Source organism: Oryzias latipes, chromosome 18, assembly GCF_053564925.1.
Source record: "Oryzias latipes strain Hd-rR chromosome 18, Olatipes_Hd-rR_3.1".
Classification (NCBI taxonomy): Eukaryota; Metazoa; Chordata; class Actinopteri; order Beloniformes; family Adrianichthyidae; genus Oryzias; species Oryzias latipes.
This window is the reverse complement of record NC_136254.1, coordinates 5,595,306-5,879,521: the sequence shown is the minus strand read 5'-3', so window position 1 is coordinate 5,879,521 and position 284,216 is coordinate 5,595,306. Positions and strand designations below refer to the sequence as shown.

The 284,216-nt window shown below is 43.1% G+C and overlaps 13 protein-coding genes, 2 long non-coding RNA genes and 3 other non-coding genes across 29 annotated transcripts in view; 7 read left to right on the top strand and 11 right to left on the bottom strand.

The window, feature by feature from the left end:
- Positions 1-18,726: 18,726 nt before the first annotated feature.
- Positions 18,727-31,966, bottom strand: snapc2 (small nuclear RNA activating complex, polypeptide 2). Its single transcript, XM_004080005.5, has 6 exons — positions 31,639-31,966; positions 30,972-31,145; positions 29,379-29,514; positions 28,890-29,261; positions 28,230-28,318; positions 18,727-19,271 (listed from the first exon to the last, which is right to left on the bottom strand). Exons 1-6 carry the CDS (start codon positions 31,849-31,851, stop codon positions 18,999-19,001), a joined length of 1,257 nt encoding a protein of 418 aa, XP_004080053.1. The 5' UTR covers positions 31,852-31,966; the 3' UTR covers positions 18,727-18,998.
- Positions 31,967-37,130: 5,164 nt separating this feature from the next.
- On the bottom strand, positions 37,131-44,818 carry vgf (VGF nerve growth factor inducible). 2 transcript variants are annotated; one of them, XM_020711767.3, is made up of 2 exons: positions 44,499-44,818; positions 37,131-40,793 (listed from the first exon to the last, which is right to left on the bottom strand). In XM_020711767.3, exons 1-2 carry the CDS (start codon positions 44,751-44,753, stop codon positions 38,661-38,663), a joined length of 2,388 nt encoding a protein of 795 aa, XP_020567426.1. In that variant the 5' UTR covers positions 44,754-44,818; the 3' UTR covers positions 37,131-38,660. The 2 variants fall into 2 exon arrangements, with proteins under 2 accessions (XP_020567426.1, XP_011486027.1); XM_011487725.4 differs by having other exon boundaries at positions 44,506-44,790.
- Positions 44,819-47,251: 2,433 nt separating this feature from the next.
- Positions 47,252-58,419, bottom strand: ap1s1 (adaptor related protein complex 1 subunit sigma 1). Its single transcript, XM_004080006.5, has 5 exons — positions 58,176-58,419; positions 52,701-52,879; positions 49,341-49,449; positions 49,120-49,257; positions 47,252-48,804 (listed from the first exon to the last, which is right to left on the bottom strand). Exons 1-5 carry the CDS (start codon positions 58,176-58,178, stop codon positions 48,757-48,759), a joined length of 477 nt encoding a protein of 158 aa, XP_004080054.1. The 5' UTR covers positions 58,179-58,419; the 3' UTR covers positions 47,252-48,756.
- A 1,482-nt stretch (positions 58,420-59,901) lies between these two features.
- serpine1 (serpin peptidase inhibitor, clade E (nexin, plasminogen activator inhibitor type 1), member 1) lies at positions 59,902-64,963 on the bottom strand. The gene is made up of 9 exons (NM_001201522.1): positions 64,944-64,963; positions 63,478-63,716; positions 62,783-63,007; positions 62,197-62,391; positions 61,909-62,107; positions 61,726-61,826; positions 61,508-61,594; positions 60,376-60,459; positions 59,902-60,287 (listed from the first exon to the last, which is right to left on the bottom strand). Exons 2-9 carry the CDS (start codon positions 63,713-63,715, stop codon positions 60,241-60,243), a joined length of 1,176 nt encoding a protein of 391 aa, NP_001188451.1. The 5' UTR covers position 63,716; positions 64,944-64,963; the 3' UTR covers positions 59,902-60,240.
- Positions 64,964-74,297: 9,334 nt separating this feature from the next.
- On the top strand, positions 74,298-74,371 carry trnat-agu (transfer RNA threonine (anticodon AGU)). Its single transcript has one exon. It is a non-coding gene; the product is annotated as a tRNA-Thr (tRNA).
- Positions 74,372-75,243: 872 nt separating this feature from the next.
- Positions 75,244-75,325, bottom strand: trnas-uga (transfer RNA serine (anticodon UGA)). Its single transcript has one exon. It is a non-coding gene; the product is annotated as a tRNA-Ser (tRNA).
- Positions 75,326-85,992: 10,667 nt separating this feature from the next.
- zanl (zonadhesin, like) lies at positions 85,993-126,968 on the top strand. 3 transcript variants are annotated; one of them, XM_023966188.2, is made up of 89 exons: positions 85,993-86,167; positions 89,069-89,094; positions 89,287-89,433; positions 89,542-89,807; positions 89,931-90,015; positions 90,091-90,243; positions 90,438-90,602; positions 90,681-90,778; positions 91,074-91,152; positions 91,251-91,349; positions 91,443-91,636; positions 91,741-91,882; positions 92,003-92,247; positions 92,373-92,521; positions 92,723-92,851; positions 93,013-93,145; positions 93,240-93,381; positions 93,702-93,898; positions 94,099-94,237; positions 94,509-94,625; positions 95,102-95,226; positions 95,475-95,620; positions 95,707-95,850; positions 95,947-96,054; positions 96,176-96,345; positions 96,486-96,688; positions 97,127-97,271; positions 97,370-97,954; positions 98,032-98,225; positions 98,330-98,471; positions 98,595-98,839; positions 98,957-99,105; positions 99,307-99,435; positions 99,596-99,728; positions 99,823-99,964; positions 100,922-101,118; positions 101,320-101,458; positions 102,248-102,364; positions 103,396-103,520; positions 103,817-103,962; positions 104,051-104,194; positions 104,291-104,398; positions 104,520-104,689; positions 104,807-105,009; positions 106,098-106,242; positions 106,560-106,652; positions 106,729-106,922; positions 107,025-107,166; positions 107,291-107,535; positions 107,654-107,802; positions 108,001-108,129; positions 108,291-108,423; positions 108,518-108,659; positions 108,977-109,173; positions 109,374-109,512; positions 111,348-111,464; positions 111,660-111,784; positions 112,079-112,224; positions 112,313-112,456; positions 112,553-112,660; positions 112,782-112,951; positions 113,069-113,271; positions 113,681-113,825; positions 113,915-114,162; positions 114,322-114,499; positions 114,608-114,716; positions 114,953-115,047; positions 115,157-115,333; positions 116,731-116,939; positions 117,019-117,163; positions 117,240-117,337; positions 117,478-117,624; positions 117,703-117,867; positions 117,961-118,088; positions 119,343-119,614; positions 119,689-119,897; positions 120,551-120,695; positions 120,798-121,045; positions 121,124-121,253; positions 121,325-121,526; positions 121,641-121,802; positions 121,878-122,008; positions 122,097-122,299; positions 122,384-122,519; positions 124,351-124,482; positions 124,573-124,710; positions 126,141-126,234; positions 126,312-126,364; positions 126,441-126,968. In XM_023966188.2, the coding sequence occupies exons 1-89, from the start codon at positions 86,097-86,099 to the stop codon at positions 126,554-126,556; spliced, it is 13,821 nt and encodes a 4,606-aa protein (XP_023821956.1). In that variant the 5' UTR covers positions 85,993-86,096; the 3' UTR covers positions 126,557-126,968. The 3 variants fall into 3 exon arrangements, with proteins under 3 accessions (XP_023821956.1, XP_078792823.1, XP_078792824.1); XM_078936697.1 differs by lacking the exons at positions 98,032-98,225; positions 98,330-98,471; positions 98,595-98,839; ... (13 more) ...; positions 106,098-106,242; positions 106,560-106,652 and having other exon boundaries at positions 86,048-86,167; XM_078936698.1 differs by lacking the exons at positions 106,560-106,652; positions 106,729-106,922; positions 107,025-107,166; ... (13 more) ...; positions 113,069-113,271; positions 113,681-113,825 and having other exon boundaries at positions 86,048-86,167.
- A 5,521-nt stretch (positions 126,969-132,489) lies between these two features.
- gal3st4 (galactose-3-O-sulfotransferase 4) lies at positions 132,490-153,491 on the bottom strand. The gene is made up of 4 exons (XM_011487726.4): positions 153,156-153,491; positions 142,923-143,039; positions 141,207-141,507; positions 132,490-138,996 (listed from the first exon to the last, which is right to left on the bottom strand). The coding sequence occupies exons 1-4, from the start codon at positions 153,176-153,178 to the stop codon at positions 137,914-137,916; spliced, it is 1,524 nt and encodes a 507-aa protein (XP_011486028.1). The 5' UTR covers positions 153,179-153,491; the 3' UTR covers positions 132,490-137,913.
- Positions 153,492-167,861: 14,370 nt separating this feature from the next.
- On the bottom strand, positions 167,862-170,846 carry tm4sf21b (transmembrane 4 L six family member 21b). Its single transcript, XM_023948866.2, has 5 exons — positions 170,518-170,846; positions 168,928-168,993; positions 168,633-168,784; positions 168,350-168,542; positions 167,862-168,263 (listed from the first exon to the last, which is right to left on the bottom strand). The coding sequence occupies exons 1-5, from the start codon at positions 170,710-170,712 to the stop codon at positions 168,261-168,263; spliced, it is 609 nt and encodes a 202-aa protein (XP_023804634.1). The 5' UTR covers positions 170,713-170,846; the 3' UTR covers positions 167,862-168,260.
- An 11,532-nt stretch (positions 170,847-182,378) lies between these two features.
- Positions 182,379-186,993, bottom strand: mblac1 (metallo-beta-lactamase domain containing 1). The gene is made up of 2 exons (XM_011487727.4): positions 186,491-186,993; positions 182,379-184,068 (listed from the first exon to the last, which is right to left on the bottom strand). The coding sequence occupies exons 1-2, from the start codon at positions 186,911-186,913 to the stop codon at positions 183,829-183,831; spliced, it is 663 nt and encodes a 220-aa protein (XP_011486029.1). The 5' UTR covers positions 186,914-186,993; the 3' UTR covers positions 182,379-183,828.
- Positions 186,994-188,232: 1,239 nt separating this feature from the next.
- Positions 188,233-191,748, top strand: mpdu1b (mannose-P-dolichol utilization defect 1b). The gene is made up of 7 exons (XM_004080008.5): positions 188,233-188,420; positions 188,860-188,925; positions 190,088-190,220; positions 190,294-190,379; positions 190,452-190,570; positions 191,156-191,266; positions 191,331-191,748. Exons 1-7 carry the CDS (start codon positions 188,294-188,296, stop codon positions 191,463-191,465), a joined length of 777 nt encoding a protein of 258 aa, XP_004080056.1. The 5' UTR covers positions 188,233-188,293; the 3' UTR covers positions 191,466-191,748.
- Positions 191,749-194,020: 2,272 nt separating this feature from the next.
- On the bottom strand, positions 194,021-197,684 carry sox19b (SRY-box transcription factor 19b). Its single transcript, XM_023966042.2, has 2 exons — positions 196,689-197,684; positions 194,021-195,594 (listed from the first exon to the last, which is right to left on the bottom strand). The coding sequence occupies exons 1-2, from the start codon at positions 197,336-197,338 to the stop codon at positions 195,336-195,338; spliced, it is 909 nt and encodes a 302-aa protein (XP_023821810.1). The 5' UTR covers positions 197,339-197,684; the 3' UTR covers positions 194,021-195,335.
- Positions 197,685-211,862: 14,178 nt separating this feature from the next.
- On the top strand, positions 211,863-243,096 carry senp3b (SUMO specific peptidase 3b). Of its 6 annotated transcripts, none has more exons than XM_078936694.1 (12): positions 211,863-212,013; positions 221,556-221,681; positions 225,422-226,066; positions 228,694-228,807; positions 230,081-230,192; positions 230,578-230,725; positions 233,418-233,465; positions 237,647-237,724; positions 238,506-238,643; positions 241,738-241,821; positions 241,892-241,942; positions 242,054-243,096. In XM_078936694.1, exons 1-12 carry the CDS (start codon positions 211,965-211,967, stop codon positions 242,162-242,164), a joined length of 1,704 nt encoding a protein of 567 aa, XP_078792820.1. In that variant the 5' UTR covers positions 211,863-211,964; the 3' UTR covers positions 242,165-243,096. The 6 variants fall into 6 exon arrangements, with proteins under 6 accessions (XP_078792820.1, XP_004080086.1, XP_020567432.1 ...); XM_004080038.5 differs by lacking the exon at positions 211,863-212,013 and adding an exon at positions 219,701-219,879; XM_020711773.3 differs by lacking the exon at positions 211,863-212,013 and adding an exon at positions 219,902-220,004.
- Positions 236,583-237,691, bottom strand: LOC144987346 (uncharacterized). Its single transcript, XR_013651216.1, has 2 exons — positions 237,565-237,691; positions 236,583-236,778 (listed from the first exon to the last, which is right to left on the bottom strand). It is a non-coding gene; the product is annotated as an uncharacterized LOC144987346 (long non-coding RNA).
- A 1,365-nt stretch (positions 243,097-244,461) lies between the features above and the next one.
- On the top strand, positions 244,462-251,225 carry eif4a1a (eukaryotic translation initiation factor 4A1A). The gene is made up of 11 exons (XM_004080009.5): positions 244,462-244,598; positions 245,572-245,617; positions 246,048-246,180; positions 246,274-246,413; positions 247,092-247,260; positions 247,924-248,033; positions 249,257-249,400; positions 249,494-249,631; positions 249,709-249,798; positions 250,093-250,172; positions 250,262-251,225. The coding sequence occupies exons 1-11, from the start codon at positions 244,576-244,578 to the stop codon at positions 250,404-250,406; spliced, it is 1,218 nt and encodes a 405-aa protein (XP_004080057.1). The 5' UTR covers positions 244,462-244,575; the 3' UTR covers positions 250,407-251,225.
- Positions 247,350-247,488, top strand: LOC111946364 (small nucleolar RNA SNORD10). Its single transcript, XR_002872044.1, has one exon. It is a non-coding gene; the product is annotated as a small nucleolar RNA SNORD10 (small nucleolar RNA).
- A 2,541-nt stretch (positions 251,226-253,766) lies between the features above and the next one.
- The window catches only part of sorcs2 (sortilin-related VPS10 domain containing receptor 2), a 443,700-nt gene continuing 413,250 nt past the window's right edge, over positions 253,767-284,216 (bottom strand). The window contains exons 9-27 of one of the 4 annotated variants that reach the window (XM_078936689.1): positions 280,790-280,969; positions 278,110-278,256; positions 273,701-273,803; positions 272,467-272,543; positions 272,267-272,358; positions 271,491-271,598; positions 266,873-266,993; positions 266,126-266,259; positions 265,874-265,993; positions 265,074-265,245; positions 264,820-265,006; positions 262,291-262,424; positions 261,992-262,115; positions 261,766-261,878; positions 259,712-259,834; positions 259,521-259,620; positions 258,724-258,826; positions 257,990-258,287; positions 253,767-256,021 (exon numbers count right to left, since the gene is read on the bottom strand). In XM_078936689.1, coding sequence (XP_078792815.1) covers positions 258,029-258,287; positions 258,724-258,826; positions 259,521-259,620; positions 259,712-259,834; positions 261,766-261,878; positions 261,992-262,115; positions 262,291-262,424; positions 264,820-265,006; positions 265,074-265,245; positions 265,874-265,993; positions 266,126-266,259; positions 266,873-266,993; positions 271,491-271,598; positions 272,267-272,358; positions 272,467-272,543; positions 273,701-273,803; positions 278,110-278,256; positions 280,790-280,969 — 2,397 coding nt within the window. In that variant the 3' untranslated portion in view covers positions 253,767-256,021; positions 257,990-258,028. The remainder of the gene's footprint in view (positions 256,022-257,989; positions 258,288-258,723; positions 258,827-259,520; positions 259,621-259,711; positions 259,835-261,765; positions 261,879-261,991; positions 262,116-262,290; positions 262,425-264,819; positions 265,007-265,073; positions 265,246-265,873; positions 265,994-266,125; positions 266,260-266,872; positions 266,994-271,490; positions 271,599-272,266; positions 272,359-272,466; positions 272,544-273,700; positions 273,804-278,109; positions 278,257-280,789; positions 280,970-284,216) is intronic. The other 3 variants (XM_078936690.1, XM_078936692.1, XM_078936693.1) reach the window with 3 other exon arrangements.
- On the top strand, positions 259,717-261,995 carry LOC105356473 (uncharacterized). The gene is made up of 2 exons (XR_910603.3): positions 259,717-259,858; positions 261,727-261,995. It is a non-coding gene; the product is annotated as an uncharacterized LOC105356473 (long non-coding RNA).

Here is a 284,216-nt window from a genome sequence, read left to right as displayed (position 1 = left end):
GTTATTGTCCAGTCATTTATCATGGATTGTGATCTCTTTCCCGTCTTCTCGTGGGGTTGTCTCATAATTCTTACGAACCAAACTAGACAAAAGCATTTCCTGCTAAGATTCATTTGTCTGATGATGCTGCTCATCTGCTTCCTGGTCTCCATCTCCTCCTCCTGCAATGAATAACCTATTTATTTGTTCTTGGAAGGGTATGCACTGGAATTTTCCACATGTCCATCTGCTTCCTGGTCTGTCATGGCTTCAGTTATTAACCTAGCTTGCAACAGACGTTCCAGTGGATGGTCGTCCAGTTTCGTTCTGAAGCTGAAGGTTTCCGTTCAGACAGTCGGTCGTCTGTTGGTCACTTATAAAAGCAATGTACAGTATACAGAACTTTATGCAAAAACACAAGGGGGTCTGGGGTATTTGGACTCAACTGACTGAAAGATCACAATAATAAGATGGCTGCCGTGGCATCTGTCGTTTGTGCGTAAAAATTTAGAGTCATTTCAACACCGGACTGTCTGGGAGTGACTCCTCAAAAGGAGTTGGAGTTCATTCCAGGAGTTGAATTCCAGCAATTCTCTTTAGTGTTGATTTCAACATAGACACTGAAGAGTTTCTCACAGAATTCAAAGCACCAGATACGTGGCTTTCTGAGGAGTGGGGGGCATGACGATGGGACACTTTCTCTCCGCTGGCTTTATCTTTAATCGATCAGACTGGTATATTTGTTTGCATTGGAACAGATCCCATTCTCAGAAAGATCATCCTAAAAGATGAACACGCTTTCATTTTGACTTCTAGAGAGGAAACTTTTTTATTTTGATGATCATTTCGTTGATTTTTGTGTCAAAGATAGAGAAATTTTATTTTCTGTTTTGGCTTTTGATGAATTGATTTAACACAGTCTGGATAATAAAGAGTTTGCTAATTAAATGTCTGAAAAAACATAACTTTTGTTATTGCAAGGCAATGTCTTGATCTGTGGTGCTTGGTTTAAATAAAGCCCATTTTAACTTGTGGGTTTCTTTGGGGATCATGTGTATATTTATTCATTTATTAATAATTGTTTAAAATAAATTATAATAGGTTTTTATGTAGGCATACACGACACTATTTAAATGGTTGATAATTGAAAATGGATTCAGTGTTAAAAAATAGATTTACAGTGTTTATTTATGACACTTCACACTACAAAATATTCAGCACTCTTTGTGTTAAAATGTAACTAAAGAGTGTCGTTCCAACTCTGTCCTGGTGTAACATGTTTAATCCTCTCAAAAGTCCTCAATCTGGAGTGGATCTGTATCGAGGCTTAGTGTTGAAGTTTTCTTTGTGAGAAGTGAATTGACTAAGTATTTTGCTGTTCTGTTGCTGTTCATACCAGACCACACCACTCTTTGGGAGAGCAGAAACTGGATTACAAAAATCTGGAACGTTTCAAACTAGATTTTGTAAATATAACAATTGTTTTTATGTTTTGCACCATTTCAGCTCATGATCATATTTCAGAGCTGTGATGAAAGAAAATCTCCATTAGAATATTTGGAAACATAGCTTTTATGTATTGTTTAAAAGGGTCTATAACACACTAAATCCATTTTGTTTTAGCTTTTAAGTGTAATATAACGTTAATTTCTCACTATAAATAATTCCCAAAGCAGTATTTTGATCCGTTTGATCTCTGAGCATTCCTTTAAAGAACCTTGCCCCTCCCAGTCCACAAAAAACGAGTGGGTTCTCACGTTATGACATCACAGGAAGAGTCTGCTCTGTGAGCCCCGCCCCCAGGCTAACACCCACTTTCTCCGGGGAGCTAACGGTGATCGGCTAAATGGCTTCCTTTTCTGTGCAAAATATGCACAGCCATCTTTGCAAAAGTTCAGATGTTGTGTAGTTCAGATGACGTCGTGAAATGAGCGGCACCCACAAGGAGCGGAAGGCGGAGCCTCAGAGATCAAGTCGTCCTACTTCTGGGTAGGAAAATGAACACCCAAAAATAATTAATATTTCATGAAAAAATGTGTTCTTTTTGTGCCAAAGGCAATGATATAGGTGCTTTAAAAGTTCTGAATTTAGTGGAAAAACACAGGAATCCTGTAGTGTTGTCAATTCCAACACAAGCAAAAACTGCAGATTCCCCTTTTAATTGACATCATTCTTTTGTCTTTCGATTCATGCAAATCCTCCAACTTCAGACATTTGTTTATTTAATTTTCAATGCTGTGAAAAAAAATTAACTGAAATTAGAGTTATTCTCTATCCATTTTCTGACTCCCCCCCCCCCAAATAAATCCCTCTGAAGATTGCTGGAGCCTATCCCAGCTACTGTTGGGTGAAGGCAGGACACACCCTGCCCCCCACGCACATTCTCGTTCACATCTAGGGACATTTTAACACTCTGGTCTGAAAGCGCAAAGGCCTTGGTTCAAATTCCAGCTGCAGTTTGCACGTTGTGCATGTGTGGGTTTTCTCTGGGCATTCAAGGTTAATATTCTACTAATAATTTGCAAATGTGGCGGTGTTATTTCCTGCAAGCGTGTGGAAGTTCAACTTTCCTGTGCTACAGTAATTTTATTGTGAAATTTAAAACGTAACACTGCAGTGGACATTTCAGGACTGTACTGGATACTAAAAGACCATCTATAAAACGCTAAAAGACAGATCCAAAGTAAACTCTAAAACCATCAATCATGGCAATAAAAGATGTTAAAACTTGTTATATATTTGTTTTTCTGTTTAGTCAGAAAGCTCTGGTTTGAAGACTTGTGACTAACTTGGGAGTGTATTTGTTCAGAAGGGGGTGTGATGTTTTATATGACGTTGTGAGCCTCGTTGATCAAGTCTTCAAGGACAAACAGCTTCAGGAAGTTCAAAGGAGTCCCACTACAACAGCAGCCATTTTTTTAAATCAAATTGATCTTGAGCCGTAAAAGAGGAATAAATATAAAACCTCTTCACCACAAAGGTTCAGAAGACCAAACATTGACACTGCAAACCCAAAAAATGAGTCAGAAATTCCCATCGGGTGTAAGAAAAATGGCCTCAATAAGAATTCTTATCCGTCTAAGATTATTTTCTTTTAATAAGCACAAAAATACAACAAATGACTTTGTCATTTAATTACTGTACTGGTGGAGAAAAGTAAAAAGAAGATATAAATTCTCTCATTTCTGATGGTCTAATGCTGCAAGTTATTCTGAAAAACAGTGTGTACATAGTTGTAGATGTACTTGTTGCTCTTTTGTTAAATGTATCATGTAACAGGGCAGAAAAATTAGTTTTCCTTCATTCTGCTCCCTTCCATTTCCCCTGCATACAATGTCTTATGTTGTTGTTTTTTAAGGTTGCTTTCTGTAGAGATAAAATAAAATACAAAAATATCTGCCAAAGGTCTTGTCAGGAATTCTTTTTTTAAGGAAACACTTCTAGTAACTAAGACACAGATTCCGTTTTTGAAGCGTGACCTCTGATTAGAAGGTCATAGGTTCAGCTCCAGCTTTGGCTGCCCGTGGGTTGAGTTTGGAGCTGAACCCCACACTGCTCCCCGTGGTCACAGGTCTGTGCCGTACATGACAGCAGAGCCATCAGTGTGAGTGAACGGGTCTGTCACTGGAGCTTTGGGCCTTAACCCTTGTGCTATCCCATGGTTTCAAGATGACCTTTGATGTGTTCTCCCTACCATCACAAAGGTGGATGAAGGTGAAGAGGTTTTCATGTAATCCATGGACACCAGTGAAGATCACAAATCATTGAAGAAAAAAGGTTCAGAGCACTGTCTAGTGGGTCTAGATGACCCAACTCCCAATGTTAAAGTGCCTAGGATAGCACAAGGGTCATTCAAGGTAAGTACTATATACGGTAAGGTTATGCAGTTTACCCTTTGTGAGATTGGATACATTTTTGGCATCTATGTTTGTAATGGTAGAGGAGGAGTTTGAAGGAGCTGAAAATTGGCAGATGGAAACCTTTTCTGCAGCTGATTTTGTCACTACGCCTGCTTTTAGCCCCGTGTGGTGACATTTCACGTCTCTCCACTGGGTGTTTTACGTGGTCTCAAACTCACCACCTTACTGGCGTTTCAGCAGACAGATCTTTTCTTGAGTTGGTTTCCACACTTTAAAATAAAATGAATCTTAAAAGAGTAGAAAAACTATTGTTTCAAGAAAAATTGTCTTATTTTCTGTCTTGCCAGGAAAATTCATTTCAATTCAGTTTTCTTTATTTCAAACACAAGAGTTTATAAAAAGACAGATAAAACAAGACAGTGTGCTTGAAAAGGAAAAAGGAGTGGGTTGAAGAGAAATCTTGTATGTCCCCCCCTCTTTTTTACAACTCATGATGATCTGTGTATTTCTATTTAAAGTTTTTTCAAAACATTCACATTGCATTCTAGCACCTACGCAGAGGTGACATTTTTTTGTTTTTATTGATCATTTCTGGCCTTGTAGAGTTCCATCAGTGAGATCCTGTAGGTTTATTTTGAATACATGTAAACTTCTCTTTGTTTTAAATCTTCATCCAATCCGTTCCATGAATCCACTCCACAGATTTATAAGCACATTTTCTTTTTTGTAGGACGCTTTTTGAAGTTCAGCTGATTTCTTAACTCCGAGCCCCGCCTCTGTGCTTGAACTTTTGTTGTTTGTTCCATTGGAAGTAAGTTGTTTCTGGCTTTATACATGATGAGTGTTGTATTACAGTAAGTGTCACTAGTTCCAATAATTTCAATGAAATTGTGTATTTGTATGTGTCCCTTAATCCACACTATGAACCATTCAAATAGATTTTCTTTGTAAGATGTACAAACACTGTAGATTGGTTTTATTAGTGTTTCCCAAAACTTCTACAGTGTATAAAAAATAATCAAGAAAGTTTTTCAAAAGCAAGTTTGAGAAAACAAACTGTCTTAGTGACTATAATTTTATTCTTAAATTAAGAATCTTTAGTAATAGCATTCTTACCCCATTGGCAGTTCTTTATTTTAAGAAAATCTGACAACAGAGTAAGTCTTATCCATTGTGCTATATTGTGGGGTCCAGATGACCCCATCCTTACATTGACGTGTTCTCCCTACCATGAAAAAGGTGGAGGGATTTCATGTAATCCATGGACACCAGTGAAGATCACAAATCATTGAAGAAAAAAGGTTCAGCCCACCTCCTTGTGGGGACCCCACAAGGCGGTGGGCTGATCCCTTTTTTTAGCACAAGGGTTATTTCTAACAGGGCCTGTTTTTGCAGGGTGAATCAGCACGCTGAAACCAGCATTTATGACGCCTGGTCCTGTTTAGTTTGTGGAATCAACGAGGAGACGGTAGCATCATCCCGTTGTAACACATTTATGACCAATCAAACCAAAGAAGTAAAGGTGGAGTGCACTAACAGGCACATGAAGGTGGATGTTGTGGAAACCGTCGATAAACAAAAGCGTTAGTGTTTTTACTGACATCCACCTTCTGTCCATTTTCTTCCACTCAGTTTGCAGAGTTTGTGTGTATTTTGTCACCTAGATACATGCAGTGACAGCAAATTTTAATCTAATCTAATAGATTGAAGATGGTTGTTCGCTGCCAGATTAAAGGTGGACTCCCTGTAACTCAGATCAGGTCAGGTCTGGCCATTTGTGCTTAGACTGCTACCCAGCTCCAGATGGATGAATGATCTAAAAAGATATTAACTCAATAGGAGTGGGATTTTATTCCAGATTTGCTTCTCCCCACTCCCCTTTCAAGCAGCAGATTAAACTCCACTTTAATTGATAATCATCATTTTCAATTAATCTAATGCAGCGTATGTGTTTGAATTTCTGCAAAAATAGTTTATTCATGATTATGAGTAATGACACTATCAAGAAGATGGCATCATCAAATCTCTTCTTTTTGGGAATGGATCTGACCAAAGACCTGCTGGTCAATATATGTAGCACGTTAAGATGACAGACCTCTTTCTGACCATGTGTGACCTCATGTAGAACACATCACCAAATGAGTCATCGTACAAAAGGCTGAGATCTTAATTTCGGAGTGTACCATGGTCCGGGTAAATGCTCAATTCTGTTTGGCTGCTGGGTGTGCATTGAAAAGTGATGATCCACAGTGATAATGCATACCTAAAAAAGAAGTTCTGGTCACAGTGCTTGAATGTTTTGTATCACTGCCCCGGCTTCTGTAACCCTTGTGCTATCCTAGGCACTTTAACATTGGGAGTTGGGTCATCTAGACCCACTAGACAGTGCACTGAACCTTTTTTCTTCAATGATTTGTGATCTTCACTGGTGTCCATTGATGACATGAAATCCTCTCCACCTTTATCCACCTTTGTGATGGTAGGGAGAACACGTCAATATAAGGGTGGGGTCATCTAAGATAGCACAAAGGTTAAAACAAACGTTTGCTTCATCATCTGGACAAAAACATGGTCGTTAACTTTCTCTTTGAACTGATGCTTTATTAAACCCCTCGCTTTCCTTTGCCGCTGCAGTCGAGGTCAGATTGAGTGTCAAGTTGCATCTGTTGAGACTTCTACAGAAAAACTGTCAAGGAATAAGAGCAGAACACCTGACTGTCACATGTGAAAGATTTGAGTTGACGTCAAAACGGACATGAATCGGGTTTGTTGTAGAAGGACATCCATAGCTGGTTAGTTAGGCGGGTAGATTTGACTGAGCAAAGGATTTTCTTTATCTCAAACGTGCTTTAGGTGTCAGTTGTCTTATCAGAGAAAGTGATGTATGCAGTATAACGTCGGGCAGAGCTGAGGGTAAAGTACAGATGCTTTACGATGTGGAAAAAGAAGATCAGTTTGCAACTCACTGAAATGACCAGCCTGTGATGTGAAAATGTGGGAAGTGCTTTTGTCACTCGGACAGAAAATAAACTGTTACCAGCGGTTTATCTGAATTCCTCCCATCCTGCACCTCCTGTCCCAGGTCAAGAGTCCTCGGTGGTCTCTGACTGGCAGTTCTGGACTGAAGAACCCTGATGGACCACACTGAGCAGTACTGTGAGGTTCTCTTGTAAACCTCATAGAAGACAGCCTGAATCAAAAAGAGATCACAAGGCTGTGGAAAACAGCCAGCATCATTCTAGAGCCCAACGGTGCCTGACAGTACCTGACTTCTTAAAGGCCCACGCCAATGAAAATGGCGTTTTCAACATGTTCTCGTTGTATTTTTATTTTTATAAATAAAGTTTGATTTAATAAATAAAGAAAATTAAGCTTAAAATTGCATCTCTGAGGATTTCTTTATTTTTATATAGTTTTAAATCCGGAGCAGACGAAAAAATGCAGTTGGAAAATCCTTGTATTTGTGATGTCACAAGCTCCCTGCATCACTCTATTTTGATGGATCCACTTACAGACAAATAGATCCATGAACATCTTTGTCTTTATTATCTGAGCGGGATTCGGGCACAAAACGATACAGCTAGATAGCTCCAATATTTCTCGCCATTTTTGTTTCACTGGAAATGTTAGGTTGGGGTTGTGAGGGGCTGTAAGCTAGCGAGAGAGAGTGTAAATAAAGGGATGATGGGAAATGGAGGACGGCTAACTCTACACTAACTCAGAGGTGAATTTATAATGATTTTAGGTTTCTGTCTGGCAAATGCTCAATTGTCTAAAGTCATCAGTTTGAACAGCAGCACCAGAGCCAGGAACTACGCTTCTGTTTTCATGCCGTATTCTGACTAAAGTTTACATTAAGGATAAGAAAATAGTTTGAGGTTGATGTTCAACATGATCAATCCAATTTACATGTTTCTCAGCAGAAGACATCTTCCTTCTGGCTTGGAAAGTTTCTGCCACCACGATCCCTCACTGAGCCTATTTCATTATATTTGTGTTACACTTGTTTCATTTTTAAAACAGATTCTGGAAGAAGCTTTACTTTCAGCTGTTTTTGTCTCTATTCTTTAATTTGTTCACAGATCAAACTTTCTTCCAAAGCTGACGAAACTGTTTTTTTAACCTCCTAATTATAGCAGCCTAAGCAGAGCCTGAGGGTGATATGGAACCACCAAAAGAGAAGAGTCCCAACAGGTCAGGTGTTGTCTGACCCCAAACTAACAGGAAAGGTCAGAGCGCAGAAGTGTCTGAAAAACAGACGGCTGGATCCAAATGCAGGAGGCTTATTAGTTCAGCTAAAAGTCCACAAAGCTAAATCAGGGTCAGGCAGGCAGGAGTCAAAAACAGGCATAAGATCATCAGAGGAGAGACAGGGTGGTCAAAATCCAGGCGAGAGTCGGGGCAGGCAAACAGAATCAGAAACAGGTCCAAATATAACGCTCGGTAATACAGGCAGAGCGGCTCCAAACACTACTTTGCGCAGTACTTAAGTATGCTGTGGTTGACGAGTGATTTGAGATTAGAAACTCTGGAGGGGGTTCCTGCAGGTGACCAGAGGGGGAAACAGATCTTTGGCTTCTGACAAGACGTAGTGGTCACACTTTGGTAGTCCTGGTGCTGGGGTTTGGAATACATCACAGCACAAAATCTAAAAAAAAATAAAAGTCAAAATATCTATAGTTTGTGATGAAATAGGATGTGTTTCATTATTTTGGACTGTGATTTGTTGGAGTTTTGTCAATGAGCCCTTACTGGGAGATCATGGTCAACCGTTCACATCAAAATATGAAACAAGTGAGAGACCTCATTGATTTACTGATTAATTGACTTTAAGAATTCTGTAACAAATGGATGCAAACAGTCTTTAAAAAAAGTCTGAATAATCTTTCAGTATCTAATCAAATTAAATTTAGGTTAATCATTCATCTAAATGGTTCCACGTGAAGTTTATTTAAGTTACGGTTAAGGTTAAGGTTAGGAAGTTTTGCTTCCAAAGCGTTGACTGTGTCTTTCATGTTAGAGGCTCTAAAATCTCTCCATATTCTGGGGAGTGGGTTTCTGAAAACTGAAAAAAATGAGAATTAACACATTTACACTTCCCCCAAAGAAGAAGAAGAAGCCGAATGTCTTCCACTTGAGTTTTTTTGTGTGATGTTAGGCTTCTTATTGAAACTCCACCCCAGTGATTTCTATCCAACAAAGTGTGAATTCTGATTTCAACTGTAGTGTCATTCCAATCGAAAGTTCGCTATCAGATAATCCATCAATCATTAGCAACTAACCATAAACGATAGCAAACTCCTGGTGGTTGATGATCAAATCCTCTCTTCCACTGCTGATCCTTTAATAAAGCCGGTTTTATACATTCAATTTGTTTTATTATTGTGATAAGTTACATGCGTTCGCACGATGCCCCAATCTCTGTCAGAGTTTTGTCCTTGCAGTCGTGCTTGGAAATGCGATTTCACTCAGAAATAACCAAATGAAGCAACAGGAGACTGTCCAGACTGATGAGAAATGTTGCGTTTTCGGGGAAAGTGGATGTGTTGAAACTTTACGACACTGATCCAAAGTCGTTGGCTTCGGACATCCTGGTGTTAAAGCAGCAGGGTGTACTTCCTGAAGCTGTTGAAGTACCACTAAAGGGGGACGTCCTGTTTCTCTTCACCTTTCTGGATCCCAATAAAATAATTACTCATATTCCTGAGATCTGTGCCTATTGGAAATGTAGAGCAAACACTGTGGGGGTCGTCCATCTCTGACTGTCATCTCTGCTGACGAGCAGAACCACAGCTTGTGGATGTGCTGCACTTCCTGGTAACACCTTTGTTCTTCTTTATCTCCTCTGACTTGCAAACATTTAGCTGTTTGCAAATCTTTACGCATCCTGTCTGGGTATTCTGTCCAGACATCTCCAGGCTCTGACTCTCCAACAAAACACTTGTGAGGATGTTCAAATGTGGAAACATTCACCAGATGACATTAAAACCCTTTCTTCACTCTCTTTGGACTCCCGATGATTCATTTGCTTTTAGTAAATACTCCGTTTTTATTTCTGTTTTGGGTCTTTAAGCTGAACGCCTCAACTCTGATTTTTGTGGCTGCTTCTGGTGGTTTTCTGTCATCTGTTGCTCACGTTCAAGGTGGAGGTTGTAGATGTTTCGCTGATAAGAGCTCCACCTGGGAGGATCAGGTTCTGTAAAGGTGTTACTGAGATCATTGATTTATAGTCATCTGTCTTTAGGTGTCCTTCTTTTTCAGAGCTTTCGTAAGATGGGGGGTCGGTGGATGATTAACCACTCGCCAGGATAAAGTGCTTTATCTGGAAATGGAAACTCAGCCATGAACAGAAACTGACAACAGCAGCTGATATCTGTTGGTGTTCTTGGCTGAGACACTGAACCCAAAACTGACCCAGTTCTCAGTGTGTTGCAGGTTCTGTTCGGTTCTGTAGGCAGCCAAGAGGGACTTAAAAGAAATGTCACATAACCTCTGCGTCCTCATGGCGAATGATGGCTGAGTGGGCTTCCAGATGGAGCTGTCATGTTTTTTTTTAATTAAAAATAATAAAATAGCTATAAAAAAGAGAGTGAAAGGAACACTTAGCTAAGGGAAACTTTAAGCCACAGATAAAGGAACTGTAAAAAAAAAAAAAAATTGTAAGGAATAAAAAAAATCCTTGCTTCAATAAAAAATGTCCTATTTTCTGTCTTGCACAAAAACCGTCTAATTAAGAAAGTTTTTAAATAGAAAAATAATCCTAGTCTAAGGAAACATGTCTTAGTGAGTAGATTTTTTCTTGGTAAGACAATTTTTCTTATCCCTATGGTAGAATATTTACTTACTTAAAAAACAGTTTTTCAAATGTCATAAAACTTCTCACTTATTTCAATGGGGCCTGTTTTTGCAGTCAATAACACCAGCTTTCCTTGCTCCTTGAGCACACAACTGTCAAAGACTCAGATAAATGTTTGTGAAAGCTCCTCTCCACTGCAGGACAGGATGTGGAAAAGGAAAAACAAAATCAGCAGGCGATCCAGACTAATAGCTCCAAAAACGGTTTAGGTCAGAGGTTAATTGGTGACTCTAAATTGTGCATGAACGTGTGGCTTTACGACAGACTGGCGATCTGTCCAGGGTGGACCCAACCTCCACCCAACAGTAGCTGGGATAGGCTCCAGCAACAATGTGATCCAAAAAAAGATGAGTGGGTTTAGAAAAACTAATGGATGACCTAATTAAGTGCAGATAGCTAATATAATCAAGTTTTTTAATTCTTATCAGAATTGTAGCTTTAGGACTGACCTGGGCTTCCAAATCAAAATGAAAGCATTGTGAATGAAGGTAAACAAATCAGTGTGCTTTATGTGACCCAGAAATAACTAATTAAATGAGCTTCAGTGGTCAAAGCTTCGGAAGTCAACCTGGAGGAAAAATCCGGAGTCCCTAAAGGCAGTTTGCAGCCTCGATCTGGCAACTCCTGCGACGGCGCCGATGCCAAATGCCTGCTGTTCTATGGATCCATTGACGACGTGGAGAGGGGGGGGGGGGACCCGCTACGTGGGCAACAGTCTGTCCTCCATACTACATTGCCCAGGCTAGTATCCGGCCACTCTCGCAACCCTGGAGAGAACACTCCAGCCTCGCTAGCGCTACTACCCCGGACAACACGAACCAAGACAACAGCTACGTCATCCATGGTCAACATGACCGACGGAGGCCAGAATAAATAAAATAGAAGTGGTGAAAGCTGCTTAGACTTTGTTTTTGTGTGTGTTTGCATAAAAGTTGTTGTTTCCATGGATCCTGGAAGATTTCGAAATGACCCAACGTCATGCATTGTGACATCCACACTTTCAGCTTTTCACAAGATTCCTGCGGCGTTTATGGACCTGTTCATAAAACATAAACACTTTTTAAAGGCTTTGGTTGGTATCTGGAGGGCGTTCACTTGTGACCTCTCCAGATGTGGGTTTGACTGCCCCACCAACGGCTCAGAACACGAAGCTGCGTCTTAGTCAGGCTGATTTTATGACGGATGTGATGCAATGAAGGTCACCCTCAGCTGCAGGGGGCGTGGCTCCCTCTGAGAACTGGCAGAGATCTGCTGGCAGAGGTGAAACGAAAACGACAGCAGATCCTGCAATCCTTTCATCCAACCCAAACGGGCAGGTCTTAAGCTCCTTCTAAAATGCCAATAGATGTCAAGGGAGGGTGTATTTAGTAGCTACAAAGCTTCCAGGAATTCATATCAAAAAGTTACAACTTTTATGTCAAACTTTTATAACTAACAGAAGCCGTACCTACTTTAACCGCAGTACAAAACTCTCATTTATGACACTTATCACCACATTTTTAACGTGCTCCTCCCATACAAAAAACCAGTCAACTTACAAGTAAATAAGTTAGTCTTAGGAGTAAATATTTGTCTCAAAGTTTGCCCGGTGATGTGCCTAATACTCAGGTGTGGCTTGAGTATTAGGTAGTATTAGTATTAGATGTGGCTCCCAACAATAAGACCTTTATGATTTTCTTCTTTTCCTCTTTATTATCCATTGTTTGGCAGCTGCGACTTGTGATCTGACAGACTGCTGTTAGCGTAACCCTTGTGCTATCCTAGGCACTTTAACATTGGGAGTTGGGTCATCTAGACCCACTAGACAGTGCTCTTAACCTTTTTTCTTCAATGATTTGTGATCTTCACTGGTGTCCATGGATCACATGAAATCTTTCCACCTTTATCCACCTTTGTCATGGTAGGGAGAACACGTCAATGTAAGGGTGGGGTCACAGGATAGCACAATGGGATTGGACCTCGGGTCCAACTGTGTTCCGAAATGGTGACGTTCAAAAGCTGCGGCTGTAACAACACAAAATCTCACCGGATAGTTTGTTGTGTTTGCATCAAAGTTCTTGTCTCCATGGATCCTGGAAGATTGCGAAACAACCGAACGTCACGCAATGTGATATCCACACCTTCAGCTTTTCACAAGACTCATGCGCCGTTTATGGATCTGTTCATAAAACATAAAGACTGTTTAACCCTTGTGCTATCCTATGACCCCACCCTTAGATTGACGTGTTCTCCCTACCATGACAACGGTGGATAAAGGTGGAAAGACTTCATGTAATCCATGGACACCAGTGAAGATCACAAATCATTGAAGAAAAAAGGTTCAGAGCACTGTCTAGTGGGTCTAGATGACCCAACTCCCAATGTTAAAGTGCCTAGGATAGCACAAGGGTTACAGACCAGGTTGATTTTGTCCATAACTTTGAATAACTGTTTAGCACAATGTAACAGCTTATTTTAAGATTATAAATCTTGAAATATCTGGTTGAGTCTTTTGGTCTTTAAAGCATTTTATTCTAATGAATCAATATGACAGAAATTGTGGTTTTGGTGGTGTTATCATGTTCTTGTAGCATTTGTTTATTCAAATCGTTGTAAATCAGGAGCAGACAAAAAATAATGCAATTTGAAAAAGCTTGTTCCTGTGATGTTGAACCAACAACGGCAAGCCACAGTCTCCCTGCTCTGTTCCATTCTGATGCATCCACTGTCAGACAAGCAGATCCGTGTGCGTCTTTGTTACTGGCATCCCCATCTTTGTGAGGGGCTGTAAGCTAGTAGGAGAGCATCTAAACATAGGGATGATGGCAAATGGGGGGGGGGCTCGCTCCACACCAACAACCCCGCCCAAAACTCATAGGCAAATTTGATGAGCTCCTGCCGATTTGCAGAAACTGTCCTTTTTTGTGTATTTTTGACTGAAAACGAGATCAGAAAATCAGAAATAAAAGACCACCAGGAATGTTTTGATGGAACAAGACTTTCTATTGGATATAATGTTTTGAAACAGACCTTTTTTTTGTTAATAGCGATCAGTGGTCTGGCTTAAAGAAACAGACTGGACTGATTTAAGGAAGCAGGAATGTTAAATTGAACTTAAAGCTTAGTAAAAAGGCGTTTAACAAAACCAGGACAGAAGTTTGAAAGTAAACATAGAAACACAATTTTTACTTAAAATACGTCTTATTTTAACAAGATTATGGTCTAGAAATGAGGATAGTTTGACTGTTGTAGAAAAATAGTACATATGTGGTGAAAAAACAAAGGTATATACTACAAAGATTTGAGCAATGCAAGTCTATTTTAGGAAATATTGTTTGCAATAATATACCTAAATATGACTGTTTATAGCTAATTTCAAGGTATTTTGTCTTAAAAGGGCAAAACATCTTACCAAACAAATTCCACTAGTTTTTTTGGCAGATTTATTTTCACTTCCAAGAGAAAAGCATTTTGTATTTTTGATTGGTTTGTAGAAGGACCTTCTTTCCGGTGTGGAGGAAGATCTGCTTACGCTATGGTTACGTAAGGTGTAGATTATCTGAGGAGTTTAGGATGTGTCCTACAAAACAAAGATTGCATTACGCAAACCTTTTACAGCTTTAAGAAATCAGACGCATCTTCCATAGATTGTTATTATCTTTTGTTTTTATTGTCCCTGTCAACCGTATCGACGGTCCTGTCGGAAGCTCCACGTGTCCAGCCGACCACTCGTCATTTTACCAGGAGCTCTGAGCTGAGAAAGTGACAGAAATAAAGGTTATTAACTCTAAGAGGGATGCTCAAAGGTTTAGCGAAGCAGTTTTTGTCTGATCCAGGTCAGTCGTGACATTGGGAGGAGGCTGGGACCCCGGCAGCCTATAGGCTTGTTCTCAGTGTTGCAGACTGCAGAGCCCAGATAGAATTGTTGTGAACTCAGTGAGAAAATTCACAAAATCAACCATCTGCAAGACTTTTGCATCACAAAATAGAGTTTATGATACAAGACAATTGTAATTCTAGGTAACCCTTGTGCTATCCTATCAAGATGACCATTGAGGTGTTCTCCCTACCATGACAAAGGTGGATAAAGGTAGAGAGGATTTCATGTAATCCATGGAAAACAGTGAAGATCACAAATCATTGAAGAAAAAAAGGTCCAGCACACTGTCTTGTGGGGTCTAGATGACCCAACTCCCGATGTCAAAGTACCTAGGATAGCACAAGGGGTATATTGCCCCTTGTGCTATCATGAAGAGGCAGCACTGAGCTTTATAATGTGCAACACGTCTTTGTTGGAGGTGCAGAGAAAGTGGCGTTTCTATATCTATTTTTTTATACATTATATAGGAGCCAGACAGTACAGACAATTCACGAAGTTGGACGACCACATTCTGGGTTCTAATGTAACCAAAGCAATAAGTTAGTTTAGACACAAACACAGTAATTCAAAGGGAAACTATGAAAACTAAATTCTGTCCGTCTCCCAGAAAATCCATTAAACTGACGCAGAAATGGAATTCCATTTGGATTTCTTGTAAAAAACAAAAACTTTGACTTTGGTTTGTTGGCTTCCAGAGCTGTCAGCAAAGGAAAAGAAATGTTATCAGTATTGTAAAAGTGCATTATGAGGACATTGGCTTTCAGCTGAAAGACCCCACCTGAAAACAGGTAAGTTTGAAGACCTTTGGACTTTAGATTAGATGTGAAGGAGTTTGTTTTGGACGCAGATGAACTTATTAATGTATGAGAGCTATAACTAATCCACTACAGCTGCTCAGTCAGTAGGTTTTCCAGCATACAGCTTTCTTTGTCAAGACTTTTGCAAAACATTGCAACCTTCTTGTATAGATTATGGATTAGGACACAGAATGTGTTGGAAGCATTACATGCAGAAACTTCAACTTTGTGGTTTCAGGAGGTTCATAAAGTCCTGATGAGGATTCCTCTGACTAAATGCGTTAAAAAAAGGTAATTTTGTCATTTTGTCTCTTATCCCTTGTGCTATCCTATGGGGTCCAGATGACCCGATCCTTACATTGATGTGTTATCTCTACCATGACAAAGGTGAATAAAGGTGGAGAGGATTTCATGTAATCCATGGACACCAGTGAAGATCATTGAAGAACAAAGTTTAGCGCACTGTCTAGTGGGTCTAGATGACCCCACTCCTAATGTTAAAGTGCCTAGGATAGCACAAGGGTTACAAAAGCCTTTTCCCATCATGCTGGTATTTGGTATTATTACAGTTTTTCCCATTTGCAAAAAGACTAAGAGCCATTCTCCAAACCAGCCGATCAATTGCTTAAACTTTTTATAGAAGCCATGTCTGAGGTCAGAGGTCCTTAGGTTCTGGTCATGGTTGTGGTCTGGCGAGGCTGCACTCCTGAGTCGCAAACTAGTTCTGAGTCTTGATGCTGCTGATGACAGAGACAAGTTCACCTACAACCCCTGACTGCCTACTACCAACCTGACGGCGCTATGGTCAGGCCGTGCTGCTCGTCCGTGAAGCGACGTTGTGTGTTCATGGCTGTTTGAATGATGAATTTGGAATGACTTCCTGGCAAAATCAGCTTTTTAGACCTACAGAATGCTGAAGCTGGTGGCACATAGAAAAGGATAGCAGTGTAGTGGGTGGGTGGGGGTGGAGCTGTGAGGGTGGAGCTGTGGTTCCGTCAGGATCTTTGGGCCACTTGGGCCTACGAGGCTCTGGCTGGGTGGTGGGCGGCTCCTGGCTCCATCCTTGGCCCGCGTCCCGGTGGCCTCAATGGCTGCTGTCCGGTACGGCTGATCGCGCCTGTCCTGTGGCCTTGGGGGTGGGGGGCCCGGGTTGGTGGGCTGTGTGGGTCCCTTTATTGGAGGTACTCCAGGGGTCTCCTGCCCCCTTTTTCCTGGTCTGGCCAATCGGGCTGGGGAGGATGTGGTTCCCCCAATGATAACATGGTTCACTTTGGCAGTGCATGTATCTCCACCCCCACCTGCACATTGTCACACTGCTCCCCCCTCTGCTTTATCCCCCCTCCTAACCCACAGTGTATTATTGATGGACAGATTCATTCCACTTATCCTGGTGTCAAATTCTCACTTTTGGATGTAATGTTTGTCTTTCCAGCAGATCTAGCATAAATGTTACAAAGCTTAAAATCTTAACCGACTCAAATTAGCAGCTTTGCACTTGTATCCCCTCACTTTCTCCCCGTCTCTTTTTTCTGCTACCCCCCTCCCCCTCACACCTTTCCCCTCTCTATTTCCTCTGTGAAAAATGAAATTAAAATGTCATAAACCAATAAAATAAAACAAAAGGGGTTTATACAAATATTCCCCCCTTCTGAAGATGCATAACCCCCTAATGCACATGTGTCAAACTCAAGGCCTGAGGGCCAAATGTGGCCCGCCATGTCATTTTATGTGGCCCGCCAGTAGGGCTGTGATGATGACCTCATCACCTCACTTTTTTTTTGTTGAAAGTTCAACATATGATGCGTGATTGGAACTATAATAAACACATTAAACACGTTCATCTTTGCTGATAATTTACTTTTTCTGCTAGTCCTGTGTTCAGACTTATTTACTGCGTTCTAATTAATCATTTCCATTTGTATTAATTTCCGTAACAAGCTCCGTGCGTTCTTAAGTGCGCGACACGGCCGCCCGCCGGAGGATTTTGTGTTTGGGGGGCTTTATTACTGTTCTCAGTCACTCTGTAACACCAAACATGAACGCGCACTGTTAGATTTCAATGAATATCACTACATCTTTTGTTTGGGAACTATTTTGTGCAGTGCAAAGTTACGTGTCTGTATAAACAAAGGCGGAGCCTCCTGCCCCGCAGCCTTCATGGGTGTCAGGCTCACGGCTCCCAGAAAGGTGACAAACAAGTGTCTGCAGTCTGTTTATTACTGGGCAATAAATAATATTCTGAGAAGATGTCTGTACCAGAGAGCACAGGTGAAGGCTCACCTGCAGCTAGAGAGCAGAAGAATCAACACGCACCCCCAACACACGTGTGCGCGCTCCCTCCTACCAGTCCTACACACGTTAACCGCGACCCCTGGTGGTTCATCACCGCGGTGATAAAAAATCCGACACGTCACAGCTCTACCCGCGAGAGCATAAACGTTTTAATTTTTTAAAATAAAAATTAGTGTGTATTTATTCATATCTAGGGGGAATTGGACTTGAAATATCGGATTGGGCAACTAAACATTAGGACTTAAACACTGTCCATATAACCTAACCTGACAGAATCAAATGCAAAAGGATTTATGCTAGAGTAACAAGCAAACATATGTTTCTATGCAACTGTAATTGTCACTTTAAAAAGTTATAATAAATAAACAATGAGTTTTTTAACTTTAAGGAGTGATTACATTTATTTTTCATTACATTTAATCACATGTATAAGTTATATCTGGCCCTTTGAGGACAGACACTATGCTGATGTGGCCCTCGGTGAAAATGGGTTTGACACCCCTGCCCTAATGTAACAGTGAATCCTGTCCAACACAAAAGGCCTTCAGCTCTCATCTATGATTAGTTGTTGGACAAAACAAGTTTAAAATATAAAAAAAGAAAAGGCTTTTCTTCCTGAACGTTTTGGTTTTGGCTCCTATAAGTCAGACACAGAGACACTAAACGAGGTCTTTCTACTTATTGCCTCCCTATCCTGAAAATCTCTGAGGTGAAACAAACACCATGTTTAAGACATTCACAGAGTTTTACACAACATCCCTCACTTCTTGTGAGTAGTGCACGCAGCAGAGGTGGATATCATCTCCAATGATGTCCAGGCTCTGCCGATCCAAGCCTACCGAATCACGGAAACTACGATGCATTTGGAAGATTTTTCTGTTTGAACTTGACTTGGTGAGCTTCTACTTTGGGAGTCGTTCTGTTCTTGTTCTTGGAGGATCAGTCCACCTTAAAGCTTCAGCTGCAGCCCAGGAAGGACTTCAGGTCATGATTCCAGCTGATTCAATGTTTTGAGGCTGTCCAATTCAGATCTCTGCTGCCCCCTGCTGGTCTCTAGCTGCTCAACTCAACAAATCATGTTCATTTGGCCACAGCAAAAAAACATGTTTATTAAAAAAATACAAACCACTTCTCTAAATGATACATATGGTCAAGACATCAATAAATACTCTGGAACAATCTGTCTTTCTTGTGGAAACCTCTTAACAAAAAACTTCACATTGTTCTGTACTTTTATTCATTATTAAACGTGTAAACAATCACAGTCAAACCTGGAACTGGGACACTGAGGGATCCGCTGGAAGGTGGTTTAAGTCTACGACATTCTTAAATACCTGAAATCCTCAAACTGGACCTTAAAACCTTTCTCCGTCAGTATTTTCTGCTTTACGCACCAACAGACTGAGCGGCACCATGAAGGGGTTGAGGGGGGGGACAGTTTTGCACTGGTTAGAGTCCTGCGATTGGCTGGAGGAGCTCCCCGCTGGCGGCTGGACCTCCTCTGCCGCCGTCCCGCTGGAGGCCTCGTCCCTCTGCTCCCCTGTCTGACCGCCGCCGCCGTCCTTCAGTTCACTCAGCAGCTGTGTGGCGGCCACAGAGTCGGCCGACGCCGTCAGACACGAATACATCTGAAACACATCAGCGCACAACGGCAAAAAAGAAATATCAGGATTTCAAAGCCTGTAAGATGTTCAAACTTTCAGAAAGAAGGGTTTTATAGTTTTATGCTATCGTTTGATTTCCACAAAGAAGCAAACTGCTGCAAAGGTAAAGAAATGTCTTTGATCTTTGTCTGGTTAAGACTTTCTCTACACTTTTGATCCATTTCTGTTTCATCCAAATGCAGTCCGCTGGTGAAAAGCAGCAGTGGCGCCACCACCTGGCCACCCCACGGCCGCCCCACCAGCCACTATAAACTGTGGTAGCATCAGTTGTGCATTTCATCCCAAATGCACAGCCTGCAGGCGGCAAGTCGCCACCCACACCCCCTCCCCTTCCTGCTGCCTTTGCGTGCGCAGACATTAAAAGACGAGCTGCTGGATGCAGAACACGAATAAGACGGTGAGGCGGATCTTCCTTCGGGGTTCACTTCTGCGTTCGAATCCTCAGAGCGGGTTAAACAACAGAACCAGGAACTTTTTTTAAATTACTTTTGCCTTAACTTCAAAACATCGACCGACCGACCGCTCCACACCCTCACACGCGCTGCCCCCCTCCCTTCTTGCATTGCGCGAGCACTGGTTTCAGCACACACAATCACACATCCCAAAACACTACATTTCTTTTCATACCTGTTAAATATTTTCCGTGGTGTTTGAACAATCTGTTTACTGTACTTTAGATCACCTGATCTGTATTTTGCACAAATACTTGGTGCAAACACACCACAGCACCAGCAGTGGTGTGTTTTTATTAATATGTAAATAAGGATGTGCCCCGTCACACACGCCTCTCATTTCACGGCACTATTGGTTGCTGTGTTACCGCAGCATTTTGATGTGTGTTTGACCCGTTCCCACAGAGTTGCCTAAAGTCATTCGTTGATGCTTGTGTATGTCAATTTTCAGAGAATGAAGAGAAAGTCTGCATATATTCATATTTTAAGAAGAAAAGTACAGCAGAAGGAGCAAAAGAGATGATAGGGGAGCAGCAGAGGAATAGTGAGGATGAGGAAGATGAGACAGAGCAACATGATCCACAGCCAGCATGAATGACAGAAGATAATGAGGAAGACAAAGATCAGACGGCATCAGACAGTCGGCATCAGTGGTCAGAGAAAAAAGGCAGAACTCAGCTAAAGGTCCTCCACCTGTTCCTGGACCAACAGGTGAAGCTAGAATTATGTTGTCCTAATAGTAAAACTGTTTTGCCTGAATGGAAATGTCTACAGATGTAATGAATAAGGGTATTATTGTTATTTTTATTTTCGAACTGATTTCACTTTTTGTTCATTATAGATTTCTCCCAGTCAAGAGCCGAACACCCAAAGCAGACACACCGAAGCATTCAAGATAAACACAATAAATAAAAATATATCAGTAGTAGTATCTACTAATGATATATACTAGTATCTATAGCAGTATCTGCTATAAGTTAATGTTCTACAAAATATCAGTAGGTATTTAACTTTCTGTTAGTTTTCTAAGGGCAGTTTTACTACGTTTAGTAGAATGAATTTTAAAGAATATAGCTCAGGGTTTTTGTGTGCCACCCCAAGATTTTTAAAGTGGCCCCCCTACCGGACACCCCCATGAGGCGCCACTGAAAAGCAGCCAGACTCATTCTTTCTACCTGAAACATCTGTCAGTGTACATAGAAATGTGGAGATAGATGAGGAACTCCATCTAACACTTTTAGGCTGCAATTCTGCTTAATAATTTACCGAGGATAAAATAGGATTTCCTAGTTTTCTAAAAAATGTCTTTATACTGTTAAAGTTCCACCTACTGGTCTACTTTCAAGGCGTTCCAAGTGTTTTTTTTAATTCTGATGACGCCGTTTTTTTGGAGCCAAGGTACTTTATATCCTTGACAAAAATCCTGCAGCACTCCAGCATCCAAAGATGTGAAAAAAAAGGAGACTCCATAGTCTTTATTGATGTACAGTCCCTCCAAGATCTCACGTGCACTTTTTGTAATAATCAAGGCAGAAAAAAAGCAGGATGTTGCAGCGGTTTTTCCTAAAAGTTGTAAAAAAGAAAAAGTTGTGATCATTTTCAACAATAATTTTCAGCTACATTAATTGAAAATGTGTTGTTTTTCCTTCCAGTTTATTAACAAGCCATTTTATGTATGTTCACAAAAACCAAATGAGAACAATAATATGTTCTTTCTAAACAGTGATTTATTTTCTATATGATCACAACATGCGTGATAAATGTTACACAAAAAAGACCAACATTTAATGCATGTTTGGGTTCAACTACACAAAAAGTGAACACAATGAAGTTTTATTAGTTTTTCTTTTGTCTTAATCACAAATGTAACTTTACTAAAAATGTTTTATTTCTTTTTGGGTGAAGAAGTTGTTTCAATTTAGTTTAAATATGTCTGTTGGCCACTTAGCCTTTAGGCCCGTACACACCGGGACGAATATTCGCCAGGCGTTATTCGCCAGCGTTTTTCGCCACGTCTTTTGTGTTCACACCCAGGCGATTTTCGCTGACGGTGAGCCGAGCGAACATGCAATTTCATTCCCTGACATTAGATGGCGCTTAATGTAAACAGAAATACTCCTGTACACAAGGTGGCGCTGCGCAACTTTACGCTTCTTAAAGTCGCTTTTCACTCAGAAGAAGAGAGCAAGTATTTACGCGCTTGTCAGAATCATACAAAGAAAACATGAATATTTCAAGCATCAGTAGCTCCAACTGGTGCTTGGTAAGGGGATATTTTAGAATGTCCGTCATTATTTCTTAGCGGCAGTGTAGACGCTACTTGGCGTCTAACTTCTTCGCTGGTATGTGTGCTCAGCAAGGCAGTTTTGTGTTTGAGCGCCCCAAGTTGTGTTTTACTGTAACTTCAGAAGCTCCAGGCACGTGTGCAAAAGCGCCATTCTCATTGGTCGAATAGATTTCGACGCGACGCGTCGAAAAAAAAAAAACGAACCCGAGGCGGGTTTTTTTCTCGACGCTTTGGCGCGTGGCGTTTTTTCGCCTCGGTGTGCACACTCTCGTTGGTGCCCTTTGTTTAGTCACGAGGCGTTAAACGTCGGCGAAAATCGCCGGCGAAATTCGTCCCGGTGTGAACGGGCCTATAATCCTGTTTCTTTTATTTTGTTATTGCTTATATTTAAGCTTAATGCTTCAGATTTTTCAAAAAATTAGGCTGAATTTCTCCTTGATTACAGATAATAGCATTCATTGTGCTCTATGACACCTAACAGAGTAGCGTCATTGTAGAGATGCTGTCACTTTAACCCAATGCATCATGGGAGATGTAGTGCCAAAATCCGCTGAACGCAGACAGACTCTCTTCTCTGAGCTTCATTGTTTTGTTCACTTGTTCCACGGTCTGACACCGGATTCTGTGGAAAATTACACCGCTAAAGACGAGCTTTTTTGTTAGAACTGAGAGACTTTATGAGCAGATTTAGAACAAGGAAGTGAAGACTTTAACCACTTCTGATTGGTCAGAAGTGGTTAAACAGACTGATGACGTGTGATTAAGCCTTCAATGATTGGTGGAGACAGTTAAAGGGGCGGGACTTTTCCAAAAACAGAGCTTAAGCTGCAGCTGAATCGCAAGACAGTCATTCTGGTTTATTGTAACAATAAACAATAAACCTGCAAGAATTAGTCTAAAAACTTTAAAATCTGCAAAAAGCTGTGGAGGATTAGAATTACCTAACTTCCACAATTACTTTCTTGCAAATAGATTACAATACATCTTAAAATGGTTAAAAAATAATCCAGAAACCAACTCATGGTTAGACTTGGAACAGGCGTTATGTGGAAAGATCAACCTGTCAGATCTTCCATTTATTAGTCAAATAGTTAAAAAACAGGATTGTTTCAAAAGTATTAATATAAATGCCACTTTAACAGCCTGGTGGGAATTTCTCAAAATATCAAAATCATCAATTCAACCGTGCAAAATGACACCCATCTGGAACAACCCAGACATCCTCATAAACAAAAAAATTATCCACTTCCCAGCTTGGCAAGCAGGGGGCATAAAACAACTAGAGCACATAATTATTGATAGAAGATTCATAACTCCCCAGGAACTTCAAGACAAACATGGAATATATAACTTCTTGGAATATCAGCAACTTAAATCAATTATTACTAAAAAGTTTAAATACAGAGACAACGATTTAAAGCAGGGGTCGGGAACCTATGGCTCGCGAGCCATATATGGCTCTTTTGATGGTCACATGTGGCTCGCAGACAAATCTTTAATTATAGTTTTTTTTTTCATTAGACCAGTCCTTCTCGGGCGCGATGCGATGCCAGAGGCGCGCAGTAGTAGCAGTGCTTAGAGAGAGAAATCTGCGCCAGCGCTATCAGTTACTATTATCTATTATTTCACAGAGTTTGTACCACCTGGAAACCTGTGAATTGACGTGCCTAAAACTGCACGCTCCCGTCTCTGAGAAAGAGCGCGCAGATGCGGGGACGGGATGTGTGAGGGAGAAAGCAGAGGGTGGGGCTGAGGGGTTGTGGGGACAGGCAGCAGGTGAATCGCGCAGGGATTGTAAAAACGTAAAACCCGCTGCCCGTCACTCACTGCAGCGTGTGAGTGTGTGTTTGACTCCCCGTCTGCATGTGATCAGTCTTTGTCACATCTACAGAACATTCAGACCTACGATCACGTTTAAAGTCTCAACGCCTGAACGAAGCAGAGAAACTCACCACGTATCAACCAGACTAGACCATCAGCAGAACTACCACGAGAAATACTCATCATTTATTAGCAACAGCATAACAATGTTATTAAAAAGAATCCACAGACTTATTGTACTTTAAAAGTGTTGAAATTAAATCAAATGCACACATTCATTTGTATATTTAGTTTTAAACAAATTGTCGCGGACTGAGTTGGATGGCTGTTGGGCCGCGTTAAAAGTTCTGGAGTTCATGGAATGCATCAAGCAGAGATCTGATTGGCTCTCAGTTCTGTCGCTCAGCCTGTTGTTAGGTAGTTTGGACCAATGGGGTTCAGCTATGGGCCGAATAAGGGAAATGGGAGGGCTGCAGCGGGAGCAGGGGAATATAAAGTTGGGAGAAGCGCTCTCGTGTCGGCGGGAGAGATTTAGGAGTTGCTGAATTAATTGAACGGCGTTTGTTGCGGTCTGCAGTAATCGGAATAAAGAACTTTAAAAGAGGTTAAGTCTCCGTGCCTCAGTGTGGGGAAGGGACACTACATTATTGTATGGCTCTTTCGAAATTACATTTCAAAATATGTGGCATTTATGGCTCTCTTGGCCAAAAAGGTTCCCGACCCCTGATTTAAAGCTACCAGATGTAGTTACCACTCTGATTAATTTCTCAATGAATAAAACTCTCTCCAAAATATACAAACTTTTATGTAATTTAGATAACAATATTTCACTTCCGACAACAAAATGGGATGCGGATTTGAACATCAGCACAGATGAAAGTTTTTGGTCAGAACTTTGTCTAAACACCTTTAAAATGACAAAAAGTCCAAATCTGCAGCTAATCCATTTCAAAACTCTTCACAGAATTTACTACACTGGACAGAGGATGTTCAAGATGGGTCTCAGTAACTCAGACATTTGTCAGCACTGTGACAGTAATCTACCCGACAATTACATGCATGCACTATGGTTCTGCACGCCTGTCCAGGCTCTCTGGCAGCAGGTATGTGCCGATCTATCAGTCTGGCTTAAGGTTTCAATCACAGCTTCACCGTCACTTTGTGTGCTTGGTGACATGAGTGCCATCGATGTAGAAGGAGGATTAGGCTCTATCATTTTCATAACTCTTTGCATTGCTAAAAAAACTATTTTAATAAATTGGAAAAGCAAAAAATATATAAATATAAGTCAACACAGAAATCTGCTGCTTGATCATATCAGCTTGGAAAAAATGTCAGCCCAAAGTTCAAGTAACTTTGCAAGAATTCAGTCTCTCTGGTCTCCCATAGCTAACTCCATGACTTAGGGGGTGGGGGGGGCATGGTCGTCGCTGCTCCTTGCCCTTCTGCCGTGGGCCGGGGTGGGGGTCGGGGCCTCCGGTGCCTGGCCGGGGGTGGTGGGGGCTCCGTTGGTCGGGGGGTCGGGTCCGGCGCCTGGGTGGGGCGGCCTGGGGCGCTGCGTGGTCCTCTGGGCTTGGGTGTGGGGGTGCGTGGTGGGGGGGTGGGGTGGTGGTCTGGCTTGGCTTGGGGGGGTGGTCCCTTTGCCTGTGCTGGGGGGGGTTGGCGGGGGGCGCTGCTCGGGGGGGGGGCCCAGTGGCGCTGGATGGGCTTCCCGTCTACACCTGGGGCTGGGATCGGCCCTTCCCTGGCTCTGGGGCGGGACGGGACAACCCTCTTGGGGCCCCCGGTCGCTCTGGGTGTCATCCGCTTCGGCTGCGGGGTCTGGGGGTGGGGTGGGGTGGGGGTCTTGTCGGCCCTGTCCTGTGGGGGGGCATTCTGGGGGAGGGGGAGGGGGCCACTATTGGTACGGGGCAGGGGGGGTTGACGGGTCGGGGTCTCCGCTGAGGCCATCGGCGGTTTCCCCGGCCGGTTGGCTGCCTCGGTCCCGTCGAGGCCTGACCATAGCTCTTCTAGGGCCGGCGTTTGGGGGTTGGGGCCTGGGCTTGCTCCGGGGGGGGGGGGGGGGGGGGGGCTTTCTGGCTCCCCTCTCTCTGTGTGGGGGTGGTGGTGCTGGGCCTGGGGTGTCTGCGCCTCCGGGGGTGGGGCCCCGGGGCTGGGTGGGCCTGGCCCCCTTGCTGGGGGGGGGGGGGGGGGGGGGACGGCTGTTTGACCACCGGGGGACAGTCTATCATCTGTCCCCAACTTACCCCCTTCCTCATATAACCTCATAAAAGGGTGAGGGGGTGGGGGGCTTAGCCTGCGATGAGCCTTGGGGGGGGGGGGGGGGGGTTTACTAGGCAGTGGCCCCCCTCCTGTGGTTGCCGTATGGAGTGGGCCCCCCCTCTTTCGGTTTTATTTGCACCTTAGACATGTAGGGCCCTTGGTAGGGGGGGTGCTTGGACATCACTGCCAGCAAGCAGCGGATGTCCTCCTAGCACCCTACCCGCCAATTTTAACCGCACCTTAGACATTTAGGGCCCCTTGGTGGGGAGGGTGAGGGGACGTCACTGTGAGTAATCAGGAGATGTCCCCTTAGTGCCCTACCCGCCAATTTTAACCGCACCCCCCTTAGTACACACACCCCTCCCCCTCAATATATACATCCCAACATAAACACACACACATGCACACACACACTCTCTCAAACACAAATACACGCACACACATTTTGCAAGGAAGGTGGGACCTAGGACCATCTGTCCCCTGCCTCTTCCCTGGTGGGGGGTACGGGCCCCTTTGCAACGGCGGCTGTGTCCCCGGGGTGCCGGCTTCCTGGGCCCGGCGGTGCTCTCTCCGCGCGGTGGGGGGGTTCACATTACATCTGAGCCGGGGGTGTTCGTGTCCCTGGGGGGTGGGTTCTGGTCCTTGCTCCTGAGTGCTGGGCCCCGCCAAATTTCCAACTGTGGCCGAGCCTGGTCGGGCCATATTTACAACACCCCTTGTGGGCCCTCTTTTTTCCCCGGGGTTCCCCCCTCCTGGGCGGGGGCGGCGGGCCCCTGCCTCGCTCCTCCCTGGACCAACCGTGGGCCGGGCGGATGGCTGCCTGGAGTGCGGAGTGGGTCTCCCTTGGGGGGTCCTGGCTCGTACCTGGGGTTGGGGCGGGGGGATGCCCGGAACTCCTGGGTGGTGGTGGGGTGCTCGTCTGGGGCTGTGGGCGTCCTTCTCCGGTGGGGCCCTGCGTTGGGTTCTCCCGGCGCGGCGGGGGGCTGCTCTCCTGGTTGGGCTGGGGCGGCGCCCTCTTTCCCTCCGTGCCTCCCTGCTCTCTGGCTCTGGGGGCCTTGCGGCGGCCCTGCTGGCCCTGGCCTGGGTGGCGGGCTTGGTCGCCCGGGCGGCGGTTGTTCCCTGCCGGTTCCCGTGTGGCGTTGGGGGGATTCCGGCTGCCGCTGCTGGTGCGGTGGGGGTCTTGGGGTGGGGATGGCTGGGCACTCTCCCTCCTTCTTTTCACGTTCCACCATCCATTTTAGAAGAACATAAAACCTCACCTGAGCACAGGTGTTAGCTCAACAGACTGAATGACTGAAATATTTCACACTAGTTGGTTTTAAGGCATAAGTATGCGTGTGAACACTATCTGTTTTGTGTACATGTCGACAGGTGGACATTTTTGCAACTAACAGGTGTGTTTATAACATTTGAGTGTGTGTGTGTGGACAGGCTCCGCCCTTTTTTTTTTTTTTTTTTACATTTAAACCTTACCATAATGATTAACAACCAGTAAACTTGTTGCTTTATGCTGCTTCATGGTCTTATCCCCCTTCCCCTCCTATTATCACCCCCTACCCCCCCTCTCTCTAACGTCCCTCTCTCTTCTTCCCCTCTTTCCTTTTCCGTCCGGTCCAACACCAAAGATTTTCAGACATGTTTGAAATTAATAAAGTTTGGCCTCAATTACAAAAGGGGTTTATTCAGACATACCTTTGGTTTGTCTGAAGATTAATAACCCCTCTTGTTAAAGTAAAATATGTCCAACCCAAGAGGCCCTCAGCTCTCATCTGACTGCCCAGCTGTTGGACAGGACAAGTTAAAAAAAAAAAAAAAAAAAAGAAAAGAAAAAAAAAAAAGACCGTCATTCTGATCAAAATGTCTTTAATAGAATCAAATAAACACAAAGAAACGGTCTTTTATGATCTTTCATATTCCTAACTACTCAGTGTTTTATCAGGGCCTGTTTGGATGAACACAGAGCTGATTTCCTGGAGATGGAAAATGTTTTTAGATCAGTGACGCGGCACACCGGTTGAAAAGCACTGCTCTGGCTAACCAGGTTCCTGCAGCTTAATGCTTAACACTTTGAATGCTGGGATCTCATGTCACTGACGGTACCTTCATCATGTGGTTGTGGAGGCCATTGCAGTCCAGCAGAGGCAGCTCGTCTGGGAGGGACATCAACAGGTCCAACACGATGGCGCTCTCTGGATGACAGAGACAAATACTCAGTCAAATCTGTTACAAAAACCCCTTAAGTGGCTCAACATTTCCTCCTCTGCCCTTTATTTATTATACTCATCAATATATTTTATTTTTTCTGGGGCCTCAAGAACCAAACATCTTTCAATGAAGGGAAAGTGCTGCAGTCTGAAGGTGAGCGGGCGTCGTACCTCTTCCCGCCACACGTGTCACTGTTGAGCAGAAGTGACACTAAACTGCATTTAGATCCTGAAATAGTGGGGAAAACTCCAGCTAAAATCATCTGCACCAAAGAGAGGAGTAGTTGTTGGTCCAGGTCTGCTTCATTAGTTTGTTTTTGTGTCTTAATGACTCTTTTTTAAATTCTCACATTAGTTTGTTTGCCTGAATATGCAGCTGAACAACCTGAACATTCTTTTTCCAAGAGTCAAACTGCAGAAGGAGGAAAGAGACGGCCTTCAAAGGGCAAAACTCCATCCACCTTTAGGATGTGGTTCCTGTCTGCCCGACAGGCGGGCGGGTTCGGATTCCTGGGCTAAAACATCTCAGCTCAACCGAACAGCGTCTCCGACTCACCCATGGAGGTGAGGCGAGATTCCTCTTCAGGCTTGTGGACCACGCTCAGGAATTTGTAGATCCTCTCAAAGTCCACAATCTGCTTCACCTCCATCACCCTTTGAGGATTGGGTGCTTTTTGTTCAGACCCGGCGTCGGAGGAGGAGGGCTGGGCGAGGGCGGACGTAGAAGCTGAGGGAATGTCCGGCGATGGCGGCGGGCCGGTCTGGATCTCAGAGCTGGGCGAAGCAGGCGGGTCAGGTGTGGTGGGAGAGGGAGTTCCAGGCTTCTCCTGAGGTGGACGGACAACGTTCTGTGGTACACGAGGTGTTGGAGAAGGTGCTGGGAGTGTTCTGGATGGACCCGTTGATGGTGCTGGAGATTTGGAGAACACTGCAAAAAAAAAAGAAGTAAATGGAGCAAAGAGACGATTTTTAGCTCTTGCCGGGTCCCGAGGCTGGAACCATGAACCCACACGATGAGCACGAGACCAGAACCACAAATCTGTACCTGGAGTCGGTGGACGAGATGCGGGTTTCAGAGGGACGATGCGAACAGGGGGGCCGAAACTGGTGGAGGATTTATTGTCTCTGGGCGGGTCACAGTTCCTCAGAGTGCAGGGCTCTGTGGAGGAGACGATCAGGACCTGAGGGACGTGGGAAAAGTCAGCCATGTTGCATCAACATCTCCTTTCCGAAGACTGGTGCAGGACACCGTGTGAACACTTTGGACCTATTCTCAATTTAAACAAGCAGACCCAAATGAAAGCCACACCCCCATCATCTCCTGATCCATTATTCAAGTGTTTCAGCTGCTCTTTTCATCCTGATCAGAACGTTTTTAGCCAAATCAAATCAGAGAAAAACGGTGTCGTTGTCTTGGACATAATTTCTGCAGAGCAGCAGCAGTTCATTAGAAACCCACCTATGAGTTGTGGGCGGGACCGTTTGCGCTGACCAAATTCCACCCCCACTTCCCGATGCCATCTATTTACCTGCTCTTTCACAATCTTGCAGCCCCTCAAACCCCCAACCTAGCATTAGCACTGCAATAAATAAAAGGGGGCGAGCAATGTTGGAGCTATCCAGCCGTAGAGTTCTGATCCAGATTCCGGCTCGGACGAGGAAAATAAAGACATACATGGATCTATTTGTCTGCAGATGCATCAAAATGGAGCAGAGCAGGAAGACTGTGGCCTGCTGTTTCTCCGTCATTGCTACACGCTTTTCCAACGGCATTTTTTCATCTGCTCCTGATTCACAACAATTTGATTAAATAAATCCTTAGAAATGCCATTTTAAGCGTCATTTTCTACATACAGGTCCGCCATCGTCAGACAAAAATGCAGTAACAACACGTTAAAAACAGGATTTTAATCAGAGCGGGTGTTTGGAAGGGATAAAGGTATCCACCATCGGAAATTTATGTCAGAGATCTTACTACTTTAATCTTGTTTTGTTTTTTTAAAGGTTTGAATTGTTGTTTGGTGCTGTAAGCAGCTTATTTGCTAAGCAGTGCGCCATTGTTTAAACGCCTCGACCTCGCTCTGCCACAGCGGAGGAAAGTGGTTTATGCGTTAAACTTCATGATAAGTGATCCAAAGCATCACTTCAGGGAGAAAGTTCACCTTGTTTTTGTCCAGATGATGAAGCAAAAGCTTGTTTCAAACAAAAAAACAAATATCCTTCATTAATTCATAATAAATAGCTGTATTAACCCTTGTGCTATCTTGTGGGGTCCAGATGACCCCACTCCCAATGTTAACGTGCCTTGGAGGCAATGAGTTGATCAAGACAGACAATTTATTTCCTATTAAAGGCAACATTGAGGGTCTTTTCTGCTGTCCTGTTGCTGTGATCAACTGAGAAATATTATATTTCCACAGAGGTTCTGTTGTTCCGGGTCACCAACCGGCATTCAGACCAGAACAATAATATAAAACATTCAGGCTACGTGAGCGAAACTTTGTTTTTCGGTGTTCATTATCACTTTTTTAATGGATACTCCGCAGCCAATCAGAGTTGAGTATTCACCCAAGACCGTGGTCAAAGACTAGCTTCACTGATCGGCCGGCAAAGGTTCAGGCCCACGGGGGCAACGTGCCTGAGAGAAAGCAGCGTCTACGGTTCCTTCCAGAGATCCTGCCAGGGTGGAAGCCAGGTTGGCCCACTCCTCGATGGGCTTTCTGGCGACCTTCTCGTCCCTCTTCCTCCTCCTCAGCTTTAAGGCGGCGCTGGAGATGGCCTTGTCTTTAAGGGCATCCACCACAGAGCGGATCTGAGGAGGTGAGAAACACGATGAAGGAGCATCCAACATACAACTTAAAAGACATTATCTGGATTAATTGAGAGACGATATGATGATAGCATGGTTCTCTCAGCATTTTAGAGGGAAAAGACATCCCAAAATTTCAGCATCACCCACCCCTGTTCCACCTGCAGCCCACAGTAGGGCTGACTAAATCCGTTTGATGCCTATTTGCATCCATAGGCAAAGAGGGAGGTGCGTCGGAGGTTGAGCGCGCATGCGCAGGCGCACACCCGGTTCATTGGAAGTCAACACAATAAGCAAAGTAGCACATGTTTATGTTGGTAAATAAATATCTTTATGACCGGAACCGGAGAGAATGGAGAGAAAAAAACGAATAAATCATGTCGCTAAACTTTAACATAAACACAGGAGTCCTAAATAAATATAATAATATAATATTTTTTTCTCCTGTGACTTGTTCAGATTCAGGTTCAGTCAGAAGCCGGAGGACACTCGGTACCTCTGCGACGGACCGCTTTGGGAGACGTTTTCCCAGGAAGCTGTAGTCTATGTTGTCCGTGTCTCCGTCTGCTAACGCGGTCCTGCCGAGCTTCTGCAGGGCGTTTAGCAGCGTCTTCTCCTCCGTCTTGTTCCACCGGCGTGGCGGCTTCCTCGGTCCTTCGGTCGGCGTGGGCCGGTTCGGTTTTCCTCGCTTGCGGGGTGGAGGCTTCATGTCGCCGCGTGGCCCTCTGTGACCAAAAGAAATGTTACCAGCCGAACTTTAAGCTGAAGCAGGACCCCTGTTTAGTTCTCTACGTCACTCTGCTACGTCATCACGTAAGTTTTTCTTCGCCTGTAGGGACAGTTGGAACGGGCATTCAACAGTTGCGTTGTCGCCCCCTAGTGGGCAGAGAGGTTCAGTGTTTCCGTTTCTCTCGATTGAGGCTTGCGTTATTAGGACAAATAAAAACAAATATGTGGAACAAATGTTTACCTTTGTTTTATTTGTTTCTTTTTATTTTATTTATTCATTCACTCATTTATTTAGTTATTATCATATATTCCTTGAGTAAACCTGTTATAAATTGGTTTAAAACCCCTTTTGTATTTGAAAAAAAAGCTATAAATAAAGACTAAGATTAATTCATGTTTCAATTATTACCATGGTATTTAGATCCCTCTTTAAATATATATATAAAAAACAGAGAACACAAAAGATTCAAGGAAAGGAGTTTGAAGAATGAGGATGGAGAAATAGGAGGTAAAAAAAAAAGTAGCAGAGATGAAAAGGAGAGATAACATATTGAAAGTTGCAGGACTGGGTTGGAGAGGAAAAGGGTGGAAGATTCGGAGTGCACCAAGCCAGCCTGAAACAGATTGAGTCCAGATAAATGCCCAGGTTCAGTCTAAAGCCCCACAAGCCCAAAGACTTCACCCCAATGCTGGGGTCACAGAGTATGACCATCTGCAGTGACTGTTTGGGTCGAAGAGGACAGGAAAGAAACTCATTCACAAGGCAAACACTGCTGTAGTTTTTCAGGGTTAAAATTATAGTATGTCTAACATACATAGTGTGTATGTAAGACTAGAGTACAGTTTGTGCGACATTGATTCTGTCTCATACAGCCTCTTTTAGGAGTGTTTGTTTTTGTTCCTTTTTTGCATCTGCATGTGGGTCTTTTTGTATGTGTGTATTTCTGTTGACTTCTGTTACCATGAGTGTTTGTACATGTATGCTTGTGTGTGTTTGTTTATTTTTGTGTATTTAAGTGTGTTTCTGTGTGCGTCTCCGTGTGTTTGTGTTTGCGTATGTCTCTTTGTGAATGTTTGTCTGTGTGTGTGCGTATGTGTGTGTGTGTGTGTCTTGGTGTACATCTCTGTTTGTGTACATTTCTGTCTGTTTTTTGTGCATTTGTGTTCTGCATGCAGGTCTATTTGATTTTTTATGTGCTTTTGTGAATTTGTATATATATTTGTTTGCACGTGTCTGTGTGTTGGTGTGTATTTATGTGTGTCTGTGTGCATGTCTGTGTTTTTGTGCTTCTCTGTGTGAGTCTGTATGTTTTTTTGTTTACATTTCTTTGTTTTGTGTGCATTTGTGTTTGCATCTGCTGCACGTGGGTGTATGTGTTTTTGTGTGTGTTTGTGAATTTGTGTTAATTTTTGTTTGCACATGTCTGTGTGTGTGTGTCTGTGCGCATCTCTGTGTGTTTTTGTGCATTTGTGTTTGTATCTATGCGTGGGTGTATGTGTTTTTGTGTGTGTTTGTTTGTAAAATTTTTGTTTATTTCTGTTTGTGTGTTTGCATGTGTGGGGGTGTGCCTGTCTGTGCGTGTGTCTGTTTCATGTGTGTGTTTGCCTATGCTGGTGTGGTAATGTTTATTTACATTTGTGTGTGTCTGTATGTATGTGTGTATGTGTGTTGGTGTGTGCATCTTTGTGTATGTATGTGTGTTTTGGGGCTATGCAGTAGCGGCCCAACGATGACTCACACAGCCTCCACCATGTGACATCATGAATCACAGCACATCTGTGTGGGCGGAGCTTCCTCCCTTCTCTGTGCTCTTCCTCTCAGTCTCTCTCTTCACATCTTTTTTTCCTGTTGTCCTCAGGTTTCAGCCTCTGGTTTTAGTTCTGGTTCTGGTTCTGGTTCAGCTGGGTTGGCTGCGTCTCTCCCTGTTCCCCATCCTCTCCCGGTCATCTTTGAGGGGGGCGGTTTCCCCTGACCCCACCTGTGAGCACACTGCTGAAGAAAGCTGTGGGATGGAGCTCACTGGATGCAGCCTCAGCTGCTACAGACCCTCATGGTTCCTTTCAGACAGTTTCCATGTCATTTTGTCCCAGTAATGCTGCATGTTTACAGTAAATGAGAAGGTTATTTGGATCAGAAGCTCCATTTTTGCAAGAACCTTTTTAATGAAAATGAAAAAGTCTGAATGGAGACCCTGCTGGAAGTCTTCTCATCATGAACCCCTTTTGTATCTTTTAGTTCTCCTCCTGGAGAAGTCATTAAAGTCCCACTCCTTTTTTTTGTTTTGTTTTTTGTTTTTTAATTTAGCTTAAATCTAAAAACCTGTGTTTTCTGGGACATATAGCCGCAGTATTGGCACGGTGTCAACCCGCCAGCTTCCTACCATTCATCGGTTTACTCTCCTGCCATCTTACAGCCCCTCACAACCCCAAACTATTGGTAGCGGTGCAGCAAAAGTGGCGGGCAACATCTGAGCCATCTGGCCGTATACAGTTTAGATCCAGATTCCAGCTCAGACGAGAAAAACAAAGACGTTCATGGGTCTATTTGTCTGACAGTGGATGCATCAGAATGGAGGTTGGGATCAACAAAAATACGAGGTTTTTCCAACTGCCTTTTTTTGTCAGCTCCTGATTCACAACGATTTGAATAAAGAAATACAGAGAATCTGAGTTTCACGCTTAATTTTCTTCATATACGTCCTTAATCATCTGAAAAAATGCCACAAGAAAATATTGGAAACACCAAAAACACAATTTTCATCGGAGTGGGTCGGAGTTTGCCCCTTGATCCTCTGGTGATCCCCAAGGCTACGTTCTTGGCCCATTACTGTTTAAGATATGTCATCTCCAAACATTCCACATTTATGTTGGTATATATTTATACAGATGGAAGCCATGATGGTCACATGTTTAGCTTAAAAAAAATCAGAGTTTAAGAGAAAACGGTTGTGTGGTTTTTTTCCCCACCTTGAATAAAAAAACTTTAGCAGAAGCCAATATTTAACCAGCACGGGAACTTTTATTGGTTTAAAAACTCGGCCAAAAGGTGTTTTAGAAATAAACCAATGACTACATTCAGCAAACTGGGGTTTATTAAGATTCACTGTACAGCCAGAATCAGCAAAGACAACAGTCAGAACACACAGAACTTAGACGAGGCTTCACTGACATATTTGTTGCTGTAATATTGACGATTTTTTTAAATTCTTTTTGAAGTGATGCATCTCCAAAGAAACGTTTTTCTTTTTTTTTTTTTTTTGAGAGAAACGTGCAGACTCCATGCCCTCGGCTTCAGGAGTCGCCCTCCCCCCCCTTTGAGGGGCGTCCTGCTCATGCTCCAAACAAACCGTTGAAAGGTAGAAAAATGTGGTTGAGCCGCTCGTCTTTGTCATGCAGTCCACCTCCTCCTTTGGTCGGCAAACTGAGGAATGTGTGAAAATGTTCTGGCAGACGCTCCAGACATGACAGGAGAAAGGCTTCTCTACAACATGCACACTGACTTCTACGGTCACACACAAACCAGCGGTTCCCACGTGCAGAACACACCAAACAAAAGTGATCCTGACCAAAGCCGATTCCTTCAGATGGAGTGAGACAACGTGTCTTAGAAACAACAGCAAGTTTGATACAAACCGAGCTTTCCCAGCCGTTTTAGAGGCAACTGTGTGTCTGGAGGGAGATGACAAGCCTCCACAGCTGCATGCTTCCAGGAAGCCGTGCAGTGATCGGCCAGAGTTTGGCACCATGGCAACAAGGTCCTTAAAGTTATGCAAAATGCTGAGTCATCCATAATGTCATCATTTAGCGTGGCCTCTCCTGCTGTTCGCCATAAAACCTCCTTTTCAGCTTTTTCTCTTAAAAAAAGAAAACGCGTCTCGTCACTTTTCACGGAAAGATGCTTCTGTCCTGCATTCTTTGAAGTTCAACTCTGGCAGTTTTTTTTTTTATTCCATTAAAACTTTCAAGCTCTGTCTTTTGAAAGAGGACTCAAAAATCTTGACACACCAGGACCATGCAGATGAAAACGGAGATGAAGGTTTAGTTGTTGAACAAGAAGGAATCTTTTCACAACCACAAAGGAGAAAAGCATTTTGGTTTTCTCAGTTTTTTTTCCCCCTGTAATTTTTAATTTTGTGCATTTGATTGTAAAGGCCTCAGTCACAGCTGCCCGTACGGGTGGATACGGGCTATCTGCAGGTAAAAAATGGGCTCATCTGTACTGCCGGGGGTCCACACGAAATTTTAAGACCGTTGACCGCCTGTTGAGCCTGTAGAGTGAAAATGTTCATGCAGATTTTTTTCTACAGGTGGTACTATACGATAGGTAAAGGTAAGTAAGTGCCTGCGTGACGTATGGATCTTTCATTTTTCCCACTACCCCAAAACCTGCACACCGCGCAAGAGCCAGTTCGCACACCTTCTGACGACTAGAGTGTGGTGTAAGGGCACTTTACGACGGCATCACCTGTACGTCTAAAGTGAGTGTAACTTACGTTACAAATACTTCACGATTTACTCAGTACAAGTACGACAATGGTACATTCCATTTTCATGAGGTGACTGTACTAGCCTCAAGGAAAATGCAAAAAACACTAGTGTTCCCTCTCCTCTCTATAGAGAACACGTGGGGTTGACCCCCATATATGGGGTCGACCCATGTGTGCATGTGACCTGTGCATGTTGTCCATATATAGGGTGCATGTGACTAATGAGTATTTTGGAGGCGTTTTGCTCCAAATATAGGGGATACATCTCTTTGCGGCCTACAGTCGGTCTCATAATCTGCCTCTATTGACTCATTTTGGAGGTTTAAATGATTTGGACTAACGTGAGATAAAACACAATCAGGACAAAGTGAGCGCTAAAGCTGAACAAATCCTCAGAAAGTTGAGAAACGGTAGACAGGAAAGTCCAGCAGCTGATTCATTTGGGGTCTTCAGAGCAGGGCGGGAACCACAAAGCCCATCTCAAGACATGGGAATGTTTACATTTTTAGGCTTTGAAATCTCGAAACATTCTGAAAGTCGTGACGATGAAAGAGCCACGAAGCTGTTTAACCCGACCATGCGGTCTCTGTTGGTAAACCTCGCTTTTGGGAGGGATGAGGATGAAAGAATCGTTTGAAATGACTGAAACTGAGTTGGTGTGAGAACATGAGGTAGGGGTAAAAGAGGTAAAAGAACTCAGAAGTTCAGGTCAGTGGTCGAGCTCTTAAACAAAACACAGAACTGCAATATTTTTCATTGTTGGGTATTTTCATTTTATAGGTTTGATGGTAAATGGTTAGTTTACTGTAGTATTTACTTTTACAAGTATTCATTGTGTGTGTGGTCATGGGTTGTGTGTGCTAATGGAGGGAAGGGGGAGAATAAAGGGTGGGATGGGTTTTTATCTTTCTAATGATTAATATATATTACTTATTGATTTTTTTATTGGTCAGTTTTTGTTTTTAACTTTAAAGTGCTTCAAGCTTGATTTGATTTGAATTTTGATTCCCATCCGTCATGGTTACCGTCCTTGTGGACACCGTGCCATCTAGTGTTGAAGTTCTGGACGACCCAGTGGGTTGAGCAGCTTCCGTAACAGTTGGTTCATTCTGGGTTAAAATAAAAACACGAGTGATGGTTAATGTGAGGTTAGGGGAGACCCAGACCCCACATTTCCCTCCAACCGTACAGCTACGTTCCCAGCGGCCCGGGCCGCGAGCGTTGCGTTCACTTTCAATGAAAAGTCTACATCTACATGCATTTTGGGCTTCAAACAATCGCGTTCGCGCATCACTATGCAAGTCTCTACAACCGTTTTCAGGCTCTACGCACAAAACGCGCGTCCATTGAACAAACATTGAAAGTTAAACAAGTTGAAATTTGGACTTAGATTTGATGGTGAGGTATGGATGGCTCCCCTTTCAATTCACACAAGTGCCAACTGTTAGAAAACTGATCGTGGAGGAGAAATTGATAACTGCAATTTGTGTCCGGCTGGCGTATTATGACACCAAGTCTTTCATATATCGTAATAGAGCGGTGAAAGAAAGAGCCGAGATCTGCACCGCTTTGACATTTCAATCCAAGCCTCTTCCAACTGTACGGGGAAGGACAAGCTCTGGTAAACAGTGGTAGAAGAAGAAGAAGCCCCTCCCTGCTTGTCCAGAGTGAACACCGCTGGCTAAATGCGCATTCTTGAATGCACGTCACAAGCCTGTTGTGTCCAATGCTTAAGAAGTGACCCTGGAAATAAGTGTCAGTTAAATTTAGTGTAGACTCCTAGTAAGTCAAATGTAAATTCTAACAAAGACTACACAGTGATGTCCTCCATGTTGTGTATGGACAGTTTGCACGCTGCCTTCTGGAGATCAGGCAGTTCTGGATGGAGAACCCAGACTTGCAACGACTTTTCCAACCTCGTTAGAAACTAACGGGCACCAGATGGATCGAGACCACAGCACAGGCACAATGTAACAAAGACCGCCACAACTCTTCATGCGGTCCCAGTCAGGACCTTACACTATCATGTCCAGATTGCCAGGAAGGCCACCAAGCATCAGAATCTCCCATCAAGGCTTCAGACTGGCATTGATGAACGGCCAAACAGTTCCAAGTGGGCCTTCATTAGCTCTTCTTCACATGATCCAGACCAAAGAAAAAGATTGTTTGGGTTGAGACACCTCTGCAAACTTCTCACATATGTCAAACAAACCACAAATACCAACATGAAGAGATGAAAATGTCAGTTTTCTGCTCCTGTGAATCTCTCTTCATCCTTTTCTTCTGTCAGTCAGTCAGTCAGTCACTCTTTCTGCTGAGGTCTCTCCATGAGGATCTGTTGAATGTACGTCTCCAGATCATCAAGGCTGCTGCCGTCTGCCTTTCTTCCAGCCTCATCGTTTCGTGTCACTGTGGGCACCTTGACAGAGTCACCAAACATCTTCTGCAGGGAGGAAACCAAGCTTGTTTGGAGAGAGGGCCGCTCTTCAGGGACGCGGACCCTCTGAAGCGGTTGGGGGAATCGAGGAGGATAGCCGTTGTAGTAGGACTTGTGCTGGAGGCGTACAGGAGGAGGCCTCCTCAGCTGAGGCTGCACCCAGCTTTGATAATGCCTCCGAGGGGGGAACGCGTCCACAGAACCTCCCCACAGGCTGTTGAGAGCGGCAGGGGGTTTGGTGATGTAGTACAGGGGTTTGGGTCTGGGGGCAGGAGGAAGATAGATGGGGTAGTAGTCCAGGAAGGGGCTCCTCTGGTAGTAGGAGGTGTAAGCGTAGGGGTAAGCAGGATAGTTGGTCCAAGCAGACTTAGAGGGGTTGAGACGGCGGTTCTGTTTGACCAAGCGAGGCTTGGCAGGCTGAGACCAAAAGCCTGGACTGGCCTGCAGAGATTTGGAAAGTTTCTTTTGAAACTTCTCTGATCTGAGTTTGTTTTTCTCCTGGAACCATGTCTTGAGGAGATTGGCAGCTGGAGATGGTTGCTTGGAAACTGGAAGGCTGTTTTGATTTGAAGCTTGCCACCCAGCCAAAAATGATGACGACGGGGTTGATGGAGGACGCTGCCAGAAGGACATCAGCTGTTGGGGCGCGTCCTTCTTTTTCTTCTTCTCAACATCCGTGATTATGTCCACAACATCGTCCGCTGGGAGGTGCAGCTTACTGGAAATTTCAATGAGCTTGTCGATGGTCTGTGGGTCGATGTCGTTCTCCTCGGTCACCTCCTGCTCCTCGTTGGACCTCTTGTCCTCGGCGGCGTTGGACACAGGAGAGCTGTGCTTCTTCTTGCCGTGGTTTTGCTTGACCATGTACCGCAGGAGCATGTCTGAGGCGATGTCCGCCAGCTTTTCTTCCTCCATCTTGGCTTTTTGTGCCTCAGCTGCCTGCCTCAGCATCTCCTCTTGTTCCACCTTGGCTCGGGCTTCTTCTTCTTCTGGGCTCAGTACCTCCTCCTCTTCCTCCTCTGGTTCATCTTCCTTTTCCTCTTGTTCCTCTGTTGGTGGAGCCTGAGCAGCCATTCCACCGTACGTCTTGTCCTCCAGTTGTTGGATGGAGTTGTCACTGTCAAACTTTGGGAAGTACAGAGCCTTCTGCGTCTCCTCCTGCCACTTCAGCTTCTTCTTCGTCAGGGCCAGATCGCTGCCTTTATGTTTGGGTATGACGTCATTGTAGCTGCTGAAAGCGCGCGTCTGCCGGCGCTCTGCTTCAACCTCTCTTTCAGTAACGGTGTTCAAACGAGGAAACTCCTTCATCATGGTCTCCAGACTCTTGAGCTCCTCTGGGTTGAGCTGCTCCTCCTCATCGTCCTCATCATTGTTTTGGTCTCCGGTGGTTAATCCTGGTTGGGAAGCGGCTCCATTCCCGATCCCTGATGCCGTTTCTGAACCTGTTGGCTTTTGGAACTGGATTGTCTGGCTTACGGTGTGACTGTTCACCTGCTCTGTCATCCTCTCCTCCTCTTCCTTAGCCCTCTTCCTCTCCTCTTCCTCCTCAATCCCCCTGTCCTTCCCATGTGAAGCAATCAGCATCTCCAGCTCCTCCCGTCCATCTCTGTTCCGGTCTCCTCCCTCTTTGTTTGCCTCCTGCTTTTTGACAGCTCTCCTCTCAGTCTTCACCTCATCCTCTTCGGGTCTGCCTCGCTCCGCTTGTGAGTGATTCAGCGCTTCCAGTAAAACTGCTGCTAATTTTCTGGGATCAACATCTTTGAAGAGCTCCTCCTCCTCCCCCTCCTCTTCTTTGTGAAATGATGCACTCTCTTCATGTCTGTTTTCCAGTCCAGATGGAGCATCAGCATGAAGGTTTTCACCGTCTCCATTACGTCTTAGAGGGTTGGAGGTGGACAGTTGGGGAAATGAGACGGATACGAGAAGGATGAGAAGGGTGAAGACACTTGTGGCTTTATAGTTCTTGGTCATGGTCAGGAGTGCTGAAGACAACCAGATCTGGAGGAGAAAAGACAAAAGACACTCAGTCCACTTCTCATTTACAGTCAATGATCCAGCCTGATTTTTTTGTTTTGTTTTTGTTTTTATTCCCAACAGCACATCAGGGTGGTATTCCAGAAAGCAGGTTATGCTAGCTCCCACGGTAAGTTTGAGGCTAAGGAAGTTGATAACCTCAGCTTTCGGATCCAGAAATGGAGGTATGTTTCAGGGTATATCAAGTTGCCATAGCAACTCATGCCCTGAACATAACCTGGTCTGGAGCAGGTTTAGTTGAAGGTTAGTTTGTTTCCAGAGAGGTGTAGCAGCATGGCGCTTCCATTTGAAGATGATTTAGTGGATGAAGAAGCCCAGATAATAATTTTTCCACCATGAGAGGATGATAAGACCACATATGGATGTTGGAAAGATAAAGTTTTTTACATTGATCTAACTTAATTATTTGCTTCAGTTAAGATAAATTTTAGAGTTCAGTCAACTTAAAAATAATACGCAGTTATCAGACATTTATTTTACTTTCAGTCAAATTAATTCAATTAAGCAGGTGTAACTTTGGTGCTGCTGTTAGATTGGCAGCGCAAGGGATTGTGGGATATCATTCCCTTTGCCTGTCTGGACGGATTTGTTTAATTCTTTATGCACCATGTGTGAGAGGGAAGGAGAGGGTGATGAGTTTATTTATTAACCCTAGTGCTAGGAGATCTGGCAAGAACTGAAGTTAGTGTCAGAGTCATGATTACTGAATGAATGTTAGATGTTGCAAATCCACATTCATGTAAACAATAGAAAAGTAAGAATATCTGCAGCCTCAAACTATGTGAGAGATGACATATGAGAGATCAAAAAGTACAATAAATTTAGATGGATATACATTTAATTGAATTGAAGTAATATGACATTCAGTAAGACAAATATGTAAATTTGAGTTGTAAAAACAATTATTGAGTCGGATAGACATAAGAAATTAGGTTGAATAAATTTAGTCGAAAAATCAACTACTTGTTACCAATTGAATCAGTTAATTTATGTTTAGTTGTATATATATATATCTATATATCTATATATCTATATCTATATATATCTATATATATATATCTATATATATATATCTATATATATATATATATATATATATATAGATATAGATATATATAGATGTACATCAGTGACGTGCGGTGAGGTTAATGGCTGGTGAGGCACTGACGTCATCACTCAGATTTACAAACATATGAACCATGAGTATAAATAACTGAGTAACTTATTCACCATTTAATTGACAACAGTTAACGTTTTGTTTAAAATATCATTTCAACATGTTTTTTTTTCATATACAAACTGCAGCATAGAAAAAAGCACAAACGTTATTATCGTCTTACCTTTACTTGTAAATAAAGTCCATACGCCGCTCCTTCTGAAGAAAATGACTTGCCGCTTGCTATCACTTCTTCTAGTATTATATTCAGGCTGTTCATAATCTTAGGGCTCACCGGCGCCCCCTAACATGAGGCACGAGAAAGTCTGGCCTCACCCAGCGGCTTTTTTGCCGGCGTTTAGCGCTCAGCACAAGAAACACGTCCCTCACATACAGTTATTTATAAAAACAAACACTGTACATCATATACATCTGCTAAATTATGTAAACTCAGCTCATATAGTACAGGTGATTGAACCGACACACAGAGAGACAGCAGTACTGTCTGACTGCATAGGTATTGCGCAATCCAAGGTGAGGCTCAGCGGGCTGGTGCCTCATCGCACGTCATTTCTTATTATCTGAATGGCAAATGCGGAAATTCAGCGATTTTGAAAAGAAAAAACACCCAAAAATGGTACATTTAAATGGAAAATGACTGCAAAGCACAAATTACTGATTAAATATAATAATTGAATTTATTTTTTCTCTTTTCTTCCCATAATGACAGGTGAGGCACAGCCTCACCTGCCTCTCCTGACTGCACGTCACTGATGTACATCTATATATATACACACACATATATATACACACATAAATATGCATATATATGTATATATACTTATATATACACACACATATATATATACATACACACATATACTGTATATGCATATATATGCGGTCCTCCTTCGGACGCACCGCGTTTCATTGAAACTTTCCCTGGGACAAGCTTTGTCTTTGGACCGGCAGCCGGATCGCCGAAGGCAGAAGTGCTGCTATGCAGATCTGAGAAACTCTAACTCATCATATGAATTTGTGTTTCCAGAGGTGTCCAGACAAAATAAAGGCTGATGTTTACATAGTCTCTGTAGCTTACAGGCCCTACTAACCCCAACCTTACATTAGTGGTATAACAGAAATGCTGAGCAATATTAGCGCTAAGTGGATGCATCAGAATGGAGCGGAGCAGAAAGTTAGTTGCCCGCCCAGCGTATTTACGTCATAAGTACATTTTTTTTCCCAGCAGCATTTTTTCATCTGCTCCTGTCTTTGAATAAAGAAATACCCAGAGATGCAATTTCAACGGACTGGGTCTTTAATGTGAAACACACACATCCCAGAGTTGACACCAGGTTGAATTTGCGCAGAAATCCACATAAAGCTGCAGCTTGGTGCAGAGGAGCATGACCCATATGACCGCCTTTGCACCACATGTTTTACTCAAAAGAAATCGTGTTTGAAGAGAAAAGGCGGAAGCCACAGCAGTTGTCCAACTGCTCTGTGACTGCATGCCTCACGTTTGCTGTTGTTGTTTGTGTCAAAAAGTCATAAAGTTGAATTTTCTCCACTCTGTTGTCACGAATCGACTCTCACGGAGCTGCACGCGCTCACGGGCTCTCTGAGAGAGACACAAAACACCAGCACGCGAGCATTTGCCCTGCAGCGCGCGCTACCTGCAAAACAGGAGAGGCGCGCACGCCCCCAGGATGAGCCACCTCACTGCCCACACCAGCACGCCTCAGCGTTCAAACAGGAGCAGCCTGAGAACTCTGAAGATGAAGAGGAGGAAGGAGGAGGCGCAAAAAGTCGTTTGGCTCTGTCAAAGACAAGCGGACAGCAGCGCAGACGGCAGACGAGGGAGTCTACAAGTGACACCACATGGGAAGCACAACTGCACATCCCACCTGAAACACTAAGCAACAAATGCACATTACAACAGCTGCTGCAACAGCTGCTTACAAGATGCGAATCTGCTGCGCACCTACCCCAGACAAGGCGCACATCCGTCCATCATGCAAGCAGGAGACGCGCATTTGTTGCGTCTCCCGCATGCAAACGCGCATCTGCTGCAGCCCTGCTGCTCCTTCTGCGTGCACATTAGGCATCTGTTGCAACTCCTGCATGTCAGCTGCGCATCTGCTGCTGCCCTGCCACCCCTCTTGCATGCAAATTTGGCATCTGTTGCACCTCATGCAAGCACATTGCGCATCTCTTGCACCTCCTGTATGCATACTGCGCATCTACTTCATCCTCTGCACCTCTTGCATGCAAACTGCACATCTGTTGCAGCCCAGAAACATCTCCTGTGGGCAAACTGCGCATCTGCTGCACCTACTGCATGCAAGCTGCACATCTGTTGAGCATCTCTTGCGCTCCTTTTGCACGTCCGCACTTCATTCAATCTAAAACTTTGCTCTCCTCTCATTTCTAACTTTTTCTGTTGCGCCTCTTCTTTAGTCTTGAGAAAAATTCCCGACACTCAGCAGCATTTTAGGAAAATCTTTTCGTGCCTCAAACCTGCAGATGCGTGGGAGCTGCGGGGATTCCAGCGTCCTCTCCTCGTCACGTCCGCTGCTGGGAATCCCACGGTCCCTCGAGGCCCGCCTCAGTCCTCCGTGAAAGCCGTTTTTGTGCGTCCTCGCGGAATTTCTGTGGTGGTTTGCCTCCGTTTGGGGTCTCCTCTCGGGATCGTCTGTTTTCAGGACTCTGGACAGCGGCTGCGGCTCACAGGCTGTGCCCCCGCTCACCAGACCCACGTGACGCATGCGTCAAGCGGTTCCCATTGACGTCACTGCCCACGGTTTCATTCATAAGATTTTCCCGGTGCCCACCTCTTTCAACCCTCCTCCTTTTCTTCTGCTCCCTGATGGCAGAAGCTGCTGAATGAAGCAGGCGTTAATGGCGGCCGCTGCAGCATCATCTGTCCATGTCAGAACATCCCCTCCTCTGCATGCCTGCATGATGCACGTGCTGCACCAGGACTCCACATGGTCAAGCCAAATGTGATGGAAGCAGAAACATGTAGGAAAACGCTGCCCCACATCAAAATGATTCTGCTTTCACACACCCTGCAGCAAAATATGAAGAATGTTGTTGTGAAATATTGATTGAATCGTTAAGAAAACATAGTTAATCTTTAATTAAATATAAGCTAATTTTTTCTAACCCTTTTTGAAATGATCTACTAATTTTCTTTACTTTTTACAGAAAAAAAATCCCTGAAAAAAACATCACTTTTTCATTTGAGCTTTGCGGTTTGTGATTTTTATGCACTGAATACATGTCTCAGAATTCTGCTGGATGTAAATCCTTTTACAAATTAGAGACCCACTCCAATGAAAACACTGTTTTTAACGTGTACTCAGTGGCGAATTTAGCAGTTTGGGGGCCCCAGGTGAACAATAACAAGGGGCCCTCTGCAGGAGTTGGATTGATTTCTCCTTTTTTTTTTTTTTTAATCCTTACCCATAGTGTAAATCATTGAATAACAGCCGTACTGGTCCAGACAACATCAATGTCAAGAATCCAAAAGTTTTAATAAGAATTAAAAAACTAAAGTCACAATTAAATGTTAAAGACATGCATCTTATATTATATTATTTTAACTTGGAAAAATAGTACATTTATAAAATGCACTAATTTGTTAATATTTTGAAGGAACAAATGAGGATTTGCTGTCTTTTCGTTAATTAGTCAAGTTCTAATAAAGAGGACAAAAGAAACAGAGTTTTCCTGATCCTGTTCTTGTCTTTCCGTCTTCCAGCACTTTTGGAAGTCAGGCAAAAATGTCTTGCTTTCTTTTGGCCTTTTCCTCTTTTCACTCTGCTTCATTTGAGCACTTTTTTTTTCCAATTGCTTTGAATCATCAATTGATTTCTGTGTTGCCAGATTGAGCTACGGTTTTCCAGCCTAAAAGTCATCTAAAATTAAAAAGTATTTGTTACTTTCTAGTTGTGTAATAAAAGAAAATTATCCACAACACTGACAGTAAAAAATCCTCCCAAAAACGTATACGTCTTGGTTTCCTATGTCGGAGAGTCCTGTGCTTTTGGTTTTTAGTTTTCTGCTGGCGGCCTCCAAGGGGAAACCATAATGCCACACATGCATTCATAAAACAAATGTTCTATTGTATATATTATTTATTACAATAAACTCTGTTGTTTTTCGGCCTCATTCAGTCTTTTCAGCACAGCTTCACGTCAGTTCTGAAGTGAAATACATGACCTTTCATAAAGAAAGGGAGAACAAGGAATAAAAATGTCTAGTTAGAACACGTTAGTGTGAATGAATATTTATTTTAGTATCAGTAGGCTTTACATTTTATGACGGCAGGTGATGACAGGTGAAGCACACACCCAACAGCGTATATGTGCTTGAAACGCGCTTCAACCAGGAACTAATAGCTCCATAACCGATCCAAAACCCGCCCAAATTATGTCAATTCCACCTAAAGCTATTTTTTACCTGCAAAGTCAGAATAAAAACTGGCCTACCAGCTCTGCATGCTTTTTTGTGGTATTTTTCTGACACAAAGAAATTTAAGCTTAAAGTTTTAATTCTATGTATTTATTTTTTTCAAATTGTTGTAAATTAGGAATAAAAAAAATGCAGTTTGAAAAAAAGCACATTTGTGATGTGGTAAATACGTTGGGGGAGGGGGGCATCCTGATGCATCCACTTGCAGACGACTGGCTGTCTTGAACGTCTTTGTTTTCTTCTTCTGCCCTGGCATCTGAATCTGTACGGCTGAGTAGATCCAACAATGCTCGCCATTTTTGTGGCACCGCTAACGGTAAGTTGTAGCTGGAAGCTGGCAGAGGAGGGTGTAAACAGAGAGCTCTCAGCAACCAGAAAGGGAAGGGGGGGGGAGGCGTGGTTTTTGCACAAACCCACGCTCCAGCCTACAACTCAGAGACAAATTTCTAAACAACTACTGCCGCTCTGCAGAAACTGTCCTAGAAAACGATACGTTTTTGGGTTTCGGCTACTTTCTGCGTATTCATAACTAGATTGGCAATTCCTTCAAAGGAAAGCTATAGAGATTCGAAGTGTTTTAAGCTGTCACTATCAAAGGCCAAAAATACACAGTTTGAATATGGATGCACCTTTAGGTTTCAAGAACCGAGGGACATAGCTGCTCAAAGGTTCTTTAACTCACCACTAGGGGGCCTCAAACATTTTAAAACTTTCTAAGGATAAGACATTTTAAGACATTATTAGCATCTTAGTTGCTTTTTGTGCTCAGCGACCAGACGGATCCGTGTCACAATCAAAAACAGCTTTATTGTCACCAGCTCTCCATACAAACAAGAGTTCTCACTTTGAAAGACAGATTAGAAAATATGTACATACATTCCTGAAAGCAACACAAGCTGAAAGACGCGCACACGCACACACACCCCCATGCACACGCCCTCACTTCATTCTGTTAGGGGGCAGAGCCTCTGCTGAGCAGCGTGTCCCCAGCCTGCCTGATGCTCCACCAGCATCTGCGCATCCCGTAGGGAGACGTCAGACAGGGTTTTCTGCTCCCCAAGGATGAAGAATGAGCTTCTGCCAGAGAGGAAGAGGAGATGTAGGGGGGAGTGTGCTGGATGTATGTAACAGAGGAAGCATCAGAGGTTTTTTAATGAATTCATAATCACATTCAGCCGCTGAGAGATCGATAACAGTCACTCACATCCAGATCCTTCTGTTGGATCATTCCTAAAACAAACAAACAGTCATTTTGAATCAGTCGCTGCAGCTTTGAGGAGCCAGCGGACTTCTGCGTTCCTTTATCGTCACGTATGACTTTTAAATGCGATCCGACGACCGCGTCAGCTTTTAAAGTCTGCAAGACGTTTCTAACTGTTAACTCAAACGGCTGATGTTTTTCTGCTGTGAAAGATGAAGAGGAAGTCCATCAAGAAGAGCTGTGGTTCACCGTCCAGATTTAAGGCAGCTTCTCTTGATGTAAATAATCAATGCATTGCTTGGTGGTTTAATCACAGATTTATCTGGAAGAAATTAGAAAATAAAAAATAAAACCTTTAAAAACGCTTTTAAAAGTCCAGAAAACTGTTGATGAAGACTAATTCTGTTTGCTTTGTGGAAAAGGTTTAATAAAAGCAAAAGTGGCACAAAGCTGCAGTGGATCAGGACACTCCACGAGTGTTTATTTATGTCCCCTCATCCGAGCTTCCACAGCCGTTTCCTCCACCCCATCATTCTTCGTAGGATATTTTTGATGATCATTTCTTACGGCTTAAATGTGTGTGTTTCTTCGTGAAGATCAGGTTAAATCATCGCGTCTGCTGGGGTGAGAAGCGGGTGCTTGGTAAGGCCTGAAGGGGGCAGTAGTTGACCGCGGTGCTCTTCATTTCTGGGGCGACACAGAGCGGGGAAGCAGCTGGACCGGCATCAGTAGTCTGACGGGACCAGAGGGGAACGTCGACAGGAATGTTGCTGCAGTCCTTCACTGAGGACCAGAGTCTAAACGTGAAGGAGAGCCGATGCGGTGAGGCCTGCTCTGGTGGACATTCTTCACACCTGAGACTTCAGCTGGACTCCCCCCCCCCCGTGACAACCACACACAACCACAGCCCCACGCTGGGCTCACACTCACTCACAAACACGACAAAAGGCTGCGGATCTGCTGCCTGAGCATCTTCCCCACGACAAAAGGTGGGGCAGCAGAGCCCAGAGCCAGCGGCACAAGTCCGAGCATGCTCAGTTCCAGGCACTCTGCCCTCCGCCTCGTTGCTGTGGCAACAGCTCTGTTGTGTACTACGCCAAGCCCATCTCCTCCAGAACGCTGCGAGGGGATTCGTCCTCCTGCACAGACAGAAACATGACGTGACGGGGATTTGAACCTGGAACTTGCGCTCTCAATCTTTTTTTTTTTAACCAAACCAAATCTGACGGAAAGGGAAAAAAAATGGAAGAATGGAAGCTCCTGGAGAACTTTGGATGGATCTGCAGCTGCAGAAACACCAACATATCTTCCATTTCTGGTCAACAAATCCTTTTTAAAACAAGAGAGTGCGCCTCTTTCCCATCAGATAATGAGAAGGAAACTCAGGTGATAGATGACCTCTGCTCCACAACGGAGCTCCAACCCTGAGGTGGAGCAGGTGAAGGAGTCCTTACCTCCTGCAGCAGGTCCGCTTGCTCAATGGCTTTGAGGACGCTCTTCTTCGACGTGTCCTGGATCTCCCCTCCCATCAGGAACTCATCCAGGATGAAGTAGGCCTTCTCAAAGTTAAAGATGATGTCCAGCTCACACACCTGCGCACAAAAAAACGGCGTCGGCGCCTCCATTAGTACCCCGGACCTGCAGCTTCTGATCCGACCGCAGCTCCATCACTCACGCTGCCGAAGTATTTATCCAGGAGCTCCACGAAGCGGTGGATGACCTCCAGGGTGATCAGCTCGTTGTCCTGCTCCTCTATTGCACAGCAGAAATACAGGCTGGCGTACCTGCATGGATAAAAGACAAAAGCACCGCATGAATCACCTCTGACCAGACGACCCTGACCTCAACCTTCAGACTTGCTCCGGTTCTGCAACATGAAACATCCTTTTTCTATCAGTGTCACCTCAAACATCCAAATTCAGATGATCTTCAGATATATAGAATCTGTGGTTAACAAAATAAAGAATCTGATTTTTTATTATTGTTTTCCACTGGGCCCTTGGGGGCCCCTGGGGGCCTCTGGAGAGCCACTGGATACACAAATTGTGACCAATCAGCAGACTGGAATGGCAGCTATTTCACGCTAAACTGAAACATATGTGAGCAAAATCAGACATAGGGAAAAAGCGAGTTGAGACACAACGCATGCAAAAACATTTGTTTCGCAAGTGCAAAATTATTTTTTAAAAGCAAAAAAAAAAAAAAAAGGTTTTGAAAGCAGACAAAATTTCAAAGCAAAGATAAATAAATTTAAAAGCAGAGAAAAAATATGTGAATGCAGATATTTAATATTTTCATCTGCAACTTAGAAAGCTTTGTTTGCAATGTGGTGCCATAAATATTGCTCCATAGAGGACAACAAAAAATAGTGAAAGCAGGTGGGTATTCCAGGAAGCATGTTTAAACTAGCCTGACTTTAACCCTGAACTCTGGCTGAAATCCGCCTGAACTCGCTTACTCTGGGTATGTCGGTTCCAAAAGACCGGATATGAGTTGGCGTAATTACGCCCGACTCGGTAACCCTGGGTTAATGGGCGTGCACAGCAGGTACATAAAGACATTCTCAATAGATCGCCGATTTCCGGAGTCACCATGGAAACGTGTGGAGAAAAAAGAAAGCGCTATATTTCAGTGAGACGGAGTCTGAGGTTTTAATGACGGCGTATTAAGATTATACGTCCATCAAAAAAGTAACACGGCTGCATCATCATCAAAAGAAAGAGTTTCTGCTTGTAGTAGAAGAACAGACAAAGTAAACGCACAAGTTTCTGATCTTATTTCCATTTTCCTCGTGACGCACATAACTTATCCAATTTTTCCAACTTAAATGAATGACTTCTATTGGTAACAAATAATTGAGTTAAATTTATTCAACCTAATTTCTTACTTCTATAAAACTCAATAATTGTTTATCCAACTCAAATTTACGTATTTATCTAACTAAATGTCATATTACTCCAATTCAATTAATATTTTTTCCATCTTAATTAATTAAAATTCTTGAACTCTCATATGTCTAAGTTTGAGCCAGCAGATATACTCATTTTATAACAATAAAAAGGACGGGGAAAAAATGCACGGAGTGCAAAAATTGATTAAAGAATTTTCTATTACTATCATTGCTGACCGTAGGGGTGCTATATAAACTCATCATCCTCTCCTTCACTCTCACTCATGGTGCAGAGACGTAAGCATAGTAGGCCAAAATAACTCGGCAAAACACAGTAAAACAGCTAAACAACTAAACACATTTGGTCAAAAACCCACACTTAAATACAAATCCGTCCAGACAGGCAAAGGGAATGGTATCCCACAATCCCTTGCGGTGCTGATCTAACACCAAAGTTACACCTACTTAATTGAATGAATTTGAATGAAAGGAAAATAACTGTTTGACTAAACAAAAAAATGATTTATCTTAACTGAAGCAAAAAATTAAGTTGGATCAAAGTGAAAAAGTTGAATTTTCCAACATCCATATGTGGTCTCATCAACCTCTCACGGTGGAAAAAGTATTATCTGAGCTTCTTCATCCACTAAATCATCTTCAAATGGACACCCCATGCTGCTTCACCTCTCTCAAAACAAACTAAGCTTCAACTAAACCTGCTCCAGACCAGGTTATGTTCAGAGCATGAGTTTCCATGGCAACTTGACCTACCCTGAAACAAACCTCCATTTCTGGAACCGAAAGCTGAGGTTATCAACTTCCTTAGCCTCAAACTTACCGTGGGAGCTAGCATGACCTGCTTTCTGGAATACCCCCCTGTTGAGCTTAAAGTTTTATAAACAACAAAAAACGTTTAAAACTATTTTACTCCAACGCTCAATTCATGGAACACATGAAGGGAAAGACCACAATTGATCAGAAAAGACATTTTACTTTCTGGACCAAAAGTAATACCGTATTTTCACGACTATAAGGCGCACTCAAAAGTCATAAATTTTCTTCCGCCAGCAGGGGGCGCCCTATGAGCCGGTGCGCCTTTTGTGTAGTTGTGGGTTGTAGAAAAAGATGGAGGGGGGAGGGAGAGAGACGTAAAGGCCAAGTGGAACCTAACTGCAGTGCAACTATCTACATTTTAAAGCCTTCTATGCTCCTTTTACCTCATAACCCTCAAACATTTCAGTACAGGAGGAGCGAGCAGAGAAGCAGCTGGCCCACTGCTTTGAACTGCTACCTTCGCTAGCGCATAGGAGGAGAAATGCAGAGACAGACTGGCGCAGTTCTGTGTGTGTGTGTGTGCTGAAAGCAGCTCCGTTTTCTAGCGCATAGAAAGGAAGAAAGGAGACGGCACACGCAGCGTCTGTGTGTGTGCTGTGTGTTTAGCGCTTGTACGGAGGAAGGGAGCGCTGCAAGTGAGCGACCATTCAGTTTGTGATCAGTTAGGGAGAACAGTAACAAGATAAAAATATTTTCTCTACAAAAAACAGAGACTGGATGTTTTATTAACCCACTCTAGAAGCGCTGAGGTTCTGAACGGGGCGTTAACGTGCCCGCGCCTTAACACCCGGTGCGCCTTTTGTATGTGTCAAAGACGGAAAAATCCCCCGTGACTGAGACCGCGCCCTAACATCCGGTGCGCCCTAACATCCGGGGCGCCCTATGGTCGTGAAAATACTGTATTTGTTTTTTATGTGTGTGTGCAAACACTTCTCTGTCAACATGATAACTCTGGAGCAATAAACTGGTCAACAGTTGTTGGTCAACAGGAAATTAACCTGTTCCTGTCTTTTGATCGGTTTGCTGTGGATGAAGACTAAAACGAGACCCGCTTCAGTCCAGCGTGAAAACACAGCTCAACAGCAGTCGGTGTGGTTTCTCCGTTGAAGGACACGGATGAAGATCAGGAGAAGCACACAGTGACCTCTGAGAGATCAGAGACTAATGGAGACCGAGAGTGGGCCTCATTTTTGTCACCGCATTTAGGTCCTGCTGTTCCCCAAGCACAGCGGCACAAACTCAACCCAGAGCCACACACAGTCAGTCGGCTCATTCGGTGTGTGGTTTGTGCAAAAGCCAGGGCCGTGTCACCTTTTGTAGACAATCTTGAGGTCCTTCCACTCCAGGAAACTGCACATCTTTGGTTTGCGCGCCAGCACGATCTGCATGAGCTCGCGCACCATCTTCTTCTTGTCCCGCTCGGCGGTGGCAGTGTACCACTTCTGCAGCCGCAGCTTGCCCTGCCGGCTGAACAGCAGCATGAAACGCATCTGCAACAACAACAACAGCGCAGGCGGCCATTAGACGGGAGTTTTGATTCAACTCTAGAACTGCTCTAAATCGGACATTCATCGCTAAAGTCTGCTGACATTCATGTTAAAGGAATCATCCAAGAAATCCAGTATTCTAGAACATAAAAGCTTTCAGGAAACTGTTGAGAGTCGTGTAGACTGCTCGATAAAAAAAACTTTCACCATCAACTCATACACAAATTGTGACAAAAGCAGAAAAAGATTCTAGAGAAGAAAAAATTCAGGTAAATAAATGACGACAAAAATTCAATAAGTGGGATAATTTATGGAGATTTCACAAATGAAGAAACCAAAGATAAGTTAGGGGCTAGGAGGTGTGACAGGGGCTGGGGGTTGTCTGTAGGTATGGGGAGGGGGGCTCCATTTTAATTGTCCTGCTTTTTTTTAAATGTTGTTTTGTTTTGTTTGAATGTAAAGCACTTTGTGTTGTGCTTTTATAGGAAAAGTGCTTTATAAATAAAGTTTGACTGATTGATTGAAATATTATGTTCAAAATAAAACTTGATGCACATCTTACGAGCGTCGCTCAGCAAGAACAGATTGTTGCTGGAGGAAGCGTGCACAAAAAAAGAAAAAAGAAAATTTATTGTTATCGCAATATCAGGCTGTACCAGATGCGTATCGCAAAAGATGAAGACCATAAAACTTTAAATGGTAACCATTTAAGCTGAAATGTGCTGAAACAATCTTATGGCAGCTTGAAGTATTTAACCAATCAAATAAATCCCTTTATGCAATTGACCAATCGGATGGACTCCTTTGATGTAAGATGCTCGCCCCCTATGTAGACCAGAGCCATTTAGAGTATAATTTAAGCTACGTTGACTATTATTTTAGAACAGCTTCAGTCAAATGGAGATTATGCTTTTGGTTGTTTTGCTATTTGTTCATGTATCGCAAGTTATATCGTCATCTAGGGTTGTGCCGATGTACGATACCATCGTCCATCGTGATGGCTGACTGACATCACTATGGAGAGACACCATCGTGATGCCACGCCCCCCGCCACGCTGCGAGTCGACACCATAATAAAAATCCATGCGGGAAACGCCACAATCTGCATCTTGGCCGCACGTAAATATCTGGGAATAACATCAGCCTTTATTTTGTCGGGACACGACTGGAAACAAATCCACGTGATTGTTTGAATGGTTTCTAAGGACTGAGCGACATTTCTGCTTTGAAAAGCTCTCACACCGCTCCAAAGCCACTGTGTGAGTTGGCGGTCCGAGCTCTGCCCGGAAACACACTTTTAGACCTGGTTCTCCTGAGTTCGGTAGCTCGTTCACCTAGAGCTGCAGGACAGATCGCAGTCCTAAGTCTCCCACACATGGCGCACACGTAACAAAGCATCACCCCTTCCCCTAAAAACACAAAGTCCGTCTGCTCTGCTCAGAGACACGGTCGCTCGGTCCACCGCTTGACTAATCAAGTGCAGGAGCGGACTACTTTCCCATTTTGTTTGTTATGTTTTTTTTTTTTTTTTTTTAAAGTCATTTCCCTCAGTTTATACTGGATCATTGCGGATGAGTTATTAGTTGGGAAATAAAATAAATGAAGTAAAATCTTCTTCTTTCGGCTGCTCCAATCAGGGGTCGCCACAGCGAACAAGTCGCATGGTAAACTTGGCAATGTTTTACGCCGGATGCCCTTCCTGACGCAACCTTCTCAAACCGGGCTTGGAACCGGCACAGGGGTAGAGAAGGGAACAGGGAGCAGCCCGGAGTCGAACCCTGGTTTCACGGACGGAAGGCGCCGCGAACCAGCACGAGCTAAACCGGCTCCAAAATAAATGAAGTAAAATAGCGAATAATAATTATATAATCACGAAAAATTAAAAATTCCCCCCGGACGATTTCAAGCTGTGATTATCCATATCGCAAAAGTCAGCAAAAATCGCAAAAAAAAATGGTAAACCTTAAATGTGCTAAAACAATCTTATGGCAACTTGAACTATTTAATGAATTGAATAAATCTCTTTATCCATTTCGCCAATCAGATGGAGCCCTTCATGTTGTTGACCAATCGGATGGAGCTTTTATTTTGAATGTTTCCCTCCTAATTAGACGAGGGTCATTTGGAGAATAATTTAAGGTGTTTTGACTCATATTTAAATTAAACTTTTGCAGTGAAATGGAAATGTTTTTGTTGTTTTTTCCTTTTTGTTCATTTATCGCAAGTTATATCATCATCGCAATATTGATCACTACTTTTGCAAATCACAGGTTTTTCTTCATATCATGTAGCCCAACATCTGTAGTCCAAGTGGACATCTTAAAGTTCCACTCTGATCATCTTTGGATCTGGTCAAAGCATTCCCAGTGGTCTTTTAGTTATAATTATGCTGTTTTTAGACATAATAAATTAAATAAAATAAAAATCGCTGTCATTTTCTGGGACATAGTTTCTGCAGAGCGGCAGTAGTTCATTAGAAATTTGCCTCTGAGTTGTGGGCAGGAGTGTTGGCGTGGAGTACGCCTACCTTCCTTTCCCATCATCCCTTTTGGTAACACTCTATACCGCTAGCTTTCAGCCCCATCATGCCCCCCGCCTAAACAAAAATGGCGAGCAATCTTGGAGCTTTCCAGCCGTACATCTTAGATCCAGATTCCAGCTCAGACCAGGAAAACAAAGACGTTCTTGGATCTATGTTTCTGACAGTGGATGCATCAGAATGGAGCGGAGCAGGAAGACTGTGGGCGGTCCAGCGTATTTTCTGCTTCACAAATACATTTTTATTCCAACTGAATATTTTCTTCTGCTCCTGATTCACAGTGATTTGAATAAAGAAATACTCCAAAATTGCATTTTTTTTTTATCCATGTCCTCCATCTTCAAGTCTTTCATGCCGCTCAATTCTGTAGCAGCGATTCTTTTTCGTGAATGATTCTCATCTGTTCAGAACACCTTTTCTTGTTTTTGAGCGACGCATTTTAAGCTCACAGGTAGGCCTGCACAATATACCGCAAATTTATCGTTATCGCAATTTCAAGCTGTGCAATATGCATATCGCAAAAGACAGCAAATTTGCAATAAATGGTTACCTTAGATGTGGCCAAACAATCTTATGGCAGCTTGACGTGTTTAATGGATTGAAAGAATCCCTTTCTGCATTTGACCAATCAGATGGACCCCTTCACGTTGTTAACTAATCGGATGGCGCCCTATTATGTTGTATGTTCGCCTCCTACGTCAACAAGGGTCATTTGTAGTATAATTTTTAAGCTGTTGTAATGGAATGGGAATAATATTTTTGGTTGTTTTGCTAATTGTTTAAATACCGCAAATTATATCGTTATCGCAATATTAATTACTAATATCGCATATCGCGAGTTTTTCTTCATATCGTGCAGCCCTACTTACAGGAAACGTAGTTGAGTGCAAATAACAATCATGTGATTCTAAATGCTAAGCTTCCATAAAAGACCTTCAATGGTTGCTCCCAACATTTTCCAAAAGGAGGAACAGATCAGCTGTGAATCTGTCAGACAGACGAGAAGAACCAGGACATTTGAGAGTTTCAAGAACTCCTTTAAAGCCTGAAAATATGACCACACGCCACAAAACTCCCAGGTGCCCCAGAACTGTCATGATAAATCAAATTTTCTATCAAGGTTCAAAAGACCTACTTAATGTGGTTTTCGCTTGAACTTCAAAGTTTCATAAAATAGAGCTAAGTTGATGTAGAGTGTGCCTGTTAAGGACTTCATTTGCATAAGGTTTCACTGAAATCAGCAGGAAATGCCACCTCAGTCTGGGTTATGTGCTCTATAAATAACATATGAAGCTACAATGAAGTTAAATTTAGCGTCTGAACCGGGCAGCTTCACTCAGAGGTTTTCAGAGCTGAATGAGGTCTAACTCATTTTTAAAGCCCTTAGGAGAGGAGACATTCAACCGGACTCTTTTTTTAGAAAGTGTATTTACAAGAGTCCTTCACAGAAATCAGGATTGAACGTGGTTTTTATTTATGTAGAACAGCTCCAGATTTATCAGTGCTCGTGTCACCAGAGGGATCCTGTCAATGATCTCGGACTTCAGTGACCCAAACGCTCATGTGACCACAGGCGTCGAAAAAGCAGCAATCTTTTATTTGTTGAAGGTGGAGATTGAAGTCGATTCTTTTGAGCCGGATTGAAGCCCGGTGCTTGTTGCAGACACATCTTTTGTTCCTATAGTCTCATTTTTCAAATGGGCAGATTAAAATAAAAAAAATATAAAAACAAAACCCTAAAAGCTTTCATTTCCCCATGCTTCCTCTTCCTCAGTACTGCAGTGTTATCAGGAGCACAGCTCACGGGTAACCGAAAACCCACGAAAACAGCGGCACACCAGCATGTGCACAAGTGGATGTCAACTATATGGTGCCCAGCAGGGAGACAAGACTAGAAGATTGCACACCTTGAGTGTTGCTGGTGAGCAGCACATGAGCCAGATGCTGCAAAGCTGCAACATCTGGTGTTCACTCAACAACAAACCAGCCCATATCATCACACTTCACCTCCATGCTTGGCGTGAAGAGTTTGTGCCAATGTCTTTCTAGTTTACAAACATTCTTTGCGCCCAATAAACCAACAGGCCTCAGAATGGCCCAAGTGTACAGCGTTTCCTCACTTATCGTAGGTGTTACGTTAAAAAAAAAATAGGCCGAATCCACAAATAATTACAGACGTTTAAGGCCGTAAAACTCATCGTTGCACATTTTATACACATTTCTCCAACAGACATGAACCTTTTCACACTTTTCTCTTGTTTAAACTCTGAGTTCAAACCGTCATATAAAAGTAACTCAAGTATTATAGAATGAAAGCAAAGATGATGACACGTCATCAAAGTCAACACTAATTAATTTCTCCATTAAAAACTATTTCATAGTTAATGGATGCAGAGCCCTCACCAATTCTATTTGATTTAAGATCAACAATTCAAAGGTGATATCCCGCCTGATGATGGGTCCAGGTGGTATACCTCACCTGGCCACCTCATCATGTCCGGGAGGGACGACGCTCTGCGCCGCCAGCTACACCTGGCTGGACTAAATCTGCACCCTAAAGCTCTGTGGATCTCAAACTACCAACACCTGTCCTACTTTTCCAGGCACGTGTGGATCAGGACGGTCGAAGCAGCCCCCCGGGCTGCGGCCTGGCCTTCAGGCAGGTAAACGGAGCGCAGGTGAGCATTTCCTGGAACAGTACACCTTGCTTTTGCTAGCATCATTAGCACAGCTGGCTCTAGAGTGGCGGCGGTCGCTTACCATTCTCTGCCGGCTATGGAGCACTCTTCCGGGCACACGGACGAACTCTGCAACGACGCAGACACGGCGGACGCTAAAGGTCCATGTCTGAGCTCTTCGAACCGGACCGAAAAACAGCTGCAGAGCCGCGATACGGACCGACGGTTTCAACCGCAGCCCTGCAACGGGTCCGGGTAGCCGAGCACTTCCGCCTAAGACCGAGCATGCGCACTACACATCCGCGTATGCTAGTCTATGACGTTGAGGACATTAAGTAAAAACTTTTAAATATTTGAAAATAAATAAATGTAAACATTGTCAAATAAATGTAAGACAATAAATGACATTTTAAAGTAAAATCAAACCATAAAAAAATGTATTTATTTATGCATGCATTGTGTGTGTGTTTGTGTATGACTGTATGAATGCATGTATGCATATATGCATGTATGTATGTATGACTGAATGAATAAAGGAACGGACGAATTAACGGACGGACGAACGAAGGAACGAGCAGGGAGCTGGTGGCCCACCAGCATATTTTCTATGTCACAAATGCAATCTTTTTCAAAGAGAATTATCTCATCTGCTCCTGATTCACAACGACTTGAATAAAGTAATCCTCATAAACACATTTTAAGTTTAAATTTCTTCATATATGTCCTTCATCATCAGAAAAATGCCACAAGAACGTGTTAAAGACACCAAAACACAATTTTCATCAGAGTGGGTCTTTAGTGTTTGCAAGTGACTCCCCAACATTTAGTGTTGGGGAGTCACTTGTTCCATTTTAGCCTTTTCAAATGTTTTTACTGAAGCTGCTCTCAGCTGCTAGAGTTCAAATATCATCCTTAGTTAAAATAATAAATATGCAGACACTGCAACTCCATCCATTCATTTTCTTAACCAGCTTAATTATTTTTTTTAAGGTTACAGGGTTGCTGGAGCCTATCCCAGCCATTGTCATACTACACATGAGCATCACAAGAACACGCTGAACGCGGGTTATTGAACGCATGGTGTACACACTGATCTGTCGCTACCCGATACTAGCGCATGTTCTCACAGTTAGAGGAGGCTTGGCGTGAAATGCCAAAGTGATGCAAATCTCATGAATCTCGCTTCCGACTTTTTCTTTCACAGCTCTATTCCGATACATAAAAGACTTGGCGTCATAGAATTCCAGCCGGAACCACATTTTTTCATTTCTCCTCCACGATCCACGTTCAAACGATTGGCACTTCTGTGAATGAAGGGGGACGGGATCCAAATATTTCTTCCAAATCCAAGTACCTGATTGGTCAATGTTCAGTAGGTTTTACTTTTAATGGCCGTGCGTTTTATGCGTGGAGCTCGAAAACTGGCATGAAAACTTCTGTTGCATCACATGAATGCTTAAGATTTGAAGCCTGAATCACACTTATACTTGTGTTTACATCGACTTCTCAATAAAAGTTGTTGCTTGCTTAAACACATCAGGCAAAGGCGCGGTTCACCCTGTACAGTTCATCTATTCGTCCCAGGTATGCAGAAGCAAAAAGTCAGATTTAAATCTAAATAACGGTACTTGTTTATAATCCTTCCATTAGTTCTCCCCTGAACCTGAAAACAGCGACTGTAGCTTTGGAGCAAACCTGCACCACAACAAAGACGTATGGAAATGTACGGAAAGAAAGGCTGCAAATGTGCAAATTCACAAAACTTTAATAAATATGAAAACAGCAAAAATACTGATGAAGCTTTATAGGAAACAGCAATAACACACATGACATTTAAAGTTTGGTCAGACATCATCTGTACAAATTTGGGAATCAGTGTCAACATTTTGTTCTCTTAAAGTTTCTTTCTTTCATGTTTTTTTTTTGAAAAATAAACCTTCATATAAATAAATAACAGTAAACAAACAAACTCTCGTCGAAGTCTCAGTCAGTGTTGAACAAATGTCCTTTCAGCTGTTGTTCATGAGGAAAACTCGGGGGAGTCGTAGAGTTTTCTGAGTCCTGCAGGTCTTGTGTCGGGTCCTTAACACGAGGTTCTGAGCAGCAGGAGTCTCACACAGTGGGACGACAGCAGTTCATCATGAAAATCACTGATGTTCCGGTTGGTTGAAGTGACCCATGAAGAGAACGACACCTAAAAACACAACGGAAAGCATGAGGTGTCTGACCCGCCCACTCGACGGGTGTTGTTAAGTACTGAGATTTTGCACTGGGAGTTTTACCTGTGGACTTGTGCTGAATGAGAAAGAGGAATGGTCGGTCCAGTATGATCTCCTCCACGGCCATGCGAGAGAACATCACGGCAGCTAACACAGGGAAGAAGGTTAGATCTGGTCAGTAAAAAAGTGGTTTGATTTGGTGAGACGGAAATGTGTAAGAGGGAACCAATTGCCTTGCATTGTTTAACCCTTATCATAACATTAAATGCAAAAAACTATTTATTTTTATTTTTTTATGCAATGGGAGACTTTTCATTACTTCATATAGAACAGAAATGTATTTCACCAAATTTACTGTGTATTTCAATTATGACAACCAGATATAAAATGAACTAAAAGTCAACATTAAATCTGGGTCCACATAAAATGTTACAAATTATTAATTAATTATTCCCAAGGCAATAACCATCCTCAATTCCAAAATACACAGATAAATCTGCATTAGCACAGTCCACTTAAGCGTCTACACAACAATAACACTCTACCTCATTGCCACCACTTGTACATCTGATGTGTTCGCACAAAATGTTGCACGTAATTTTGAACACAAATCTTGGACATTCTTTACTACAGTTTATATTTGCACACTGTATACGCTGTATATACTGATTTATTTGATATTATATTTTGTTATTTTGTTACTCTCGCAGTGGAATGGTGATGCTTCAATACCATTGCACAATGGACAATGACTATAAAAAGCAAATCTATCTGTCTATTATTAAACGCTCACTGTAAACATCTACATGTAAATTGTGTGAACAGTAAAAATAACACTTATAGTATTATTTAGAAGTACAAAACATTGTGGTTTTAATCATAGAAACAAATCTGTTCGTTTCGTTTACTGAAGACGTTTTAGAAATGAGCGAAAGTCTCTCAGAAGGACTCTGCCACATGTGTTGCCACATGTTTACAATAACAGAATTTAGCCAATCACAGTCAAGCAATTGTACACATGGTTTTCAGAAAATGCTGGGGACCACATATTATTGATTTTATTATAGAAATGTGAATGTGGGCCATGGGCCGGACTTTGGACATGCCTGTTCTAGACCCTTCTGTTCTGGACTCTAACAAGTTTCTCTTGAGTTTTTGTGTAAGATGTTGGTCTGATGGTGAGAATTGGGGCTACCTGTGGCAGCTGCTGCCTTGGTTCCTTGTTCGTTCACCTCAATCGTTACTCTCTGCAGGACTTTGGACACGCAGAGCCTCTCATCAGCTGGAAGACGCAAACAGACACAGATTAGATGCAAAGCTCAGGTGATTGTTTTTAACTGTCTCTCAAACTTTTGCTTCCACACGCAGACACAAACACAAACGGACTTCCAAAGAGCTAGCTGCCAGACTTACAGGTTATCCGTGTGAAGTCAGCAGTGGCCAGGTTGAACATGTCTCCCAGTCCCATCTTATGCAGAGCAGTCTTCATGTTCACTTCAGAGTTCAGAGAAAACCTGTTCAAGTGCAAGACAGACGATTTAGTTTGCTGCTGTTAGAAAGATGGTCCCAACCTATCACCAAGCAGCCGGAGCCCACCTCGGCATGGCCAGCTGCCGGTTGACCTTCCTCATCTCGGACCTCCACTGCCTAATTTTCTGGCTGCTCAGATCTGCACTGAGCATGCCCAGTGGCACATCGTGCTCAAAAGGTGACACCAGCAGCATGCTCAATGTGTCGCCCTCATATGGCACTTCAATCACATCGTAGTCCACCCCATCAGAAGTCACAAATTCCCCTGTAGATGCAGAAACAGAGAAAGATGTAGCTCGGGATTCAAGTCCAAAAAAAGCAAAGTGTCAAGATTTGGTAAAATGATCAACCTACCATAGTTGAAGCGGTTTGTGAGTCTCATCATTGGTACTGGCACCTTGCTGCCGTTGGCGCAGTGGAACATCCTCTCCTGTGTCAGTTTGGGGTTGAAGGGAACCTTCCACAGGCCCTGGAAATGGAGGGCATTCAGGAGGACCATGCGGGTCTCATCACTCAGAGATCCAGATGCCAAGAAGTCCTGGATCGAACCTGAACGTGAGAACAAATGGGTAAATGTGGGCACGCTGCAGCTTTTTGTTTTCCTCCTGTGCTGAAAAACTCCTTTTGTCCTTTTGTCCTTCCATTCAAGTAGAGTTGCTGATCTTCTTCTCTTTAGTCTTCATGCTGTTCAACTTGTTTAAAATCTTGTAAAGTAACTCAGCTTCTCAGCCATTTTTTTTGGCTTTCTGCTCTGCTATGAGCTAATTACTGTCACAACAATTTGAACAAAGAAATACTCAGTAAAGCCATTTTTAAGCCCTATTTTCTTGGACTCCGTCAACAGAAAAATGCCACAAGAACATATTTCAAACATAAAAAGCAGCATTTTCATTGGAGTGGTTGTATATGGTCCAGTCTGTTGCTGGATGGATGTCAGTACCTGCAGTGTGGTCAGAGACCCAGGCATTGATGATGTTGACAGCCTGGTCTGACTTTGTGAAGTCCACCTGGTGGGGGTAGGTCTGGAAGGTCTTGGCCAGGGCCCGGCGGTATCCCTTTTCCAGGCTCATCTTTCTTTCCACCATCACCCCACTGGCAATATTTACCCCTTCCTCACTGGCCAGGTCCCGCTGCAGGAACCGCTGCTGCCGAGGCATCCCGCGATCTGCAGGCAAACAACACTTGATGTGTCCTGAAGCCTCTCGGTGACTCTTTCTCCCTGAAAAGTCCTGTCTGATCCTGAACCTCTGAGTCTCAGAACTGAGCCGCCTGTGTCACTTTTACTCATTGTGCTCCAATGCTGATAGGAGAAGACCATCATCTCCAGTGATGTTTGCTCACTTAGACGATTGCTCACACACATCCTGACCCTGTCAGTTGCTATGTCTCAAAGGAAAAACACAAACTGTGTGACATCTATAGAACGGCCTAAAGATGAAAAATCCCTTTTTCAGTGTTTTTTTTTGTTACCATGGTTACTTTTCTTCCCCTACAGAATGAAACTAATTTAAACAGGATTTACAGCAATGCAAAAGTTACTCAGTTTATACAGCTTAAAATGCCAGACAGTGTGAGTTCTACCCAAAATGTCTGCAGACCTAAAGCTTAAATGTGCTAAGTCTGTGACCCACTCACCTCTCAGAGAAAAGCCCATGGCTGCAGTCAAGGCCCTGTAGGTGTCTCCATCAGCGCCAAGCTGCGCCATGGCCATGACAGAGGCAACACCATACGGCGACAAGGCCAGGTTCTGATCCACGGAGTCCTCAGCCACCTGAGAGAAGACCTTCAGGCCAAAGTCATTCTGCTTCTCCTGCAGGGAGCCGAGCCCCGCTCTGGTCAGGGTCAGCAGCAGGAAAACGGACACACAAATCATACTGTGAAGAGAAAAAACAGTGAAAGTCTTAAATGGGTGCTGCTCATTTTGATTAACACAATGTCAAACAGTATTTTACAATGAAAAGGTAAGAATGTTCTTTGGAATTTCTTAAAGCTCAATGTAGCTCACACGCACATGCTACATTCATCAGGCGGGACAATGTCAATATAGCACTGGTCTACTAAGGTGAGCAAAAACGCAGTAAGGAAAAGTCAATCTGCACCGAAAAGCTTCCCACTCTAAATCTGGGGGGGTAAACATCAACACCAGCAAACTTCTCAGCTATGCTGAGAGCTATCCAGCATTCATAAATTCATAAAGGTCTGGAATGGAGATGAACGTCTGAAGATTGATTCATGCTTCACACCAGTGGCTTGACTTTCAAAACTACATGTATTTTTAAGAGGTCTGTTATTTTTTGATCAAAACTCAAAAGACTCATTTGCATAAAGGCAATGGACTGTGCAATATGCAGACCACTACAGACCAAGGAGGTACATCTCAGACCTTTCAGAGCATTTTCCATGCTAAGTCTTCTCAGGGAAGGCCTTGGAAGCAAATTTAATATAAATAAAGCACGACCTAACCAATAGAATTATTACAAATAAAAGACCAAAGTGGGGCTGCAATATTGGTCCAAAAAAATATAAAAGAAAAAACTATGAAGCACAGAAGTGATGTGAGTCTGTTTTGCAGCTACATGACCTGTAGCTGCAGACCGTAAACCCGTCTGTCTATCAGATTATTCCAGAGTCAGATCTGAGGCCATGCTGCTGAAAGCTGAGGATTGGCTGAAGTCAGGTCATAGGTCAGAGAAGCATTGTTGAGAACAGATAGTGACAAAGTCTAGCCACAGATCCAGCGAGTTTGTGTTCTTGCTCAGGGTTTGTTAGCACCAACGCAGTTAAGACCCAGTGTGGGTGTGGTGCTAGCAATCACTGCTACTGACTATTCCATGTGATAATACAGCTGAGTGATGTTTATACCTAGTGAAGGTGTTTTTGGCCATTTGTTTGCCTCTATTTGAACAATTTTTGAATCATCATTCATTCCTACTATGTTTTTAACCTATAATCTCCTCAGTGCCATAATAGTAGAGGCTTGATGAATAGATCATTTTAAGAAATTTGCAGCATACAATATAATTCTGTGGTTCACTAAACCAAACTAAGACAAGTCCTCTTGTAGTTCAAGTGCAACCCATCAGATGTGTCGGCGTTCTTACCTTTTAACGGTGGTTGTCAGGCGTAAAGAGCAGGTCTCTGTTGCTTCAGCTCTGCTGCTTGAGTCTGAAGAAACGATGGGGGCTTGTCTTTTTGTACTGCAGTCAGGAACCCGCCCCCTCTCTTCAACACACTCTCGTGGAAACGCTGTCAGAGACGATGAAGTCATCTGACACTGTCTGGAGAGACTTCCTTTTAAATGAACTCCAACTCTCTCCTCTGACTAAGGCATGACAGGGCACATGGAAACTCGCTGAACTGTTTTCCACGACCAGAGCAGAAGAAAAGGTCCGGAAGTTCACGGATTTCTGTGTCCCTGGGTGTCTGATAAATGCTGCGACTTGTCAGCAACTGGCTGATGGCCAAGTGCCTTTTTTTTAACATCCTAGACTGAGTCATGCTAGGACAGCCATGTCTTCATTTAGTCTAAAATTGTGTTTTTAAAGGTGTTCAAAAAATGTAATGATTGTTTACCAACTATTACATTCTTGCTTTGTTCAGGATTAGTTCAGGATCAGCTGCAAATTGGGTTTAGGGAGGTGTGAGAGCAGAGGCCGCCCCCTTTGCTGTCTGCTTCAACTTTTAACACCAACACATTTACACCAAATCATTAAAACCTCACGGGCTTTCAGCTGCAAAGGTGGTGAGTCAATCCCCTCCAGCTATTTAAATGTTCACATTCCTGAAGGAACAGACCGCAGAGGTGGGGTGGTTCTCTAACTGCCTTTACACAGCATTAGTTATGGCCTTTTAGATGCTCCGAAACTCACTTTTTCCAACCCAAAGTCAGAATCAAAAACATCCCTGGCTTAGCACTAAGAAGAACAAAGTCATTCAAGTGGGTGACTCCCATCCATGTAAAAGGTTGTTGTGTGTTGTGTACAAGACAAGTTTATGTAACTAGGGGAAGGATGTTTACAAGAAGGGTGTGGATGTTCACAGATTTACACGGTTAGGTTTTTGGGAAGAAAAACAGCTGTTCCTTTGAGCTGTACCATGTTTTCAAACTGCATTTTTCTTCTTTTTTCTGTGCTCATAATATGCATCCCTCTTTGGTGAGCTGGATAGTTTGCTGTCGTTTGCAAGGTTGGTGGACCGCACCAGGATTCACTTGCAAGTGAATTGAGATCCTGGTTTTCACAGAGAAATCAGTTCTTACTTGTTTGGTCCCTCACCCTAAATGCACCCTGGGGATGCTTTCACACTGTGCTGTTTGGTCCAGTCTGCTCTTAATAGCAACACATGAAAAATACCCAAATAACACCTTTTGTTATTATAATTTTTGCTTATTACTCAGCTACTCTAGCTGAATATGCCCACTGCTGACCACCCAAACCTTTCTATAAAAATTCACAAAATTTCAGCTATTTCCTTGGAGTTCTTGTGGAAACTGTGGAAACGTTCATGTGTTACTGACTGTAAATGAGAAGTGGACTGAGTGACTCCTCCCCCCTGGCATTCCAAACAGGAAGTAGCCGCTGGTTCCAAGAAGCTAATCTCCCACAGACTTAAATAGAGAAATAAACAGCTATTACTCGGTCATTTTATTGGCCAAAATAACCATTCTTGATTTGCAGATGCAGTCGATGGTTACTGTTGAGTCATGGCATCTGGACTTACTGTCTTCTCTTCTTAAAGCAGACTCACTCAGAATGAAGAAGCTCTGTGGTTAAAACGTTTCAATGCAGGAAATCAAGAAGCCTAGTTGCCATGACTCAACTTTAAGACGTCACCTGGACAAACGAGAATTTACATCAATAAATGTGTGACTTTTTCTATGATCTTCGATGTTTCAGTCAGATTTTTTAGGACTGCTGAGGTGATCTGTGATTACTGCCTTTAGCAGTGGATTTGTGTCTATAAGAGCTGAATTTGATCTGTGAGATCATGAAGCAGGACTGAAAAAACTATATAAGACTAATTCCAGATAATCCATCTAATAGATTTAACCACTTGAAACCTGATGTACTTTATGATTTGTTTCTCAATATTATGTAAAAACAGACATAACTCCAATGTTTTTCTTTGAAATGTGTGCAAATATTACACAACATTCTCTTTTTCAGAATCAGAAGTACTTTATTGATCCCACATGTGGGAAATGTGTGCATTACAGTAGCAGCATTGTAATCATATAAGAAAATAGAATAATATAAAAACAAAATAACAAAAAAGTAAATAAGGTGGTATAATTATAATTTTGTCTACAAAAGTTACAATTTTACTTTAAAGGGGGCCAACCCATTTAAGTGGTTGAGCCTAAATTTACTGCACTTTCAAAGTAAATACAGTCAAGCTGTATTGTGTAGCCCGGACTCGCCCCAACTGCCCCCCTTTGACCAGCCCTCGCTGGCTAAGTGGCTGCTACATGCCCTCACTCCCCCCCTCTGCCCCCGCACCCTGGTCAGAACTGGGCGTGAAAAAAATATTTACATTTTTTTTTTCCCAAAATCACAGCTTTTCTCTTGGTTTTATCTTCATAGCAACCAATTTTGTTTTGGGTCGCCTGGGGGTGAGGAACAGGTCTATGTTCTTTTCTACAACATTTCCAATAAGTAAACTTTTAGATTTTCCTTAGCAACAGAGCTTTTATGTCAACGACGCCCACATTCCTAATGTAGTATTGTTCCGCTCAGCTTGAGCCAACCATTCGTGTATTACATTTTCACAATTATCTGGCAAAAAATGTGCGAGCAAAAGTGAAATTCCACTTTTATAGACGCTGTTAAAAATCTTCCATTCATAAAGCCAGCAGCCCAGTAGCCTTTCAACAATTCTTAAGTAGTTAGGAGGCAATTGAAATCCCCTTGGAGGAGTTTAAATTTATAGCTGAGACTAAAAGTAATTCTTTTGGAAAATTCAAGACGGCAGCCTCTTTCTGAGGTCGAAGGTCAGTGAAACTTTGGCTGAGGACTTAAGCTGGTGGCGTGTGTGAAACTTTGTGAAAGTCGTTCGAACAAGTTTTCTTTTCCTACGGCATCAAGCCGTAGGTCTTGATGCCCTCTCAAAATGATTTTAAAGCTTCCTTTGGATATCCTGACACGTATGGTTCTAGAAAATGATTAAAAGATATTTAACGGAAACCTACTACAACTCATACTCACTATTTTGAAGAATAGTTTTTTGAAATGTTGTGCAAGTTCTTGTAGTTGTGCGTTTTTCCTCATGAAGTTCCAGCAAAACACAGTTTTGCGACTTCTTCTAAGACACTTCCAACACCCTCCTAAATTTTCTTTACAGTTGCAGCAAAGTAAAACCCATAAAAAAGTTTAAAGAAGCATTGCAATTTACCTGAACATCTGCAACCCTCATTTTTAATTCTCCTTTATATTTGCTGCCCGGTTTGGTTGGGATCAGTGTTTTGTGGTCTGATGAAAATTGAAAGTAACTGGAGCCAGATCAGTTCACCAAATATCTGAATTTGCCTCACAGAATGTGGTCGTTTGACAGAATATGGTCGTTTGACTGACTGGTTCTGGACCGCCATCGCTGAGTGTGTTCCAGAAACTGTCAGGCTTGTTTCTTCAGGTTTCTGTGATTTCATTGCCCATTGAAGCAATGATGACCACATAGCTAACAAAAACAACACCCAACACAAAGCTGAGGGCGTTCGCTCATTGATCCAGCTTCAGCTAAAATGTGGCTGTTAGACAGACGGCCTCACATCCAGTTACATAATTTCTTCAGACAGATGAGTTCATCATCGGCTGAAAGACCATAAGATATCCAAGTGGTTGTGTTTGCACAAATGCTCATATCACTACATCTCCACTACAGTGTTTGACAATAAAAGATGTTTTGTGTTTGTTCTTTTGTGCAGCATAATCAAATAATCCCACTTTAACCATTTTTTTTTCATGCACACGCCTTGCGGTTTGTCCAGATGTGCAGACCCGAGTCATGACCTCATTTTGTTTTTATGGAAAGACGAGACGAGTTTTCCAAACATATCAAAGCTGTTTAGTCTTTTTGATATTTGACTTGTTGAGTAAGATTTTTCTCAGAATTGTATAATTTATAATACATGTCAAGTCTGGCCTTGGACTTGAGTCATTTGTTTTAAAGATGACTTCTGATGTGAGCTTTTGTGTTGTGATGAAAGTGAATTCAAAGCTAACTTGCTTCCAAAAGTTTGTTATTTCCCAACAATAACACAAAGAGGCTTGGGCTTCCATCTGTTTGTGTTCAAATGTCTCGTATCCATGGAAAACAGAATTTCATGTGTTAAAAACACGACTGCCGGGAGCACTACACGATCACCGCAGCTTTGCTGTTTTGGTGAGGCTTCTTTATTACTGTAACACAGTGTGCAGCAGCTCTAAGCATCAGCGTATCTGTTATAGCCCTTCTGTGGATTCGTTTTGGGTGCAAAACAGCCAAATTTGGCTGCAGATTACATCATTCCTCTGATGTGGGCCAGAGAGAATGGGTTGATTACCTAATTTTCTGTCTGTTTTTAAATGGGCTTCCCAAAGCTGCAAGAAGGTCCCATGAGGCTAGACCAGGGACCTTGTTTTCAGATCAGCAGAGTTTCGATATGATCTCAAGGCCTGTTGAGACAGACACCACAGGACCGACAGCAGGAACACAATGTGCCGCAAACACTGATGCACAGAGTTACCGCTCACTGTGACAGACATGGCAAACATGTATAGAGAAGTAGAAACGGAACCCATTCCCGTAGTGGACGCAGCTGACTCAACAGAAAAAAAACAAGATAGAGAAGACAAGACTCAACCTGAGGATGAATAAATCCTGGTTCTAACCACAGACCATACTCCAAGAACTTGCTCAATAACGATTTACCAAAAATCTCAGTTTTTTTCAGAGGTTGTGTCTTTAAAACGATAAACCAAAGCATCTCTGATCAACAGGAAAAGCATTTGAATTTCCAGACAGTTTTACTGAACAGATCAATTAAATCCCTTTTGGAGAGCAAAAACTGTTCATCCGTCCTAGAAGGTGTTTTTGTCATAAATGAATTACATGTTCAGGCAATAACAGCAATAGCCGTAAAAGCAGTAATGACCTTTCGTGAACTTCCTTTTACAGTTCACCTGTAAGTGACTTCCCCCAAAAGATGCTGTGGTAATCCTTTTTATACAAGATAGAATTGAATAAGTATATTAATGACTAAATTACCGTTCAAAAAATCAAATGAGGTTAAAATTTAGTTATACTTAGTTGGCCAAACATTAAGGGCTACAGTGTTGGAATGGATTGAGTTTTAAAATCTGAGAATTATGCGATGGTTCCGTGTGAAAGCCGTGCGGTAAAAAAATGAAGGCCCATTCAAAAAACATCGATCGTACAATTGCTTTGGTGCAGATACTTGAATGTACGACTTTTATTTATATAGCACATCATCAATGTACCAAAGTACTTTACACTAAAAAGGAGAGATAAAAAGAGAAAATTTAAAATTTCAATGGTGTAATTTGCCCCCTCTTCCTGGTCCATGTCAAAAAGTCTGCAGTAAAATTCTACAAAAACTTGTAGTTTATGGTGTGTATTTTAACACCCTGGATTTGGGTGTTAAAAAATAAAATCTGGATTTAACCCTACTTAACCATTCTTTTCATATTAGATATACCTATTTCTGAGACTTCTATGTCAAGGCATGATCCAAACTTTCTTTAAAACCCATTGTATGTAACTTGGTCCCATGTTGTTGTGCCCTGTAGTTCATCATCATTCCACAAGGGGCACTAGAGGGGCTTTTCCTCCTCATTTCAAAATGGCTGCTTCCATGAAATCTCAAAATAACTTTTGGCGGGAAATGTTTAAGTTGAGTATGACTCTTCTACTGTTATTCTTTTTTTTATTACTACTGGATGTATTGAAAGAATGCAACTATTTATGATACAGTTAAAAATGTTGAATCGAATCTGAGACGGTTAAACACTCATGTCAATATTTTTGCATCTTAAACAACATTCTTGTGAGCAAAACTTACCACATCACCCAATGGATTTTTAAATGAATATGGTAATATTATTTTGTGGATATCATCAAAGGGTTTAAAAAATTTAATTTACTTCTATTTTTGTCAATTCTTTGATGAAGTGGGCTTCACAGGGTTAAGAAAAGTCATTTTAAATCATGTCTGCCCTGGAGAGAAAGGCCCTGACTCAGACAACATGTTTTTCATTAACGGAGCCTGGAACGGGTATTTTGGTTATGCTACGTGACTTGTACTTACTCACACAGAGAAAACGCTCTCTTGAGAACAGACATTTTATGAGAGCAGGCTGAACCATGGCATCCTGAAGTTACTGTCAAATTCCTAAAATATCAAAGGCTGTCAGGAAACTGCTTTTTTCTTAACCTTAAATGGTGATCAAGTTGGATTCAGCTGATAAGAGCTCAGTTTTGTCCCTGTTATTCTTGTCTGTGTGACCTGGTTGTTTGTTTAAAGCCCCCTCACAAAAGAAGATGACTTAACATTGGTATTTACATCCCCAAGCATGTGACAAGTTTCCAAAGAAGGCAGTAAAGAGAAACATTTGGTAGCCCACTCCCTTTATCATCCACAGACACAATGTTTGCTTTTCCTCGTGACACACAGGAGCCTGGAAACGGCCCTTACTGCAGGGCTTCTGTTAGCGCCTCATCAATAGCTGACTGTGGACATTGACAAAGACAGACCAAAGGGGGGGTCACATGACACACTCATTTCCACTGGTCTAATTGAAGCCTGTTTTTATTTGTTTCAGAACAAACCAAATCCTGGCCTCTGTAAAAATGTTCAAATAGACAAATCAAACAAGTCTGGATTGTTGGACAGTGAAGTAAGTGGAGACTGGTGAAGTCCTTGATGGGTTACATAAGACATTGCATTTGGCTCCAGTTAATTCCAATTTTCAAGAGCCTCAATCAGGAAACCAAAGTTCTGACGCTAGTCAAAGACATCAAGTCTGAGAGCATTTACGACAGGACACAACAGAATCTGTTGGTCTTTACTGTCTGTTGGTTTCTCTTGTACACAGCTTTGATTTGGGACTTACCCGCTTATCTGTGCAAACATCTATAAATATCATTAAAATAAGACAGTGATAGACAATAGGTGTGTCAGAACAGATGTCCTGTCAGTTTCTGTTGTCCATTTCCTAAATCCGTTAAATCCTTTTCTGGCCCACATGGATGTTGGAGCCTATCCTAGTCACTATTGGACAGAGGCGTTGTTCACCCTAGACGGTCTACAGTCAATTCACATTTTAAAAATAACTTATAGTTGTTGAGTTTTTATGTAATGAAGGTATGTTGTGGTTTTGTTGGTGGTCGAGGGGAGCTAGTCCAAAAGCAATTTTTAAAATTCTATCACTACAATAAAAATTACAACAATGTTTAGCAAGGTAAAGTTTTTGCGTCACGTCCGGTATTAAGGCTATTCCCTTCCCGTTAGCAGGTGCTCGCTTTCATTAATTTTTTCTCCATCTTCTGCCGTCGTGTTTTGCACTGGCTGCTTAACGGAAAGGGAATTCCCGACATGAACATGAGCATTCTTCACCTCCTCCATGTCTGTTTGCTAATACAGTACCATTACGCCATGTATAGTGATCTCAGTCATACTGATTTAGTTATGTTCTTGTGAAAGTGTTACACAAGTCATTTTACTTTATACATCAAAATGTCTGTCATTCCAGCCACTGTTACATGAAAAGAATCATTCTCAGAGTTGTGATCAGAATCAGAATTCATTTATTGTCATATGCACAGCTTTTACACCAACATACAGAAATTACTTCCAGTACAACCTATACAAGATCAGACATACAACAGATACACATATACAGTTCAGAGTTGACTGAGGCTGCAGCAATAAATGCGCTACCTTACTAGGATGGGTGTAGATGGGTTACCAATGGGGAGGGTCTGGGTCATTGGTGACAAAAAAAAGTCGTATCTCAACACTGTTTGTCACGATGTGTAGATACAAGAAAAAAAAAAACTACACCGTTTAAACACAGAAGCACATATTCACACGACACACAGTACACGAGGGAGGTAGTGAGGGGGGGCCCTCTGCGATACACTCCGAGCGCAGCCATGGAGCGGTCGGGGGGGGGGGGGGGGGGGGGGGGCCTGAGAAGCAGCATCAACCTTCAACACAACAGCTGTTTTCACACTCTGGAAGCGAATATCTTGTTTTGTTGGAGCCAAGGACAGGAGTCCTCAGCTCAGAGGTGGGGGTGGGGATCAGAGTGGATCGCAGCTTTAAAAACATATTGATTTTAACTATAAGTACCAAAGGAAACTGTGTGATGGGATAAGCAGGAGTACCATCTTGGGCTTGGTGCAAATCACTTTCCATTTCAACCCAACAGTACAAAACGGGAACATAGCATTCATACCAAACAGTGACAAAGAGTGAATGTTGTTTGAGAGAGGAGCAGGCAGGAAGACTGCTATTTGGGATAAGTAACAGGAAGTTACTCATGGAAAAAGGGTCGAATATCCTCTATTTTGGGAGGAATGATCAATGGTGGAAAGTTTCTAAAACTTGAAGTGAATGAAAGTGACAGTGCGGCGCCAGGAGATCTAACTGTAACCACAGAACCTGGAAAATATGGGAAAACACTTTCACACTGATCATATGAGGAAACATCAGTGAGTCACAGTTAAAATAACAGCACGTACAGTTTTAAAACCTTCTAGACAAATAAACTAATACCGTCTGATAAAAGACGCTGGTAACGTTACACTGAGATAGAACGGTTTGGTTTTAGAATTACGGCTGAAATTTTGCTTTTGACTTCCACTCAGAACCTTTCCCAATCTACTCATCACAAAATTAAAAGCCTGATGTTTTGAGATGTACTGTAGCATGTAACCCAATGCAATGTTAGTTAACAGGCTAAATGTAACACGGTCATGTGTGTACTTTAAACAAAGATCTTGTTCCTTTTGTTACATTATTAAGATCACTCCAGAATGTGTAATTATAGATACCTTAAAAATATGTCTGTATGATCCCGAATGAATTCATATTTGCAGGATTCTTCTCTAGTGCCATAACTATCAGGAGCTAACTTGTCACTGGATGGGGACGTCTCATGGTAGATGATTTGGAGACAAAGCAGATTGAGGTGGTTTGGACGTGTTGAGAGGAGGAACACTGATGATTGGGGAAAAGGTGTTTAGGTAGGTACTGGGAAAGATGGCTTCAGGGAGACTTAAGAGAAGGGCCATGGATGTAGTGCAGGAGGACATGAGGGTAATTGGTGTGAGTGAAGAGAACCCAGTATAGGATTAGATGGAGTGGGAATCCTCTTTCCTATAAATCCCTTAGAAAGAATCATATAGTGGTGCTGTAAGTGATATATTATGTAATATTGACCATTATCTTCCCACATGGCGCCGTGGCTTAGTTGGTTAAAGCGCCTGTCTAGTAAACAGGAGATCCTGGGTTCGAATCCCAGCGGTGCCTTTTCTGTCTAGCCGTGATTTCATCTGAACTGTCCGATGTCTTATTTTTTGTCCAGAAAAAAACATTTGGAAATTCACTTTAACTAGAAAAAGGATTATTTAATTTATCACTTTAGATTAAACTGGCCCTTCTGTGTTGTTCGTACGTATAATTGACTAATCTAGTCATTTTACATATTCAGCAAAAAAAAAAAAAAACATGCCTCTGTGACTTGCATTACAAGAAATTACAGTGATGAATAAAAATATATTACAAAAAAGTTATGTCAGGTTTAATTTTTTTTTTACAGTTAAAAAACGAAAACATGGTGACATGCCAGAAGACTAGGAAACTATTATTTTCAGTGTAATAGCAGTTTTCCTCTGTCACTAATATAAAAAAACATTATTAGTTATTTAGTTATATTACATTATTTACTTATTAAGGTTGAAAGCAATCTTTAAAAAAGAAGAAAATTCCGTTATAAATACAAGGCAAGTCTTTTATGGCAGATGACGTGACTCTTTCAATTAGACCAAAAGTTCAGTAGCTTCAACCATTTCTTCACTCGTAGATAGTTGAATTCCCTTACAATCCGAGACATGCATGCATGTAGTGCATGTAGAAATCGTTGTTCAGGCTTTTTAACAGCATAACAGCATACAGTACAGAGCGACACCCGCTGTTCCTGCATCGTAACTGCATTACCAAGAGCCTTTATTTTGAAGGCTAAACACTGAGCATACCGGATATGAACAAAGCCGTTGTTTGTTTTTTTTGAAGGGGGGTCGAGAGTTCGCCTACTCATACAAAAACATTACGTAGATATAAGATAACAGAATGGAAAAATGCAAATATCAACGATTATTCTTAAAAAGATCACTAAAGACATACGCTGCGAGCAGGGTTCGAACCTGCGCGGGAAGATCCCATTGGATTTCAAGTCCAACGCCTTAACCACTCGGCCATCGCAGCACACACTTATAGACTGAGGCATTAATATTGTTATCCAAACACAACTGGACAGCACGGGTTCTGATAGGTGGAAGTCGAAAACGTTTTAAGAGTACACTTATACTTCTATGCTGAAACATCTGTGATTTTATCTTTAAATAATTTGAACTAAAGTATTTAAGAAATGCAGTTCTTTTCGGTATTAATGTGGAATATTTAGTTAAACGTTGCTTTACCAAAAGACACAAACAAAAGACATAACTCAAATTCACGACCGCGGTCAAGTGAGCCGACATCTGCGGAAGCGCGGTCACGCCAGCCGTCACTGACTTTTAGCATGCGCGTTTACATCATAGTTTACGGTACACACACCCAGCGAGCTGGAAAGACGGCATAAAGCGCTGATATCACCCATGTCACTGTTATACCCATTATAGAAATTACATGTACACACACCCAGCGAGCTGGAAAGACGGCATAAAGCGCTGATATCACCCATGTCACTGTTATACCCATTATAGAAATTACATGTACTGTACTCTGAAATAAATGAGAGTTATTGCATGCCCTGTATCGTTATTTGATGTACAAATGTATTCATTTGGATTGCATGTCTGTTCATTCCATAATAAACTACCAGAAATAACGTGTTTTGTCTGAAATATAATAATCAGACAGATTCTAAAAGTGAGATTCAACACTGACAAGAGTGTTTTGTGGGTTGTTGAGCATGACATGGAATGGAATCAAGCAGAAATGAAGAAACTCCAAGTAAAATCACATCTGGTCCTGTCAACTCTTTCTAAAGTTGCTTCATTTAAGGTGACACAAAACTTTCACTGGATTATTGTTGGTAATGATGTTCATGATCAGCACAGCAAGTTTGAAGAAGAATGACTGCAGAATATTAGAGATATTAAAGTTATAGTTCTCCTAAGCATCCTGCCTTTATAGTTAAATTAAAACATTTGAACCATCCAAAATACTCCTTCATCAAAAGGTGACGCAAAATTTTCACTGGAATATTGTTGGTATTGATGTTCATGACCATCACAGCAAGTTTGAAGAAATTTGGTTGTAGAAAAATACAGATATTGACATTGTATACCAATTCTGGCCTCCTCATTCATAGTCGGAGTATAACATGTTTATAAACCTCCATATTAGGTAAATACAGGCTGTCCGTTGGTCTGGACAAATTACGACACTACCATAGAAGAAGATATTATGCGGTCCGTTGTAAACAAACAGAGCTGCGACATAGAGCGAGATCATCTTCTAAACGTGCTTTGATTATTGTTATGATTATTATTAAGTGCATTTGCGGCCGAACGGACTGCAGTCCGAACCACGCACTGTAACAAAGCACCTTCCCTGTCTGCCAAGACGAAGCAGCGAGACTGCAGCTGCTCTGCTCAGAGACACGGTTCACTCGTGCGGAGCAGCAGGTTCATTCTAACAGCCACAGATCTTTTTACAAAGTGGGTTGTCGCAAAATCTAAATGAACACTACAAAGAACAATGTCAGACACAATGTATGAAAGAAGAGAACTTGACTGTGGTTGCAGCCTACAGGCCGAACAGCAGTTTGTAGTACCTGACCTTATTGGTGTCTGTCGAAGGGGTACTGGAAAGTCCCCCGTTTGGGGGACTTCATTGTCCCACAAGCAGCTGATGAGTACTGACAGTGTATGCAGGCTGCGGCTTGGGCTTTTGTGGAGGAAAAAACTCGGCCTTGGGAGGAGTTTGGGAAGCCCATGGAGTAGGACTATCAGATAGCCTTGAAGAGATTCTGGCAAGCCATCTGGAGCCTCATGAAGGGAAAGCAGTCTTCTTACTGTTTTCAGTTCAGGTGGGAAGCTGTTGACTTCCACTGGGGACTTGGGCAGCCAAATGAGGGAATCCGGTCATTTGTTGCATTTTCGGTCACTGTTGATGAAAGCACTGACTGCATTGAGGTGTTGAACTGACCGTCACAGCGGACACAGCAACAGCTGATGACATAGTCAGCTCTCTAGTTTCTGTGCCAGACAATGTTGAAGTGAAGTGGTCGCGTGATGTCAGTCTGGTCACCGATGGCGTCGCATCAAAGGTCAGGAAGAAGGCAGGTGTTGCCACAAAATTCAGGCAGAAACCAGGAAAAGATTCTTGGACATTTCATAGTGTTTTTCACACTATGAAAGGCAGGTGTAGGCAGGTGTTTCATGTTTTTCGGTAGCCCCTCTTGAGTTTATCATCGGGATTGCTTCAGTGACAGATGTAAAATATTCAGTCAGTATAAAATTGAATAGACCTTTTTTTAAGTGAAATTAATTTGATTTAATATCCATTGGCCTCTGTGAATGGATGTGTAAATAATAAATGTAAACCAATGTTGGTTGAGGCATGTTTTCCAAATGAGTAAAAAAACAAGAGCAAAGCTGTCATTTTGCCTTTATGTTACTGGTCCGCCCACTTGAATGTGGCCCCCGAATCAAAATGAGTTTGACACCCCTGCTGTAGAGACTACGTCTCTCGGCTGGCCTGTAAACGCCTCAGGTCCACCAGAGGAGATGGAGGAAGTGGCCAGGGAGAGGTAAGTCTGGACATCTTTGCTTAGACAGCTGCCCCACGACCCAGTCCTAGATGAGTGGAAGAAGATGGATGGATAACTTCATTGTTAGAAATATACCATCATACCAGAAGTGTCACTTTGATTAAAATATTGTACTCAAGTTTTTTTATGTTTGTGGACAGCTAAGGAAAAATATAACATTTATTGCCACATTTTAACACTAATTTAAAATGGATTTACTTTGTAACTAATTACTTTTAAGATGCAGTAACTGAGTCACTAACTCAAATACTTTTTGGGCAATGTAACAAGTAAATGTAAGCTTTAAATTCAACTTGATATTAAATTCTTAGTTCATTTTTTGGTGTGAATTGCTCTTAGTCTGGCCCATCAGTTTGCATTAGGAGACCAAGAAAGGGGCCATTAGTGTGGAATTTCTTTTGGGCATGGTCTTGCACGATACCAGCCCGGGCAGAACGAGTCTCACCAAAGTTATGCTTGGGGAAAACCAGAGCTGTGGGATGTTATGGTGCTGAAGTATTCAAGGCTACATCTACAGCATCAGCAGCAGCTACTGCAGGGCTGGGAGCAACTGGGACAGCAAACACAAAAATTATAATAGATCCCCTTCCTCAGACCAACACACAGCCCCCCACCCCTTTCCCACCTCCCACCCCCTAACTGATGGAGATAGACAATGGGAAATAGGGAAATAGGCTAAGCACGAAAACAAAATGTTGGTTGTTGGAAACGCTAATATTTGGGACCTCCTTCTCTGTGAAAAGCTGCATAACCGGCCAAATGCAGCATTACAGGCGGGGACCAGCCTCACCACAGCGAAGTGGCGAACAGCAGCCGACACGGATGGAGAGGAAGCACCGGAAATAAAAATGAGAATCAAAGAGTAAACATGCCAATAAAAGCAATAAATAAAGAATAAAACATTGAAATAAGGAATAATGAAATAAATGGTTAATAAACCTACAGTTTAAATTCATATTACAAGATAAAATTGATAAATAAATACTGAACGAAATTTAAAATAAAACAATAATGTCAAAAGTAGTAAAATGAGCTAAAAGCCCAGTTAAAAAGATGGGTCTTGAGCCTTTTCTTAAAAGCAACTATGCTCTCTGCGGCTCTCAGACAGTTAAGAGAAGTCAAGTCAGACAATGGATTATACTAAAACCAGAATTAGGAAGCTAACGGGGAGCTATCAAAAACTAAATAGGGACTCCTAACCTAAGAAAACACCAAGAAAGGCATTGACACCCAACACGGGTATTATGATGGGCCTGTTTTCATCTGCATCATGGACATGATGGTGTCACAGAGAAGTTGTGGGTACTGGTGGTTTGCAGAGAGAAGATGTTCAGCTCCTTCTTCAGATGAAAGTGATAAACTCTGAGCTCCTGCTGTACACACCTCAAGCACTTCTGCATAGTTTAATTAAAAATCTAAATTAGTGTGCGAGTCATTGATGAGCACATTTTATGTGGAATACAGCAGACATTTGCCATTAAACCCAACCACACCTTCGAAAGCTTCCAGAAATGAGAGGATGCATCATGAAGGTCAGTACAAAGGTCCACACTCTGGAGAAACTCCTTCAGTATCTTTATAAGGGGAGGACACGCCCAGTAACACATAACAAACTCATGTTGATGATGGGATCTTTTATGATACAAAGCTGCTCAACACGTCAGGTCAACTGAGTTTAATGCTTATCTGTTATCTTCGTTTAACAAGATGCTTCAGAGGGGAAAAAAGGAACACTTTGTTTCGTACAGCAATTGCCCTATTCTTGACCAAAATAAGTGCTGACTTCACTGAAATGCCTTAGAGAGGACTTTTTCCAGCCCCATGCAGCCTGTCCCATTTAATTCCCAAATGCTCTGAAGGTCTTCATGACGAAGAGGTTCTCCGCCCAGCAGTACCTCCAGCTGTTTTCTCAAGACAAACCCTTTTGGCACTTTTATGAGCTATCAAAACCTCTAAGAGCCCGTAAATCCAGAAAGGCTGAGCCCAAAGTTTCCTTAATGAGGTGCATGATGACTGAAGGTCACTCTTTTTACTTGCATTGACTGTGCGTTCTGATCAAGGCCGTGACAGCCCACTATCCACCCCGGAGCTGTCATTGTTTTCCTGCCCAGCACAGCTGATTTACCTTATGGAAGAGAGATAAAGAAGGCTGTCGACTTGCCCTGTGTTGATGACCCCTTTATTCTTTTTTTATGCACTTTAAATAACTGTCTCCTACAGTTAATGCACAAAACAGGGGTTGGAAACATAAGTGTTGAATCGGTTGTGATGTTTTAAACAACACATATTTGGTGTGTGACAGCTGTTTTTGCTGCTGTGGTCTCGATAGTTTTACCAAATAAAACAACCAAAGTCAAAACTGAAAAACTTTAGCCACTTGGTCATCCTCCATTACATTGAAGGATAAAGTATCCAACTTTCTTGCCAGAAAGACTTAGTTACTGTATGGGAAAACCTTTATTATGAGCACAGATGGTTGTTGTGGTTGAGGAGCAGGTTTCTGCACACATCAGGAGGAATTTTGGTTCAACCTTGCGATGCAGGACAGAGCGCTTTAAGAACCTATTTGTCCCTTCAGCTATCAGGCTGTTTAACGAATCTGCCTAATATGAACTGCTATTTTATTTTGTGAACTTTTATTTTATTGTTATTTATTGTGTGTTTGGCTGCTGGACACCTGAATTTCTCCCTTGGCAGATTAATAAAGTTTTCATCCATCTATCTATCTATCTATCTATCTATCTATCTATCTATCTATCTATCTATCTATCTATCTATCTATCTATCTATCTATCTATCTATCTATCTATCTATCTATCTATCTATCTATCTATCTATCTATCTATCTATCAATCTATCTATCTATCTGTCTGTCTGTCTGTCTGTCTGTCTGTCTGTCTGTCTGTCTGTCTGTCTGTCTGTCTGTCTGTCTGTCTGTCTGTCTGTCTGTCTGTCTGTCTGTCTGTCTATCTACTATCTATCTATCTATCTTCTTTACAAATGACTTCTTTACAAATCATTCAGATTTGGTGGCTGCGGCTTGGCATCTGTGAGCCTCGGCTCTCTCCATAGGTTTTCTACAGGATTGAGGTCCAGAGACTGGCTGGACCCCTCCATGACCTTTATCTGCTTTTCCTTCAGCCATTACTTGGTTGTCTTGGCTGAACGTTTGGGATCAATATCCTGTTGGAAGACTCCTCCATGGCCCGTTTTACATGTAAGCCTCCTGGTGGAGGAAAAGAGGTTCTCACTCGGGATCTCCACAGTGAAGAAGCCCTGTGCAGAGGAACACCCACAAAGCCTAATGTTGATCATGTAGCTCAAAAGGTGAAAGTGCAGACCTGATCTAATGACTCAGCTTTCACATGTAAGTAACGCTATGCGTGTTGCAGTGAAAGTGTGTGCATAGAATGGGGCAATCATAGAGATGTTGATGTTTTCCAGGTTACCATGGAGACCTGCTGTCATTTTAGGTTGTAAAGAAAATACCTGAAACCATTTTTTTCCTGAAGATTGTCATATGTCCACCACCACCAGTCCATGAAATACAGAGTTTAGAAGTACAGAGAAAGTATAATAGGTTTACTATGTTTTTGTACAAACTAAACAGTGAGTGGCCTAAAGAGAATGGTTTACTGTTGGTGATTCTTTTAGTTTGATGAAAACTAAGCAATAAAAACAGTTTCAGGTCATTGTATGTGACAAAATCTTAGTTTCTGGTGAATTATTCCCAGCCATGTGGTAAACCTTTGCTTATTTCTGCCAGTAAAGTTACTGTGAACTTGGTAGCTTCCTTCCCCACCTCTCTGCGCTGTGCACTGTATGTGACTCAGAAGAGGAACTGCTGAGATAAAGCTAAAGCTAGGGACACATAATAATTTGTCACCAGCTATATTTCCATTCCTTCAAAGAACACTGCAGGTCCAAAATAGAAAATAAGGATTGATGGGTACTGCAGTTGTTCTTTGCTGGTTCGCTCACCCACTGATTGAGATCTGTAGAAGTCAAAGTGACCATTGGAGGTGATGGTCAGTGACATGTGCTGAGAGTGAGTAGAAACCAATAAGCTACAGTTGCTCCATTCACCAACCTGATAGACCCAACAGAACTGTTTGCCTGTCTCACTGATAAAGTTGGGTGGGTTGGACCCTGTTCCTGTGCAGGTTTCATAAATGGACCAAGCCCTCACAGAAAGCAAAATTGCCCTGCGTGCAACTGCATGGATCATTTAAACCCCCAATAAAGCAATCAAAAAAGATGGCCCACCACTAAAACAATTAATACAAAATCACAAAAACAATGAAACACTTCTGGCCTGTTGGGAAATGAATTCCCACAATAGCATATTTGTTTATCAAAAAAAATAACAAAAAAGTAGAAAAAAAAGTTAATGAATGTTTGAAATAGCTCCAACAGTGAAACAGTACCAACTATCAAAAACTGTTGATTAGAAGTTGCCTTCTCTGCATCCTTTTCACTCACAACAACCGCTCTCAGCCCCTCTTCTCTACATCCATGCTGCCGCTGACCTTCATTTCTTTTCAGAGCAAACCTCGAACCTCTCTAGACGTTCCTCCAATTTCTCCCAGCTCTCACTACAGGTCACAATGGCATCTGCAAACATCAGATTCCTATCTGACATCACCTGTCAGTCTGTCCATCACCAAAACAAACAAGATGGGGCTGAAAGCTGATGCTTGGTGCAGTCCCTCCTCCACCTTGAGCTCCTAAATCCCACCAACAGGTAGGGATGTAACTATTCATTGTAACCCTTGTACTATCCTAGGCACTTTAACATTGGGAGTTGGGTCATCTAGACCCACTAGACAGTGATCTGAACCTTTTTTCTTTAATGATTTGTGATCTTCACTGGTGTCCATGGATTAAACGAAATCCTCTTCACCTTTATCCACCTACGTCATGGTAGGGAGAACACGTCAATGGAAGGGTGGGGTCATAGGATAGGACAAGGGTTGACAACTATTCTATTCATATCATAATTTGTGGTTGCTGATAAGAGTCATAGTTTATATTGGTTCATTTTGAACGGTCTGACTCGATCTGATTCACTGACTTAAATTTAATCCAGGACATCTTTAGCCAAAACTTCAACCAGTGGGACTCAGGGAGAAATTCCTGGTACTGAACATTGAAGTTTTCCAGATTCCGTGGATTTATTCAAGATAATCAAGTGTAAATGAAATATATGTACACACAAGAAAGAATTGATGGTAAAAACATTCACAATTCAGTTTCCTAAAGTTCAGCCCACTGTTTTCCACATCCAAAGAATCCAAAAGGACATTATTAGAACATTCTAGCACACTGGATGGTCAGACGTCTTTGCTAAATTTAAAGTGTTTTGTACACTTTGGAATAGAATGACGGACTGATCAGTTTATGCAGTCATCACGTATGTTTTGTCCACTGGGATGCTCATTTTTACGTTATAGTAAAATACATTTACATTACCCAAATACAGATATTTCCAATATTGATACAATCTTTTATTTTTTTTTACACAATTTTACAATGATATAGGTCGATTCTATCAACAACTTGCCATCAGCTTTATTCCTCTGTAGTTTCTACAACTATCTTCGGCTCAATGCATTCTTCCACAAAATTGAACCACAACATCCCTCCACTCTCTAAGATTTTGTTGAACAGCCCAGTCAGAAACCTTTCTGTCACCTCTCCTAAACTCTTCCATACCTGCACAGGTGTGTTGTTAGGACTTCCCATCTTCCCACTCTTCATGCTCTTCAACGTCTTCATCTTCACTGATCTTTGCCACTTCTTGTTCCTCAACAGTCACCTCTTCTCTGAGCTCTCATCATTCATCAATTCTCCCTTTCATTAGTTCTCCTTTGATCTTTTCCTACTTGTGGAACATGTCGAATCATTTCCATCCCTTCTTGTTCGCCATAACCTGAAGTTCATCCCTCCATTCTTGTCTAACTACACAGATACAGCCTATTGTTGATAAGATATTGTCATCATAATCCACGTAAGAGAAACTCAAATTTACGCAAAGCAAAACTTTTTTTATAACCTTTTTTTTAAATGTACATAAAGGTGCTAATATAAATACAAGTGAGTAAATGTAATTTTTATTACTTACTCAAGTACTTGCTCAATATTCTTAAAGTCCCATTCTGATCATATTTCGGTCTATTGTAAAAGTGTTCCCAGTGGACATAGTTTCTGCAGAGCGGCAGGACTTCATTAGAAACTTGCAATCATTTCCCATCATCCCTTTGTTTATGCTCTCTCCCGCCAGCTTACAGCCCCTCACAACCCTAACCTAACATTACCGGTGCAACAAAAATTGCGAGCAATATTGGAGCTATTGAGCCATACAGTTTTGAGTCAGATTTCAGCTCAGAGGAGACAATCAGAATGGAGCGGAGCAAGGAGTTTGTGGCCTGTCGAATGTAGCTTTGACGTCACTGCTACAAGCTTTTTCAAACAGCACTTTTTATGTTCCTGATTGACAACCATTTGAAAAAGATATACTCAGAAATGAAATTTTGTTCTTAATTTTCTTTATATCTGTCCTCCATCATCAGGAAAATGCTACAAGAACATGTTAAAAACACCAAAAACACAATATCCATCAGAGTGGTTCTTTAAGATGAAGAGCAAGAACTATAATGAATGATTTTGACCTATCATTTTTATTTTTTAACCTACACAGCAGTGTTTATGTCACAGTAACAGTGAGAAACAGGCTGAGTAGAAACTGACACGGAAATAATTCCTGCAGGTTAGTCAATAGTTCTGTCACATTCAAAGTGATTACAGTACAGTAACAACACCGTCCTTGCAGTTCATATACAGATAACACATCCTGACACTTCAACCGCACTCACGGAAAAAAGCACACACCTACAAGCAAAGGTTAGTCTTTGGGTTACCAAGGTAACCACCAAAACATTTCAGGGAGGCATATATGTTAAAACTAAAAAAAAAAAAAGTGTTTTTTCCCCCCTGAGTTTTCTTGAGATAACTACAGTAGAGAAGTGGGGCAGCAGAGAAGTGGGGGTCCATAAAAGCTGCTTTAATTCAATTTTCCTTTTTTAAACCCCTTGAGGGGTTTTTTGGAGGGTCAAAGTGCAGGAGAGCGGAACCAGGTTTTTCAAATGAAACAAGACAACAACAAGACTGACCAAAAGGTGATGAGGTAGACTACTGATGGCAAAACAAAAGTGACACGAGGATCTGATAAAGAGACAAACTTCATATGGTTATATATGGAGGAGGAGGACGAGGAAGATGGAGTCAACCTTCTTCAACACAAGACGTGTTGTAAACTTGTTGTTAACTGATAACCCCTTAAGGTAGCATGATCACTTTAAACATGAAATGAAACACAAGAGCCATGGATCAGGGGGAAAGCGGACAAACATTTGAACTGATGCTGATAAAACAAAAACAAATCAACCCTGGTTGATTGTTCACATTTTGGCATAACCCATCAGGGTTCTCCACAGCAAATCAGATTTATATTTGATTTGCACAGGTGGTTTGGCAGAGATTTCTATGCCGGATACCCTTCCTGACACAACCCCTGTCTTTTATCCGTGGTACGGACCGCCACGGGGGGACCAGGCTTGGGCCCCTTTGTGGCAACATAACACTGGGACAAGTTAAAAAGACAAAGATCCCTAAATAACGTACAGCTGGTAGACCGCCATCATTCAGAGAGATGGTAAAAGCATATAGAAGGGATCAAAGGGAGAAATTTGACGGTTTTCCTGATGGAATGGGCTGATGGTCTAACAGGGGGAGGACACGGAGGGCAGTGGGTTGATGCAGCGATGAAGCAGTGATGCTGACTCCCCTTTGCAGAGAGGCTTGTTTGGTGGCAGAAAATCCCCGAGGCGACAGGCAGGTGTGTCCAGGTGATCAAAGTGTTCTGTTTATTACACAGCAAGCTTATGACAGTCCAAGTTCTTGGTTTTAACGTGGGGCATGATGGGGGTCCACACCCTCACTGCGGCACACACCCTGTCCATATCGTTCACTGTTACTCATTAACACATTTTGCAGCATTGCGTAACCGAGCCTAAACACCACCCAGGGAACAGGTCTTGTGTGGAAGAAGGTTGAATCCATCTTCTTCCTCCTCCTCCTCCTCCTCCATATATAACCTCTGCAGATGAGACTCTCTGTCTTCCTCTGCTGCCTGTCATGGACAGACTGCCGTTTATCTTTCTGCTCCTATGGATGTGCAGCTGCAGTGCCAATGAGGTCCCTCAAAGGTGGGTAACCTCACCAAGACATTCCTATAATAATCAGAAACTGATCAAACCCATTAATGATCTTTCTGTTTGTTCAATTTTTTGTTACATGTTCATAATTTCTTGATAAATTTTAGCTTTTTATGTTTGAAAGTCTAACAATTTAAACAACAACAAGCAAACAAAAAGCCTTTATATGTCATATTTAAAATCACAATTGATCATAAGATGATCTAAGAACGTTTTATTTATTATCTTTATTTAATTTTGGTTCTTGATAAATCGTCTGCATTTAATCTGACATGAACCAGATTATGACAGCAATGCCGTTTAAGAAAGAAACCAAACTCTATTTGACGTTTTATTGATAATCCTTATATTTAATTAATCTAAAGTGAATTACTGCAAGAAAATCTATTTATATTTATTAGTTATTATGCTGTCAAGAAGATAACATCATTTTCTGACATATTATTTTGAATTTTCCTTATTTTATAATTACTTTATATCGGAAATAGGTTTGCTGTATCTGTGTTTTGTAATTTTCTTATTATAGTATTAAATTATTTTTAACACTTGAAATTAATAAATAATCATAAGTACATATTAATTAAGAATAAATAAAATGCATAGATTTTTTTTTACAATTATTTTAACCAATTTTTATAATTATTTTTCCAATTGAGCAGCTTTAAAAAAATACGTTGTGAAGATTTTTTTTGTTGGTTTAATACAGTTTTGACAGAGGTTTAGAGTTTACACAAAAACAACTGGAAGTAAACTACAAACCCCAAACCCTTAATGACTCTGAATAAGAATGAGAATTTACAAGTGAAAAAACTGAAAAGGGTTTTAAAGTTTGGCAGTGACTCAAACAAAACCCTGTTTTTCTTTTCATGAAGCTGAAAATGGATTGTTTTGTGTTGGAAAGATCTGCGCTTTACCGTTTAGACGAGACTGACACAGTTCTTTATAATTACAAATATAAAGAAAGATTAATAAATGAACAGCTCTAATTTTACATTTCTGAGGTTTTATTTTATCTTACTTTTTTGTACTAACAGTTTCATTATGCACTTTTTTTTAGCATATTTTATATGAAAACTCTGTTATTTTAGTCTGTGAATTCACCTTTTAATGGGTTTTGGCCTGGTAGTGAATATATGCATACTGTATAAAAAGAAAGGTTCTCTGGGTTAAAAGTCTCATATTATTTAATATTGCTTGATGACATCAGGTTTTGTCATTTGGAGGAAGAGATTAGACATAATATGAGACAAGGTTTCCACCCAGGAAATGATCAATTTGAACTTCTGCCCTCAGGGAGAACTTATTAAACTCTGGAAACGAGAAGAAACAGACTGAACATTTTATTTGTCTTCTTAAATTGCATTGAAACAGTAAATACTTTAATCAAAAAAAAAAAAATACTAATGTAAATTGTCAATGTGTGCGTGGATGTGTATTTTGTCTTCAAACTTTTATAATTTTATTGTATCTTTTTTATGGCTTTATAGTTCATCGCTACTCCTTATTTAATTACCAGTATTTGTTTTCATTGCTCCTTTTTATCAATGCAGTGCACACGTGCAACTGCAGATTGGATTAATCTGATTTGAGGCTCCGTGTTTTGCTATTCTGAGTAATAAATGCCGCGACAATTCAATTTATGCCTCGGAAGTGTTTAAAAGGGTAGCAGAATGATTCCTAAAAAGAAAAAACCAAAGACGTTCATGGATCTATCAGGTGGATGCATCAGAATTGAGCAGAGCAGGGAGCTTGAGGCCCATCCAGTGTGTTTTCTACCGAACAAATAGGATCTTTATTATACAGCGTTTCTCCTTCTACTCCTGATTCACAACGTTTTGAATAAAGAAATATTTAGAAATGCAATTTTGGGTATAAATATGTCCTCCATCATCCCAAAAATATCACAAAAACATTGTAAAACACCAAAAACACAATTTTGGTGGGAATTTAAATAAAATTTGCCCACATTGAACTAAAATCGTCCAGGAAGCTTTTGTACTCTAATTTAATCCGTATATGCTGACGTCCATGTTAAGTTTGGTAGACGCAGTTACTAAAGGGAATTTACTAAGTCATGAAAGCTGTCATTCTGTACAATGTTTAAAGGCCTCCAAGCAATACTTCTTATCAGTTATCTTATCATCTTGAGGTTGGATAGCATGTAACAGAAAAAAAGATGCGACAGCAATCTGCTTTATCTAACATTAGCTGGAACGTCAGAACGTTCAGGTGTTTCCTCTGTCCATTATCTGAGATTTTTTCACATTTATTTGTTTTATTTTTAGGTAATCTCCCCTATGTGCGATCAATACAGTTTTATTCTATTCTAGATTACTTCACCATTACCTCCAAATTCACTGGAATAGACGCATCAGTGTAGGTCGTGGACTTGTTACAAACTTTACAAAAATCTCTAGTGTTTGTGGTTACAGATAAAACTTGGGTAGAGTAGTCGATAAAAATAAAATGTTTGACCAGATCAAGATGAAGACACCTAAAATTGTTAGAAAAGAAAGCAGCAGAGCATCTCTGCTTCTCGTAGTACTGAAAATCCTGCCTTATTTGCTGCTGATTACCTGGAACAGATGTGTTTAGCTAATAAGGAGCTTTAATGGCAGATTGGCTGGAAAACATGTTTTCGCACCGGCCCGAAAGGCCTGGAATCTGACACTCCTTTAAGGGACCACGACTCACGAGAAGTTGGCTCATGGTTCAATCCTGTCTACTGCAGGACATAAATCTACACTCTTCTATCCTCCATTCCTGCATGAGGTCCACTAAAAGGGAATGAATAAGGCAAAATGTTATCAATAACCACTATAAGTCTTCTACCCGATAATGTCTTCTGCTTGTCCACCACTGGCTGATCCTCTGTTTTTGCATCTTTTGCAGACGGCAGATAAACCAGAGAGAAGAAGGTTTGTATCTTTTTTGTTCTAATAGCACACATATTGCATAGCAGAGTTTCAACACCTCATGTGCTCTGGACTGATGTGGACTTTAGCTTTATAATTTAACTGTCAACCATGACAGGCAACGAAAGGTCAAGATTTAGCCTTTCAAGAACAACACCAACAGACAGTCACTCACCTCTCTTGTTTGTCCAACAGTGGTTCTGACCTCCTGTGACTTCAACCAGGACAGTTCCCCGTTCTGCAGTTTCAGGCAGGACAACACAGACAACAGTGACTGGATCAGACATACGGGGGGAACTCCAACACCTAATACTGGGCCCAGCGGAGATTACCCGGATGGAGGTCCGCAGCCTTTATATCTTTTCTAGAAAAGCAGAACCAGCAAATGATGAATTATTCTGAGGTCCACCTAAGACAACTGCCTGCACTAACTTTCTTCTGTTCTTGCAGAGGGTTACTACATCTACCATGAAGGTGACAACGTGTCCAACGGACAGAAAGCTCGTCTGTTGAGCCCGGCCTTTTCCACGGCCGCCTCTCAGATTTGTGTCCAGTTTGTGTACTACATGTACGGCACTGATTATACCAATGTGCTGAGGGTTCTAAAAAAAACAGACAGTGCTGAGGAGGAGATCTGGAAAAGGACCGGTTCAATTAGCCCGTCGTGGCTGAATGGTGCTGTTACCGTGTCCAAACCCAGCAGTCAAAGCGTCACTGTGAGTCCTACATTCAACTACATCCTTAGACGGCTGGAGAGCAGCCAGTGTGCAACAACCCATGAATGGTTTACTCTGAAGATACAAGTATGTCTGAAAGAAAGGCCATCTGTGTGTCTGCAGGTTGTGTTTGAGGCTCAGAGAGGCCTTTCTTCATCATGTGATTCAGCTCTGGACAACATTGTCATCACAGAAGGAGCATGTCTCAGTGAGTTCTCACAGACCTTCCACAAAAGCACCTGTACTTTCTCATGGCGCTGATGTCCAAATGTTTGGTCCGCAGCTTGTCTCTCCGGCTGTGATTTCGACAAAAGTGGTGACCTGTGTGGATGGGAGACTCATGTAGACAATCCTGATGTGTACGGCTTCATTCAGTGGTCTGGACAGACAGACACTCCAGGCACAGGACCTGACGATGACTTCTCCACACCTGGAGGTCAGTCAAGATTTTCTCTTTCTTTTTGCAAATTCAACATTACATAGCATTGCCTGCAAAAGCTATGTCCCCCCACAAATTGATCTAATGGTAAAGGTTAAAAAGTAAATAATTAAAAATTGTCCATTAACTGGTTTACTTTTATGTAAATTGACAAAAGGAGCAGTTGTTCAAAACAAGTCTTCCACATGTAGGCGGACAGTACATGTTGATGGATTCCTATGATACCATGCCTGGAGAGAGTGCTCAACTCAGAAGTCCTGTAATAACCAACAGTGACGGATGTTTGGAGCTCACCTTCTATTACTACCTTTATGGCACCAGCACCACCATGAAGATCAGCGTTCACACCATCACAGGTAGTAGATGATGTGCATGTGTCAAAATTGGATCTAAAGTTACATTCCAATGTTTTAATATCCTTTTTTTCTCCCCAGATGTAAACCCTGGACCCGCACTCTTTGAGGTCACGGGGAACCAAGGTCAAGGCTGGAAGCTTGCCACCGTCCAGTATAAGGGAACTTCTGCCCCGAGGGTTTGTACATGAAGACCACAGTGGCCACTCTGTTGGATGACTGTTAACAAAATGAAATTAAACATGTCCAGGAACACAAATTCATTAAAGAAAAATTGTTTTAGTTTGTTTTGCTTTATCTCAGAAATCTGAATTGAAAATTTGCAATTGCAAACTTGTGTTCAGGAGTAGATATGCAATCTAAGAAGATATAGAAAGAAATCAAAGAGGCTCAAAATGTGTGTTTTTATTCATCAGTGTGTGTGTGGATGCATGTGAATCCACTGAATTTGTTTACCACACATATTTTTTCTAGTTTGTAATTATGGGAACCTATGGAGAAACCCCTGAGACAGACATTGCTATTGATGCTGTGTGCATTACAACCTGCAAAGGTGAGAATCCAGTTGCTGTTACACTGGGATTAAAACATGTGGATCAGTAATGGCACCTTGAAAGTTAATCTTTTCTTTCTTTTTCTTCTTTTCCAAAGCCCAACCGCCAACTTCAGAACCCTCTACACCTAAACCACCAACTCCAGAACCATCCACACCAAAGCCACCAACTCCTGAAGTGACAACCAAACCTCCAAGTATGTTATATCCTCATACACAGTTTTAGCATGTAAATAATTAATCATTACATTTTCTCATTTCTTTTGACTATTTTTCCTCTGTGTGTACAGAACCCTGCCCTCCTAACGCTGAGTACATAGAGTGTGGTCCAGCTTGTATCCCGACCTGTCAAGAACCATCCACCAACTGTTCTGGTTCCTGTATCAGCGGATGTTTCTGTAAACCGGGCTTCGTCTTTAAGGGACCTCGCTGTGTACCAATAGAGAAATGTGGCTGTCTGGATGAGGATGGTAACTACTATGAGGTCAGAGGTCAAAGTTACTATTTCACCTTTAAGAGAAGAAAAAACATGACAATAAATCATTTAGGTATAAATCTGATCTGTTGACTAATTGATCCTCTTTTCAGCCTGGCGAGGTTGTACTTGGAGACGGTTGTTCAAAACTCTGCCGCTGTGTTGGGAACTACACTCTGGAATGCACGGATAACTCCTGCGACCCTTCTGAGGAATGTCGAGAGGTGAACGGTGTTCCAGGCTGTTATCCTAAAGGTAAGAATGTCACATAGCTGCTAAAAATCCCTGTTCTGTGAAAAGAAGAAAAGTTAAAAGCTGCAAAATTCTTCCACAAGAAATTCCTGCAATTTATTCTTCTGGTTTTCTGTGTTTTAGACACATCCACCTGCATAGCATCAGGAGATCCTCACTACACCACCTTTGACAAGCACAGATACGATTTCATGGGAAACTGCAGCTATTTGATGTCAGGAATCTGCAACGCCACAAGTCTACCCTTCTTTGAGGTCCATGCGGACAATGAAAACCGATACAACAGTCCCACCATCTCCTACCTGAAGGCAGTGCACGTGTATGTGCACATGGTGAAGATCTCCATACTCAAAGGAGGCGTTGTGCAGGTAAGAAATGAGGGAGAGATTGTAAATGTCAATGCGTTAAAGGTTTCTATCATTGTGTATTGGTATTCCAACACTGTCTGTCGTTAGTAATCTGTAATTCTTTTTACTTGCCTGCTTGTGTGCAGGTGAATGGGACCAATGTCAACCTACCGTTGAACCCTGCCCCCGAAGTGTCTGTGTTCCAGTCAGGGAAGCATTACACCGTTTCCATGACCTTTGGTGTCACTGTTCGCTACGATGGAAACCACTTCATGGACATCAAAGTCATCAAAGAGTAAGTAAAGACCGCACAGTGTCCGCTCATAGCATCTTCACATCTGCTCTTGAAACCTTCAGATTTGGCAAAGTGACACGATAAGATAGAAACTAGTAATTTGTTAGTAATGAGAAAACACCAGCCATTATGGTTGTTGACAGTTTTCTTCATCTCTGATCCGTTTGTTGTTGTCTACCTTACTGACTTTGTGCTCTTTAGCTACCAGGACAAGTTATGTGGACTGTGTGGGGACTACAATGGAAATTCCAAAGATGACTTCCAAAAACCAGATGGAACCATGACCAATGACGCCAACGAGTTTGGACACAGCTGGAACACTGATCCAGAGTGAGTCTTTGTGGATATAACTTTCCCTGCATGAGGTTCAATCTAAAAAACAACTTAAAGGAGTTTCTTTCAGAGTTGAACCCTTGCATAGTTCCGTTTTTGTTTAGTATGGAGAAAGGCTTAAATATTAACAATTTTTAACTTCCTATTTATGATATAAGGTGTAATAAGCAACCCAACGCCACCATCCCTGGATGTGAACCAGGAGAACAGGAACTGTATGAGGGTTACTGTGGAATCCTGCTGGACAAAAATGGTCCCTTCGCAGTGTGCCACGGCAAAGTCAACCCCAACGTATGTCCACATATTGTTGAAGGTTTATCTTAAAAGTTTTGTTATGTTTTGAGTTTAAGAACATGTGAATTACAAGCCATGCTTTTCTCTCCAGAACTACTTCCAGGATTGTTTGTTTGACTTGTGTGAGCTGGAGGGAGCCAAACCCATTCTGTGTGAAGCCATTGAAGCCTACGTCAACGAGTGTCAAGACCGTGGAGTTGACATTGGACCCTGGAGGAACGAAACCTTCTGCCGTAAGTCTGAGTCAATAAATAGCTGAAGAAGAGCAGAGTAGAAGAAATAGACCCTCCTCTAAAAGTGGATTTACTCCCCCATCAATGTTGTTTGAGGATGGACACCAGCAGGTAGACACTTGTCAATAGACTCAATGAGCATTGATCTGCTTTACGCTAAATCGTCACTTTTAATATTCCAGACTGTTTTAGCCCAAGAAAAATTGAAAGGTTTTGAAGACAGACGTTTAAATTGATTAACACCCATAAAAATGGCTCAATTGAGGCAGAGACAGATGAGTTTTAAAGAGAATAACAACTGTTTGTTGTCTTCCCCACAGCTCTGAAGTGTCCCCCCAACAGCCACTATGAGCCCTGTGCTGACCCCTGTCAGGACACCTGCTCTGGAAAGCCCTCCTCATGTGGGGGGGCCTGCTCTGAGGGATGTGTGTGTGATCCTGGCTACGTCCTGAGTGCTGGCAAATGTGTAAAGAGGGAGTCGTGCGGCTGCAAACACACCAACGGCCAGTATTATGAGGTACAGTGAACCTCTGTCTGTTGACAGACCCTACCATTCAGCAGGTGAAGGGGGGTAGGCAGGTCTTTGGATGCTCCCGTCCCACATTTCTCAGCTCTTTTTGTTAAATGTAGATGTTTGCTCAAATCAGCAGATGTGTCATCTATTAGAAAGTCTAACCAGTAAGTAGAACTAAACCATTTGTGTTGTTTGTCTGTCAGCCCGGAGAGGAGTTTTATGTGGAGGACTGTAAGCTCAAGTGCAGGTGTGATTCCCCCTTTGTCACCTGTGTGGCCTCTGACTGTCCCCCAATGCATGAGTGCAAAATGCAGGATGGAAAGTTGGGCTGCTACCCATCAAGTAAGTCTACAGCCACCGCAACTCAATCCGTAAATACTATATTCATTACCAAAGGGAGATGAAAATACAGTGGTATGAACCACATGTTTGGTTGGAAATGGTATCCACAAGTCAGTTTTCATTTTAACTTTCTCCTCAAATACCTTTTGTAGTAGATAATTAATAGACAGAACAATATGACTTGTTAATGCTACTGGAAGAAAAGAGATGGGTCACAAATATATGGCATATTTTCTGTTAGGTGTTCAGATTCTTTGTTTTTCTCCTGTAGGCTTTCAGGACTGCATTGTCTCTGGAGATCCTCACTACAACACATTTGACAAGAATTACTACACCTTCATGGGAACCTGCACCTACACATTAGCAAGAACATGCAGGAATGACTCCGGTAGGCGCAACTGGGCATTTCAGTTTACAAATATATATTCCAAAAGGCGTGTAAGCTAACTGAATTTGTCATTTGCACATTTTGAGTTCAGCATGAAACTCAGCAATTTCTGTCAGTCAAGCCAAGATGCAGAAAAAATTCTCAGCTCAGGGATCAAGAAAAAGTGTGCTTCAGGGTTTGAAACAGATTGGCAAAAGGTTATGGTAATATAAATGAAGAATAGAAATGTAGAGGTAGTATCTATGACTGTTCATTTCTTTTTAGCCAGATGTTACCAAACAAGTCTTTTCTATGACCCTGATCTTGAGAGATCTCATACTGGAAAGCTTTTGACCTATGATGATGCGTGTTCAGAGTGAAATGTTTTAAATCAAATAAATCAAGGCTCATTATTGACAATGAAGCAATTCATTGAGCCTAACGTCCAGTCTGCCTTTGACTGATGTCTCTTGTGATTGGTGGATGCTCCTGTGCAGATCCCTGGTTCTCTGTGGAGGGGAAGAATGAAGAGCGAGGGGTGTCAGGAGTGTCCTACCTGAAGAAACTCTATGTCACCGTCAACAACATCACAGTGACCCTGATGAAGTCCAGGACAACTCTGGTCAGTTTAAACCACAAGTCATAAACTTCAGGCTTTGAGGGCCTACATGTTTTCCAACTGGCCTGCCATTGAAACTTCCTGGATTTACTCTCTGCTCTTTTGTTTTTTCACTCATCCTCTTCTGCTTTAGTTCAGCTACATCTGAACTCTTTTTTTTCTTTGCTTGTTCTCAAATGTAAACTGGATATCATTCATCTTTGCTGTTTTAATCCCATTTCTGATACAGTCTTTGTGTTCACGTGTTGCAGGTGAACGGCAAGCGTGTGGCCTTCCCTCACAACCCCTCCCCACTCATGTCCCTCAGTCTTTCCGGTCAGTACGTCATCCTGCAGACCACCTTTGGCCTGAGGGTGCGCTGGGATGGAAATCATCACGCCCAGATCTCCGTCCCCAGGTTGGTTTGGTTCTCACGATGGAACATCTTAGTTTTGTTAGCGCTGAAGCTCAGAAGCACTAAGCCCTTCATCTGCTTTCCTTCAGCTCCTACCACGACCAGATGTGCGGCCTCTGTGGTGACTATGACGGGAACGCAGGCAACGACTTCACCAAACCGGACGGAACTCCAGCAGGAAATGTCAACGATTTTGGGAACAGCTGGCAGACAGAGGAGGACGAGGATGAATGGTGAGTGAAGAGTCTTGACTGAGCTGAGGTCTGACAGTTTCCGGATTTGTCCTGGAAGAATGGGACTGAGGATGTGTGAACATGTGTGGTGTCCAGGTGTAGCCCAGGAACAACGCCTGACCTAGACTGTGACCCTGAACTGGAGGCTGAGGTGACCAAACCAGACAAGTGTGGAAAAATAGAAGATCCTTCTGGACCCTTCAGGTGAGAAGTCAGCTCCTGAGGAGAACCAGAACCAAACATGTGTTGAGATTTAGAACCATCAGTAATTCTGATGCCCTGCAGGTTGAAAAATGGTTGATGTCTGTCCTGTTGTGCTGTGCAGAGAGTGTATTGGTGTGGTGGACCCTGAACCGTTCTTCCAGAGTTGTGTGTACGACATGTGTCAGTTCAACGGGGAGCTGCATGTTCTGTGTGACCAGCTCCAAGCCTACACTGACGCCTGCCAAAGCGCCGGAGTCACCGTCCACCACTGGAGGGCTCCAGACTTCTGCCGTAAGTCCTCCAGATGAACACAGCTCCCTCCTCTTGAAGAGTTCCTGCCAAAGTTCTACATCTTCAATTCTCACAGTGTCTTCCATCTGAATTCAGAAGATTTTAATGACCCGGGTTCCTCTCTCTGCTCCTGATTGCAGCCCTGGACTGTCCTGCTAACAGCTCGTACTCTCTGTGCGTGAGCTCGTGTCCTGAGACCTGCCTGGGCGTGGTCGGCTCCCCCGGCTGTGAGGACGTGTGTGTGGAGGGCTGTGAGTGTGACCCAGGATTCATCCTCAGTGATGACAAATGTGTGCCCCTGAAGGACTGTGGCTGCGTGGACACCAGTGGAACCTACCACCCTGTAAGTGACCAACACCCCTTTAGCCTCATGTTCAGAACTGCAAACATCTGGTTCCATCTGACAGCTGCTCCAACTTGATCAAGAGGATTCCTGTTCATAACACTTTTTTTGTCAGGGCAGAATTTAAATAATGTGTTTATTTAAAATAGGTTCTTATAGCTTTCGTGGCTGGTTATTGACGTCACCAGTCAATCTTACAAACAAAAGAACTCTACAGAGCAACTTAATCACCATTTGAAACATTTGGAAAAGTTAAAGTAAGATATCATTTCAAATTTCATCTGTGTATAAACTGTATCATAGAAAAAAAAAGGACAAAATTTGTTATGAATGACTTATTTTTACTTATAAATGCTCGCACATATGCAAAAAACAACAACAAAAGAATTATAATAAATGTATCTTTCAGACGTATTTCTAATCTGTACTTTGTTCCAGGTGGACGATGAGTGGCTGTTGGAGGGCTGTGAGCAGAACTGTGAATGTCTCAGTGGAGGACAGATCCTGTGCTACGACGTCAGCTGTAATCCATTGACTGACGTATGCCAGCTGGAAGACGGACTGTATGAATGTCGCCCTCTGCGTATGTTCTTATTAATTCTAAGAAATCACAAAAACCTTGGAAAAATACAAAATTACAAATCCCTAACATATATTTTTTTATCTGGGTGTCTGCTTTAGCAACTGAAAGGCCAAGTACTCCCAACCCCCCAACTATTGATCCATCTACCCCCAAACCACCAACTCCTGGCCCATCCACGCCAAAACCACCAACTCCTGGCCCATCCACGCCAAAACCACCAACTCCTGGCCCATCCACGCCAAAACCACCAACTCCTGGCCCATCCACACCAAAACCACCAACTCCTGGCCCATCCACGCCAAAACCACCAACTCCTGGCCCATCCACACCAAAACCACCAACTCCTGGCCCATCCACACCAAAACCACCAACTCCTGGCCCATCCACGCCAAAACCACCAACTCCTGGCCCATCCACACCAAAACCACCAACTCCTGGCCCATCCACGCCAAAACCACCAACTCCTGGCCCATCCACACCGAAACCACCAACTCCTGGCCCATCCACGCCAAAACCACCAACTCCTGGCCCATCCACGCCAAAACCACCAACTCCTGGCCCATCCACGCCAAAACCACCAACTCCTGGCCCATCCACGCCAAAACCACCAACTCCTGGCCCATCCACACCAAAACCACCAACTCCTGGCCCATCTACACCTGAAGTCACAACCAAACCACCAAGTATGTTCCATCGTCATTTATAGTTTTAGAGTGTTCATATTTATAGTTTTTTGACTATTTTTCCTCTGTGTGTACAGACCCCTGTCCTCCTAACGCTGAGTACATAGAGTGTGGTCCAGCTTGTATCCCGACCTGTCAAGAACCATCCACCAACTGTTCTGGTTCCTGTATCAGCGGATGTTTCTGTAAACCGGGCTTCGTCTTTAAGGGACCTCGCTGTGTGCCAATAGAGAAATGTGGGTGTCTGGATGAGGATGGTAACTACTATGAGGTCAGAGGTCAAAGTTACTATTTCACCTTTAAGAGAAGAAAAAACATGACAATAAATCATTTAGGTATAAATCTGATCTGATGACGCCTTGATCCTCTTTTCAGCCTGGCGAGGTTGTACTTGGAGACGGTTGTTCAAAACTCTGCCGCTGTGCTGGAAACTACACTCTGGAATGCACAGATAACTCCTGCGACCCTTCTGAGGAATGCCGAGAGGTGAACGGTATTCCAGGCTGTTATCCTAAAGGTAAGAATGTCACATAGCTGCTCAAAAAGGACGGATCTGAGGAAAGTAGGAAAGTTAACAGATGCAAAATCTTCCCACAAAATAGATTCCAGCAATATATTCTTCTGGTTTTCTGTGTTTTAGACACATCCACCTGCATAGCATCAGGAGATCCTCACTACACCACCTTTGACAAGCGCAAATACAACTTCATGGGAAACTGCAGCTATGTGATGTCAGGAATCTGCAACGCCACAAGTCTGCCCTTCTTTGAGGTCCATGCTGACAATGAAAACCGATACAACAGTCCCACCATCTCCTATCTGAAGGCTGTGCACGTGTATGTGCACATGGTGAAGATCTCCATACTCAAAGGAGGCGTTGTGCAGGTAAGAAATGAGGGAGAGATTGTAAATGTCAATGCGTTAAAGGTTTCTATCATTTTGTATTGGTATTCCAACACTGTCTGTCATTAGTAATCTGTAATTCTTTTTACCCGCCTGCAGGTGAATGGGACCAATGTCAACCTACCGGTGAACCCCACCCCCGAAGTGTCTGTGTTCCAGTCAGGGAAACATTACACCGTTTCCATGACCTTTGGTGTCACTGTCCGCTACGATGGAAACCACTTCATGGACATCAAAGTCATCAAAGAGTAAGTAAAGACCGTACAGTGTCCGCTCATAGCATCTTCACATCTGCTCTTGAAACCTTCAGATTTGGCAAAGTGACACGATAAGATAGAAACTAGTAATTTGTTAGTAATGAGAAAACACCAGCCATAATGGTTGTTGACAGTTTTCTTCATCTCTGATCCGTTTGTTGTTGTCTACCTTACTGACTTTGTGCTCTTTAGCTACCAGGACAAGTTATGTGGACTGTGTGGGGACTACAATGGAAATTCCAAAGATGACTTCCAAAAACCAGATGGAACCATGACCAATGACGCCAACGAGTTTGGACACAGCTGGAACACTGATCCAGAGTGAGTCTTTGTGGATATAACTTTCCCTGCATGAGGTTCAATCTGAAAAACAACTTGAAGGAGTTTCTTTCAGAGTTGAACCCTTGCATAGTTCAGTTTTTGTTTATTATGGAGAAAGCCTTAAATATTAAAAATTTTAACTTCTTATTTATGATATAAGGTGTAATAAGCAACCCAACGCCACCATCCCTGGATGTGAACCAGGAGAACAGGAACTGTATGAGGGTTACTGTGGAATCCTGCTGGACAAAAACAGTCCCTTTGCAGTGTGCCACGGCAAAGTCAACCCCAACGTATGTCCACATACTGTTGAAGGTTTATGTTAAGAGTTTTGTTATGTTTTGTGTTTAAGATTTTGTGAATTACAAGCCATGCTTTTCTCTCCAGAACTACTTCCAGGATTGTTTGTTTGACTTGTGTGAGCTAGAGGGAGCCAAACCCATTCTGTGTGAAGCCATTGAAGCCTACGTCAACGAGTGTCAAGACCGTGGAGTTGACATTGGACCCTGGAGGAACGAAACCTTCTGCCGTAAGTCTGAGTCAATAAATAGCTGAGGAAGAGCAGAGTAGAAGAAATAGACCCTCCTCTAAAAATGGATATACTCCCCCATCAATGTTGTTTGAACACCAGCAGGTAGACCCTTGTCACTAGACCAGTGTTTTTCAACAGGTGTGCCGTGAGAGATGGTCAGGTGTGCCGTGGGAAATTACCCATTCACTGATCTAAAAACATTTACCATCTCCAGGATATCAACTCTGTGTTCATCCAAACAGGCCCAGATAAAACACTTAGTAGTTAGGAAAATGAAAGATCATAAAATAATTTTCTTTGTGTTTATTTCATTCTATGAAAGACATTATGATAAGAATGACGGTACCGCGATTCAGCCAAAGCTTCAGCTTTGTTTTTGAAAAAGTCTAAATCACTATTTAGGAAAAATATATATATATATATTTTGTGAGGTTACATAGATTGCATGTTATTAAACTGGAGGAAAAAGCAACAGGGTAAAATTTCGAATAATTTAGTTAAAAATTATTTCTGAAAATGGACTCAACTTTTATCACATCATTTTATTACAATGCATGTGAGATTGCGGAGGGACTGTATATCAATACAGAGTTTCTCCTTTTTTTAATTTTTGGATGCTGTTGTGCTGCGGCACTTTTGTTAAGGATAAAGTGTGCCTTGGCTCAAAAAAGGTTGAAAAACACTGCACTAGACTATATGAACATTTAGCTGGTTCAAGCTAAATCATAACTTTAAAATTCCAGATTGTCTTAACCAATAAGAGGTCCGACAAACGTTTGTTCATCAACTGTTGGTGAAGTACAGAGAAGCTTGTTCATTAAAAACTGAACAGGTTTTGATGACAGGAGTTTAAATTGATTAAGACTCATAATAACTGCTCCATTGAAGTAGAGACAGATGAGTTTTGAGAAGAATAAGACCCTTCACCATTTTTATCTGTTTTCTTCCCCACAGCACTGAAGTGTCCCTCCAACAGCCACTATGAGCCCTGTGCTGACCCCTGTCAGGACACCTGCTCTGGAAAGCCCTCCTCCTGTGGGGGGGCCTGCTCTGAGGGATGTGTGTGTGATCCTGGCTACGTCCTGAGTGCTGGCAAATGTGTTAAGAGTGACTCGTGTGGCTGCAAACACACCAACGGCCAGTATTATGAGGTACAGTGAACCTCTGTCTGTTGACAGACCCTACCATTCAGCAGGTGAAGGGGGGGTCAGTAGATCTTTGGATGCTCCTGTCCCACATTTCTCAGCTTTTCTTGTTAAATATAGATGTTTTCTCAAATCAGCAGATGTGTCATCTATTATAAAGTGTAACCAGTAAGTAGAACTAAACCATTTGTGTTGTTTGTCTGTCAGCCTGGAGAGGAGTTTTATGTGGAGGACTGTAAGCTCAAGTGCAGGTGTGATTCCCCCTTTGTCACCTGTGTGGCCTCTGACTGTCCCCCAATGCATGAGTGCAAACTGCAGGATGGAGAGTTGGGCTGCTACCCATCAAGTAAGTCTACAGCCACAGCAACTCAATCCTGAATCCTATATTCACACCGCCCTCAGCAACACGCATTCAAGCAACCACATCCAGAGAACGTTTACGTTAATGAGAGTACAAATGCGTTTCGGGCCCCTGTTGTTAAAAGTTTTAGTGTTTATGTGTTGCTACGCACATTTTAGGACGGTTTTTGGGCTCTACGTACAAAATGCTCGATCATTAAACATGTGTAACAAGTTCAGCCAGGTCGTTTTGACCAATTAGGAACTCAAATTTGGTAGTGACGTTTAGATGGCGTCCCTTTTAATTCACGAAGTGCCAACCGTCTGAAAGTTGGTCATGGAGGAGATATTAATAATTGTGGCTCGTGAATCTGTCCAGCTAGTTAACAACAGTAAATCAAGCCAATCCCTCAAATGTCCTTGGTTTCTCAGCAATAAATGTAGGACTATCCTCTATGAATGTGAAGCGCTCGTGCTGTCACTGACACAAAAAAATATATATTCTGGGTTGTTAATAATCATGACAGGTTTTCCTAAGCAGGTCAGCAGATTTACAGTTGTGAAGGCAATGCCGCATTGGCCCCTTTGGCCTGCTTATCAACGCCCATGTTAGACCAGCGTCACGTGTCCAGAAGTTTCTATCAGAAAAAGCACGTCAAAATAAAATTCGTTTCTGTAGAGGAGGTTCAAGTATTGCACAGCCACATGTCATGCTCAGAAATGTAGTGAGCTTTGACATTATGGCTTTGTGTGAATTCATAAACAGCAACAAAAATGTTTTTTTTCTTCTCTGTAGGCATTCAGGACTGCATTGTCTCTGGAGATCCTCACTACAACACGTTTGACAAAAAGTTCTACAGCTTCATGGGAACCTGCACCTACACTTTGGCCAGAACATGCAGGAATGACTCAAGTAGGTGCAACTGTGTCCACTTGTTTTTAAATGTTTTATTATTTTTTACATCCACCTACATTTCATTGGTAAATAATGTTTTTGTTTATCACTCTTCAGCTGACACAAAAAAGGCGCGCCTTTGTAGTTCAAAAAAAGATTTTTGAGCAAATTACATTTTAAATGTAAAAGAAATTCCCACTGGCCCAACGGATTCCTTAACCAATCTCTTTAAACTAGGGATGGGCGATGCTACACTGATTATTTTTGTGCATTAATATTCAATACCAACTACAGATTACTGCTAATATCTTATTGGTGGGGTTTTTTCTGAAGCATATTAATTGTCATCAGAAAAAAAAATACCAACTAAAACTGTCCAGGTAACTCACTTCAATGTGCAAGTTAAAAATACAAAACCGTTCTTTTTAAAATCACCTGTTCATGCCATGCTGTGTTGTTGCTAAGGGTAACATGGACAACTTACGCCTCCTGTAGTCACATGACTGATGGAGCAGTTCAATACACAGTCGGCTGGGCGCTGTTCCATTACCAAATGCCGGTGTAACTCACATAATATCCAACAATATCCAGAAATGACACATTCACTATTATTTTATCATTTATCAATTAGTCATACGCTTAAATATCGTAGTCGGCACCAAAATTGGTAATGTGCTGGTATCTATATTTTGATATGTCGATACTCTCATCACTATTTTAAACGGCATGTAGTAAACTATAATGTCTTCCACAAAGGCTGTTTAGGAAAATATGATATTAACTTGTTGATACATGTAGAATCAGAATCCCGACTCTCATGCACTTTACACGGAGTAAAACGTCTATCTTCCTGTTGCTGATGGATCTGAAGTAAAAACATGAAACCTAAGGATTGCAGAACAGATCTGCTAATTCTGGGTTATTAAAAAAAATGCAGGATTTTTCATCTGAGCTTCAGAAGGCTTTCCAAAACTAAAAATTTAGACCTATGTTGTCTCCAGTCTGCCTTTGACTGATGTCTCTTGTGATTGGTGGATGCTCCTGTGCAGATCCCTGGTTCTCTGTGGAGGGGAAGAATGAAGAGCGAGGAGCGTCAGGAGTGTCCTACCTGAAGAAACTCTATGTCACCGTCAACGACATCACAGTGACCCTGATGAAGTCCAAGAGGACTCTGGTCAGTCTAAACCATGTCTGCTCCAAAATTCATTGTGTTCAGTTCAAATGGAGATAAACAGATGGACAGAACATGGTTCTACTCTACAGTCTCCTCTTTATCTGAATAAAACTGAATCTTTGCCTCTTTTCTGGATCTACTCTCTGCTTTATTGTTTTTTCACTCATCCTCTTCTACTTTAGTTCAGCTGCATCTATATTCTTTTTTTCTTTGCTCACTCCCACATGTGAACTGAATCTTCATCTTTGCTCTTTTAATCCCATTTCTGATACAGTTTTTGTGTTCATGTGTTGCAGGTGAACGGCAAGCGCGTGGCCTTCCCTCACAACCCCTCCCCACTCATGTCCCTCAGTCTTTCCGGTCAGTACGTCATCTTGCAGACCACCTTTGGCCTGAGGGTGCGCTGGGATGGAAATCATCACGCCCAGATCTCCGTCCCCAGGTTGGTTTGGTTCTCATGATGGAACATCTTAGTTTTGTTGAGACGCTGAGGCTCAGAAGCACTAAGCCCTTCATCTGCTTTCCTTCAGCTCCTACCACGACCAGATGTGCGGCCTCTGTGGTGACTATGACGGGAACGCAGGCAACGACTTCACCAAACCGGACGGAACTCCAGCGGGAAATGTCAACGACTTTGGGAACAGCTGGCAGACAGAGGAAGACGAGGATGAATGGTGAGTGAAGAGTCTTGACTGAGCTGAGGTCTGACAGTTTCCGGATTTGTCCTGGAAGACTGGGACTGAGGATGTGTGAACATGTGTGGTGTCCAGGTGTAGCCCAGGTACAACGCCTGACCTAGACTGTGACCCTGAACTGGAGGCTGAGGTGATCAAACCAGACAAGTGTGGAAAAATAGAAGATCCTTCTGGACCCTTCAGGTGAGAAATCAGCTCCTGAGCAGAACCAGAACCAAACATGTGTTGAGATTTAGAACCATCAGTAATTCTGATGCCCTGCGGGTGGAAAAATGGTTGATGTCTGTCCTGTTGTGCTGTGCAGAGAGTGTATTGGTGTGGTGGACCCTGAACCGTTCTTCCAGAGTTGTGTGTACGACATGTGTCAGTTCAACGGGGAGCTGCATGTTCTGTGTGACCAGCTCCAAGCCTACACTGACGCCTGCCAAAGCGCCGGAGCCACCGTCCACCACTGGAGGGCTCCAGACTTCTGCCGTAAGTTCTGCAGATGAACACAGCTCCCTCCTCTAGAGGAGTTCCTGCCAAAGTGTCTTCTATATGAATTCAGAAGATTGTAATGACCCGGGTTCCTCTCTCTGCTCCTGATTGCAGCCCTGGACTGTCCTGCTAACAGCTCGTACTCTCTGTGCGTGAGCTCGTGTCCTGAGACCTGCCTGGGCGTGATCGGCTCCCCCGGCTGTGAGGACGTGTGTGTGGAGGGCTGTGAGTGTGACCCAGGATTCATCCTCAGTGATGACAAATGTGTGCCCCTGAAGGACTGTGGCTGCGTGGACACCAGTGGAACCTACCACCCTGTAAGTGACCAACACCCCTTTAGCCAGAAGAAAGTTTCATTCTGACTTTTGACTGTTTCACACACACAGATGATAAAGATGCAGACTTAATGGATTCGGGTTTTATTATAATATTTAGAAAATACCAGTATCACAACGGTTGTTCTATTTTATATTGCTTTATTTATCCATAATCAAATTTGGATGCAGCTAAAGTTGAAGATTCAATCAGAGAAAGTTTCTGAGTTGTGGGAACTTATAAAAGGGACGTTTAAGAATTTTTCTCGAAAGGTTGAATTAGGAAAGGAACTGTTTAGAGACTTTAGCACAGAAAATGTTCCAGTGTTAAAAAAATACACAGTAAATCAGAACTTATGTAAAAACAAAATATGATTACCGTAATCTTTTTGCCCTGAAATATGTGAGCCTGAATTCTCAGCGTTATAATGGTATTTTATGAATGGAAGAATGGAAGAAACAACTTCTATAAATCAATAACTGTTTCAATTAATATTTATCATCTGTTAAACACAATTGTTTTCAGATTTCTTTTTAACTGAATTTCTTGCTGCTGCAATTTTAGTTGAAGAATAGGTTTTTCAGAAACCGGAAGCATAAAATGTATTCAACGTTAACTTTAATCCTGTTGAGACCGGTCTATGAAATTATTGTCTGAGATTAAAGCGGTCCAGGGCCTGAAAAAGGTTGGGGACCACTGATATAGAGGATTCCTGTTCATAAATGCTTAAAATAATTTAAATGGAGAAGAAGACATTGACCTAGTGAATTCTTTTTCACACTTTTCCCATAAAGACAAGTAACAAAAAGCAGTCTATTTAAGAGTGCTACAAGAATTCTCATTCTGAATAATATATATATAATATACATACATATATATTCAGTTTATGCTTCCTACACTGCATGTAAATGGTTTCTAGTAAACTTACTGTAGTCGAGAATATTTGAAAAAAAGTAAGCTTCAGGTGTACAATTCCTTGCTAAGAGGAGAAGAGTGGCACACAGCATTTTCAATAATATTGCACACATGCGAAGGACAAATTAAAGCAGTATATCTTTCAGATGTGTTTCTAATCTGTACTTTGTTCCAGGTGGACGATGAGTGGCTGTTGGAGGGCTGTGAGCAGAGCTGTGAGTGTCTCAGTGGAGGACAGATCCAGTGCCACAACACCAGCTGTAATCCAGTGACTGAGGTCTGCCAGCTGCAGGACGGACTCTATGAATGTCGCCCTCTGGGTATGTTGAACCCCCCCTGCAACCCCCACATATGAAGAATCATAAACTGTTTTATAACGATGAGAAGCATTTGAACAAAAGAATCGCTCTCTCTTCCAAGAGTCTATGAATTGGTGTTCAGGTGGTCTGCTGTCTTGAAGACCGTTAAAAGAGCTCAGATTATTATTACGTCAAATGAAAATCAGTCTAGTCTTTGATACTTTAAAAGTGTTTGGAGGCTGTTAGTTGCACAAAATGGCACAGGTCATTGGCCATGCCTGCATATAAAATTGACCAGTTCTTCTCCTGTGTTTTTCCTCTTTTGCTTTATAATAAAGCAACTCAAAAACCATCTACACCAAAACCACCAACTCCGGAACCATCTACACCTAAAGTAACAACTGCTGCTCCAGTCACAACCAAACCACCAAGTATGTTTCCGTTTTAGCATGTTTAGAGTTTGTTTTTTCCTTATTCCTTTTGACTAATTTTCCTCTGTGTGTACAGAACCCTGCCCTCCTAACGCTGAGTACATAGAGTGTGGTCCGGCTTGTATCCCGACCTGTCAAGAACCATCCACCAACTGTTCTGGTTCCTGTATCAGCGGATGTTTCTGTAAACCAGGGTTCGTCTTTAAGGGACCTCGCTGTGTACCAATAGAGAAATGTGGGTGTCTGGATGAGGATGGTAACTACTATGAGGTCAGAGGTCAAAGTTACTATTTCACCTTTAAGAGAAGAAAAAACAACAATAAATCATTTAGGTATAAATCTGACCTGATGACTAATTGATCCTCTGTTCAGCCTGGCGAGGTTGTACTTGGAGACGGTTGTTCAAAACTCTGCCGCTGTGCTGGGAACTACACTCTGGAATGCACGGATAACTCCTGCGACCCTTCTGAGGAATGCCGAGAGGTGAACGGTATTCCAAGCTGTTATCCTAAAGGTAAGAATGTCACATAGCTGCTCAAAATGGACAGATCTGAGGAAAGTAGGAAAGTTAAGAAGATCCAAAATCTTCTCACAAAATAGATTCCAGCAATATATTCATCTGGTTTTCTGTGTTTTAGACACATCCACCTGCATAGCATCAGGAGATCCTCACTACACCACCTTTGACAAGCACAGATACGATTTCATGGGAAACTGCAGCTATGTGATGTCAGGAATCTGCAACACCACAAGTCTACCCTTCTTTGAGGTCCATGCGGACAATGAAAACCGATACAACAGTCCCACCATCTCCTACCTGAAGGCTGTGCACGTGTATGTGCACATGGTGAAGATCTCCATACTCAAAGGAGGCGTTGTGCAGGTAAGAAATGAAGGGAGAGATTGTAAATGTCAATGCGTTAAAGGTTTCTGTCATTGTGTATTGGTATTCCAACACTGTCTGTCATTAGTAATCTGTAATTCTTTTTACCCGCCTGCAGGTGAATGGGACCAATGTCAACCTACCGTTGAACCCTGCCCCCGAAGTGTCTGTGTTCCAGTCAGGGAAGCATTACACCGTTTCCATGACCTTTGGTGTCACTGTTCGCTACGATGGAAACCACTTCATGGACATCAAAGTCATCAAAGAGTAAGTAAAGACCGCACCATGTCCGCTCATAGCATCTTCACATCTGCTCCAAAAACCTTCAGATTTATGAGTCATGATAAACTGGAAACTAGTTATTTTGTTAGTAATGAGAAAACACCAGCCATAATGGTTGTTGACAGTTTTCTTCATCTCTGATCCGTTTGTTGTTGTCTACCTTACTGACTTTGTGCTCTTTAGCTACCAGGACAAGTTATGTGGACTGTGTGGGGACTACAATGGAAATTCCAAAGATGACTTCCAAAAACCAGATGGAACCATGACCAATGACGCCAACGAGTTTGGACACAGCTGGAACACTGATCCAGAGTGAGTCTTTGTGGATATAACTTTCCCTGCATGAGGTTCAATCTGAAAAACAACTTAAAGGAGTTTCTGTCAGAGTTGAACCCCTACATAGTTCCGTTTTTGTTTAGTATGGAGAAAGGCTTAAATATTAACAATTTTTAACTTCCTATTTGTGATATCAGGTGTAATAAGCAACCCAATGCCACCATCCCTGGATGTGAACCAGGAGAACAGGAACTGTATGAGGGTTACTGTGGAATCCTGTTGGATAAGAACGGTCCCTTCGCAGTGTGCCATGGCAAAGTCAACCCCAACGTATGTCCACATACTGTTGAAGGTTTATCTTAAAAGTTTTGTTATGTTTTGAGTTTAAGAATATGTGAATTACAAGCCATGCTTTTCTCTCCAGAACTACTTCCAGGATTGTTTGTTTGACTTGTGTGAGCTGGAGGGAGCCAAACCCATTCTGTGTGAAGCCATTGAAGCCTACGTCAACGAGTGTCAAGACCGTGGAGTTGACATTGGACCCTGGAGGAACGAAACCTTCTGCCGTAAGTCTGAGTCAATAAATAGCTGAAGAAGAGTAGAGTATATGATATAGACCCTCCTCTAAAAGTGGAATTACTCCCCCATCAATGTTGTTTGAGGATGGACACCAGCAGGTAGACACTTGTCAATAGACTCAATGAGCATTGATCTGCTTTACGCTAAATCGTCACTTTTAATATTCCAGACTGTTTTAGCCCATGAAAAATTGAAAGGTTTTGAAGACAGACGTTTAAATTGATTAACACCCATAAAAATGGCTCAATTGAGGCAGAGACAGAGGAGTTTTAAAGAGAATAACTGTTTGTTGTCTTCCCCACAGCTCTGAAGTGTCCTCCCAACAGCCACTATGAGCCCTGTGCTGACCCCTGTCAGGACACCTGCTCTGGAAAGCCCTCCTCCTGTGGGGGGGCCTGCTCTGAGGGATGTGTGTGTGATCCTGGCTACGTCCTGAGTGCTGGCAAATGTGTAAAGAGGGAGTCGTGCGGCTGCAAACACACCAACGGCCAGTATTATGAGGTACAGTGAACCTCTGTCTGCTGACAGACCCTACCATTCAGCAGGTGAAGGGGGGTAGGGAGGTCTTTGGATGCTCCTGTCCCACATTTCTCAGCTCTTATTGTTAAATGTAGATGTTTGCTCAAATCAGCAGATGTGTCATCTATTATAAAGTGTAACCAGTAAGTAGAAATAAACCATTTGTGTTGTTTGTCTGTCAGCCTGGAGAGGAGTTTTATGTGGAGGACTGTAAGCTCAAGTGCAGGTGTGATTCCCCCTTTGTCACCTGTGTGGCCTCTGACTGTCCCCCAATGCATGAGTGCAAACTGCAGGATGGAGAGTTGGGCTGCTACCCATCAAGTAAGTCTACAGCCACAGCAACTTAAACCACACTTTATTCATCACTGGAAGGAGATTAGTTCCTTCACGTGATTGTTGATCTAATGGGTTTGGTAGTTGTGAAAGCTCACCTGAACTTTTCTGCAGACCAAAATACTCAACGAAGAGTAAGTGATGCAACACAAAGGGACTTTAAAAAGCTGCCTACAGAACCACAGAGAGAATGTGGTAAAGTGAGGAGCTGCAGACACTCATTAATCATGATAGGCAGGGGGGATAGTTAGACAAAATGGATTGATAATTACCTTTTTTTTCAACCTGTGGTCAGAACTGGTTTTGGGAAATACTCCCCTCGAATGGCCAACCTTTGCAACTGCATGATTTTTATTAGTAATTTGCGCAACTTAAGTATTTTCTTTTCTCCTGAGAAAAAACTACAAAAACTACATTACCTTCATGCAAGTGATAGAAAAAGGATTGTTTATCCAATGTAAAATAATTATTACATTTTTACTGATTAAATAAAATGCTCTTGAGACATTTTTTTCTGTTTTCAGTGCCTCTACTGCTTACTAAGACCTGTAATGAGCAATCTAAAAGGGAAGATTTCTCAGTGGTGCAGCATAATGTCTGGCCAAATCCCAAAATGCATCAGCTACATTTATGCCTTAAGTTTACAGCCACTTTGACTTTAACGCCAGTTATGTCTGCCCATTATCATTACAATAATATCGTATCTTTGGAGACATGCTGTGTTGTATTGGGACAATATGGTTTCCAGCCGTCGTCACCACAGGGTCAACTGTTTAACAGTGTGGGCGTACATTTATGGAGTGAAATATAAGTACTAAAAAATGGGAGAGCCACTTCCACATGCACATTTGCAGCATGAGTGTTTTCTAGATCGTGCCCAGTTAAAATCTGATAAGACGTGTACAGTTCTGGACAGTTTAGTTCAAGGTTGAAGATGTAGTCATGTGGTATCTCCATTATTATTTACAACCTTGATAAAGATGACAGAGTCAGCATAGTGAGCAACGTTCACTTTGAGTTGTGGTACAATAAAACACCAGTCAAGTAGGGATGGGCGATACTGGGAATTTGGGTATCGATCCAATACCAATATAAAAAAATTACAGGGTTAGTATCACCGATATCAATACTTATCCTTTTTTTATTGCAATGTTATATTGTAGAATAATTTTAGAAATATGCTATTTTTTGGTAATTAAAAAAGTCAGGATTATCAAGAAAGTGTTAAAAAAAGAGTTTCAGAGCAAGAATAATTATTCTGACGAATAAATCATAGTAGTAGGTCTGAGGAATAACGTTGCTCAGTAATAGATTTTTATTTCTATAAAGGTCAATGAGATTTTGGCTTCTAACAACCAGCAGGTGCTTCCTGTTTGGAACGCCAAGAGGGAGGGGTCACTCAGTTCAGTTTTCATAGACAGTCAATGATTTTGACACAGTAATAGCTCCAATTGCTTTCTCTGTAAAACAGCAAAGATAAAATATTATTTGTTTTTTATTTCTTCAATTAACTTTTGTGATTCTAGAAACTCATTCCTTTTGCAGATAAATTTGTGAGGAATTTGTGAAAAAACACATTTTTTTAAATAAAGGTCACACCAACATTTCAGCAATTTATTTTATAGCGGATCCTCATTTTGTTTTTAATCAGTCTAATCACCGGTTCAGACTGATCCAGCGACAGATCTTTGGCTCATAAAGTCTGCAGGCAGACACCGTTGTGATCTGCTTTGCGCTAAGAGCAAAAACAAGCGTGAGCCACAGACGTGAGGTGGTTCTCCTGCCGGCATGATGATGTTGAAGCTTCCTGATCTTCTCTGTAGGCTCTCAGGACTGCATTGTCTCTGGAGATCCGCACTACAACACATTTGACAAGAAGTACTACAGCTTCATGGGAACCTGCACCTACACTTTGGCCAGAACATGCAGGAATGACTCAGGTAGATGAAAATAAAATGCATTTACATACTTGCATGATCCCAACCAGTCCCAGGGCTATGGGATGTATTAATGGGATGTATGTCTTACTGTGTTTTTAATCACAATTAACACACAGCAAATCACCAAGTGTTGTAGCTTACACTCAGTCTGCCTTTGACTGATGTCTCTTGTGATTGGTGGATGCTCCTGTGCAGATCCCTGGTTCTCTGTGGAGGGGAAGAATGAAGAGCGAGGAGCGTCAGGAGTGTCCTACCTGAAGAAACTCTATGTCACCGTCAACGACATCACAGTGACCCTGATGAAGTCCAAGAGGACTCTGGTCAGTGTAAACCATGTCTGCTCCAAAATTCATTGTGTTCAGTTCAAATGGAGATAAACAGATGGACAGAACATGGTTCTACTCTACAGTCTCCTCTTTATCTGAATAAAACTGAATCTTTGCCTCTTTCCTGGATCTACTCTCTGCTTTATTGTTTTTTCACTCATCCTCTTCTGCTTTAGTTCAGCTGCATCTAAACTCTTTTTTGCTTGTTCTCACATGTGAACTGGATGATCTTCATCTTTGCTCTTTTAATCCCATTTCTGATACAGTTTTTGTGTTCATGTGTTGCAGGTGAACGGCAAGCGCGTGGCCTTCCCTCACAACCCCTCCCCACTCATGTCCCTCAGTCTTTCCGGTCAGTACGTCATCTTGCAGACCACCTTTGGCCTGAGGGTGCGCTGGGATGGAAATCATCACGCCCAGATCTCCGTCCCCAGGTTGGTTTGGTTCTCATGATGGAACATCTTAGTTTTGTTGAGACGCTGAGGCTCAGAAGCACTAAGCCCTTCATCTGCTTTCCTTCAGCTCCTACCACGACCAGATGTGCGGCCTCTGTGGTGACTATGACGGGAACGCAGGCAACGACTTCACCAAACCGGACGGAACTCCAGCGGGAAATGTCAACGACTTTGGGAACAGCTGGCAGACAGAGGAAGACGAGGATGAATGGTGAGTGAAGAGTCTTGACTGAGCTGAGGTCTGACAGTTTCCGGGTTTGTCCTGGAAGAATGGGACTGAGGATGTGTGAACATGTGTGGTGTTCAGGTGTAGCCCAGGAACAACACCTGACCTAGACTGTGACCCTGAACTGGAGGCTGAGGTGACCAAACCAGACAAGTGTGGAAAAATAGAAGATCTTTCTGGACCCTTCAGGTGAGAAGTCAGCTCCTGAGCAGAACCAGAACCAAACATGTGTTGAGATTTAGAACCATGAGTAATTCTGATGCCCTGCAGGTTGGAAAATGGTTGATGTCTGTCCTGTTTTGCTGTGCAGAGAGTGTATTGGTGTGGTGGACCCTGAACCGTTCTTCCAGAGTTGTGTGTACGACATGTGTCAGTTCAACGGGGAGCTGCATGTTCTGTGTGACCAGCTCCAAGCCTACACTGACGCCTGCCAAAGCGCCGGAGCCACCGTCCACCACTGGAGGGCTCCAGACTTCTGCCGTAAGTTCTGCAGATGAACACAGCTCCCTCCTCTAGAAGAGTTCCTGCCAAAGTGTCTTCTATATGAATTCAGAAGATTGTAATGACCCGGGTTCCTCTCTCTGCTCCTGATTGCAGCCCTGGACTGTCCTGCTAACAGCTCGTACTCTCTGTGCGTGAGCTCGTGTCCTGAGACCTGCCTGGGCGTGGTCGGCTCCCCCGGCTGTGAGGACGTGTGTGTGGAGGGCTGTGAGTGTGACCCAGGATTCATCCTCAGTGATGACAAATGTGTGTCCCTGAAGGACTGTGGCTGCGTGGACACCAGTGGAACCTACCACCCTGTAAGTGACTAACACCCCTTTAGCCTCATGTTCAGAACTGCAAACATCTGGTTCCATCTGACAGCTGCTCCAACTTGATCAAGAGGATTCCTGTTCATAACACTTCTTATTGTCTTGGCAGAATTTAAGAAATGTGTTCCCATAGTCCTTTATCCTTAATATTCAGCAAACCATTTTAGGTCACTTTCAGTAAATGTTTAGCTGATCATCATCAGCATAAAGGTAAACAAAGCAAAACATCTGAAGGAAACATTAAAGTCATGTTAATGCAGAAAAACTGAAGGATCTGTCGTGGATTTTTGGAACACTTAATTTTCTCCTGCAATCTCAGAAACATGCGGAAATCAAATGAACTGAAGGAAAAGCAGTACATCTTTCAGACGTGTTTCTAATCTGTACTTTGTTCCAGGTGGACGATGAGTGGCTGTTGGAGGGCTGTGAGCAGAGCTGTGAGTGTCTCAGTGGAGGACAGATCCAGTGCCACAACACCAGCTGTAATCCAGTGACTGAGGTCTGCCAGCTGCAGGACGGACTGTATGAATGTAGCCCTCTGGGTATGTTGAACCCCTGCTCCCCCCCAGGTGTGCATGTCCTGTCTGCACTGCTTCATCTTACCAGCTCATGTCTGCTTGTCTTTCCTCAGAAAATGGCATTTGCTCTGTTTCTGGTGACCCTCACTACACCACGTTTGACAAACGCACCCACCACTACATGGGAGCCTGCTCCTACACCCTGACCAAACTCTGCAACAGCTCCTCCGACCTGCCACACTTCACTGTGGACACTCAGAATGAGCACAGAGGCAGCAATACCAAAGTCTCCTACGTCAGAGCCGTGGTGATCAACGTGTACGGCATGACTGTCGTCTTCGGCAAGGGCCGCTCTGTCCAGGTACATCACCTGACCACCACCGTTTCTGTGCCATTGTTGTTATTGAGGATTGGCAGAACACCTGAGGGCTGTGCAGCAAATGTTTTCAACTACTGTCAGCTGTCTTGAATCTGTATGATCCGCCATATTACCGGTCTCTCCTCTGGTTCTGCTCTTCAGGTCAACGGGACAGTGGTGGTCCCACCTGTCAGCTCCATCAGCGGAGTGAAGATATACTTCAGTGGAAAGTTTGTGGTGTTGGAGGCCTCTTTTGGCCTGAGAGTGCGATTTGATGGAAACCACCATGCAGACGTCACTTTGCCTTCCTCCTACAGCGGCCTCCTCTGCGGCATGTGTGGTAAGGACTGACCAGATCCAAAAACCAGTAGAAAGAATTTGTGTCAAAACAAAAACTTTTTTTGAACCCTAAAGTCAGATGTTGACTCAGAGGCTGATTCTTTTGCAGGAAACTTTAACGACAACCCAACCGATGACAACCTGAAACCGGACAACACTCCGGCAGCAAACTCCAACGAGCTGGGAGACAGCTGGGCGGTGCCTGACCCGCGACCAGAGTGAGTCCCGTCTCAGAAGGTGGCAGCCCCATCTTTGCTACACCCTAAATGTGCAACGATGAGTGTTTTGTGAACAGAGCCGTGTCCGTGTGGAACACAGTCCAAAGACAAGTTCGATTTGCCGTAGATGTTAGGACAGGTCTCCAGATACGCAGCCATAGGGATCTCACCAGAAAGCTTTGATGCTCTGGAGAAGTGTTTTCCATATAACGACACCAACCCTTCTCCACCTACAGCTGCACAAATGGAGGAGGACAGGAGGAGTGTGATGAGAAGGTGGAGGAGGAAGCCCAGAAGCCCACCAGCTGTGGAATGATCACTGATCCCAATGGTAACTCACACTCTCTGAGTCTGTAGTGTAGATCTGAAAATAATCCAGACAGAGATGAATAACAGATTATAACGTCACTCCAATTCTTTCATATGATCTGTTCTTTCAGGTATCTTTAAGCCCTGCCATGCCGTGGTTCCACCTGAGCCCTACTTTGAAAACTGCGTGTACGACATGTGTGCCACCGGGGGTCAGACAGTGGCTCTGTGCCAGGCTCTCGAGAGCTACGCCGACATATGTGCTGCTGCAGGCGTCAACATCCCGTGGAGAAACAGCACCTTCTGCCGTAAGTCTTCCTCATGACTGCAGACAATAGCAATGATGGCCCTCGCTGTTGACAAAGCTGTACATGTGTGATCGGAAGCCTCCCAATTGGAAAATAATGGTTGTGTTATGGAACTAAGCCCAGTGCAGGTCTGGTTTCTGTGGTCGTATTCCTGCGCCTCTCCTTCACTTTTCATAAAGTTTCCACAAATGTTAGCTGAATATTTGAAGTTTAGTAAATTGTCAAAAAAGATTCTACAAGCTCAAGCAGTTTGTTCGTCATAGTGGCACACATTAATCCTGCCATCATCTCATATAAAGCAAATAAACACAATGCATTTAAACTATTTCCTTTAATATCTTAGAAAAAATGCGTACGTTAAGCCAAACATTGTTAGTTTTGCTATTTTTACAATAAATAATCTTATAAATACCCCAAATAAATATTGCCAGACAACCCCAAATATTTAAACTTCTGGATGGAAGAACAGAAGATGTCCGAGACCCTGGAGGGTCAGAACAGAACCCATCTGTCTTCCAAACTCACTCAATCCCTTTTGAGGTCACACGGTTGCTGGAGCCTATCCCAGCCACTGTTGGGCAAAGGCAGGTACGTCCTGAGCAGGTTGCCACTCTGTCGCAGCTCCACACACATACATTCAAACCAATTAAGAGTTTTCAATCCACCTGTGAAGCATGCTTTTGGATTGCTGGAGGAATCTGGAGTTCCCGGAGAAAACCCACGCAAGCATGAGGAGAACATACAAACTCTACGCAGAAAGGAGCAAGCTGGGTTTTGAACCAGGGCCTTCCTGCAGTGAGGTGAAAGTGCTAACCACTACACCATCATGCAGCCTCAAAACGGAGCCCAAATACATAATTAAACTGAACACCAAAAGTAGAGTTAGTTCTGTATATCAGTGCAGTTGAAAATCTTCTAATGGAATAAATACTTGGATCAATCAGACAATGTTTGAGTCCACAGAGGCTAAAACATTCCAGAATCCTCAGACGTTGAACATTTTTTCTGACACTGATCACATTTTGCATAGACATCGTATTTCTTGTTTTGAAAACTCATCATGCAGCTTTGAATTTGCACAAACTTTCTGACAGAAGTCAGAAACCGAACGTCCTCTCTGATACAAGACAAACTGCTCTATAATCTGACGAAACGTTTCAAGGCAGACGATTTCCAGTCCAGTTGCTATGAATCAACTTCAAGACGTCAACTGATGAATGGGAACAACTTTATCTTCTGATGCTGTTTTAGTTTGTGGTCAAATATTCACTGTTAAGTAAAAAAAATCAAAAGGATCTCAAACGGACAAATGAAGCTTTCTTTTAAAAATAGTTTTTGGCATTGATAATAAACATACATCTCTGTAAACAGCTTGCATCCTCTTCCCCCCGTTCTAGCTCTAAAATGCCCCACGGGCAGTCATTACACTCCATGCGGCCCTGCCTGCCCCCAGCCCAGTTGCCAGGAGCCCGAGAGCTCCGGAGACTCCTGCGACCTGCCCTGCGTGGAGGGCTGTGTCTGCAACGACGGTCTGATCCTCAGCGGGGACAAGTGCGTCCCGCTGAGTGAGTGTGGCTGCACGGACGAGGATGGACAGTACAGACCCGTAAGTGATCAGGAAGGGGGAGCCAGCTCTGTTGTCACAGATGAACCCCCTCATCAGAAATGCACTCTTTCCCGTTCAGGTTGGAGACAGCTGGTTTACGGAGACTGACTGCTCGGAGCGTTGCAAGTGCAACGGCAACCACAACATCAGCTGCGAGCCGTGGCAGTGCAGCCCTGCGCAGGAGTGCAAGGTGGTGGAGGGCGTGCTGGATTGCCACTCCACAGGTAAGCTGACCAGCAGGGAGAGGGACTCCAACTTTGTGATCCCATCTTTCTGACCTTTCACTTGTTCGTCCCGCAGGTAAAGGAGTTTGCCATGTGGCTGGAGATCCGCACTACTACACTTTTGATGGCATAATGCACACATTCATGGGAACTTGCACGTACACACTGGTGGAGGTAGGAGATCACTTTCTTTTTCTGTATTATGTGCACCGTGAGGTCATCTTCCACTTTAAACCCCTGCGTGTTCTTGTGTAGAAGCATCTCGTGCAGCCCTTTTTGTGAAGCCCCTTCATGTCTGCACTCAAACCTTGCAGGTGTGCAACAAAACTCAGGTCACAGACTTCCGAGTGGTGGCTAAGAACGAGGAGCGAGGTCAACCGGAGGCGTCCTACGTCCGCTCAGTCAAAGTCTTCCTGCCTCACGACACTGAGGTGGAGCTGCAGAAAGGCCGCAGAGTCCTGGTAGGTGGTCCGATTGAAGGTGGTCCACGTAAACCTGCTGCCGCAGTAAAAGCTGACAGATGCATCTTACGTGTTTAGCTGAACGGGCGCCGAGTGCGGACACCCTTGACCATTGACACGATTGGAGCCAAAGTGATAACCAGTGGATCCTACAGCTTGCTGGATACCAACTTTGGCCTGCAGGTGAAGTTTGATGGAGTCCACCACTTGGAGATCACGGTTCCTGGAGAGTATTTCAACAAGGTAGAACACACTCTGCATGGTCTTTCTCCACGTCGGCTTCATTGGGTGTTTCATGGCTAAATGGGTAGAAACGCCACTGATCTGTGTCTCCAGTTGTGTGGCATGTGTGGGAACTACAACCACGACTCCACTGATGACAACCTCAAGCCAGACAAGCAGCCAGCCAAAGATGTGATTGAACTGGGCAACAGCTGGAAATCTGAAGGAGACAGCGATCCGGGGTCAGTGACCTGCAGCTTCACACATGTTTTGAACAGATCATCTGAGCCTCAATATCACAGGGTTTGCTAAAAAACAAGCTTCAACCATTGAATATAAGCTTACATGAGAACTGGACGGAACGAGTGTCACATCACTCATAAGCTGTAGTGTATGCTCATACCGCCCTCTACAACCCACGTTTAAGAGGCCGTGTTCAATGAAAAGTCTATATAAACGCACGTTTAGGTTTCTGTTTCCAAAACTCACGCAAGTCGTTACGCAAGTTTTTACAACTGTTCTCAGGCTCCACATCAAAACATGCATGGCCATTGAATGCATGTTTAACCAGATCAAAACTTTGATCAATCAGAGACTCGTATGGATGGCGTCCCCTTAATTTCACAGAAGTGCCAACGTTTTGAAAATTGATTAAGGAGGAGAAATTATTAGTCGCGGTTTGTGGCTGGCTGAAATTATTTGACACCAAGTCTTTGATATATAAAAACAGAACACACCTGGAGCAATACTTACAAGATTTTTCCACCGCTTCAACATTTCCCACCAAGCCTCTTCCAACAACATGGGCTAAGCACACATTCAAGAACCTGTTTAGCGAGTTTTTGAGCGTGTCAAGTGAGTCTGTAGCTCTAAAAATTGACTTATGTGTGACTCCAGCAGAATGAAGTCAATTTAGTCAGCATTTATTCGCTCTATGTTGGAGCCAGATGACGTCAGTAAGCAGTGATTGGTCTGAGTCGGTCTCAGTCATCGTTTCTATGGCAACCGCTCTTGCCAATCAGCCGTGTTGGAAGGCCACAGCCCCGCTACTTGAAAGCGGGCTGCATGAAATTTTTTTATCATGCGATTCGATCGCTGGATGTGGGGGCAGAAAAAATATCATGAAAAAAATGAGGATTGTAAATAACATGTTAAAATGGGCATTAGAGCAAGAGTGGTTATTCTGACTATGAGCTGTTTATTTCTCTATTGAAGTCTGTGGGATTTTAGCTTCTTGGAGCCAGGAGATACTTCCTGTTTGGAAGTACCAGGGGTCAGGGGTCACTCATTCCAGTTCTCATATACACCCAACGGCTTCAACCAGTTAACAATTAGCACAGCCATCAATCTGTATATGGATTTGTTTGGATGTGATGTATCTGTCAGTTATGGAGGATTGAAGTTATGAGTTTACTCAGATGAATCAAAGCATCTAAATACCAGACGTAGCTTTTCAGCTTCCATTACTTGTTGACTGAAGTGGTTTTGCTCTGCAGCTGTCAGCCGGACAACCGTCCGGACGTACATCCCAACTGCACTGCAGAGGAAGAGGAGCAGTTCAAGGCCCAGTGTGAGCAGGTCATCCTCTCCTCCAGCTTCAGACCCTGCCACTCCGTGGTGTCCCCGGACGCTTTCTTGGGTAACTGCATCTACGACATGTGCGAGTACAACGGCATGCAGGCGACCCTGTGTGACAACGTGGAGGCGTACGCTCAGGCCTGCCAGAGCGCCGGGGTCACCATCACATGGAGGAACAGCACCTTCTGCCGTGAGTTTCAGCTCCTCTCAGTCACGCTCCGCGCAGTTTGAAGTCCTGACCCGAGACACTGCTCCTCCCTACAGCCCTGCCTTGCCCTCCTAATAGCCACTACTCCGACTGCACCGCCCCCTGTCCGCCGACCTGCTCTGACCTCTTCCCCATATTCTGTCACCTGCCTCCAACCGCCTGCGTGGAGGGATGCGAGTGCAACGCCGGCTACGTCCTCAGTGACGGCAAGTGCGTTTCTCTGGATAAATGTGGCTGCGTGGGCTCAGATGGAGAGTATCATGACGTAAGTTCAACCGCAACCAGTTCAACATACTGTGTGTGTGAGGTTTTAATCGTGGTGTCATATGATGTCCACTCTTCTGTTTAACTATCAAACTTCAATTCACAACCACACTTTAACTCACAAGGAAATTCCAGATATACTTTCGTTTTGAGTTAAAGTGTTGTATTGTGAGTTATTGTGTTGTGAGTCATTAGGTTGTGTTGTGAGTTATTGTTTCGTGTTGTGAGTTAATGTCTTTTTTGTTGTGATGAATTGTAATGTGTTATTTTGTGTTGTGTTGCAACATCAAAAGTGCTGTGTTGTGACCCTTCTGGGCCACCGTAGATTCCAGCTCAGACGAGGAAAACAAAGCTGTTCATGGATCTATTTGTCTGACAGTGGATGCATCAGAATGGAGCGGAGCAGAGAGCTTGTGGCCCCGCCCAGTATTTTTTTTTGTCACAAATATTTATCGGTCTTTAAGACATGGCATTTTTTTTATCTGCTTCTGACTCAAAACAATTTGAATAATGAATTTCTCAGAACTGCAATTTTTAGCTTAATTCTTTTATAACTGTCCTCCATCATGAGAAAAATCCCGCAAGAACATGTTAAAAACCCCAAAACCTCTTTCATTGGACCCATTCGTAAACCCTGCCGGTCTGCACACACAGGTGGGGGACTCATGGCTGACTGACAAATGCCAAGAATCCTGTACCTGCAACCTCGGGGGGCAAATCACATGTGAAGACCACAGCTGTGACGACAACTCTGTGTGCGGCCCAGACAAGTTTGGAGACGTCAACTGCCAGCCCACCAGTGAGTCCACTGATAGGAACAGTGCACATCAGAGCACAGACGTCTAGCGTCCTGTCCTGCATCGCCCCCATCGGACCCCATCCCCTTTGTTTTACCCCGCAGAGTTTGATAGATGCACCGTCTCTGGAGACCCTCACTACCGGACGTTCGATGGCTTCACCCACCACTACCAGGGCCCTTACACCTACGTCCTCACTCAGGACCACAACCTGCAGGGCTCCCTGAAACCCCTGATGGTGAGGGGCAAGAACCTCAGACGAGGGGGGAACAAGAGAGTGTCCTTCCTGGATGAGATGTACGTCAACGTCTACGGTGTTGATGTTCGCTTCCTGCAGAAGAAAACTGTCCTGGTCAGTAAAACGTTCTTTTGCTTTTTAAATATATATTTAGTTTAAGGTTTTTAAAACATCACGTTCTTCCTGGTGCAGGTCAACGGGGAGCGGGTCACCCCACCTCTAAGTCCAGTCAGGGGTCTCACCATCACAATGAACTCCAAGCAGATGCAGCTCACCACCGACTTCGGACTCACTGTGCGCTTTGACGGCAAAAGTCGAGGAGGTAAAAGCTCTTCGCTGACCCCCGCCCAACAGCTTCTGTGAGACTTTGCTCATTCTGCGTTTGTGTTCCAGAGGTCATCCTGCCCAGAACCTACAGCAACTCTGTCAGAGGTCTGTGTGGGAACTACGATGGCATCACCAGGAACGAGTACATGAAGCCCGATGGGACCGTGGTCAGGGACCTGAACGAGTTTGGGGACAGCTGGAGGGTCAGCGAACGACAAGCTCCGGAACTGGGGAGCTTCCAGCTTCCTTCTGTCGCTCGCATCCACAGGTAGGACTGGCGGTCTTCAACACAGTTAGACAGCATACCTGAGATACTTAAAGGTGTAGAGGTGGCAGCCATTTGTTGGAACATGTCAGATACATCATGCCACTCTGCCTGCAGGCGAGACACGGAGACAGATCCAGACTCTGGGTTTGAGACCTCCGACTGCTCTCAGTCTGAGCTCGACGACTACACCAGTGTGACAAAATGCGGAGCCCTGTCTGACCCAGAGGGTCCCTTCTCCGCCTGCCACGCCGCCCTGCCGCCCCAGATTTACCAGGAGTGAGTGATCCGCTGTGAGCCTTTGCACATCTATGACGCTGAGCCCTCGCTCATGGTGAGTGTGTGTCGTTTCAGCGATTGTGTGTTTGACCTGTGCGCTGAGGACGGCAGCGAGGAGCTGCGCTGTGCCAGTTACGAGGCATATGCTACCATCTGCCAGGAGGCCGGCGTCAAACTGGGGTCCTGGAGGCAGCAGCTTGGCTGTGGTAAGGGCGCGGGCAGCGTCACACTCTTATGCGCGCACTCTCACACACAAAGGACGCATGCTAAAGCTCTTGCTCTCTCGTGTTGCAGCCCTCCCTTGTCCCGCCAACAGCACTTACACCGCCTGCATGTCGCCCTGCCCGTCATCCTGCGCCGACCTAGCAGCACCGTCCGAGTGTGACGCCACGGCCTGTGTGGAAGGGTGCCAGTGCGCCGCCGGCTTCGTCATGAGCGAGGGAGCCTGTGTGCCGTACCCAGAGTGTGGCTGCACCTTCCTGGACAGATACTACCCAGTGAGAAGCCTTCCCTGACCGTGGTCACTGCAATGCTTTGTTTTCTAAACAGCTCACCTCCTCCTTTGTGTCTCCATCCTGCAGCTGAATGAGAACTTCGTGACTGAAGACTGTTCCCAGTCCTGTGTGAGCACGAGCATCGGAGCTGTGTGCCAACCCAAAACCTGCCAGGCTGGCTACGTCTGCACCATCTATGACTTCAGGCGAGATTGCTACAGAGGTGTGTGTTTGTGTCTGACATTAATGCGATAGAACAACCTGTGTGTCTTGACAAGTAAGACAGAGTTTCCACTCACAGTTCAGAACCCAAAAAGAAAAAATCTGTTTCTGTCAACAAATACGGCCCAAAGGGTTGTACAGTCACACACACACTCAACTGGCGCCAACCTAGAACCAGGAGCAACGTGGGGTTCAGTATCTTGACCAAGGACACTTTGACACACGGGCGGTGGCCAAGGTGGGAACCAAACCCGAGACCTTTTGGTCGTCCACCTTACCTGTGCACCATGGGTCAGAAAACCATTTCAGATTCAGATCTTTTTTTCCCTCTGTCATAGTAAAAATGCACCAAACCCAAAAAGTTGTTGTTTCTCTTACGGCTTTTCCCATCAGGGGTCGCCACAGCGAACGAGTCGCATGGTAAACTTGGCAATGTTTTACACTGGATGCCCTTCCTGACGCAACCCTCTCAAAGCAACCGGGCTTGGGACTGGCACAGAAGTAGAGAAGGGAACAGGGAGCAGCCCGGAGTTGAACCCTGGTTTCACAGACGGAAGGCGCCGCAAACCAGCACGAGCTAAACCGGCCCCAACATCAAACCCAAAAAGGCTTGTGTGAAAAATCAAAGCTTTGCCCAGTTAAAAAACCTATGATGTTTAAATCAGCTGTTTGTCAAAGTCCCACTCCAATCACCTTTTGTTGTCTTTTAATGATGACCATCCAGTTTTAGACAAAATCAAAAAACCTGCCATTTCTGCAGAGCGGCAGTCATTCATTAAAGATTTGCTCCTGACTTGTGGGGCGGGACTGTTGGTGCAGTGCACCCCCCCCCCCTTTCTCTCTCATCACCCACAACTGAGAGGTCTCTGTTTACACACTTTCCTGCTAGCTTACAGCCCCTCACAACCCCCACGTAACAGTAGTAGTGCAACAAAAAATGTTGAACAATAATGAAGCTATCCAGCCAGATGCCAGCTCAGACGAGGAAAACAAAGAGGGCATGGATCTGGTCGTCTACATGCATCAGAATGAAGCGGTGGATCGAGCTTGTGGTCCTCCCAGCGCATTTTTTACATAAAAAACTGCATTTTGAAAAAGAGCTACAATTTTGGGGAAAATTTTCTTTATACATAACTATAATAATAATAATAGATTAGATTTACCTGCGCTTTTCCAGACCCTCAAAGCACTTACAATGTGTCCATTATTCATTCACTCATCATTCATACTAGGTGATGGTAGAGGCGTGGCTGCCAGTTTGTGCCTACGCCCCCTCTGACCATCACCGGGACAGTCATACGCATTCAGACACCAGTGGAGGCACACTGACAACGACAGTTGACTGGGGGGAGAGGGGATCGAACTGCCGACCCTTCGATCATTGGACAACCTGGATCATTGGAGCATTGGACAACCTGTTCAAGCCTATGTCTTCCATCCTCAGAAAAATGCAACAAGAACATGTTAAAAATCATCAACGAGGGTCTTTAACTACAAGTGAAAATGTGTTCTCATACATTTACATGACATACTTTATAAGTTCATATATCCTTGTTGATCCTCCCTTTTTTCTAGGGATCAACAAAAGAAGGGAGGGTTATTTTTGTGGTAGAGAACAAACAGGGGAGATTCTTTAGATTTACAGATATTGTTGGGTTTATGTCTGATCCCATGTAGTCCTTTCTCCTTTTCTTCAATGATTTCTGATAAAAGTATCAGAGGATCATCAGCGGAGAAGTGCATGGAAGTTATCTACCCACTCCATCTGGCTCCCTAATCTCAGAGGTTGTGTTGTATTTGTGTTGGAGTCACGGTGCATTGTTGTGTTGCAGTGAGCCCCTGCCTCAGCTCCCCCTGTCTGAATGGAGGAACGTGCACGGAGGCTGGCAACAACACCTACACCTGTGAGTGCCCAGAGGGCTTCCAGGGCTCCGACTGCGAAGAGGAGATCACTCCTCCTGGAGGTATCTGCCCGCCGGCGTGCGGCGTGAACTACCAAACTGTGACAGACATGGAGGACAGGAGAGAGTGATCGTTGTGTGTTGTTGTTGCAGAGACCCCCTGCCTCAGCAACCCCTGTCTGAACGGAGGAACGTGCACAGAGGGTGGAAACAACACCTACACCTGTGAGTGCCCAGAGGGCTTTGAGGGCACAAACTGTGAGAGGGAGGACATCCGGCCGGGAGGACTGGGTAAGAAAATCTTTTAGAGAAGCTGCACCTGTGGTTCAGGCCACAGCTGCTGACTTTCATACCACTAACAAAATGCTAACAGTGATGTGACAGACGTAAATCTCAAATGCAGACACACGGGGACTAAAGCCTTAGTCACGTGCATCTGAACGGGGGTTGATCTGTACGGGTGCTGCAGATTTTTGGTTTGTCCGGCCCGTGGAGGGTCGTAAAGAGAGGAGTGCAGGTGTCTTTAGCAGTTCCCTTGAAGCTTGTATGGCCACTTCAAGGGCTGTCATGAAAATGGAACGTACCACTGTTGTTCATGTGAAAAGTGTATCGTGATAATGTAAGTTACACCCACTTATGATATACCAGTTACACTGTGATCTAGTCTAATCTAGTCATCAGATTTGCACTGGATTTGCAGGTCATACCCCTTGTGCTATCTTGTGTATTCCCCACTCCGAACACTAGGCACGTTAGCGTAGGGAGTGGGGTCATCTGGACCCCACAAGACAGTGCCTTTATTCTTCAATGATTCATGATCTTCACTGGTGTCCATTGATGACATGAAATCCTCTCCACCTTTATCCACCTTTGTCATGGTAGGGAGAACACGTCAATGTGAGGGTGGGGTCATCTGGACCCCACAAGATACCACAAGGGGTGGGTCTAGATGACCCAACTCCCAATGTTAAAGTGCCTGGGATAGCACAAGGGTTAATTCAGGCGGCATGCATGGAGCGTGCAACAGGCGATGCAGGAGCACATTTATAACCTGAACAGCACCTGCTTCACCCTGTCTTACCCATACGTGTTGTATAAGTGTTTCCCATGACCTGTCCCCCTCAGCATACCTGTAGAAAAAAAGTGCATCAACATTTTGGCTCTACGGGTTCACCGAGCAGTCTAAAATCTTGAAATTTCATGCAGACACACTGCTTGTCACTTAAGCTACATATGCACCAGGCATTTGACGCGCATTCAATAACTCTGGCTGGGCAGAAGTCGCAATTCTTGATTTCTCTTCCATGTTTCAAAAGGTTAGCACTTCCGTGACTTGAAAAGGGATGCCATCCAAATGTCACTACCAAATCCAAGTCAATGAATGGACAAAGTTCAACCTGGTTTTTGGTTGTCATTGTCCATTGATCCCAACGTGACTCTGAGGACATGACCTCACCTCAGTTCAAAGAACAAAAAGCTACGACCAGAGCTGGTGATTGCTATCTTGGTGTGATTTGGTGTCAGAGTTTGTTCATCCGAAACCCAGTGGATGCTGGCCAAGTGGTAGAGCGTTGGCCCAGAGACTGGAAGCCTGTGGATGCAGGTCAAACCAAATCATCTAAAAATGTGACACACGCAGCTTTAATGGAACCTTAGATCTGTAGGGTCTGCGATGCATCAGCTTCCTTCGTCTTTCTGACACGACTGTGCTTTTATTGTAGAAACCAAGTGGATCATCCTGATCGCCGTCCTGGCCTCGGTGGTTGTCGTCGCCGTCATAGTCACCGTTGTGTGCGTTCTAAAAAAGAGATCCAAGTGAGTATCAGCAGTCTGTGGAAGAAACGGCGTGGAATCCCATGAAGACGTCTCATCTGTATTTGTTTGATCCACAGGAAGAAGAAGATGAAGTTGAATGATGGATCCTACAGCATGAAATCATCAAAAGGTAAGACCAACACGTCCTGACACTCAGGTGTCTGAGTGCAGCGGCGCCTTCTCTGACTCCTGCCTCCGTCTTCCAGGTGTTCCATATGAAAACATGGAAGACTCAGTTTCTATCAAAACCACAACTAACAAAACAGACAGCGATGATGAAGACTCACATGAGGAAGAGGATGGTAAAACAACACCGCTGTGATGCACCTGAATCCATCAGTCTTTTCTGCACTTCTATGGTTTTTGTTTCTTAACTTATATTTTGACAACATTGTTTTTGGCTAATGTTAGTGTTTCCTCTGAAAAATGATGTCATAAAAAATGCAGGAACTTTATCGATCAAACGTCAACAAACAAGACAGTTTGTGTGTTTCTTGTGCTGCAAGCATCTATGCATTCTTGATTACCTCTTTGTTTAATTCTAATTTAAAAAACTGTTTATATTAACTTATATATATATATATATATTTAAACAGTAATTCATTGAATTGTTCTCTGGACCGTCCGTTTTCTTCAATAGAAAGTGTTTCAGTGTCTCATGATTCAGTTTTCATATTATTCCATAAAATCAACAGATGATTTATTTTTGAAATAAAACAAAGTTTGCATATAAACTTGTGACTGGACTTGTTTTTCTTGAACACGTGGGACAGTTTTTGGGGCCTTGAATTCAGATTCAGTTTTGATGTTGAAGATAATTTTAGTCTGCAGAGTTATTTTAAAAAAAACTGCCCTTTTATTAAACTTTAAACATATTTGAAATAGAATAACAGAGTATTAGGGCCACCATGAAAACATATTAAAAAATATATATATGATAATAAAGTTGTATAATTATGAGAAAAAAGGTGAGATGTTACAGGAATAAAATTGTGTTTAATAGTCAAAACTTTTTTTTTAGGAGACTAAAGTTATAAAAGAAAAAAATATTTCACAAGAATAAACTTGCAATAATCATTTTAAAAATGTAACATTTTCAAGAATGAAGTTGTACAATTACAGAAGAAAAACTTCATCAATCATGAAAATAAAGTCATAAATTTATTTCTCAAAAATGTATAATTTTACAAAGAAAAATTAATTTTCTCCAGGAAAAAATCTTATATTTAGCCTTCTAAAAGTTTGAACAAAGACAAACGAATATTACTTATTTAATTTTTAGTTGCAGAAAATTCAGAGAAACAGTAAAGATGTCATATTCCTCACTGTTAATCTGCTTTAATCTTTTTAGGAAAAGCACAACTATTTTTTCATAAAATTACTTTTTTTTTTATTTCAAAAAGGCATGAATTTTCCATAAAAATTATGACCTAAATTATAAATTTACCATATTTACCAAAGTTCTCACATTTATACTTCATTCTCATATTTTTATTTATTTTTAGTTTACTCTATCCCTAATACTCCATCGTGAACAGAATTAATAAAAATAAACACGTTTTTTTTCTTTTTTCTAAAGAAATAAATGAAACTCCTCTAGGTAGTAAAGACCTTTTTCTTTAACAAGTCTTGAGCAATTATCTTGTTACGTAAACAAGTCAGAGCTTTAACTGAGGATCAGAGAGCATGTTTCTGTTAGGAGGTGCTTGTAGTTTTAGGTAAAAATGAGAAATGTTTACATAAAGGAAGGTCAAAGAAGCTGAAACTCTTCAGGATTCCTCAGCAAGGAGCTGTGATCCTTCAAAGTTTGTTCGTTTATTTAATATAAAACGGAGGCCAAACTCAGATGTTGAGGTAAACAGTGAGGACATATCATCCGAGGTCTTTAACCCTTAAATGCTCCAGACCTGCAGAAACAGGCTCCTCTAATGCTGCTACTTCCTGATTGGTTTTGTGAATCATTTTTTGTGAAACAAAATGTATATTTTCCTTAATCAGGAAGAAAAGATGTCTCCTTCTGGTTGCGCTACCCTAAATTATCCATCTTGGCCTGCAGCCCCTGAGGCTACATCATCAACTCATGAAGAACGCCGTCCTTCTCTGGAAAAGCTGGGATTTCATAAAAGCATCCGTTACCTTTAAGCCATCAAGTCCTGAAACTGCAAAACAAACCATCACATTCACACCACCGTGTCTAACTTTTGCACGGCAGTTCTTTTGCTTTGATGTGCCACTTTCCAGGAAGTTCCTCCTCTGGGTCAGTGAACGATTTTACCGTGAGGTGAATTCTTAAGCTTGTTTTGGTCAGCGGGGTCTTTCTTACGCTGATGGAGTCCAAATTTCTGACAGTTGAATCCTGAAATACAATACGTGAGGAAGCGTGGAAGCAGGTCAGTTTTTGGATGACACTGGCTCTCAATTATAAACTGAAATTGAAAGCTGCTGGATCAACAGTTCTGTCAACGTCGGTATTGAAAGATGACTGGGAGTTTCAGAATTGTTTGACTATAAGAACCAAATCTCATTAAGTTTTAAGTCAAGTCTCAAGTCTCTACCTTTCATTTTAAGTAAAATTTCGGGTTTTTAGCTGTCATATGAAGTCAAGTCTCAGGTCTTTTGCTGTCATTTTAAGTCAAGTCTCAGGTCTTTAGCAGTCATTTCAAGTCAGGTCTCAAGTCTTTAGCAGTCATTTCAAGTCAAGTCTCAGGTCTTTAGCAGTCATTTCAAGTCAGGTCTCAGGTCTTTATCTGTCATTTCAAGTCAAGTCTCAAGTCTTTAGCAGTCATTTCAAGTCAAGTCTCAGGTCTTTAGCAGTCATTTCAAGTCAAGTCTCAGGTCTTTAGCAGTCATTTCAAGTCAAGTCTCAGGTCTTTAGCAGTCATTTCAAGTCAAGTCTCAGGTCTTTGGCTGACATTTCAAGTCAACTCTTGAGTTTTTACACACAGGTGAAATAAAGGAATGACATTGTGGATGACTTGGCTAAAAATAGCTTTACTAAAGAGGAGCAAGGATTGACTTTGGTCTTGGGTAGGACGGAAAAAAGCGCCATCAACAAAGAGATTTGACGGAGATTGGCTCGACAGGGAGACACTTTTATTCGGTTTCTGTCCAAATGTGCAGTGACTCACCATTATAGTCAACACAACGTTAAAATCACAAGACTTGGGTTGGGCCATTGTGGTCTGACCAGAGGGCTGTTTTTAATGGGCAAACGTGGAGGGGTGTTGTGGTTTGTGTGGCGTTTTAAAATCTGTGTCACACATTATTTTTGCACTGTATGCCGTCCAAAGAAGGATCTTGCTCTTTTTAGTGTCTGATGTGGGGTTGAGGAGATTTTCTATGCCTAAACTGAAGGGATATGGTGAACATACATTCACTTTTTAAGTCTATTGGTTTGTATAAGTTCTTATAATGCTGAGGCTTTGAAGGTGTAGTTACTGTTTGATGGAGACAGGGTAGCATCACACTCCAGTCTACTGGAAACGCAGAAGAATATGAGGAAGAGTTCTGACCTGACCATTATCCAGACGACCCCCTTCATAGTGAGTGTCATGGTCTCCTCCATAGTCCGGGTGAGCCACAAATGTTCCTGAGGAGGCTGGCGGTTCACAGAGTGCAGTGTCAGAGCAGACCAACGGAAATGTAAATGGATGGCCAGAGAAGATGCAGCAGCAGAAGAGACGGCCGTGGGCTTCAGCGGATTGTCAAAGGGTCAAGATTCAAGAACCTCCAGAAAGAGTTTTCACAGAATTCAGACATATTCAGGAGACGGACTAAAACTGCCAAACACTGAGAATGGTGATTGCTCCACAGTATTTTACTTTTTTGTGGGTTTTATGGGCTGGAATCCCAATTTATGTCAAACTAAACAAATACTTGAAATCAATAAAACGGCGGGCCTGGAATCTATTCTAAGAAAGTTTAATTTTTTTGAATGCAGTTATAGAAATGAATTCACTTTTTCTAATCTTTTGAAAACGGGTCTGGATGACTTTAACCGAGTCCAGTGAGACCTGTTCTTTAAACACTTTCTGCTTGTTTTCATGACCGTCATGGAAAACCCCTCCTTTGACTGACTCTCCTCCTCCTCCTCCTGTTCTTGGAATAATTTCAGATTGATTTCATGCTGATTTCATGCTTTCTCCACCCCAACTTGGGTTCTTTTTCCATGTATCTTATCTGTTTTCCTTTGACAGACAGCCCCTGGTAAACTCTGACCTCATCCTCAAACATTGGAGTTGCTTTCAGGCTGGAGACCAAACAGATTTCATGTTTAGTGATCAGATTTGTGTGAAATTAAGATTTATCTAATAACAAAGTAGAAATTGGGGGGAAACTTTTTTTTCCCTGCACCGATGTTTACTTGAACTCCCCGTTTCATGTGGGCATGCTGCTCTTGGGTACAAGGAGACACAGCGAAGGTCTTCATAGTTTGGACGAAGGGCAGATGTCTTCATCCCCTTCATCTGAAGGCTCTAAATCGTCTCATCAGGATCAGTTTCTGCTTGAAGAACTGTCTTTTTAAACGAAGGCTTAAATATTTAGGTTGATTTATTTTTGTATTATAGGTTACGGAGAAAAGCTGGTTTGTGTGTCATAACTTTTTGCTCACTTCAGTTTTTGTTTTATGTACTTTACAGGGGCTTTATATGCAACTGACATTTTAGTGAAAGTTCATTTAATTACTGCAGGAGAGTCTCTGATCTTAAGAAGAAAATCACTAGAAAATAGTAAAACGATCTGTCAATGCAGGAAGTCGTTTTTACTTAAGACAACTTGTAAAATATCAAAACCGAGGAACGAGAAGTTCCATTAACCCTTTTCCCCCCCGATCAACCCAATGGGAGAGCCCATTTAAAACCCTATTTTAAATACACTGATTGTATGGAATATTCACCCAAGGCAATAAATAAAGCAAAATCAATTATTTCGTTGATTTTTTTTTTCTTGGTTGGATATTTAAAGGGTTAAAGCAGTTAGAATGTCTAAGTGAATTTTGTATTTTTTAAGTTTGCACGTATCTACTTGTAATTTATTTTGATTACAGTGACAAAACACTAGTGTAATAAGTGGAAATGAATCCTTCTAGAACAAAATGTCAACAAAACGAGAACATGATCTTAGTGCAAGTTGGCCCATCTTGATAAAAACTTTTAAAATCTAAAACTAGCACTTTTTCTAAGAACATAAATCTAAATTTTATTGAACTTTAAAACAAAAACTCTAAAATTGTACCAAAGATTACAGTGCACCTTGAATATTTTTCAGTCTTTTACTGAGTTATTCTATTGTCAAGAGTTTGGAGCAAAAGGATTTTGACTGATTTGATTGAGAATTTCCTTACCTTTAGATCTTCACTCTTAGCGAGACGAAAATGTGAAAAGCTGGGAATGTGGTGGAGCAAAGAGAAGTTAAAACGATTTAAAACCTGATAAAACATCTTGAATGTTTAAAAACAAGGCTTAACATCTTTTGCAAAAATCAAATGGTTTGAAATTCAAGGAAAATAAATGATTATACTAAAATAACAATGCCGTTTCATTTCAGCGTTGTGTTGTAGCTTCAGTGTTTCCTAAATGCCCTTTAACTTTTGAACGCATGAGAGTTTCCCCATTTTCCATTCTTATTTGGAATCGTGCATGTGTGGGTTTTCTCTGGCTTCCTCCCACCATCCAAAAACATGCTTCACAGGTTAATTGGCAACTCTAAATTGGACGGAGGTGTGAGAGTGTATAGATGTGTGATTGTAGACATTCTACCCTGCAACAGACTGGCGACCTGTCCAGGGTGTCCCCTTGCCTTCGCCCATAAGTGGCCGGGATAGACTCCGGCAGATCCGTGACCCCGAAAGGGATAAAACGGAAGAAGATGAATGAATTTGTAATCGTGGTTTTTGATGTCTATTTGGCATTGGAAATGTGTGCAATTTTACCCAAGTTTGTTTGCATTGAAGTGTGTAATTACTTTACCCTCTGAGGCCTCGTGTGCAGAAATTGCACTCGAGGCCATTTTTAATCGTGTTGTATTTTTGATTTCTCATGTTAGAATTATATTAAGATTGTCTGTGAACCTGTCTGCTTTTATCATAAGAGGAAACACAGGTTTATAAAAGAGACTGAGCTTTGCGGTGCAGAGACCCGACAGGAAGCTAAGCATCTTCTGCAGCCACACCGGTGTGAAGGACAGAGAACACAGGAAGTCCTGAGACCGGGATGCCTTCCTGCTGCTCTCCTCTGCATCAAAGACAAACAGGAGTGAAGAAATGCTGCTTTATTAAGGTCAGGAAGAAAACAGATGCATGTTAATCGACAGGCCATAAATACAAATGAGAACATAATGGGGGGGTCAGCAGCTCACAGCTGTGTTCCTGCAGCTCTGCAGGAAACAATAGGAGGAAGTCCAGTTCTCCTCAGGATTCAAAGCTGGGTTTTGTCCAGCAGAACATGATCGCTGGCGCTGCTTCTTATTCACGCCGCTGACGGCAGGAAAGGTCGCACATTCATCACTCCGATGCTTCGCACAGCCATGCGATCCTCTTGAGAGAACTAAAGAAGCACTGAAGTGAGTGACGTGGAGGGAAACGTGAGCTCCCCCTTCCACTACAGGGAAAACAAAAGCCTCAACCCGGCCGGAGGCGAGACTTTATTAAACACAGGCGCAGCAAAAAAACAAAACTGTTTTCTGATGCCTCAGTCAAATGGAGGAAAAGTCACGGAAACAAGAGAGTCTCCCAGCAAAGAGGATGGATTACAGCTGGTTTGTCGACGGTGCTGCCATCCGTACCGATGCTTTCAGCGGACAACCAGATATCTGGGTTTGGCCCGAGTCAACTTTCTTTGACCGCACACCAACAAGCATGTCATTATGATTAATAGAAGGCTTCCAGGATCCCCGTGAGAAGTCTGGCCTCCCTTCACATTTCTATTCCAGCAGCAGGAAGCCCATCAGAGCGCTCAGGGCCTGGACCTCATTCTGGACCTGGTCTTGTACCCACAGAGGATTTCAGCTGCTCTGTATTTATGAGCTTCACAATTCTGATTTTTCATTTTAAATCTGCATTTGAGCCAAGTTTCTGTAAGCTTCGGCCGTTTTCATCTAGAACACCTGTTACATTTAAGCCATATTCAAAGCAGAGATTCCTGTCGACAGTTTGACATATTTAAGAGAAACCCACCACTAGCACTCAATTACTTGAATTCTTTAATTCTGGCCTGTAGGCGTCCTGGACCGTAAGGACCAGATTTATACAATAAAAAAAAAAGTTTCTAAGTATTTGTGGGATGTATGTGTTGATGGAGACAGTGAGGGGGGGGGGGGGGGGGTAACGGATGGGTTGGGTTTTTATTTTAATTTGTCTGTATTGTAAAGCCCTTATAAGCACGTAAAAAAATTTTTTTGATTTGATGTCTTTCTTTGCATTTGAGCAAAAATTTGACCCCACAACATCCTCAAAAACTCTCCCAAAATGTTTTTTTCAGCAGGTGAAAATACATTTTGGGCCTCCTCCAAAAGATGACTCCTAACTCCTCAAGCATCATTGGGAAGCTGCTGAGGAGAAAATGTTGTAGAATTTGAACGGCGTTGGCGTGACAAACTCGCTGGAGTGCCGTTCCCCCTGGCGCTTGGACATTTTTTTTAAGGGAATATTGTAAAGATGTAATACATGAATCCCTGGCTCCAGCTGAACAAAACAACATGTGATATGAATGTATTAGGAATGTGGGTGTAGTTAAAATAAATAAATAAATAAAACCCTCAGTTGCTAAGGAAATCCAAAAGTTTGCTTTTGCCGATTATTCTAAAAATTACAGAAACCTGTTTGTCACCACAAGCTGACCAAAACATGAAATGGTTGCTATGGAGATAAAACCGACAGCAAAAGATGCCATTTGAAAAAAGGTAGAAGAGGGTGAGAGTGGAGGCTCTGAAGCCGCCGCTCAGTTGGTAAGGACGTTAAAAGGGGGGGGGGGGGGGGGGGGGGGGGTAACGGCAGAGAGCATCTGCGGGCCATTCAACGCCGCCCAAAGCTTTAATTTTATGTCCAACTCTTTTTCTGACCAGGAAATGTGGTTTATATTGCAGATTTATTCTAAGACATTGGTAATTAAAACTTAACTTTTGCATTTTTAGCACTGACGTCCAGATAACACTGGAAAGTTTCAATAAAAGTTCCTTCCAGCCGCAGAAATGACAAGAGTTCAATTTATTATGAATAAAAACGGCAGATTTCACTTCTAATCCTGACTATAACATATCAAGAAAAGTACCCTAATCTGATGAATTACCCTACCTAAAAGTACCCTAATCTGATGAATTACCCTACCTAAAAGTACCCTAATCTGATGAGGATGATCAAACAAGCCTCTTATTCCGGTGTGAGAGTCTAGATAAGATCGGAATATCCATGTTTCCATTGTGTCTTGAATCAAGCACACACACTTTCTGATCATCTCAGGATAAAACACTTGGAATTAGGAATAAAAGTTTGAATCCAAACTCTTCTGGGTAACCTGGACTTGCAAAATGAGAATGAGTTGTTGCAGAAAAGACCATGCTGTGTTTTGACTCTGTCCTGGACAAACTACAAAACTACTACTACAAAGAAGGAACATTCTAGAGTATTACATTATTTAGACGATAGCGTGCTTGCTGTCTGGCTACACACGAACCTGTTTTGCTCCCTTTAAACCGCTGACAGGCTTGTGGTGGCTCTCTGTCGGCGGTGTAGAATGTTCTGTACACGGCAGGAGACCGGTCGTGTCAAACCATCAACACCTCAACATTTGAAAGATGGTGGATTAATCGATCTGTGCGGTTAGCGGCCAAGGCAAGAAAGCAGCAGCTGCCACTGACCTGACCTGAAGCAGAGGGTGTAAATAGGTTTGTGTGGCCTGTGCCCGTCAGGAGAACGTCAATCAGAGGAGCATTCATTATTAAAGCGTGCGGCAGAAGCGGAACCACGAAATGCATTTGTACTTCATTTACAGAGGACACCTCTGCGGAAGTTCAGGAGCGTCTGCCTCTCAGAGCTTCATTTTTCTGGTTGGTGGGAAAAGTCACTGAAGCAGATACTGGAGCAGGTTTCAGGGATTTCCAGGTCTGGGAGAACGCTGGTTGCATTTTTTTAAAACAACACTAAGAGGACTGTTCAACCGGGCAGAGCTGGGAATCAAACCACAACTTGTTGAAATGATTGAAAGCCAAATTCAACTAATTTATTAAAAAGGTTTCCATCTTGATGGGTTGCAATTATATGGAGACACAAAGCTGCAGTAGTGCAACACAAAAGTCTCATGTTCAGTTCACCGAGAGTGTTGGCCTCGTTTTTAGATGCTGCTGTTGCTCCTGCTGATTCCCACAATGCTTAGAGTGCGTGATGTACGCAGCAGAAGAGCATCTGCAGTGAGCTTCTCATAAAGTGTCTGGACTACAGAGGCTTGTCTTACTCGCACAGAAACACGTCTGTGTGATGGAAGACCGTTGCAAAACTTCTGAGACATTCAGGGAACAGATGCCGAATAGCGAGATACGACCCTTAAGCTACGTTCAAGCGAGCACTTCTGATTACAAGTCTGTGAACACGCGTGAATGAGCGTTTCAGGCTTCAGCACTCAAAACTCTCACGTTCACAAGTTTCTACGACTGATTAAGGGCTCTACGTACAAAACCTGCAGCCATGAAAGTTAAACCAGCTGAGCTTTGACCAATCAGGGACTGGAATTTGGTGGGGATGTATGAGAAGCAGAAGCATCCTGTATAATTCACAGAAGATGAAACCGTTTGGAAATTGACTATGGAGGAGGAATAAATATTTGCAGTTTGTGCCTGGACGCAATCATATGACACCAAGTCTTTGATAAATGGGAATAGAGCTGGAAAAGAAGAAGCCTGAAGCGAGATTAGCCGGATTTGAACCACTTTGACTTTTCACATCAAGCCTCTTCCAACTGTAGGTGCATGCGCTGGTATTGGGTAGCGTTGGACTGAACACGTTGTTCCGCACACCTAGCGTCACATGGCGGATGTGTACATAGCGTAACAGAGACCAAATTCTTTTTAAGCAGGACACGTAGGTCCTTCTGATGGCTGCATCGCCCCCTGCTGTCTTCACCAAAGAAGGCACTCATTCTATCCATCCATTCGTTTTCTAAACTTTTTGAACAGTGTGCCATTCTATTGCAGACAACTAAACACTTAAAAACAATTTCAAATTGACCTATGAAGCATGTTTTCGGATGTCTTTGGACTTTGGGAGGTAAGCGGAAAAAAGCCACGCATGCATGAGAACATACATTTCCACACAGAAAGGAGGCTCTGAGACAAGAGTGCTAACCACTACACCACAGTACAGCCCTAAAAGACACTCAAACTGACCTTTATTTAGATATGCAGACTGCCTCCACCCTCTAAACCACTTCTACCAAGAGACAGGAGACCCGTCACGATGCGAGTGTTCTGCTGGGTCTATGATCTAGAAAGAACCGACGCCCAAAGGCTCAAATACTTCCAGCTTAAAGGAGCGCGTCTTTGGTTTGTGTTGACGGGAGAACCCTGAAGAACCGCAGGGTAACACGGCATGGTCTTTGACTTATGTGACCCGTCCACGAGCAGAGTGACCCTAGCTTCAGAGCAATGCACAAGTTCCCAAGAGGACTGCAGTGTTTTTAAAGAACATCTACAGTTGGTTTCATGGAAAGGGAGACCTGGAAATCTACGGGTGGAGAGTCTATGTGTAAATGTGCAGGAACCGTGAGGCCGGCTGGCTTGTCTCAGAAAACCTCGTTTCGGCTTTCAACAATGAGCTAGGGGGAATTTTGTAGGAATTTCTGGAGAGAGAAAAAAATAAAAAGTGCAGCAGGAGGTTGATTCTGTAACATGCAATTGCTATGAGTTAATAAAACATTCACAGCTGACATCAACCGACAGGAACATCAAAGTCAGACAAAGTTCATGCATGAAGACTGGAAGGATGGCGTGTGTCCAAACAGCAACATGAATCAGATGCACCGTCGCCGTTGAACAGAAAGTGGTCTGCAGCTGTAACCTGAGCCTTGAAGAATTTTCTCCTCTGGGGTTCCCCAGAGATCTGCTAGAAGATGTTTGTTCTCTTTGCTCACTGTTCTCTTCATCAAACCTATAAAAAAAACATTTACCCAAGGCTAAAGCTGCCAAAAAAAACCTCATTAGTTGTTACTGTTTACAAGTCAACACCCAGGCGTGTTTCCATCATAATTTCAGACTTTTTTTTAAAGAACTTAACAATTTGGGTTGTTTTAATAAATGCACATCTGGTAAGAAAATCCAAACTTAATTGGAGTTGAGCAGACTTTTTGGCTAAACAACCCAACTGAGAGGGAATGACCCGCTTCCAATGTCTGGATCCGGTTCAGAACACGGCCAGCATTGGAGCAGTGGCTTTATGAATATTCTGTTGAAGTTTCAACCGTTTGAACTCCTAAGACGGCGTCCCCCATTGACCTGCGGTAACATACAACTGCCCTCCACAATCCACATCTGTTAAGGAACTGGACGCTTGGGCTGGAAAAAAACTTCTCAGCGCCAGCAAAAGCTGGGGGTGTTCAGGAAAACAAGCAAACTTGGAAGTGCAAAGGAGAAGCTGGGCGTTTTCTCCGGTGTAAACCGAACCTCCAAAAGTTTCACAATGAGATACAAAACACACTATGGAGACCTTCCTGTCCCTGATCCTCGAATCCCAGTCTGGTTCCTCCGGACTAAACGGCTACCGTCCCAGTCTTTGCCTCCCTCCTCCATAGTCCTCCCCCCGATCTCGAACCCCACAGGTTCCTCTCTGTTTCTAGACTCCGCTCTTAAAAAAGATCCCGCGCCTGCTGCGATCAGTAAGGGGTTCTGGGGGGCTTGGATGGGGGGGACCTGTGGAAACTGTTTAGAATCTAGCAGGTCTTTGTATTGGATCTCGGGCCTGATCATCCTCAGGCAGGACATTCTGGTGGCGTTGTCCAGCCCGGGCTGGAGTTCATATCCCAGAATTCTCACAAAACCGCTTTGGAAGGGCCTAATGTTCTTATCCCGGATACGGTGAGCCTCAACAGGCTTCCCGCCATCTCTGAGACAAACCCGGGCGAGATGTTCCCTCCTCATCCTGAGAAGGCTCACTTCTTGCTCCATGTGCTTACGGCCAAATTTATCCACTTCCTCCCAGAAGGTGCGGTTGAAGGCTTTGTACAGGTACCAATCTAAGGCATTCCACTGCCGCAGCTTCTCCCGCTGATCCCCGGTCAGCGACAGATTGGGCGGGATCCTGGCTTGTGGGCGTCCACCTCCAACGCCAGCTGCTGCCGCCGCTTTGCCCATCCAGATTCCGCTCATTCCTCCAACGCTGGCCTTCTGCTGACGAGCATTAAGGCTGAAGGAGACCACGGCGTCCAGCGGCCAGCAGAGGGCATGTCTCAGAAGAACCATGGACTGGTCAAAGTATTCTGATATTAGGATCAGCTTAAAGGTCCGGCGGATCAGGTCCTCCCCGCGCTGAGCCAGCGCCAAAGAGAAGTTTGCATTGTGGTCCAAGCCAAAGTCGAACCACAGGAGGTTGCGGGCGTACTGGTTGTTGCGGAGGCGGGGGTCGTAGTATTTGTTGGGGTCGTCCGCAAAGTCCCCCAACCCTTTGGCTTTCCTAAAGGCAGGTGCTACTTCTTTGTAGTAGGCGAAGGAGGATTCGGTCAAAGCCACAGGATCCCTGACGATGGAGAAGTAGAATGTGTCTGCAGGCATCACCTTCTCCACCTGAAAGCAGGACACAAAGACGTTAAAGTCCCACCCTGATCATCCTTTCAATTGTTGTAAAAATGTTCCTAGGGCTCTTTTAATCATCATTTTGCAGTTTTTAGTCCAAATTTAAAAACCTGTTGTGTTTTCTTGGACATAGTTTCTGCAGAGCGGCATGAGATCATCAGTAATTTACCTCCAAGTTGTGAGCGGGACAGTTGGCACGGAGTTAGGCCGCTTACCCTTCCCATCATCCCTTTGTTTACACTCTACTGCCAGCTTACAGCTCCTCACACCTCCGACCCAACATTAGCAATGCAGCAAAAATGGCTGACAATATCGGGGCTATCCAGTCAGTCGTACGGTTTAGATCCAGATTCCAGCTCAGACGAGAAAAACAAAGACGATCACAGATCTATTTGTCTGCAGGTGGATGCATCAGAATGGAGCAGAGTGGCCCACCCAGCAAAATATAATCTTTTTCAAACTGCATTAATTTGTCTGCTGCTGATTCACAAAGACTAGAGTAGGGAAATATTCAGAAAATACATTTTAATCTTAATTGTCTTTATACATGTCCTCCATCAGAAAAATGACAAGAATATGTTAAAAACAGCAACAACAACAAAAATGCTTTTCATCAAAGTAGTTCTTTAAAAACATGACAGAGATGCAGCTCACCTGTTCAATGTCATAGTACACTAAGCACCAGGTGTTTTAGCTTTGCCTAACTGAAAAGACGGACTTCTGACAACCAAGTGAAACATCTTAACGGGCTAAATTAGGAAAAACTTCCACAAATTTCAGTCATTGTTCTAAGACCCACGGCGGCTCAAAGCTCTTTGGCTCTTTTTCACATTATTTTTACTCAGTTTATTCTCCCAGAATCCAGAAAAGAGGCTACAGATTATCAACAGATCGCTTTACATTGTCCTCAGCAACGCACGTTCAAGCAACCACTTCCACTGAAAAGTCTATATAAACCCACGTAAACCCATGCTATCCACTACCGCGTTCCTAAACCTAACAAGTGAAACAAGTGAAACCCCTCCTCCAATTGCTTTGTCCCTCTACTCTATTTATTTATTTATTTTAAGTTCACTTAAAACGAAGATCTCTGGAATAACATTCTGAATGTTAGATGACAATAAATCTCTAAATTGGACGGAGGTGTGAGAGTGTATAGATGTGTGATTGTAGACATTCGACCCTGCAACAGACTGGCGACCTGTCCAGGGTGTCCCCCTGCCTTCGCCCATAAATACACCAGGGCAGCTGTGGCTACAACCGTAGCTTACCATCACCAAGTATGAATGAGGAGTGAATGAATAATGGACACAATGTAAGCGCTTTGGGTGTCTTGAAAAGCGCAGATAAATCCAATCCATTATTATTATTATTATTATTAAAATCTTAGGTTGCGTCCGAATTCCCACCCTAACCCCAATGTAGTGCACCATATAGTGCGTTCGCCATGTTGTAGTGCTGTCTGAATCTACAATTCCAAAATGGAGGGCCCAAGAAATATCCCAGACGTCTCTGCGAAAAGCCAGTGTGCATCGATGCTCACTGGATCAGCAAATATAGACCACAAGGCATTGCGTCGGACCAATTTTGGCCAACAAAATGTTTTTACATTTCTTTTTTCATAAACCATCAACGTTTTTATGGACAGTGGACTCATAAATAATCATTGCAAAAAAGAAAAAAGAGTGAGCATGGAGTCCAAATTACTTTTAGGATTCAGGGAACTACATAGTGCTGCACTTTATAGTTTTTTAGCAGTTAGGGGTTAATTCAGACACAACCTTGATCTTATAATCTTAATCTCGTCATTTTTAGGTCCTCCTCACACCAGGCACTAAATGATGCCGGACTTCAACTGTTGTCATTGCCAACCCAGGCTGAGCTCACATTCCCTATAATATCACTGTTCGACACACCCATGCATCTCCAACATGCAACACAATTGTAGTTGTTGTCATTTGGTTTGGAGCATCGCTATCTGGAGCACTTGGTGATCATAGATGGTCCTGAATCAGCAGACATAGGATCTGCAGGCTGCGTTCACACCTCTCTGCTGATCCTACATCTGCTCATGTCTATCCCTGGTTATGGCAAACTGACTGGTTAGTGCCATCAAACGAACCGTACTCTGACCTCTGATGTAGCTCCAGATAGCTTGGATGACCCAGCAGCACTTGGGTCCACCTGTCTGGGTGACTCACCTCCATCTTATTGAACCTCATGTGATTGCCCATGATGTGAAACTCCAGCGCTCCGGGGCCTCGGTAGCCTTTGACTCTGTGAGCGTTGAAGGGCAGCGGGTATCCCAGCTGGTAGCCCAACGGCAGGGCGAAGCGGAGGTTGTGCTCCTCTCCGAAGCGGTACAGCATGTTGAGCACTGTGCTGCTGGCTGTTTTGTGGGTCTTCAGGAACATGATGTGGGTGTGGGGCCGACAGGAGCCCAGGGAGGGCCCTTGAGCATCAGGGGACGAGAAGATGGAGTGCCCAGCTGGCTGCACTCCGCTGGAAAACATCCCAAAGGAAGAGAGCAACCATTTACTTTCACCATAAGCGTTTACAGTGAAGAGTCTCAGAGCTAAAAATAACGTTGGATCAGATAAGTTGGTTTCCTGTGAAGGTCTCCATCACCAATGAAAACATTTCTGAAAATCAGGAACGCGGAAAGGTCTGGAACCCCAGAGCGGAGGCGGAGATTGAACACCCATATAAGCATCCCATTGGTTCATGACAACCTAGGACCAACAATTAGGAAGAATAAATCCATTTAATATCATTTAAGCAGATAAATGTCAGAAATCAAAAAAAGGCCTGCACAATAAATCTAAAATTTATCCTCATCGCATCATCGACTTGTGCGACAGATGCGTCACATAAGACTGCGTAAACTGCAATAAATGGTTGACCAATCAGATAGACCCCATCGTGTGGCTGACCAATAGAAAGGAGCCCTTTTATGATAGATATGCGCCCCCCGTGTAGATGAGGGTCATTGGAGGTTATATTAGAGTTATCTTGAAATAAAACTGTTGCAGTGAAATGGAAAAACTGTATTTTGTTATTGCTTTGTTATTTGGTCATGTATTGCTAGTCGTATCGTCATGGCGATATTGATCACTAATATTGCACATGGCAAGTTTACCTCATTTTGTGCAGCCCTCACTGAAAATATTAAATACAATTTTGATGGTTCCACTTCTCTCTAGGTACTGTCAATAACCTTTGCCTTTTTTACTTGAATAATTTTAAACTTTACACAGCAGGCCCTTCAAACTCGGTCAGAGCAAGAACACAAAAGCGGAGAGCATATTTGGGACTTTCACTTTAAGATTAATTTTAAATACGTGCGGCCAACAACAAAATCCAGCCTTAGACGCACTTCAAATATGTGCAGGGAACGCAGCAGTGTACCATCTTCTCTTCTCTTGCACCTGAGCTGATGTGCACGCTGGGCGGGGCAGATCGGGGTTGTGTCATCACAACAGCTCGTCAATTCAAACCGAGCGACAGTTTGATTGACAGCGATTTAAAACGAGAAATACTCAGAAATGCAAAAATGATATGATTTCTTGTTAAATTTGTTCTCTTTCATCGGAAAAATGCCACACATACATGTCAAAAACAAAAAAAAAAAAAAACATGATTTTCGCCGGAGGGGGACTTTCATAAAACTTCAATGGCCTCATCTCTTTCATAGCCTTTTATGTCCGGTTTCGCCATGTTTTTCGCGTTAGCCCCTTGTAGTTTTAAGAACTTTCAGCGCACTCGGGGATCGTGGCAGCTCTCTATGGCCTGTCAGTGCTGAAATGCTTCTGCGAATTCAGTTTGATGATGATGAAACAGTCCTGCAATCTGGTGGAGCAGAGCAGAAAAATGCAGTAAAGAAAAAAAAAAAAAGAATTATATATACAAATCCTGACCTCTTGTTGAAGATGACCCCCAAGAGCTGTCCAGCAAAGACGACGGCCACAAAAAGCAGCAGGGCTTTCCACATCCATAATGGACCCACGCGGCCACACACCAGCCATCGCAAGATCCTGGGAGAGACGACAAACCCGGAATGAGGCGAAGACAAAATCAAATATGACGTTCGCTGAGACTGGAGGAGTGGAACTGAAGATGAAGAGGAGCAGAGGAATAAAAGACGCTGAAGGTGAAAAAAACTGGATTCCTTTAGTTAGATTGGCTACATATTTTCTATCTAAAAAGTTCATGTTAAAAACGTGGAGCAGAGAAAAGGAAGGAGAAGATGCGGGTGGGGGCGGAGGTTAAAAAAAGGATGAGTCACCACAGAAATGTAGAAAAAGCATCATCAGTGGGAGGAAAGAAGATGAAGATAAAGGATGCTGTGATTCAGTGGTTCTGGATTTAGCTTTCCTGCTGTCAGTTCACTGACCTCTGACAAACAGTGGGTTGGTGATAAAGACTATTGCTGGAGGCTGTTTTTTATTGCTGCAAAGACGCAGAGGAAGCTTTTACCCAGTTCTTCTTGGACGGTTTGAATCATTTGATGGGAAAGGTTAGAGGCTTTATCAATGAATCATCCTAAAGGATGTGTCATCATAAAGATAGCACAAGGCTGGACAGACACTAAAAAGATCCACATTAGATGCTCCAAGGATTCTGGAAAACCTGAAGAGTTAAATCAATGTTTTAAGAAATAAAAGAGATTTCATTTCTGTAGCTAAAGAGTTTAACGGGTGAAAAATTTGGTTTTCATTGCATTTCTTCATTTTTAGAGCACATTCCACCACCAGCCAAGGAGGCCCAAAGGGCCGTACACGAGGAGAGCAGAACACATTACATAAACATGAAGAGCATAACGGACATAAAAACAGATGTGAAAACATAGATTCAAACCAACCAACCAGCCTCTCTATTGAAGCTTTGGGCATCCCAGCATTTAAGGAGCCGCAATAAGTCAGCATGGACAACACAAAAGAATGCGTCACAATTTCAAGGTTTGACTTGGATAGAAAAGACTCAATGCTGGCCACACGTTGCAGCTGGAAAAGGCAGGACGTGGTTACAGCATTTATTTGGAGGTCCAGTTTCAAGGTAGCATCAAGTTCTACACCTAAGTTAGAGTACAGCCTGTTAAAACGGGGCGAGCAACAGGAGATTAAGACCATGATCCTTTCAACCACTGGGGTTATTATTTCAGTTTTTGTTTCATAAAGCCTAAAGAAGTTAGCCGACATCAACCACCTAACTTCATCAAGGCAGTCAGATATTGCCTTATACGTGAAGTCAGGACCCTTCTGTATAGAGACATAGATTTGGCAGTCGTCGGCATAAAGATGCATCCACCGTATGCTTACGGAGCAGCACTCCCAGTGGGAGCATGTAAACAGAAAAAAAAAAAAAAAGCAATGGGCCCAGAACAGACCCCTGAGGAACTCCCCACCTCAAGGGGTAACATTTGGATGAATGAGGGCCCCATGCCAACATTAAAAGACCTGCCTGTGGGATAACAGCTCATCCGCATGCAGAGCTTCGCCAGAAAGCCCCGCCCAGTGTTCCAGCCGACCAATCAAGATCTCCTGATCAACTATGTCAAAAGCTGCCAATAGATCCGATAATAAGGGCATTACTAAATCACCTGCATCTGTTGCTAGCAGAACATCATTAAAAAATGTTTAAAGCGCGGTCTTTGCGCCGCGGCTGGGCCTAAACCCGACTGAAAAGGTTCAAGGATCCTATGTGCATTTAAGAACTTCTGATTCGGAATTCTGATTTTGGCTCACAGCAGACGTTTCTAATGACTCTAAGCAGCAGAGCAACTTAACACAAAGCCTGCGATTGACATGCCAAAGAACCACATGTGACCTTCACAAAACTAGCATTTATGCCAGGGGTCGGCAACTTGTGGAGGTAACGTCAGTGGAATGTAGGGGTGTGACAACACTCAGCACTTGATCTGTTCATCTGCTTTTTCTGGATTTGAAAGATATAATCAGGTTTGGGTGACAATCTCTATGGCGTCATAAGGAAAGGGCCCATTCCCCTATATAAATACTGGCGCTTTTCCGCATAAGCCTTCATGATTTAAGATTGAAATTAATTGCGCACCGTTGGAAAATAAATAGACATAATTCCCCTGTGTTTGAAGGCGTTGTCGGTGAGATGACAGGCGGAGCGGAAGGAGCGCGTGAGGGAAAAGCGCAAAGCTGATCTGAGAGCTGCTGCACACATTTATGACATCACAGCTGGGTTCCATCCACAAATCTGATTGGTCAAATGCAGAAATGGATTCATTTGATTCGTTAAATACTTCAAGCTGCCATAAGATTGTTTTAGCACATTTAAGATTACCATTTTTGCAATTTTTACCGTCTTTTGCAATATTGCAAAGCTTGATATGGGGATGACGATAAATTTGTGATTTATTGTGCAGTCCTACCACAAATGCATCACTTTCGGATGTTCCAGTACTACTTCAACTTTGACCCCATTTGCCTTGCAAAGTATTGTTATGAAAGCACTCTTTTAAATTATTGTCAAAACATGTCTAAAAAAGCTATTTGACCTGCTGTCAAAGAAATTTAAAATAATCTTGATATGTTGGAAATGTTTTTGAATTTCTTTACAGTAGAGTTCACATCACAGCTGGGGATGGTACAGTTGTTAGGGAGAAATATTTGAATGGATGCTTCATGTGATAAACGTTGCTGACCTCTGATTTATGCAAATGTAGACTTCACACTGACATTAAGTCTTTGTAACAATGCCCTGCTTTTGCTTTAAGACCAAAAAAATAACCTCTTCTTGCCATTTCGATGCCAACAGGTGGTGATAACTGCAGGCAGCAATTGGCGCAGATGCATATGAGCAGCAGGGGAACAGTGGGATTTGAAATGCTTCAGGCAATCAGAGATATCGCCGAGCTTTGCTTCACCTGCGACAGTCATCAGGAATCCGTTCCCTGCAGCTGTGGAGATGTCTGGCTGCTACCATCGAGAGCGCCCATCCAGGCTCAGAGCAGCACAGGCGCTCAAAATAAGGCGGAACCAAAAGCCGTTAGCTGTCGTGTGTGGATGTCACGACTCATTACGCAGCTGAAAGGGGTTCAGGCTGGCTGGCGGAGAGGAGATTTGCATCTTCAGGAGGACAAAAGTCAAGCTCATATCAGGTCATCCCTGATAATGTTACATCCAATAATGTTCTTCCTGCTTTTTTATGAAAAGGATTTCCTACAGAAATACCATAAAATAGAAAAATATTAACCAACAGCCCTCATTTTAATGCCAGTGCTCACTCCCTGCGTTTACAGAGCGGCTCTCTAGTTATCCATTAAAGCGGCTTCCTAATGCTGCTCTGAATTCTATCTTGGGTTCAGCTCCTGCAAAATCCAGGATCACTTACCTGCCTCTGGCAGGCGTGGTTTGCAGGCAGCTCAGTCCTGCTGAGCCACAGCCCTGCTTTTGACAAGGAGCCTGAGTGAGCTGCTGGAAGAGGAAGGACCTTACAGAGAGGAAAGAGGCCTTCAGGGGCAACACATGTTGCTGCTGTTCAACTGGAATCCAGCGTTTGAAGGTTGCTGTTTTTTTCCAGATGAGTAAGCTGGTAGCAGGCGTCTCTCATAACATCAGGGATGCCGACGCGCCAGATAGCCTCTTCTCTATGGTTCAGAGGCCCCAAGATCAAAAAAGTTTCTCTCAGACGGTGTCTGTGACGTCTGATTGGCTGCACTTGTGAACAATTATCAGCACGACCACAGAGGGCATCGTCACCGCAACCACTCACATCCCGGTAGGCCAGAGTCCACGCCAAGCCCCAGCGTTGAAGTGCAGGACCCCCAGACCGCCAAGGACACGAGATGAGGCAACCCCCCCCCCCATTAAAAGGCCAGGCAGACGCTGAGGAAACATTGGAGTCAAAAGTAAAGCTAACAAGTTCAAATACTGTTTAGATAAGACAGAAACTGACAAATATATTTAAAAAACAAACAATAAAATCACCATAAAATCATCACAATAAGCAATATGCTTGAATAAATTAGATGGTAAAACCCCTGCCACTCTACACTTCTTAGTGCATAAGGACTGGGATCTTCTTCCAGAGGCTTTTTTTTTACTCACAGTCAAGGGTTTCCAGATGTTTCCCAACCAATTCTTTTGAGAAGCATTTTCTTTTTTAGCCTTTCCTTCCTACATTGTTTTTTCTCCAGCTCTGCAGCCGACATCAAAATGTCCAGAAATGTCGAGACGTCTCCATTTCCGCAGAGATCATTCATGTGTTAATGTGATTAGGACACGGTTGTAAGGGACTTGGAAAACAAAATCCAAAGATGACTTCCTAATTTATGATTAAACAGCTTCTGACAGAAGGGATGTGACAGCTGGCAGAGCCGGAGAAACCCACCATAACGAACCCTTCAATTTAATAAACACGTCAAACTGAAGAAGGCACACTTTGGACTGGAGCCTGGCCAGTTTCTCAAGAGGATGTAGAAAAATGAGGAGTAAAGATGGGGAAATAAAGAGTGAAATGGTTTAGATTTACTGTCGTCAGAGGTCTCCTTGTGCTCACTATGTTACGCTTAGGGTTTTATGGACCAACATGCCCCGATCTCACGCATGTTTATACTGCTCACAAGCAAATGACCATCGCTTTGAAACAAGGAACTGGGCTATAATGTCTGCCTGAGAGGGAAGACTGGAGAAAAAGGAAACTAATCAAGCAAAACGCAAAGAAAATCTGAAAAAAGAACTAAAAAAAATTGTGTTTTGCCGTTTTTAAAATGTTCCTTTCTCATGGAGGACGTTTCTAAATTAAATGAAGCTCTAAATTGCTACGGAGTATGGCTTTATTCAAATGGTGGTGAATCAGATGAAATAATTCTGTTGGAAGCATGTCCAGAAACATGCTTCATAGGTTAACTGGTTACTCTAAATTGTGTGTGATTTGTGGCCCTTCGACAGACTGGCGACCCGTCCAGGACGTCCTCTGCCTTCGCCCGCAAGTGGCCCGGATAGGCTCAGGCAGCGCCGTGACCCCGAAAGGGAACAAACGGATTCGAAGATGAATGACTGAATGTTGGAAAAGGGTTGTAGCTGTGACCTAGGTACTACAATCGGCGGGCCAACAGCTCCCTGCTCCGCTCCATTCTCATGCGTCAACTTCTAGACGAATAGTTTCATGTATGTCTTTGTTTTCCTCGTTTGAGCTTCGCATCTAAATAAATATTTCAAGTCAATTAAACAAAAATCTATGAAAGTTTAATTTATTGAATCCAATTACGGAAATGAACATTCTTTTCCATGATATTCTAATTTTTCTGTTGAACATTCAGACAATCGCACAAACCAAAAAGTAGTGATTCCAATAATGACACTTAGTGTTAAGAAATCACTGTCAATGTGTTACATTCTTTTGAAGTAACGCAACTGCCAAAATTACTCAAACCTCCCGGATAAAAGTCATTTCAGGCAGCTGGCTAAAGAAAAGTCAACTCTTCTTTGTCCTCCAAAATGATTAGAAATCCAACGATTCACCTGCCGGAGAACCAGGCGATGTTGGTCCATCTATGCCACATATCACCCCCCTCCCCCTCACGGGAGGGCAAATACAGATGTGAATGTCCAGAAACAAGGAAGACTTCAATCCCTTTAAGCGCTCGGACGACTCCACAAAAAACCTTGATGTGTCAGAAGGGGCTGACATGCGTCATCATGGGAGGCATGAGGGTTCAGCCATTGCTAAATGGCAAAGTTATGCCTCACGTAGCTGCAGGAGGAAGCAAATGTGTTCGTGACCATTGAGGTGACGCAAATCAAAAAGACAGATGAGTGTTGTGCAATGGGCATCAGAAGTGTTGGACTGAGTGACCCGTCCCCCCCCTGGCGTTGCAAACAGGAAGTACCTGCTGGTTCCAGGAAGCTAAAAGTCCACAGACTTCTATTGAGACACAAACAGCTGTTACTCAGATTACCATTCCTGCTCTGTTATACCTTTTTCTGGATATGTTCTGGATAGTCCTATTTTTTCATGATATTGTATTATATTGCAAGATATTTAAGTTATTAAACTGACCAATCAAATGCTTCAATTAAAGCATGTCGTGCCTGCTGGCCCTCACGTCCACCGTTCAAAATGTTTGACAGACTTTGACCAATCACTGTCGTTGGAGCCAAAGGTAAATAACTTTCTTTGGCGTCACACTCACACGGTCCAGTTCTCATATACAGTCAATGTGTGACACATAACCCAACAGCCTCGTGTTCCGGTAAGCGTTGGTGGATTTATATACACTAACTCGTGGATGGGAGGGTGTATGGCCTTTAAGTTTCATTGAAAATGAAATACTAGTTTTAAACATACGTTTCTGTCAGGGTTATCATGCATCAGCTTCCATATCTATGCAGATGATGCAGCCTTTTGAGTTTCCTGATGTAACTACTAGCATCCTTCAGGATAGATTTCAGGATCTGCTCCAGAGTTGCTTATTTTTCCACAGCTATATCACATCATTATCAGGGTTCAAACTCGTCCATAGGATGTGCCCATTTTTCTTCACATAAAGCTCAAATTTATCCAACACCTTTTATTTCAGCTTGGAGCTTTTATTATTTTTACTTAACATTTAGAAGTCTTTCTTGACTTCAATATAAATGTTTTGTAGTTTTTACTTCAAGCATCGTCTCTGTACACGATTTAACCTATTTTCTTATCTTTTGACTGAATTGGTTATTGCCTTTTTTTTTAACATTTACTGGTTTCTTTGCATTACAGAGAGTATTTTAGTCACTTCTGCTCTTCCTTGTGTCAGCATGATTACATGTCAACCCGGGTGACTGTGGATGTTTGCGAGTCATCTTGGCATTATGTGAGAGTGAAACTAATCCCTCCAACATATGTTGTTGGGTTCTCTAGAGGCCTAGTCATTGTCTCTCAAGGTTCCTTTCTGTAAAACGTCAAGTTAGACATGCAAGGTGCTTTTTGAACTCAGATCTGTCGACTTAAAAAAAACAACACATAAACACTTGAAAACACATGAAAAGGCGGCGTGTTTGCTCTTCGTCTGCTCCGTTTGGTTTAAGTAAACGTGTGGTTGAAGACAAACCAAAGAGGAAATGATAGACTCTGCAGTGGCTTTGGATTGTTTTTCCAAACACATATTTCCTAATCTTTGCAGGGCTTTTAGCGAACTGGCACCAAGGACATCCTCATTTCAGTCAACAGAGACCTTACAGCTGTGAATATTTTGTCACAGAAAAACATTGACACATGACCTGACTTAGCATTTTTATAACCGAGGACTTTTTTGGAATTTAATTTCTTCAATCCTACCACGACAAGAACTCCTTAAACCCCTTTATCCCGGAGCTTTAGGTCCAGTGTTTACATTCTTTCAACTAATTTAACACTTTAAGTGTGACTGCAATTAACGTAAATCCAAAGGATTCGGAAACGAAGATTTACGACATACCAAACAGCTTGGATAATTTAGGTGTCCCCCGGCAACACCTCCATTGTTAAAGGGTTAAAGATTTACAATCAACTCCAACAGCAGCGCTATAACCGAATGTGTGCTGATATCACTAAACCTCCCCTCTACAAGTGGGACATTTAGGGGGCGGGGCATCCAGGGTGAATAGCGTGGCTGTTGTAGAAGATTTGACACATCTAAATCAGAGGGCCACCCCTAAATTAAAATCAATTTGGATTCAAAAATGTCAAAAAAAATCTAAAAGTTTGTGAAAATGAAAAACGTTTCACCCCCAGGAGGTGAAAGGTTTTAGAAAGCAGACTGACTGGTTTCTAAATTGACCCGGCTCCAAAAGATTTGGTTTTTAAACATGCTTCAAGGCGGAAGTCATTAGTTTGGCCTCTGATTTTGTAACAAAGACGCAGGAATATTCCCATTCCTTAAAGCCAGCAGCAGGAATGTGAAGCAGCTCGTTTGTTTTGTCTTTCTCCATTTACATAAAAAAAACAGGTTTTCAGAATTTAAAGAGACATTTAAAACTAATGAAGAGTCTGCAGAAGGCGGAAATGCTGCTACGTAGTCCTGAGAAGCTGTGCAAAATCATCAGGAGTTCACAACCATCACAAAGTCCTCTCCTCTGCCGCTAACACAAAGCTACACTGCTCCTAGCATGAGTCTGTTAGCAGACATGACGTCGTCGCCCCGCCTCCCCTCTGGAAATGCTAATTCAAATTGAATTATGCGACACTATTCACTGGGTGGATGTGAAAATGAGAATGCAATCCCCTCTTTGCATTTTCGTTTAAATTATGACACAGATTAAGTGGTTTTTAAGTAGAAAATGAAAAAGCATTTCTGGTATTGACTTTTATTTTTCATTATGCTACAAAATCGCTTCCATACCAAAGAAGTGTGGCCAGCACTCATGTCCTTATCCTGTGGAAAAAGGCAGTAGGTCATTCAATACTTGGGCCTTTACCAAACAAAGGCACGGTCAACAGTTCGACTATAACTCACTGTTTGGTGTAGGACACATTTTCTCTGCTAACTAGATTCAGTATTTCCACTGTGTCCAAAGCTACTGTACTCTTTGAACTTTCATTTCTAGTTTGAATTTCTACGTGATAAAGTTAGTTATTGATGACGATTTGACACAGTTCACACTAAAAGAGGCTGTAGCTCAGAAAATGATGTCTTGAGCTTTATTAAGGCTGGGAATCACTGGGTACCTGACGATACCATACGATTTGCGATACATTGCTCAGGATAACGATACTATCACGATATGGCGATAATCGATATCTCTCATCTCTAACAACTCACGATATATCAAACTTTAAGAAAGAAGAACTTGAAAAACTGTTTTTTTGGAAAATATTTCCCCTTTTTTTTTTAAACACCATGAAAATAAACAACTTGTGTCCTATTTGGTGTAATGAATAACAGACTTTTGTGTAACATTGCTGAAATCAGTAACACTCTGTCTTTGACAAACAATGACAATTTTCATTTGGAAATATCGTCCGAAAATGAGGAAATGACTCACTCCCAGGTCTAACGAAGTGAAGCCAATTCGGCCGCCATTTTTCTGTGATGCGGACGCCGCCATGTTGGAGCCAGACTGAGTGATTGGTCGCAGCTGGTCGGAGTCAATGTTTCTATGGGTACTACCGTCGCTAATCAGGAGTACGCTGGTTTGAAGACCACATGCTTTTACAGAGGCATCTGATTGGTCAGTTTACATTAATAAAGAAAAAAGCATTAAAAATGGATTAGCAAAGACATGTTTAAAAAGGCAGCACTTCCTTTTAGAAGTACCCGAAAAATTTGGAAAGTGTGCAGTTTGTTTGCAAGCGAACTCTGGTGCGGTTCACTTTAGCTTGAATGTATGCAAAGCAGAGAGAAACAATAGAACTCCCCAAAGGGCAGATTTAAAGAAGGTATGATGTAACATAAGGTGAAGAACTTTTATTTTGGTGAATCTGGATTTTTCCACAGACTAGCAGGTTTTTGTCTTTTTTTTTTTTTATTTTACTTCTATTCTAATCAGAGGTTCTGAATCTGCATGATTGGATCCGCTTCAGTCTTAGATCTAGAGCTGAAAGTGTTGTATTAAAGCAAAATGTCCCACCAAACGCGTGTGCGTGTATGCATATCTCATAAAACAACACTAAACACAGCGTCCCAGACCACATCAGAGGAAAACAAGTCAACATGATGAGACAGGAGCCATGAGACAGACCACAAACATGAAAGTTTCAGACTGGAGGTCTGCAGAGCAGCAGCTGTACATCCACGCATGTCCTCTGCAGGACAATGATGCACTTTCCGGCCTCCTGCCACATCACATTACAGCACCGAGCTCACTGTTTGAGTCGTTGAGATGAGCCTAGATGCAGCCCAGAACTCAAAAAAGTCTGAAATTCTCTGCAGGCCAGGAGAAATGCTCTGCAGTCAGAGATGGTCTTAGGAGACTAGAGGCGTGGACGTGCGCGCGAGCGCACGGTCTCGGTCCAGCAGATGGAGGATCAGTGTGAGCAGAAAGGCCTTCGCGTGGAGGCGTTCTTCTGCCCTCCACTCTACCCTCACCCTTCCTCCCCCTCCTCCTTCTCCTCTTCCTCCCCCTCCTCCTCTCCAGCACAATCAGTGCATCTACACCCCCCTTCTCCCTGCTCCTGCGGATTCCACACGCAGCTCCGGTTCCGGTTCGGTGCTGCTGTACCTGGCTGTGAGTCTGATGAACATCGCTGCGTCCCGGGCTCGGCGTCGGTATCGGTGTCGGTGCGCAGCTGCAGGCAGCTCGGAGCATCTCGCAGTCCTCAGCAGCTGCAGCTGATGATCCAGCGTCAGTCCAGGCCATGGACTCCGCGCGGCCCCGCGGACGGACGGACGGACGGACGGCGAGCTCGGGGGTCCCCGCAGGAAGACCAGCCTCAGCCTCCGTGGCTTCTCCCGGCTCTGCTCCTTGTGGATCCCCGTTCGCTGATCCGCCGACGATCTGAGCTGGGAGCCGAAGGCGGGCTGGAGCGGGAGGGGGAGGTTTCCGGCCGCTGTCAAAATAAAAGCATCTCGGATCACAAGGCGAGGCAGGGCGTCACCGACCAGGGGGGGGGGATGCTGAGCACAAAGGTCCCCCCGCACACAGAAAACTGCATAGTAAATAAAATGACCACGTATTTACACAATACAGAGGTAAAAACATGCACGTTTGTTTAAATTTATACAAAAAAAAACCAGCTGAGAAACAGTTTGAACATCTGATCCTTTGTCTGCGGTTTATGGAATTAGACAGATAAAATCTGGTATTTCTAAACATTTAAGTGAAATGTTGAACTAATAAAAAATCAGCATCCTTTTTTGTGTGATGAACATCAGCTTCCTTCCTGATAGCAACAAACTGAAGGGTAAAATAAAATGAAAAAAAAAATAAAACACTGACAAGAACAATGATTAAATGACTAAAACAAAAAACTAAAAATGTATTTTTTAGCATACGTTTACTCAAAGACCACTCTGATGATGGGATCTTGACGTGATCGGCTCTCCCCCTCTTTTTCCATTCCATCATCCACCACAGCAGAACACTCACCAGAGTACAGGTGTCAGCTCACCTTTGCACAAATAGTATGTGTGATGGAATCCTGTGGTTGACATATGTGTGTTTGTGAGCACACATACTGTATGTGCATGTAGTTTTATTGTGTTGACATGTTTGGATGTTAAGATTTTTGGAGCCAACAAGTATCTTTGTAACATTTGAGTGTGTGTGGACAGGCCCCGCCCCTTTTAGATTAACATCTTCACTTGAAAATAACAATAATAAACCTCCAGCACCTTGTTGCTTGGTGATGATACCCCCTCCTACTTCCTAATCATCCTCCAACTTCCTGAAATTGTATTCCTTTTTTTTCCTCCCCTTTGTTTTGGACCCCCAGTTCCCCATCTCTGTCATCTCACTCTCTCCTCTTCTTCTTACTTATGGCCCAACAACAAAAAAAGATACAAATATAAATAACCTTTAGCCTCAAGTACAAAAGGGGTTTATACAAATACACACCTGATGTGTCAAGATTTACAAGTCCCCAATTGTTACGGTAAAATCAATCCAATACAAGAGGCCTTCAGCTTTTATCTGTTGCTTCAGCTGCAGGACAGGACAAGTTATTAAAAAACACGTTGTTGTGGCATTTTTCTGATAATGGAGGACGTATAAAAAGAGGATTAAGCTTAAAAATGCACTTCTGAATTTTTCTTGATTCAAATTGTTATGAATCAGGTGCAAACAAAAGAATGCTGTTTGAAAAAGAGTTTATTTGTGCAAAAGAAAATACATGGGTGGGCCAAAAGATCAGTACTCCACTCCATACTAGACAAATAGATCCACGTGAGGTATGTAAATAAGCAGAGAGTGTAAACAGAGAGCTCTCAGCAACAGAAAGGGGAAGGGGTTTTTTCTGTTCTAACGGTCAGATGTGAGTTTCTAATTAACTCCTGCCGCTCTACAGAAACTATGTCTTAGAGAACAACACAGGTTTGTTGATTTTGGCTAAAAACGGCAGAATCCTAACTAAAATACCACAATCAGAGTGGGATTTTAGGTAAAAGTATATATGAAGTAAAGCTCTCATGTTAGCTCTCACTTCTGTTCATTTGGCCACATTGGGCTTTCTGAGCAGAAGAAAACTAGCCTGCATGTTCCTCCACTGTTTGTTGATATTGCTGCACCAAAATGAATACTTGGCTCAAGTGAAGTTTTTCTAGACAGTAAGACAAACACAGGATCATCCAGTGTCTACATTTCAAAAAGTAGCCACCACAGTAAATGTTTGTAATGATTTCCATAAATCAAAGGCAACCTAAATGTTGCTCATTTACCAAGGCACTTGATCATCTTGAGATCACTTGAGCCCTTTTTTTCATTAGTTTAAAAGGTGGCATGATAGGAATGTATGGCTGATCCTTCCACTGGTTCACATCGCTGGATGAAAAAACAACTCTGCCTTTTTTTTTATATAACTGCTGTGTGGAGAAAATCGATTTAAATTTGACTAAACGTGGGTTTTTGTTACATCTCGGGTATCTTGTTCTTTTTCAAAAGTAGAGAAAAGTTTGCTGCAAAAATTTTAAACCATCATGAACATTTCAAACAAACCCCTTTTTCATTATTGTTTGAGGCAAGACTTTACAGTACTATAAACCTCTGGACAGTAGCCTGTAAAGAATCTTTGTCATCCAGGTCACATTCTCACAGGAAGTTCCCCAGAACTGAACCTGATCTAGGAGATCTAGTAGCTTCCTGCTGGTGGGGAATGTGTGTTATTTCTGTCTTTATTAATGTCCTTTGAAGATGACAAAGTCACATTCAGGACAGACAGTTTGAAAACAGAGAAAGTTTCTATCACTAGAAAGGAGAAGTCTGAGACATTTCCTGCCTTCCAGACTAAAGATGTACACATGTTAGTTTTATCAACCCAGACTCGTTAAAAGTGTGTAGTTCAGTGAAAAACAACATAGTCTTAAATTTAGCAGCTGAAAAAGTTGATGCAAACTGTACGGATCAGGGGTTTCTCAAAGGCAGGAAGGGCATTTGACATATTTATTCTGATAATGATTACATCATCAAAACAAGAGCAACAACTTGCAACACTCATACATTTACTCACGTGAAACCTCTTTTTTTAACTACAGTACTGTTACCACAATCTCATTTTCTTCCTGTTGGCTGCAGATCAGAAGCTAGGCCTCATTAAAAAAGCTGTTGAGCTCAGCAGAAACATCAGACGAAAGCATGAATTCAAAACAGCAAGTTACCTAATGTGTGGCTACATTCAAATCGTGCAGCTGTCTCAAGACAAGCACATGGATCAAACATTGTGCATTGAATTTTTTATTGTTATTATTTTATTTTAATTTAAAACATAAACCCTCCTTTTGATTGTCAGCCATACATGACAAAAACAGGTTATAAAATGACACGGAAAGCACGTTTAAAATAGGTGAAAACAAATCCTGAACTGAACCTGATGCACACTTTAGCCTCCCTATCTGTAACGCTCTGTGTTAGTTCTCAGTTTGTTCCATTGACTGTATCTGAGAACTGGACTGAGAGATGTCACCCATAGAAAAATGACTTACTTCTGGTTTCAACTAAATGAAGTCAGTTCAGTCGCCATTTTATCACAATACAGACGCCGCCATGTTGGAACCATTATAAGGGAACTCAGCTGAGTGACTCCTCCACCCTCGCATTCCAAACAGGAAGTACCTGCTGGATCGAAGAAACCAAAATCTTATAGACTGTTATAGAGAAATAAACAGCTATTACTCAGTCATATATGTCAGAATAGCCATTCTTGCAGTAATATCTGTTTTCAACATGTTCTTGATAACACTACTTTTTTTGTCTTTATTGCAGGCTATTCAAGTCATAAACTGATCAATCAAATGCCTAAATAAAAGTAGGTGGTCTGATGCTGAATGTTCAAAATATTTGACAAATTTTGTGTAGTTCCCTTTCAAGTGGAAGGGGTGTGGACTTCTAACAAGCTCACCTTCGATTGGCTTGACTTGTTGCCACAGAAACCAGTCTAGAAACTCAGACCTAAAAAGTTTTTATCTTCAGAACACATTAGATTCACTAAAAGTCTTTGTGAAATGTTGATATTTGTTAGGTATTTACTTCTGCAAATGGGTGACATCATATATGCCGATAAAAAAAAAAAGAGTGACCATGCCTGAATTGCATTAAAGTCCAGAGCACTAGAAAGTCCTGGACCAAATAGTCTTTTTGGGGCTGGGGAGTAGTGAGGTAATGCAGACACAACCCAACTCTCTGGGTGGAAGCTCCACCCAACATCATTGTCCTCCTTTGGTCTCTGAGCTCTGAGCACTCCAGTCCATTGGAGACATAGATGTTTGTCTCCAGTTTTTGGAACACAGATATTTCTTCCAATAAAACTTTATTTCAAAACTAGTTTAAGCCTCACACAAAGTTCTGACAAATGTAGACTTATGTCCTCGTCTGCTCCACAATTATCTGCTCATCTGTTATATGAAACTTTTGGGCAAAAATGAGGATTTCCACACACCAGGATTACGGCCAGCAGCACATATCTGCTAACCCTTCTGGAGGGACTCCTAACCAACAATAGTAACTTTGTCCAGCGTTCGGATGACGTGTCCTTCTGTTTCACAAACTCTTTCTTTGTGACTCATGATGGGGTTTCGTATTAGCAGGTATCGCTCCAAACTGAAAGAGTGAATTGTTCTGGATGTCCTGAAAGGAGTTTCATTACTGTTTCATCACATAATTGCTTCATTGTGACAAGACCTTTGGACCCCCCCCCCCCAAAAAAAAAACCCACAATCCCATTAGGGTCCAGAGTCTCCATCCTTTCCTGCTTTTATTTTATGAACAGAGCTTGATGAAAGTCAGCTTTGATAAGGACAACACCTCCCCTCTGCACGCCTTCATCTAAAGCCTCAGCTTTTCTTCATCCATTTCACTGTGATGCTCTCTCCCGCTGACTTCAGTTTGAAGCACAGGCCTACATCTGACTCTGTTTCTTCTGATGTCTGATGTTTCAAAGTTATATCCCAAATTTCAGAATCCTACATGTCTTCGGATTCATCTTTGGGAGGTGAATCCTGACAGAGAAGTCCTTCATAGAGGAGAACATCTTCTGGAAACAGTTTTGTTCCTTCCCTTTGCCACACTTCTTTTCCCTTTGAGACCCAAGAGTTTTAACCATTGTGTATATAACCATTGTGTATATCTGAGAACTGGACTGACTGAGTGGGACGTCATCCACAGAAAATGACTTACTTCCAGCTCCAACCACATGAAGTCTATTCAGTCGCCATTTTTTCATGACTCTGCCATGTTGGAACCAGACATTGTCAGTAAGTAGTGATTCATCTAAATTGGTCCGAGTGATCAGGGAACTACTCTCGCCAACCAGGAGTGAGCTTGCTGGAAGACCACACCCCTACCACTTGAAAGCAGGCCTTCAGAATCTGTTAGACACTTCCAACACTCAACGTGAGACCTGGTGCTTTTTTTTTAGGCATCTGATTGCTCAGTTTATACGTTGTATAACTTACAATAAAGAAAAATATTATGAAAAAACATTTAGATTATCAAAAACATGTCAGAAAAAAGTATTATATATATATATATATATATATATATATATATATATATATATATATATATATATATATATATATATATATATATATATATATATATATATATATATATATATATATATATATATATATATATATATATATATATATACAATAATGCTTATTTTGACCAATAGAATGGCCGAGTAATAGCTGCTTATTTATCTGTAGTAGTCTATGGGTTTTTGGCCCCTTGGAACTAGTGGATGCCATCTCAACTATTGGACACACTGGATAACAGAACGCAACGATCAATAAATGGTCCATTTTTGAATTTGTGTCACATTTAATATGTCCATCAGTCAGTCGGACTTTATCAACTGCATTCACAGTAACCCTAGAACTTGTTTGTAACACGCTACACGTTAGCCATGTTAGAAGCATTACCCACGTTAGCCGTGTTAGCCATGTTAGCTAACTTGGCCTAAAATGTAGCTCCCTACCTTGTTTTCAACACATAAAAAAACAGACTGATTAGGCTAAAACAAACATTACTGTGACTGCGCTGACTGCCAATCTTGTTAGTGACACCTAAAAAAAATCAGTCTGACAACGCTACACTTTAGCCTCATTAGTGTATTTTCGATAATATCCAACAGTGTTTGCAACACAATAAAAAATGGACTGCTATTCCATTTTTGTCAGAGCGCCGTGTACCTCTCCAAATCGCTTGGCTCCGATAAACAGGCAACTTTGGTGTTTCTTGTAGTTATTTATGAGTTTTCTTTCTCGTCATTTTCCGACTTTATTTTCGTAGGTTAAGAGTTATGACTTTTTTCTCATAAATTTTGAACTTTAAAGTCGTTAAAATAAATGTTTGTAAACTGGCCCTAATACTGTGTCGTTTTGTGTGAACGCATAGCCTTATGTTAACGAAATGCACTCGCTCACTTAGTGGAAAGGCTTCAATGATAACATTTAAATTAAACATTTGTTTTATTTGAAAAACCACTCAACATCCTCATTAGATATTGGGTCACTTTTCGGTATTCGGCCAAGCGTTCAGATTATAATTTGGCTTCGGCCTAAAATTTTGACTTTGGTGCATCCCTAATTTATTTTGTTAGTTCTATATTTAATAGTTTTTTTTTATTGCATTAAGGCCCGTATACACGGGGACGAATATTCGCCAGCGTTCTTCGCCAGCGTTTTTCGCCACGTTTTTTGTGTTCACACCCAGGCGATTTTCGCTGACGATGAGCCGAGCGAACATGCAATTTCATTCCCTGAAATTAGATGGCGCTTAATGTAAATCAGAAATACCCCTGTACAAAAGGTGGCGCAGCGGTATTTACGCGATTGTCAGAATCATAGAAAGAAAACATGAATATTTCCAGCAACAGTAGCTCCAGCTCCAGTTCCAGCGATGAAGAAATTATTGTTCTGTAGAATGATGAAAGACGCCGGAAAATACGTCAATTTTGGGTACATCCATAGTCACGAGAAGAGAAGAACATGGGGAGTTTTATCGACTGGTACAAGAGCTGAAAATGTATCATGAGCGTTTTCGGGGATATTTTAGAATGTCCGTCAGTGACTACATCTTTTTCGTCTTATTTCTTCGCGGCAGTATAGACGCTACTTGGCGTCTATCTTCTTCGCTGGTATATGTGCTCAGCAAGACAGTTTTGTGTTTGAGCGCCCCCAAGTTGTGTTTTACTGTAACTTCAGAAGCTCCAGACACGTGTGCAAAAGCGCCATTCTCATTGGTCGTATAGTTTTTGACGCGGCGCGTCAAACCAAAAAAATGAACCCGAGGCGTTTTTTAAAAAATGACGCTTTTACGCGTGGCATTTTTCGCGTCGGTGTGCACACTCACATTGGTGCCCTTTGTTTAGTCACGAGGCGTTAAACGTCGGAGAATATCGCGGGCGGAATTCGTCCCGGTGTGTACAGGCCTTTAGTCTTCTGACCAATAAGTATCCATGCTGCACAATGTATTTGTTTCATTTGCAGACATTGTCTTTACATCCTTTCACATCAAATTGCTTTAACTTCAACTGGTTTCAAAGGGTTTTTTTTTCATTCAGGCTTGTTTTTTTTCTTTCCTAGTGATTTTTCCCAAAGGGCTGATTGTAATTGTGGACGTATCAGCTTATAAGATCTCTGTAAATTAATCACTCCAACTTCTATCCATCAAGTAGTTTTATAGCTTGTTAAATTGTTCACTTTCCCTCTCACCTCATGTGTCAATGTTTTTGGGGTTTTTTTACGACTGAGCCATCAGACACCTGAACAGTGACGGCTCTTTTTGATGCTTTTGGGATGAGAGGCTGCATACATCATCAAAGGGCGACTTGGTCTCCATTTGTCATTCCTCTGGCTGGGATGTTTGCCAGATCTAAAGGGAGGAGAGAAAACCAGAGCTTTCTGATCCAAAGCAGACACCCCTGATTAAAGATGGTGGCAAACATAGCAGCATGTGGGTGGCTCACTGCAGAGCCGACGGCACAGTGTGGATTTTTAAAAGTGAAGCCGTGGAAGTCCTTCAGAGTTTCTCTGGAGCAAATAGTAAACATATAAGGTGGATTTCTGAAGTGGATCATCAATCAAATGTCCTTTCTTCACCTTCTCTACCTTTAACAGAAGTTTCAAAGTCTCTTTCTGTCTTTATCTTGGGTTTTCCAGCCACCAAGCGGAAAGTTCTGCCTCATCTCCTTGAAGAGGAGTGTGAGTTCTCTGAAACAGAACCGGTTGGTTTGACAGTCCAACCTGTCAAACCAGTTTGGTTGTCGGCGCTCACCAGAGTGCAGTCACAGTGACACACTTCATGTCAGCTTTGCTGTTCACTGAAGTGTTGTTTGTGTTGAGGAACTGCAGTTCATGTGGAGAGAGAAGTGGTTTGTGTTTGTTGTGTTTAGTGTGTGAAGGTTCATCCTCAGCGTCTCACTGCTTCCCCGCTGTGAATCACGCCGATCAGAAGTCTGCTGGTTCTTTCATGAGGGACTTCCAGAAAACCCCACGTTGGTTTAGTCCAAAGTTCTGAGCAAATCGACCTGCAGAAGTCCTGAACCGAAGGACCTGATTGTTTTCGCATTTCTTCTCTCTTCCTGTGCCTTTGAGCAAATATTTTGCCCCAGTCACACTCCCTAATGCCCGGAGAAAATACATTTTTGAGAGCGAACAAACAAAAAAAGGATTACAACACAGAAGGAGAAACCATCAAAAGATGTGAACAGTGTCAACATTTCCAAATCCACTTACCAAACCAAAACACACGTGTCAGGGACATCAAAAGAAGGGTTTGAAATTATTATGGGATGGCCACAGGACCTACAGCTGTGTAAAATTTGGTGATTTTCTTATTTTCTCACAAAATGGGAAAAGAAAAGTTTTTTTTCAAAGCGATCTTGACAAAATTTCACACAATGCTGCCAGCTTACGTCTACAATTTCAGCTGAAGTTTTGTTGACCTTTGACCTCAGTAAAAGACTGCCATTTTGAATTAAAATTAAAAAAACATATATTTATATGTATATGTGTATATGTCACCTTTAGTTCTTGGTACAAATTTAAACTCCTCCAAGGGATTTCAATCTATTGCCTCCTAACACCTCAATCTTTATTGAAAAGCTACTGGGGGAAAAAATAATGTAAATAAAGTTTACAGATTTTGAACAGCATTAGTGTTGTGAGCTCTCAAAGAGGGGGGCGTCTCCTTGTTGCTTAGGCATTTTTACCACAATAATTGTGAGAATTGAACACACGAATTGCTGGCTATTTTTGAACAAAGCAATGTAACATGCAATATGAGCATATAAGGAATGTGGGCGTGGTTAATATGAAAAAAACCTCTGTTGCCAAGGAATTTGAAAAAATTACTTTAGCAGATTCTTCTAAAATTACATAAACCGGTTTGTTAACCCCAAGTGACCAAAATAAAACATGGTTGCGATGGAGATAAAATTAACAGAAAAACAGTCCTTTTGAAAATTGGACCATTTTCATGAATTTAAGTCCCATTCAGCTCTGACCAGGCTGGAGGGGAGTGAAGGCCCTGAAGCAAGCGCTCAGCCAGCAATGACAGACATAAAAGGGGGTAATGGGGGCCAGCGGGGGCGTGCCATACAACGTTGCTCGTGGCTTTAATTTAGCTTCAGTTCATCTGAATTATTTGCAAAAAAATTTCCTGTTCTGTTCCTGATTGCATTTTTTTAACCTGTGATGCTCAACACTTCCAAATCTTTCTGCTTTGTATATCACACATAAATGTTGTGTAGATCTGAGCTTCACTAAGAGGAAGAGGAACACACACACGTACACACACACACGCACGCACAGCTCGACCTGCTCTAAGATTTTCTGCTGACAAGCCTGTTCTGATCAAAAGGCTCCGATAAATGAGCAGGCGCTGCTTCAGATCATGGATCAGAAATGACAGATCCTTGATCTGTGTGATTTCTGATCCATCATCCTATTGATGCAGGCGGGGGCCAGCCTGCAGGTTAAGGAGCAAAGCTGCCACTCGCCTCCCTCAGTCTTTGTGATGGAGGTTAAGAAGCACAGGAGCAGCTGCTGAGCTCGCAGAGAGCCAGTTTGGGACTTACACGGACCACAGACGCCATATTGCTTCATATTGTTGATGGCGTGTACAGAATTCAAATGAAGTTCAAGCTTTGTTTCACTTTTTTGGCAGTTCTCACCAGCTTTAAAGGAGGCCGGGACAGGTTCAACCCTAAAAGCTCATCAAACAGGCCCTTATCATCAAAAAAGTCAAGGCATGACAACAAAGTTTCTGAGCAGGAGGACCAGGACTCGCCTCTCAGGTCAGTCGGTCAATCCAATACCATCCTGACCTGGCAGTGTGAAGCAGAGAGGAAGCTTAAAAGGGCTCGCCGCCTAAGGATTATTCAGCCTCTTTTACAAATCTAATTAGCTGCTGCAGAGCGTCTGAATGTGGTTGCGAAAGCGCAAACCTGATTAGAGTTTCGGTTTCAGAAAACTGCTGCTCTGAGGCTGACTGTCTGGTTAGAGGGACACGGAGATCTGCACAGATGCGCTGCTCCTGTGGTTTCCTGTGATCAGTGATGTTTTTCTCAGACACTTTCCCCCCCAACACAATTGAGCTCTTTTTTTAATGGACTGCATCTTTTTTTTTTCCACATGACCTGCTGGTTTTGCACATGTGACCTTCCAGATCTGAGGTTAAACTCAGTCATGGGACTGACGGTAGTACGCAAAAAACCTCAAGCTTCGGGTCTGCACGCGCTTTCAGAGAGTTGGCTCTGGGAAAAACAGTTAGAGCACTGAACAAACACAAAAAGTAGATTTAAATGAACATTGCTGCTTCAAATGCAAAGTGTTTTAGTAGCAACCTGCAGAACTGGCCTGAACCAGTTTGGATCATTTTTCTTCAGGCTTATCTCATCTGCAACCCTGTCATAATTTCTTTTTTCCTGGTTATTTGGGTTTCTTCCAGATGTTTTTCTGTAGAGAGAACACAGTGAGTCATTTGCAGACAGCAGCTGCCATCACTGAGGTTTCTGATGGCTGCAGGATAAGCTCAGTCCTCTGTATTGGGCCTTTGCTCACTGCTGTCTGTTTACACCTGTTTTTGCTCCAACCGCACGAACAAAGAGGTTTGTCTGTCCTCCGTTCGGTTCAGAGCGTTTTTGAAACCTCCCCGAAGCGTCAGACATGCTGATTCCTGTCAGCCGAGGTCGAAACAACAATTCAAGGTCAGACTTTGTGACTGTCAGGGAGACAAAGACGTCCGACATGTTTCTGCTGGAACGCGAGCGGTCTCGGCTTCTTTCATCTCTGTTACCGGTCGTCGACACATTTTTACTTTCCTTTCTCTCTCACATGCTTATCTTAAATGTAAAGCAGTGAGGTCAGGAGTTGAGCTGTGATCTCACCTTTTACCGTCTGGAGGAGGAGCTGTTTCAGGAGGGGGCGGTCCCGGCGTTGCCTGCTCATAAGTGGAATAATAAAGAGAAGAAGTCTTTTCTCCCTGCTAGAACAGCAGCTCTGTTGTTCTGGAAATCTTCCCAAGACTCCTGAAAGACCCCTGACGTCCCCCTGATCACCTTATGATAACAGACCGACGGATAAAATATAAACCAAGTAAGACAGATAACAGGCCATTTTACATTTGTGCTCAAACTAATAGACCAAAATTAAGGTTTATTTTGAACATAATATGTGTTGCTTTTATACATCCTGGCGCCTCCCTGGAGAGGTGTTCCGGGCATGTCCCACTGGGCGGAGGCCCCGGGGAAGATCCAGGACATGTTAGAGAGACTACGTCTCTCGGCTGGCCTGGGAACGCCTCGGGGTCCCTCCCAGAGGAGCTGGAGGAAGTGGCCAGGGCGAGGGAAGTCTGGGCATCTTTGCTTGGACTGCTGCCCCCGCGACCCGGTCCCTGATAAGTGGAGGGAGATGGATGGCTTTTATATATGAGACGGAGCACACGTCTGTCATGGTTTGAGAGCTTAATAAAGTGAATTTGTCTCTGACAGTGTCAGTGGGTGCACACACTGGGCTGACGATGCCCTTCCCATGCTACAGGACTGCTTCCAACAGACAGACTGGGACTTATTCCACCATCGGGAGCTGGAGACCCTCACAGGAACAGTGTTGGACTACATACAGTTCTGCATTGGGAATGTGACTGTGGACAAAACCATCAGGATTTTTCCAAACTCACAACAAGATCAACCCAGGCTTTAAAGTTTGTCCCACTGACTTCATGATACATAACTGGACAAATGGTGTGTGACGTCACCCATAGAGAATGCCTCGCTTCCAGTTCAAAGCAATTCAATTCAATTCCGTCGCCATTTTTCTGCGATATGTCCGTCACCATGTTGGAACCACACGTCCTCAGTAGGCCGTGATTGGCCCATCTTCAATTCTATTGAAACCACTCTCTCCAATCAGGAGTGAGCACTTTAGAAGGCCACACCCTTTCTACTGGAAGTGGGCTTGGGTGAATCTGTCAATCAAACGTTTCAAATGTTCAACCTGAGGCCACCTACTGTAATTGACACAGTTGATTGGTCAAATTCTTGAATTACTTGAGCTACATCAAAAATTGTGTGCCTTGTCTAGGCTACCCCACCTTGGTGGGACACAGCCTTGGTAAATAAAAAAAAATAAAAAAAATACATCAAAATAACGTGATAGAAAATGTAGGATTATCAACTACGTTTTAACAAAAGGTATCAGATGCAGAATGGTTCTTCTGACCAATAGAATGACTGAGTAACAGCTGTTTATTTCTCTGTAGAAGTCTATGGGATTTTGGCTTTTTGGGACCAGCGGGTGCTGGAGAGGTTGCTCGGTTCAGTTCCCATGTACTGTCAATGGGACAAACCCAAAACGGTCCGAACACAGGAGGAAGTGTTACAGAATCTTCAAAAAGGCTTTAAGGTTCATCTACGGTGGTGAGGGATAGGAAGTGGGAATCCTTTTTGAAATAGAATCCTGCAGAGAAATGGTTCAACACAGGTGGTGGAGGCCTTAACAGAAAATCAATAAGAACCTCAAAGACCTGGACCCCTTTGGGTTTTTCAGCAAGACAACGATCCAAAAAAGTTCCTCTTTAAAAAGAGCTCAAAACACACAAAAAATGTGAATGTAGTTCAGATGCTTTAGTGCTGGAAATTTTCCTATGTGTCGAAATTCAAAGAACTAAGCAAACTGAGTGGAAGAAGAAGTTTGCTTCTTTCCAACCACTTTCCAAGCCTGCTGAATCCCTTTTTTTGGGGGGTGGGGGTCGTAGGGTTGCTAGAGCAAATCCCCCGCTACCTACCTGGGCAGGTTGCCAGTGTGCTGTAGGGCAACAACAACTACAAAATAACAAATTAACTGATGAAGCAAGATTTGGGAGGAAAATGGAGAGAACCCTGGCATGCATGAGGAGAACCTACAAACTCCACACAGAAGGAACCCCGCTGGGATTTGAACCTTCTTGCTGTGAGGTGAGAGTGCTAACCACTACACCATCAAGTTGTTATCGCTCTCATTTCCATACGTGGCAATATTTAATTTTGCACTCATGTTAAGACCACTGCCAGCATTTTTCAGGATAAAAAAAACCGAACCTTGAACTTCGTCTCTGGTTACTTTGATCTGACTGTAAATGATCTTTTTCTTTATTATCTGATTATCATGATTATCAAGAATTTGCTCCTTTACGTCCAAATAAAAAACTGGAAAACAGGCAACAGTGGTTTAAACAGATATATTATACTTCTCAATTTTTTTAAGACATCAGTGAGAATTATTATTGTTACGAATATTATTTTGTGAAAAAAGTTACATTCTCAATGTTAATTTTTAAGCATCACCACTGTTTATTGTCACCTCACTGTAAAAGAACCATTTATTTTCATTCAAACTTTAAAAGGCGTGTTGCACTCATTCACTTTTTATCTCATGCTTATTAATTTCCTCAGCTGGCAACACGTTTTTAGACCTTATCCTTCTGGATGATATAGTTCTACGACGAAACAGAGTTCAATTCAATAATTCCATCCAATTTTATTTATATAGCCCAAATTCACACTAACAGTCGTCTCAATGGGCTTCATCCCGGTAATTGTAAGGTATACATACAATCAAAAAGGATCATAAATGTATAGTATTTATTAGGATAATACTAAAACTTTAACTAGACAGACTAACTAAACTGGGCATCCCTGCCCTTAGACCCCCTTCTGCTGCAGAATGGAGATTCTGGTCCTGGCGGTTTTCTTTGCTGCTGCTTGGAGCATTTAAGTGCCCTTAAAGCGCCCCCAGGTGTCAGTGTTAGGCAGGGTGTGAGTCGACCGAAGGGTGTTTGTGTTGCTGCTTCGGAAGTTAAGAAGAAGCTTGAGGATGACGCCCAGGTACAAGTGTTTCAGAGGGTTCACCCGATTTTTGGGGTTTGGGTTTAGGAAGATGTTGAATGTGAAATCCTTTTCTTTCTTTTTTTTTTGTCATTTAAAATGAACAATAACTGGGAAAACATTTGAAAAATATTGAAGTCTTACTTTAAAAACTAACAAAAAGTTTTTGTCAGAAATAAAAGTTTGTCTACTGTGGCATAGCTTTATGGTAGACCAATTTTCATCTTACATTTAATTATTAATCTTTTACTCTTTTGTCACTTTTTGTTTTGTTTGTAATATACAGACCCACACTTGGGTTTTTTCACCAAATGTACCGACTTTAGTCCTGAAACATCACATAAATTTAGATCACAAATGTTATGACTTGAAGGAAAAGAAATTAGCCATATAATTCTCTCTGCTTCAGTTGTTTTCAGAGGTTTTCTTTATTTCATTCAAATTTTTCCCCATTTTCCCAAATAAATAAACAAACAGGAGCTCCAAATGTGGTACAACAATCCCACAACTGACCAGTTGTGTTCACTAGTTTACAAAATTGTATTACAAAATGTTTCAACAAAAAAAAAGTACATTTCCAAATGAAGAAAACATCGACACTCTAATCTGTGATCTGTAAAGGACCTGAAATAGTCCAGGGTGAACTCTTTAAATAATAAAAATCAAGATGACACCAGGAGAACAGGAAGGGGTGGGTTTTGTGTTTTCAGGATCCGTCTGTCCGCCTCTGCTGCTCAGATTATGGAGGAGGAGGTTGTGACCCGTGACGGCGCTGAGACTCGGACGCAGAATGAAGACTCAGATCACTGAGGAGAGAAGACAGAGCGGAGCGTCAGAGCTGCTTGGAGAAAACGTGCAGGAGCAAAAACTCCCCTCAGTGTTCCGGTCTTACATCGTCGTCGTCGTCTTTGCAGGTGCCGCAGATGCAGCCGAACAGCCCGTTCACCATCTGGATGAGACAGAGGATGCCTTGCAGGCACGCAGCGATCAGCAGGGTGCAGAACAGGCCCAGGTTGAACTCCACCACGTTATCGGGCAGATGGCACCAATCCCAGATATCCTTGTCACTCAGGTATGCACCGGAGCTGTACAGCACAGAGAGGGCAGAGTTGGTGTTAACATTCAGCATAGTTTTCAAACCTATTTCCCATAATGCATTTGGTTTGTAGCCTCACCTGTTCGCAAAAGGGGCTCCCCACTGTGGCACAAGATTATCTGTATTGCTCCAGAAGCATACTGGACCGTTAGCAAGACCCAGAGCGGATACAACCAGACTGTATATGGCGCCGAGCACGCCCACAGCTGCAAACCCGATGGACAGGAACATCTGCGGGGAGAACACGAGCTGTCAGTCCAAAGAGAGTCCCACAGGTCAGGGGGCTCTTGAATGTCCTCCCCATGTGAGACGCTCCATACAGCCCTCCTCCGGCTGCAGGAGGCCGTGGAGCGCGTGTCCGTGTGCACACTCACCCCACAGCGGTTGTTGCAGCAGCCCTTGGTGCTGGTCAGGTGAATGTGGATGGCGGGAATGAGGATCTAAGTGCAGAAAGGAGACAGATGAGAGGAGATGTCATTGATCAACATAGCAACCCCCAACCGCTCTGCCTCCGTGGGAGGGTCCACCATTTTCATGAGATGTGAAACGACTTCCTTTGAGAGATCGGGGTATTGTTTTGTTTGATTTTTGTTTTTTTTGTTTTGGTTGGGTCGCATTGCCTGCTCTCCTCTGGGGTCAGATTGAGGTTAGATTACCAAACGGTTCCTGAGTGCAGCCATGACTGCTGCCGTCCTTCAGAGAATGATTAATTGCACAGAAGAAACGACACACATTCAGGTGTGCGATTGCAGTCAGTGGAGTAATACTGTGACCACTGGCAGAAACAGAGAAACCAGGACATAGACAGAGCCAACAGCTCTTTTCAGACAGGAATTCCAGCTTGGCATGATTCAATGTCATGCTCAAGGGCACGTTGACATTCAGGCTGCACAGACTAGGAATGGAATCATTAACCCTCTGATGGGTTGTGACTCTGCCTCCGGAGCTGCGGGGGAACCTCCCCTAAAGAGCGAGGAAGTCTGATCCAATCCCTGTTGTACTTTAGCACAGATTAGACACAGAGGTTCCGACAGCATCCAAAGATGAGCATTAGGTGGTGCTATCATGGTCGGGGTCATGCTGCTTTTCAGAGCAGAAAGAGAGGGATGGTACCACATTCACTAAAGCTACGTTCACACCGGCCTCAGCAACACGCTTTCACGTGGCCACTTCAATAGAAAGTTTATGTAAACGCGGCGTATGCACATTTCTAAAGTCTTGCGTTCACGGGTTGCTACTCAAGTTTCTACAATTGTGCTCGTACAATACATATGGCCATTGAAAGTTAAACCAGGTTCAACTTGCCTTTAAAATGACAAATGGATGGCGTCCCTTTTAAACGACACATTTAAGCGCCAAGGGTTTGAAAATTGATCACGAAGGAGAATTTATCAACTGCTGTTTGTGTCCGGCTGGAATTCTATGGCGCCAATTCTTTCATATGTCGGAATAAAGTTGTGACAGAAAAAGCCTGGAGCGAAATTCGCACGGTTTGCACCGTTTTCGACATTTCGCAAACAAGCCTCTTCCAACTGCAAGTGGCGGACATGCTCTGGTAAACACCAGAAACATAAGGAGAATCCCCTTCATGTATGTCCAGTGTGAACCCCATGGACCAGGGGTCCCAAAATCCAGGCCTCCAGGGCCGGTGTCCTACATGTTTTCCAACCAACCTGCCCTTGAAGCTTCTTATTGGCTAAACACCCCTGATCCAGGTAATCGGCAGGAAAAAAGGCAGTGTTTCTGAAAAACCAGCAGGACACCGGCCCTGGAGGCATGGATTTGGAGATCCTTGCCAAGGACTAATGCCCGGTGTGTATGAAGCTTGACAGTGATGGAAAGCAGCTCATCAGGGACGAGCAGTGACTATATTCGAAAGGTAGAGGGAATCGGGACGCAGGTGAACCTCCTCCATTGTGGCGTCGCACCGTGGTGTGGAAAGGAAAAAGCATGAAGGTACTCACCATGACTCCTCCTCCGATCAGGCCTCCCATGTACTTGACCTCCGGAGTGATCCGCGGCTGTCCATCCTTCCCATCCTCACTCACAAACTCGCTTTTGAAGTCGGGGAAGAAAAGGATGATGTTGCAGATGACGGAGACCAAAGCTAGCACATAGAGGGAGATGGCCACCACCTTGGAGCACTTTCCTGTACACATGGCGGCTGCAGGTGGGTGGATGACGGGATGGGCTGTGTGTGATGGAGAGCCGCTGAGGCTGCAGAGGAAGCACCACTGTCTCCTGTGATGCCGATGTGAGCAATGGGAAATGAGTGAACCGCTTAAATATATGGATGTGCTCCTTGGAGGTCGGAAGTTTGAAGGGTGGAGCCACCACAGATAAGATTAATACAACCTTTGTATCTGTTGCGTTATGACCTGTAGGTGCTTAGAAGTTTCCATGAAGTCACAATTGCTGATAAATATCTCAGCCTGCGATAAAGTAAAAAATTAATTTCTCCGAGTGTAATGTGCCTTCACTCAAAGGGAGATGGGGGGGGTGGGGGTCTTCATTGATTGGAAACTGCACTAATTTTCCCCTTGCTGTTATCACTGCTGGGTTATTTTCATACAAACCAGGAAAAAACAATCTGACGGATTGTTGTTGTTTTTATTGCTTCATCCATATGGCTAAAGTGTATGAATGGCCAGCCACTGTAGATCCTCACACCCTGTATGGGCTTTTAGAAAATCTTGCTGATGTGGTGTCTGTTTGCAGCCTTGGTGCTTTTAGGACTTCAGAGACTAAGACATCAGGACTGATTCAAGAGAAGCACTTCATTGTTTTTCTGTTTCTCTTCATTTCTTTATTATAGTATCTTTCATCATTTTTTGGCACGTAACTCCTTCTACAATTTTTCTGCAATTTTGTCTATTATTAAAAAGTTCAGCTCTTTCTGCTTTTCCCAGCTATGACTTTTGGTCAAATCCTGGAACTTTTCAAGATGTTCCAGGATTTCTGCCTCCACTGAAATACACGGGGAATCCTTGGTGCAGAAGCTCACCGATTAAAGACCCGGCTCTGGAAATGATCAGAAATATATTTTTTTTGGTTATTGAGCTGTTTTCTCTTTATTTATGGTCAATTTTGATCATTTCTTTATTTTTAATTTTATTATTATTATTATTATTATCCTTTACGTTTCATTTTCGTAGGGTAACATAGCATTCTCAGTCCTGCATCTTCGTCTGGAAATGCAGCTCCTTCTAGTTTATCTTCAAACGATTTGATCCTACAGAAAATGAAGAACTACATTTAAAGAGGGAAGAAAATTTTCAAAGAACTCCACACGAACGTAACATCTGTCTTTTTACATATCTTTATTTACTTGTTTGTTTTGTTAAATTGTTGGTACTCCTTTTGCTTTTGAGAAAATCAAACGATAATTTTACTGAAAAACAAACAAATGAACTTTTCAAAATGTATGTGCCTGTGAATAAACGGCTAATGTTTTTTTCTGTCCGAAGAACACTCGTGCAGAATCTTTCATGATTTACTTCCAACACTGGCGTCCTCTTTTGTCATTTTCCATGAAGGTCACTCAGATTCACTCAGTCTCAGTAATCACAGCACAATTAACAGAATCATGAAAATAAGCAGCATTGTAGGCCAACAGCACCAGTTAAACTAAAAGGTTTGCTGTTCCCCACTATGGACTGTATAAAAGAACTGGACTGAGTGACCCCTCCCCTCTGGTGTCCAAACTGGAAGTACCCGCTGGTTCCCAGAAGCCAAAATCCCATAGACTTCTATAGAGACATAAACAGCTGTTACTTAGTCATTCTTTTGGTCAGAATATTTCATTCTTCATCTGATAACTTTTTTTTAACATGTCTTTTGATAATCCTCTTATTTAATGATATTTATTCCAAAGTGCAAGTGATTCAAGTTATAAACTGACCAACCAGATGCCTCAGTAAAAGCATGCGATGCCTGCTGGCCCCCGTCTTGATTGCTGATTGACAGATTCTCCCAAGCCGCTTTCAGTGGAAGGAACAAGCTTACTGATTGGTTGATTGATTGATTGATTGATTGATTGATTGATTGATTGATTATTTGATTGGCGACAGCGGTTGCCCTAGAAATGTTGACTCAGACCGACTCTGTTAGGATGGGTTCATCCTCACACTTGCCACTCATTTTCTAATCAGCCTGCAGCCTTTACAAGGACCCTTTAGCCGACGTCAGTCCATGTGCTTCATGCGGTTGAGTACTGACTCCTTAAGCCTAGTCTTAAATCACGCTTCATGCTAAGTGCCTCGTATTTTCTGAATGCTAATCCGCTTTTATTCTTCCTCTTCAGGGATTACCACCAGTTCCACCTCCATCCTTGGTCAACAATCGACATTCATCTGAACACCAAGTCAAGCTCAACTCTTCAACTCTTCATGAACTATCCACACCAGAACTCTCCAGCACCTCTGGAACTCAATAAAATCCTATTAATTCATCCGACTCCCGTCTCTGTCCTGCTTCTGGGTCCAGCCTTGTTCAACCTAACAGACTCTGACCAATCACTGTCTTTTGGTTCCAACACGGCGACAACCGTATTGCGGAAAAATGGTTTTGCTCGCGCTGAAGGTAAGGCATTTCCAAAGGGTGACGTCACAGCCGCTCTGACCAGTTCCATATGAATTGGTTAGTTCAAAAGAGACCCAAGTCCACTTTTTTTTCAAAATAGAGGTATTATATGTTCTATGGTCTTCAAGGGGGGAGCCGGTTTAGCTCGAGCTGGTTTGCGGCGCCTTCCGTCCGTGAAACCAGAGTTCGACTCTGGGCTGCTCCCTGTTCCCTTCTCTACCTCTGTGCCGGTCCCAAGCCCGGTTGCTTTGAGAGGGTTGCGTCAGGAAGGGCATCCAACGTAAAACATTGCCAAGTTTACCATGCGACTCGTTCGCTGTGGCGACCCCTGATGGGAAAAGCCGAAAGAGAAACAACATGGTCTTCAAGGGAAAAGCTATCTGATTATGTGCAAAAAAGTCCCAAGTCCGTTGTAATGTATTGACCTTGCTTGACATTTAAAATGCATTAAGTGCATAATTCCTGGTCTTGGGCCTCTCTTGCATGGGTTTTGTTTTATCCCATAGATGGCAGCACTAGTTATCCAATATGGCAGCACCCCTGTTTAATTCAAGAAGGGCCCAAGTCCAGAGACTTTAGTTTGCTAGTCCTCTGAAATGATAAAAGTGAGGTGCTTCACATTACAGCATTTGTAAGCTATGAACTGCTGCTAAATCTGGGTAAAGTATTAATCATTAGGTGTAGCCTCTTTAAGCTATGCAATTAAAATTATTTCCTGGAAAAACAAACCTCTTGGACTTGGGCCCCTTTTGCACTAGCCAATTCATATTTGTAGTAAATGATCGCCACAGACAACACACAGGACGTAGATTCTGATCATTATCATTCAGAGCAAAGAGAGCTACGCTGTGTTTTCTATCAACCTTTAATTTGACCGTTAAACGGCTGGTCAGTGGCATCTTAAGCCTTTTTTAAATAATGTTTAATACATTTATTTTGGTTGCTTCAGCAGTTCTGAGTAAATATTGTCCAGAGGAGTTCTATACACCTCTGTGGACTGTGAACTTCTGAACCTGTCCAGCAGTAGAACATCAAGCTTCTTGGAGATGCTCTTGCAGCATTCACCGTCAATGTGCTTGTCCTTTATTTTCTGTCTAATCTCCTGAAACAACCCTCTGCTTGACATATGGTAGTCCATGTTCCATGTGGAACACGCCCTGTCACAAAACAGTCCAGTGACAGCTATCGCCATCTCAAACACAGACCGAGTGATTACAGGCTAATTAGAGGCCACACCTCTGTTGACTTCATCCACTATGACTAAATTAGGTTCAGTAGATGTGTCATCGGTGTTGTCCAAGCCTTTTTTATGAGTTTGTTGTTGTCAGAATGATTTAGTTTAGCAAAAATTCAAATGTAATATCTAAAACTGTAGTTTTTGATACTCATCCAGCATACAAGAATTGTTAGACCCCAGCTCAACTAGTACTCTCTGCTCAGGGTCTCAAACTTTAGTTTCTTTGGACGATTCGCAGGCGAAAGCCAATAGAAGACCCAGAAGTCTTAAACTGTTGAACGCAGTGGTGGAGGAGTCATGGTTTGGGCTGGGTTTGCAGGTACAAGGTCACAGAAACGATTAATTAAACAAAAAATGTCACTTTAGCACAGTTGCAATGCAGAATTGTAACGTGAATGTTACAATTCCTGCGTATTCAACACTTGTTGAATACGTACATCATCAGGTTTTGTAAAAAGGGGTGGGAGCAGACAAGATTTCTCTTCAACCCACTCCTTTTCAAGCACACTGTATTATTTTATGTCTTTTAAACCACTGTGTGTTGACTTTTTTCATTTGTTTTGTGTTTGAAAATAAACTAAACTGAATAGGTATATATTAGTTATATATATTAGTTATATATATAGTTATATATATTTTACCCTGTGACAGACTGGCGACCTGCCCAGGGTGTCCCCTGCCTTCGCCTATAAGTGGCCGGGATAGACTCCGGCAGCCCCGTGACCCCGAAAGGGATAAAACGGAATAGAAAATGAATGAATGAATGGTTATAAAGCTGCCCCAATGGTTTCTTGGTCTTGTGTTTTTGCATTCACTGACTCATTGAAGTTAAAATAAAAGTTGTTAGGGATTAAACTCACTTTCAAAACATCATAAGAGGCACAGTAAGATTTATTATAAGAAAAGTGGTATTTTGTACAGACTTAGGATCCAATGAGCTCTGACAGCAAACACACTTCGCTGATCACTTCAATATTGCTATGAAAAAGCAATATAATAAAAGGAATCTTACTCTGATACCTTTTATTAAAATGTCCTTGATAATCCTTGTTTTTTTTCACGATATAATTTCTATAGTGCAAGTGATTCAAGTTATAAACCGACCAATCAGATGCCTCAATAAAAGTAGGTGGCTTCATGTTGAAAGTTGATGGCAGCTTACTTTCAAGTGGTAGGGGTGCGGCTGTCCAATAAGCTCACTGATAGGCGAGAGTGGTCGCCATAGAAACATTGACTCAGACCAATCACTGTTTGCTGACATCGTCTGGCTCCAAAACGGTGACTGAATTGGAAATGAGTGTCTTTCTACGGGTGACATCACACTCACTCAGTCCAGTTTCCATATACAGTCAATGGTTTTGTTCCCTCTGACCAATCAGCCTCCATGCTAAACCACAACAGTCAAAATCATCCAAATCTGCAGGTAATCTTTATTTTTTTATTCCATGTTGGTTCTGATAAGTAAAATGAAAAGTTACAGACTTTAAAGTGACCAGAATCTTGAATATTGATGTGAAGAAGGAGGCTTTGGATAGTGTTTTGGGGTTTTTTTGGATTGCAAACAAGACTGAATTGACTTCTTGTCTAGCTTCAAAGTACCAGGAAGCTTAATGAAGTTCATATTTTGAACTTTTTATTAGTGAAAAAAGACGGTAATTAAATCCACTTCTGATGTCGTGATCAAAAAGAGAAAAGGCAAAAAAAATTCAAGAAAAAAGCACAAAAAGCGCAAAAGCCGTCAGCAAAAAAATACGGCAACCCAGCTCACCCCCCATTCCATCTTACCCGGGGAAAAACCACAGGTGAGTTAAAATCACTAAATGTTTCAGCCCACAAACATGTGACCCACTAGCTGATTACCCGTAAATAACACTGAAATAAAAAACAAAATCAATTTTCTTTCACCCCAATAAAAACTATAGTTAATTCATGGCACCTACAGTTAGTAAAAACATCACAGCGTCACACCAACGTGGTCCAACAGGAAATGACTGGATTTACTGCTGTGGAGGACGGATTTATCAGTCATGCTGGTACCTCCTGACTTTTTAAAAATGTTTTTGTTTCGCTGCAGTCCTGAGCTGCAAGGACCTCATTACTTTCACCAATTCTTCCTTCTTGCTGAGCCTTTGAGCCAAAATTTGTGAAACCAGCAACAAAAGTTATGGGGCCAAAATCTCTTATGGTGCTTAAAAAGGCAAAATATTTTTCAAAATCCACAAACACCGGTGTCGGGGATATCCAAAGGAAGTTTTGAAATTATTATGGGATGGCCACAGGAATTCACAGGACAGCTTGGTGGCCGTTTTGCGGCAAAGTTTGATATTTGGCGATTTTCACATTTTCTCACAGCATAGAAAAAAGGAAACTTTTTTGTTTGAAGGACCTTCATGAAATTTCACACACACACTACTAACGAAAGTCTACAACCACCACCAGAGATTTGTTGGCCTTTGAAGAGGCCGCCTTCTCGAATTTTCCCAAAATAAGTCTCCTTTTAAATTCCTTTTAGGGTTTTGATCTATGACCTGCTAACTGCTCAAGCATCATTGAGGCTACTTGGGGGGAAAAATAAATAAAAGTTAGAGTTAGAAGTTGTTTTGAACAGCGTAACGCAAAGGTGGCATTCCTTTATTACTCGCACAATGTTGTGAAGTTAGAGTTAAGTCAAGACTACGAGCCATGATGTTCAAACATTTTCTTTGAGTTTCTTTCCATTCTTCTTTCTCTTTTGGCTTTTCCCATCAGGGGTCGCCACAGCGAAACAACCTCTCGTTCGAGGATGAGTTGCACGGTTTACTTGGCAATGTTTTACGCCGGATCCCCTTCCTGATGCAACCCTCTCAAATTATCTGGGCTTGGGACTGGCACAGAAGCAGAAAAGGGAATAGGAAGCAGCCTGGATTTGAACCCTAGTTTCACGGATGGAAGGCGCTGCAAACCAGCACGAGCTAAACTGGCTCCCATTTGAGTTCCTTTCCATTATATCTTTGAAATTACACGGATTCATCAGAAGCAAAGTACAGCTTGTGTTTGTAGGTGAGTCGAGTCCGATCAGCCTCTTCAAGGAGCCTCAGTCCAGCAATGAAGCTCGTCGGATAGAACAGAATAGAATCATGGAAACTTGTGTGTTTGCGGGGGAGGCTTTATGATCTTCATAATCTTATCATGTAAATGGACTTTAAGCACGAAATAAGTCTATATCAGGCCTTCCTCGAAAATGGCGTCTTGTTGAGGTCATGTGACCTGAAAGCTGGCTTTGTATGAATACCGACTCATTTGAAATCTGCGTGGACCCCCCCCGGTGATCTGCCATGGTGGCACGGCTGCAAAAAGAGTCTAGTTTGTATCTGGTCTTTCTGAAGGTGTTTCAGGCTGTTGGGACACATTTTCCGGGTGTCAGACTATTTTTCCAACTCTGAAGCAGTTTTCTTTGTCAAAACTCGTATTTCCCCTGTCAAATTTAACCCCTTCATGCTTGAACTGATTTCCAATCATCTCAAAAGGATATTCTTCAACGTTTTTTTTTTCCATTCATAGTGTTGCTGAAGTCGTGGATTAAACGGTGCATTTCTAATTAGCGACATACGTTGGGTAGGGGGTTGAACACAGGAAAAGCTTTGGCAGCTGAGCTGCAGCCGCATGGGCGGCAAACGATCAACTGTCATGTGATCAATCTAATCCTGACATGTTATGCCAGATTATCTGGCAGGCCTGCCTTAGAAAAGCCACAAAAAAAGGTGAAACCGCAGAAGTCAGCAGGAATCCATCTCTAGCACTCTGTGGAGTTTGAGCTGAACAATCAACATTGGTTACTGACTGACAGTAGAACATTCATCGCCGAGCGCCAAATCAGGCCTTTGACACACTTAGGCGGATCCCTGTTAATGATTATTAGCCGTCGCGGCTCTGAATAGGTGACACGGCACTGGCAAAGAGACAAAGCGCTGCTCTGTGAGCGACTGCAGCAGTGGGAACACCCCCCCTCCTCCTGCACAGGTGAGCACGTCTCTATGATGCAGTTGTAAAACTGTGACACCCACGAAGCCTCAGTGTTGGTGGCGCAGTGGTAAGCACAGCAAGAAGGCTCTTGGTTCAAGTCCCGGATGGGGGGACCTGCCACAGAACACCAATGGGGGGGCCTTTCTGAGTGGAGTTTGCCTGTTCTACCCGTGCGTGTGTGGGTTTCCCGCCGTCCAAAAACATTACTTCATAGGTTAATTGGTTACTCTAGATTTTCATTGGTGTGAATGTGAGAGTCCATGGGTGTGTGACTTGTGGCCCTGCAACAGACTGGCAGCCTGTCCAGGATGTCCTCTGCCTTCACCCATGAGTGCCCAGGATAGGCTCCAGCAGCCCCGTGAAAAGAGGTCACTGGGCTGCTGGAGCTTTGGACGCAGCTAAAGTTAGCGTCCGTTTGTTAGCATCCACTCTGACGTCTTTATCTTCATCACAAAGTCTAAGTTTAGACCAGGAAATGAAGACTCAATCAAAGTTGCCGATGTTGTGGAAACTTGTAAAAAGGGAGATTAAGGGTAAATTAGGCAGAAAACGATTTATGTAAAAGCAAAATATGAAAACTCTTTTTGCTCTGTAAGAGGATCTGAGACTGGGTTGAGTTCTCAGTGTTCTCTGGTACTCTATGGGGAAAAACTGTAATGTCGCTTTTATTGAATATTTAAAAATCAGAAACAACTTCTACAAATCCACAATTTTTATTCACAAAGTCATCATCTGCAAAAAAACAAAGACTATTGACGCTTTTAAGTTTTGCTGCCCTTTACCGACTTTAAGACCCTGCCCCTCTAAAATCCAGTGCACCCCCCTGACGGTCAAACGCTGCACACCCCTTTCGTCTAGTACCTGGTGCATTTTAGCACTGTGTTTGGACAGGTAACTGGTGTTAACGCCCTTACAGGCCACGTTTCTGTTACCGTATTTTCACGACCATAGGACGCACCGGGTTATAGGGCGCAGTCTCAGTCAAGGGGGGTTTTTCCGTCTTTGGCACACACAAAATGCGCACCGGGTGTTAAGACACGGCCACATTAACGCCCCGTTCAGACCCTCAGAGCCTCCAGAGTGGGTTCATAAAAAATCCAGTCTCTGTTCTTTTAGAGGAAACCTTTTTTGTTACTGTTCTCCCTAACTGAGTAACACAAAGTGAATGCTAACACACTTGCGTGCTCTCGTCTTATCCTATCCACGCGCCAAAGACACACACACAGGTGCCGTCGCATCTCCTTTCTTCCTTTCTACATATGCGCTAGTGAAAACACTGCTGCTTTCAGCACACATACACACACACACAGGCTTGCGCCAATCTGAGTTAGTTTTGATTTATTTTTATTTTCCTCCGCGTAGCTGCAGCTCAAACAGGGCTTCAGCCATCTTGTCAACAAGTGTTGGGACCCGGGCCTTAGCCCCGCCTATGGCCACTAAGGCCGCATTTACACTGCAGGTCTTGATGCCCAAATCCGATTTTCTGACTATATCCGATTTTTTTGACGTCCTGCTCACATCATCTTTTAAAAGTGACGCTTATCCGATTACCAGCAGCATTTCCGCCTTCCGCGGACTGCGGCAGCCGGATCGCCGAGGGCTGAAGTGCTGCTACGTCAATCTGAGAAACTAAACCATCATATGAATTTGTGTTTCCAGTGGTGTCCAGACATAATAAAGGCTGATGTAATTCCCACATGTTTACATCCAAGATGCTCATTGCGGCATTGCCCGCACTAAGTTTTAAGTACCTTCACGGCTAATGTTTTTAACATGTATTATTAGCCTAATAATCCTTTTTTCGCGGTCCTTGCAGCCAAGAAAAAAAGCACTGACTGCACGGATTAAAATAATTACTTCTTCTTCTTCATCTACTTTGGAAATCTGCTGTCAGACTTTGGACCTTTTTTTGCTCACGGTCGCTTTGCCATCCCCGTGCATTTGTCGCCACGCACCAGCGGCTGAGTGAGAGCAGCCCCTCCCATCAGCGCCGGAGCAGGGTTACGCAGTGGCGCTCTGTTGCCACGCCACCACGCAGGAACGGTTAAGCCCCAACGTGGTTCCTGTACCAAACAGTTTCGGTATCCCATTGGAAAGGGACTTACACCTGTACGTTCCACCTGAACCGTGTAGACGTAAACCTTTGCAAAGACGTCACCCCGGATTTGGAAATAAATCCTTGGTGAAGGAAATAGATCTATGATGAAACGCAAAGAAACTCAGAGCTGCAGGCAGAGAGACTTGAGTCAACTTTTGTAGAAGGCCGCTGGATACCATTTTACACGAGGTCAAAGGTCAAACAAACAGATGATACCCAGCTGTATGTATCTAGCAAACCTGACTCCTCTCTTCCACCTTCTCCCTCCCCTCCTGTCTTTCTGAAATCACAAATTGGTTAGACTTTGTGAAACTAAATACTAAAAACTACTTCTTAAGTAGTAACCGCTTCTAAAGTACTTCTTACCAATTCCAAGTCCTCCCTCTTCAAAGCTGCAATTTTGAAGTGACTTATCTCTTGTCTGCCCCTCCCCGCGGTGAGTGGCATCCTGGATAGTTCTTTATCTTTTCAAGCTCATATCAATAACATTGCTTGGTCTGCCCATTTTCGCTTGCGTAACATTAATCGCCCACGCCCCTCCCTCAACGTCTCGTCTGCTTCCAGTCTGGTCACTCCCTGTCAGATTACTGCAATTCCTTCCGGTTCGGTCTTCCTTTAAAAAGCTTCAATTGGTCCATAACTCATCATCTCCAGAATCCCATCCTTCAGTCATATCACCCCGGTTCTCCACCAGCTGCCCTGGATTCCCATAACCTACAGAATCCGATTCAAACTCTTCGTCTTTCCGACCTTGTGGTTCTCTTCGGTCCTCGTCTTCTGTCCAGCTCTCGGTTCCTCCGTCCCGGCTCGTTTCTACGAGGAGCCTAGCCTAGCCAAACTCAGGAATTCCCTCCCTCCTGACCTACCGAACATTACGGAACTTTCGAATCTAAACCCAAAACTCATCTGTTTTATTCCACCTTTTCATTCTGATTCACTTTTGAATTCTGTTGGTTATTATTTATAACAAATATTTCTGAACTTACTAACCTTTGTTTTGCACAGTGTCCTTGCTTTCCTTGAAAGTCGCATTTAAATACGATGTGAGCATGTGTGAGAGTGCATGGGTGGGGACACACCTGGGGGCTGGCTCAACGGGATCCTCTGGGGTTCTCCCTCCCCATCGCAGAGTGGGGAGGGCATTGGGGGGGTATGGTAGGTGGAGTCAGATAATATGGCGGGTGAGAAGGGTTGTAGAGGGTAGAGACATGGGGGGGGGGGGGGGGGGGGGGCTGTGGTTACGTGGTGATCTCTGGGTAGCTCGGGTCGGGTGCCTGGGGCTGGCTTGCGGAGACGGGGCGCCGGCTGGGTGGTGGGCGGCTCATGGGTTCTCGGGGCCCTGGCCTCGTCCTTGGCCCTTGTCTCGGTGTCGGGCGCACGGTGGCCCCCATGGCTGCTGCCTGCTACGGCTAAACACGCCTGTGGCCTGGGGGCCCAGACGCCAGGCTCACCTATGCCTCTCGGCACCGGCTCTGCACCTGGCTGGGTGGGTTGTGCGGTCCCCCCCTCCCGGGCTGCTTGGGTCCCGTCAACTGGGGCGCTCCTGGCCTGGGGGTCTCCCCCCCACTCTCCTGGTCTGGCTGGGTCCGGTGCCGGAGGGGTCCCTGGCCTGGGGGTCTCCCCCTCCCCCCCTTCTCCTGGTCTGGCTGGTCTCAGTGGGTAGGATCTGGTTCCCCTTATGAACACACGGTTCACTTCGGCAGCGTGCATGTATCTCCACCCCCACGTGCACGTGCACACTGCCACACTGCTCCCCGTCTGCTTCATCCCTCCTCCTAACCCACAGTGTCTTGATGGACAGATGTCTTCCGCTCATCATCGTGTCAGATTTTCACCTTTGATGTAATATTTGTCTTTCCAGCAGATCTGGTATAATTGTTAAAGCTTAAAATAATAACTCATTCAAATCAGAGCAATCAGAGTATCCCTCACTTTCTCACCTCTCTTCCTTTTATTATCTTCCACCACCACCCCTAATATCCCCCCCCCCCCACACACACACACACACATACACTAAATGTAACAAATAAAAAATAATAAAACAAACAAAAATGGGTTTATACAAATCTACACTCTGGTTGTTCTGAAGTTCTATAACCTCTTTTTGTGAAAGTAAAACGTGTCCAACACAAAAGGCCTTCAGCTCGAATCTGTTTGCTCAGTTGTTGGACAGAACAAGTTAAAAGAAAAAGAAAGAAAGTCGCATTTAAATAAAATGTCTTCTACACCAAATCGGCATCAGTCCCATCTTGAGAACATACAAAGTTTTGTGACAACTTCTATCCATCCATCCATCCATCTGTTGGGTGAAGGCGGGATAAACTTTGGACCGGTTACCAGTCGGATGCAGGACCACACAACCACACTCACCTTCATACCTGAGGGACAATGTGTACTTATCAATGAACCTATGAAGCATGTTTTTGGACGGTGGGAGGAAACCAGAGAAAACCCACACATGCATGAGGAGGACAAGCAAATTCCACACAGAAAGGTCCCAGCCGGGATTCAAACCAAAGCCTTATTGCTGCAAGGCGAGAGTGCTAGCCACTACCCCTCCATGACAACAGATCCAAGCCTTCCAAAACTTGTTTTAGAAACCAAAAGTCACTTCCACCTTCGAGACATTAAGCTTTGGTTTGGTTGAGCCTGCTCCCAAAGTACTTTGCACTACCAGGGTTTGCCATTTGGTGGCGCTGTGAAATCATGTGGGCGGTTCTCTTTGAAAGATTTTTTTCACCAAAATCAGGTTCTTGACATTTTGTTCCTTCAACCTAAAGTGATCCGTCAGTCTGCGGTTTGGTAAAGCCCGCCTCTGCTCTCTCAGTCCTGGCAGGACAATAAAAGAAACTACATTTAAATGATAAAAATACGCGGAGGCTCCCCGCTCCGAGCTCTCAGCGACGTGGAGGGGAAGAGCGGCGGAGTTGCTTTGTGCCAACAGTCCCGCCCACAACTCAGAGGTGAAGTTCTGCAGCTTTCCAAGGAAGTGACGCTGGTGGTCTCTCGTAACTACAAGACCACTGGGATCAATAGATGGTTGCAGTGAGTTTGTAAGTCAAGAGGAAATAAAACATTTGGCTAATACTGCTGTCCTAATAAATCTAGTAACAGAGTCAGACTGAGGTTTGTATTTCAGATATCATACCTGATTATCACAAATGATTCGGACTTTGAAGCTGGGAATGGTTAGATAACTGCTCAGTCTATTTTGGCGTTTGAGGAGATACTTCTATGTCCAGACCTTCATGGCTGTGATTCTCCGTCTTCACCTCACATCAGCAGTGTGACTGCACTCCCTTTGGACTTGCTGTGCTCCTGCTTTGCTTTTGGGAATAAATAAATAAAAAAAGTGTGTCAGCTCCTCATGACTCTGAAAGGAGGTCCGTGTCCAGGGATGATGATGTCTGCGCTCTGCAGCGCCCTCTGGCGACTGGCCTCCTGCATTGCAGGGTTCAGGCTCAGCTTCCTCCACGTCTCTTCGTCCGAGCAGCTTTCGAACAGATCCCCCGCGATGAGCACCGTCCCCGCAGAGGTGCCGGTCACCTGCACGCTCACGTCCTGACCCGTGTGTCCGGGGGTGGGAACAACGGAAACCTGCAGGGGACAAAAAGCAGGCCGACGCTGAAACCACAAACAACTGCCTTTCGCTTTTACGTTTTTCCTCCTAATGCATGAATTTTTTTTATTCCCAGTGTTTTATTCAGGAAGGAAAACTTTGAGCATCTTTCAAATTGTATTGTTTAGTTTATTTATTATTTTTATTTGATTTCCACACCATATAGTTGGACAGTGATGCTTTTCAGGGTTTTTCAGAAAATATGTAATTATCAAACACCGTACTTCACAGTGTTTTTCAACCGGTGAGCTGGTTACATGAAATTGCATTGTAATAAACAGGAGGGGGTAAACTTTCAACTAATTTGGTTGATAATTATTAACTATCAACTTTTAGGAAAAACAGCTGGAACTTTTTGTACCTCAGTTATTACCAAAAAAATGCATGTGAGATTATGCAGAGACTGTTCATCAATACAGACTACAGAGTTTCTCTATTTTTACATTTTGGTGTGCCGAGGAAAAAGTGGGCCACGGCTCAGAAAAGGCTGAAAGACACTGGTATATCATAACATACGTCATTTTATACCATGGTCTGGGTGAATACTCAATTCTGATTGGCTGCAGAGTGTAAAAAGTGACAACTTTAAAAGCTCACATAGCCTGAGTAGCTGCGTTGACATGGACAAAAGTAATGGGAATGAACGCCTGATCAGAATAACATTGCGTCATGTAAACACGCCGTTTGGAATTCTCTGACCCAATCAGACTCATTCGGATCAAAATTTATTTCAGATGGAGATAGGTGGGCTATGCCAAATGTTGATCCGATCATGGTGCATGTAAACAGTTTATTCCGATTGTGGGTCACTACTGCTCTGGTTTTATGTCATGCGTAGACGGTGTGGCGCTCCAGAGAAAGCTTTGGAGCACAAATAGGACCGGTCGCCCGCTCCACACCGAACCCCGAACTCAGGAGAACCGTGTGTCCCGGGAGGACCGTGTCTCTGAGCAGAGGAGCGGCTTTGGGACGGTTTGTGAGCTAACTGAGGCGGTTTTCAAAGCAGAGATGCCACTCCACACAGTCCTGAGAAACAGTGTAAACAATCACGTGAATTCATGCTTATTAATGTTATTCCCACATATTTACGTTCAGTCTAGATGCACGTTGCAGCATTTAACTGCATCCACGGTTGTTGTTGTTGGCACGTTTTCGTCTAATCCTAACCCTTCTTTCGTCTCGGTGCGGCCAAGAAAAAAAGCACTGGTTAAAAAAAAAAAAACGAGCAAACAAGTACTTAATAATAATCATAACAATAATAAAGTCACGTTAAGAAGATCATGTCGCTCTCTGCTGCAGCTTTGTTTGTTTACAATGGAACTCACCATTTCTTCCACTACAGCTGTTTCCAGTATTTTAGGAGGTTCTGTCCAAATGATTTATTCCGACTATGTGGCGTATGCAAACGTTTGTTACAATCGGATAAGGTTTTTCCCGGACCATGTAAAGCAGTGGTCCCCAACCTTTTAAACGCCACGGATCGGCATGACGTCATACAAAGTTTTCATGGACCGGTCTTTAAGATGTGGCAGACGATTATTGTTGCAGCGCCCCGATGAAAGAGAATCAGAGACATGACGGGACGGACTCTGAGCTGAGCTTTAACGTCAATGTACATCGCACAGATGCCGTCATCCTCTCCCCTTCCCACACTCATGGTGCAAAAAAGAAGTACTGTCGATTAAATGTTCTTTTTTTGGAAGTGGAAGGCTCCTCTTCTGTCTGCTGACTGGGCGTTTTCCCTTTGGCAAAGAAACTTTCCAAAGACGTTTGTTTTTCACTCATTTTGCTAGCTCCTGGGTTTTATTTTAGCGGTAACCTATCACATGACCGAGAAGAGCGCCTTCGCCTGCGTCAAGAGTGACATAGACGGATGGAACAGAGAATCGGGGCAATTTTTCAAAATAAAACATCTTTCCAAAATAAATAAAATGGAAGTAATGTAAGTTATTTATTCTTTCTGTGCAGCTCGGTACCAAATGACCCACGGACCGGTACCGGTAAAGATGTTCTGCACATGGAAGTGCGGTTAATGTTCAGTATTATCGTGCTGGTCTAAATGCCAGTCGGTAACCAGAACAACGGAAACATGGATCATAGGTGGAAATACGTTTTTCTGCAGTTGATCACAAGTATCACATATCAAGTCAGTATCAAATTCTACGATTAACAGCAATGTTGTCTTCAACCTCTTCATACTGTGTCTCGCTAGTTTGCATTGTCCCATTAAATCAAGAATCCTCTGAATTTAGTATCGCTTAAATGGAAAAAAAAACTTGAATAAATGTCTTGTGTGTGTGTGTGTGTGTGTGTGTGTGTGTGTATGTATATATATATATATATATATATATATATATATATATATATATATATATATATATATACACATATTCCACTCACTTGTTCATCCATCAAGTGGACACGCCCCTCTGCCAGACCCGAAGGTTGATACGTGTCTCCCTCGCTGACGTCATAGCCCACGATGGTCAGAGCTGCAGGAAACAGGCTCAGGTTACCGATGTGGTCCGAGTGTCCGTGGGTGCCTACGACCACCTGCACGTCCTCCGGCCGCAGCCCCCTGTCCTTCAGAGCCCGGAGCAGGAAGTCCCGGTCCCACGAACCGCCGGTGTCCACGAGAACCGTCTTGGGTCCCCGAATGAGGCTGATGGTTCCGTCCGCCTTGAACGTCCCGTCGCTTTGAGGGACGCAGTAGCCCACTTTCAGCACCGACACCGAGTACAGCGAACCGGAGAAGTCCAGCTCGGTCTCTGGCAGGCATATTCTCTGGTGCCGAACCGGAACCAAAGCTGCGTCTGGATCCATCAACTGAAAACACGCTCTTCTTCTCTTGAAAGTTCCCACAGAACGTGCTGCTATTAGATGTTTCCGGTTAGCCCTTCAGAATAAAAGCACAGAACAAGACTAGTTTCCGTCATTTCCGAAAAAAGTTTTGTAGCAAATAAAATAAAGAAAGCACATATCAAAAATGGAAATGAAACACTGCTTTACTGAGCAGAAAATTCCCCAAGAAAACCATCCAAACTCTACAACACTTATATTTATATTAAACAGAAACAAATGGCTCAGCAAGAAAAACCATCAAATAAGAAGAAACATGACCCAGAAAACAGTTAAAAACAAGTAGAACATCTTCAAATCGGCCTTGGAAAGTATTTTAATCAGTGTTAAAAAAATCAATGCCAAAAACGGATAATATTGGGGGGAAAAAAGGTTTCTGAATTAAATTTCAAAATAAAATGTACGCCACCAAGCCAATGAACTCTGAACAACCACAGAGTACAAAACTACACACATGTTGTAAATATCTTTATTCTTTGCCTTTTGGTTTGTTTTTTTACACATATTTATACTTTGCCTCTGTTTGCTCTGTCCTTGACCGTTACCGGAGTCAAATTCCTCGTGTGTGCAGCCATACAGTCAATTAAGCTGATTCAGATGCTCATTCTGACAGGAAGTTAGGTCTGAAGGTGGCCCAAAGAAAACACTTTCCTTTTACTTGATTGGATATAGGCTGTAAATAAAGATATACTGTCTATGGGCTGGGCAGATAATATAAACATCTGGATGGTTTTCCTTTTTTTTAAGGGCTGTATTTGAACTCCAAAGGTGTGCTGTTGTGATGTGATGTGATGTTTGTTGGTTGATTTTCTTATCTTTGCATACCACCATTGACAGTAAGTGTAATACATATCAAATTTCAAAAACAAAAAATAATTCAAATTCAGTTTTTACTCTTCCTGTTTAATTTAAGAAATAACTTGTAAAAACATTGAAACATACACAATATTTGCGAGGAATAAATGCAAAACAATAAACAAGGAATAATTTAAATGTATTTTAATCAAAAGTTCTACTGTAATTTTTCTACATTTCAAATAGGTACATTATTTCAAAATAGAACTGTTAACTATTATTACAACACACACAAAAAGAAGATAAAAAAATAACATTTTAAATTCTTATGATGGATTTTGTTCATTCTTAAATGCTTCATTATTATCTGTCTATTAATAACAGTGGTCAGCATAATTAATAAGCATATTAGACAGTTTTGAACAAGTTCAGACACAAAATATTTGCGGAAAGTTCTAAAGAGGAACAGATGTGGCTGCAGCCGGAACATTTGTTCAGAGCCGGAAGTGTCGGATCGTGTTTGTGTGGGACGAGGAAGACCCCGTCAGAATGGCTGACAGTGCGGAACCTCGGTCAGTTTCGTCTTTTATGGACCCGTTTAAAAGTGTTCTGGTGGATTACCTGATGCCGGAGTCCTGCTATGACCAGTTCTTCCTCAACTTCAACCTGCTGGACGGTAAGAAGCCCGCTCGGCTGCTGCTTTCCTGCTTGGAAAGAGAGCGGCTCCTTTGACAGGGAAAAAGAGGGAGCGCGCGCGCTGTCAATCCGTTCTGACGTCACCCCCTTTCCAAGGTGCGTGTTTGTCCGTGGAAGTGGACGTGCCGCAGCTGTTCTTGGACGGGCAGATCTCACATATTCGCTTTTATGATGAAGTGTCGGTAGGGTGTCGCTGTTTTTCCGGTTGTCCGTCACAAGAAGAAGCCGCTTTCAGAGTTTGATGGGGTCTCACGACTGCCCTCTGCTGTCGACTTCCGTGATTACACTTTAGTCTGTTCTGTTTTAGCATTTAATTGACTTTGGCACGCTTTTCTACGATGCAGATGGTTGAAGTTCAAAGCTGACAGTCCCATGAGCTGAATTCAACATTCTAACCGTTTCCCTCTGTTTTGTTTTAGTACCATGTCTGAAGATCGTGCTGAGCAAAGGTCTGGGCATCGGCATCATCCTGGGATCAGTCCTGGGTAAACGTCTTACTTTCATCTCTGTTCAGTGTTTTTCCACTTTTGTGAGCCACTTTCCCCCTGAAATACAAAGCACAGCAGAAAAAAAAATAAATAAATAGAAAAACAGAGAAATTCTGTGGCCTGTAGGGATGACGTTCCTGCCCCTCCTGGATCTCACCTTGTTTTTTTAGTTAAACTTAACTTCAGGTTTTTTTTTACTGTGCTGGAAGTCTTAAATAATACTTCTCATTCAATCCAGCCAATATTATTATTAGAAGGCAGCCGTTTCAGTTTTGGCGATGACTTGGACCAAACTCTCAAGATCTGTGGCTGATAACGGCTCCTCTGTGCTCCAACACCAACCTTGAAGGAGAACCAAACTGTTCGCCTGATTTCATCAAGAAGATTTAAAAACCTGTAGAACGGGCGCAGGGCGCGTCCGAATTCGAGGGCCACGTCCTGGAATCGCCTCCCGCGACCTCTGTCGAGCGGGTAGGCCGGATGGGAACGGCGGTGAATTTATCTAGCCTTTAGATAATTCCAGCCGGCGAATGTCACCGGCCCAATCCTTGAAATCGGGTAAAAAGAAGGTTGTTTTCGTTGGCCGCATTTGAAGGAGTGGTTGAACTCCGACTGCTCTTGTGGCGGCGCCGTGACGCAAGCAGCCCGCAAACGCAGCCCAGGAAGAACGCAGCCCTCCGATTTGGACACAGCCCCACAGACGCTGTCACAGTAACCCAATGAATCATGGGAGATGTAGTGGAAAAACGGTGGGGCACTAAACGCCATCTCTGGCTGATATTTTTGTTGGAACTGAGAGACTTCCTGAACCACGTCGGCACAAGGAAGTGAGGACGTTAACGACGTCTGATTGGTTAGATTAATGCGATTGAGCCTGCAAGAAGGGGCCGAACTTTTTCAAAAATGACAGCAAACGCCCAAAGGTGCAGCAAAAATGGTGGTACAGTCTTACATAGGAACCCTCAAAAAAAGTCTTCAGTGATCGTTCATGTTCTGCTCGGTGTGAAACCTGTTGGGATGAACACAGACCTGGCGATGGTAAACGCTTTTCAGACCATTTAGGTGAAACTGAATCAGTTCCAAACCCTTTGAACGTGTTGATGAACATGTTTATGAAGGTGTTGATGAAGGTGTTGATGCGCGTCGGCCTCCTTCACAGTGAAGCTGCCACAGATCTTAAAGCTGATGGCGGCGAAGAGCGCTGAGGGGCTGAGCTTCAAGTCCGTGCTGCTGGAGCTGCTGGCCATCACCGGCACCATGGCGTACAGCATCGCCAACGGCTTCCCTTTCAGGTGGCGGCACACACACACTGTGAGATGATGCGTTTGTGTGGTGGTCAGTAACGCTCGCTGAATGTCGCCTCAGCTCCTGGGGGGAGGCTCTCTTCCTCATGCTACAGACGGTCACCATCGGCTTCCTCATCCAGAAGTATGGAGGCAGGAGTGGCTCTGGTAGGTCTGTTGGCCTCCTGAACGGAGCAGAGGTCTGAACCCGCCGGAGTCTGACGCTCTGCTGCTCTGCAGGTGTCCTGTTTGTGCTGCTGTACTTCAGCCTGCTGCTGCTCCTGCTGTCCCCCGTCACGCCCATGGCGGCGGTCACCTCCATGCAGGCCTTCAACATGCCAGCCATCATCATCGGCCGGGTGAGTCCCGCTCGCTTCCCGTGATCTGCGGAGCGTATCCTGGCAAGAACTTCCTGCATCACCTCCTGCTTTGCAGCTGGATGTTGGGAGAACTGCTTCTGAAGTGGCCTTTCAAAATAAAAGCCTCGTTTTTAAAAAGTTTAAATCCAGCCGTCAAAAAAATGCCGAAATGCAGAAACGTGGGTTCACTCTTTTGACAATGTTGAGGATAAAGCATTGGTGTGGTCCCTGACTGATGACCCGTTAGCGGTTTGACCGGTTCAGGTGGCGTCGGGGCTCTCTGGTCGCTTTCATCTCAAGTTCTCTGTGGTTCTGCAGATTGAACGTGTTCTGACCACTAATGCGAGTTTCACCTCCCTTTTAAAGAAAACGTCAATCTTTTTTTAAGATTCAATCCAACTTTGTCATTAGCCACAAGTGCTTCAAATCAAACACCTCCTTCATTCACATTTACCTGCTCCTCACTTCTGAGGGAGGATTTCCTGCTTGAAGAGTTTGTTCTGGCAAATTCAGGGAACAAAAGTGACTTCTTCCTTTTTCTCTGTCCAAAAGCTCACATCACACGTCTCGATTCTGTGTTTCCAGCTGATCCAAGCTGCCACAAACTTCCAGAACGGACACACGGGCCAGCTCTCTGCCGTCTCCGTCTTCCTGCTGTTCGCTGGATCCCTGGCTCGGATCTTCACCTCCGTCCAGGTACGACACCACGTTACCACAGGCCCCGCCTCCTGAGCCAGACGCTGCTCTCCTGTTCTTCCAGGAAACCGGAGACACGCTGATGGCCTTGACGTACGTCATCTCCTCCACCTGCAACGGCATCATCGCCATGCAGGTTCTGTACTACTGGAAGAGGAGCCCGCAAACCAAACAGAAGAAGAAGAAGAAGAGGGAGTAGGGCCGGTTCTGACGACCCGATTCCGAACTCTGCAGGGACTTTAAAGCGGGACGGGCACGCAGATCTGCGCTCTTCACATTCCTCTGCTGGCGTCTCGGTGGTTCTGGTGCTCCTCATCGGCTGCTGGAGGTTCAGTCGGCACCAACTTCCTCGGTTCTGAGGGGGGGGGGGGGCTCAAAGGACCGATTCTAAAGTTGCACTTCTGTAAAGATTCCTTTCGTTGTCGTCTCCATTCCGTGTCTGTTTTACACTGAAGGATGAAATAAAGCCCACCTATGAGGAACGTTTGCCAGAGCTTTGTGTTGATCTGCTGCAGAACTCTGCGGCTCCAGCAGGCGGAACAGAGACCACCGAAACCCCCCCGGCCTCACCTCAGCGGTCTGAGCTGGGGGCTCCCAGGAGAAGGAAAATGAGGGGAAAATGTCTTCTTGAGAAGACGGGTCACACACCAAACAGATCAGATCCTAAACTAGTAGATCAAAGGTTCTGTCATCGACATAAATGTTCACCCTTTTATGATCCTTTTGTGCAGAAAAAGGAGCAGCTCACAGAAACGTTTAGGAGAAATGGTGCTGCTAAAGAATCCACTGAAAAACACTTCCACGGAGACAAAAATGACATTTCATGAGGGATCCCACTTCATTGCACTTCCACTTTAACCAGTTCAAAAAAAAAATGGATTATGAGAATCTACTGGGATCTACTCAGAATTTCTGTTATTGTTGCAGCAAAACCACAGCTTTTCAAAAGGCCCTTGGGCCAAATTTCTACCGTCCTGCAGGTTCCTGTTATATAACACGCAGCCCCCGCCACTTAGAACGACGATATCTTGTGATTGGCTACATTATAAGCCGGTGTAAACCTTAAAGTGCCAAACGAGAAGATGTATTTTTCTTACATAAGCAAAACAGTGGATTATTTTTCCAGTTCATGTGGTTCCAAACTAAACCTGCATTTAATGTGATCATAGTTTGAAGAATGCAAGCTGAACGGCTGTGCCCCCCCCCCCCCCCGCCACAGAGTGATGTGGTATTGCCCTGTGAAAAACTATAACTAACCTATAATTGCACTTGTGTTTACCATATCCAGCAGACATAACGTGTAAGTGCAGTAGAAATGGAAGAATATTCTTAACTTTAGGAATTGTTTCATGCTCTTTTCTTCCCAGCAGGATCGTCGGGTTATTCTTGAAACGACCACGTCTCCATTAAAATAAAGACCAATAACAGAAAGTGTTTGTCAAAGAAGCTTCCTTATTCACTCCTGCGCACACACAAAAAGCCCACAAACCTTATTGAACCTGAAATCTCATTCGGATCCATCTTTTCTACCAACTTTAAAATCATTTTCAGTTGGATAAACTGAGTTTCTTGGGAGGATTGCATTTAAATTTGGGGCATCTTGGTTTTTTTTGTTGAGAGTAAGTCATTCGTTGAACAAAAGGTGAGGCACTCTTTACAAAACCTAAATTTATTATATATTTTACAGATATATGCACTGGATACAAATTGTGGGAAAAATACAAAAATCACATTTTCCTGTTGGCGTTTGTAAACTAAACCCGACTGGAAGCCTCTTCAGGTTTCAAACTTGTGTGGTTGTTTACGCGTGAAATCCTGCGAGTTCGTGGAGCAACAGGAAGGCGAGGTCTCCTCTCCGCGGCGGTGTGTGTGGACGGCAGGAACACACACACACACTGAATCCCAAACAGCCAGGAGGCTCCTTTGTCCACGCCTCCATGGCAACCACTTGTTGAAGCCTGGCTGCTCGTTGCCAGGCGATGCCATGTGATGGCATGGGATGTAGTGGACCAGAAAATCCTTCCATTGACACCCCCGCCCCCCCATGCCTCTCCACACCCAGCCCCCCACCCACCAACTTCAGCTGCAAACTGGATAAAGGTCATGTGACTTTGTCAGCATCAGAACCTCACAGTTTTGCCCCTTTTTTCTGCAAACTTCGCATCGGACGACCCGCACTGACACCATCACAGCGTGAACGCAGGCTGAGAGTTAACCAGGAGTGAGGGGAGCAGATCCTCCTCCCGATCCCCCCCCCCAGTGCCCTCTCTGTTCTCCTCTTCCTCGGCCTCCCTCCCTCCCCTCGATGACCGATTAGTCGCTGCGGGCCTCCCTCACATTTCCATGAGAAAGGCGACGCTCTGTGAAAGGGTTAAGCCCGAAGACGCAGCCCTCATTTTCTGCTCTGCAGGGGACAGAGGGGGGGAACAAAGCCGGCCGGGGGGAGGAGAGGCGACTCACCCTTTACTATCTGCACCTGCAGGCTGAAAGGCTGCGGACAATGCAACGAAACGGCCAATTACCAAGCTTTCTGAGGGGAGGGAGGGGGGACAGAACGGGGCTGAAGATGTGACAGGAATCGACTGCAGATCTGCAGCCACAGCTCCCCGTCCGAGGAGGAGGAGGAGGAAGAGGAGGAGGAGGCTTTACCAGACCAGATGACATCAACATTATATTGCAAAACATGAGCCTGGATCCCACAACAAACTTTAAGCCCTGTATAGTTCCAAATCAGCAACACTTGATACAACTTCATTTGTGAAAAACTGTAGGAATTTATTAATACGAGTTTATCAAAGATCTCCAGGCAGAGCCTGAAAGTATGAACAGTATTTACAACTTCCTGTAACTCTACATGCAGCATTAGAAAAAGAACAAAAATGTCTGGGTAAAACACTAAAAACCTCCATATGAAAGTGTCCATAACAAAAGAAACATTCAGAAAACATCAGGGTAACACTCAAAGGCTTCCAGCAACGTTTCAGCTGGAGAGAGAAGTGTCGGGCAGTCAGAGCTGCTTTCAGCGAGCTACACACAAAGTCCGTCAATCTGAGGAAGGCAGCAACATAAACAAAAACTAAACATCCAGAATCGAGATAAAACAACTCTGCCGAGTCAAAACATTCAATAAAACACCTGTACCGTGATCTCCAGGTAAAAAACAAACCACTGACAGGAGCAACAAACAGCTCATCCACGAATGAGATCTGATCTAAGATCACTGGGACAAATTAAGCTGCCACAGGCAGCAGAATCTGAGGCCCGACATCTCAGAACCACAACTGAACTTAGTGACGGGACGGACCAGAAGATTCTGCTTCGGGTCCTCCGTTCAGCTGGTGTCTGATGGAAGCTGAGCCAGTTCAACAGGTCTGGAGTCAGCAGCAGCTGTACAGGTGGGGTGCAGCGGGGTCAGCAACATTGGGCAGGTGTGATGCAGAGGTCGTTAGCAGCTGCGCAGGTGTGATGATGGGGTCAGCAGGAGGTGCGCAGGTGTGATCCAGGGGTCAGTGGCAGCAGCGATTCAGGGGTCAGCAACAGCTGTGAAGGTCTGATCCAGGGGTCAGGAACAGCTGCGCAGGAAGAATACGGGGTCAGCTGCAGCTGTGCAGCAGGAAACAGCGACTGTGCAGACGGAGTGCAGGGGGTCAGTGGCAGCTGCGCAGGTAGAATGCAGGGGGCAGCAGCAGATGCACAGACGGAATGCAGGGGCTAGTTGCAGCGGCGCAGGCGGAATGCAGGGGGGTTCAGAGGCAGCTGCGCAGGTAGAATGCAGGGGGCAGCAGTAGATGCGCAGACGGAATGCAGGGGGTTCAGAGGCAGCTGCGCAGGTACAATGTAGGGGGCAGATGCGCAGATGGAATGCAGGGGGCGGCAGCAGATGTGCAGCTGCAATGTTTCTTCACTCACTGCAGATGAGAAACAGACTGGTAGGCACCTTGGAGTGTCCCGAACCCCTCATACGTGTGCACGATCACAAACACGCTTCCTCTGCACACCATAAGTCTGAGCTGCCACCTAAAGGCTTCGCCCCCTGATCATCGTGACCTCCCTCTGTCCCGGCTCAGCCCTAGATGTGCGTGAGCGGGACGGTCCCGGAGAGGTAGTGCTGCTGGACACCGGCATATCCCCGCTGCTGCGCCGCCGCGTCCGAGGCGTCCCCTCCGGTCGCAGGGATGTACATGCTGATCATGTCCCTCAGGTCGCCCTGTAGTGCTCCTCGGTGATGAGTGGGTGTCCCCGCTGAGGGTGAGTGAGACACTTGCTCCGCCTTCATCATGGACATGGTGACCGGGCTGGGCTGCTGAGGGCTGCTGTATGTCATGGGACTAAGGGGGGGGAGATAAGAACTTTGAGTTAGAGCCAGAACCACCATGACATCACGTTTTAGATTTTAATTTTCAGAATGAGGGTTTTATTATCTTTACAGCAAAAACCAGGAAACATGGGAAAAAGATGACGGTGGATTGAGAGGAGGACAAAGATGATGAGGAAGGTGAGGAAAAGCATCATCAAAGGGAAGAAAAAGATGTAGCGGTGTCCTCAGGACTAAACGTTTAATTCACCAACAGAAGGGTTGGTGATCTTTAGGAAAAACAACGGAGACAGTTGTTCCATTAAGATCATCTTGTTCTGACATGCCGTGCATTTCCAAATAAATAAATACCCACCCCCCCTCCCACACACCTTAATCTTTTTGGAGGTTCAGTCTGCTGCTCCCCCATGAAACAGGGGATCCGCAGATTAAAACCAGGCATGGAAAGTGCTGTAAACGTCCCAAACCGGCCCTGATCCATTTCAAATCTCCACTTTAGGATAGGTCAAACATTAAAAACGGATTTATTCCCAACTAATGTTACACATGATGGAAGCTTGAATAGAAATCAAAGGCAAGGCCTGCCAACCACATGATGAGCCAGCGGCCCACGGGCCCGGCTCAGGTCCACGGGGACTGTGACTGATGACTTCTGAAAAAGTCTGATTTACCACAGAACACGTTGTTCCGCTTAAATCTTTAAGCTACCACCTGCACCGCCTCTGGTTAGATTCCAGGTGATGATCCCTTCTGTGAAAAACCCTTAAACCCAATCCTGCAAAAACTTTTTAAAGTTTGTTATTAATGTAAAAAATCATCATTAAATACGTTTTAGTTAAAAATCACTAATAACGAACTGAAGACGGGATGACTGGTCAACGTCACCATGAGAAGTTCGATTTATAACGGTTCTGACCAGCAGGTTTGGACTTTTGGCTCGTTAGACGGTTTCTGGCCCGGTTCCGCTGCTCTGCAGCCCGTCTGCTTGCATAACATAAGGCGGGCGTGGCAGACTTTACGCACCACTGCCCGCCTTAAGGCCGGCTGCGCGGTTTAGCAGGTGAAACAGGTGTGAGGAGTTCCTCACCTGGGCGCAGTCAGACTCACCTGTAGGAGTTGGCCCCGCCCATGTATGTCTGCGCGGCCGTCATGGCCGGCGGGTACTGCAGGGCGGACAGCTCGTACCGGTGCAGCGGCTGGGAGTAGCCCAGCGCGTCGCCCTGCATGCCGCTGTAGCCGCCGGCGGGGCCCCAGCCGTAGCTCTCCATGCGCGGGCTGGCGCCCTGACCCTGCGCGGCGGCGGCCAGCAGGTTCCCGGCGGACAGCGGGTACTTGGCCCCCGGCGCGTCCTTCTTCAGCAGCGGCTTGGTTTTGCGGCGCGGCTTGTACTTGTAGTCCGGGTACTCCTTCATGTGCACGGCGCGCAGCCGCTTGGCCTCGTCGATGAAGGGACGCTTCTCCGCGTCGCTGAGGAGTTTCCACTCTGCGCCCAGCCGCTTGCTGATCTCAGAGTTGTGCATCTTGGGGTTTTCCTGGGCCATTTTTCTCCGCTGCCCCCGAGACCAGACCATGAAGGCGTTCATAGGTCTCTTCACCTTATCCATGGGGTCGTTTCCGGGCGCGCACGCCGTTTTCGGGTGAGGGTTTGTGCCGCCGCCCAAAGTCATGCCGCCGGTCACGGGGGTCATCCCCGGCGCCGCGTGCTGAGGGTGAGGCTGGCCGGCCGGCTTCATCTCGTGCTCCATCAGGCTGTACATGCTGGACAGGTGGAGTGAGGCGCAGCAGACTGACTCAAGAGGTGCGCAGCCACCCGCGGGCCACGTCCGGCCCGGTTCTCTCTGTGCTTCGACCCGGCTGCTTCCAATGACGCAGATAATTAGTGGCGCGAGTCTCGAGGCCAAGTGAGAACGGCGTTCTGGTTCCGGGGAGAGTCGGTTTGAGCGTCCCTCATCACTCTGACCACCACGCGAGGACACAAAACTCCACGTTCAGCAGCAGCAGCCGGACTCTGACTGAACTGCTCCAGCGCGCTCACTGCTCACCCGCGTGCGCTGACCCGCGAGCCAATGAGGAGAGGCTTAATTTACATGTGAAAGGGCCAAAGCAGACCGCGCGAGAGACACTTGTTGATGACGCGTTTGGAAGCACGAGGAGCAGTTGAAGAATTTGAGGGGGAGGAGCTCACCTGTCAGGTCTGATCCGACCATCGACTGTATGACAATCAATGGTTCCCACGGAAGTGAGCTGCGCGGAGCATCATTTACAAGGATGCAGAATAAGATAAAACATGAAGATCTCTTTCTAAAAACAGCAGCAGGTGTTTGAAATTAGGGGGGGGGGGGGGTATCACTCACTGTTGCTTCTTCGGAAGTCTGTCCACTCCTGAACTGCAGTCTGCTGCTGAAGGAGCCTCTCCGGGCCCCCTCCCTGTGTAGAACATTACAGGCTTCGGGTACAGGTGTTACTTTTGATGTCGATAACCTCTGAATGAAAATGATTCATTGATTTCTGTCTGATGCAGGCTGTTAATCGAATCGACCTCTGACATTATGAAATCCATTCAAATTCAATCAATTCAAAACAATAATCGATAATGGAAATACAATTTGGAATTGAGGTACAGTACATTCCCATCCATCTATCCATCTTCTTCCACTTATACGGGACCGGGTCGTGGGGGCAGCACCCTAAGCAGAGATGCCCAGACTTCCCTCGCCCCAGCCACTTCCTCCAGCTCCTCTGGGGGGACCCCGGGGCGTTACCAGGCCAGCCGAGAGACGTAGTCTCTCCAGCGTATCCTGGGTCTTCCCCGAGGGCCTCTGTCCAGTCAGACATGCCCGGAACACCTCCCCAGGGAGGCGTCCAGGAGGAATCTGGACTAGATGCCTGAGCCACCTCAAATGGGCCCTCTGGATGTGGAGGAGAAGCGGTTCTACTCCAGGCTCTCTGCGGGTGACAGAGTAACTCCCCCTATCTCTAAGGGAGCGCCCAGCCCCCCTAAGCTAATTTCAGCCGCTTGTATTCTGGACCTCGTTCTTTGGTCATGACCCATAGCTCATGGCCATAGATGAGTGTCGGAACGAAGATCGATCGATAAATTGACAGCTTTGCTCTTTGGATCAGCTCTCTCTTCACCACAATGGACCGATACAGCGACCGCAGAACTACGGACGCTGCTCTGAAATCCTACAGTAGATTTTTTTCTACTTTAACCTACAAAAGATGACAATCACAGCAGGTAACACACATGTGATGCAGCAAAAACCGATCAGTCCATCGTTCCAGTCCAATGAGTGGAAACACTTTGAATTTAGCAAAGACGTGACCATCCAGTGAGCTAGAATGTTCTGATAAGTTTCCTTTGGATTCTTTGGATGTGGAAAAACAACAGTGGGTTGAATGTTAAGAAACTTAAATTGGATTTATAATTTTATACATTTTATTAAATTTTAATTTTTGGATACAGGGACAGGGTTAGCCAAAGGGCTATTTTTCTTCTGCAGTCCCTAGGTCAATGTTAAAATCACCCTAAAAGATGAAAATAAAATTACATATTTACATAACATTACGTAATATATGTATTAAACCATACATTCAGATAAATTAGCAGTTAACCTAATAGTAAATTGGCCATAAAACATTCCAATAACAAACAAACAATGGAGAACTTCACCTGCACTGTTCAGTACCAGGTATTTCTGAGTGACACTGGTTAAAGTTTTAGCTAAAGATGTCCTGGATCATGGGTCGGATTGTTGCATCAATGTTGACTATGAATCGGATCGTCAACCACATTTTATGAGATAAATTGGATTGTTGTTAAAATGAATCGTTGTACCTCTACTACCACTACCTGCATGGAGTTCGGCGGGCTGACCAGGACAGAACAGGCTCTCTTCAACTCTTTGAATCTCTTTCCATGTCTGTTTGCTCAGCATAGATGTAGAAAACAACTGAGACCAAAACTGCTGAGGAGGCCCCTGCTCATTAAAGACCACTCTTGCCTTCCTGTGAACTGAATGAGACCTCAGTGTATCCTTCTCATCAGGATGACAACCTGTAAGTCTTTGATAGAAAAATATATAGATTGAAAGTTTAGAAATAGACCATCAGGAGTCATTTCTGACAGCTTTCTATGAAAGTGTGCCGCCCTGAACTGTTATAATCTCAGTGGTCTGTCTTTTCATTGTGGCAATGCCGTTTTTAGTCAAAATCAAAAACCTCTGTTGTTTTCTAGGACGGTGTTTTTCAACCTTTTTTGAGCCAAGGCACACTTTATCCTTGACAAAAATTCTGCGGCACACCAGCATTCAAAAATTAAAAAAGGAGAAACTCTATAGTCTGTATTGATGTACATTCCCTCCACAATCTCACATGCATTTTTGTGATAATTGTGGCAGAAAAAGCTGGAAGCTGCAGCTGTTTTTTTCTAAAAGATATAATAAAAGTTAAGTTAGTTTTCAGTATCAATTTTCAACTAAATTGTTTGAAATTTTACCCTGGAAGTTGTTTTTACCTTCAGTTTATGAACATGCAATTTCATGTAACCTGACAAAAACAAATATATTCTTTCTAAATAGCGATTTCTTTTTTAAATATTTATTTTAATTTCTTAAATTTAACATATAAAATAATCCAAAGACATTGTTGGAAAAGTGTTTCAGTTAGAAAGATGACTTGGACCAAACTCTGGGATGTTTGGCTGTTAATAAACACAAACCTTGAAGGAGAACTAAACTGTTGAACCTCTGATGTCATCAAGAAGATTTGAAAACTGGTTGATGTGTGTTTGTTGTGGTTTCAAGACGTTTAACAGGGAAGACTCATAGAGCAGAGATGCTGTCACTTTAACACAATGCATCATGGAAGATGTAGTGATGGCAGAAAGACTAGTGTCTTTGAGCCTCATTGTTTTGTTCACTTGTTCCACGGTCTGACAGCGGATTCTGTGGAAAGCCGCACCGCTAAAGACAAGCTTTAGCCGGTATTTTTGTTGGAACTGAGAGACTTTATGAGCAGAATCAGAACAAGGAAGTGAATACTTTAACCACTTCTGATTGGTCAGACTGATGACATGTGAATAAGCCTCCAAGAATGATTTGTATAGACAGTTAAAGGGGCGGGACTTATCCGAAAACAGTTATAGCTGCAGCTACATCGCGGTACCGTCATTCTTATCAAAATGTCTTTAATAGAATCAAATGAACACAAAGAAAAAAGTATTTTATGATCTTTCATATTCCTTACTACTCAGTGTTTTATCAGGACCTGTTTGGATGAACACAGAGCTGATATCCTGGAGATGGAAAATGTTTTTAGATCAGTGAAAGAGAGTAATTTCCCACGGCACACCTGACCATCTCCCGGCACACCGGTTGAAAAACACTGTTCTAGGACATAGTTTCTGCAGAGCGGCAGAAGTTCATCTGAAATGCACCGCTGAAGTGGGCGGGCCTGATGGCGCAGAGTAGGCCTGCCCTCCTCTTTCCAAAAGTGTCCTCTGTGACTGTCATCTTTACAACTACACGCTTTTTGTTTGTTTTTCTCAAATATATATAGCGAGATGAGACCCTGCCATCACTCTCTTATTTATTTCACAGCAGTACATTTGGAGGATTGTCTTTTAAATGGATCCGTTGGTTTGCTGCAATCTGAGGTTTTGTCATGTAAAGGAGCAATCCGCCATGTGTGTGAAGTTCTCTCTGTTTGTTTATGGCCTGGAGGTTTGTTTTCAGACTTTATCGGTCCAAAGACAAGTTTTTTTCTCACCGATGCTGAATGACTGTTGGACTTGAGGAGTTGCTGTCTAATAAATGAAAGGTTTTGTTATGATGAGGATGAACTTTTAGAGTTTTTCTCTGTACAAACCTGGAAAAAAGTAGCATTTTTCTCTGAGTTTTAGTCATTTAGCTTCCAAACTGATCGTTGGACTGTTCAGCAAATTTTTAAAGAAAACGTTTTGTCTTATTGAGCCTGCTGTAAATCCTGTACCAAACATTTCTCAGTTTTTGTTTGCAAAATGCCAGAGGAAAAATCCATTTACACATATTTCCTTACCAACTAAAATTCAATAACTTAAACATCCCTGAAACTATATGACGATGCATTCATTGAATTTAGGTTGCCTGTAGTTTGTTGTGGTTTGATTAAAGAAACAATTTGCACAACAACATTGCTACGGAGCCCGTGATCTGACATGGGTAGAAAAACTAATAAATCACGTGATAAGACATTCAAAAACATGGATGTGAGCTATACTTGGATTTACAGCAGATACCTTCACATTTCTGTCTGTGTGTGTCTCATTACAATGTATGGAAGACACGCAGGATGCATAGAGACCAGATTGATTTATTGTTACCCTTGTGCTATCCTAGGCATTTTAACATTGGGAGTTGGGTCATCTAGACCCACTAGACAGTGCTCTGAACCTTTTTTCTTTAATGATTTGTGATCTTCACTGGTGTCCATGGATTACATGAAATCTTCCCACCTTTATCCACCTTTGTCATGGTAGGGAGAACACGTCAAAGTAAGGGTGGGGTCATGGAAGATAGCACAAGGGTTAAAAAACTCTACAGAAGCATCGGTAATCACGTTTCCACATCCCGGTACGCTCTCCGTCCTGCCACAAAAGCAGCTTTCTGCCGCTACTTCTGTGTCTCTGTGACACACGTTTTTTCAAGAGGGGAAAAATAAAAACAAGCATCAAACTAGGGCAACTATTTATTATTGTCTCTGTGAAAATAAGAAAAATATCATAATGTTTAGGATGCCTGAGCTTGCTGCTTCCCCACATCGGACAGGTGGCTGGCCGGCAGACGGAGAGCCGCTGCGGTGTGGGATGTTGTACTTTAGGGTCGAACAGGAATAATAATAATCAGGACTTGTCTTTTATTAACATACTCGTTAGCAGTTAGCACTTTATATCTGAACGCTACATGCTACGTATCCCATCATGCATCACACGTATCCCATAGTGCATCTCGACCAATTAACCTGTCCCTGTAACTGTGGTGCAATCAAATACAACAGGACAAATGTATATCAGAATATTATTTCGTGGAAATTATTTATTTTTTTTTTTTACTCATGTCAGATTACGGGCTCCATACATAACAAAGTAAATGCTTTCAGAAAAATCAAATATCTTTTCAGTCTCTTGTTGTAAGCCTAGGGAACTTTGTTGGAGTTTTGGACAGAATGTGTCTGTTAAATAAAAAGGTGCTTCTTTTTTTTTTTTAAAGTCAGTTTCACTCAATGTGCAGTTTTTCTGCAGACGGCTGCAGGGCTGATTGCTGTGGTCCAGTAGTCAGGCTTCAGGGAAATCTTTCTGTTATTCAGGAACCATCTCAAAGTGTGAAGAAGGATCAGAAAAACGAAGAACCGGAGGTTCTCCTGCGGTTTTTCTCTATGTGTGTTGTTGGGAGAAGGAAAACAACCATCATCTGACCGGCTTGGGTTTGGTCTGACTGCAAAATAACAAACCAATGGACGGCAGGAGGGAGGCTGCAGGTGTGACGCTAAGGGTCCGATCCCATCCATTTGAATCCTCCAGAGACCCACTGGGACTTTCTCTGGAGAGAGGAGCTTCTGCTGAGGAGAGGTTGTGTGATGCTTGATGCAAAGATCTTAGAGCATCGTTTAATGAGTCTGTGTGTGGAGACAGCAGAAGAGATTCAGCCCTTTATCACTGGAGGTGACGCTTTTTCTGGAGGAGGCAGAGGTCCAGGGACCAATCCAAAGTCACCTTAGTGACCTTCCTCTTCCTCAGGTGGATGCTGGTCTACAGCCAGGTGTTGCGGTGAAACAACCTGAGCGGCATCCTTCAGTCTTCCCCTGGTTCTTCCACATGTCAGATTTTCAGCATCCTCAAGGCTTTTTCAGCCATTCTAGCATGAAAACATTCAGCGCCTATTGAAGATTTAAAGCTGTGCCTTTAGCTTTACTCACTTTTGTGGTTTTTGGATGTTATCCCTTCAATCACTTTCAGATAAAGATCCCAACTTTCAGCAGTATTTTTGTGAATTTTTAAACCATTTTTTGGCACAGACAAATTTCATTTGAACTTTTTTTTAAAAGATTGCTTTTTTGTTCATCTATGCTCAATATTTTAAACAATACATAAATATTTCTCTACTTTTTTTGTGAGCACAGCAACATTTTCAAGCATTTTTATCTGTTTCTGTGTTCTTATAGTACACATGTCCCCCATTAAGACTACAGTTTCTTTTGGTCATTAAAAGTGACTCTCAGATTTTTAGATCTATATCCTTCAGTTTTATTCAACAACGTTCAGCCCTTTTAGCAGCAAGCAGAAAACCACAAGTTTGGTGAATAATTGTTGGGCTTTTTTTGTGCTTCAGCAAACCTTTAGCATCTTCAATTACCAAAATCCTACTTCTGAGGTTTCTTTGACTTTTCCTTGTTCTCCGTTTGCCTTTTTTTTAGCCTGAATCTGACACTTTTTCTTTTATTTTTCTCAGGTCATTTTATACAAATCAAGGTAAGTAATAAAGAGTTTTTAAAGGACTTTCAAGATAATAAAAAAAAGAATCCGTCACGATCGTTGATATTGTGAATTACAGTGGCCACATTTTAGAAGTCAAAATCAAATTCCAGAAACTAAAACAAAATGAAAAGAAAACTTTTGTGAAAGAAAAAGTAATTACCGGAAACTAAACGAAATGGTAAATATTAATAGAAAATGAGAAACTGGAAAACGTAGGCACTGTGGGGCATCTCTGATTGGATGATGACGTTTGTTCTCCTTTTCAACAGGACGTTGTTTGGCATGACGAAATCTTCTGACAGAAGATGTTTCTATAGCTGCTGCAAAAGTTTGATTACATCACAGACCAAAAGTTTGGACACACCTTCCCATTCAAATGAATGGGAAGGTGTGTCCAAACTGTATATCAAATCACAATCCAGCCAATCCATCCTTCTACTTCCCCTCTTCTTCAAAACTCAAAAGTTATCATCCAATCAGAGACCAAAGTATCGGTAAAGTACCAGGACTGAGTGACTTCTCCTTTATGGCGTTCCAGACAGGAAGTACCTGCTGGCTTCAAGAAGCCAAAAACCCATATACCGGTACTTCATTAGAGTAATAAACAGCTGTTAGTCATTCTACCATTCTTGCTGTGATACCTTCTTTAATATTGTTCTTGAGAATTCTCATGTTTGTCACGTTTTTTTTTCTGTAGTAGGAGTTATTGAACAACAGAAACTGACCAATCAGAAGCCTCAATGAAAGTAGGTGGTCTCAAGTCAAGTTCAAAACGTTTGATTGACAGATTCTCCTGAGCCTGCTTAGGGGTGTGGCCTTCCAATAAGCTCACTCCTGATTGGTGAGAGTGGTTGCCATAGAAATACTGACTCAGACCGTCTTGGACCAATCACTGCTCACTGGTTCCGACACGGCGGCGCTCGAACTGTGGAAAAATGGCGACAGAATTGTTTTCATTTGCTTGGAGCTGTAGGTTTTCTAAGGGTGACGTCACACTCAGTCCAGTTCTCTTATATAGTCTATGATATGTGCCTTTTTCTGGTTTGTTATTAGTTTGATTTTTAAACTTTTAATTTATATATCTGGGAATCACTTTAGTTTTCCAAAATGCTTTTTTAGTTGTTTTGTGTTTTAACTGTTGTCGTGACTTTTTTATGCTTTTGTGTTGAGTGATTTGTTGATGCGATTTGCACTTCAGGGCCACCGTACTTAATGACTATAAAGCCAAATATTTATTTAGATACCAATAAAATTTGAGAAATGATTTCCTCACACAAACAAATTGCTTCCAGGATTAGATATCTCCCTTTTTTTTAGATTTTTTTATTTAATTTTTTTAACCAGACACATTTTACTGCATAAAGTCTGCTGGTTAAAGGAAAAGATTTTCCTGAGAGAGAGAAAAAAATACATTTAAAGATGAAAAGTAGGGGAATTATTTTTAAAAAAACGGCACTTGGAGGCTTGTAATTGTAAAGCCTCTGGAGGAGTTTTTCAGCCTCCTTCCCACATCTGCAATCATGTTTTTCCATGTTGATTTTCTCATGTTTTCTTAGAAAATGAAGAACATTTTCGTCTGTGAAGAAGTTTGTTTTCTCATTGCATTATTAATGCATTTAGTTCTAGGGTTGTTTAACTGAGTTTGTTGACTTTTGCTCAGGACGATTAAAGTTGGTCTGCAGGATGGGACGTCAGTGTGTTTTTGAGGTTCTGCATAAAATCTTAACGTTTTAATCACGCCACGCTATCTTCCCCTGACTTAAATTTAGATTCAGTCAGCATGTCTGCTTCCAGTCACATTCTTTCTTTCAGCCCTAAAGAGCTTTGACCATGGGATTTCCATTATGGATCCGCATTCACCGTGCACAGAAAATAATGAGCGGGCTCAAATGCTTTGGAACTTGGGGAAGGTGAAAACATCTTGATGGAAAGGAGGTGAAATCTGAATGAACAGAAATTAAGTAGGATGAAATGCGGGGCAGTGAGGACGGCGGCGGCGTGGGGGTGGGGAGTGGAGTGAAGGGTGAGAAAGAGCCGGTGAATACGGGCCAGCCGAACCACAAAGTGAAGGAGAAAGGGCAGGCAGTGTGGAGGGAGAACAAGGGAGAAGGAGGAAGGACGGAATGATGAAGGAATGAATGAGGGTGGGTGTCGGGGTTCAGTGCAAGAGGGTGGTTTTGGGTGACAGGCCTGGCTGAATAGGCATCCATTCTTCCCCCTGCTGCTTCTGTTCTCATGCAAAGCAGGCCCGTTCAGCCTCCCAGCCATCCGTCACACAGAGAAAGACCATGGCAGGCCTTTTACGAGCTTCACAGCCGCATAATCCAGACAGCCCACTCTGCCATCCAGCGCCCAACAGGGGGCCGAAGGGTCACTGGTGTGTGTTGCGCAGAGGGGGAAGGGCACCGGGTACCTTCCATGCAGAAATCCAAGGAGGACCACCGAGGTGATGAGAAGACAGGAACGGCGGGATGCAGGACGCCGGAGGATGCCGTGTTTGGACGGTTTCTGCACCAGCAGCCATCGTGGTTTTCCTATTCCCTTCTTGACGCCTTCAGAGACCATTGCTGTTCTGTTCTGCTTCCACATTTAACCAACAGCAGACTAGAACCTGAGTGGAAATCTACCTCTACTATGTCTGTTCACCTTTTGAGAACCCCAAAGGTCTTAATGTTTTGCTTCAGTTGCCGTGGCCATACTCTACGGAGCCCACCTTGTTTCTCTTTACCAACAGTTTTTTAAGCCAAACTCACCTGCAAACCGGTCGATTCACTATGACTATACACTTTTTAGCCAAAATGAAAGAAATAACTGTCGTTTTGTGGGACATAGCCTCTGCAGAGCGGCAGGGGTTCATCAGAAATTCACCTTTGAGTTGGGGGCGGGACCGTTGGTGCAGAGCGACCCCGCTCGCCATCGACCATCTGTTCACATGCTGTCTCATTAGCGTACAGCTCCAAACAACCACAACCTGAAATTACCGGTGCGAAAAAACGGTGAAACAGAGTGTGTGCAAAACACTGCCTACTCCAATTTAAGGTTGTGCACCGTGCTCACCTCTGTAAAGCCAGATTGGCTCAGATGTATCCCCAAATTGATCCGCTGTGTAACAGATGCAAATCACCAGAGGCCACATTAATTCACACTTTTTGGTTCTGTCCTAAAATACACTGCTTTTGGGAAAATATCTGTGAGGCACTTCGTTGCATCATAGGAGTCAAATTAACTTTAAACCCACTTGAATTTTTGTTTGGAATAAACAGCGTGGCTCCGACATTGCCTGCAGGTGGTCAGAGGATCATTGCCTTTTCAACCTTGCTAGCCCGACGCCTGATTCTTCTTAACACTTGTGCTATCTTTTGGGGTCATCTAGAACCCACTAGACAGTGCGCTAAACCTTTTTTCTTCAATGATTTGTGATCTTCACTGGTGTCCATGGATTACACGAAATCTTTCCACCTTTATCCACCTTTGTCATGGTAGGGAGAACACGTCAATGTAAAGGTGGGGTCATCTGGACCCCATATGAATATGATTGCACAAGGGTTAAGTGGAAGGATGCTGCCCCACCCACTGTGTCACATTGGATCTGAGATGTGCTTTACCATCTTAAACTTGAAAAAAGAAGATTTACTGTGAGACGATCAGAACACAAATTTTATCAGGTATGGAGACCATTTCTTACCTTCTTTAATCTACCATCCACAAGTGTGACAGAATGGCGCCCTTTTATCCCCCTTTCCTTTCTTTTCGTGTGTGTTAATACGTTTGCACTTTACTTGTTAGTGTTTTTTATATTATTTCTATTTTACCTATATTGTGACTGATTTTTTTTTTTTTTTTTTAACTTGTCCTGTCCAACAGCTAGGCAGACAGATGAGAGCTGAGGGCCTCTTGTGTTGGACATATTTTACTTTAACAAGAGGGGTTATTAATCTTCAGACAAACCAAAGGTATGTCTGAATAAACCCCTTTTGTAATTGAGGCCAAACTTTATTAATTTCAAACATGTCTGAAAATCTTTGGTGTTGGACCGGACGGAAAAGGAAAGAGGGGAAGAAGAGAGAGGGACGTTAGAGAGAGGGGGGGTAGGGGGTGATAATAGGAGGGGAAGGGGGATAAGACCATGAAGCAGCATAAAGCAACAAGTTTACTAGTTGTTAATCATTATGGTAAGGTTCAAATGTAGTAAAAAAAAAAAAAAAAAAAAGGGGCGGAGCCTGTCCACACACACACTGAAATGTATCAAACACACCTGCTAGCTGCAAAAATGTCCACCTGTCGACATGTACACAAAACAGATAGTGTTCACACGCATACTTATGCCTTAAAACCAACTAGTGTGAAATCTTTCAGTCATTCAATCATGCAAACTGTTAGTGCAAAGGTGAGCTAACACCAGTGCTCAGGTGAGTGTTTATGTTCTTCTAAAATGGATGGTGGAACGTGAAAAGAAGGAGGGAGAGTGCCCAGCCATCCCCACCCCAAGACCCGCACCGCAGCAGCAGCGGCAGCCGGAATCCCCCCAACGCCACACGGGAACCGGCAGGGAACAACCGCCGCCCGGGCGACCAAGCCCGCCACCCAGGCCAGGGCCAGCAGGGCCGCCGCAAGGCCCCCAGAGCCAGAGGCCAGGGAGGCATGGAGGGAAAGAGAGCGCCGCCCCAGCCCAACCAGGAGAGCAGCCCCCCCGCCGCGCCGGGAGAACCCAACGCAGGGCCCCACCGGAGAAGGACGCCCACAGCCCCAAACGAGCACCCCACCACCACCCAGGAGTTCCGGGCATCCCCCCGCCCCAACCCCAGATACGAGCCAGCCATATTGTGACTGATTTTATATATATATATATATATACAGTACAGACCAAAAGTTTGGACACACCTTCTCATTCGAATGTACTGTATATCAAATCACATTTCAGCCAATCCATCCTTCTACTTCCCCTCTTCTTCAAAACTCAAAAGTTACCATCCAATCAGAGACGTAGACATTAATGGATCTATTTGTTTGCAAGAGGATGCATCGGAATGGAGCTGCGCACCAATTGTAGCGTCCACGTCACACCTACAACCTTTTTGAAAAAGCCATTTTTCAGCTGCTCCTGATTCCTGAGTTGAATAAAGAAATACTCCAAAAGACGATTGTAACCCTTGTGCTATCCTAGGCACTTTACCATTGGGAGTTGGGTCATCTAGACCCCACTAGACAGTGCTCTGAACCTTTTTTCTTCAAAGTTTTGTGGTCTTCACTGGTGTCCATGGATTACATGAAATCTTTTCACCTTTATCCACCTTTGTCATGGTAGGTAGAACACGTCAAAGTAAGGGTGGGGTCATCTAAGACAGCACAAGGGTGAAGCTTAATTTTCTTTGTACATGTTCCCCATCATCAGAAAACTGCCACAAGAACATGTTTAAGAAAATATTTTCATAGGAGTGGGTCAAATCGGTGTTGTTTGTGAGAGGTCCAGTGGGTGCAGGAGTTCCTCGGAGTTCCTGCACAGCGTAGAGAATTGGCAGCATCTCAGCATCAACTGAGGAAGCTGAGCAGGTGGGTGAAGACACCTGAGAGGTGGTGGACGATCAGAGAACCTTTTCTGAAGGACAACAACAGAAACAACCAGTCGAGGCTGAGTGAAGTTTCTCCAGAGACAGACTGATCACCCTCTGAAGCAGCTGGGCCTTGCTGCATGCGGCTGTCGGACTGTTTAACCTGCTCTTAACCCTTGTGCTATCCTATGGGGTCCAGATGACCCATACCTTTACATTGAGGTGTTCTCCCTACCATGACAAAGGTGGATAAAGGTGGAGAGGATTTCATGTAATCCATGGACACTAGTGAAGATCACAAATCATTGAAGAATAAAGGTTCAGCACACTGTTTTGAGGGGTCTAGATGACCCCACTCCCAATGTTAAAGTGCCTAGGATAGCACAAGGGTTAAAAAACACACTTGAGCTCCGACCAAAGTACAATAACGACCACATAAAGATGTTTAAAATCGTCGTTAAACCATATAATACACTATTTTTTATATATTGTTTATGATGTTGATCATTCATCTATACCGGGGGTCGGCAACCCGCGGCTCAGGAGCCGCATGCGGCTCTTTAGCGCTGCCCTAGTGGCTCCCTGGAGCATTTTCAAAAATGTTTGAAAATGTAAAAAGATGGGGCAGAGAAATATATTTTTTTGTTTTAATATGGTTTCTGTAGGAGGAAAAACAAGACACAAACATTCTTAACGTTTTCCAATGCTGTAAGAATGTGTATAGTAAATATTAAATTTCAACATTTCTGTCAACGAAGATTTGCGTCATAGCCTGCGACACACGTTTCTACCAGCAGGGCAGCGGACCGCTAGGCAGGTGGCTGATGTAAATGGAACCACCGTCAGTTCTGTGCATTGCTTGATGAAGTTGAAAGCTGATATTCTGATCTCCTGCTACACAACAAAGTCCGATGGCTGTCCAGGGGTGACGTTTTGCGTCACTTTGTCGTCTGTTTAGAACACGTCAAAACATTCCTAAAAAGCAAAGACCTGAACTACCCGCAACCGGAAGATACTGAGCGGCTTGAAAAGCTGCACTTTTTAGTGGATATGACTGACAAGCCACCTAACGAGCTGAATCAAAGTCTGCAGGCGCCGCAAATGCTTGAAGCTGTTTTTTCATTCGAGGGCAAGCTGACTGTCTTTGACAGAGATGTACAGCGAAATAAGAGGATGCTGCTGTTTTACCCTTGCACTGACGTGCTTGGCATTTGCACCAAAAATCAAACTTAACTGTGTTAATTTGATTTTATCTACTTTGCCTTTTCAAAAGGCTGCTGTTTTCTTTTCTATAAACGCAGGCTGCGTTTTATTGCACTCTGTTTAGTTCCCAGAGAAGGGGCACGTTATGCAGGTTCCATTTTGTTCCTTTCCATTTTGATCCTCAAAATAAAAATGACGTCAAAAATCGGATTTCTTTATTACATTTCTTTAAGTTTATCAAAGCAATGAAACATAATTCATTGATATTGTAATAAAGTTAAACTTGCACAACAGAGCCGTCACATTACGCGTCGTTCTCCGCAGAATGCACTGCAGGGTAAATAAACATTTAATCATTAATAATGCTCATTATGCATTTGTAGCAACTTAGTCATTTTGATAGAAGGCTAATATAGCTAATATAGATACATATTGCATGCATTGCCTTCATTATAAGGCTTAAATAGGGCTTTTAATATTTTGCGGCTCCAGACATATTTGTTTTTTGTTTTTTGGCTCTTTCAACATTTTGGATTGCTGACCCCTGATCTATACAAACTCCCAGTGCTGCTGTGTTTCAGATCAGCTTAGTTGGCCTAAAGTAGATTCAGTTTCAAATCTGCATTGATTTGCATGAACGTGGCTGCAGTGGTGGTTCCTAAACAACAACCATTTGTAACTTTATATATTGCTACCCACAGAGTTGACTGTAGTATGAAAATGTACTCTAGTACAGTACAAGTTGTGTTCAAAGAGTGAAATTAAGTGAAATTTGAAAAAGATCCCTTTATAATTTACTCAAAATAAAAGTTCTCAGGGTCTTTTAAGTGAATCTTTGCTCTTGTCCATTAAAAGGCAACATCTTTAAAAGGCCTAGCATGCTATTCTTGTCATGGTTTCAGTTTGTTGTGTCTTATTTTTGGTCCTTGTTCTGTCTAGTTTCTGTTTCCTGTTTTATTTTGAAAGTCTCCTGTCTTGTCTGGTTTCTTCAGTTTTACTTCCTTTGGTCCCCATCTGCCCTGATCGTGTTCACCTGTGTCTTGTCTGCCCTGTCTGTATTTAAGTCTTGTCTCTGCCTTCCTCCTGTGTTGGTCCATTAGTATTCCTGTTCTGGTGTTCATGCCATGTCATGCCCTGTTCCTCGTTCCTTGTCCCTCGCCACGCCACAGTGAGTTTTCGTTTGTTTTTTGTCATCCTGCTCTGCAGCGCTTTTTGTTTGTTCTTTTTGTGCATTAAAACCCACTAGCCCTGATCCTTGCCTCCTGCCTCTGCATCTGGGTCCAACCGGCTCTCGAGCCACCTCACCGTGACAATTCTTTAGCCTTTCAGAGTAAACTATATTCATGTACATGATGAGGTATCACATTTTGCACACTAAGGAACGTTTTTTTTTTTATCATTTAATGTTGTCATTTAATGATCAACCATCATTTTAGTCCAATGTGTGGGAACACTTTGAATTTAGCAAAGTCATGTGACCATCCAATGTGCTATAATGTTCCAAGAATGTTCCCTTTGGATTCTTTGGATGTGGAAAAACAACAGTGGGCTGAACTTTTGGAAACTAACATGTGAATGGATTTGACATTAATTCTTGTTTACTTGTTTGTTTGGACACATTTCATTTACACTTGATGATCTGGAAGAAATCCAAGGAATCTGGAGAACTTCACCTGCACTGTTCAGTACCAGGATGGATGGATGGATGGATTTGTAGGTGAATGGATGTGTGTGTGGATGGATAGATGGGTGGTTGGATGGATGTGTGGGTGGATGGATGGATGGATGGGTGGATGGATGTGTGGGTGGTTGGATGGATGTGTGGATGGATTTGTGGGTGGATGGATGGATGGGTGGATGGATGGATGGATGGATGGATGGATGGATGGGTGGGTGGGTGGGTGGGTGGGTGGGTGGATGGATGGATGGGTGGGTGGATGGGTGGGTGGATGGATGTGTGGATGGGTGGATGGGTGGGTGGATGGGTGGATGGATGGATGGGTGGATGGGTGGATGGATGGATGGGTGGATGGAAGGATGGGTGGATGGAAGGATGGGTGGATGGATGGGTAGATGGATGGGTGGATGGATGGATGGGTGGATGGATGGATGGATGGATAGATGGGTGGGTGGATGGATGGGTGGGTGGATGTGTGGTTGGATGGATGGATGGATAGATGGATGGATGGATGGATGGATGGGTGGATGGATGGATAGATGGGTGGGTGGATGTGTGGTTGGATGGATGGATGGATGGATGGGTGGATGGATGGATAGATGGGTGGGTGGATGTGTGGTTGGATGGATGGATGGATGGATACAGACCACCCAAACCAAGCTCTGTTTTTATTGAGGAGTTTTCTGAGTTTCTAGCATCTGTCCACACTTCCTTTGACATGATTTTAATAACTGGTGATTTTAACCTGCATATAGACAGGAAGTCAGACCATTGCACCACTCAGTTCTTGGACTTGCTCGCTTCTCTTGATTTTGAACACGTCATGCAGCCGACTCACAACAGGGGTCACACTCTTGACCTTGTCATCAGTCATGGTTTACCTAACAGTCACCAACCACACATCCAACTGGTTTACCTACCAGTTACGCTACTTGACTCCTGAAGTGGTCGAAAAATGTATGTGTGGGGGGATGGATATGTTGTTGTATGGATGGATGTGTAGATGGATGGATGGATAGATGGGTGGATGGATGGATGGATAGATGGGTGGATGGATGTGTGGATGGATGGATGCGTGGATGGATGGATGAATAATTTTACCAGAGAACACAACAGAAACAGAATTGTTTTAACAATATCATAACTTGAAGAGAAATTTTCCTTGTTTTAAGCTTTAAGCAATTTGGCTTTAATTGATCTCATTAATCAAATAAATATTATCAATGATATCAAATGTCAATATGTTTTTCTTTGTTTTTTAGATGCCTCTAAAGCATTTGACAGGGTAAATCTTAAGAAATTATTTATGAAACTGACGAAGAGAGGTGTACCCAAATGTGTTGTGCGTATTCTGGCGTATTGGTATGCTCAACAGACAATGCAGGTTAAATGGGGAAACCAGGTGTCAGAACATTTTAAATCCACCAACGGGGTGAGACAAGGGCGCTCTCTCTCCCCTATTCTGTTCAATTTATATTTGGATGAATTGTCTCTTAAACTTAACGTCCGTCACACTGGTTGTGTGGCTGGAGATCTCTCTATCAACCATTTGATGTATGCTGACGATCTAGTTGTGTTGAGTCCAAGTACTGCTGGTCTTCAGCAATTGCTTAACATCTGTTCAGCTTATGGGCTTGATAATGACATCATATTTAATGTACAAAAAAGTCTGATTATGATTTCTCGGACAAAAGAAGACAAAAAACAAATTTTCTCCTATCAAATGATGTGCTTGTGTGTACTACTAAGATCAAGTATGGTAAATCGTGTATACTTATATAGTGCCTTTCTTCCTACAAGGACAAAGTGCTTTACAGTCACAGACCTATTCACCCAGTCACACACATGTGGCTGCTCTGCTGCCAAACACAGGCACCCGCCTACCACCAGAGGCAAGGTGGGGTTCAGTGTCTTGCCCAAGGACACTTTGACTCATGGGTGTGCAAGGCGGGAATTAAACCTGCAATCTTATGATCATGGGACGGCCGCCCTACTGCTGCACCACGGCCGCCCCAGTATCTTGGGCATGTCATTTCTGAAGACTTGTCAGATGACGCAGCCATCTACTGGCAGTGTCGTGTGGTATATGCCCAAGCCAACACTCTTTCTCGAAAGTTTGGTATGTGCACAGAATGAGTCAAGGTGACATTATTTAAAGCTTTTTTCACTGCTCTGTACACAGCTCATCTTTGGGCGAATTATGAAAGTGCCAGTATGAGAAAGCTGCAGGTGGTGTACCATGATGCTCCATATGTGCTTTTAAACAAGCCAAGGAGGACGAGTGCTAGTGAGCTTTTCGTTTCTCTCAGAATCAACAATCTCTGGGCTTGCTTGCGCTCCCTTATGTTCGAATTTATCTGCAGATTAAACGCTTCAGAGAATCCTCTCATCTTGGCTATAAGTAACATAAGATTTAGTGCCATACGCTTCCAGTCAAATTTATAAAAACACTGGAGGGACTGTCTTTTTATTTGTCATTGTAATTAATGTTTTTATGGTGTGGTATGTATATGGACTCTTTTTATCTTGGTATTTATTCTTATCCTTTTTAATTTATTACCTTTATTAAGTATTTTTTATTATTTTTTATTAACTGTAACTATACACTGTACCTCAACTTGTGTGTTCTTGACACTGTATTTTTTAAAAGTAGTGGGTCTGTGTACTCATTTTTACTGATTGGACCATGAGACTGGAATAAATTCTATCTATCTATCTATCTAATATTAATACAGTTTTTCTCAGTCGCTTTAGTACAATTCTCAGATCAGAATGAAATTCCCAAAACTATTTGTTCAATCTTCACATCATGATGTCACTTGTGCACATCATATAAGCAGTTTCTCACTTCTTTGAACAAGTTGCAATTGCTTTGGTACATCCATGCAAATAATTAAGTACAATTCTCTGCTCTTTGCTACATTATCAATTGTTTATGTCATGTTGATCAAAATGTATTATGTAGTTCACTGTGTAATAGTCTTACTCCTCAAAACACCTAGTCACTAGTTCATCGTATAAGCCATTAACTGCAAAATGGTTTACCAAGTTGTCATAATGTGACAAACATATTTCTATACATCTCCATTATATGTTTTTGTCTAAATCTGTCCTGAATTGGTAAATTGCTCTCAGGTGACTTGACTTCCTCTAACAAAGGTGCATCTCATTGACAGTGAATAGGCAAGTATATACTGTATATGGCAGAAGCACAACACAATGTTCTATGTCTGACAATGGAAGGACAAGGAATTGGGCGGGGTCAACAGCCAGAGAGAAGAAGAAGAGGAAGAGTAGTGAGGTTGCGTGGTGGACGAGTTAGGGGGCAAAACCGAGGAAGAGGCCGAAGACATCTACGTGTTCCTGATGAGATGCGGATGGAGGTCATTTCACGCTACTCTCCTTTCCTTACTGTAACCCTATTGAAGAATTTTTCTCAGCATGGAAATGGAAAGTTTATGATCGCCAGCCACATACACAAATGACCCTCCTGGCTGCCATGGATGCAGCGTGTGATGACATCACGGCAGACGTCTGCAGAGGCTGGATAAGACACTCTAAAAGATTCTTTCCACGCTGCATTGCAAGAGAGGATATTCGCTGTAATGTGGATGAGAATGTGTGGCCTTACATACAGGAACGACAAGAGGTGTAGGAAGACCACACCAATTCCTACTGCACTGCCTGTACTGTTGGACAGAATATTGTCCTATCTTTTTTTCCCTTTGTTTTACTGTTTGTAGTGGGTTTTTTCTATGTTGGTATGACATGGTCTGCCAACAAATTACAATATAAACAGTAAAAGTGTAAATGTGAATCTTGTCCAGTCTTTTGCAATCAAACAAAAAAGGTGTAACTTACATTTTACAATAATTGTCATCAAAACTTTAGCCATAGTTTACATCAGAACCTCCCTCTAAAGTACACAGTTATATTGACAACATGACTAAGTAATTTGACTGTCTTGTTCGTAGACAATGACACAAGGACTTGACATTCTGATGGCACTGACATGTTCAATGACATAAAGACTTAGTTTTGAGAGATGAACTAAAAGATTTTGAGCAAGTTACAGGCTTTTGCAAGAAATCCATAGTGTTTTGCTGTTTGTACAAATTGTTTGGAGAAATGCACACACGTATTTGCAAACTTTAATTCTGATCTGAGAATTGTACTAAAGCGACTGAGAAAAACTGTAATAATAATAATAATTATTTGTGTCATGGCCATTGTATCTATTTTGTCTCAATTTTTTTTTTGCGTGTGTGAAAAACCTTGAGAAACCTCAATTGTTAAATGGTGCTTTATAAAAATAAAAACTGATAGAGCACATTAATGAAGCAATTTCCTTCGGTCCTGCAGCAGCAAAGCAGACCCAAACCATCCCATAACCACCACCATGCTCTGATTCTGTGTTTTTCATGAATCGCTTTCTTCAGAAAATCTCTTCTTTTCTTTTCACCGTTTTGCTGAATATTCATCCAAACATTTTGGAGGATTATCCAGACCAGGGCTGCTCATCCCTGGTCCCATAGATCTATCACCCTGCCTGTTTTCCAGACAACAAGTCCTGCTAGCTGCTGATTAGCTCAACCAGATGTCTCCACATTCTGATTGAATGAACACACCTGGTCCAGGTAATCAGCAGCAAGCAGTGCAGGGAGAGCTGGAAAACAGGCAGGGTTGGTAGATCTCAAGGACCAGGATTGAGCGAGTTTAATCCAGATGATTTTGTTAACTGTGACTCAGAGCAGACCTTTATTCGAGGAATTCTCTCCCATTTAACTCCCTTTTGTCTATTTTTTTCCCATTGTAGAGTCACTAACATGGTTCTTGAATTTCTCCGAAACCGGCACGGTCTCTTTACCTGAAATCTTTCAGTTTCTTTGTCAGCTGCCTGTGTTTGGTCGATCTCCTGCCTCAGCAGGTCCGACAGTGAGCAAGCCCAGGCATGGCAGGTAAAGGGACAGTCAAAACAAAGTTTAATCCCAATTTGTTCAAAAAGTAAGAGTGACAGTACTTTTTCAAGCAGGCGTCAGGTAGGCTTTGACTAATCTTTCTGCTAATTACTGTAAATATCTACAAAACACATTTTCTTTTGGGGAATATATTTTTTTTGGTTTACACATAAAAAAAAATCTACGGTTTAGCTGCAGCCATGAGGCTAAACACACCCAGAAAAAATCCAGGTTTTTTGGAATATTTATCTGTCTAATGTCAAAAACATCTCAATTTAAAAGGTAAATGGCGTTTACTTATATAGAGCTTTACTTCCTTCTCAGAGGACCCAAAGTGCCGACCTAGAACCACCAGGACCAATGTGGGCTTCAGTGTCCTTCCCACTTCAACACATGGGTGGCCAAGGCAGGAAGTGAACCTGCCATCTTCCAAACAGAGGTCGACCGCTCCACCACCGCTGCCTGTTAAAGCATAAACAGTTTGTTTAGCACGGGGGCTGCGTTCACAGCACATCACTGTGTGGGGGGCCAGCTCTGTCACAGCTTTCCTTCTAACAACAAACGAACCGAAAGGAAACGATAAATCAAACTCCAGCTTGAAAACTGGATTAGACAAGTAGAATTCTCTATTTATGGCATTTGCACTTTACGCTGAATGCAGACGAATCAAGAAAAGTCGTCTGCTGCCACCTAGTGGACAGAAGTAGCAGCAAGCACGAGTTTTTCTGATTCACTCTAAGAGCTAAAAAGTTTCTCTAGGAAAGTGCAAGTGTTCAAAGACAGGGCTGACAGTGACTTTATGGGTTTGGATGCTTTTATTTTTGCCTCCTGTCTGCTGTTGTCAACAATTCATCTTTATCGCATAGTGAAACAAATAAAAACACATTTAAAAAAATATATGCTTATATGCTTTAATCATTTAGGTTGAATTACAGCTAAATTGGATTTGTTGGTTTGTTTCTGGGTGGCATGGTGGTGCAGTGGTTAGCACACTTCCCTCACATTTAGAAGGCCGGAGTTCAAATCCCAGCTGCAACCTTTCTATGTTAGAGTTTCCGTGTTCTTCCCTTGCATGTGGCTTCCAAAAACATGCTTTATGTTCAAGACTTAGTTCCAGATTTGATAGAAATAAATATACCGTAGGTAATTAAATTAAACCAGGTTATGTCTTCAACCATATTCTTTGCACAAGATCATCTCTTTAAAAATAAAATTAAATGAAAGACAAGAAGATCTTTTTTGTGCTGTTTTCCCTTAAGAATTTGCATTTTAACAGTATTGGGTAAATTGTTTATTTTTTGTTTTAAGTAATTCATTACTTTAGTTACTGGATGAAATTCTACTTAAATTACTTTATTCCTTACTTTAAAAAAGTACGATAATTAACTACTTTATTTTGAGGGTGTGTGTGTGTGTGTGTGTGTGTGTGTGTGCCCTGTGACAGACTGGCGACCTGTCCAGGGTGAACCCCGCCTTTGCCCAACAGTAGCCGGGACCAGCAACCACGTGACCCTGAAAAGGGCACAGCGGGCTAAGAAAATGGATGAATGGTTTATTTTAGGCATTGACTGTAGACGACACAACAAAAAATCACACAGATATATCAAACTCCTTTCAGAAAACAAGAAATGCATTGATTAACAAAAATGTAAGAAGAAAATAACAGTAAAATTACTGACAATTGGAAATAGAATTTTTTGCAGTGATGCATGCAATACACAATTAGGTCACATTAAGTTAATTAAATATAGTAACCATTATAACTGCAGTCAAGTAAAGTTCAATTTATTGCTTTAAAAAAGTGAACTTCTTAAATCTCACAGCACTGAGGTATTTCATTAGATATGTTTGCATGGTTGTCATAAATGTGTGAAATTGTTGACTTCACACATAATTTAGTTAGATTGCTGTTTAATTAGTTGGTTGAACAAAATTATATCAAAGGTTTTGTAATGTAATTTAATATAAATTTACAAATAGATAAAGGCAGATAAGCAAATACGTTTTGTTAATAAAGTTTTTATATCTTCTTAAACACGAGTAAAGACTAAAAAATAAATAATTGACTAGGTGTATTTATCGAACTTGCATTCAATATGTTTAGTTTATTTCATGATAAAGTCAAAGTTTTCATATTTAAATGTTTATATTTTTTTCACAGATCCCTTATCTTTTACTTGTTCACCGTGCATTTAACAGTCCACTCCAGTAGGGGGCAACGTTGCGCTTCTACGCTGGTTAGTCTGCCGCCTACATCTCCAGAAGAAAGCCGACATCTGGCTGTTCTACAGCGGATTTCATTGAATGAGGCAGGGCTGCTCCAAATTCGGTCCTGGTGTGTGCGCAGATCCAAAAAAGTTTACGTCCAGAGTTCGGCCAGTGAGGCTGCAGTTGACAGGTGAGCACACGTTCCCTCCGCGCGTGGCTCCGTGCAGTGCGCGCGCGCGCGCCCAGTTTCTGGTTCGGTTGCTGTTAGCATGCTAATCGGCTGCTAGGTGAGGACAGCATGCTAACGGCTAATAGGTTAGCGCGGACAATTAATCATATTCCTGCAAAACCGGAGGTACTCAAGTCGTTTGTGATGGTTGCTATGCAGATTTTGTGTCATTCTCCAGCCGTAGATCCTTACAAACCTCGGGTTTCTGGCTGTTAAATGCGTCTTACATCTGAAATGGTCCAGCCGTAGCCGCGGTTCTGTTAGCTGTCCGCGCTTCTTACAGCCCTGGTACCGACTATTTCCTGAAGAATCCATGAAGCATTCGGACTTGAATCGCCGATCGTGGCTGCGCTAGTGTGCAGCGTTTCGCTCTCGGCTCGGAGGTTTCCATAACAACAACTACGACTACTAGCTAGGCAAGTGTGGCTCGTGTGCGAGTCCAGCAGCAGCAGGGAACGGAACGCGCTTCGGGAGGCAGACCGTGGCACCGGCAGGTCTGCTCTGAAGTGAGTGAGGGGAGGATCGGCAGGTGTTTCTCCCCGGTGAAACGCTCACTCGGGCGGCGGAAGAGCGGGGGCGCGTCCAGGGAAACCTGGATGTTTATTGAAGCTCTGGTCACTTTTTAGCCTTGCAGCGAGTAACGCTGCTCCACAGCCCACCGTGCCGTGGACACGAAATTCCTGCTGAGGATCCTTGATAGAGAACTACTTTAACATTATTTCCATGATATAAGGCGGGGGTTCGTTCGCTGCAGGTCATTAGCCGTTTATGACACGTTGCAAACTTTGTAAACTAGCAGAGGTGACATGATGCTCCTTACTGGAGGAGAGGCTCCACACGTGGGTCAGACTTCTTTGGGATTTCAACTACGAACCCCCATCACCCAAAAGATTTTCATCTGAAGGATGTCTCCGGAAAAAAACAAAGACTTTAACCTGTTTGGAGTTTTTTTTCATTAAAGGGGCTCAGTAGCTCAGGGGTAACATGCATATGAATGCAGATGTATCTTCATAAAACTGTCATTTCTGTGTGGTTGTTTTGAACGGAAACACCCAGTGACCTTGATGCATGAGAGAGGCTGTAAGAAAACACAAGGAAAGAGATATCCTGGCAACAATGTTACTCAGCCGAAGAGAAAAAGGCCTTTTCTCTGAAGGTTCTTTAGCTTTTTAAACTGGAGATAAAGTACATTGTTTCATAGTCTGTCACAGTGATTGGAAGCTGTTGCAGTGCTGCTCAAGTGGAGCAGAAAAGCTGCATGAATTCAGTTTTTCCTTTGTTCTTAAAGACCCACTCCAATAAAAAGAGTGTTTTTGACATGTTCTTCTAGCAGTTTTCTGATGATGGAGGACACACGTTAGGAAAATCAACCCTTAAAATTGCATTTCTGGAAATTTCTTTGTTCAAATTGTTGTAAATTGAAACCAAGATTATATTTGTTGGAGGAAATATGGTCGGTGGGCCACAAACTCCCTGCTCCTCTCCATTCTGATGCATCCACCTGCAGACACATAGATCCATGAACGTCCATTCAGGCCCCGAACAGCCGGAGTCCTCTGTGTGAGAGTCGACATGAGCTGCTGTTGATTACTGATGGGAGAAAAATGAAGGGGTTTGACTCTCTTTGCTGTTTGCAGTTGACGCGCTGGCGCAGGTCGTGGGCTGTCCGTGGACAATGCGCGACAGTGGCGGTAGCTTGGCCCAGAACCGCTGGCAGGGAGATCTGGGCCTGACTGCTGTGGGGCAGGACGGCACCGGCGGAGGTGAGTCTGACTTGTTAAAAACTTTAAGGTTGTGTCCGAATTCTCTCACTACGTGGAGCCCTATATTTTTTTTTTCAGGAGGTGATAATCTCCTTTTTCAAAATCCTGTGCCCCAGACATTTCCCAGAAGTCTCTACAGAAAAGCAGTGTGCATCGGTGCTCACTAGATTGGAGAATATAGACTGTACAGCTTTGTGTTTAGGGAAAAATAATTGTAAATGTGTTTTCTATAAACCATCCAGGTTTTCATCATCAGACCAACAATCGATTTTTTAATAATCTTTGTAAAGTGGTCACATTTATTAGGTTTGTAGTGATGAGCACGTGACTGAACTGCAGGTCACAGGATATTCCTGCACTACACATAGTGTTTCAGGAGGTAAGGTGAGGGAATTCTGACATCACTTTAATATCCCTTTAACTTTGAGTTTGAGGCTCGTTTTGTCTTTTCGGTTCATTTCCACTTTCTGGCAGTAAAGTGACCTAAAGAATGCTCCGCGTCCCAGAATCCTCTGGGCTGAAAAAAACAGCTTCTACCCTTTTTTTTTAAATAATTGTTACTGCTGTCTTTTTTCAGCTCTTAACTTGAAATAATGCTTTTAATATTCATAGTTTAATTCTCTTCTGATCCAAGGGGTTTTGTAAAATGATTTTTTTTTAATCTCTGAAGTCTAAAATAGGGTGTCAAACTCGTTTTCACCGGGGGCCACATCAAAGGGCCAGATATATGTAACTAAATGTAATAAAAAATGAATGTAACTACACCTTAATGTTAAATAAATCGTTCTTTATTTATTATAACTTTTTAAAGTGACTATAGCAATTGCAAAGAAAACATATGTTTACTTGTTACTCTGGCATAAATCCGTTTAAATTTTGTCCGCTTCTTAAAACCCACATAACTCCATTAATGAAGGATCAAACTGTCCAAGTGAATAAAGAAAAATAACATAAGACAGAGCTGCAGAGAACGTTTATTACTACACAAGTAACCTTTTAAAGAAAAAGGCTGCACACAGCTTTGCATCCGACTGATGGTTTGATGACAACAATTGGTCTGCCTAAGACCTGCAAACATAAATAATATCTAATTAACTAAAAATACTAAAATAAAGTTTGACTCAGTATTTGTCAAATTTTAAGTTTGTCTTTGATGAGTAGATGCTGCCTGTCTTTGAACACACCAACTGGATTCTCGATTGATCGTGTTCTGAACATGATGAAAAAAAATTTCAAGCACAATCATAAAATTGTAACAGTTTTAATATATTTTAATTAAGTTCTTAACAAATTGTTACCTGTTTGTTTTCGGGCCAGATGTCCCGTTTCCAGTGTGTCGATGTCTGGTTTTAGGTCAGAACAGCAACAGGACAAGATTGTCGTGTTTAGCTTGCCGCATCCATAAATCCAGTTTACGCTGGAAAGCCATGACTGTGTCGGACATCTTCGTTATGAGTTGTTTGCTTCCCTGCAGCTTCTGATTTAGCTGGGCAAGATGGTCGGTCATGTCACATATCACAGCAAAGTCACACCGCCACTTTGGTTCTGACAGTTCAGACACAGGGTTTCCTTTACTCTGCATAAAAAGAGAAATTTCCTCCCTGAGCTCAAAAAACAGCTTGAGGACTCTGCTCCTACCCAGCCACCTCCCTTCTGTGTGGTGCGGCACATCCGTGTGTTCTGAGCCCATCTCCAGCAAAAACTGCTGGAACTGATGGTGATTCAGGCCGAATGAAGTTTACTGTTTTTATGACTGCGGTCACAACGTCCTCCATCCCCAGCACCTTCCCACACAAAGCTTCTTGGTGGATAATGCAATGATACGTTATCAGAGGCGAGTGACACTTCATGTTTTGCATTTTCCTCTTCATTAGTCCAACCAAACTCACTTTTCCTCCACACATTGCCGGTGCACCGTCTGTAGTTAATCCCCAAGGCAACGCTTTTTGACTTACGGACTTCTCAACCGCATCAATGCCCTGTCCCGTCGTCGTCCCATGCATTGCAGCCACATACAACAGCTCCTAGGTGATGGAGAGATCCGACTTTACGCCTCTATTAATTGATAATGGCACTGTGTCCGTGTTATCAGTGCTCTCTTCAGCCAGCTGTGTTTTAAGATTTTCTGCTAGTTCCTTCACTCAGCCCGTGATGGTGTTTCTTGGTAAATTGACATTTTTAAAAGTCTGTAACTGGTCAGGGCACACCTGCTCACAAACCTTCAGCATACATACACGTCTTTAAAAAGGCTCCATCTGAAAAACCCTTGGAAGCGTGGTCAATTTCAATGACCACGCTTTTCAATGAAGCTAGCTTTCACTGCGGCCTCGTTTTTGGCTGTTGATTTCGTGAACAAACTCTGCTGCGACCGCAGTTTGCTTTTAATTCTTGGGCGATTTGTTGCTTTTTCTTGAAGGCTGGCATTAGCGTACTTAGCTCCGTGTTTGGTGTCAAAATGGCGACGCAGATAATACTCTTTAAACCACTGACACTGCCTCGTAACACAAAAGACATACCGGTCTTTGTCCTTGAAGAACACACAAGTATTCACCTTCCCATCTTTCTTGAAACAGTCTTCTGTCTGTGTCAACCTTTCTCTCTCTTGACATCTTGGGATTATTTATGTCTCAATTACACTCGTTGGCATGGATGTGGAAACACTGCCGTGTAGCGGCGGTAGGCCGTCACTTCGCGGCTATTGTAGACAAAAGGAATTGTGGGCATTTTAGTTTTTGGTCAAAGCACGTTCTTAATTAATTTTTTCATATTTATTGTAGTGGCGGTCACGTGCACGTCAGGACTTCTGGCAGGGGGGATTGTGGGATGCGGTCTCCTGGTCAAAATAGGGTTGAGCATGGCCGTTTTTTGTCGCCTGCGTTTCTTTTAATCCGTCAGTTTTGTTGTTCCGCCCTTAGTTAATTCTTCCTGTTATGTTTGCTTCGTTTGTTGCACCATGAGTGTGGGAAGGGGGCAGGGTGACGACCCATGGGCGATGTTCAACGTTGTGTGTTTTCAAACTAAATGGGCTCGACTGTCCGGATACGTGCGGTGTGTGGGGCATAGACAGCTCTCCAGTGCAGCCAGTTGATGGACAGCTCCGCCCTCGCTTCCCCGCTACGAGTGACGTACCAGCTGGGTCGTTATTTTAAAGGGGCTAGTAGCTAAACGGTGAAGGGTTCGTCCTTCAGATCCGATAGCGTGGCTCAGAGCCCGGAGTCAAACACTCCAAAAAATAAATAAATATACACCCATTTTTTATTATTATCATTATATATTTTATTTTTTAAGAAATTAGAACCACTGAATAATAGTTTCAAACAATGTGACTTTGTTCCCTGTTTTCTTTCTCTTTATTGAGTAGTTTTAATCTGATGTGGCTTTATACTACTATATACTACTTTATACTTTTATTATTAGCTTAATTATCTGTCAATCTAATCATTGATCCCCTCCTCTTACTTTTGATGGTTGTAGCTTCTGAAATGCCAAACAGATCAAAGACTATCAATCTGAACACTTTCTTTAGTCTCCCTCTTTCTAAATGCTCACATTTTTGCCTTTCATGCTAATGTTTAGCTCATTCTTCACATCTCATAAGTTATTACTAAATGTGTCCAGAGTCAGTTTGTCCATCTAGCCATGAAGGTCATGGGTTGGCAGACTCCGGCTGTGCGTCTCTCTGCTCTGGCCGGCTTGGTTTTCGGCTCGTGGTCGATGTTAACGGATCTGTTTGTGTCCAGGTGGGATTCCAGGAGACCACCTGATCGTCCCGGTGTCGGGCCACAGCGTTTCCAGCCCCATGCAGCTCAGGCTGGGCCAGAAGGAGAAGCTGTGGACGGGCGAGTATATAGAGGAGGAGGAAGAGGATGGCATGGAAACGATGGGCGATGAAGAAGAATTGACAGATGTGTACTCGGAGGACCTGGGGGAGTTTGAGGCCAAGGCCTGGAAGGACAGCGGGAAGGAGGAAATCAAAGACGTGGAAGTGGAGGAGAGCCAGAAGAAGCTGGAGTGGGACGTCCCAGATTTCCCATCCCAGTCCTCCCAGCAGCTTCGCGTTCTGCAGCATCACGGAGCAGAAGAACAGCCGGATCAGTCCAGTGGGGTCAGAGGAGACGACCTTCCCTCCCCAGCTGCAGCCAGGAGGCCACGCCCCAGATGGCACAGGGTTCAGAGGGGCAGGTACGTTCAGGCCCACGGAGCTCTCGGACATCTGCTCGCCATGCGCTGGCGGACCCGGTGCAAGAGGCGCCAGCTGACGAGCTCGCACAGGTTGCAGTGCTCCAACTTGTCCAGCAGGCGGAGGAAGATGAGGAGATACGAGCAGGCTCCCTACAGCGAGGAGGAGGACAGCAGCGAAGAGGCGTTCACAGCCTCCTGCAGAGGTACGTGCAGCCATAATCAGAGTTCAGATGCTTCCCATCTGTTTGTGTCGCTTTGTTTTACAAATATGAACCAAAACAGAACATTTCTTCAGGATTCCACCTGGTACTGGTGATCCACAATGAAGCAATGATCTGATACACCCGCTTGACGGATAACATCAACAGCTGCAACAAAAATGGCAGCGATATCAGAGCTATCCAGCTCAGTTTAGATCCAGATTCCAGCTCAGACGAGGAAAACAGAGACGTCCATGGATCTATGTGTCTGCATCAGAATGGAGCGGAGCAAAGACCTCATGGCCTGCTGTTGCGGCTTCTACGTCACAACTACAGGCTTTTTCAAACCGCATCTTTTCTGAATATAGGAAAAATACTCAGAAATGCTTTTTTTTTCATCTTCATTTTCTATATAAATGAGAAAAATGCCATAAGAACGTGTTAAAAACACCATTTTCACCGGAGTGGGTCTTTGAGTGTACAGATTCTGACGCTCCAGAGCCTCCACGTCACATGACCAAGACTCATTCTGGTCATTCAAAGGTGTTCCATTTAACTGGTCTGGATTCAACTTGACCCAATCTGGTGGTGTTACTCGTTTAAAGACCCGCTCCAATGAAAATGGTGTTTAGAACATATTGTGGCATTTTTCTGATGGACAAATATTAAGAAAATTAAGCTTAAAATTGCCTTTCTGCATATTTCTTTATTCAAATCGTGAATCAGGAACAGATGAATAAATGACATTTTAAAAAGATTGTAGCTGTGATGTATAAAAGACGTTGGGCGGGGCACAAATGCTTGCCGCTCCGCTCCATTCTGATGCTTCCACCTGCAGACACATAGATCCATGAACGTCTTTGTTTTCCTCGTCTGAGCTGGAATCTGGATCTAAACTGTACGGCTGAATAGATCTGGTATTGCTCACCATTTTTGTTGCACCGCCAATGTTTGGTTGGGGTTGTGAGGGGCTGTAAGCCAGTGGAAACAGAGAGCTCTCAGGAACAGGCAGGGAAAAGGGGGCAACTCAGGAAAAAACAGCCTTTATCCCATTTTATGCGTCACATCAACCAATCAATAAATTCATTTCATTTTACTATTCCTGGCATGAATTCCAGGCAGATTTTCATTAACAAAACCAGGAAGGACACAGAAGTGTCAGTCCTGTGATGTGGTCCTGTGTGTTGAGCTGGAAAACAAACATTTTTGTGAGGCCCATAAGTACGGTAGACTAGATCAGCCATGTCTTCCCACATTTTTTTCTGCTCCTTTTCTCAAGAAGATGCCCCAACAGCTCATTTTCTGGAGGGAAAAAATAATTTATTCCAGATAATCGAACACACTCTTTCCTATTTGGAGATCAGTAGAAAAACACATCAGTATAGTGTTGGTTTAAGCATAAATGGCCAACACAGGACCGTCGCTAACTGATGAACTCATGTGTTTGACCGGATCTCCGCAGACATGCCAGCTACAATCACGCATTAAGAGGATGTAAGAAAGACATGAGAATTGATGCTCTGAACACGGCAAGATTAAAAACTATACGGCCGCATGCACACAAAGATCCTCTATGGTCAAAGACGGCACACTCGAAAATGATTAACTACTTTAGTTGTGGTCAAACTAAAGAAGGAATGAGGATGTTGGTCAGAAAAACGATCAAATAATCAGTCCTTTGAGAAGACGGTTAGCAACGTTTAGTAATATCTAATATGTGCTGTACTTTAAAGGGCTCATATCATACAAAATCACCTTTTTGAGCTTCTAGGTGGATTATAATGTTTTATATGTAAAAACCCCAAAGTCGTATTCACACATTTCTGAGTATTCCTCTAAAAACCCGCTCTCTGAGCACCAGCCCCTCCCAACCCACCAAAACGAGTGGGTCTTCACATTGTGACCTCACAAGGTGAGGGACCGCCCCTTCCAGGAAGAGTGTGCTGCCAGCTCCACCCCCAGACTAACACACACACACACACACCCCTACTTCCTCTGTGGAGCTAGCAGCGATCAGCTAAACGCTTTGGCAAAAACGCTGCTAACATTTTTGCTAAAACCTGATTTGAGCAGACATGGTCGTCTGGTCTTCTGCGTATTAGTGATTACTGTCTCTCTCGTATTTTGAAATCTGTTTTAGGAACATCAGTACAAAAATGTGTAAGGCTACATTTTTATGTCAAATGTTTGATTTTTACATCATTTTTCAAAAGTTACAGGTACATTTTTTTTTTCATTCATTCATTCATCTTCTTAAGGCGTTTTGTCCCTTTCGGGGTCACGGGCTGCCGGAGGGCTAACCACTGCGCCACCGTACATTCTTTTAATTAAGTTAAAGTTTAATTAAGTTTTTGCAAGATTTTTTTATTGTACATTTAGGTATAATTTTTCAGTACAGTGGTACAATGCAAGATAAACCTTTTTCCAGATGAAACTATAACGTAAACAGTCAGTTCTAGCCTGGACTCCTGAGGGTTGGCGACTGTGAAGCATCAGGAAAAGCAAGAGAGGATGAGGAGAAGGCTGTGTTTAGTTTGGATCTCCGCTCTCTTGAGTTGGTCATCTTTGTCAGAGCAGCATCAGCTGCTTTGCTGCGCCTGCATTGACGTGTGTGTTTCTTCGTCTGGCAGACAAGCCGATGAACGGCCCTTCCTCGCACAAACTACACGAAGGATCAAAAAAGGCGGTGGAGGTGAAGCCCGTGGAAGTGGCGCTGAGCGAGGAGCACGCCAGCTGTGTAACTGGTAGGCATCAACGAAGGACGCCGTCCAGTCTGTCCACGTTCCCCTGCACAACCTGCTCCTGTGCGCTTTATTCTGCAGGGCTGGAGTACTCCTTCATGCAGCCCTCAGCTCAGGGTCTTGGGCAGTCTGAGTGGTTTCTAAGGGGCAAATGCCATGAGAGGTGTTTGTCTGTGTGCACGTCGTCCACGCAGGTGGAAACGTCTGCAGCTGCTCATCTTCTGATGATCCCCACAAGGACCACCTCAGTTTCTGGGCCGGTTGAACAGTTTTTTTGTTTTGTTTTTTAAAACCAAGAGACTTTTTTTCCTGCTGTGGAACTATCCTGGCTGAATAACATCAACATCAGGGTTTACAACGTAGATCTCATTACAATGAGTTATAAACAAAGACAAAACATAACAAGAGACAAGTACTGTTTGATTTTTAATTTTTTTGGTTCATAAGATCATTAATTATTTCCAAATGACCGTTTTTCTCATTATTTTGATTTAAAGAAAAACTGTTCTTACTGTGTGTCCATTACAATAAAACAAGCCAAAATTAAAGCTACCAGCTGCGTCGTTTGGCCTGCAGACGCTACCCGCCCTTGCTGCTCCCTTTTGACCCGCCCTCATTGGCTGAGGAGCTGCGACGCGCTCCTCGCCCTCCCTTTCTGCCCCTGCCACCCTGGTCGTAGTTGCATTTGACCACTTCTTTTAAAAAAAGCCATGTGTGGCGGCTCTTCTGTTGTTGTTTTTCCATAGCAACCATTTTATGTTTTGCTTACCCAGAGGTAGCGAACAGCTCTAAGACGTTTTTAGAAGAATTGGTTAAAAGAAATTTTAGGGTTTCCTTGACAACAGAAGTTGTTTTTGTTAACCACACCCACATTCCTAATATGTTCATGTTGTATGTCATTGTTTCATCAGCTTCAACCAAAGATTCACCTATTTAATTAGCAATTAGCAACAGGGAAACGCCACTTTTTGGGAGCTTGTCACGCTGGTCAAAATCTGCAAACATTAAAAGAACATTTTTTTTCTCCCCGAAGTAGCTTCCCAATGATGCTCGAGGAGTTATTAGGTGATAGATGGTACTAAACGTGTTTTCCTTTCTGGAAAATTCAAGATGGTGACCTCTTGCCAGTGTCAAAGGTCAACAAATCCATCGCTGACGAAGCTGTAAAAAGCCCAGATGCTCGTTTTGGAGACACGTTGATGTCGTTTAGTGTCCAGTGAGACACGTTGGATGAAACCTCACTGGTGTGAACACGACGCCTGTTGCATGTTTGCAGGGATTCTGCAGGAGTGTCTGCAGCAGTACGGGAGTTTGATTCCCGTGCACATAGACGACGTGGTGGAAAAGCTGCAGGACCTTTTCAAGGAGAACTTCTCACAGCCCCACAGGTCAGAGACCACCCCCCCACCCCTAACTGCAGCCGAAAGACGAAACCAAGCAAAACTCAACCTGAACATGCTCATGGAGTTTCCTCGTGGATGAAATATCTGAGTAAAAATATCATTCACAACCATTTGAATAAAGAACAGTGAAAGGCCATTTTAAGCTTAATTTTCCTTATACAAGTCCTCCATCATCAGAAAAATTCCACAAAAACATGTTAAAACACCATTTTCAGTGGAGTGGGTCTTTAAATCCTGCATTTCACAGTGAACAAAAATATAAAACTACGTTTGTAGAAGGTTTTCTTTCAGTCAGTCTCTCATGAACCTCCAGATCTCATTCTCTGTATGAGGCTCAAACCTAAACCCACATCTTCATCATCCTCTTCAGGAAAGCTATGGTCCAGCACCTCATGCAGTCCTTCCAGCGCACGTCAGGATCAGCCGTGGCCAAAACATTCAGAGTCAACTACAAGAGGCACGTTCTGACCATGGACGACCTGGGAACGCTGTATGGACAGAACTGGCTCAATGACCAGGTACAGGAAGCACCGGACCCTCCTGCTGCCGCTTCAGCTGGGAGGGAAAAAAAGTTCAGTTTTTGTCTAAAAGGAACAAAATGGTCTTGATTTGATTTGATTGATTTATTTCAAGCATTGTAGTCAAAGCAATAAAGAATTTACACATATTTATCAAACTCATTACAGAAATGATGAAATGCATAGATTAAAAAGACAGAAAACAAAACAAAAATGTCACTTAAATCATATATGCTTAATTAAATACAGTGATAATTAACTGAGGTATAAGTAGAGTTTGATTTATTGCTTGAAAGGGAGTGGGAAGAAGCAAGGTTATATAATCCCACCCCTACTGAGTGCATTCATTTGATAGTTTAAAAGTGTTTTTAAATCCGGTTCTGATCAGATAGATTATCTTGAAGTAACAAAATCCAGTGCCTAGAAATGATTGATGATCTTCAGAAAACATTCATTCATGATTTCAGTGAACAGTAACGATAGCGATATGTAATAATAATTGATTATCATTAGAACACAAGATAACATCAAACTAGTAATTATTGCTACACATTGCAGATCAAGTAAATAAAATCAATAGCTTATTGATTGTAATTCAAACATTTCAGTAATCATTATTGCACATTACAATGTAACACTCAGTGGTTGTAATTAAAATTTCAAATGTTGTTTAAACCGGTTTTATTGTTCCCAAAACCAAAAGGAAAAAAATGGTGTATGTTAAGCTGTTGGAGCACTTCCTGATTACACTGATGACGGTCTCAGTACCTTGTAACTCTAGTGCTGTCCTAGGCACTTTAACATTGGGAGTTGGGTCATCTAGTTCAGTGTTTTTCAACCAGTGTGCCGCGGCACACTAGTGTGCCGTGGGAGATGGTCAAGTGTGCCGTGGGAAATTGTCCTCATTAACTGATCTAAAAACATTTCCCATCTCCAGGATTTCAGCTCTCTGTTCATCCAAACAGGCCCTGATAAAACACTGAGGAGTTAGGAATATAAAAGATGTAAAATACATTTTCTTTGCGTTTATTTTATTTTATTAAAGACATTTTGATAAGGTACCGCGATTCAGCTGCACCTTCGGCTGTATTTTGGAAAAGTCCCGTCCCTTTAACTGTCTCCACCAATCATTCTTGAGGGGCTTAATCACATGTCATCAGTCTGACCAATCAGACGTGGTTAAGTCTTCACTTCCTTGTCCCGATTTAGCTCGTAAAGTCGCTCAGTTCTAACAAAAATAGCAGCTAAAGCTCGTCTTTAGCGGTGTAGCTTTCCACAGAGTCCGTTATCAGACCGTGGAACAAGTGAACAAAACACTGAAGCTCCGAAAACCGATCTCCAGCTGTTTTATGCACTACATCTCCCATGATGCATTGGGTCATGAGATTGACAGCGCACAAGGAGATCTGTTGTTAAACGTCTTGAAACAACGAACACACATCAATCTGTTTTTAAATCTTCTAACTTAACTTTTATTGCATTTTTTAGAAAAAAAAACAGCTGCAGTTTCCAGCTTTTTCTGCCACAATTATCTCAAAAATGCATGTGAGATTGATGATCTAGTAGAGAATCTGTGACGTGAAACCAACCTGATTCCCTCATCTAAACATATAAAAAAAAAAAACGCCCCTCTCACCCTCCGCGGGTGGTCTCTCCTCCAAGCTCGGGTCCTCTACCAGAGGCCTGGGAGCTTGAGGGTCCTACGCAGTATCTTAGGTGTTCCTAGCACTGCGCTTTTCTGGACTGAGAGGTCTGAGGTCTTTCCAGGTATCTGTTGTAGCCACTCCTCCAGCTTGGGGGTTACTGCCCCGAGTGCTCCAATTACCACAGGCACCACTGTCACCTGCACTTTCCATGCTTTCTCCAGTTCTTCTCTGAGTCCCTGGTATTTCTCCAGTTTCTCATGTTCCTTCTTCCTGATGTTCCCATCGCTTGGCACTGCCACATCCACCACAACGGCTTTCCTCTGTTATTTATCCACCACTACAATGTCTGGTTGGTTCGCCATTACCATCCTATCAGTCTGGATCTGGAAGTCCCACAGGATTTTTCCCTGCCAGCATATTACATCCTGCAGTTATGTGCTGGATTGTTTCAGGCGCCTCTTTGCACAGCCTACACCTTGGGTCTTGTCTGGTGTGGTAGATCTGAGCCTCTATTGCTCTGGTGCTCAGGGCTTGTTCCTGGGCTGCCAGGATGAGCGCTTCAGTGCTGTCCTGTAGACCAGCCCTTTCTAGCCATTGGTAGGACTTCTTGATATCAGCCACTTCAGTTATGATCCGGTGGTACATCCCATGCAGGGGTTTGTCCTCCCATGAGGATCTGTCCTCCAGCACTGTATCCTCTGCTCTCCATTGCCTGAGACATTCACTGAGCACACTATCAGTTGGGGCCTTGAGCTTGACTTGCCTTACTCGTTGGAGGTATTTAGCTGTTGCAGCTTTTTTGTTACTTGTTCCAGGTTGCTATTTGCTTGTGGAATTCCAAGATACTTGTAACTGTCCTCAATGAAAGTATGTGTGTGTGCGTGTATATGTGTGTATGTATAGATATGTATATGCACTTTTTTTTAGCTTATTCATTTGAAGAAGATGAGTCTGTTTTACATCTTTTCTTTTCTTGGACATTTGCATCACAGTATCAGAAGTTCATGTACTTTCTTCTTCTGACGCTTGTTGTGTCTTCTGTGCAGGTGATGAACATGTATGGTGACCTGGTCATGGATTCTGTTCCAGATAAGGTAAAACCATCAATGTCTTTCTGGTCCAGACATGAAGAAAGTAATCAAAGAATACTTAAAACCTTCTTATCATTGAAGTTTAATTTAAGTGGTGTGACTTTTATACCAAATAACCTGGTTTTTATGCTGTCAGAATTTTAATCTATATGTTCTGCTATGTTAAAAGAAGACAATGGGGGCTGAAACAAAGTAGATCTCAATGAAGTCTTTATCTGCTTGATGCTTACTGATGCAAATATGCATCAAACCAATTCTGCTCCAAATTAGGGCTGGGTATCACCAACATTTTCCAGAATCAATTCAGAGCCTGGATCAATTCTTTTTTTAAAGAGTCAAAGTTCAAAACACGTGGCCATTGAAAGCATGTTAAACGTTAAACCAGTTGAAATTTGACTGATCTGGGACTCATATTTGGTAGTGATGAATGGTTCTGTATGGACATCTTTTTAATTCATGGAAGTGCCAACCGTTTGAAAATTGATCATGGAGGATAAATTAACTGTGGTTTGTACCGTGCCAGATTTATATTCCAGCAAGTCTTTCATATATCAGAGTAGACCCGGGAAAGAAAAAGCCTGGAGCAAGATTTGCAAGATTTGTATCACTTTGACATTTCACACCAAAGCTCTTCCAACTGTGGGTACATGCGCTGGTATTGGGTAGCAACACTCTAGTGTGAACTCCAAAACCTAAATGTTTAAGAACCCACGTTCAGTGCGTTCTTGAACGCGTGACACATGTCCGGTGTGAACGTAGCATGTGTCATACTAAATGTCAAACACAATGTTGTAGGTCAGGGGTTCTCAAAGTTTTTTTTTAGCGGAGGTCAAACTTAACAACTTAACATTAAACTAGGGGCCGGCCAATTCTGGTGGGAAAAAAATGGATAAACAGAAAAAGTTCTTTTTAAAAACCTTAATGACCAAACGGTATATGTATAGTTAACCAGGCCCTCCAAATGTTTTCCCGGAGGTTGCCGTCCAGATCTTCTACTCATCTAGTAATTGTAGCATTTGATAGACTTGTTTCTTTTTGCTCTGGACAAACAATGTCAGGTACTTTCACCATATGTTCTTTTTAAAAACTCCCCATCACTTAAGGCGTTACTTTGCTGGGCCATTTCCAAAGCCACAGGGTAGCTACTAGCTTCTCTCACAGCTTCACTGGATTTAGCCATTTTTGTAAACATTATCTGCTGTGCAGCATAGCCTCGTTGTTGTTGTTGGGGCTGATTGTTTCGCTCCTCGCAGGTAAATTTGTCATAGTTTTTATGATTTGTAATATATTGTTGATTTATATTGCATTCTTTGAGCATTGCATTTACCTGCTTGCAAATCAGGCACATGGCTTTATCCAGCCCACGAGGTACGACAAAGTACGCATTTGTCCACTTAGCTTAATAGCGCCATTTTGTCTTGCCAACACAACGTTTTTCCTCAAAGGAACCTACTCTGGCTCTCTTTTATTGAGGGCCACAAAAAATCGTCCCGCGAGAAACCCTGTTGTGGGGCAATAATGAAGGCTTTGAAGCCATATGACCTAAAATCAGACTCAGAAAGTCAACAATGATCACCTCCCCTACTACAATAAAGTATTCTACAGACGAATGTGTACTGTGCCAAAAGCTTTGGGCTTCTGAACAATGTAATTTGATTCTATTAATCCACTCGATTTGATTCAATTCCATTTAGAATTTACACGGTTTACACATTTAGACATATTTGTATGGGAATACAATTATAAACTATGTACATTTTGAAGATATTCATATTAATTTGATACAGTGCATATACTGTAAAATGTATCAGTGAAATACTAAACCAATGGCATTGTTACCACCATACAGTGTTGCATGGCTTCTCGAAAGAAGACGCTCCGACAAAAATGTGCAGATTGTTAAGAAACCTGCGTTTTAGTTTGGCCTCCAGGTAAAGCTCTCGCAATAAATAGCATTACACTTTATTCCAGATGTTTTGAGTAAAAACCGGTGCTTAAGACCACAAATGGTTACTTTTGAAAAAACATTTCTGTAAAAGAGTTTGGAAAATTTACACCTGTGAATTTATAAAGCTGTTCATTTAGTCAGCAATATATGTTTGGGTCGATCGAACGTTAGCATAAGCCGTTCAATGGGAAATTCCATTATACGTTAGCATCAAGCTAGCAGACTTTGGTTGTACTGCTGTTATTGTTAATATTAATAATAATAATAATGGATTGGATTTATCTGCGCTTTTCAAGACACCCAAAGTGCTTACATTGTGTCCATTATTCATTCACTCCTCATTCATACTTGGTGATGGTAAGCTACGGTTGTAGCCACAGCTGCCCTGGGGCAGACTGACAGAGGCGTGGCTGCCATTTCGCGCCTACGGCCCCTCTGACCATCACCGGGATCATTCATGCACATTCACACACCAGTGGAGCCACACTGGAGGCAAGGAGGGTGAAGTGTCTTGCCCAAGGACACAATGACATTTTGGCTGGTGGGAGCGGGGATCGAACCGCCAACCCTTCGGTCATTGGACGACCCGCTCAACCACCTGAGCCACTGTCGCCCGATACACTGTAGATGTATCGGAGCATATGAACAATGTTCCATGAACCTTCCGATTGTATTTCGTAAGCTGTCCAGCAGTTTTACAGTTGTACACAATGATTTGTTTCAAAGCTTGATCTCGCCAAATCTCACAAAAACTCACGAGAGCATCGTTAGAAAAAGGAAATGCATAAAAGATTGATCTCTACTTTTATGGATCCACTATTGATCAGGTTGATTAATCGATTTTTAGCAATCCAGCTCTACTCCAAACAAACTGGCAAAAACACAATTGACTTTTTTTTTAGCTGGAAATAAAGTCAGGCATCAAGGGGTTAAAGGGCTGTCATTGGGTGAAGTTACTGCAGGTGAGAATGATCATCATGCAGACTTAAAGGGCCCATATCATGCTGGTTTTAAGCCATATACATGATAGTATTTTGCACTCTAAAGCAGTGTTTTATAACCGGTGTGCCGCGCACACCAGTGGGAAATTGCCCTCATTAACTGATCTAAAAACATTTTCCATCTCCAGGATATCAGCTCTGGGTTCATCCAAACAGGCCTTGATAAAACACTGAGTAGTAAGGAATATGAAAGATCGTAAAATACTTTTTACTTTGTGTTCATTTGAACAACAACAATTTGAACTAACAAAAATACCAGCTAAAACTCGTCTTTAGCGGTGTAGCTTTCCACAGAATCTGCTGTCAGACCGTGGAACAAGTGAACAAAACAGTGAAGCTCAGAGAAGAGTCTTTCTGCGTTTGGCAGCTGTTTGCACTACATCTCCCATGATGCATTGAGTTAAAGTGACAGCGTCTCAGCGCACAATGAGTCGTCCTTGTTAAACATCTTGAAACCACAACGAACACACATCAACCAGTATTTAAACCTGCTAACTTAACTTTTATTACATCTTTTAGAAAAAACAGCTTTTTCTGCCACAATTATTAGAAAAATGCATGTGAGATTGTGGAGGGACTGTAGATCAATACAGACTGAGTTTCTCCTTTTTTTTTTTTTTTGGATGCTGGTGTGCCGCAGGATTTTTGTCAAGGTTAAAGTGTGCCGTGGCTCAAAAAAGGTTGGAAAAACACTGCTCTAAAGAATTTTTTTAATTAAATGAGTTATTTTTGCAGCTCATTTTTCTACCCGGAAGTAAGACGACTCAATCTCTGAGGCTCCGCCTTTGTGTGTGCCGCCCATTTCATGAAGTCATCCTAGAGTCGGCCTCGGCAGCGTGTCTGCCTTTTGCTCCCAAAAACAATCAACATCCAAACATTTGCAAAAATGGAAGTGCATAGAAAAGGAAAGCGTTTTGGCGATCACCGCTAGATCCACAGAGAAAGTGGGTGTGTTGGTTAGCGCAGACTGTCCGCTGGCAGCACAGACTCTTCCTGAAAGGGGCTGTTCCTCACTTTAGTGCAAATTAATGTGATAAAAAAGATCAAAATATCGCTTTGGAGTTGTTTTTGTGAGGAATTAACATTAAAATACACTGAAAAGCTGCTTTTGCATGGTACATACCCTTTAAGGATCTCCTTCCTGAAGAATCACCTGTACTTCCTGTCATGTGTTCATGAAGCTCCGCCCTCTTCGAGTTTTCACCGCTGTCGTCTTTTCTGGCTCTGCTCCTCAGGTCCATTTCTTCAACAGCTTCTTCTATGATAAGCTCAGGACAAAAGGATATGAAGGAGTAAAACGGTGGACAAAGAATGTGAGTGCAGACGTCTGTTCTTCTAGTTGGAAGCATGATCCATAAGATCCATGATCATGATCCATGATCATGATCCATGATCCTTCAGGGCTAAAATCTGTCTAAGTGGCTGTCAAATGTTTTTGTTTTTTTTGTCATGTTTCTTTGTAGAGATTTAACCATTTAGTGTGGGATCGCCACCTCTGATGGAGCCTTAAAATACTGCCAACACCGTCACACACACAGTTCATTAAATCCGTTTAAATAAATTGAATGTCTTGATGTTTGATGACTTGATACTTTACAGAGGAGACTATTTTTTTTTTTCTGGCTTAAAGTCCCATTCCAATCATCTTTAGATCTGTTTGTAAAATTGCTCCCATTGGTGTCTTTATCATGATTATGCCGTTTTTAGTCAAAATGAAATGTCGCTTCACCTCTGAGTTGTGGGCGGGGCTGTTGGCCTGGACCGACCCCTTCCCCTCCCTGTTTTTTAGAGCTTAGAGCAAGGAGCTTGTGGCCCACCCACCGTATTTTCCAGGTAACAAATACGATCTTTTCCCGATTTGAATGAAAAAAATACTCAAAAATGCCTTTTTAAGATTAATTTTCATTATACATGTCGTCCATCAACACAAAAATGCCACAATAACAATAAAAAAAACACTATTTCCATCAGAGTGGGCCTTTAATCCTTTGAAACTCACTTTATCTAGGGGTTTTAATGACCTTCCTAGCTCCTCAAGAGCCTGGATTCTAATCATCCTACTCTTTGTTCTCCTGTTTTTTCTTTTCGCGTCAGGTGGACATCTTTCAGAAAGATCTGCTGCTGATTCCCATCCACCTGGAGGTGCACTGGTCTCTGGTCAGCGTGGACATCCAGCATCGAGCCATCACATATTTTGACTCCCAGCGCACCCTCAACAGGCGCTGCCCCAAGGTAAGACCGATTATGTCATCCTGTCAAAACTGCGAGCATTCATCTGAATCGAACCGCTGTCGCCGTTCCACCACGGCCGCTGAAAAACCCCCATAAAGTAGAAACATGCAAACATTTATCGAATCAACAAATAAACTCCTGTAGTTGTTCAACAGAGTCACATCAAAAACATACAAGTTTAACAAGCTTGGACAAAAACGAGGGAAACATGTTTAACCGAGGTGTGTCCTCTAATTAGCACCACTTCACCGCTCGTCAAGCCTGTAATTAGTCAGTCTGGCTGTGGGATCTGTTGACATGCTGTTGGAACGTCGACCACAGGAAGTGGAGGAGATTGGAAGGACAATAACAGACCAGTAAGTTGAAGGTGAAGTCTAGAAGAACATCTCCAAGCAGCTTGATGTTCCTGTGTCCACAGCTGCAAAGATTCAGAGGTTTAAGGTCCACGGAATGGGAGACGGCCAATCTGGATGTTGCTGTGAGAGAAAGACAAAATGACCAAAGAAGGCAGCATTGTTGAAGGAAAATCATTAAAAGATATATATACTGCAGTGCAAAATGACAGATGGACCGATGGAACAAACCTGAAAACATTAGCTGGTTGTTTACAGACAGAAAAAAAGGATTCTAAGAGATGAACATTATGTGAAACACGGAGGAGGCCTGGTTATGGTCTGGGGCTGCTTTGGTATCTTTAACCTTTAGCGTTCTTTCATTACCGTAACTCTTCAACTGGTTAGCATAATTCCAGCGTACTCTGAAGTAGAGAAAGGAAGCTTGAGCTGAAATGCAACACTTTACAGAGGTGAGGTGTTAAGGCAATCCACAGAAATTAGATGATTCTGTTAGAAGTACCCTAATTTAGTAAATGGTCAAAGAGTTTGGCTGAATCCCAATTCTTCCCCTACCCCTCCTTTTGGAGGGACGGGGTGTCTGAAATAGGGCTGGGTATTACCCCGCGAAGGAGAAGCACTTTGCTTCACGTGGGGTTTGCTCTGAAGCACAGAAGTTTACATGTCAGTAATAGGGCTGAGGAAAACTCGCGATATGCAATATTAGTCATCAATATTGCGATGATGATGATATAACTTGCGATACATGAACAAATAACCATCATTTCCCTTTCACTGCAACAGTCTAATTTAAATAAAGAGTCCACATAACATCCATTACACTCCAAATTGCCCTTGTCTACATAGGAGGAGAGCATCTAACATAAGAGGTGTTCATCTGATTGGTCAACAACATGAAGGGCTCCATCTGATTGGTCAATGATGGAAAGGGCTCCATCTGATTGGTCAATGATGATTAAATATGAATTAAATATTTCAACCTCCCATGCGATTGTTTTTGGACATTTAAGGTAATCATTTATTGCAATTTTCGCCATCTTTTGCGATACGATTTTTGCAAAGATAACGATAGATTTGCTATTCATTTTCCAGGCCTAGCCAGTAAGGATTTTTGGTTTTAGCGTGACCTTTTTGAAGTTGTACAAGCGCTGGCAGCTCCGCGCTGTCCGGCAACTATTGATGACATCATCGAGTGGGAGTGACGTCCGCATTAGAGGACTATATTTTCCTACGACTTTCTGTTTGGAGGGCTAAATGTAGGGGCAGGGAGAAGCCATAGAGTTAGGGGAAGAATTCGGATTCTGCCTTACGGTAGTCTTTGGTTATGTAGCTGTCGCCGGCAACGACTCCAGTGTTAAAGGGCTCAGCTATGAAGGTTCAATGACCTCTCGACACCATCAAGGAATTGTGAAGTGAAATTAGATGCTTGCTGTCAGGAAGCCTCGGTCACAGGTCAAGAGTCCTCCTACAGGATGAAGATCCAGAACAGATAAGAACCAAACTTTGGACTACAATAAAGTCTCCTCCTATGAGCTCCCAGCTAAACCCTTTAGAAGATCTAAGGAGTTGAAATGTGAAGCACATCGGCATCACATGACTTTTTGAGCCCTCTGTGTGATGTTAAAAAGTAGAAAATCAAAAATGTGCAACGCACAGATACTCCACCAGGGGGCGTTCAAGGGATTCTACTAGACCACCACCAAGAAATACAAGAAAAAAAGAAATTTTAACGAGTAGTTTTGCCAAAATTGGAAAAAGAAAATGGTTCGAGACTTTTTCAAATAGAAGGTGTGCAGAAGGAATCTGTTTCTGAACAAAGAATGTTTTCAAACCTTCTCAAAAACAACACAAGGGTTGTAACGCACAGTCTGACGTCGGGGACTAGTGATGTGTGTGTGGTGTCACATTATCTGTAGTGAACTGAGGGCAGGTGGTTAATTAAGCCACTGCTCTCCTACCTTTTTCAGGCCACAGAATAGTTTGATGTCGGACAATATGTTCTGTACGAACGCCAGATTCCACCTCCCAAAATGCGATCTGAATTTTTTACTGAACTCAGAACTGCCAAAGTGGAAGCTACAAAATCAGACGCCAACTTCCACCATGTCCAACTTTTAAGGTGTGACGGAGAAATGCAAAAAGAGAAAAAAAAAGTCACTAAAACTGGGATTTTCTAAATATAACGAACATAAATCCACCGTTTGAACAACAGTTTTAGCTGCATCCTCATTACATTAGACAGCCGGCTGCTAAATATTCTGCATTATTATTATGATCTGTGGGAACAACTGTCATCATAAATCCAGACTCCTGGTGTTTCCTCTTAAATGCAGCTTTCTTTTATTTTGAAGTTCAATGGTTTTTTCCATTTCCTGCCTGGATCTTTTCTGCTTAAAGAAACCTTTGTTTTCTGTCAACTTTGCTAGCTTGGGAGTTTCAATAAGGCGATTTGTGCTTTAGGAAAGCAGCGAATGAATTTTCCTCCTGACTGAGCGACTCGACGTGCGTCAAGAACGACTTGGATGTGGTGGAGAGAAACCAGTAGTTTTTCAAAATAAAACTTCCTTCAGAATCGGATTATAAACAAAACTGAAAAACGGTTTTACTTTTCTTTTTTTCGTCTGCCATCTGAAACAACTGTCCTACGGACCGGCTTTTTGTTTTCCCCTGCTGAGCTGTGAGGAACGCAGAGCTCCTGGATGTTCTGTACTGTCGTTCATCGTCTTTCTCTGTGATTGCAGCACATTTTCAAGTACCTGCAAGCTGAAGCCGTCAAGAAGAACCAGCAGGACTTCCTGAGTGGCTGGAAAGGCTTTTTTAAAATGGTAACTCTTGATTCTTCATTTGGATGATGCTCTGTTGGGTGTCGTCTTCATAATCATGCGTGTGTTGCAGAACGTGGGGCGCCAGAACAACGACAGTGACTGTGGAGCGTTTGTACTGCAGGTGAGTCTCCCCCGTAGAACACACACGGGTCACGGAGGGTTCCTCTGCCCAGACCCGAACCCCGTCCGGGTCGTCTCTGCTGCGGTTCTGACCCTTTCTGCTCCTCTGCAGTACTGCAAGTGTCTGGCTCTGGGGCAGCCCTTCAGCTTCGGCCAGCAGGACATGCAACGGCTCCGGAGGCAAATGTACAAAGAACTGTGCCACTGCAAGCTCATCCTGTGACCCGACGGCGAGGAGGCTCAGCACGGAGTCGGGGGACAACGGGGACGGGACACTTGGAAGAGCCTGATCGGGAACTCTGCCGGCTCGATCACGTGACGCCGTTGTCCTCCTGTGGTTGGTCGGCCCTCCTCTCCTCCCCCTCTGGAACTGCGTACGGACTTCCTCGTCAGTCGGGAACTTGCCTTTTTTTTCCGGGTCGGCTCCAGGTGGCCTGGTGCTGAGGGGGGGGGGGGTGGATCAGAATGTGGTGGTTTTTCCTGAATGCAGAGAGGAGTGCGGTTGAACATCACTGTTTGGCAGACGCTTCCATCGCTCCGGACGCACTCAGCAGCTGCAGTCCCCCACACCCCCCCAGACAAGAACGATGTTCATCCAGAACTCAGACGCTGCGTTTTCCTGCGTCACGCTACGGTTTCACGAGCTCTGGAGCAGAGGCAGGTTTTCGCTGTACATTCTGCAGGTGGCACCGCCTGCCGTCCTCGGCCACAAACTCCGCCTTCATTACCAACATGAGCGCATCTTTGGAGACGGGATCTGCGTCCAGCGACGCACCTGAGAGCCAGCAGGACTCTGAGGGCCGACAGTGTATCACATTTATCTTTTTACTGTGTTTTTTTGCTGTCAGTGAACATGTGATATGCTTTGTCTTTTTGTTTGTTTTACCAATGTTTCCAGGACGACAACTCTGTGTTGCTTTGGCCGTTGAATATTTGTTTGAAGAGAAGCCATTCTGGAGAGGACCACAGCAGGCGCAGCACGTCCACCACGGAGCTGCAGAGCTTTTTTTTTGTTTCGTTTTTTTTTTTTTTTTTTTGAATAAAGAGGAACGAGTCTTCTTCCTTGTTGCAGTGTTTCATCTGCATAGACGATGCAGACTTGCTTTCTATGGTCGGGACGCGTTACGTTGCTAAAATAAAAGTTGATGGCAAACAGTGATTGTGTATTTGATGAGCGGTGCAGACGGTGGACTGCTGCCACACTCACAAGCATGTTTTATACTTTGCAGAACAGAAGATCTGTGTTTGACTCCTTCATGCTGTGCGGATGTAATTAGATTTAAAAATGTATTTCATTCCTACCATAAAAACCTAGCAGTTCCCAGCCTTTTCTGAGCTTATTAGGGTTCAGACCGTAGACGTCTAGACCCGTCACCTCGCCTTCCAACTTCTTGTTCTAGCACGTTCTAATAGGCTGGAGGCACCTGGTCCAGGTAGTCGGCTTGAGGAAATTCATCACAGAAAACACGCCAACACTGCAGCCCAGAGCTGGAGCTGTTCATACCTACGTCACAAGACTGTCTTTGAACTCCAGGTTAAAAACAAAGACAAAAAGCTTTTTGAAAGATTTTGTCCTCAGGAAAAAAAACTATAATCATTTTTTTTAAAATTTATGGTCAGAATAGGTTAGAAATTGACAAAGGAGTCTCAAATAACCTAAAGTAGATGTAAAATGGATAATTTTTTTATTATGGATCTCCCTTTTGTGTTTTTTTCTCAATTTTTTTCAAAACATTGTTTTTTAGGATGGATCCACCTTTATTTTTGATTTGTTTTTTGGGGTGGGGGGTTACGATGTATTGGCTTCTTTACTATTTTTTTTTAAATTATGGATTTCCTTTTTGTAGTTTTTTTTTCCTTAATTTTTTTTAGAAAACAAGATATAGTAAAGAAAAAAAGGAAACTTTTTGTGTTTCTTACTTTATTTTATTGTCTTTAAGGCTGGATTCACCTTTTATTTTTGTTTGGTTTTTTGGGGTGGGGTTAGGATGGATTGGTTTATATGCTTTTGTTTTTTTAAAATTATGGATCTCCTTTTTGTGTTTATTTTATCTTACTTTTTTTTAAAACAAAATACAGTAGGAAAAGGATACTTTTCTGGTGTGTGCCTTATTTTATTTTTTTTACTGTATTTTTTTGTTTTTTTAGGCACCTCTAATTTTTGTTTTGTTTTTTGGAGTAGGGTGGTTAGGCTGGGTTTGCTTCTTGGCTTTTGTTTTTTTTATTTTTATTATAGATCTCCCTTTTGTTTTTTTCCCCCTCGATTCTTATTTTTATGATACATCTCTTTTTTTGATTTTTTACAATTTGTTTTAAGGATGTATCTCCTAATTTTTTTTAATGTTTTTTTATTTTTATAGGATAGATCTACTTGTTGCTTAATCTGCTAGTTCAACCTCGTCAATCCGCGCTCCTTTGCGTCTTCTCCAGCCCAAGCCCCTCCTTTTCTTCATGTTGGCGTCATTTACTCCGATTAATCCCGCCCATTTTTGACTACGTCAGACAAATTACCCAATCGCGGTCCATATAAGGCGGGGCTAACAGTGATTGACAGTGGTCTGTCGCAATGAGGGTGCCTCTTTGTCCAGTCAACGTATATAACACATTTCTGCCATAGCTTCTTTCTTTGAGATAATGTCGGCTGAATATGACAACAGGTAAGTTAAAGAAAAATAAGAACCAGAAGAGAAAAAGCCAAAAACTGCTTTCGAGCGGATAAAACTTAGTTTTTGACGGTTACGTTGACCGAAAAATAAAGGCGTTTCCGAAATATTTATGCGTTTGTGTCCCGCCACATCAGTTACCTTCTAACATGATGAGACCCGTCTAAACCGATCACCTAATATTAAATTGGTAATCTGACGCAGATGTTTTTACGGTAGCTATTATTTCATGTCAACGACCTTAATGGGTTTGTTTCTGTCGGTATCGAGTCAGATCCGAGCTGAATTGAAAAGACGGAAAGCCGGCCGGCGCCTATATAGCAGAAGCACGTGAAGAAGGCCGAATCGAACCGTGTCGGCCTCGGTTCGACACCAGGGTTGATATTTCCGTTTCCATCTCATCTGTATGTCATAATTATATCATAAGTTTGATATTTGCCTCACAAGTGTGAAGTGGTGTCGAGTTTTTGTGACCCCCTTCACCACCACCGCATTCGACAGTCAGCGCCGTGCACATGGTCGGCGTACCAGGAGCCCTGGCACCGAACCCTTGGTGCCGTCTCTAACAGCCGCGTTGGGTTCTATTTTTTTTTTGCCGTGGTCGGATGTACTTCAATGTATTATGGTTTTGTGCCGTTGGTTCTGTTAGCTAGCTTCGAGTTTTCGCTCCAAATTCAACGTCGACGCGAAGTTGCGGCCTGCTAATGCTAACCGAATTAGCTTTAGCAGGCCGCACGCGCTATCCTAGCTTAGAAAGCTGCGCACGGTCGCTCGGCTCGGTACGCCCTGATATTGTCAACCGCGTTACATAATTAAAAAATACCTTATTGTTAAAATTGTTTAAACAGTTTGCTCAGAGTCACGGTAAAACCGTAGTTCTGTAGAGGTTTTTTTAAGTCCCGGTTAAGTTTAGGGTGTTGTCCTAACATGGCTTCATGGTTTTAAAGGGCTTCTGTTCTTCTTTCAGAGACAACAATGGCCCAGAAGGCATGGAGCCAGATGGAATCATCGAGGTGAGTTCCTGTAACCTGTAGAAGTGCAGAACCCCTCCCATGCAGGGGCTGAGGATGTCAGGTCCCCCCTAGATTTTTTTTTCTTTTGGAGGAGCTCCAAATTATTGATCAGTGTAGTTGGACCTTTGGGTCTGGATCACAGATGGGGCGGGTGTATTTTTAGTGGGTTTTTGTGAGGTTCAGGGGCAGTCGGACGGCCCTGAGGTGGTTCTGAAAGGACTTGATGATCCACACCCTCTTTGGTGAAGGAAACAAGGCAGCCTCCACCGTGGAAACGTCCAGTTGCAGTCTTCAGAGGATAGGGGGCAGCATTTCCCAGCTTCTCTGCCAGTTTACACAACATGCCTATGTCACTCCCTGGAGGCAGAAGTGTGTCCGCTGCAGATATGGAGTCTCCATCTTGAAATTTGTCCTGCTGATTTGTCTGCAGAGTAACTGGAACCAGATCGTGGACAGCTTTGATGACATGAACCTGCGCGAAGCTCTGCTCAGGGGAATTTATGCCTATGGTTTCGAGAAGCCATCTGCAATCCAGCAAAGGGCCATCATCCCTTGTATCAAGGGTAGGTAGGAGGATCTGTGTGCATGTTAGGAGGTTGTTGTTGTCGTCCTGTTGGGGGTAAAAGGAGTGTTTTGTTTTCATTCTTGCCGTGCAGGTTACGACGTGATCGCTCAGGCCCAGTCTGGCACTGGGAAGACCGCCACTTTTGCCATTTCCATCCTGCAGCAGATTGATGTGGAGATGAAGGCTACTCAGGCTCTGGTGTTGGCTCCTACCAGGGAACTGGCACAGCAGGTAAAAACCCTCTGGAATATAGCAGCCTACAGGCCCAAACACACATTTAAATAGAACTTATGTGCTGGTTTTATGATGTGCTGTAGGCTTCACGGGAATGGAGATGTAGGTCTCTCTGGCCCCATGTTCTTTATATTCGTTCATCCTTTTTAGTCTGTTGTGACTGTTTTTTTTTAAACATGTTCCTATTCCATTTCTCTGAAGATTGAGGACTCTTACAATGAAAAATGTAAGCTCAAAATTGCATTTTTCCATATTTCCTTGTTGAAATAATGAAGCAGGAGCAGATGAAAAATGCAGTTTGAAAAAGATTACATTTATGTTGAACATATGCCAGGTGGAGCACAAGCTCCCAAGAATGCTTAGAAGTAGGTTAGGGAAAGGGGGCGGGGTTTCTCTTCGCCAGCATGGCCACAACTCGGAGGTGAATTTCGAATGAACTCCTGCCGCTCTGCAGAAGGTGTCATAGGAAACAGGTTTTCTTTATTTTGGCTAAAAATGGCATAATCACAATCGAAAGCCCTCTGAAAATGGTCAAAGATGACTTTAAGCTTGTAAAGTTCTTTGTGGACTAAGGTGTGATCCAAATCCAGCACATCAACAGAACTTCAAATTTATTTGTATCTTTTATGATTTTTCTTTTTTTAATCACTTTTTTATTTCACTGTTACCTTTCAGATCCAAAAGGTGGTGCTGGCCCTTGGTGACTACATGGGGGCCAACTGCTACGCCTGCATTGGAGGCACCAACATCCGCAACGAGGTGCAGAAGCTGCAGGCCGAGGCCCCCCACATCGTGGTGGGAACCCCAGGACGCGTCTTTGACATGCTGAGTCGCAAAAACATCTGTGAGTCATCCAGAGGGGGTGTGGTCTTTTGGGATCCAGGTTGGGATGGTCTGTCCGGGCCGGTGGGTGGAGGTGGGGGCGTGTCTGCCGTATGATGATGAAATCCATGCGTGTCAACTGACTCTGTCCGTCTCAGCTGTGGCGTTGCTCTGGGCGGCGTTCTGCTGGCCGAGATTTTCGTGACAGCTGAGACCCAGAGACATGATCACAACTCATGGTCCTGAATACGACCTCAAACGGTGCTGGCCCGCCTCTGAATGTGTCCAGGGTCGTGTTAGGCTGACGTTTGATACCCGCTCACGTCTTTAGGGCTAACAGTCCTTAAAACTGATTGCATTTCTTGTTACGTGAAGCCCTAAAGTTGAGACTTCAGAGAAAGTTCAAACTTTGAGCTTTAAGTGAGCCGTTGATGCATCAATCTATTCAGTCTAACCAGGACTGACTTTTATTGCAACAAAGTAGGAACTCTTCTTTTTAAAAACAAAAAGATGCCAGTCTCTCTGGGATCAACAGACACTCTAGAGAGCACTCTAGTTACCATAGCAACCCCGGAAGGGAGGAAATGATTCATCTGCCAGAGCGGTCCAGGTGTTTCCAAGGCTTTCCTCTGTGAAAGCGACGGTGAGCCAGCCGGTAAAACGTGTGTTGTTCTCGTTTGTGCAGCTCCCAAATGCATCAAGATGTTTGTGCTGGATGAGGCCGACGAGATGCTGAGTCGAGGGTTCAAAGACCAGATCTATGAGATCTTCCAGAAGCTGGCGAGCAGCACTCAGGTAAGATCCCTCTACCTGGACTACAAGGATTAGATGCTTTCCGCAGTGCTTTTTTTTCTCAATGCGCCTCTGTTGCTCACTTAAATAACTACAAATGAAGATTCATTGACCTTTGACCTCGGAACAGGCTGCCATCTTGATTTATTAAAATAAAAAAATTCCCCATAGTACCTACTAGAAATGTGATCTCCAAGGGATTTTATTTATCCCGTCCTAACTCCTCGATGGGAAGCTACTTTGTCGGAATTACAAGTTGTAGATTTTGAGCAGTGTTTGCGTGGCGAGCTTGCTAAGATGGCGTTCCCCCGTTACTGCAACGTTTTTTTTTTTTACAGGGATATTGTGAAAATGGAAACCATGAATTGCTGGCTTAAGCTCAACGAAGCAATACGACATGCGATATGAACATAGTAGGAATGTGGGCGTGGCTAAAAAAAAGATCTTCCAAAACATTTTATAGATCCATTTGTCTCCCCCAAAAAAAATAATTGGTTGCCGTGGCGATAAAACCTACTGCAAAGTTGCCATTTTGAAGAAAGTTTTGTCACGTGGAGCTCTGACCAGGATGCCAGGGGCAGAAAGGAGAGTGAGGGGCATGTAAAAGGGGGTGGCAAGGGCAGGTGGCGCCTGTTTGCCTCAACGCTTTATTCAAGGGAATCCAGGAAGTCCTCCCGGGACGGCGTGCCATTTAGCTCCACGCCAAATGATAGACCGGTTTCCTCCTGCCTTCAACCGGTCATGAAGCGGGTCTGTAGCCCGTATGGTCAGGAGACGAGGGAAGGCCGCTGCTGTCAGTGATGGAGTGCTGTCAAACGTTTAGATGGAAAAGGTTCCATCAGATGGAAACTGCTGGGAAATGGAACATTTCCCTCTCAGATGAAACAATTTCTCAGGTTATGAAGATGTTTTAAAGCTAAATGCAGAAAATATGAGCTGTGTGCTGTATAGCAAAGAAAAAATCCCTTATCAGTGCTGTTTTCAAAAGACGGCAACACACTAGAAACATCTCTTTTCATTGAAATCTAGCAGCTACGCGTTAGAACTCTTTTTTTTTTTTTTGTGTGTGTGTGGCGTAACGTCTGATGAAACCCATGCGTGTCAGCTGACTGTCGGCCTGCTGCCGTGGCGTTCTGGCCGGAGCGCTCACGGTAGCGGGTCTCATGAAGGGAAGCGGCGGTAAAGCTGGATCCAGCAGTTAAACAGAGCCGTGTTCTGGTGTTCAGGTGGTCCTGCTCTCAGCCACCATGCCCGCTGACGTGCTGGAGGTCACAAAGAAGTTCATGAGGGAGCCCATCCGCATCCTCGTGAAGAAGGAGGAGCTGACCCTTGAGGGTATCCGGCAGTTCTACATTAACGTGGAGAAGGAGGTGAGAAGTCTGCTGTCTCTGTGGCGCGTCCCTCCTCTGGAGGAGGAGACGGCCGAGGGGAAAAGCCTGAACTTACCCGCCATGTCCTCACAGGAGTGGAAGCTGGACACGTTGTGTGACTTGTATGAAACCCTGACCATCACACAAGCCGTCATATTCATCAACACGAGGAGGAAAGTGGACTGGCTCACGGAGAAGATGCACGCCAGAGACTTCACCGTGTCCGCTCTGGTAAGACCCTCACTCCTGAAGGAGAAGCCCCATTCGCCGTTAAGTCCTTGTTGATGACTGAGCTCCTCCCCCCCCAGCATGGTGACATGGACCAAAAGGAGAGGGACCTGATCATGAGGGAATTCCGTTCTGGTTCCAGTCGAGTCCTGATCACCACTGACCTGCTGGTAGGTCCACCTTCTGCACGCTTTAGTGTTTAGACCAGGTATCTCCACACCCGAGCCACCGTGTGCTCCTTGACATCCAGGTCCGAGGTTCCCTCTCCTCCCATCTGCTGTGTTGGTGAAGGACTGAATGTACCTCGTAGAGAAACTCACCTGCCCTCCACTGTAGCTTGGCTTCAGTCCACGCCCACAACTTAATGGCGGGTTACACGCCTGTGCTTTAGGATTCAGACGCCGCCGTGACTCCTGCGTTCTCCTCACTGTAGCTAAGACCTCTCCCCTTTGGTTTCCCCTCAGGCCCGAGGCATTGATGTGCAGCAGGTGTCCCTGGTCATCAACTACGACCTGCCCACCAATAGAGAGAACTACATCCACAGGTAAGGCAGCACCACCTGCCACCGGTGGGCTTCACCTGTCGGCTTTCCTCGGTCTAACCGCCCCCCCCCCCCCCCCCCTCCTTCCACAGGATTGGTCGAGGCGGGCGTTTCGGTAGGAAGGGAGTCGCCATAAACATGGTGACCGAAGACGACAAGCGAACCCTGAGGGACATCGAGACGTTCTACAACACCACCGTGGAGGAGATGCCCATGAACGTGGCCGATCTGATTTAGAAACCGCTGAGCTCCTCTTCTCTGGCTCACCCTGTTTATTTTAAAAAAGTAAAATCTTGTTTCTAAATGATCCGATTTCGAAAGACTTGTTTTTTGTTTTTATTCAATCTCCACTTCATCCTCCTTATCCAAACGCCTGAACTAGTTTCGGCCTCCTGGGGGGCCGACTACAGCTGCTTCACCTGCAAACCTCGGTGTCCGCCCACACCGGAGGTCTGACGCGGAGCAGGAGCGTCTGTCCACAGCTCCTTTCAACCTTCTCGCCTGTTGGAACGGCTCTTTGGGTCTTTGAAAGGGAGGCGGCGCCGAGACGAGCCGTAAAGGTGTTGGCGCTGGAGGGGGGAGTGGCTTAAGGGTGTGACTCCAGTTCAGCAGTTTGAACCATTGAACCAATTGGAGTAATCATGAACTGGTGGGGGGGGCGTTTAGCCCGTAATGCACTCGTTCTTGAATCCTTTTTTTATTATTATAAATAAACATAAATACGAGGTGGTCACTTTTAGGGGGAGGGGGGGGTATTGTTGTGAAAGGACCAAACTACCAATGGGGCTGGAAGGTCAGAAGGGTCTGGAGGTCAGACCTCAAAGTCTGTGGGGCCACAAGTCACGCTGAGCTCTCCTGGGGTGTTTGGGATCGGAATGAAGTTCTTTGTTCGTTTTTTTTTTTTTTTCCCCCCGAATGACTTAATGGATTGTTAGCCTTTCTCAGACATGTATCAAGTTTTTTTTTTCTTTTTTTCTACATTGGATTCTGTGAAGTATTTATTTTAACAATCTGCTTAAAAATAAACGTTTCTCTTTTTGAACAGTAAAAATAAAATCTGGCCTGTGTTTGCGCTGCGTTTTAAAGCGTTTCCACCCCACAGGTTGGGTTGAAGCTGAAGCAGCACCATCTTCAGGGTCAGAGGTCGCCTCTGCTACCTCAGCTCCACGTGGAAGTTGACCAGAAGATGCTGGTGACGGGCTTGCACATCCGGTTGGGGTCTAAAAAAAAATGACGTTTAGGAAACACGTGCTTCAAATATGTCAACTTTAAAAGCATATCAAGTATTTGCTTAAACGAGAATAAAATATTTGCAAAAGCTGAAATGAACAAACCTTTTCATATTTTTTCACCCTGGATTGGATCAGTTTCATCCGAGGTTTGCTTTCTGTAGTTTTTAGAACGTTGCGAGCTTCAGGCACGACCCGGCCCCACTGGCTGAGCAGCTGCCTTTTACGCCCCTTCACCTTCCGCCTCCATCAGATCTGATCATGATTAACGCTTCTCAAGACCGCAGATTTTGTGCTATCCTATGGGGGTCCTATGGGGTCAAGATGACCCCACCCTTACATAGACGTGTTATCCCTACCATGATAAATGTGGAGAGGATTTCATGTAATCCATGGACACCAGTGAAGATCACAAATCATTGAAGAAAGTTCAGCGCACCGTCTAGTGGGTCTAGATGACCCCACTCCCAATGTTAAAGTGCCTAGGATAGCACAAGAAGCAAACCACACCCACATTCCTAATATGGTCATTTAGTTTGTTAAATAGTCCAACTTGAAAAAGGTTTCCTGTATCAAATTTTCAATTTATTCCAAAAAAAATGTGCAAACTGTATGAGAAAACACCACTTCTGCAAGCTCGGCTCACGATTGCTGTTAAACTTCAATTCCAACATTTCGTTCCCCCAGCAGATTCCCCGATGATGGTCGAGGAGTTCAGAGGCGATAGATCCAAATCTCTTGGAGAAGTTTTAATGTGCAGCAAGTTCTAGAAGTGATTGTTTTTTTGCAGAGGTCCAAGGTCAACAAGACTGCGGTTGTAGTTGTAGACTTTTCCTAGTGGCATGTGTGTGAAATTTTGCGAAAATCATTAACCCCCCCCCCCCCCCACACACACACACACACACACACACACACACCCACACACATACTCATTGTGGCATTGTGGCAAAATTTGAAAATCTGCAAATTTCACACTAGGCCTCAAATTTGCAGCCAAGCCGTAGGCCCTGTCGCCATCCCATAATAATCTCAAAATTTCTTTTGTACATCCCTGACACATTTCATTGATTTCATTAGTCGAATCCTAACTATTTGTTTTAGCCCAATAAAATATTTTGGTCCCATTCATTTTTTGACAGTTTCCTCGGCTGTGATGTCATATGTACATATTCAACCCTTGTGCTATCTGCTTCCTCTGTGTGAAAGGAGACAAAGAACCAGAACAAGTTCTGGTTCCGGAAGCAGCTGAGAAGGAAAGTATGAACCTTTGATTTTAAATAAAGGAAGAATGCTGTATTTAGTGGAACCATTTTCTGATACAAGCACTAAATTTGGCGTCAATGTACCATTCATTTGGAAAAGCATGTTTGCAACAAGAAAATCCAAGATTTTAAAATATACCGGTATATAATCTATTCTATTCACTCGCTGGGCACTTTATTGGGCACATCTGTTCAGCTGCTTGTTAACACTAATTTCTAATTAGCCAATCACATTCACTCATGTGGACATGGTCCAGACGATCTGCTGCGGTTCAAACCGAGCATAAGAACGGGAAGAAAGGTGATTTAAGGGACTTTGAACTTCAATCATGGTTGTTGGTGCCAGACGGGCTGGTCTAAGGATTTGAGAAACTGCTGATCTGCTGGGATTTTCACCCACAACCATCTCCAGGGTTTACAGAGAATGGTCTGAAACAGAGAAAGTATCCAGTGAGCAGCAGTTCTGTGGGCGAAAATGTCTTGTTGATGCCAGAAGTCAGAGGATGTTGACCAGACTGGTTCCAGCTGATAGAAAGACAACAGGAACTCAAAGAACCACTGGTTTCAACCGAGGTCTGCAGAAGAGCATCTCTGAACACACAACACGTCCAACCTGGAGGCAGATGGACTGCAGAAGCAAAGACCACACGCCTGTCAGCTAAGAACAGGAAACTGAGACTACAAAGCTGGCAGCTCCAGAAGACAAGCAGCAGACAGAGGAGTATCAGTTTCAGCTGTGGAGAAGCTCATCCATCTTCACCTGGTGTGCAGCCAGCATCTTCTTTCCTTTTTTTTTTTTTTGGGTGTTTATGGATTCACAGTATATAACACTCTGCAAACCTTCTGCTTCCTGAAGCATTTCTGGCTCAAAGTGGGACCACCACAGCGTAACTCTTGTGGTATCCTAGGCACTTTAACATTGGGAGTGGGGTCATCTAGACCCCATAAGATCACTGGTGTCCATGGATTACATGAAATGCTCTTCACCTTTATCCACCTTTGTCTTGGTAGGGAGAACACGTCAATGTAAGGATTGGGTCATCTGGACCCCACAGGATAGCAAGCACAAGGGTTAACGCACCGGAGAACACAAACAGGTGAACAAGTGATGGTAGTGGTTTATTCCAGGATTCAGGTTTAGTGCACTTTGCTTCCTGAAGAGCACACACAATTGCTTTCAATATCAAAACTCGAGAAATAATACAAGCCAGGAGGGGGGATCAAAGAAAAGCTGGACAGAACCATTGACTGTATAAGTCCAAACTGAGCAAGTGTGACGTCGCCCATAGAAAAGGGTTTGCTACCAGTTCCAATGAAATAAATCCAATTCAAGTGCTATTTCTTTATGATACGGACGTCGCCATGTTGGACCCAGACGATGTCAGTAAGCACTGATTCAAAGTCGGTCTGAGTCATCTTTTTTATGGCAACCACTCTCGCCAATCAGGAGTGAGCTTGTTGAAAGTTGACACTTTTCAGCTCTTGAAAGTGGGCTACACAAAATCTGACAATCAAACGTTTCACATGTCCAATGTGAGACCACCTGCTTTTATGGAGGCATCTGATTGGTCTGTTTATAATTTGCATCACTTGCCCTACAGAACAAACCATTAAAAAAAGAGGATTATAGAGAACATGTAAAAAAAAAAGGCATCAGCGCAAGAATGGTTATTCTGACCAATAGAATGAGTACCAGCTGTTTATGTCAATGGAAGTCTATGGGATTTTGGCTTCTTGGAGCCAGTGGGTACTTCCTGTTGGTACCAGGGGGGGTCACTCAGTCCAGTTCTCCTATACAGTCAATGGGCAGTACCAGTGACCATAGAAGTGGTTCTGTGTTAAACTCGTAACCAGTACAGCGAAAGATCACAAACCCCCACTTTCCCCTTTTCTAAAGGCCAATTTGTCACCATGACAACACATCACAACAAAATTGGAAAGAAGCTGAACATGGACAGAGTATGTACAACAGGTGAGGCGAGCATCGCTGATCTGTGACCACGCAGAGACAAGAGTGCTATTTATTACTCAGAGATGCACTGAATTCCATTTGAACGTGAAGAAAATCTCTGCAAAAATGTGCAAACAGTTCTCTTCAGTTTGTCCCAATTTCTGTCAGTGTCAAACCCTCGCTTCCCACTTTTGATGGAAGGATTTTGTCGCAGTCCAGTGAGGTCCAGCCCAGAGAGACGACCGCAGGCCTGAAAGGTCTTTTCCACAGGTGGTGAGATACTTCAGCTAACATCATTGGTGCAAATAACAAACCAAAACAAACAACAAAAAAGCCCAACCAGTGTTCACACACAAACAAAAGAAAACATGAAGAGTTCGGCACAGGAACATGAAGACATGTGACGTGAGTGATATCAGGAAATACTCGTCTGGAGTTCAGGAGAGTCAGAGGGGGCAGCCACTTCTTTTGGTATTAGTGTAAAACACACACACACATAGCAACAGGATTATGTACAAAGAGTTCATATGTACACATTTACACACAACTGACCAACACTTTGAAAGGAGAGAATTTCACTGCAGGCTTGCCTAATATAGGCTGATAAAGGAATCCGTCGCCCTCCGCTTCTCTCCTGGAGGGCGGCCTTCGTCTCTGACGCTTCACTCAGCACGTCTGAGGAGGAGCAGAAGGGGCTGCAGCAGTTTCATGAAGAACCGGACGCCGAGCAGAAGCACATCTGCTGTATGAGGCACCGTGAGACAGACGGGGGGGCGGTTCTGGCTCTGGAGGAGAAAAACCCCCACCTCACATGACTCGGAAACAGGAGGGAATTTGGCTGAAGGTGAAGGGAGAAGCTGACCCGAAGAGCCCACCTTTGGAGCGGGGGACCTGGGAAAGTGCAACACCGCCCCCTTGTGTTTGCCTGCATACGCAGTTCCACAGTCGTGGATCCTCTTTACATTCCACTGAAATCATTATTGCCAAAGAGAGAAGCCGAGTGGCCGGTTTGGGGAAGAAATAAATACCAAATATATCTTTTTAAATGACAGTAGAACTTGAGTGCAGCTGTGGCGTTGAAAGGATCAGAGCAGAAAGTCAACTTAATCAGTCCGGATTATTTTCATTCAGTTTGTATGAAACGTTTGCGAGTTCCTTTAGAATTTCTTCAAACACGTCTGAGAGCTGAAGTCCAAAGCCGGTGGGAGGGCGTGGGTGGGGTGGGGGTGTTGTGCCCGTGAGGTGAGACGCAGAGATGGGGTGGGGGTTGGGGGGGGGGGTACGGTGTGCTCATGAACTGGCTCGGTGAGGCTGGATCTGCTCATCGGGGCTGCCGCGGCAGCCATCAGCTGGTCACGTAGCTTTGCAGTTCTCTGGAGTTGATGCGAAGGACGACACCTGAGTGGTTACCTGAAGGCAAGCAGGGAAAGAGCGTGAGCCGAACAGAGACAGATCTGAACCTCCCGACATCCCCATGATCTAAATAAAACACACTAATTCGACAAAATGAGTCAGGAAAAAAACAACCTGTCTCGCTTTCTAGGACCTAGTATCTGCAGAGCGGCAGGAATTGTGAGCGGGACCGTTGTAGCAACCCCACCCCCTATCCCTATCACCCATAACTCTTCAAACAGTAGGTGGTGGGCATGCACTAGTAAACAGTAGAAAAAGAAAAGAAGAAGCCCCTCCCTGGTTGCTCAGTGTGAACACCATGAGTGAAACGCACGTTCAAGAACTCCCATTTAGCGCGTTCTTGAACGTGCGTCAAATGCGCGTTGTGTCTCAATGGAGCAGAGAGCTTTTGTTTTACGTTACAGACATGAACTTTTATTCCTGCTACACAAATGTCATTTAGGAAGGATTGTATCCCTTGTGCTATCTTAGGCACTTTAACATTGGGAGTTGGGTCATCTAGACCCACTAGACAGTGCTCTGAACCTTTTTTCTTCAATGATTTGTGATCTTCACTGGTGTCCATGGATTACATGAAATCTTTCCACCTTTATCCACCTTTGTCATGTAAAGGAGAACACGTCAAAGGAAGGGGGGGGGGTCATCTAAGACAGCACAAGGGTTTAAAGGCTCGCTGCATCATTCTGGACAAACACAACGTCACTTTAGGTTTTGCTCCAGTGGCCTGTTTTCTGCCGGTTAGTCCATTTCCAGAACACGACGTTCTGTTCACAGCTTCCGGTTGAGGGGGGGCACTAAAGGAAAACTCCACTGCATTTTTCACAAGAATACCACTTGTTCAGAAACCACAGGACCTGGACTGCTCAAACCTGGATTAAATTATGATTTAGACAGTAAAGAATACATTAAACACAGCGCATGATTTGTGAAACCTTCATCTGATTCGTGAAAATGTAAAATAGGTGGATTTTATATAGTTGATCAATTTAAAACCATGTCTTTTTTGTCTGCATCAGTCTGCCCACCGTTGTGGGGTGAGCTGTGATGTAGGCAGAGGGAAGGTAACAGAAGTTCCAAACAACAAATATATATATTTTTTTAACACAAAGTGCTGGGAGGAGGAAAGCCACCAAAACATAACTGTATCATGAAGTAAACGTGACCAAACCAACTTGTAAGATGACCTTCCTGACATTTTAATGTTTATCTGTTCCTTTTTCAGCATCACCCATCTCTTCCTCTGTCAACCGTGTCTCTCCTTCTCTCCTCAGTTTTCGTATATCTCCCTTCTTCATGTTCAGAAATCAAATAAAGGTTTCACAAATCATATTCTGTGTTTAATGTAATCTTTACTATCTAATGCCTCATTTAATCCAGACTTGAGCATCCAGGTCCAGCGGATTTTCAACAGGACCTGGTCTTAGGTGGTATCACTGCGTAAAATGTGATAAATTCATCCCATTTTACATTTTCAGAAATCAGATGAAGGTTTCACAAATCATACACTGTGTTTAGTGTAATCTTTACTATTTAAATCATAATTTAATCCAGGTTTGAGCAGTCCAGGTCCTGTGGTTTTTGAACAGGACCTGGACCTAGGTGATCTTAGTGTGAAAAATACAGTGGAGTGTTCCTTTAGTGGCCTCGCCAATCGGAAGCTGTGAACAGGAAGCCAACTTCAGCGTCGTCTCCAGAACCCAGGTCACTCTCCCCCCGCCCCCCTGCTCAGGTCGTTATACATCCTCACTGTTTGGCCATCATATACAGAAAAACAACAGTGTGAAAGTGTTCATATTACTTAAATAGTGTGGCAAAACAACAAAAGGTGAACAAATTTAACCAAACATTCCACCACAATAATGTTTTTTTTTTTTATTAGATAAAGTGGGTAAAATGCAACATGCGCCAGAGCAAAGGCATAAAAACAAACCAGTGAAAACAGAAAAAGGTGAAGTCCTCCAGTACCTTGGTGAGTGCGAGCGGCTGGTGTTAGTGGCTCGGGTTTTAGTAGCAGTGGTTAGTGGTAGTCCTTATAAGGGAGCGGAAGGTCGGGCTACCTCCGGCGTTACCTAGAGTGTGCGTGTCCAGGTCGTCGTCGATGAATTCGTCGCCTTGGATGATGTGCTGGGTGTCCTCGCTGTGATTCACGGGGCTGGTCATTTCCTGCTCCTTCTCGTTGTGCATCTGGGCGTAGATGCTGTGGTTTCCACGCAGCTTCCTGAAACACAGAGGCGGATAGGCATCCTCAGTCCTGAGCCAAGGACTGTGGGATTCCAGGTTTGAATGAGACGGGGCTCTTTGCAGCAGGTTTCAATTCAAGTGACTTTTCAGTGGGTTCCTGTGTCGGGGACTCGTGCTGTTTGTGAGGAAAGCATGCGGGGTCAAGCCGTGCAAAAGTCAGTTAACATCTCTGAGCAAAATAATCTGTTTTTTTCATGAATAAAACACTTTAATTGTATTTGGCAATAACCAAGTCTGTGTAAGGTGTTCAAACGTGACCACATTCTCCAAAAACACAAAACCATCACAACAAACTACAACAATTAAAATCACAGTTTGAAAAAAGGCAAAAAGTGAAAAAGTCAATTAATTTGTCTAAATTTGAACCCTAACTCGTTCTTAAACAAAGATCCATTCATTTAATACTAACAGTTTACAAAGTTCTATGAGGATGAACCCGACCGCTCCGAAGAACTCACCTCTTGAACTTGTAGAGGATGAAGGAGCTGGTGGCGATGATGCTGACGAGGAAGATGACAGCTAAAGCCCAAACGCCAGGCCCTCCAGCTGCCCCGCGGTAGCCTGGAAGGAAGCACAAACATATGCAATCGGGAGAAAAAAGGGCGTCCCCCCCCCATTTTAGTAATCAAACCAAAGCCGTAAGCGGTGCCCCACCCTCGTCACCACCCTTGTGACCCGCCTTCCTTTTTGTGTGTGTGTGTATAAATTAAATATGTCTGCCTCTTCCCGAGGTCAAAGGTCAACAAAACTTTGGTTGTGTTTGTCCACTTAACACGGCAGCATTGTTTTTTTTTCACATTATATGTGAAAATGTGTAAATCAACCAAATCTCACACTTTGCCAGAAAATGGTCGCCAAGCCGTACTTCCTGTGGCCATCCCATAATACCTTCTAAACTGTTTTTGGGGATATTTGCTACACCTGTGTTTTGGTTTCATTTTTTTGAGCCCCGTAAACAACCGTTCATCCCGCTGTGATGTCATCAGACGCTCTCAGTTGTTGAGCGTGTGGCGTGGGGGGGGGGGGGGGGTACCTTTGCTCAAAGGCGCAGTAAAAAGAAAATACAAACATCTGTTTCTGAAGAAGGAAAACGTTTGCTTTAATACTCAGATCTGCGTGGATTTATGGACAGCTGTTGAGGCTTTCGGGCCATCAGCGGGTGGATTTCATTTCTGATATAAAAATAGCTTGTATTTCGGTGTTAAACCTTTCAGAATCCCCACCCCCCACCCCGATAGGAAATGGAGCTGCATACCCGAGTTTGGGTCGGCCAGCATGGCCGACACTCGCTGGCCTCCCCGGATCATGAAGCTGATGTTGTTGCTGCTGAAAGCTTGGAGAACGGCTGGAATGTGCTAAAATGGAGAGAACGTGACGTGAAAAAGTTTCTGTGGAGTTCAGTTTGTGTGTGTGTGTGTGTGTGTGTCTGTGTGTGTGAGTGTGTACCTTATCGACAGCCATGCGGTTCTGGCCTGCTGTGCTGTCTCCTGAGAGGATGTAGAGGTCAGCAGTGGTGGGGAGGCCAGCTTTCACCACTGTCACCAGAGACTCCTGAGGTATGCCTGTGGACTGAGGTCAGGGGTCAGAGGTCAGGTAGGTCCTCCATCATTGCAACCAAATTCTCTGGGAGATTAATAACAAGAAACTTGCAGGGATCTTTTCATGAATCTGTCAGAATTCATGAGTACTGGGGCTATTTTTTCACAGTGGTTTTTTCCTCACTCGGGGGGAAGAACCACACAAACATTCATGGTTTAGAGTCTGAAAGCTGAACCAGCGGATCCACACTCGTTTGTGCACCCTCCTTTGGTAGCACCGCCACATGAGGACGGATTCCTCTATGCCGACTCACATGCGGCATAAAAAATATATATTTCGAAACATTAACAGGAGAAATTTTTTCTTTCTAGTTCTTATGGACTTAGTTGGAACCAGATACGCTGCTGCTTTCCCCAGCCCCCTCCCTCGGGATTAAACCGGTCTGATGGCACTTCTGTGCCTGAGGCATTTAGATTACTGGATCAATTGATTGGGTGGTCAATTAATTAATTGGATAAACAATTTCCTGAGTCAGTTAGTGATGAGTCAGCATGAAAGCGGTGCCACAGAAAGCTCAGCCGGCAGAGGCCTCCATGACTGCTGGTGCTGTGAGCCAGATAGGAATAGACCGATTGATTAAAGTCATTTGTTGCTTTTGAACTTTATGTACTGGTCAGAGAAAAGGCTAAATATTAAGGAGTTCAAGGATTTGTGGGAAATTTACCCCATTACTTACGATAGGCTGAACAGATGCATGACTCGACTTCAGAAGCACAAATGTTCCTTTCTTAAGTTAAGACATTTTCCATCGCTGACAGTGATTCAGAAGAAATAAATGACTATTTATAGCTGCCACTTTTACAATCTTATTAATATGAGAGAATTGTTGCCCCAAACTACACTTAAAGTATACATTTTTTTTGCGAAGAGGATTGTAGACCAGCACAAGACCGATAATGGACTAAAAAAGCATCAGCAAGAAGCTGGAGGTTTCCATGACAACTGTTGGTGCAACTGTGCCCAACAGCCCACCTAAAGGTCTGGGGCTCCCGACCTGATTTTACCCGGTGGGGTTTCCGTGGTCATGAGACCAGCGAGATAGCGTCCTAAAACAACACGGCAGGAGTTAGTTGATGATCTCTAAGTAGCTGGAACCACAGTCACCAAGAAAACCATTGGTGATACTCAGAGTCCTCCTGCTCAAGAAGGCACAGGTGCAGGCCCGCCTAAAGTTTGCCAACGAACACCATTGTGATTTAGAGAGTGAAGGTGCTGTGGTCAGATGAGGCCAATGTGGAGCTCTTTGGAACCAACTCCTCCCGTCTATGACCCCAAGAATGCCACCATCTCCCCTGTCAAGCACGGAGGTGGAAACATTATGATTTGGTGGTGATTTCTGCACAGGGCGTGTGGATGAGAGGACGGGCGGAGCCATGTACCGTCAAATCCTGAGTGAGAACCTTCTTCCTTTCATCAGGAGGCTTAAAATGAGTCACAGAGGGGTCTTCCAACTAGACAATGACCCCAAACATTCAGCCAAGGCAACCAAGGAATGGCTGAAGAAGACGCAGATCACGGACATGGGTGACCTGTAGGAAAGCTATGGAGAGAGCTGAAGCTCAGAGTTGCTTAGCGACAGCCACTAAATCTGACGGATTCATAAGCTGTTTGTAAAGGAGAGTGGACCACAATTCCTCCTGATGTCTGCAGAAACCTGCTCATCAACTACAAGAACCTTCTGAACTCTGTGCTGCCAATAAGGGTTTTGCCATATAGTCGTCCAAAGGGTTCGAATACTTATTTCCTCCACTGTATGCATGACATTGGGATGCTAGTATAATTTTCTTATCCTTTTTCCCGTCCTGTGTTTGTTCACGAAACGCTTCCACCATGAACTAATCAGCACTAAATGTTGATTTCAGATTCTGCGCAGCTGAACTGGATCAAACGAAAGTTTTTACCTTGGACACAATCTTTGAGACCACCTGGCCGATGTCGTCCCTCCACTCTGGGATGTTGGGGTTGTAGCGGTCCAGGTTTCTGCTGAAGCTCACAGGGAGGACGTGGAATTTATCTGGAGCAATAAAACAAACCCGAAGTCGAAGACGGAAACAAGTTCTTCATCACGTCACACTCAAATGGAGATGCTTGTTCCCCCTGAATAAAGATGGTTTCTGGTACAATTACCATAGACTCTGACAATGCGTGTGTCTTTAACCATGGATCTGCCGTTGGAAGCCTGGACGGTCACTGAAACTTCTCCGGTGTTGGGGAAGCGGGTCAAAAGGCTGTTCTGCAGAGTCAGAACCGGCTGTGGAGGAGAGAGGTTCAGCTTTCTTACTGCCAAAGATGTAAAGACCAGATGTTCCCTTTCAAATGATTTATAATTAAGGTTGGAAGACGAATAAAAAAGTGAACAAGCACTGATTTGAATATTTTTAAACTGAGTTTCAGGGAAAAGGAAACATTTGAAGCGTACATCTCACCTGCAAGTTGTCTCCTATCCACCAGTAAAAGACGGTCAGATTGGCCTCAGTGGGCAGAACCACAGCGGTCAGGTTGACTTCCTGGTTTCTTCTAGCGATGGGGACCACTTCCAGATGCACCTCATGCAGAGGAGCTGCAGGAGATAACGTGTGTCCACATCAGTTTGTGAATGTGTAGAGCGCCAATAGTGGACTTGGATCTCAGTGGGTGGTGACAGCTTTGGCCTAGTTTAACCCTAGAACACTTTCGCTATAAAAAGTCGCACCGTCCCTTTTGCTGGGTCATTTTTACCCGGTATAATACACCCAACAAAAAGTACTTGTCATAAAAAACAGATCAAAACATAACAACATGGTAAATTACAGTGGTTTTATTTCAATTGTATGTGTAACAAGAGAAAAATGAAAAACGTGTGCTCCAAAAAATTACTGAAACATTAGGAAGTTGAGAGCAAAGAATTTATGAAAAATAATAAAATTAGATTAGAAATTTGGTCTTTGGGCCAGCCATTCCTGGGACATTTGAGACTTCCTTGGTGAACGCACAGACTCGATTTATTGGAATTCCTGTCAATAGTTTTGCTCGGGTGAAAATCAACCGGCGATAGAGCTCTAGGGTTAAGACACGAAAACTGTCCTGGAAGAAAGTTAGGGAGCTGTCAGAGTGAACCGTTTTTCCATAAATTACGCAAACATTATCCAAACCTTTGGGTTAAAACTCTTCTAAAATGAAAAAAGGCTCACATTTTGCAAAATTAATAACAAAAAACCTTAGCTTTTTTGTTTCGTGTGCACAAAAAAAGGTCAAATTTCATTTTTGTTTCCAAACAGTCCCTGTGTAGATTTATGTGTTAAAAGTTGTGTCTATTTCTAACCTATTCTAGCGCCACATGCTCTATTTATGCAACTTTGAACCACAATTTCCATCAGAAAGCTTCAGTTTTTGGTAGCAACTTCTCACATTTCTATTTAAGTTCCCCAGACTGTTAACAGAACGTCCCCAAATGCACAACAGCAGGCAAAGTGTTTTCTCTAGATAGCCCCCTGCAGAGGTACGGAGTGATTTTTGTGCCATTATTTCAGGCACAGCACACACTAGCGGCGTTTACATGGACAAAAGTGACCGCAATGACCGTCAGAATAAAAATGCGTCTTGTAAACACGCCGTTCGGAATACTCTGTGTGGTGTGGCGGTGTGGCGCTCCAGAGGAGGCTTTTCAGCGTGAACAGGACTGACCGGCTGCTCCGTGTTAGTGAACCGTGTCTCTGAGCAGAGCAGCCAGACTCGTAGCTTCGTGTTTGCGGGCAGGGGAGGGTGCTTTGTTACGGTGTGCGCTCCGGGGGAGGTTTCGGACCGCAGTCCGTCCTTCTGCTCTGCGTGAGCGAGCTGCTGGACTCAGGAGAACCGTGTCTCTGAGCAGAGAAGCGGCTTTGGGACGATGTGCGAGCTGCCGGAAGGCGGCTTTTGAATGCAGAAATGCCGCTGCACACGGTAAACGATCACAGGAATTTGGGTTTCGTGTCCGGAGAAAATATCGACTGATGTTGTTCCCACATTTTTACGTGCAGCCAAGATGCACATTACAGCATTGACCACACGGACTTTAAATACATCCACGGCTAAATGTTGTTAGCGTGTAGTAGCCTAATCCTGACCCTGCTTCCAGGTTCATTCGGCCAAAAAAACAGCACTGATCGCACAGATTAAAAACATTACAATTGAAAAATAATCTTAATAATAATAAAATCACGTTTACAAGATCATCTCGCTCTATGCTGCAGTTTTGTTTGTTTACAACGGAACTCGCTGTTTCTTCTTCTACGGTCGTTCCCGGTATTTTAGAGAGTTCTGCGCATGTGAAAGTGATTTATTCCTACCGAAAGTGTTGCGTATGGAAACGTTTGTTATAATCGGATCAACTTTTTCTGGGACCATGTAAACAGTTCAATTCTAATCCGATCTTTGATTCGATCAAAGCCATTTTGCAAATGGAACCGCAGCTACTGGTTTAAGTGTTAAAACATTAAAGAAAATGTGTCCTCAATGAATTATTTTGCGAAGAAAAATATACGCAATTAGAATTTCCCACTCGAGCGAAAATCCCACAGAAACCGGATCCAGTCTACGAGCTGATTGGAAGAATTTCTGACCAACCTTCATGTCCTGGTCTGTGATTGGCTGGTTTTAGTGGCACCTTTGCGACAGCTTCCAGCGCAGAAGAGAGAGAATTTCTCTCAAATTGTTTTGTGTGCTTGTATGTTTCAGTTTCAAGTCGAAAATAATTTAAAATAATGGCACAAAGATTCCTCCATACCAGAGGCGGCCTATTTTTACAATAATATTGGCGAATAAGACAGGTAACATGACTGCTTAGGTGTTAGAATAAAAATATGCTCTCGTCTGTCCTAACATCCTGTTCCTGCCAATAAAAAGGAGTACAGGTCAATCGAGTTAGTCGGTGATGTAAGCTTTGCTGCAGCGACTGTCCTCACAAGGGGCAGAAATCGAACCTGTGAGAGCCGACTGACCTGTCACCTGGATGTACATGGTGGCCTCGTCATGGCCGGCGCCGTTCTCCGCTTTCACCGTGACTCTGTACACGCCCGGGCTTTCGTAGCGGTGCTGGATAGGCTCGTCCGTCACCGTCAGATTCTGGTAAATGGCTCGGACCCCGTCGCCCAGATCCACCTGGTACTTGGTGCTGCTGGTGTCGCCCTGACGGCAGGAGCAGAACACTAGAAACAGATTCCCATGAGGTGAAGAGTCAGTTCCCTCGTCCTACCTGCTCCTGATGGATGATGAACGTGATGTCGTCGCCAGGAGCAACGGCCAACATCTGGCCCTTTATTCCCACCTGCAGTCGTCTGGGGGGCAACAGGGGGCAGCTGTGCTTTTTGGCGCTCTGTTGCTTGTTTAGTCCTCCTTCACATGCGTTAGATATTACTTTCCTGTAGCTGAGTACACGGGATGACAGGAACAATAAGGATCTAGTTCGTCTGTTTTCATTTCTTTTAGTTTCTTGAAGACAATTTTTGTTGTATTTGTTAAAAAAACTTTTTTGTTTGTTTGAAGGACATATATAAATGAAACTGAGCTTAAATTTACATGTCTGAATATTTCTTTATTCAAATTGTTGTGAATCAGGAGCAGATGAAGAAAATGCTGATTGAAAATGATCGTATTTGATACTCTGGGCGAGCCACAAGCTCCCTGCTCCGCTATGGGAGCGTTACTGAAATAAATCAAAGTGTGATCGGGGTGAGACTTTAGCCTAATACAAAGTCATTACCCAAGAATACTTTGGGTTATGGATGCCTTTTTGCTCATTTAACTTCAGCCTTTTCATCTAATCATCTTCAAAGGATCTCAGTTGGATCTGTTCATTGCTAAAGTTACACGAAGGAGTCCCTGTAGGTTTGCCTTTTAAAACAGTTTTTTTGTTTTTTCAATGGCAATCAGCACTTTTCTGGGCTTGAGTTCAGTCACACATAAGCTAAGTTCCCAAAAAGTGAGACAAAAACAACATAAAAATAAAAAGCTGTATCAGCGGTAGTGATTTAACCAAAGTAGTTGTGAGGTTACCCGGTACTGGACTCATAGTTTTGTCCCAGATGACAGTCCTCGGGAGGGGAGTCTGGGTCAAACCAGAAGTCAGCGAAGCAGCGGTCCGCCTCCGTGAAGGAGCGCTCGAAACCAAAGTCACTGCACCAACACAACACACAGTTTTAACAGCACGTCTGAGGACAAACACGCCAACGCCGTCAGCCCAACACGATGGCGAGGGGCTGAGGAAAAGGCAGGAGACGAGCGCAGCAGCCGTCCGTCACAGCTCACCAGTTGAAGTCCTTCTCTGTGCAGCTGCAGGATTTGCTGCTGAGAACTGAAGTGAAGCTTTTCCCTTTAATGCAGAAAGACGTGTCCTTCCTCTTCCTGAACGTCTGCTCCCGCCCCATAATGCACCTCTCACCCTGAGGGAGAGAAAATCCACATTATAAACCCAAAAGCAATGCAGTTAACTCTGCAGTTTTCTTTAAACAAAAGAAAATAGATGATTTAAAATGGGTCTATTCTGTGTTTTAGTTTTAGTTTTTTGTTTTAGTTTTTTAAATAAGAAGATGTGTGTTCTGAATACCGAGATCCAACCAGGAATGTGATTGTGTATCCAAAGAAGCTTCATGGTGTGGTGCTCATGGGAAATGTAGTTAGAACTTCCCACGCCAAATAAGCAGAGTTATTTGTTTGCTGACAACAAAGATTTAAGGCAAATAAAAGCTCTAATAAATAGTTTTTTCCTTCATTCCTGAGCCTCCAAATGGGACAGCTAACCTTTTTTCTCACCAAATTAAATTTTGATATACATACATATAATATGTCTTGCAAAATGACCTTTAAAAGACCACGTTTCTAACATTAACCTTATTGCTTAGATTCATTCAGTTTAATCTTCATTAATCGCTTTTTTCTCAGAGATCATTTGAAGATACATTTACTTCGTTGAGGCTAAATCTCCTGTGCTGTTCTGCAGCTAACCTCTGACCTGTGAAGGCGGAGTCAGGGCTGGACGGGGACTGAGCGCGTTACCTGCAGGTCTGTGAGTCCCCAGGACTCGTAATCCGAATCGACGCACTGACGAGAAAACGACTGCCTGAAGTCCACTTTGACCAGCTCCCAGTCTGACCTGTAGCTGATGTGGCCAAACACACTGCAGACACACAAACACAACATGACAACATCACAGCTGCTGACATTGTGTTTAGATTAATCTGAAGAAAGCTGTCTGTCATGGAAATAGACAAAGTAATGCTGATAAATTAAGGTTTTTACAGACCAAAGCATAAATAGTAGTTTATTCTATGAATTTATGGTGAAAATCTTTCACTTTCTGCAAAAAGAAAAACAGCCATGTGAAGATGCAGTTCTTCTTTCTCTCCACCTGGTGGCGCCCTTTTACAACAAAACAGTCCTTTTTTTTGTTTGTTTAATTCTAATTGTCAGAAATCCTGTTTTTGTGAATTTGATGAGCTGGAACTCCAATTGATGTAAAAAAATAAACAAATTTAAATGAAAAATCAATTAAACAGTTTGTCCTGAATCCATTTTCAATGAAAGTTGATTTAAAAAAAATTGAAATATGGAAATGAACACAGTTTTCCATCATATTCTGATTTTTTGAAAGGGTTTGTACTTTATATTTAAAAAACAAGCCTAAGGGTGGATTTTTTTGTGTGTCGGTAACATTTTTTGTGGGAACTCTTCCTGCTTTAAAGGGGATTTCATTCCAGGTGAGGTTCATCAGAGTCCTCATGTTTATAATCTCTACTTTGAGAGAGGACTTACAGCATCGGGAATTCTGTTTTTATCCCAAACTGCCTCAGTTCTGCCTTGGAGAGGCTTTTGGGCGTTAACTTTCCCCTCTGCTCGTTCCTGTCGTTCAACCAAATGTGTGGTTCACTCAATGTTTCCATTGTTTTCCTGATCTTTGGGTTGTTCAGCTTTTAAACTTTTTTTTATTTCTTTTTTTTAGCTTTGTTTATCATCAACTCCAGTCTTTCTTTGTGAAAAGTGATGCTCACACATAAAACAGCACAGCGGTGGCAGACATCTGTATTTATTTCATGTAACACTGCAAAAAGAGGCAGCCTAAAAATAGAATACTTCAGAGGAAAATCACTCGAAAGCAGTAAATCATTTTTACTTGACGAGAAATGTTATCATAAAAAATCAAAATCTAGAAACAAGGAGTTCCTCACAACCATTCAGAAAGGGATATAAAAAAGCTAAAGTGTTGTACAGCCAAAAATATTTTTCTTTGTGCTAGTTCTAAGCAAATGCTGTGTATTTTTTGAGTTTTTATGAACCGAACCGTAGTCTTTATTTTGATTGCAGTGACAGAAACTAGTGTAATAAGTGGAAATGACTCATTTTAGAACAAAATGTAAACAATATTAAGTCGTCCCATCTTATCATCATATTCTTAAAACATTAATTAAAAATTTTGTGTCCAAAAATTGAACTTTAAAATAACATCTTTAACATTGAAACAAAGATTACAGCGCAATCTGTGTCTTCAATCAAGTTTTCATGTATTTATCGTCGAGCAAAATGATTTGGACTCAAAATTAATAGACCGGAGTGCTAGATCGGGGCAGGGTTTCAGGGAGGGGACTCCACGCTGGGAACATGAGCTGCTCCCCATCAAGCAGTGATTCTGCAGTTTTCTGTGTTTGACATGCTGACTCTGCACGCGTGTTTCTGTTTGCATAAGTCCCAGCGTTATTTCACAGATAGCAGCTGGAAGCCGGCCTCATCTGTGAGGCTGAGACGTCTCACTGCAGCTGCCTCCCCAGATTCAGAGATTAGAAAGAAACAGACATCAGGCCTGAAGAGATATGTAGCTTAGCGGCCAGGAAGTGCTGATGGGAACACTGTCAGCATGGACACACTTTGGACGGAATCAGATTTGCACATTAGAGCAACAAAAACTCCTCCAGTCGACAATAATGTCAGAGAAATGAATCAGTGGAAGTTTTTTTTTTTTTTTAACGTCTTGGCAGTTTTTGAAAGTTAGAGATTTATCTTTTTTTTCTGCTGAGGTTCAAGCTCCTTTCTTTCCATCGCTGAACTTTCCTGCCTTACAGACTCAAAGCCTCTAAAAATCATTCAACTTTTTTTCTGTTTTAATCTTTTTCTATTAAGTCCAAATGAGAATTTATTTCGACAAAAAATAGATGATTGTAGCTTTTAGCAAATCATTGGAAGTTCAAAGGTCCTATATGGTGATTGTCTTAAGCTTCTCGGAGTAAAGTATATCCATAAAAAATCCATAAAATACGCGTTATTTTAGCAGCAAATTTTCCTACCTGGAGGTAAGACGACTCAATCTCTGAGGCTCCGCCTTTTGCTCCTTGTGGGTACCGCCCATTTTCTGACGTTAACCTAGAGTTGGTCTCGGCAGTGTTGCCAGATTGGGCGGTTTCCCGCCCAATTGGGCTTTTTATTTAAAATGGGAAGTAATAAATAAGGCAGGATTCATTCCTTCTAATTACAGCTAATTACACCATGGGCAGGGTGAATACTCGACTATGATTGGCTGCTGGGTGTCTATTAAAAAGTGACAATGCACAGGGATAAAGCACGGCTAAAGAAGTTCCGGTCACATATCTTAAATGTTCTATATCACTGCGCTGGCTTCTTTAAAACAAAATTTAGTTTCATCATCTGGACATAAACAAGCAGTTCGAGGTGAACTTTCTCTCTGAACTGATGCTTTATTTAACACACCGTGATCATCAGCATAGATTTCGCTGTCCTTTGACGCTGCAATCCAGGTTGGTGCCGGCTCTGCGGGCTAAACGGCAAACAAATAGTCTTCTTTTTGTGAAAAATACGATCCATTCCGAAAAAATAACAAGAATAAAGCATGAAAAACTCATTGAATGTTTATTTCTTTTGTAACTAACCATAGCAGGTTAATGGCCTTCAAAGTGTGCATGATCAGACATTAATGCTTCGCGTCGGGCAGTTCAGGCTTCCACGGCGTGCATTAATTTCTGATGATGCACACTTTGTCGTCCTTTAACCCTCCGTTAATCACAGAGTACATTTTTGGGCAGTTTTTTGTGGGACTTGGTGGTTTTCAGATGACTTTTAGGCTGAAAAACCGTGACTAGCTGGCAACACTGGGCCTTGGCAGCGTGTCTAAGTCTCTCATGAGAAGCTGGATGTGCATAGGGCTGGGCAATCTAGAATTTTTTACATAACAATATAATCCCAATTTTTGTCAGATTTGAATGCTCTGCTCATAAGAGAAACGTGTCATCATCAGCAGGTTGTTTAAATGTAATTATTATCTCCTATCACACTTTAAACATGACAGATGCACTGAAGGATCATGATTGGAAAAAAACATAAAGTTTTAATAGAGACCACAACTGTAACAGAATGTTACTGCTTGATTAGTTTCATTTAAAAAAGCATTAATGCTACAAATAAACTCTAATGTTTTCAAGTTTTACAGAACTAACAGAAAATGGACAAACATTTTTGTCAACATCCTGTAAATAAGCTGTTTCTCAGAATTTCAGTCTGAGATTGAACATGTTCGGTGTCTCTGCTTCAGCTGATAAAAAAATGGTTGGTAGTATTCCCAGTTTTAGAAGAAACATGCCTTCTGCACAATTTGCAGTGCACGTTACTCAGTTTTTTGTCTGATTTTAACTGTAATACCTCCACAGCCAACATATCTTTTAACAGCCAAACTATGTTAACAGCTATGTTACACAGAAATACCTTCAGAAGAAAATGGAATTACATTAAAATAATTTATAAATGCTACGATCACGTCTTTATTGTCATCTTACTGTAAACTCAGATTCAAACAACTTTAACTTTGCCACCTGATGATCACATTTTGTATTTAGGCATAACAAAAAACAGCCTAAAAACAGAATCGTGTTTATGATTCTTGTTATAATCTATCATTAAGCTGCAGTTCTCACGAGGAAAGGGGGCGGGAGGATTCAGCACGTCTGACAGGTGACAGTTTTTGGTGTAGCAGCTTTGTAATGCTAAAACACTGGAGTCAATTCTGTGATTATATTTATGAAATACTGTCTTTTTAATAATGTCCTATAAATTGATTTTGTTTGATTTATCCCCCTGTCTGTGAAAATACTGTCCGACTTTAAAGCGGTCCGTGTTTACATTTAGGTGACACACGGAACAGCTCATTAGCATAGCATCATTAGCATCATAGCATTAGCTTCTAGCAACAGCGCCGTCTCCAAAGCAACACTTTTTTATTCATCTGTCTGTTGCTGCTGTAAGTGAAGCAGCTTTAGTCTCCAGTTCTGACTGGATCCTGTTATAAATCGCGGCATAATCAGCTGTTTCATCCCTCAACACTGAACACGATACTTGTGAAGTGACCGCTGGGGTGGACGGATTTGTCGCGTGGGCTTGTTTTTCTGGCGTACGGACGTAGAAGACAAAAGAAAGTGTTTTCAGTGACAAAAATATTTTAAATATATTAAGGTATTTAAACAAAAACTATAAAAATTGATCTTCTCTTTGCCTTTAACGCATTTTGAAGATGTATTCAGCAGTCCGCTTCATTTGGCCCGGATAGAGTCCTGAACCTTGCGTTTGGTCTGTATCAGGACACATCAGGATAAACCTGTCTTGTTTTGTCTTTACTCACGTCATGACCAGAGTCTCGTCTCCTGGTTCACTCAGGAGTCCATCAACAAACACAGAGGTGGTGGTGAAGTTATGAATGGTCCACGTCCGTCCTTCATCAATGCTGAACCTGCAGGGAAAAGAGTTGAAACCGCACATGGTTTCCTGCTTGTGGACAAGCATCTGATCTGCATTCAGAAACTAATTTCAAACAGGTTCAAGGTTAATCTAATGAAGCTTTTGGGGACATGAGCATAGCTGCGTTCAAACTGATCATGACATCAAAGGAGATTCCGTTTAAAACAGATAAATTGCTTTTTCATAATACTGAGAAAAAACCTCTGATATGATATTTTTGTCAGGCAGCTGAGAAACAGATATTCAAAGCTTCAGTGGCTTTTCGAAACTTTTAAACGTTTAAAACACAGAAATAACATCTTTGAATGTTCTATGCGTTTACATACCTGCGAGGAGACTGACTTTGATTGATTTCTCTGAGGATCCATCAGCTCAGTAGCACAAAATAACACATTTTTTTTAGCTCTTTATATCCTTTGGGATCTCTGAGATTACCTAGATGATTACCAAGTAGATCTGGATCATTTCTAAAATGGTTTCCAAATGGTTTTTGAAAGACTTACCGTGTGAGTTGGTTTGTGTTTTTTCACATAATTAGGATTTAATGGAAACAGAGTAATTGGGAAATAGTGTTTTTTTCCCCGACATTTCTAGAATTTCGATAAAGTTTTGCACATAATGTAAACACAGGATGTCTTTATGGGGAAGCGGTAATATTACTTGAGGATCTTTAGGGGAATAGACGTGTCCTTGATGGCAACGATGACTCCGCCGTGGTCCAGGTACAGGATGTGATGTTCCTCCTCGAAAACCTGCCAGAGACAACACAAGGGCGTTTATTTTCCCTTTTTCCACTGGGTTCAGTTCTGCTGCACACGATTCTGACATCTGCTGTTCAGAGGAAAAAACAACAGAGGCACCTGTCTCCATGTCTTCCCACAGTCTGAAGTGACGTACATCTCTTCCTTGTACTCTATGAGTTTGGAGCCAATGTTTCCTGAAAAAGAAGGATGAGAGATCTTCCTTTTTATTTATTTATTTATTTATTTATTTATTTATTTATTTATTTATTTATTTATTTATTTATTTATTTATCCGGTCATCAGCATCACATTAACAGAACATAAAGCAGTTAACAAGAAGCAGTTCACTGTGGGGAGGTTTGAGATTAGAAAGGACTCAACAAGCAAACAAATTAAAAAAAAAACACGAAAAAAGGTTTAAAGTGAAGATTCATGAATCCGGACAGATATCCAGGAATGTGCCTCCTTCCATTCTACAAGCTGCTTTCTAGATAGTTCACATGTTAGTCATGCACATCAGTCTCTGAGTTTTGTCTTCTAATAGTCTAAAGGCCCGTACACACCGGGACGAATATTCGCCAGGCGTTATTCGCCAGCGTTTTTCACCACGTTTTTTGTGTTCACACCCAGGCGATTTTCGCTGACGATGAGCCGAGCAAACATGCAATTTCATTCCTTGACATTAGATGGCGCTTAATGTAAAACAGAAATACTCCTGTACACAAGGTGGCGCTGCGCAACTTTACGCTTCTTGAACTCGCTTTTCACTCAGAAGAAGAGAGCAAGTATTTACGCGCTTGTCAGAATGATACAAAGAAAACATGAATATTTCAAGCACCAGTAGCTCCAACTGGTGCTTGGTTCGGGGATATTTTAGAATGTCCGTCATTATCTCTTCGCGGCTGTGTAGATGCTACTCGGCGTCTATCTTCTTCGCTGGTATGTGTGCTCAGCAAGCCAGTTTTGTGTTTGAGCGCCCCCAAGTTGTGTTTTACTGTAACTTCAGAAGCTCGAGACACGTGTGCAAAAGCGCCATTCTCATTGGCCGAATAGACAAACAAACCAGAGGCGTTTTTTTTTTGACGCTTTGACGCGTGGCGTTTTTTCGCGTCGGTGTGCACACTCTCATTGGTGCCCTTTGTTTAGTCACGAGGCGTTAAACGTCGGCGAAAATCGCGCGCGAAATTCATCCCGGTGTGTACGGGCCTTAAGAGTAATTTTCCCAAACTCTCAGGCCCAAAGACGCTAAACCGTGAGCGGAATTGTTTTTTTGCAGAAAAACTGATTTTAAAAAGTTTGTGAACTTTCGTTGTCCCCGTCTGATAAGTGCATCCGATAAATAAAAACATACCTGCTCCCATGATGAGGCCGGGCGCCGAGTCTTTAGTGTGAACTGTTCCAGACACGTAAGGATTGTCTGCCCAGCGCAGGTGGAGGTGGAGCTGGCAGTCCGGCTGTGGGGAGGAGCAGGAAAATGGAAAGTTATCCACAGAATAAATTACATTTAAAGATCACCTTTTGATCTGTTTTCCAAGCATTCCCAAAGATGATGCCGTTTGTAGCCCAAAACCAAGAAACCTGTGTCGTTTTCCAGGACAGCGTTTGTGCAGAGCGGCAGGAGTTCATGAGAAACTCACCCCTGAAATGTGGGCGGAACTGTTGATGCGAAGTAAGCCTGCCCCCACTTCCCGTCATCCATCTGTTTACACTCTGCACTGCAGGCTTACAGCACCTCACATCCCAAACTAACATTAGCGGTGCAATAAAAATAGCGAGCAATATTGGAGCAATCCAAAGACGTTCAGGGATCTATTTGTCTACAAGTAAATGGAGCTTGTGGTCCGCCGATCGCAGGTTTTACGTGACAGCTACAAGCTTTTTCCAACAGGATTTTCTCGTCTGCTCCTGATTCACAACGATCTGAATAAAGAAATACTCAGAAGTGCAATATTAATTCTAATTTTCTTTATGGAGGATATATACAGTATATCATCAGAAAAATGCCACAAATTACGATGGAGTTTTAGGGCCACCCAAAAAAAAAAGAAAAGGAAAATTACAAGATTTACAGTTGTGAATTAACGAGAAAAAAGTCGTAAATTTACTAGATTAAAGTGGAAGTGAGCTTAAAGTACAGCAAGTGAACGCCGCGCAGCAGCAGAGCAGACGGAAACTCAATGGAACATGTTTATTGATGTTTATTGATAACGTTCCAAATATTTGGAAGCCCATTTGTTTGATTTACGATTTATTAATGTTTTATTTATTGATGGGTGGCTTGCAGGATCTCTGCAGCCGTTGATGAAACCATCGAATCCCTGCAGCTGTCCACCTCAATCCTTTCTTCCTCCATGAAAGACAACATCTCTACGTCTGTGTGACGCTTCTGTCTGACAGTGACGAAGAGCACTTTTTGGCATTTTCAACGTTCTAATGCTAATATAACAGACTATTTTCATTCCTCTTTGTTGTTTTACGCTTCATCTGGAGGAGGGGGCGTATGCACTGTTTACACATTGGTGTTTAGATGACAGGTTCATGATGTAACGAGACAAATGGACTTCTGGGTACGTGAATGAAAATAAAGTATTGATCCTTTACACCCAAACGTGTCTCTGAGCTCCTTATTTTAAATATGAAACTCCACTTTACCGACACCGAACCCCAGAAAGCCGGCTCCACGAAAAATAATCTGATTTTGAGTCAGAATTTCTTTGTTTTTGAAAACCTATTCGGAAATAAAGCTTCACAAAACACTCCTCATCGTCAAGCTGGGCTCCGATAAACAGACAACGTTGGAGTTTTTTTCCTCGTTAATCTATGATTTTATTTCTTGTAAATTTACGAGATTTTAAGTCGTAAATTTACGAGTTTTTATCTCGTAAACGTACAAGATTTTTTCTCATAAATTTACGACGTAAGATCTCGTAGTTTAATAGTTATGACTTTTTCTCTCATAAATTTGCGACTTCAAAATAAAAAAAAGGTTTGTAAACTGGCCCTTAAACTCCGTCGTAACAAATACATCTTAAAAACACTTAAAAACACCATCTTCATTGGTGTGGGTCTATAAAGGAGCTGGAATTTAGTCCAGAACTTTCCTCATGTGACTCATATAAGCAACATATTGAGTTCCAAGCTAAATGTTTGACTCCAAATGTTTTTTTGTTGTTTTTTTTAAATCTACAAATTGAAAAGAAAACAAAATTAGAGGTAAGATCTTAAGCACGAGCCCGAGTCAGAACCTGACCCGGCCCAAAATTCGGGTTCGGTCGGGGACTAAAATGACAATCATTACATTCGGGTCGGGCCGGTCCGGGCTTCTCTCTCGCTGACTTCTTTAATAAATATATGTTTATAAAAATGTAGACTAAAACGATGTGTGGATCCTAAACCAAGGAATACTTGTTATAAAATAAATAATTTGGTTAAAACAGAGAAGGCGCTGTAAGGTAATTGCTGTATAACTACTACTAAACAGGAAGCGCAGACGCTGGCTCCCAAACTCTGGAATCAACTGCCACCAGCTATCAGAGGAGTTACACTCCTGGAAAGTTTTAAAGCCAAACTGTTCCTCCACTATTGCGCCATAGTTTCTGCCTTTTCGTTATGTCTGTTTTTATGTCTTTAATGCTTTTTATGGTTACATAATGCATTGTGGTTTCCTTGTGTACAGCCCTTTGGGCGTCCTTGGCTGGTGCTGGAAGGGGCTCTAGAAACGAATAAGATGAAATGAAAATGAGAAGCTGAGCTCAACAAACTCATTCAGATTATTGCTATCCTGCCATTCAGTCTGTAAGCCTTCCTCTGTTTTTTTTTCTTTTCTTCAAAAAGCCTGATACTTGTGTTTCTCTATCAGCCTGAACTCACTGGTTTTTGGCTTGCTAAACTAAAACATCAACATGCGCTCAATAAGACTCATTAAATAAACACTTTCTTTGAATCCCAGGGGAAAACGTCCCTGAAAGAGGAATTAGGATGATCAGTCATGCAGTTCATGGCAGTCCTCAAATCTTTAATTCAAAATCTGGACGTCATTATCACGGTTCTTGAAAGGCTTTTATCTCTCATCAGAATCGCTTTTCCTTGTTCGTAGATAATATGAAGAGTCACTTCAGTTTTCAGTGCTTTGAATGAAAAGCCCTCAAAAAGCAAGAACATTTGCTCCATTTGATTTTGGCGTAAAAGTCCAAAAAGGGGGGGGGGGGGAAGAAAAAAAGAAAGACCAGAAATGTTTGAAGAAAACCCAGAGGCTGAACCTGCAAGTCTGAGCAAAAATATCCCCCAAACCAAAAATTCAAACCTGAAAAGACAACAACAAAAATTCAACATCTTATTTGATTTTCACATAAAATGGCAAAAAAAAGTTAAAGTTAATCCATTTTTTGACAGATGTTAACTCAGTCATAGATATCAGTTGCATTATTTTCCTTTTTAAATAAACTTTATTGACAAATATTACACATACCAAATACCAAACATTAACACTCCACACTAAGTGCAAATTTTCCCATTTGCCAGGGAGGTGAACATCAATTTTAAAAAGCCATAATATTAGGAATAAAAAAAACGGTAAAAAATAAAAACAAAACAATAATAAAAAAGGTAAAAGAATATGTTAGAGTTTTAAAAGTGTAAATGCTTCAACTGTTCAAACTGTTAGTGCAGGATTTTATACTATTGATGTATAAAATCATTTCTTTGTGAAAAAAACATAAAATACTGTTTTTGTTAGCATATTTACACGTGTGAAGGAAATATTTAGCCATTATTATTAGTAAATTAACCATAAAAATGTTCTCTGCATTAAATCTGCCGTGTGTAAAATATCCAAAGATAATATGTTCATAGAATAATTTGAAGTTTTCACATAGATAACAGTTGCATTATATTTGCTAACCCATCCCGCCCTCGCCACCCCCTTTTAAAGCATCCTGTTTGGCTGATTGGCTGCTACACACCCCTCCCCATCGGCCTCTGCCATCCTGGTCCGCGCTGTACGAGACTAATGTTTTTAAAAAATACTGTGTTTCTTCAAAATGGGAGTCTATCTGTAGGTTTCATCTCCATAGAAACCATTGAGTGTTTTGGTCGCCTAGGGGTGAACAGGTCTAGAAGAATCGTCTAAAGTAAAGTTTTCATTCGGAAAACAGAAGTTTTTAACTAACCACACCCACATTTGTCTGTATCATACCTCCTAATGTTTTGTTCAGCTGGAGCCGGCGATTCGTGTATTCGATTTTCACAATATTTTCATGCTGACGCTGATAAAAATCGACAAACTTTAAATCCAGCATCTATTAAAAGTAGGTTCCCAATGATGCTTGAGGAGTTAGAAGATCCAAAAATCTGTAGGTTGGTCCTAAAGGTAATTTTTATTTTAAACCCTCTTCCCTAAGGTCAAAGGTCAACGGAAAAATCTGTTTTGGTTGTAGACTGAAGCTTTATGAAGGTCGCTTGAAAAAAGTTGTCTTTTCCAAACTTCTTCCCTGACGCGTGTTTTGGTTTTGAAATGTTTTTTGAGCCCCATATGAGATTTTGGCCCCATTCATTGGTTTGATGGCTTTGCCCGCAGTGATGTCATCCTTTCTTTAGGAGGTGGGGCTGGGTTTTTGGTGAGTTTGTGGTGAAAACAATTTGGTCCTTGCTGCCGGACAAGACAAGGCAATCCTCTTAAGTACGGTAATGAATAAAGATGAATGAAGAATTGTAAAAAAAGAAAAAAAAAGCTCAAACTAAATTCAAACAGAGAATTCTCACCGCTTTACAGCTCACGGGTTTGTTGTTCATGTCGGTGGTAGGGGGCGCCAGCGGCTCCCAGTTGCGTCCTTTGCTGTAGGTGATGAGAGTCCTCACTTTCCCGTCGATCTTCTGGTTGGCCAAGAAGACTCCTTTGACTCCACGAACCTTCACCCGCAACAAAAATAAAAAAAAGATGACTGCAATGAAAAACTGCAACTATGATGTGTTCGCGGTGCGCCTGCACCCACCACAGACGTTTTCCTGCAGACTCGGTCTCTGATCTGTGACAGATTTCTCTTCTCAGCCGATTTTTAATCACAAGCAAGTTGGGAACCAATTAATAAATAAAGAAGTTTTTTCTTAACGGATAAAAATACAGAAAAAAGCTTTTCCTTTTGTCGATTGTTACATACTAAGTTTGGATGGGTCAGTTGTTCATGCAGCTTCTATTTGAGTCACAGGAAGAGAAAACACAAGATGTTTCTGCTGGGCTGCAGCAGAGATCAGTCAGGCCAGAAAATGAGAGTAATTTGAAAAGAAATTACTTAATTTGAGCCACGAAAATGAACCCTAACGTGGTTGTTGCTGATAATCACACGTAAGGTCATTTGTACCACACTTTCATTTATACAAACATCTTTGAAGTTGGTCTCAAAGACAAAAAAATGAAGCTCAGTAAAGCCCTTTGCTCATTCAAATGATCCCACAAAGCTTGGATTAAAAATGACAGATTAAAGAGACATAACTGTACAAAAACTCTTCTGATAAAAGTCATAAAAGCATCAGATTTTCTAATGGGATCTCCGATGAATGTACAGGGTCTGTTGTTAATACAAATAAAACCTGTTTCTATGCTAGAATATTGCAAAGAAAATCCCTCTTTTCTACCTGGCTGATCCCAAGAATGCAGAATCTGGACTATGACTTTCTTATTACTGATTTATTCCAAATTTGAACCAATTCAGGATAATTTGATAACATTGAGGTCCATGTAAGGTGCTGTAGGTACGATCACTGCTTCAGTCTTGAGTGCTACTTGAACGCGGTTTTAGCACGTGGACTGTCTTTTCCTGATAGTAGTGCACGTCCGTCACCTAAAGTTGGAGGAGGTTTGGTACAATATGTGGATCTTTGGGAATCTCGCTCCAGGCTTTGTCTTTCACAGCTCTATTCTGGTATATGACAGACTTGGTGTCATATGATTCCAGCTGGGCACAAACCACAATTGTTCATTTCTCCTCCATGCTCTTTTTTTCAAACATAAATTAAAGGGGACGCCAAACATCCTAGCTACACTACCAAATCCCTAATTGGTCACAGCTCTAGTGGCTTAGCTTTCACTGCACGTTCAGTGGACACACATTTTGTACGTAGAGCCTGAAAACAGTCATAGAAACTTGTGTAGTGACGCTAGAGTTTTGAACGTGGGAGCCTGAAACGTGCATTTACATAGACTTTTTATTGGAAGTGGTCGCTTAAACGTGTGATGCCAAGGGCGGTGTAGCTTCACAGATGCTACATTTGAGGGAGTTTTAAGGTCTGAATCTTTGCAGGACAACAAAAGAATTTAGGCTATAAAGACAATAGTCTTGTTTTGACAGTGACATCCATTACAGGGTCACATGACCAGGAATCAGCCTTTGAATTGAATTGAATCACACAGCCACGAAGTACATTTTGCTCATTTTCCACTTCTGAGATTTTGGTCTTTGGTGATTCATGGGTTATAAACGTAATGAGTGTTTCTTGACTTCATCATTGTGCGCACATGTCCATCAAGGGTTTTTACGGGTCTTTACACAAATTCGGTTTTAGTTGTTCAAAATCTTTGGTTGGTTGAGAATTACGCAGTTCCCGCATATTTTACAAAGTTTATACCTAATAATTACGTAGATGCATAGGCAAATTTGTGTCTTTCCACGACCGTTCCATGAATGTTTAACCGACTTTTCACGCACGCACCACAGATATATAACTTTTACGTCGCGTATACGACGCACATATCACGTTAATTTAAGTAATTGACGCACAAATCACTAATGAAATACAGCGCTATTATCACGCAGGGTTCATGTTCTACGTGGATCTACGTGGTTCATTTGTACTTCTTTGGTGGTCTTGATATGGTTCATTCGTGATACATTTGCGAAAATATTACGTAAAGACCCAAACTTTACTCTCTTCTTCCACGTATATTCACTTATTACCAATTTTCATCCATGCAATGTGCGAAATGTATGTAGTGGCTGTTTGACATCGCCTTTAGATCTTTGGAGGTCCATCGGTAGTTTTGTTTTTTTCGTGTAAAGTTCTCAGGTTTTTTGTGTGCTGACGTTGTCCTCTTTTCTACAGAAGAACTCGTAGGGGATTACGATTTCTGCAGCAGTAGTTCACGGCAAACACTGAATTTTAAGAAAGTAAAAAGACCCTTGTTTCAAGAAAAGTGGTCTTATTAAGGACGTTTTCAGTAGCAAAATAATTTTTTATTGAGAAAACATGTCTTAGTGACCATATTGTTTTCTTAAAGAATTGTCTTACCCCATTGTCAGATTTGTTTTGCTTGTTTGAAGAATTATGTTTCACAGATTTTTGATGCATCTCTAGGGTGTTTACTTCTAGGACAACACCAAACTTTTGTATTGACATTGACGGTCATTGCGGTGCTTTCTTAACACCTCCGGTATTCCAGGCATCTCACCTCCAGGACGTCGATGAGCACGCTCTCCTCTGGCTGCTTGGCACTGCGCACGTTTTCCAGGACCAGAGAGTAGTACACGCCTTGGGGGTCGGACTGGTACAGGTTGTAGGTGTCGGATTGGTACCACTCCTGCAGGGCTAGGAAGACCTGGTTCTCGTCCGTACTCACTATTTGAACATCCTGAAGTTAAAAAAGGGAAAGAGAGATGACACCAAGAAGCGTGGAGGGTGGAAGATGCTGTGGAGGGTTTTCTTAATCTGCATGGCTGGCACTGCAGCAGGAGCACAAAGCAGTAAGCAGAAAATAAGAGGATAGAAGACTGGATAACAAAAAAGAAAACCTCAAAGAATAAGCGAGAAAGTGCTGAAGTGGTCAAACAGTTTGGAGGAAAAGCCTTTCAGGACTTAAAAAGCTGTGCAGAGCAGCAAACACAAACAGAAGATAGACATTTACAGAAGGACGGGGGTCATAGCAAACCCTCTGCCGTCCCGGAGAACGACACAAAAGCAACTCAGCACTTTCTGAGCCGGTCATTACATTAACATGGAGTTTGGATCCAGATCTATCGGGGGCCGCTGGGAAGTGGCCCAGAGGGCGAGTCCAATCACCGACGCTCCTCCATCCCGCTCAACAAAAACACTCAGGCTCAATTACCCCAAGATGTATGGCCGTGGTTCCAAGCAATAGCATTATTGAGGGCTGTACATCAGCGCTCATATTCATAAACATAATGTGCTTGAGTCACTTAGCGAGCTCTGAGCAAAGTGCAAAAGGACAACCGTGAAGGGAGAGAAGCTGCAGAAGAAGTTAACACTGAACATTCATTCGTGTTTTCAGCGCCAAATCTCCTAATAAGCAGATGAAGTCGTTAAACAAATCCTGAACTGCTTTATCAGTCCTGATATTTCCAAGTCCTGAATGTTTGCAGAATCCACCAACTAAAGCTCTTAAAGGCGTTAAAGAGGCTTTCTCTGTTTGCTCAGCGGCTCCAATCATTTCTGTCCTTTCCTGTGTGTGTGTGTCAGCCTGCAGCAGAAATCCAGGATTTCCTTACTGGATTCCTGTTACCCCCCCCCCCCCCCCCCCCCCCCCGACTGCCTGATGCTACAGCAGCATCAGGTTGTTTTTTTTGTAATCTTATTTTTTATTATATGTCTCACTTTTTTAAATTGTCTGTGTGATTTTTAATGTTTTTGCGTTGAGTGAGTTGCACTTCATGGTCACCGTAGAAAACACCTGGAGTGACCTGCATATTGACTTTATAGAAGAATTGGACTATGTTGCAACTAGAAATGATCAGTACGCAGTCCAAGTTGGTCTGAGTCATCATTTCTTTGGCAACCCCTCTTGCCAATTAGGAGTGGGCTTGTTGGAAGGCCACACCCCTTTCACTAAAAGTATGCTCAGGACAATCTGTCAATCAAAAGTTTTGAACGTTGACCACATACTTTCACTGAAGCATCTGATTGGTCATTTTATAACTTAAAAAACTTGCAATAAGTTATGTAAGTTGTTGCAAGGAGTCACTCAAGCCAGATGTACAGGCAATGATTGCACAGACGAGTTGGGCTTTTAAAATAAAACACAACCATCCACTAATAACTTCTGATTTAATTACAACACAAAACTCTGTTGGGAGTAAACAATCCAACTTTGTTCTCAGAGAGTTTAGCAGATATGCTTCCATTCAGGTCTTTGTTAGGTTACAGCAGATATTAATGATAAGAACGACCAACAAAACAAAGGCAGGACTTCTGATGTCAGATTCTCCCACACTTCCTTCAGAGAGCTGCTTGACTGTCGTGGCTTTCAGCCATATTTCTTTCACACCCTAACAGGTCCCATTAATCCTGTTAAAGCTGTAATCACGGCCCGCGGACATACTCAACTCAGTAAGGAGGTATTTAAGAGAGCCCCCCCCCCCTCATCTTTAATGCTAAAACATACTTCACTGGTTTAAACAACTGGGGAAAAGAGCTGTAGGGAAAACGATTCATGGCTCATTATTATTCTGGGGTGGTTTCATGGTCTGATCCTGCCAGCTGGATAAATGAAAGCTCCGCTGTCACAGTCTGACACTGATAGACCCGCAGCCTCCCTTTTCCTGATCATTCTTCAGTCTTCTGATCTGAGAGTGATGCTGAACCAAACACAAAAACAGGATGTGGAGTGGTGTACGATCGATTCCACGGCTGTGTCACTCTCTGGGTATTTAAAGTTAGTACAGCGGGGTGGGGGGGCTCTAGTATTGATTGGCTAGTGACAGTCCAGTGTGAACAGTGTATGCGTTCAAGAACTTCTGCCCGGTGTGGACGTAGCATTAGAAATGAGGAAATGAGGCAATCGGAGTGTACAGTAGTTTGTGAGGGCATCCTAGGGCAACCTACGGACATCCTTATGGACACAACTGCTGCTGCTGAAATTGGACAGGGGGGGGGCGGTTGGTACACTGGGCACAGTGCTCTTTGGGAGTGGCCTCTGTAAGCAGCATGTGACCATGACCATAGTGAACATGGCTGCTCACTTTTTAAAATGATTCCTCACTGATGGAAAAGTCTCTGAAGCAAAGATGAAGACCGGACAGAACTCAGCAAAATTGCTGTTAGAGGTGGTGGTGTGTGTGTGTGTGTGTGTCGGGGGGAGGGGGGGGGGGGGGGCACAGTTCAGGCGAGTCTGGCCCGGTCCATATCTGCTCTAATTGTGTGTGGATCTGATTCTGCACCTCTGTTTTCTGTGTTAGGAATGGTCTGCCAGCAAAAAAAGTCCCTGAGGGTACAAGAACCTTATATTGGTTCTGGGGAGGGAACCAAAATCATTGTAAAGTTAACAGGGGAGATTTAGAGAAGAACTTTTATTATTTGAGTGAATGATTGAAATGGTTTAGGAAGGGTTAGTGAGTTCTATTCTTGTATGGGTAAATATCTATCTTTATAGGGGTTGGGCAAACTTTGAATGTATATATTTTAATTTTTTTGTGTAAATATTCTGTGGGAACCTGGGTGGATGGTAGCTCCCAAAGAAAAATCCTATATAAGTGGGAGTTGTTACCAATGGGTTGGTTGGTTAGTGGTTACACCTTGGGGCATGACTGTGAAATGATAATTGAAGAAATGAAAAAATAAAGATTTGAGCTAAACCCAAGTCCTGAGACTCCACTTGTGCCTCTACCACGATGATGGCCTACGAGACTACGAGCTGAACGTGACACTGAGAAACGCAGTTTTTATCTAAAATTCTTTTACACGTCACCTTCATTAAGAGAAAAATGCTACAAGAACATGCAACACCAAAAAAACAATTTTCATTGCAGTGGGTCTTTAAGATGCAGCCGCTTCTCTCTACAATCCTCCACAGGCCAACCCAAAAACCCACAGCACTCGTACGGGTCAACCCCAGTGACCAAGGCTCCATAGACTCGGAGTCCAGC

Bases quoted from the DNA above. Each gene is read 5' to 3' on its own strand.
- snapc2 (XM_004080005.5), bottom strand. From the start codon at position 31,851: ATGAAGCCTCCACCCCGCAAGCGAGGAAAACCGAACCGGCCCACGCCG. The intron at 29,515-30,971 runs GCACGTTGCCCC...CACGTCCCTCAG, and splicing joins TAGACGCTGCTTTCTCTCAG to GTCCTGATCGTCTCCTCCAC. The intron at 29,262-29,378 runs GTACAGATTTGT...TTTTTTTTGCAG, and splicing joins ATCTCGTCCACCGACTCCAG to TGTTCTCCAAATCTCCAGCA.
- vgf (XM_020711767.3), bottom strand. From the start codon at position 44,753: ATGCGTCACGTGGGTCTGGTGAGCGGGGGCACAGCCTGTGAGCCGCAG. The intron at 40,794-44,498 runs GCACGAAAAGAT...TTTCTCCTCCAG, and splicing joins CACGCATCTGCAGGTTTGAG to ATCTGGTTGTCTTCAGCACT.
- ap1s1 (XM_004080006.5), bottom strand. The intron at 49,450-52,700 runs GTGACACGGCCC...TTATCCATGCAG, and splicing joins CTCAAGATTGTCTACAAAAG to GTACGCCAGCCTGTATTTCT. The intron at 49,258-49,340 runs GTGAGTGATGGA...TTTTGTGCGCAG, and splicing joins TGGATAAATACTTCGGCAGC to GTGTGTGAGCTGGACATCAT.
- serpine1 (NM_001201522.1), bottom strand. From the start codon at position 63,715: ATGATTTGTGTGTCCGTTTTCCTGCTGCTGACCCTGACCAGAGCGGGG. The intron at 63,008-63,477 runs GTGAGTGGGTCA...GTTTGCCTGCAG, and splicing joins CATGGGCTTTTCTCTGAGAG to ATCGCGGGATGCCTCGGCAG. The intron at 62,108-62,196 runs GTAGGTTGATCA...CTGCATCTACAG, and splicing joins CACAAACCGCTTCAACTATG to GGGAATTTGTGACTTCTGAT.
- zanl (XM_023966188.2), top strand. From the start codon at position 86,097: ATGGACAGACTGCCGTTTATCTTTCTGCTCCTATGGATGTGCAGCTGC. The intron at 93,146-93,239 runs GTATGTCCACAT...TTTTCTCTCCAG, and splicing joins ACGGCAAAGTCAACCCCAAC to AACTACTTCCAGGATTGTTT. The intron at 105,010-106,097 runs GTAAGTGACCAA...ACTTTGTTCCAG, and splicing joins CCAGTGGAACCTACCACCCT to GTGGACGATGAGTGGCTGTT.
- gal3st4 (XM_011487726.4), bottom strand. From the start codon at position 153,178: ATGTTCATCAGACTCACAGCCAG. The intron at 143,040-153,155 runs GTACAGCAGCAC...CGTCTCTCCCAG, and splicing joins TTCATCAGACTCACAGCCAG to GATCTTGCGATGGCTGGTGT. The intron at 141,508-142,922 runs GTCAGGATTTGT...GATGTTTTCCAG, and splicing joins GGGGTCATCTTCAACAAGAG to CGGAGTGCAGCCAGCTGGGC.
- tm4sf21b (XM_023948866.2), bottom strand. From the start codon at position 170,712: ATGTGTACAGGAAAGTGCTCCAAGGTGGTGGCCATCTCCCTCTATGTG. The intron at 168,785-168,927 runs GTGAGTGTGCAC...TTCTCCCCGCAG, and splicing joins GCTGCAACAACCGCTGTGGG to ATGTTCCTGTCCATCGGGTT. The intron at 168,543-168,632 runs GTGAGGCTACAA...TGTGCTGTACAG, and splicing joins GGAGCCCCTTTTGCGAACAG to CTCCGGTGCATACCTGAGTG.
- mblac1 (XM_011487727.4), bottom strand. From the start codon at position 186,913: ATGGATCCAGACGCAGCTTTGGTTCCGGTTCGGCACCAGAGAATATGC. The intron at 184,069-186,490 runs GTGAGTGGAATA...TGTCCCCTGCAG, and splicing joins TCCACTTGATGGATGAACAA to GTTTCCGTTGTTCCCACCCC.
- mpdu1b (XM_004080008.5), top strand. From the start codon at position 188,294: ATGGCTGACAGTGCGGAACCTCGGTCAGTTTCGTCTTTTATGGACCCG. The intron at 190,221-190,293 runs GTGGCGGCACAC...ATGTCGCCTCAG, and splicing joins GCCAACGGCTTCCCTTTCAG to CTCCTGGGGGGAGGCTCTCT. The intron at 190,380-190,451 runs GTAGGTCTGTTG...GCTGCTCTGCAG, and splicing joins TGGAGGCAGGAGTGGCTCTG to GTGTCCTGTTTGTGCTGCTG.
- sox19b (XM_023966042.2), bottom strand. From the start codon at position 197,338: ATGTACAGCCTGATGGAGCACGAGATGAAGCCGGCCGGCCAGCCTCAC. The intron at 195,595-196,688 runs GTGAGTCTGACT...CCCCCCCCTTAG, and splicing joins GGCGGGGCCAACTCCTACAG to TCCCATGACATACAGCAGCC.
- senp3b (XM_004080038.5), top strand. From the start codon at position 219,786: ATGAGGCAGGGCTGCTCCAAATTCGGTCCTGGTGTGTGCGCAGATCCA. The intron at 221,682-225,421 runs GTGAGTCTGACT...GTTTGTGTCCAG, and splicing joins GCAGGACGGCACCGGCGGAG to GTGGGATTCCAGGAGACCAC. The intron at 226,067-228,693 runs GTACGTGCAGCC...TTCGTCTGGCAG, and splicing joins GTTCACAGCCTCCTGCAGAG to ACAAGCCGATGAACGGCCCT.
- eif4a1a (XM_004080009.5), top strand. From the start codon at position 244,576: ATGTCGGCTGAATATGACAACAG. The intron at 245,618-246,047 runs GTGAGTTCCTGT...ATTTGTCTGCAG, and splicing joins AGCCAGATGGAATCATCGAG to AGTAACTGGAACCAGATCGT. The intron at 246,181-246,273 runs GTAGGTAGGAGG...CTTGCCGTGCAG, and splicing joins CATCATCCCTTGTATCAAGG to GTTACGACGTGATCGCTCAG.